General features: G+C 61.8%; 13 protein-coding genes across 30 annotated transcripts; 4 read left to right on the plus strand and 9 right to left on the minus strand.

Annotated features, from left to right (window-relative positions):
- The first annotated feature begins 8154 nt into the window (after nucleotides 1-8154).
- On the plus strand, nucleotides 8155-13517 carry VWA1 (von Willebrand factor A domain containing 1). Of its 3 annotated transcripts, XM_045570520.1 has the most exons (5): nucleotides 8155-8389; nucleotides 8548-8566; nucleotides 9329-9884; nucleotides 11636-11926; nucleotides 12452-13517. In XM_045570520.1, exons 1-5 carry the CDS (start codon nucleotides 8175-8177, stop codon nucleotides 12778-12780), a joined length of 1410 nt encoding a protein of 469 aa, XP_045426476.1. In that variant the 5' UTR covers nucleotides 8155-8174; the 3' UTR covers nucleotides 12781-13517. The 3 variants fall into 3 exon arrangements, with proteins under 3 accessions (XP_045426476.1, XP_045426477.1, XP_045426478.1); XM_045570521.1 differs by lacking the exon at nucleotides 8548-8566 and having other exon boundaries at nucleotides 8246-8404; nucleotides 9327-9884; nucleotides 12428-13517; XM_045570522.1 differs by lacking the exon at nucleotides 8548-8566 and having other exon boundaries at nucleotides 8247-8404; nucleotides 9327-9884.
- Nucleotides 13518-21961: 8444 nt separating this feature from the next.
- LOC118732017 (ATPase family AAA domain-containing protein 3) lies at nucleotides 21962-34559 on the plus strand. 2 transcript variants are annotated; one of them, XR_006739555.1, is made up of 16 exons: nucleotides 21962-22256; nucleotides 25081-25157; nucleotides 25413-25514; nucleotides 25786-25845; nucleotides 26665-26734; nucleotides 26998-27163; nucleotides 27282-27351; nucleotides 27453-27608; nucleotides 28168-28224; nucleotides 28370-28495; nucleotides 28678-28802; nucleotides 29140-29191; nucleotides 29731-29801; nucleotides 30621-30735; nucleotides 32378-32486; nucleotides 33879-34013. XR_006739555.1 is itself a non-coding variant. In XM_036460988.2 (16 exons), exons 1-16 carry the CDS (start codon nucleotides 22055-22057, stop codon nucleotides 34041-34043), a joined length of 1776 nt encoding a protein of 591 aa, XP_036316881.1. In that variant the 5' UTR covers nucleotides 21963-22054; the 3' UTR covers nucleotides 34044-34559. The 2 variants fall into 2 exon arrangements, 1 of the variants encoding a protein (XP_036316881.1); XM_036460988.2 differs by having other exon boundaries at nucleotides 21963-22256; nucleotides 30621-30788; nucleotides 33879-34559.
- Nucleotides 34560-34632: 73 nt separating this feature from the next.
- Nucleotides 34633-41209, minus strand: TMEM240 (transmembrane protein 240). The gene is made up of 4 exons (XM_036461026.2): nucleotides 40934-41209; nucleotides 40492-40598; nucleotides 35616-35824; nucleotides 34633-35293 (listed from the first exon to the last, which is right to left on the minus strand). Exons 1-4 carry the CDS (start codon nucleotides 40988-40990, stop codon nucleotides 35145-35147), a joined length of 522 nt encoding a protein of 173 aa, XP_036316919.1. The 5' UTR covers nucleotides 40991-41209; the 3' UTR covers nucleotides 34633-35144.
- Nucleotides 41210-42144: 935 nt separating this feature from the next.
- SSU72 (SSU72 homolog, RNA polymerase II CTD phosphatase) lies at nucleotides 42145-65005 on the minus strand. Its single transcript, XM_036461014.2, has 5 exons — nucleotides 64621-65005; nucleotides 54415-54558; nucleotides 44670-44809; nucleotides 44367-44485; nucleotides 42145-42422 (listed from the first exon to the last, which is right to left on the minus strand). Exons 1-5 carry the CDS (start codon nucleotides 64797-64799, stop codon nucleotides 42321-42323), a joined length of 684 nt encoding a protein of 227 aa, XP_036316907.1. The 5' UTR covers nucleotides 64800-65005; the 3' UTR covers nucleotides 42145-42320.
- Nucleotides 65006-75292: 10287 nt separating this feature from the next.
- On the minus strand, nucleotides 75293-77430 carry FNDC10 (fibronectin type III domain containing 10). Its single transcript, XM_036460818.2, has one exon. The coding sequence runs from the start codon at nucleotides 77273-77275 to the stop codon at nucleotides 76571-76573; it is 705 nt and encodes a 234-aa protein (XP_036316711.1). The 5' UTR covers nucleotides 77276-77430; the 3' UTR covers nucleotides 75293-76570.
- Nucleotides 77431-83224: 5794 nt separating this feature from the next.
- On the plus strand, nucleotides 83225-94263 carry MIB2 (MIB E3 ubiquitin protein ligase 2). Of its 2 annotated transcripts, XM_045570500.1 has the most exons (22): nucleotides 83225-83434; nucleotides 84856-84938; nucleotides 87495-87567; nucleotides 87921-88027; nucleotides 88247-88513; nucleotides 88579-88750; nucleotides 89499-89605; nucleotides 89704-89898; nucleotides 90013-90155; nucleotides 90241-90348; nucleotides 91127-91231; nucleotides 91310-91472; nucleotides 91558-91691; nucleotides 91778-91926; nucleotides 92007-92163; nucleotides 92232-92392; nucleotides 92482-92608; nucleotides 92685-92918; nucleotides 93262-93440; nucleotides 93519-93700; nucleotides 93783-93848; nucleotides 93943-94263. In XM_045570500.1, exons 5-22 carry the CDS (start codon nucleotides 88267-88269, stop codon nucleotides 94179-94181), a joined length of 2868 nt encoding a protein of 955 aa, XP_045426456.1. In that variant the 5' UTR covers nucleotides 83225-83434; nucleotides 84856-84938; nucleotides 87495-87567; nucleotides 87921-88027; nucleotides 88247-88266; the 3' UTR covers nucleotides 94182-94263. The 2 variants fall into 2 exon arrangements, with proteins under 2 accessions (XP_045426456.1, XP_036316849.1); XM_036460956.2 differs by lacking the exons at nucleotides 83225-83434; nucleotides 84856-84938; nucleotides 87495-87567 and having other exon boundaries at nucleotides 87921-88026; nucleotides 88245-88513.
- A 1393-nt stretch (nucleotides 94264-95656) lies between these two features.
- MMP23B (matrix metallopeptidase 23B) lies at nucleotides 95657-97890 on the plus strand. Of its 2 annotated transcripts, XM_036460819.2 has the most exons (8): nucleotides 95661-95869; nucleotides 96086-96222; nucleotides 96308-96447; nucleotides 96542-96709; nucleotides 97065-97229; nucleotides 97295-97405; nucleotides 97490-97616; nucleotides 97687-97890. In XM_036460819.2, exons 1-8 carry the CDS (start codon nucleotides 95717-95719, stop codon nucleotides 97865-97867), a joined length of 1182 nt encoding a protein of 393 aa, XP_036316712.2. In that variant the 5' UTR covers nucleotides 95661-95716; the 3' UTR covers nucleotides 97868-97890. The 2 variants fall into 2 exon arrangements, with proteins under 2 accessions (XP_045426482.1, XP_036316712.2); XM_045570526.1 differs by lacking the exon at nucleotides 97065-97229 and having other exon boundaries at nucleotides 95657-95869.
- Nucleotides 97891-98251: 361 nt separating this feature from the next.
- Nucleotides 98252-112738, minus strand: LOC118732011 (cyclin-dependent kinase 11B). 8 transcript variants are annotated; one of them, XM_045570508.1, is made up of 20 exons: nucleotides 112587-112738; nucleotides 112114-112237; nucleotides 111998-112036; nucleotides 111267-111382; nucleotides 110418-110515; nucleotides 108722-108860; nucleotides 105575-105711; nucleotides 105105-105227; nucleotides 104912-105010; nucleotides 104681-104839; nucleotides 103496-103561; nucleotides 102702-102877; nucleotides 101950-102040; nucleotides 101236-101357; nucleotides 100648-100875; nucleotides 100094-100201; nucleotides 99898-100014; nucleotides 99564-99712; nucleotides 99288-99477; nucleotides 98252-98539 (listed from the first exon to the last, which is right to left on the minus strand). In XM_045570508.1, the coding sequence occupies exons 2-20, from the start codon at nucleotides 112222-112224 to the stop codon at nucleotides 98447-98449; spliced, it is 2361 nt and encodes a 786-aa protein (XP_045426464.1). In that variant the 5' UTR covers nucleotides 112225-112237; nucleotides 112587-112738; the 3' UTR covers nucleotides 98252-98446. The 8 variants fall into 8 exon arrangements, with proteins under 8 accessions (XP_045426464.1, XP_045426463.1, XP_045426461.1 ...); XM_045570507.1 differs by having other exon boundaries at nucleotides 110388-110515; XM_045570505.1 differs by having other exon boundaries at nucleotides 103496-103633; nucleotides 110388-110515.
- Nucleotides 112739-114894: 2156 nt separating this feature from the next.
- Nucleotides 114895-131014, minus strand: SLC35E2B (solute carrier family 35 member E2B). Of its 2 annotated transcripts, none has more exons than XM_045570525.1 (10): nucleotides 130906-131014; nucleotides 128452-128547; nucleotides 124138-124581; nucleotides 123411-123546; nucleotides 122440-122567; nucleotides 121470-121590; nucleotides 120073-120126; nucleotides 119185-119257; nucleotides 118291-118436; nucleotides 114895-117095 (listed from the first exon to the last, which is right to left on the minus strand). In XM_045570525.1, the coding sequence occupies exons 3-10, from the start codon at nucleotides 124448-124450 to the stop codon at nucleotides 116861-116863; spliced, it is 1206 nt and encodes a 401-aa protein (XP_045426481.1). In that variant the 5' UTR covers nucleotides 124451-124581; nucleotides 128452-128547; nucleotides 130906-131014; the 3' UTR covers nucleotides 114895-116860. The 2 variants fall into 2 exon arrangements, with proteins under 2 accessions (XP_045426481.1, XP_036316898.1); XM_036461005.2 differs by lacking the exon at nucleotides 130906-131014 and adding an exon at nucleotides 130462-130574.
- Nucleotides 122663-148804, minus strand: NADK (NAD kinase). 3 transcript variants are annotated; one of them, XM_045570518.1, is made up of 13 exons: nucleotides 140470-140691; nucleotides 139051-139134; nucleotides 137700-137829; nucleotides 137212-137320; nucleotides 136979-137064; nucleotides 136526-136628; nucleotides 135873-136027; nucleotides 135588-135687; nucleotides 135356-135513; nucleotides 134771-134853; nucleotides 134193-134366; nucleotides 125087-125092; nucleotides 122663-122684 (listed from the first exon to the last, which is right to left on the minus strand). In XM_045570518.1, exons 1-11 carry the CDS (start codon nucleotides 140652-140654, stop codon nucleotides 134204-134206), a joined length of 1356 nt encoding a protein of 451 aa, XP_045426474.1. In that variant the 5' UTR covers nucleotides 140655-140691; the 3' UTR covers nucleotides 122663-122684; nucleotides 125087-125092; nucleotides 134193-134203. The 3 variants fall into 3 exon arrangements, with proteins under 3 accessions (XP_045426474.1, XP_045426475.1, XP_036316900.1); XM_045570519.1 differs by lacking the exons at nucleotides 122663-122684; nucleotides 125087-125092 and adding an exon at nucleotides 125246-125259; XM_036461007.2 differs by lacking the exons at nucleotides 122663-122684; nucleotides 125087-125092 and adding an exon at nucleotides 148620-148804 and having other exon boundaries at nucleotides 132891-134366.
- Nucleotides 148805-153610: 4806 nt separating this feature from the next.
- On the minus strand, nucleotides 153611-203141 carry GNB1 (G protein subunit beta 1). Of its 3 annotated transcripts, none has more exons than XM_036461009.2 (12): nucleotides 202908-203141; nucleotides 177243-177285; nucleotides 171525-171631; nucleotides 168546-168584; nucleotides 166903-167009; nucleotides 163102-163165; nucleotides 162088-162250; nucleotides 159564-159630; nucleotides 158527-158728; nucleotides 157449-157665; nucleotides 156756-156871; nucleotides 153611-155249 (listed from the first exon to the last, which is right to left on the minus strand). In XM_036461009.2, the coding sequence occupies exons 3-11, from the start codon at nucleotides 171579-171581 to the stop codon at nucleotides 156765-156767; spliced, it is 1023 nt and encodes a 340-aa protein (XP_036316902.1). In that variant the 5' UTR covers nucleotides 171582-171631; nucleotides 177243-177285; nucleotides 202908-203141; the 3' UTR covers nucleotides 153611-155249; nucleotides 156756-156764. The 3 variants fall into 3 exon arrangements, with proteins under 3 accessions (XP_036316902.1, XP_045426485.1, XP_045426484.1); XM_045570529.1 differs by having other exon boundaries at nucleotides 153611-155246; nucleotides 171525-171625; nucleotides 177237-177285; XM_045570528.1 differs by having other exon boundaries at nucleotides 171525-171625; nucleotides 177237-177285.
- Nucleotides 203142-216984: 13843 nt separating this feature from the next.
- Nucleotides 216985-218539, minus strand: TMEM52 (transmembrane protein 52). Its single transcript, XM_045570535.1, has 5 exons — nucleotides 218456-218539; nucleotides 218336-218379; nucleotides 218219-218260; nucleotides 217417-217592; nucleotides 216985-217337 (listed from the first exon to the last, which is right to left on the minus strand). Exons 1-5 carry the CDS (start codon nucleotides 218522-218524, stop codon nucleotides 217159-217161), a joined length of 510 nt encoding a protein of 169 aa, XP_045426491.1. The 5' UTR covers nucleotides 218525-218539; the 3' UTR covers nucleotides 216985-217158.
- Nucleotides 218540-220770: 2231 nt separating this feature from the next.
- CFAP74 (cilia and flagella associated protein 74) lies at nucleotides 220771-247144 on the minus strand. Its single transcript, XM_036460821.2, has 34 exons — nucleotides 247128-247144; nucleotides 243615-243785; nucleotides 242851-242961; nucleotides 242501-242603; nucleotides 241864-242021; nucleotides 240824-241019; nucleotides 239729-239893; nucleotides 238779-238952; nucleotides 238241-238359; nucleotides 237258-237324; nucleotides 236925-237014; nucleotides 236319-236483; nucleotides 234687-234807; nucleotides 233557-233627; nucleotides 233009-233131; nucleotides 231625-231746; nucleotides 230843-230971; nucleotides 229897-229984; nucleotides 229290-229463; nucleotides 228630-228763; nucleotides 227236-227512; nucleotides 225927-226022; nucleotides 225176-225330; nucleotides 224698-224832; nucleotides 224246-224355; nucleotides 224104-224159; nucleotides 223894-224013; nucleotides 222566-222721; nucleotides 222252-222381; nucleotides 221910-222064; nucleotides 221646-221778; nucleotides 221411-221541; nucleotides 221124-221258; nucleotides 220771-221020 (listed from the first exon to the last, which is right to left on the minus strand). Exons 1-34 carry the CDS (start codon nucleotides 247142-247144, stop codon nucleotides 220919-220921), a joined length of 4389 nt encoding a protein of 1462 aa, XP_036316714.1. The 3' UTR covers nucleotides 220771-220918.
- Between the last annotated feature and the right edge of the window lie 5598 nt (nucleotides 247145-252742).

The following is a 252742-nucleotide window of genomic DNA, read 5'->3' on the forward strand; positions in this document are numbered from 1 at the left end:
GGTGTACTCGGCGTTTCCCGTTCCAAGGGATCATATATTTCTTTTTTTAAAATATATCTTTAATGCCCTGGCCGGTGTGGCTCAGTGGATAGAGCATCAGTCTGTGGACTGAAGGGTCCCAGGTTTGATTCCAAGGGCACATACCTGGGTTTTGGCTCGGTCCCCAGTGGGGGGCGTGCAGGAGGCAGCTCATCGATGATTCTCTCTCATCATTGATGTCTCAATCGTACTCTCTGGAATCAATAAAGAAATATATTTTTAAAAATAAAATAAAATATATTTTTATTGATTTCAGAGAGGGAGAGGGAGAGAGAGAAACATCAATGATGAGAGAGGATCACTGACTGGCTGCCTCCTGCACGGCCCCCCTGGGGATCAAGCCCGCAGCTCAGACATGTGCCCTTGGATGGAATCAAACCTGGGACCCTTCAGTCCCCAGGCTGACGCTCTACCCACTGAGCCACACTGGCTAGGGCGGACTTGCAGTCATTTTACAGCCTGCACCTAACCATGCCGCGTGCTGGCTGGTCTTCGGGCTCCAGCTTTGTTACATGTTTCCGCTTCCCTCCAGCAAGGCCTCCGGCAGGGAGGCAGGGCCAGCCGGTCAGGTCCCGGTGGGTGGCCCCAGTGCCCGGTGGGTGGCTCTCGGCCTGCAGGGTGGCTCTCGGACCCTGCGTCCAGAGAATCCGCCGCTTCCCCATCTGCGTTCAGGCATCTTCCTGGGCCTCTGCTCCCTCTCCTCCTGTTTATCCTCTCGCAGTGTCTAATTCTGGAGGGACCTCGGGGATATTTACTTCTCTGTAAGCCCAGCACTGCGTTCCACATGTGCACTTGTTGTAATTTGCCCGCGTCTGGCGGTAGCCAAAAGGCCTTTAAAGGATGGAGCTGGCCGCACTGCCAGCTGGACTCCGCCCGCGGCCGGCAGGGCTTCCAGCAACGGGGCTGGCGGTTCAGGCCCCGGCAGAGTCAGGGCTGGTCCCGTGGCCTTGAGCGGAGCCCGCAGGCTGGCCCAGGGCCAGCGGGAGTCCTCGGGGAGGGGGTCCGATTGTCTGTGCGCAGCTCTGATGCGGTCGCCCGTCAGACAGGAGCCTGGCCGGCCGCCCGGCTGCCAGGAGACTTCCTGTGGCCCAGGCCACCTTCCTTCCCGCCCGCCGGGGCTGGGCTGGCCCTGGCCGGCGTCGGGAGGAGGACTCCCCTGAGGATAGGCCTGGCCCCGGAGTCACCAAACAACAGCTGGGCCTGGGGGTGGGGAGCCCAGCTGCCTGAACCTTGGGGTCCCTAAGGAGGGTCCCCGTGTCCCAGGCCAGCCCCGAGCCCCAGGGAAGTCCCGCCTCAGCCCCAGCTCTGCCCCACCTGTTCACTAAGACCCCGGTGAGGGGCTGTGAGAGCTTCACAGAGGGTCAGGGGTCTGCTTTTTTTTCCCTTTAATATATTTTATGGATTTTTTACAGAGAGGAAGAGAGAGGGATAGAGAGTTAGAAACATCGATGAGAGAGAATCATCGATCAGCTGCCTCCTGCACACCCCCTTCTGGGGATGTGCCCACAACCAAGGTACATGCCCTTGACCGGACCCTCTTTTCAGGGTCTCAGCTCCCCCTCCCCCCAGGCTGAGCCCCCAGCTTCTGCTCCCCACCCCACCCCCCACCAAGAAAGCTACTTCAGCCCGGCCGGTGTGCATCAGTGGCTGAGCGTTGACCTATGAACCAGGAGATGGCAGTTTGATTCCTGGTCAGGGCACAGGCCTGGGTTGTGGGCTTGCTCCGGAGGAGGGGGCCTTGCAGAGAGCAGCCGATCAAGGATTCTCTCTCATCGCTGATGTTTCCCTCTCCTTCTCCCTTCCTCTTTGAAATAAATAAAAACACATTTAAGAAAAAGAAGAGAAAAGCCCTTCATCTCAGCCTGGAACGGCCCGTTCATCCCCACCCAGTGCCCCTCCACCCTTCCAGGGCCCACACTCAGAGGGAAGCAAGTTTTCTGCTACTGGGTGGGGCAGGGGAGGCCCCACTGGGACAACACCAGCTCTTTCCCCACCCAGGTGCCCAGGCCCGTGTCCTGGCTGTGGGAGCCTCCACACACCCGTGTGTGCACGCACATGTGCATTGTGTGTGTGTGTGTGTGTTCTGGCTTGTGTCTGTGCACATGTGCATTGTGTGTGTGTGTGTGTGTGTGTTCTGGCTTGTGTCTGTGCACATGTGCATTGTGTGTGTGTGTGTGTTCTGGCTTGTGTCTGTGCACATGTGCATTGTGTGTGCATATGTGCACACGTGTGCAGTGTGTGTGTGTGTGTGTGTGTGTTCTGGCTTCTGCCTGTGCACATCTATCCCACCTGCCTCCCCTCACCCCTGGGCTGGGGGACGGGAGCCGCTGTCTCACCTCACAGGCTGGAGGCTGTGCAGGGTTCCCTGACCTGCCCAAGGTCATGTATTCATGCACAAAGCATTTCCGGGGAGCTGAGGCGTCAGCCGGCACACCCTCAGCAGCCAAGGCGCGGCCAGGAGGGGTCAGGGACCGGGCCAGTTCCGTCCCTCCAGCCTGCACCCAGGTATGAGCCCTGCCCTCAGAGGCCCAGGCATGCGGGCCAGGCAGGGGTGCTGTGCGGGAAACGGGGGGGTGGGGGAGGGTGGGGGGGGGGAGGGACACTCTGGCTCATACCCGGGTTCCTCCAGCTGCTCGAAGAATGAAACAGACATGAGACCGGGGAGCAATAGGAAATCCCCAAATTCCGGACACACGTGTGCATGAGAAGCCTGCGTACACGCGAGTCAGACCCCACATGCACGAGAGGACCAGAGACAGAAATGAACATGGCAGATACGGCCCCCTGAGCCCGGCCGGCCTGGCTCCGCGGTTGAGCGTCGACCTATGAACCAGGAGGTCAGGGCACATGCTCAGGTTGCGGGCTCGGTCCCCAGTGGGGGGCGTGCAGGAAGCAGCAGAGCCATGATTCTCTCTCATCATTGGTGTTTTTTCCTTTCTCTCCCTCTCAAAAATCAATAAAAACATATTTAAAAAACAACAACACACATCCCTAGCCAAAACCAGATTGGCTCAGTGGATAGAGTGGAAGTTCCCGGGTTCGATTCTGGTTAGGGGCATGTATCTTGGTTGTTGGCACATCCCCCGTAGGGAGTGTGCAGGAGGTGACTGATCGATGATTCTCTCATCGATGTTTCTGACTCTCTATCCATCTCTCTTCCTCTGTAAAAAATAATAAAATATATATTTAAAACACACACACACACACATATCCAGCCCCGGCTGGTTTGGCTCAGTGGAGACAGTGTTGGCCTGCGGACTGAAAGGTCCCGGGTTAGATTCCGGTCAAGAGCATGTACCTTGGTTGCGGGCACATCCCCAGTGGGGGGTGTGCAGGGGGCAGCTGATGGATGTTTCTCTCTCATCAATGTTCCTCTCTTTCTCTCTCCCTTCCTCTCTGTAAAAAAGCAATAAAATATATTAAAACAGCCGAGACCGGTTTGGCTCAATGGATAGAACGTCGGCTTGGGGACTGAGGGGTCCCGGGTTCGATTCCGGTAGGGGGCATGTACCTTGGTTGCGGGCACATTTCCAGTAGGGGGTGTGCAAGAGGCGGCTGATCGATGACTCTCTCTCATCGATGTTTCTAACTCTCTATCTCTCTTCCTCTCTGTACAAAGTCAATAAAATATATTAAAAAAAAAAATATATATATATATATATATATATATATATATATATATATATATATATATATATAAACAGAAAACAAACACACACACATCCTGATGGGCCAGAGGCTGACCACGTCTCACTGGGCGTGGCCCCTGCGTCAGTCCCCCAGGCAGTGAGGGCGGGGCCAGGTTCCTCCTGAGCCTGAGCCTATGGGTGCCTTCAGCTCCAAACAACCTGCCAGCCACGGAGGCCCATTGTGGGGTGAACTGTGTGACCTGTCGGGACCCCTCGGTGGTAACAGGCAGGGTCTGGCGCTGGCTCTGAGGTCTATGGCCCCTGTCCTCTGGGCCCCACTCCCGCCACTGGGGACTGCCTACCTGCTCCCTCCTTCCCAGTCCAGCCTGTCCAGACCCTCCCTGCCTGGAGCAGGGGCAGGGTGCCGGGGTCACGTCCGGTAACCGAAGGCTCCAGCAGAGGGAACCAAAGGAGGGGTGAGGAGGGGGACGCCTCGGGAGGACCCCACTGTCCGTTCCCTGCACAGGCTGACACCCAGGAGCCGTCTGGATGCCTGACTTCCTCTCTGCCACCCACCCCTGCCCAGCAGGCTCTACGTCCGGCAGCGGCCACCCAGGTGTCTCCTTGGAGGCCTTGCTTCAGCCCCGCCCTCCCCTGGGCCCTGGCCGGTCCCATGAAGGCCCTGCACCCCTCGCCCGCCATTCCTGGCCCCCAGCCCTCCTTGCAGCCCTCACACACCCGCCTGCCGCAACCCCAGGGCCTTAGCACGTCCTGTAGCCACTGCATCCGGCTCTGGCACGGCCCCCCCCCCGTGGGCATTTTTGCAGGCACACCACCGCGTGTCCCCCTCCTGACCCGGGGGTGCCGGGAGGACGGGAATGGTGCCCAGGACTGGCGAGTCCCCGTGGCAGGCGGTGGGAACGGCGTCAGGAGTCAGGCCCGTGGTGACAGACTGGACCTGGTACTTGATTCTGGCTCGGAAAGACTTCAGAACCGAGACTCACGTGGTGAGCACATGTTTATTTGGAAAAACAGAGGTAAAAGAAGTCATTTTTAGCCAAAACCGGTCTGGCTCAGTGGATAGAACGTCGAGGACGGGTGACTACAGATGGCAGCACCCACCCGGTGCTCAGGCTGCCCACCCTGCCAGGCAGGGGGACCGAGCAGGGGTCAGTCTAGGGTAAGGTGACCAGACGTCCCGCTTTTGGCGGGACAGTCATGATTTTTAACAATTATTCCCGCGTGGCTGCAGGACGCCGGACAAGTTGTTAAAAATCAGGACTGTCCCGCCAAAAGCGGGACGTCTGGTCACCTTAGTCTAGGGCACATGTGTCAAACACATGGCCCGCGGGCCAAATCCGTCCCGCCAGGCCTTGCAATGTGGCCCGCACCGCGCTGTCATCACTGCACTCCACTGCGTTTCCATCACAATGACAGTTTATGACTGTTCAGTAAACCATTTGGCCCGCGATTTAGGCTGGATTTTAGATTTTGGCCCCTTCTCTGATTGAGTTCGACACCCCTAGTCTAGGGCCTCAGGGTGCAGGCCCGGGTCCCGGGGAGTGAGAGGCTGGGACCTGCAGACCCCAGAGAGGCCCTGAGGCCCTGGCAGTCTCTGACCACAGGCAGGCAGGCGGGCGGGCAGGCCTGTTGAGTCTAGAAGAATGTGTGGGAGGGGCCTGCTGCTCTCAGCCGCGTCCCTGGTTCCACTCTCGCTGTGGGGTGAGGTCCGGGGGCCCCAGCTTCCCCTGCACCTCCCTCTGCTGTGTCTGTTCTTGGCTTGTGTGTGTGGGTAGACCCAGTGACCACGATAAACAGCTGGAGGGGGGCACCCCACAGGGTGGGGGGAGAGCCCTGGGCTGGGGTCAGGGGTGAGGTCAGAGGCCCCGGGAGCTGCCCTTTTCCTTGGGATCAGCATGACCGCAGCGCGCCGGGCACAAAAGGCCCTTCTTCTCCCCAGAGGCCTGGACCGGGCGGAGGAGGGAGGCTCTCCCGCCCACCGGCCGGGTGGGGGCAGGCGGGCGGCGCCTGGGCTCCCGGAACCCCGTCCACCTGCCCCTGGGCAGCCGGGGGTGGGCCAGCTCTGGGAAGTGATGCCGGGGGCTCCCAGCCGGCCAAGGTCAGGACTGAGCAGGGCCGGGATGGGGCCGGGGCAGGGAGAGGCCTGCTGGTCTCAGAGCCTCTGATCTCCCCTGCCTGCCCCTCCGGCCCTGGCTGCCGCCTGGAGAGGAGCCTTCCGGACCGTTCTATTTGTGCTTCCTCTGGCGTCTGCCCTAACCCTGACCAGGACACCCCTGGCTGACCCTCGCTCCCTGAGGACTCCTCTGGCCCTGTCTCCCCAGGCGGGTGGGGCTGCAGGACCAGCCATGAGACAGGCCCGGGAGGGAGTGGGGCTCAGGAGGAGGCAGGGGGTCTCGGGGGGTCAGGTGAGAACTCCACGTGAGCAGACGTGACCCCAGCCCGGCTGAGGAGGCGCTCTGGGCCGGGGCTGGGGGGCCTGGGGCTGGGGGGGCCGGGCTGGGCGCTCCAGGCTGGGGCTGGGGGGACCAGGGCTGGGAGGGCCGGGGCTGGGGGGACCGGGGCTGGGAGGGCCGGGGCTGGGGGGACCGGGGCTGGGGGGGCCGGGGCTGGGGGGGCTGGGGCTGGGGGGGCTGGGGCTGGGGGGGCCGGGCTGGGCGCTCCAGGCTGGGGCTGGGGGGACCAGGGCTGGGAGGGCCGGGGCTGGGGGGCCTGGGGCTGGGGGGCCTGGGGCTGGGAGGGCCGGGCTGGGCGCTCCAGGCTGGGGCTGGGGGGACCAGGGCTGGGAGGGCCGGGGCTGGGGGGACCAGGGCTGGGAGGGCCGGGGCTGGGGGGCCTGGGGCTGGGGGGCCTGGGGCTGGGGGCCGGGGCTGGAGGGGCCGGGCTGGGCGCTCCAGGCTGGGGCTGGGGGCCGGGGCTGGGCGCTCCGGGCCGGGGCTGGGGGGGCTGGGCTGCGGCTCTGGCCGAGGGCACCTGAGCGGGGACTCCTGCCCCTTCTCCTTCCGAGGCAGGGACGGGAGGACGAGGGCAGCTGCTTCCGCGAGGGTTTGAGCCGCGGCCAAGAAGACCCGCTCAGTTTTTCCAGGAGGAGGGACGGAAACTTCCCCGTCAGCCGCCCTGGCTGCACGGCAGGTCCAGCCGCGGGCAGGCATGGGGGGCTGGTGGGGCAGCCACTGCCGTGCCAGGGGCCCCCACAGCCCAGCTCCGTCCCCAGCAGGTGGGGGTGCCCAGGGACAGGGAGGGTGAAGGACAAGTGTCTGGATGTGTCTGCGTGGAGTGCCACCCGGGAGGGGGGCCCGGGCCTCCTGCCGTGGCTGCTGCCTGGCCCGGCCTCGGCTCCCGCTCCGGTCCCCTCCACAGCCGCCTGGAGCCTCGGGGCTGGAGAGCCGGAGCCTCGGGGCTGGAGAGCCGGGGCCGCGGGGCTGGAGAGCCGGAGCCTCGGGGCTGGAGAGCCGGGGCCGCGGGGGCTCCCCCAGGCAGCCAGCACAGCGGGTCTCGGGGACCCGGCCCACGCTCCTCGGGGGCCCAGGCGGAAGTGCCTGCAGCCTCGGGTCCCGCCGAGGCCTGAGGTCCGTGGAGCCCAGCCAGGCGCCGCTGCCAAGACTGCCGGGAGGGGGGGCGGGGGCGGCCGGGACACAGCTCTCATTCTGCTCCTGCCCTGGCGGCTCCGGGCTCCTCGCTCGGCTCGGCTCGGCTAGAGCGCTTCCTTTTTTAGGCAAAGCGGAGCTCGGCGGTCTGCCGCCGCCGCTGTCTCACCTGCCAGGGGGAGGAAGGAAACCACCAGGTCCCAGCGTCTTCCTCCTCCTCCTCTTCCTCAAAGAGCATCCCCCGGGGGCGGGAGGGGAGGGGACATCCTGGCAGAGCTGCCCTGGGGGACCTGGGCCGCTGCCCCGCGGAGAGGAGCGGCCGGGAGGGGGTATCCCCCAGGAAGGCAGCTGAGGAGTGAGGGTCCCGGCAGAGGAGAGGGGGCCACAGCCGACTGCTGGGCGTCTGTCCCCGGGCGTGGAGATGGACCTCAGCCCAGGCCTTGGGCCCCCCACGGCAGGGGGCATGGGGCCAGCAACAGGCCACGTGGTCACCCTGGACGGGGCCTGGACAGCCACCCCAGCTCCCATACCTCTTCCCCCAAGAAGTCGGGGTGGGGGTGCTTTTGTGCCCCCCACGAATCCCCAGGTGCCATGTCCAATGCCCTGTGTCTTTCCGAAGTCCAGCCCTTCCAGTCCCTGCGGGTCTGTTCTTGGGGACACATGTCACCCCCAGACACCTCTCTCTCCCCCAGCCCTGTCACCCCGCAGGGGCCTTGTTGGGGGCACCCCTCCCCCCACCCTCCTAGGTCCTCTGGGGCCTGGCTCCAGGGACCCCCAGCACCGCGCAGACCTGGGCAGCGGGCCTGGGATGACCCAGCTTGGGGGGCCCCTGGCGGGGAGCAGGGAGCAGAGGGCAGGGCGGACCCAGGGCCTCCAGGCCGCCGGGTGTCTGCGCGCAAACATGCCCACGGGCGCGCGGCCCGGCCCTCCGCGTGCGCGCGCCTCCCTCCCCGCGGAGCGCGCCGGGGCGGGGCCTCCGGGGGCGGGTCCGGCCGGGCCGCGCGGGGCCGCCCAGCAGCGAGCGCGAGGGGCTCGCGGAGTCCGATCGCGGGCGGCCGCGCGGGATGCTGCCCTGGACGGCGCTCGGCCTGGCGCTGGGCCTGGCGCTGGCGCGGGGCGGCGCGGAGCGCGGTGAGTGCGGGCCCGGCTCCGGGCGCGGGGCCGGCCGGGCGCCCTCCGTCCCCGGGCCCCCACGCGGCTGCGGGGCGGGGGCGGCCGGGCTCCCACCCACCTGCGGCGGCGGACCGCCCGATGCCCCAGGGGACCGCACCGAGCGCGGGGCGCGGGGCCGGACGGGGGGGGGGGTCCCCCGGGAGGCCGCTGCCTCCGTTTCCCTCTCCTTAGAGGACCCTTAGCTGGGGTCACCCCCCGAACCAGGGGAAACGGGGGCCCCACGGCCTCACCCAGGACCCGGACATCCCCGACCCCGAGTGCCCGGGGCGCAGGGCACTGGGCAGGAAGGGGGGCCCGGGGGACCCTCGGGCTGCTGGGCAGGGAGCCGCTTCCTGGGTGCGGGTGGAGCAGGGGCCGGGGGCCGGGGAGGGTGACATCACCCGTGAGCGGGGTTAGAACTCCGGCAGCGCAGCCATCTGGCTGTGGGCGGGCCTGCGATCAGCGTCTGTCTCCCCCTGCTCCCCAGCTTCCCCTTCTGAGCCGCTTTGTCCGCACCCAGACTCCCCCCAAGTCCCACCTGCCGGCCTCACCTGGGACCGAGCTGTGTGGCTGCAGACGCGCGCACCTGAGGGAGCAGCCCTGACCCCGGCCGTCCACGCGCCCCTCCTGGGCTGGGCCGGGACCAGGGCTCCCGCCTGCTGACAGGCCCCGGGGAACGGGAGGGTGTGAGGCCTGGAGACCGGATAGCAGCCCCGAGAACCCCCCGGGACATGGCCAGGATGCAGCGTGGGCCCCTCTGCCCTGGATACCACCCAGGACCTCTGGGGAGAGATGAGCAGGCTCTCGGGGGCTCCTGGGGTGAAGGGAAGGCCCGCTTAGGGGGGCTCCGGCTGGGGGAGCCCCCTGGGCGTGGGGCTGACCCTGCCCCCCTCTCCCGCAGCGCCCCAGGCAGCCGCCCCCCAGGGGGACCTGCTCTTTCTGCTGGACAGCTCGGCCAGCGTGACTCACTATGAGTTCTCCCGGGTCCGGGAGTTCCTGGGCCAGCTGGCGGCCCCCCTGCCCCTGGGCCCCGGGGCGGTGCGTGCCAGCCTGGTGCACGTCAGCAGCCGGCCCCACTCGGAGTTCCCCTTCGACCGGCACGGCTCGGGGGCCGCCGTCCAGGACGCCATCCTCACCGCCGCCCAGCGCATGGGCAACACCAACACGGGCCTGGCGCTGGCGTACGCCAAGGAGCAGCTGTTCGCCGAGGCCGCGGGGGCGCGGCCCGGCGTGCCCAAGGTGCTGGTGTGGGTGACAGACGGCGGCTCCAGCGACCCCGTGGGGCCCCCCATGCAGGAGCTGAAGGACCGGGGCGTCACCGTCTTCATCGTCAGCACCGGCCGCAGCAACCGCCTGGAGCTGTCGGCCGCCGCCTCGGCGCCCGCCGAGCGGCACCTGCACTTCGTGGACGTGGACGACCTGCCCATCATCGCCGGCGAGCTGCGGGGCGCCATCCTTGGTAGGTGGGCGGGCGGGCGGGGGCGGGCGGGGCCCGGGCTGACCCAGCCGGAGGAGAGCTGGCGTGGGGTTTTAAAATCTGTGTATTTTTATTGATTTCAGAGAGGAAGGGAGAGGGGGAGGGAGAGGGAGGGAGAGAGAAACATCCATGTTGAGAGGGAATCATTGATCCATTGATCAGCTGCCTCCTGCATGGCCCCCCACTGGGGACGGAGCCTACAACCTGGGCTTGTGTCCTGACCGGGAATCAAACCGTGACCTCCTGGCTCCCCGGTCGGCAGTCTGCCACTGGGCCACGCCGGTTGGGCCCAGGGTGAGAGTTAGGAGGAGTGTGTCTGCTTGGAGTGGGGGCCAGGGCTGCAGGACAGGTGTCCCTCGGGGTTCACCAGGGAGGCGCCCCCATCTGGGCTGTGGAGGGACGGGGGGCAGGCCTGTGCAGACATCTCCACATGAGGCTCTCTGAGGGGCCCAGCACACTGGAGGAGGCCCCATGGAGTGGGGGGCCTGGGGTAGGCCCAGGGGCTGCACTGGGGGGGGGTGTGGCTGAGGGGAGAGGAAGGGAAAGGCACTGACAGCCGGAGGACTCACAGGGGGGCCCCAGGTCCTCCTGTCCCTGTGCCGGGGCCCAGAAAGCCCTCCTTGGGGCTGTCCTTGGCCCCAATCCCCCCCCCACACACACACACCCCGGGGTGAGGACAGCTGGAGGGGTTTCAGCAGGTTCCCTAGCAGCTCCCCAAAGACCTTCTCCTGGACCCCGGACCCAGCCAAACCGCCGGGAGGCGGGGCTGGCAACGAAGGGCCTGTCTCCGCTGACCCCGGGCTCTTTCTGAGCCTCCGCCTGTGGGTGAATCACCCACCGAAGCCAGGAGAGGCCGGGCCAGAGGAGGGTGGCCTGTGGGTGGCCGGGGGACCAGGAGCCTCTGAGACTCTGCTCCGGGGACACCGGGCCCCTGATGGCCCCGGTCGGCCACTCCTCTGGCTGAGCCCGGAGGGGCAGCGGCCGGAGGCTGCAGGGCAGCCAGCAGAGGGGGGTGTGGGGGCCACGGGGGCTCCGGGGACGGGAGTGGGTCTCTGTGTGGGGGAAGGGCAGGGGGGTGAGTGCCAGGCTGGCAGCCGGGGCCCCGGCATCAGAGGAGGAAGCAACAGGATCAGGACGGTGACAGGCTTCACCCTGCCCAGACACGAACCCGCCACATCCGCCCTCTCTGTCCTGGAAGGCTCCGGAGTAACGCGGGTCGGGGATCCCGCAGCAGGCCCAGCCCCCGTCCCTCCCGCTGCTCCTGGCCCATCCTCACCGCCCTCAGGCGGCCGGTGGCCCCCCTCTGCCCTGACTCTCCAGAACTAAGCTGACCCAGGCCTGGGTCTCTGGCTGGGGGGCAGGGGAGGAGAGGAGCTCTGTTCTGGGGCTGTCACCTTCCAGGGGCTTGTCCAGGCCTAGATGGCTTCCCGCTGGCTGGGGCCGGGTGGGGGCCGGGGCTGGGGCAGGGAAGCTCCTCATGAGGCCAGAAGTGGGGGGGGGGGGGTGCATTCCTGTCTTCCCCGGCCCTGTCCCCGGTTTGCATATGGATTTGCATATCCTTAGCATCTGCTGGGCGCGGTGAGCTGGCCCGGCTCCCCACGCTCCTGTCCCTGCATCTCCCGGTGGGGTCCCCACCCCGCCTCCCTCTCCGGTCTCCCCGGAGCGGGCGGAGCCCCGGCCGGGGCCTGGGAGCAGGCGGCCTGGCGCCCTGACCCCCGCTCCCTCCCCCGCAGACGCCATGCAGCCCGGGCAGCAGCAGCCGCAGCTCCGCGCCTCGGAGGTCACGTCCAGCGGCTTCCGCGTGTCCTGGCCGCCGCTGCTGACCGCGGCCTCGGGCCACTACGTGCTGGAGGCGGCCCCCGCCGCCCAGCCCGCCGCCGCGCGCCGCCAGCAGCTGCCGGGCAGCGCCACGAGCTGGGCCTGGGCCGGCCTCGCCCCCGACACCGACTACCGCGTGGAGCTGCGGCCCGAGCCCCACCTGCGGCCCGCCGCGCCGCTGCTCCTGCGCGTGCGCACGCTGCCCGGTGAGCGGGGCGCGGGGCGCGGGGCGGGGGGCGCGGAGTGGGGTCCGGGGGAGGCGGGGGCGGATCGGGGAGCCGGGAGGCGGGCGCGGGGGGCGCGGAGTGGGGGGAGGCGGGCGCGGGGCGGGGGGCACGGGGCGCGGAGTGGGGTCCGGGGGAGCCGGGGGCGGGCGCGGGGGCGGGGGGCGGGGGGCACGGGGCGCGGGGCGCGGAGTGGGGTCCGGGGGAGGCGGGGGCGGATCGGGGAGCCGGGAGGCGGGCGCGGGGCGGGGGGAGGGGGGCACGGGGCGCGGGGCGCGGAGTGGGGTCCGGGGGAGCCGGGGGCGGATCGGGGAGCCGGGAGCCGGGAGGCGGGCGCGGGGCGGGGGGCACGGGGCGCGGGGCGCGGAGTGGGGTCCGGGGGAGCCGGGGGCGGATCGGGGAGCCGGGAGCCGGGCGCGGGGGCGGATGGGAGTGCGGGGAGGCGGGGGCCCCCCACTCACGCGCTCCCCCCCCCCCCCGCAGAGGAGGCCCCAGAGGAGGCCGCAGAGGAGGCCGGGCCGGAGCGCCTCGTGGTGTCGCACGTGCGGCCGCACAGCCTGCGGGTGAGCTGGGCGCCGGCGGGCGCGCCCGGCTACCACGTGCAGGCGGGGCCGCTGCGGGGCGGCGCGGCGCAGCGCGTGGAGGTGCCCGCGGGCCGCAACAGCACGGCCCTGCGCGGCCTGGCGCCCGGCACCGCCTACCTGCTCACCGTGACGGCCGCCTTCCGCTCCGGCCGCGAGAGGGCGCTGTCCGCCACGGCCTGCACCCCCGAGGCCGAGCGCGCCCGCGCCCCGCGCCCCGCGCCGCCGCCGGGGCCCGGGGCCCGGGGGCCGTGACCGCCGCAGCCGCAGCCCGGGCCCCGCTCCCGGCGCCCGAACAGGGTCTCGTCCCGGGGCTCGGGGTGCGGGCTCGGCCTCCGCGTGACCCCGAGTCCTCGCTCCGCGGCCGGACCGGCCGCCGCAGCTCCGGCCGCAGCGGCCCCGCCTGCCCGCCCCGCGGGGACACTCACCCGGCGGCGCCCTTTGGGCGGAGGCAGCGGGGAGACGGAGGGGAGACGGAGGGGGGTCTGGGCGGCGTGAGGAATCGGACCCGGACAGGCCCAGGCACAAGCCCAGGACGGAGGGCGGGGCGGCCGGGCTCCCGCTGGGCGAAGGGCCCGGGTCCAGCTGGCCGCCCGGGTCCAGGGAGTCGCTAGAAGGTGGACGGGGGCTGGGTCCCGCCAGGTCCCCCGGGGCTTCCGGGAGGAGCCAGGACCCGCAGAGGCGGGAAGAGGGTTTGGGGGTGCGGTCAGCGGCCGGCAGGTCCACAGGTGCCCTCACCCGAGGTCACTGGCTGCAGGGCCAGGGCCCGGCACCGGGACCCCGGAGGCAGCGCTGGCACGGAGCCCCCTCTGGCTTCTGATGGGGTCCTCCCTGCTGGGGGTCAGCAGGTGTCTCCCCCCCACCCCGGATTGCACCCCAGCGATGCTCTCCCTCTTCAGTCATTGCTCACTCTGGGGGCCCCAGGCATCCTCTGCCTCCGCCCCACTAACACCCGCACCTTCCAGTACCGATTAAACCGGATGTAAACCGAGTCCTGCAGCCTCTTTAGACGCGTCCCTCGTCGCCGGACACCAGCCCCTGGCAGGGCCCGGGCGGGCGGAGGCCCGTGGCCAGCTGGTGCTGAGGAGGGGCCTGTGTGACCCCCTGCACCCCGAGGAGCCCCACCTGATCCCGTGGGCGCGGCCGGCAGACCAGAGACTGGCTCTCCAGGTGGCTCCCGCCCGCCTCGGCCTCGGCCTCGGCCTCTGGCCTCTCCCGGGCGCCGTGCCCTTTCCGGCTTCTGGCCCCAACCGAGCTCTGCAGGGCGGAGGGGTGGTGTCCCGGCCCGGCCCGTGTCCTCAGGGTGGTGTGTGTGTGCGTGTGTGAGTGCGTGTGCATGTGTGCACGTGTGTACACATGTGTCAGTGTGCGTGTGTGTACGCGTGCGTGTGCATGTGTGTACATGTGTGCACGTGTGTACATATGTGTGCGTGTCAGTGTATGTGCGTGTGTCGGTGTGTGTGCATGTGTGCACATATGTGTGTGTGTGTGTGTGTGTGTGTGTGTGTGTGTGTGTGAGCCTTCACTCTCCAAGCGTCACAGGCCCCTGTCTGGGCATGGAGACCCGCACCGCCCACCGCTCCCTGCCGGTGCTGGGCGTTGGTGCTGGCCAGGGTTCCCCTGTGACGATGGCAGGAGAGACAGTGTGAGCAGAGTGAGCAGCTTGGGAAGGGGGGCTGAGGTGTGGGTCCAGGGCCCTGGGGATGGAGGGCAGTGCCTGGCCGGGCCGGATGGGGTCCGGGCCCTGGTCCGGTGGGTGTTGGGTTTCTCCTCCATGCGGCCCGGCCCCTTACATCTGCCCAGGGAGCCCCCGTGGGACCCTGGCTGTGTGTGCACTGTGGCTTCTGCTTACACTCTGCCTTGTGGTCAGCCGGCAGCCGAGGGTCAGGGGCTCCTGTGACCTCCGCAGCTGCCTGTTCTGAGGCTGGGGGGGGGGGTGAGCAGCAGGGGCCCAGGGGGCCTGTGCCTCAGGCCTGACCTGCCCCTGCGGGTCAGACTTCCCCCTGCAAGTTCAAGTCCCCACGCGGGTCCCCCGGCCAGCGGAGGGTCCCCCTCACCCGGAGCGCCGCCCGCCGGCTGGCCCTCTGCAGGGCTCAGTCACCCCCTCGAGACACGCTGAACCCCGAGCTCCCTCCCCCAAACAAGCCTGCCACCCCGGCGAAGACACGCCCCACAGCCGGACGCTGCCGGCTCCCCTCGTCTCCGCCGGATGCCGAGGCCCAGGGCGGGAGCCCCGCTCCTCTCTCCCTGCCAAAGGGGGCCTCTCCCGGGCCTTATCTCCGGAGCACGCCCCTCCGCGCCCGTCCCAGACACTTCTCTGAGGCCTCCGAGCCGGCCGCAGCTGGGAGCAATCTGGAGGCAGCAGCTCTGTCCGGGTTCCTCCCTCCCCCTGACACGCAGGCCGGGACCCCTCCGTCCCCCGGGGCCGGCGCCTGCCAGGACTGACACCCTCCACACAAGTGAGGCGGCTCGGAGCCTCCGGCACGGCTGTGAGCCGGAGCGGGCGGGCGGCGGAGGCGCGGTGCCCACAGCAGGCAGCTCGGCCGGGAGGGTCCTGCCCCGGGGACGGGACCCTGAGCGGAGGCTCCGTGGGCGCGAGGGGCGCCCGCCTGAGTGCTGTTTGCACAGCTGTGCCCGTTGTGCTGACGTCCCCGATTGGATGAGAGATCTGGGCGCTCCCGGAGGCTGCACATCCATCCGTCCGTCCTCCGTGGGGTCTTCCCTGCTGCCCAGGGCTCGCCCTGTGGCCAGGGAATGGCTCTCCAGCTGGTTGCAGGCACATCCCCGGTGGGGGGTGTGCAGGAGGCAGCTGGTCAATGATTCTCTCTCATCGATGTTTCTGACTATCTCTCTCCCTTCCTCTCCGTAAAAAATCAATAAAATCTATTTTAAAAATATTTTTCCTTTTTTATATTTTATTGATTTTTTCAGAGAGGCAGGGAGAGGGATAGAGAGCTAGGAACATCGATGAGAGAGAATCATCGACCAGCTGCCTCCTGCACACCCCCCACCAGGGATGTGCCCGCAACCAATGTACATGCCCTTGACCGGAATCGAACCTGGGACCCTTCAGTCAGCAGATTGACACTCTATCCACTGAGCCAAACTGGTTTCGGCTAAAAAAATTTTTTAATAAATTTTAAAAAACAAAGTAGAGTGGAAACATCGATGAGAGAGCATCATTGATCGACTGCCTCCTGCACGCCCCCTACTGGGGAATCAAGCCCACAAACCCGGGCTTGTGCCCTGACTGGGAATTGAACCTGGGACCTTCAGTCTGCAGGAGAGCGCTATCCACTGAGCCATACCAGCCAGAGCCAGCTCGTGAGCACTTGGACAAAAGCCACCTGTGAGGACACCAGACAGTATTTGGGGTCTGGAGCCCCGGGCCTCGGCCAGGGAGGTGCCCCCTGCGGGTGGTGCAGCCACAGGACTCCCTCCAGCAGGAGCCATTTCCCAGGCCACAGCTCAGCCTCCCGCTGGGGAGAGGGGGCAGTTTAGGGAAAGCAAAACTCAAGTGCAGCTCTAGCTGGTGTGGCTCAGTGGATAGAGTGTTGGCCTGTGGACTGAGTCCCAGGTTTGATTCTGGGTCAGGGGCACCTACCCGGGGGGTATGGGCTTGATCTCCAGTAGGGGGCGTGCAGGAGGCAGCCGATCAATGATTCTCTCTTATCATTGATGTTTCTATCTCTCCCTCTCGCTTCCTCTCTGACATCAATAAAGAAACATATTTAAAAATAACAACAATAAAAAAAACTCAAGTGCACAGCTGTGTGCCTGCTGCTTTCTCTTCTGGGATGAAAAAGCGTCTCCCAGCATCCATGAACACAAACCGAATGCCAGTGGGAGTCATACCTGCTCCTGGAAGTGAGGGTGCTGAGGCTGGGGCTTGGGGAGACCCTGCTCCGGGCAGGGGTGCCCTGACCTGTCCCCACTGCCGTTCTCCGGAGGGGCTGAGGCAAGGGCAGGGGCAGGATCCCGCAGGGCGACCCCATTCGCTGAGTTCTCATTAGCACGCCTGCCACTGCCCTCCCCAGTGTGGCTCTGTGGTTGGCATCGATCTATGAATCAGGAGGTCACAGTTCAATTCCCGGTCAGGGCACATGTGTGGGGCGTGCGGGAGGCAGCCGATCAACGGTTCTCTCTCATCGTTGACGTTTCTATTTCCTCTCCTCTCCCTTCCTCTCTGAAGTCAATAAAAATATATTTTAAAACAAAACAAACACAGGGACTCCTGGGAGTTCCTTCTAATGTTCCCGTAAATAGAAGCATAAATAGAATCAGGCAAGTCTTGGCCTTCATAACTGCTTTATGGACAAACCCAATGAGAACTCCCTCTGTGCCAAATCCCATCCTTTATGTCGAGATAAAATCTATTCATTTCCTTTTTAAAAGAATAGTTTTATTGATTTCCGAGAAGAAGGGAGAGGGAAAGAGAAAGAGAGAGACATCAAAGATGAGAATCATGGATCAGCTGCCTCCTGCACGCCCCCTCCTGGGGATCAAGCCCATAACCCAGGCATGTGTCCAGACAGCGAATCAAACTGGGACATCCTGGCTCACAGGTCAGTGCCCAACCACTGAGCCACATGGCCGGGCAAATCTAAGGTAGAGTTTTACACGTCCGTCCTCCTAAATCCACGTCTGAGGAGTCATCTCTGGACTGATGTGGGGCTGTGGCCCTTCACCAGGAGCATGAAACTGGATTTAACGTTGGCATTCTTCATCTAGCTCCCCCTGCACACTCTCTGCAGGCGGATTAAATGGGGCTCCTCATCATCTGTGTCAATGAAATGAGGTGTGGCCCTGGCTGGTGTGGCTCAGTGGGTTGAGCATCCTGTTGTTCGCCAAAAGGTTACCAGTTCTGTTGTAGGTCAGAGCTCAATCTGCTGCCTCCCGTATTCCAGAACGGGAGGCAGCAGATTGTTATCTCTCTCTCTCTCCCTCCCTCCCTCTCCCTTCCTTTCTTTCTAAAATCAATAAAAACACATTTTTTAAAATGTGTATTTTTATTGATTTCAGAGAGAAAGGGAGAGATAGAAACATCCATGATGAGAGAGAATCGTTGATTGGCTGCTTCCTGCACGCCCCATACTGGGGATCGAACCCCACAACCCAGGAATGTGCCCTACGCTGGAATCGAACCCAGGACCTTTCAGTCTGCAGGCCAACACTCTATCCACTGGGCCAAACTGGCCAAGACAAAACATTTTTTAAAAGATGTGCAATTACCGAGACCGGTTTGGCTCAGTGGACAGAGCACCATCCTGTGGACTAGAGGGTCCCAGGTTCAATTCCGGTCAAGGGTATATGCCTTGGTTGTGGGCACGTCCCCAGTGGGGGTGGGGGGTGCGGGAGGCAGCTGGTCGATGTTTCTCTCTCATTGATGTTTCTAGCTCTCTATCCTTCTCCCTTCCTCTCTGTAAAAAAATTAAAATAAAATATATATTAAAAAAATACACAAGTTTGCCAAATGCAGGCCTGTGAATGGAGCTGGAGCGGGGCCTGGGGCCCAGCCTGTGTGGGCAAGAGCTTGGGCCTTTTACCCACTTTCCTCCTTCCCCAGCCAGGCAGCCGGGGAAGGTGTTCTGTGGCTGGTCCATGGAAGCCTTGATGATGGCCACCAGGGGGCATCTGGCTAGAAAACTCATTTGGGCTTTTTCTCCGTTGGAGAGGGGAGATCACAGATTGTTGTTGAATTGCCCTCTCTCTCTCCCTCCCTCTCTCTCTCTCTCTCTCTCTCTCTCTCTCTCTCTCGCACACACACCCCTTTTAATTCAGGCTTACAGTTGTTTTCAGTGCCCCCCCCCCCCTCTCTCTCTCTCTCTCTCTCTCTCTCTTTTTCTCTCTCTCACTCTCTCTTCTCTTTCTCTCTCACTCTCTCTCCTCTCTCTCTCGCACGCACACACACCCCTTTTTAATTCAGGCTTACAGTTGTTTTCAGTGCCCCCCCCCCTCCTCTCTCTCTCTCTCTCTCTCTCTCTCTCTCTCTCTCTCTCGCACGCACACCCCTTTTTAATTCAGGCTTACAGTTGTTTTCAGTCCAGTGGGGGAACTGACTTCACGTAATTCCGGGAACTCACCCAGTTGTATTCGGAAAGGACAGAGGGGCAATGTGGACCTCGGCCCCCAGGCGAACTTTGCTAACTTTGGACACTGTGGGTCCCAGAGCAGCGCTGGCCTGTGTCCACCCTCCTCTCCCTCGGTCCCAGGAGGGTCCTGCCTGCCCCGCTGTCCATAAAGCGGGCACATGGCCTTTGGAATTCCCCCAGGAGAAACCCTCACCAGCCTGTGCCGGGAAGCGGGACTCTCTCCTCCTGCGAGGGCGGCCTCTGTGGGCTGCTCTGCCTTTGCTGCGTATACGGTGTGAGAGCTCTGTCCGCTCCCTGGTGAGTCACTTCAGAGTGACACAAAGGGTCACTGCTTCCCTGAGACAGTGAGAGGATGGGAGGGCCTGTCTGCAGTCTGGCCCTTCCTCCAGGGAGGCGGGCCTGGGACCGTGCATTCGGCATAGCTGCATGCTCCAGGGCCTGCCCGCCACTGCAGGCTCCATCCCCTCTGCCCCAGCTGGTGCTGTGCCAGGGCCAGGAGGCCACAGGCTGTTGGGTCAGTGCCTGCTGCCGTGGGAGGGGCTGCCAGGCCTCGGAGATGTCAACATAAGAAACGTTCAAACCTGCGAAGAATTTCTGTGAGTTTGTTTGAGCCAAACTACCCATGGTCAGGAAGCAGAATCTCAAAGAAATTAAGATAATGCTCCAGAGAATGGCAGTTGTTGTTTTTTTTTTTTGTGTGTGTGTGTTTTGTTTGTTTGTTTTTACCATTTTTATACATTACAATACATTTCGTGAATTATGTGAAATCCATTGATGATAGATTAGGGAGGTGGGAGAAAGGAAACTCCTGGGGTTGGATACAAAGTAAAATGAGCCAAAATTGGTTTGGCTCAGTGAATAGAGCTTTGGCCTTTGTACTGAAGGGTCCCAGGTTCGATTCCAGTCAAGGGCATGGACCCTGGTTGCGGGCACATCCCTAGTAGGGGGTGTGCAAGAGGCAGCTGATCGATGATTCTTTCTCGTGGATGTTTCTAACTCTCTATTCCTCTCTCATCCTCTCTGTAAAAAAACCAATAAATATATATATATTTAAAAGTAAGATGATAGACACATGCTTCTTTTATGCACGTGGGTGCAGGATAGTTAACAATCAACAATTACAGGGACAACAATAACAAGGAGGAAATTTGTCATCTCCACTCTGTCTGCCATTTGTTGTGCCCCAAGGGATGGGAAAAGGGAAGTGACCAGTCACTGTGACATTCCACGGGGATGTCATCTTAAGTGCAAAAGACAATAGGTTTAGTAAAGATAGAAGTTGGTCTTTGTTAAGGAGGATACTGGCCGAGGACATGACTACCCACTATAAACTGCTTTTAGTTTAAAGGTTGTCATTTCAGGCCACCCTTTCCGGTTACTTTAGGTCTCTGAGTTTGCAAGGCCTCCGTGCAGGCCTGCCCTGAGCTAGCAGGTTAGCAGTGGCCCCTTTTCCTCCAGTGTCAGGCTCCTCCCCCCAGCACCCTGAGTGGGGTTCCCCCCAGGTCAGAGGTCTCCCTCAGGGTCCAAATCTCTGCCTCTCTCTTTATTATTTTTATTTTTTTATATTTCTATTGATTTTTTACAGAGAGGAAGGGAGAGGGATACTGAGTTAGAAACATCCATCAGCTGCTTCCTGCACACCCCCTACTGGGGATGTGCCTTCAATAAAAGTACATGCCCTTCAGAGGGTGGGGTGGGAACCTGGTGGAGGGGAGCAATGGAGGGGGGGGGAAGAGGAACATCTGTAATAATATGAACAATAAAGATTTAAAAATAAATAAATAAATAAATAAATAAATAAATAAAAGTACATGCCCTTGACCGAAACTGAACCTGGGACCCTTCAGTTCGCTGGCCGACGTTCTGTCCACTGAACCAAACCATATATATATATATATTTTTTTTTCTTTTCTTTTTTTTTCCCAGAGAGTAAGGGAGAGGAAAATCAATGATGAGAGAGAATCATCAACTGGCTGCCTCCTGCATGGCCCACACTGGGGATTAAGCCCGAAAACCCCGCAAGTGCCCTGACCAGGAACTGAACCAGGACCTCCTGATTCCTAGGTTGATGTTCAACCACTGAGCTATCTCTGCCTCTTTTTTTTTTTTTTTTTTTTTAATATATTTTTATTGATTTTGTACAGAGAGGAAGGGAGAGAGACAGAGAGTTAGAAACATCGATGAGAGAGAGTCATCGATCAGCTGCCTCTTGCACACCCCCCACTGGGGATATGCCCGCAACCAAGGTACATGCCCTTGACCGGAATCGAACCCGGGACCCTTCAGTCCCCAAGCCTACGCTCTATCCATTGAGCCAAACCGGTCTCGGCTCTCTGCCTCATTTTAAAAATATGTTTTATTGATTTTAGAGAGAGGAAAGGAGAGGAATAGAGAGACAGAAACAGGAGAGAATGAAACACCCGTGCTTGCCCCCCACTGTGGACAGAGGCCGAAACTGGGCACCTGCCCTACCTCCGAGCGGGGCGGGGGGGGGGGGGCGTGCTTAACCGAGAGCCAGCCCGCTGGGCTCCACAGGCTTCCTCTCGCAGCCTCTCCGTCCCAGTCCGGTGCACATCAAGATCCACAGCCGCCCTATCCCGTTTGGCTCAGCGGAGAGCGTCTGCGGACAGAAGGGGTTGTGGGTTCCATTCCAGCGTGCAGGGGGCAGCCAACCAGTGATCTTTCTCATCACTGATATTTCTCTCTCTCTTTCCCTGAAATAAATAATAATAATAAAAATATATGTGTATATATATATATTTTAAAAATATATATTTTATTGATTTTTTACAGAGAGGAAGGGAGAGGGATAGAGAGCTATCTATAGAGAAACATCGATGAGAGAGATACATTGACCAGCTGCCTCCTGCACACCCCCCACTGGGGATGTGCCCGCAACCAAGGTACATGCCTTTGACGGGAATCGAACCCGGGACCCTTGAGTCCGCAGACCGACGCTCTATCCACTGAGCCAAACCGGTTTCGGTAAAAAATATATATATATATTTTTAAAAAGGTTCACCACCGCTCCCTCCCCACCTGCCTCTCCGCCTGCCGCCTAGCGAGGAACCCTCCAGGAGCCCATAGCAACGGGACACGCCGTTGCTAACAGCACAGACGCCTTTTCACTCAGCTGTACGCGTTTTCCCAGCCCATTGAGTTATGTCCCTGACCAGACACCGTAGCCAGGCCCCGCCTCCCGCCCTCAGTCGCCCCGCCCCGGAGCCAGCTCAGGCAATCGCATAGCCAGCGCCGATGACGTCACGGCCGCCACGGCCAATCCAAGGGCCGTGCGGCCCTGGTCCTTACGCGCCCCCGTCGCTCGGGGAGGAGGAGGCGTGCGCCGCGCCTGCGCAGTGGCTCTGGCGCGTGGAAGCCACTTGGAGCCGCGCGCGCGCGTGTCCAGGTCCCGGCGGCGGCGGCGGCGCTCGCGGGCCATGTCCTGGCTCTTCGGCATCAAAGGCCCCAGGGGCGAGGGCGAGGGGCCGCCGCTGCCCCTGCCGCCCGCGCAGCCCGGGGCCGAGGGAGGCGGGGACCGCGGCGCGGGGGACCGGCCGGCGCCCAAGGACAAATGGAGCAACTTCGACCCGACGGGCCTGGAGCGCGCGGCCAAGGCGGCGCGGGAGCTGGAGCACTCGCGTGAGTGCGGCGGGGCGGGCGGGCCGGTGGGCCGGGCGGGCTTCTCCGCGGAGAGCCGGTCCGCCGGGGGCCTCGCCCCTCAGCCGTCGGTGCACGTGGCTGCGGGCGCCCTGCTGGTCCGGCGGGCAGGACGCCGGCCTCCAGGGGCGAATCCGCCCGAGCTCCCCCCGTGCAGGGCGGCGCGGGCTCCCGTCGCCCTCGGCACCGTCCCAGCTGCCACGTGCCCTTCAGGCGAGGAGACCGGCGCCGAGCGGACGCCCCGAGGTCCCAGGTTCCAGGGGGCGGGTCCCGGCCCGGCCTGGCGTCCAGTCCCCGCCCTGCGCGGCGCTCCTTCCCCTTCTCGCTGCCTCCACGTGGGGCGGCGAGGCGCGGTCAGATCGGGGTCCTCCTGTGGCGGTTGCTAGCGGAGAAGCATGGCGGAGGGTCATTGGTTTGTTTTATTTTATTTTATTTTATTTCAAAAGTATTTTTGTTGATTTCAGAGGGGAAGGGAGAGGGAGAGAGACAGAAACATCACTGATGAGAGAGAATCATGGATCGGCTGCCTCCTGCCCGTCCCCTCCTGGGGATGGAGCCCACAACGGGCATGTGCCCTGACGGGGAATCGAACTGTGACCTCCCAGTTCCTAGGTCCACGCTCAACCACTGAGCCACAAGGCTAAGGAAGACATAGCAGGTTATGGGATCCGTTAGCTGTCAGGGAGGCCAGGTCTGTAACGCAGCAGGTCAGACAGCCTGGGCCCAGCCTGGTGACCTGCTGACCAGGGCCCTCCAGGCACCAGAGCACCAGTCTCCCCCAACTTCCCTTTGTTCTGCGACTCAGACCGTGTGTGGCAACGTGTAGTGTGAGTGTTTAAGAGCCTGGGATGTCGAATACGCTGAATAAACGCTGATTGAAAGAACATAACGGCTCTCCAACGTTTGTGTGAGCAGAGGTGCCCCTTTCTCAGAGGAGACCCGTAGAGAGGCCTCATGAACAGGTGAAGCGGGACCTCCCGGGCGCTTCCTGGCTCAGCCCTGCCCTTCCCCGGGGGCCCCGCACACCTCCTGGGCGAAGGCCTGGGGCCTTGCCTGGCTCTCCAATCAGAGGCACATTGTGACCAGGACAGCCGGCCATGCCTGGGACACGCTTTCTCAGGAAGCTCAGTCATCGGTGGGGCTGGGAAACTGGCCTTGGCACATCTGGGGTGACCACAGCCTTCTGTCCAGTGACCTGCCTCCTGTGAACGGCTTCGGTGGGGTATGCCTTTCTGCCCCACCTCCAGGGGGATTGCACCCACTTACCACGCCCCGGACGTCAACATCTCCCGCTTTCAGAGCTGAACCCTGACCGCTGCTCCCCCACACCACGCAGTGACGTGGACCATGTGAGGGGCCAGCGGGAGGGCCTTGCTCCTGCCTGCTCCCGCCTCTGAGCTGCTCCCCCCTGGGTCCCCCGGGCCTGTCTGTTCTCCCACCGCTGACCCCCCTCCACGTGCATGTTCTGCCGTCCTCGGGCCACCATGGGGCGCTGCTGTGCCCCGTTAGTCTCCCCATCCAGCGACTGTCCCCAATGGGGGATCTGCCCCCTTTGGCTCCTGCCGTCCTTTCTGGCCTCTCTGCAGCCCGGTAGGAGGATTCACCCTGGCAGTGCTCCTTCCTGTCCCTTAGGCCTTCTTCCCTGTGCCCCATGCCCGTCTCCCAGGTCCCCTCTGCAGCCCGTCCTCCAGACACCTGGTTCTCACTCAGGCCCCGTGCCCGCACTACCCGCCTTCAGCCCCTCCCGCAGCCACTGGAGCCTCCTCAGTGCCCCTCACAGCCAGGCTGCCCGCCTGTCCTTCAGGCCCCTGTGCGCCCTGTGCCCCAGCCTCCGCCTCGGCGGCCAGAGCAGCACATTTAGCTGAGGAAACCGCAGCCTGGTCAGCGGGCCGCTGGGTGCCAGGCCTGTGCAGAGCCCTTCACCTGTTTCTCGTTTCCTCCAAGGGCCGGGGCTGACTCTGTGCTCGTGTCCGGTGAGGTGCTCAGAGCTTAGCCTGGCCTGCCAGAGGTCACATGAGCAAGCCGGGTGGCTGGGGTTCGGGCCCGGTGGTGGGCCTGACATCCACCTTCTGTCTTGTGCTCTCGGCTCCTCGGTCAGTCGCTCGTTAACGGGCTTCCGTGGTTGTCAGCCTCTGGCTTTGTGGCTCCCCCGCTCCCCCGTGCGGTGGGCTGGGACCTCGTGCCCTCATGCTGCCTCTCGGGGTCCTGGCAGTGGGGTTCCAGGAGGCCCTTCCCCGGCTCTGACACTCCACGCCCGACCGCGGGTCCCAGGGGCCGGCCACACCCAGAGGAGCAGGCGGCGGCTTCATTTCCAGACACAGACATAGGCAGGTGTGACCTTCACCTGAGCAAGGTGGGTCAGTCCTGGCCCCTGTGCTCTATGCCAGCTCCGAAGAGCCGCCTCGGGGCTCCCGGCTCATTTCTCATCTAATCCTCATCCACCTTCTTGCCTGCATGTGCTTGATAGCAGGTCCTCTCCTGTCAGAGGCTTAAGGGAAATGGGTGGCCTGGGGGGAACAGAGGACCTTGGCTGTGGGCTTGCTTTTGGTTTCATTGGGGAAGGACTGTGTGTTGGCCTCAGGGGGCGATGGTCCGCCTCTCTGATGGAACCCTCCGGAATGCGACGGCCCCAGGGGACAAGTCCTCGCACGGAGGTGGGGGTAGACAGGTGTAGGTGACATCACTGCCAGGTGAGCTTGGGCAGGTGTGCGTTGAGGTTGGGTGAGCTGTGGCTCCCTGACAGCCTCTCGGCAGCACAGTCTCCCTGGCACCCACGGATCCTGAGGCGGCTCCCGCTCCTCCACAGGGCACGCCAAGGAGGCGCTGAGCCTGGCGCAGATGCAGGAGCAGACGCTGCAGCTGGAGCAGCAGTCCAAGCTCAAAGTGAGTGGGGCTGGTGCTGCCGGCCCGTGGTTGAGTTGAGAGGACGTGCCCAGGAGAGGGGGTGCTTCCACCTGGGTTAGGGGGGGACACGGAGAGACGGTCATGGGGTGAGCTCCCCAGTAGAACCTGTACCCCAACCTGTCCACTCGGAGCTCTGAGTGTTCGGGGTGCGGGAGGGGCTGTCGGGAGTGGGGCCCGCGCTGCCAGCCCGGAGAGGAGGCCTCGGGCCTGGGCCTCAGCGCCGTGTGTCCGCAGGAGTACGAGGCCGCGGTGGAGCAGCTGAAGAGTGAGCAGATCCGCGTGCAGGCCGAGGAGCGCCGGAAGACGCTGAGTGAGGAGACGCGGCAGCATCAGGCCGTAAGGGCCGCGGGCCCCTGGGCACCGAGGCCGGGGACCAGGAGAGGCTGCGGGCGCCGTGGTCCCACCACGAGGACTGGGGTGGCCTCGCACACCCCAAGGCCCGCGGTCCCTGCGTGCTGAGCGTGTGCGTGCGTGTGCGTGCGCGCGCGCCCTTGCTGACAGCACCGCGGGTCCTGGCTGTTGGGCTCCAGTGCCCGGTCGGGTCTGGGCCCCGTGTGGGTTGCGGGTCGGTGTTCATGCTGTGTTCACGCTGCTCTCTCCCCCACAGAGGGCCCAGTACCAGGACAAGCTGGCCCGGCAGCGCTATGACGACCAGCTGAGGCAGCAGGTGAGTGGGCGTGCCTGCGGGCGGGAGAGCCTCGGCCTGCAGCCGGAGGGCCGCGCCAGGGCTGTGGACGTGAGGGTTGTGCTGGTCCTGGGGGAGCTGCAGTTAGACGCCCGCACGGGCCCTCCCCTGCCCCAGGGCTCCTGCCACACTGTGCTCCACGGCTCCACGCGTGTTCCACGCACAGCCTCCACGCGTGTTCTGTGGCCTCCACACAGAGGCAGGCTCCAGCTGTTCTTAGGGTTCAACCAGGTGGCAGGTGACTGGGAACCTGGCTGATGTGATGGGTTCACGGGGGCAGATTTCAAACGTTTGTGCCTCTTGTGAGCTTTGTAGCTTCAAATTAAAATGTGTATATATATATCTCGTCGATTTCAGCGGGTGTGAGAGAGAAACATCAACAATGAGAATTGTTGATTAGCTGCCTCCAAGCCTGCAACCCACCGGGCCTGTGCCCCGACCGGGAATCGAACCGTGAATCTCCTGGTTCCTAGGTTGATGCTCAGCCACTGAGCCATGCTGGCTGGGCGATAGCCTTTAAATTTAACAAGCGAAAACCAGAGTGTTTTATGGGCACCCGTGACCCCGTGGCCGAGGTGCGCCAGGGTTGGGAGCTCCTGGCCCTGGCCCCTGGGAGCGTGTGGGTCCCAGCCACGTTGAGGCCGGCCTGCTGGGCTGTGGTCTGGTGTGAGCAGGAGGGACCACCCTGTGCTCTTGGCCAGAGAGGGCCAGGGCGACCGGCCGTCTCCTCGAGGTCAGCCCCTAGGAGCGTGTGTGTCCTAACGTTGAAAGCTTTTCCATTTCCTTGTGGCTTCTTCTCAGCAACTTCTCAACGAGGAGAACCTGCGGAAGCAGGAGGAGTCGGTGCAGAAGCAGGAGGCCATGAGGCGAGGTAGAGGGTGGGCTCCCAGGCGGTGGGGCGGCGCTGCTCTAGGCACTCGGAGCCCCCGCTCGGCTTCCTGAGGTCGCGCTGGGTCCCTGCCTCTGAGCCGGCTCTAAAGCGGAAGCCGGCGGCTGGGCGTCCAGAGTTACCTCCGTGAGCCGTGCCTGGGCCTCGGGTCTGAATCCCGGGCTCCTCTGTCGAGGCCCCGCCTGCTGGAGGGGCAGGGACCCCAGGCACCGGCCTAGGGCTGAGGGCGCTCCCTGCCCCCGCAGCCACCGTGGAGCGGGAGATGGAGCTGCGGCACAAGAACGAGATGCTGCGGGTGGAGGCCGAGGCGCGGGCCCGGGCCAAGGCCGAGCGGGAGAACGCCGACATCATCCGGGAGCAGATCCGCCTGCGGGCCGCCGAGCGCCGCCAGACCATCCTGGAGTCCATCAGGTGAGGCCGCCTGGGCCCGGAGCCCGGGCTCAACACCGACGGGAGATGCCCGCCGGCCTGGCCCTCTCTGGCCACACGCCCAGGCCTGCTCCCTCTGCTCACACTGCCTCCCCGACAGGACGGCGGGCACCCTGTTTGGCGAAGGGTTCCGGGGCTTTGTGACCGACTGGGACAAGGTGACGGCCACGGTAAGCACCGCCCCCCCACCCAGCTGCTGGCACGGTGGCGAGGGGGCGAGGGCGTGGTGGCAGCGGGTGGGCCTCACTCACCTCCGCCCTCCCCTGTGCAGGTGGCCGGGCTGACGCTGCTGGCCGTCGGCATCTACTCTGCCAAGAACGCCACGCTGGTGGCCGGGCGGTACATCGAGGCGCGGCTGGGGAAGCCGTCCCTGGTGCGGGAGACCTCCCGCATCTCACTGCTGGAGGCGCTGCAGCACCCCCTGCAGGTAAGGACCAGTCCTCCCGGCGCTGTGTCCTGCCCACTCCTGGGGCGACAGCCAAACACCTGTGTGCTCCTCCCTCCGTTTCCCCACGCACGCCCTTGCCCCGCCTGCACGCTGGATTTGCTCTGGTTTGTCCTCGATGCGTCCCTGAGGCCCGTGCGCACCAGCACGGGGGACGGGGGCTCTTGGGGAGGGGGGAGCCTCATCCAGTCCGCTCTGTCGCCTGGAGTCGCAGTGGGGCTCCCCGTGCCCTTTTCCTGTAAGAGGAGTCACCGGAAGTCATGGTGTCGCTGCCTTCCACCCCCGAAGCGTGCTTCGCGCCCGGCGTGGATCCGAGGCCTGTTCTCCCCTGGGCTGGGACCTCTGTATCAGTCGCCATGTGGGTGACGGAGAAAAGGCGAGGTCAGCAGCCACCTGCCTGTCGCCCAGCAGCACAGATGGCTGGTCGGCCAGCCTCCGGAAGCGCCAGCCGTGTCCTGAGCGTGGGCCGGAGGGCCGCTCCGTGGCTCTGCTTGGTGGCTGCACGCAGCACTGCCCCAACCCTGGCCCCACTCCCCCGCAGGTCAGCAGGCGGCTGCTCAGCAAGCCTCAGGACGCGCTGGAGGGCGTGGTCCTCAGTGTGAGTGGCTGGGCGGGCAGGGTGGGGCGGGCGGGGGGCACTGCCTGGCGCCCTGCCTGGGAGACGCGCCTCTGTGCTGCCCGGGCGCCCGGGAGGGACAGACGGGGCAGAGGGCGTCCGTCTGACAGCTGTCGTCCCCTGGTAGCCCAGCCTGGAGGCCCGGGTGCGGGACATCGCCATAGCGACGCGGAACACCAGGAAGAACCACAGCCTGTACAGGAACGTGCTGATGTACGGGCCGCCCGGGACGGGCAAGACGCTGTTCGCCAAGGTGAGGCGCCGTGCCCTCACTAGGCGCCCGCCTGGGGCCCGGTGTCATGGGCAGGGCCCTGGATGGTCTACTCTGCGGGGAGGACAGACTGCTTGCCCAGCCCATTAGCACCGCCTATCTCCCCCCCTTTCCCCTCTTCCCCCCTCCACACCCCACCCTCTGCCTCTGTCTCCGTCTCCCAGAAATTGGCGCTGCACTCAGGCATGGACTACGCCATCATGACGGGCGGGGACGTGGCCCCCATGGGGCGCGACGGCGTGACCGCGGTGCACAAGGTCTTCGACTGGGCCAGCACCAGCCGGCGAGGGTGAGCGGCCCCTCGGTGGCCCTGTGCGCTCCCACCTGGCTCCCATGGCCCTGGCTGTCGGGAAGGAAGGGGTCAGGGACTCCCCGCAGCCGGTCCTGGTGCCCCGGTGCCCGGCAGCCCCGTGCGGCGGGACATGAGCCACGTGGTGCCGGTGGGTGTTGGTTTAGGCCGGTTCTGGCCGCTGTCTCTGGCGGTGTCACCTGGCACGCCCCACCCCGGATCGAGGTCTGGGTCCCAGAGCTGCTGAGGGCGTGTGGGGTGGGGGCTCCTGAGCTCCTGCCGTCCCAGGGGCCACGCCATGGGAGGCCCCTTCCTCAGGCAGCCCCTCCCCACACAGCCTCCTCCTGTTTGTGGACGAAGCGGATGCCTTCCTCAGGAAGCGAGCCACTGTGAGTGTTCTGGAAGCTTCTGTCAGGCGGTGGGCCTGGGTGGTGTGTTCAGTGGCGTAGGCCAGTCTAGGCGTCCGGCTGCAGCTGTGCTTTTGGGGAGGGTTGTGCCCGAGGGCGGCCAGGCCTGCTCCGCCGCTGAGCTGCTTTGCGAGGTTTTGTTGGAGAAGTAGAAGCATTGTGGCATTTCTTAGTCGTCTTCTTTTTTTTAAATATATTTTATTGATTTTCTTACAGAGAGGAAGGGAGAGAGATAGAGAGCTAGAAACATCGGTGAGAGAGAAACATCGATCAGCTGCCTCTTGCACACCCCCCACCGGGGATGTGCCCGGAACCAATATACATGCCTTGACCGGAATCAAACCTGGGACCTTTCAGTCCGCTGACCGACGCTCTGCCGCTGAGCCAAACCGGTTTCGGCCATTTCTTAGTCTTGATCAAATTCAGGTTCATGGGCGCCACGGGAGGAGCAGACACGCTGCCTCCGCGGGCAGCTGGGCCCCCTGCTCTGCTGCCTGGTGCTGAACGGCTTCTCTCTGCAGGAGAAGATCAGCGAGGACCTCAGGGCGACCCTGAACGCCTTCCTGCACCGCACGGGCCAGCACAGCAGCAAGTGAGGCCCGCAGCTCGGCTCCGTGCAGAGCGCTCACCGCGCCAGCCCCTGGTCCTTCGCGCCGCCTGGTGGGGGGCCGGGCACTGCCTGTCCGTCCTGCTGCGGGGCGGGCTGGGGGAGGGCACGCTGCTGACCCAGTGCCCGCGGTGCCCACCGTGCCCCGCTCTGGGACGTCCCATGTCCATGGTTGTGCAGTGTGTCCAGGCAGCGGCCCCACAGCTGGGTCCCCTGGGGCACAGATGCCCCGAGAGTGGGCTGGCCCCTTCTCAGTTCCCTAGTCACGCTCTTCTGCATTGGCGAGGCCCTCCAGCTCCCCCCACAACTGGTCACAGGGGTGCCCAGCCCTGGAGGTGGGCATGTTCCCCCGGCTTTCCCCACAACTGGTCATGGGGTGCCCAGCTCTGCTGGTAGGCATGTCCCCCAGGCCTCAGCTACGACCTTGAGAGGCGGCTACTGCTGTGAGCCAGCCTCAGCTCAGCTAAGCCCTGGCCTGAGCCCACGCTTCCTGGCTGGAGGGTGGAGGTCTGTCCCTTCTGCACAGCTAGGCTTATCCGGTCTCCCCATTGGGTCATCGGCCAGATGCATGAGATGGGGCAGGAGCAGATCTGTCAGAGGGAGGGTGGACCACAGGGGCCAGTGCTGGGCCTTAAAACGCCCGGCCCAGCCCTGCTAGGAGGGGCGGTGGATGGGAGGGGCCGGTGGGTAGGGAGCAATGGGTAGATCGAGGTGGAATCTGCTAGGAAACCACCCGGAGGGCTAGCCTGCGCCCAGCAGCGAGCACTCGGCCCTGGAGCCTCAGTTCCTGCTCCTGTCCTGCAGGTTCATGCTGGTCCTGGCCAGCAACCAGCCCGAGCAGTTCGACTGGGCCATCAACGACCGCATCGACGAGATGGTCAACTTCGAGCTGCCGCGGCAGGAGGAGCGGGAGCGCCTGGTGAGGATGTATTTTGACAAGTTTGTTCTTAAACCGGCCACAGAAGGAAAGCAGTAAGTGTCCTGGAGCCGCCGCGCTCCTGCCCTCGCTGGGTCCTCCAGCAGGCCTTCGCCCCAGCTCCCGGCTCACACTACCCTGACCCCCACCATGTGCCTTCATGAGGGGTCAGGGCGGGTCACATGCAGGAGGCCCTGCCCCTCCCGTCCACCTGCCCCCTCCTGTCCGCTTGCCGCCTCTTACCTGCTCATCCTGTCCACCTGCCCCCTCCCACCTGCTCCATCCCATTCACCTTCCCCCTCCTGTCCACCTGCCCCTTCTCAACCAACTGCCCCCTCCCACTCGCCCGCCTGCCCCCTCCCATCCACCTGCTCCATTCCATCCACCTGCCCCCTCCCACCTGCCTACTCCATCCTGTCTACCTGCCCTCTCCTGTCCACCTGTCCTCTCCTGTCTACCTGCTCCATTCCATCCATCTGCCCCCTCCTGTCCACCTGCACCCCCCATCCACCTGTCCCCCCGTCCACCTGCCCCCTTGTCCACCTGCCCACCTATCTTCTCCTGTCAACCTGTTCCATTCCATCTGCCTGCCCCCTCCTGTCCACCTGCACCCCCCTGTCCACCTGCTCCTTCCCGTCCACCTGCCCCCTCCCGTCCACCTGCTCCTCTTATCCACCTGCCCCCTCCCTTCTATCTGTCACTCCTTGTCCACATGCTTGGCCCCCGGGTCCCGTCCAGCTCTCCGCTGGTCTTGGAGTTGACAGCCCATCCTTGTCTGTCGCACAAAGTGCCTTGAGGAGGCAGATCCAGGCCAGGTCAGGCCTGGGGGTGAGGGCCGTGCTGGGCTGTTGCAGACCTAGAGCTTTGCTCTGAGACCTCCATCCACTGCACCCGACTCCTAGGAGCCCGGGCCCTTTGCCAGCATTCAGCAGGCCCCCTCGGCAAAGCCCATGTGGGGGTGGCGCCTGCAACACCGCCAGGCTGCGCTCGCCTCGCCGCGGTGCCTGCCGTGCTCCAGATAAGCAGAGCGGCTATTTTAACCGTCTCCCGGGGACGGGTCTCGGCAGCCCTGACCCGAATCCCCCGTGCTGGCAGCAGGGAGAGTGCCACTGCTCCAGGCGGGCTGCCCCCGGCTCCCCTGGGCCGCCGCCTCCCTCTGCCCGGCATCCGGCCGCACGGCGGTGGGTTTCTGAGGCCTCGGCACGAGTGTCTGAGGGTCTCCCGGCCCTTCAGCCAGCCCCGCCTGGGAGGCTCGGCATTGCTCCCTCCCGGTGACTTCCTGCTGCCCCGCTGGTCCCCAGCTCGTCCCTGACACAGCCTCAGGTGCTCTGCAGCCTGGGGCTGGGCAGGGCTGGGCAGGGCTGCAGAGGAGGAAGGACATGGCCCCTGGCCCAGCGCACGGTGTGGCCCCTCTCGCTTCTCAGCACAGCCACTGCCCTGCAGCAAGCACGCCCCACTGTCCTTACCCCAGGAGGACAGGAAGTGTCCCCTGGGCAGGAGGCCAGCTGTGCCAGCCTGGGGTTCCCTGCACATCCGCCTGCCCCGGAGTCCCTCCCTCCCACCCTCGGGGGGTCGTGGGGCCCTCACAGGCCTCTGTGCCTGCTGGAGCCCGGGGCCCCGGGTCATGTGGGAACCCTCCTCCCAGGCGCCTGAAGCTGGCCCAGTTTGACTACGGGAAGAAGTGCTCCGAGATCGCACGCCTGACAGAGGGCATGTCGGGCCGGGAGATCTCCCAGCTGGCCGTGGCCTGGCAGGTGAGTGGGCACACGCCACCCTCTCTCTTCTGAGGCGTCCCCCAGCCGCTCCCGGGTGCCCCATCCTGGAGGCATCTGCTCCTTGGCTGCCCAGCTCTTGTGTCTGACAGCCTGACCGCCAGCAATTCAGAAATGCTGGTGAGTATTTTATCACTAAGCACACATCCTCTTCAGTTTGGAGTGCGGCTCAGAGATGCAGGGTCTGCATCAGAGCGGGCTGGGTGATGCCGCTGTAACACAGTCCTGATTGCCAGCCAGTGCCCGTGGGCAGAGGGCTCCGCGCTGTGCCGAGCTCAGCGGGACCCAGGCCCGTGCCGGTGGTGGACAGTCTTAGCTCGGGGTGCAGTGAGGTGCTCCCCCGGGGGCGGCAGGCAGCCCAGGCCGGCTCAGCCAGGTGAGCAAAGTGCTCTCAGTGCCCCACACGGGCCAAGGCTGCTCGGCAGCCAGGAGATGCAGCTGGACGGGCTCGGGCCCCTGCTTGGTGGACACCCATCGCTGACCACTCAGCAGGCTCGGTCAGAGCAACAGCCGGTGACAGGAAGCAGATGGGGTCCTGTGTCATCTGAAGGGGGGTGCCCACGGTCACCTAAAGGTGACTGTGTGGCAGGAAGAGTGGGCCACCCTGGGCCTGATTACCAAAACTTTGGGGACCCACCAGGTGCCTGCCCCAGTTTGGGGCTGGGGCCCTGGGCACTGGGAGCAGAGCAGCCAGCCGGCGGTGGCCTGGATTCTGGAAGGACGTTTTAGTAGATGGTGGGGGTCCTAGGAGGGCAGGCCCCGTGCACCACGTTGCTCAGTGTTGAGGGGCGGTTGGGCCGGGCGGGGCCACGCACCCCCTCGAAGTGCTGGGGCTCCGGCCGCCCCTCCGAGGTGACTGCCGTTGTCCCCGAACGGCCGGTGGGTTCTGTGGTCTGTGCCCTGGCAGAGGGCAGCTCTGCTGTCAGCACGGCCTCAGCTCTGAGGGGTGGGCGGCTTCCCAGCCTCCCTGGGGCTCTCTGACTCTAGAAAGTCACTGAGCAGCTCGTGGGTGAGACAGGCCCGGGGCCGGCGTGGTGCAGGGATGGCACCCAATCTGGGCTGCAGATGGCCTGTGAGCAGGCGTGAGTGGGCACACGTGTGTCCTGAAGGCACGGTGTGTGCCATCAGCGGTAGGAGGGTGTGTGCTGCCCAGGGAGGGTGTTGGCCAGCCATCCTCTGGCAAACTGGGCTCCCGCCTGCCCCACCTTGAGGGAGGACATTTCCCAGAAACAGGCTCGTGGTTGGGGGACAGCATGAAGGGGGGCTGGCCGGGCTGTCACTGGGGCCTCCGAGCCGGAGGCTGGGACACCGTGCCCCCGTGCGGGCCGCTCCAGCCCCTGCCCCTGCCCCGCCTCATGCTCTCCCTCCTGCCAGGCCATGGCGTACGCCTCCGAGGATGGGGTCCTCACCGAGGCCATGATGGACGCCAGGGTGCAGGACGCCATCCAGCAGCACCGGCAGAAGATGCAGTGGCTGAAGGCTGAGCGCGCCAGGCCCGAGGGCGGCCAGCCCCCGCTCCCCAGCGCACAGACGGAGTGAGCTGGCCTGGACCCGGGGCCCCGGCCGGGCGGCACCGAGAGGCAGCATGAGGCGCCGTTTCCCGAGGCCGTGGGCGCCGCACGGCCACCGCGGCCTCGCAGGTTCCGTCGTCCTCTGTCCGGCCAGGCAGTGTTCTGGGACAGCGCTCCCGTGTCTGATGGGAACCTGCCCTCCAGCTGTGGACCTGGCTGGAGAGCATCCGCTGGGGCCACGCCGAGGACACCCTGGGAGAGGGGTCTCCCTCCAGGCCCAGGGCAGGGGCTGCCGCGGCTGTGACCTGCAGTGGGCGGAGCCTGGCCTTGCCCGGTCCCACCCAGACCAGAAGCCGGGGAGAGCTGAGCGGAGCAGACCCCAGGGTGCCTGCCCGGCTCTGACCGCACAGCTTGTGCCTTGGGTACCCCGTGGGGCTGCACCTGAGACCGGAGACCCCGGCCCGCTGGGCGCGGCCCCATGACCTGCAGCTCTACCTCTGGAGCTGGTGTTTTTGTCCAGAATCTAATAAAAACTGATGCCATACCTCAGCATCTCCTGGCTGGTGAGGGGCGGGGCTTGAGGGGTCACGGGGTCATGTGAAAGAAGAGGCGGAGGCTGGAGCTTTCCGGAGAATTTACTGACCAGCAGGGCGGGGGTCACAGTGAGGCGCCGACCAGGGGTGCCCTGGGCAGGGTGGCCGCACTCCCACAGGGGCTCGGGGGCCTTATTGCTGCCGGGCTGGGCCTCCCTCGGACCGGCCCCCCACCCCCCTGGGGCCCGCGGCCGCACACGCCCCATGCACATGCTCCCGTGTGCAGACGTGGGTGCGGCCGGGTCTGGCCCCCTCCCAGCCAGACCCACCCCGCCTCCCCTCCGCCGGGCGGAGAGGACACCGCCGGCTCCAAGTAGGACGCAGTCCGGCCCGGCGCAGGGCGTGGGCCCCGCCGCCCGCACCCACCTGCCCTGGAGGCCGGGGTCCTGCCCCCGGCCGGCCCCACCCGCCCCCGTTATAAAAAGAAGAGACAGCACCTTCCGCTGGACACCCGGCGGCGGGGCCTGGTCAGGCGGCCGTCCAGTCCGGTGTTGGCGGGCGCGGCGGCCCGCGGCCCCCAGAGTCCTGCGCGCGGCCTAAAGGTGCCGCGGGCTCGGGTGGCCGTTGTGGTAGAGTTTCTGCTTCACGTGCACCATGTTCCCCGCCGCCTCCTCGAAGGGCCTGTGCGGCCGCCGGCCCAGCTCCCGCAGGTTGCACAGCTTGGGCAGCCAGGTCCACGAGCCGTCTGCGGGGCGGGCGGCGCCGTCAGGGCGGCCAGCGGGGGCAGCGGGGCCGGGGCTACTGTGGGCGGCGCTGGGCGCTGGGCGGGGCTCTGGTGGGCGTGGCTTTAGCCTGGCCAGTCGTGGGCGTGGCTTCGAGGGCGTGGTCTAGCTATCTGGTGGGCGGGGCTTAGCCTGGACTGCGACTTGAGGGTGTGGTCTCTGGGGCTGGGCAGCCTGTGCGCGAGGGGCGGGGCTCTGGTGTGGTGAGGGGCGTGGTTTGGGGGCGGGGCCGTGGGGGCGTGGTCTGGGCGGGTGAGTTGGGGCGGGACCGGGCGGGGCACTCACCGTAGCGCCGGCCGGCCCTCCAGGCGCGCACGGCGCAGTGCAGGACGCCGTCCATCCACACCAGGAACCAGCTGATGCAGAAGCCGAGCAGCAGCCCCAGCATGAGGTCGATCTCCTGCTTGGTGACGTTGTCCGTCACGAAGTAGTTCTCGGAGGCGTCCACCACCGACTGGTCCCCGTCGTACGGGATCACGTAGTGGACGTGGTGCCTGGGGGCGGGCAGAGGGGCTGGCACCTCTCCCGGGGCGCGGGGGCTCCCTGCGGGGTCGCTGAAGCAGCCCCGGTGGGGCCTGAGGTCCGGAGCGGCCGGCGGACTCGCCCAGGGCCCCGGGCCGGGGTGGAGGCTGCCCATAGGGAGGGGTCCGAGACCCCCTCCTCTGCCCAGCCTGCGGCTTGTAGTTCCCGGCTGGAGACCCGGGGCGGTGTCCCTCTCCGATGGCAGGTGCAGAGCCCGCCTGTGGACAGGTGCTGACGGCCCCTCTGGGACGCCCCGCTGGCCTCTCCCTCTAAGGCCACACTCACTGCTCACTCCCTTTCCTCAGCTCCCCCCAGCACAGCCCAGTGTGCCCTCCTGCTGGTTTCTGGTCTTCCTTCTCCTCTGTCCTCGATTCTGTTCAAACCCATCCCTTCGTCCCCTCTCCCGGGTGCCCCTGGCCCACGCCCTGCGCGGATCTGTAAGTCCTTGGGCCCCTCAGCTGCTCCCAATGGTCCGTGGACTGTCCAGGGCTCTCAGCCCCGCCCCCTCCTCTGCATCCCCGCACCCACCAGGGCCTGTGCCATGGCGCTCAGCCTCCCTGCCTCCCCTGGCCAGACTCAGGCTCCCGAGCCCTCCAGGCCCTCGCTTGCCTCTGAGGCCACACTGAACGCTCCTCACAAGGTCTCCTCAAGCCTCAGAGCTGCCCGGGTACCCCCTCCTCCAGGGAGTCCTCCGGGCCCTGTGGCCCAGGTGGAGTGGCCCTGCCCAGGAGAGTGGACTCTGGCCTTGCCCCGACCCTCACCCCCTCACTGTTAAGAGAGCCTAGGAGCCCTGACCGGTGTGGCTCAGTGGATAGAGCGTCAGCCTGCAGACTGAAAGGTCCCAGGTTCAATTCCGGTCAAGGGCATGTACCTTGGTTGCGGGCACATCCCCAGTAGGAGGTGTTTAAGAGGCAGCTGATCGATGTTTCTCTCATCGATGTTTCTGGCTCTCTATCCCTCTCCCTTCCTCTCTGTAAAAAATCAGTAAGATATATATATATATATATTTTTTAAAGAAGAGAGCAAGCCTGGGAGAGGCTTGGACGACCCCAGGGTGGGCCTGGCGAGAGGAGAGTCTGTAGGAGCCAGACCACTGGGGCTAAGGGTGCCTAGACCCAGGCTGTGCCTCCAGCTCGGGGGTCCTGAGCCAGGTGCGCCCCCTGGTGCTCTGCGAGGAGGCCAGGCCCAACCGCCCGGAGGCTCAGGACCCCCGAGCTGGAGGCACAGCCTGGGTCTAGGCACCCTTAGCCCCAGTGGTCTGGCTCCTACAGACTCTCCTCTCGCCAGGCCCACCCTGGGGTCGTCCAAGACACAGTGGGGTCTAGGCACTCTGCCAAGACACAGTGGGGTCTAGGCACCCTTAGCCCCAGTGGTCTGGCTCCTACAGACTCTCCTCTCGCCAGGCCCACCCTGGGGTCGTCCCGTCCAGGAGGCCCCCTCTCCCGGCCCACCCCTCCCCGAGTCCCTCTGCTGGCTCCGCCGCCTCTCCATCCCCACCCCCTCCCGTCCCTGCCGCCCATATGGCTGCTCTGAGCTCCAGCTGCCTGCCTGGCGTCTCCATGTGGGATCCACCGACACCTCAAACTCACACCTAAAAATAGCTCCCCCTCCCCTAACGAACCTGCCTCTCCCTCCAGTGAGATGCTGACTCCTCCGCCTGGTCCTCCTGTAGGTTCCTCCTTCCCCCATAGTGCCCGCCCCCCGCCTCCCGCCCTTAGAACGACCATTCCCCAGACGGAAACCCACGGCTCCACCTGACCGACCTCAGGCCCTGCTGCACCAGCACCGGCCACACGGGGCGCCTTCCTCTCCAGGGTCAGGGGAGTCCTGGAGCCCCAAACCCAGCCCAGGGGAGGGCAGCAGGCAGGCCTCTCTCCACACCCTCTCCTGCTCCTCCTGGGGCCCCTGCCCCAGGCCAGCCCGCAGGAACTGGCTGACACCTGGTAGCCATGCTCCTCTGATCAGCATTATCAATCACCAATGGGTGACGGAGCCTTCCACGGCTTGGCTCAGTGGATGGAGCATCGGCCCTGGGACTGGAGAGCCTCAGGTTTGAGTCCCGTCAAGGCACCTACCTCGGTTGCAGGCTCAATCCCCAGCCTCAGCTGGGACACGTGCAGGAGAGGAAGGCGCACATCAATGTTTCTCTCTCTGACTCTCCCCCTCCCTCCCGCTCTTTAAAAATCAATGGAAAAAGCCTCAGGTGAGGATGAGCAACCAGAAGCGATGGAAAACCGGGGAATGAGCATCACCTGGAACGTGCCGCAGCTTCCAAGCCCCCCGAGAGCCCGCCCTGCTGAGCCGTTAGCCGGCCCGTCGCCCAGGGCCCCCAGGCCTCCTGGGGCTGACACTGCACACTCCTCCCTCTTCTGCTTCCCCGGCCGAGGACCTCTGGTGGGTCCTCTCGGGACAGCTGCCTCTGACGCCTGGACACACGGCCGGGCCACCTCCGGAGCCAGGTGCGCCCCCTGGTGCTCTGCGAGGAGGCCAGGCCCAACCGCCCGGAGGCTCAGGACCCCCGAGCTGGAGGCACAGCCTGGGTCCCCATCAGTGTCCTGGCACCGGCAGCTCTCCCCCCCTTCGCCCACTCCTTTCTCCAATGCAGGCCCCTGGGGACGGGCTCAGGACACCCATGTACACACGTATTTCCACGCTGCATGTGTTTACCTGAGGTCCAGTGCATGTTCTGTATACACGCCGGCCACATGCAGAGGACGTGGTATATATACTATGGGCTTGGCCCACAAGGTCCACGTGTGCGCGTGTGTATGCTTGCCCAGGCACAAGCATGGTGCATGTCACACGGAGATGCTCATGCATGTGGCTTTGCCCAGAGCCGCCCCCTCTGTGGGCACCAGGGCACATGCATGGGTGTGTGTGCGCGCGCAGACACCGCCTGCTGGCACACACACTGTGGAGCATTAATGTACAGACATGTTCTCTGCATAACTTTCCACATAGGCATTAGAAGGCATACACGTACATGCACGCTTATTCTTGTATAGGGTGTGTACACACATGGGTAGAGTCCATTGTGGCAAATGCGTGTACATGGCGTATACACGAATACTCCATGTGCAAAGCTATGCAGGCAGTCACCGGACCCACACGGAGCACACTGGTCGCTGTATATCGTATCATGTACATGTACTGGGCAATCACATGTACGTTGTCCACAAACAAGAATAGTTTGTACACCACATCATGTATGTCGTGATGTGTACAAAGCACACACATGTGGACACAAACATGCAGAAACATTATGTTCATCAGTGGCTTTCCACAGACACGCTAACCTGTGCACACAAGCCCAGCTGTGCATACCCCAAGGACATGTGTTTGTGTGAGTCAGGTGTACTCTGGACACTGTATATGACTCACACGTGCACCCTGTCATGTGCGAACAGACTCTGAAAGCACATCCTGTCCGCTTCCATGTGAGGCCACAATGCAGCAGCCCACACACATGTAAAATGTGTGTTACTAATGCTTGCAGGGCCCGTGTTGTGCACATCTCCAGTCCCGGGGGGGTCTCCAGGTCACCCCACTTCACCCCACTCACAGCCCTGGCCGCCCCAGGCAGGAACTCGGGGGTCTCTGGGCGAGGGTGGCCCCCAGGAAAGCGCTCGGAGGCTCCTGGCCAGCACAGGTGAGGGCACTGCTGTCTCCACCGGCTCCGGCGCCCAGTTCTGCTCCCACACACCGGTCGGTCGGCACCCACAGGCAGGGAGCATGCGCCGTGAGGCCTGAAGCCCACTTGCCTCTCTTCCCCACGCCCACCACGTGTGCACACGTCTGGAGCAGGCGTTCAGGTCAGGAATGAAGAACAGGGGTTCTGGGGTTCAAGCCCCATCTCTCGCTAGCTGTGTGGCCTTGGGCCAGTCTCTAGCCGCTCAAGCCTCTGTCCACGTTCTGACTGATCCCAGCCCGGGGGTGTCCTGTGGGGTGAGGGCGTGCATGCGGACATGCGCGTGTGCTGTGTACCCACATGTATATGCACAGACGGTACACACACTCGCGTCTCATGAGATGTTTATTTCGTACATGGACGTACACACATGCATGGCCCAGAGCACGCGGTCATTACATGTGTACAGGATGCGGGTCCCAGCGGGTGGCGTGGCCTGGGCTCTCCAAGCTGAGTGACCTTGAGCAAGCTCCACCCCTGGCCTCAGTTCCTCCTCTGTACAGGGAGGGGGTGGGCCCGGCCCCTCCAGGAGCAGCACCTCCCTCACCCGGCTCCCAGGCAAGTTCACGGACACCGAGCAGGGCCCCAGGCAGAGGCCGGCGTGCTGCGTGGGCACAGCCCTGGGCGGGATCCCTCCCGGACACCAGGCTGGGCTGCTGCTTCCTTGGCCTCCGGGCCCTGGACCAGGAGGCCGGGGGCCTGCTCTGCCCATCGCCCTGTCTGTGAAGGCGTTCTGGGAGAGGGTTCTCACTGACCCGGCACGCACCCACCTCCAAACTCCACTGGCCAACCTCCGGGTGCCCGCAGGAGGCTGGACGGCCCTTCCCCCGCCGGACCGGGCCGGATGCAGGGCCTGGCCGGGCCTTCGCAGGCCTGCTCGGGCTCCCGCACCCGGCGGGCCTGAGCCCCATGCATGTGAGATCACGCGTGAGCCCCGCCGGGCAGACTCACCGGCCACAGTTGCAGTGGCAGACGCGGTCCTCGCCCCGCAGGTGCGGGAGGATGTAGTTGTGGAATCGGTCCAGCAGCGCGTTCATGTCCATCAAGCACGCGATGGCCTGAAAGAGCCCATGACCGGTCAGACCCGGAGCGGCCGCCGGAGTCCGGGTGGGGGTGGGGCGCCGGGGACGCGGGAGCGCAGGCGGAGGAGCGGGGCGCGCAGGCCGGCAGGGGGAGCGCAGGCCGGGGATGAGGATGCTCAGGGCGGGGATGGGGGTGCTCGGGGCGGGGACGGGGTGCTCAGGGCGGCCAGGCTGGGGAGCAGGCTGGGCAGGGGGAGCGCAGGCCGCGCGGCCGGTAAATAAGGCGCGGGCGGGGGAGGCAGGCGGCCGGCGGCGCGCGGGCGGCGGCGGGCGCGGGCGGGGAGCTGCGCGCGGGAAGCCCCTCCGCTCACCATCACGATCGACGCCCCCAGAATCATGAAGATCATGGTGTTCGCGCTCATGGACATCGGGCGGGGCCGGGCCGGGCCGGAGCGCCGCCCCCCGGCCCCGGCGCCCCCCCGGCCCCGGCCCGATGCTGAGCCCCCGGCGCCTCCGCAGAGGTCGGCGCGCCGCGCACCCACCGCCGCGGGCCGGTAAGCGCGGGGCCGGAGCGCGGGGCAGGGACTCGGTCGCTTCGGGGTCGTCCAGCCGCCGGGCCACCGCGCTCGCTGCGCTCCGCTCCGCCCTCAGCCCTGCCTCCCTTCCGTCCTCGCTCCGCGCTCCGGCCCCCACTCCCTGCGCGCCGCCTCCAGGAGGGACCACGCGGCCGCCCCGCTCCGCCCCGCCCCGCCCCCGCCCCTCCCTGGGGAATCTGGTCAGCTGGGGGCCCTGGTCGCAGGCCCAGCAGCTCTGGAGCCCAACGTCCCGACCCCAGTGGTGATCCAGGCCGCGGTGCAGCTCCCTCCTCCTCCCCATTTGTCAGTGGAAGTTTCTGAGCAGCCCTGGGCCCCCAGTCCCTGATGGGGAGGCCGGAGGGTCGCTGGGGAGCTGCCAGGAATGTCAGTCCAAAGCCATGGCCACAGGGCCTAGGACAGCTGAATGCCCATCTCGCCCCCTTCCCGCCGTTGGGGCAGCACCAGCTTTGGCCTGGTGACCGGAGGGTCAGCCTGGGCACCTGGTCTGGGCAGCCTGGGGGCCCCATGATGCTGGGGCCTGGGGAGGCATCAGAGCCCACCCTCCTCCACAGCCCGGACAGCCCAGGACACGTGGCTGCACTGCCTGCACCTCCAGCAGGACCGGAGCTTTTCCTCAGCTGCCTGAACCCAGAGGGTCACTGGGAAGCCAGGCTCCTTGGGGGAGGAGGGCAGCCGATGGTGGGGGGCAGGGGCAGCCCAGTGGCCACAGAAACTCCTGGGAGCCGGGAAGCCGGGCCCGGGACTGAGGCCACAGAGCCCCTCAGAGAACCACAGTGGCCGTGCGAGGCACCGGCACCAGCTCTGCCTCCTCAGAGGGACCTGTGCGGGCCAGGGGGACGGCCAAGCTCGGGCCAGAGCAGAGGTGGCAGCTCCCGTCACTGGACACCTGCAGGCTTTCTTTCCCAGGTGTCTGTGCACTCCAGCCAGGTAGGAGAGGGAACACAGAATGGCCACAGACACTGGGAAGTAAACTACACGGTGTTTGCTTTGCTTAAAGAAAAACACTTTAATTCACACTAGTAACTGGGGTGGACACCGAACTTGACAGTTGTGGGGCCAAACTATGTACAGAGCAGGGGCCACCCGGGCAGCAGCCTCGGGCCAGACGGGTGGGAAGGAACAAGTATTAACAACAGGCAGCAGAGGCCGGCGTGGCTGCGGCTCAGTAGAAGCAGACTGTGTGCAGGAAGGTGCGGCCGCTCTTCTCCTCGAACTCCTGCAGCAGCTCCTCGATCTCGTTCTCCATGTCCTCCGTGTGCTGGATCTGCGGGCAGACAGTGTCTGAGCGGGAGGGGGAGTGGGTGCGGGTCCCAGGCTGAGCAGCCCAGCTGGTACTGACCACTGCTTCCCCTCCTCAGCCGGGGGGCCTAGGCCCTCCCCTGGGGGAGCCCAAAGGGAGGGGGTTGGGCTCTGAGACCAGGGCCTGCTACCCAATGTATCCACTGTCCCATGGAGCCCGGCTGGCGTGATTCAGCGGTTGAGCGTCAACCTATGAACCAGGAGGTTAAGGTTCGATTCCCAGTCAGGGCACATGTCCAGGTTGGGGGCTTGATCCCCAGTGTGGGGTGTGCAGGAGGCAGCCAATCAATGGTTCTCTCATCATTGATGTTTCCTCTTTCCATCTTCCTTCCTCTCTGAAATCAATTTTTAAAAAACGTGGAAAAAAATCACATGGATTGCAGCTACGGACCTGCAATGAGTCACCGGGCTCAGAAGGCAGTCCCTGTCCTCCCCGAGGAGGGAGGGGGCACACCGTCCTGTCAGGCTGTACGGCAGCGACTGTGGCCTCTCCACTGGCTGCCACCACGTCCCTCCCGTGGTGAGACCTGCGAGTGTGCACACGGGCTGTGCCTGGTGGCCAGCCACTGCCCTAGAAGGAGCAGGTGCTGCCAGGGGTCAGCCCCGGTGGCCAGCTGGACTGCAGCCAAGCCCACTGATGGCTCCAGGCCTGCCTCTGAAGAGTGCCACCCCCACCCACTAACGCCGGGGTGACCCGTCACACGTGTGACCTCTGAGACGACCTCTGGGGCACCTTCGCCTGCAGCCTTCTCTTGCTCGATGGCCGGCTCATGGGCACAACTGCTGGAGCTTCAGCAGCCACACTGCACCATGAGGCTGTGCTGGGCCCCTCAGAGCAAACCAGTAGGGCCCACCTCTCTCTAGACTTCTTGGTTAAGCTTTTTAAAAAAATTAACCCTAACCAAGGATGTATTTTGCATTTATTTTTTAAAAAACTATTTTATTGATTTTTTACAGAGAGGAAGGGTGAGAGCTAGAAACATCGATGGGAGAGATATCAACCAGCTGCCTCCTGCACACCCCCTACTGGGGATGTGTCCACAACCAAGGCACATGCCCTTGACTGGAATTGAACCTGGGACCCTTCAGTCCGCAGGCCGATGCTCTATCCACTGAGCCAAACCGGTTTTGGCTTCCATTGATTTAAAAAAAAATATTTATCTTATTTCATATAAGGAAGAAGGAGAAAGAGATATATCAATGATGAGAGAGAACCATTGATCAGCTGCCTCCTGCACATCCCCCTACTGGGGATCAAGCCTTCAACTTGGGGACATGCCCTTGACTGGAATTGAACCTGGGACCCTTCAGTCCCCAGCCTGATGCTCTATCCACTGAGCCATGCTGGCCGGGCTCCAATGACTTATAGATATGGTGGAAGGGTAGGGAGGAGGGGGCAAGTGAGAGAGAGAGAGAGAGAGAGAGAGAGAGCGCGAGCGTGTGCGCGCGCGCGCGAGCGCCATTGATGTGAGTGACTCTGATGGGCCGCCTCCTGCAGCCAAGAATCAAACCTGTGACCCTGAGGCGCAGGCCTGTGCTCCAACCATGTTTCTTCCTGTTTCTGTCACTCACACCAGCTCAGAGACCTCGGGACAGGGCAGAGCCAGGGCTGTGGGTGCTCTGTCACACGTAAGGGAAACGCTCTGCTCTGAGCACAGCTGCGCTGGCTGCACATGCCCTGGCTTTCCCACACAGGGAGGTGCCCAGGGCCACGGGGCCAGTGCCGGGAACGGCGAGTGAAGGGATGCAGGGCAGAGCCCGGACACCAGCAGCTTCATGGCAGCGAGCCCCCAGCACCACTCCTTCTGCCATCCACACACCAGGCCAACTTCCCAGAGCCAGTGCCAGCTCTCACCGTGGGCACTCAGGGGCCGGGCAGAGGCCGAGCAGGCGGGCGGCGGATACTCACGCACTGGCACAGCTCGCAGATGAGGAAGGCCCCCAGCGTGGCCTCCTCGTGGTTGTCCTGGATGTCCACGTTGATCACGTGCACGGGCTGGCAGGTCTCCTGCTCCCTGGAGTTCAGATCTGAGGGCCAGAAATGACAGGTCACCTGCCTGCCGTGGCCGAGCACCAAGCCTCCTCCTCCAGATGGCTGTGATCCAGTCAACACCAGGCCCCCAGCTCACCCTGCCGCCGGCTGTGGGCCCCGGGGCGGGGGGCGGGGTGTGAGGGACCAACGGCACACACCAGGGCTCAGGGTGTGGCTCACCTTCCACCACCTGGTCGTACACTCTCTCCTCGCAGGTGAGGATGAGGTCGAACAGGTCTTTGCAGTTCTGGAACCTCTCTGGCCGGGGCTTGATCCGCTTATTCCTGTCCAACATGTGCAAGATGCCGTTCTGCGTGTAACTGGGAGGGGGGGGTTAAGGAACTTTGACTTTACTTTTTAAAAAAACATATTTTATTGATTTTTACAGAGAGGAAAGGAGAGGGGAAGAGAGCCAGAAACATTGATGAGAGAGAAACATCGATCAGCTGGCCCCTGCACACCCCCCACTGGGGATGTGCCTGCAACCAAGGTACATGCCTTTGACCAGGATCAAACCAGTGGATGCTCTATCCACTGAGCCAGAGAGGTTAGGGCTGGACTTTACTTTTGGTTACTCCTCACCAGATGGTATTTTTCCATCGGTTTTCAGAGTGGAAAGGCAGGGGAGACAAGGTCCATGTGAGAGACTGGGTCCTGGGATCAAGCCTGCAACAAACGTTTGTGCCCTTGACTAGCATCAAACCCGGATCCTTTAGTCTGAGGCCAGTATCCTACCCACTGAGCCCCACAGTCAGGACTTTAGCGCAGCCGTCGTGAAGTCAGCTGAGCCAGCGTCTGCAGGCAGAGCCGCCACGCGCCAAGGACAGGAGCACCCAGGCCTTGCAGATGACAAGGCAAGCGGCGGCTGCCCTGATCGGCGTCGGGACCTGCCCACCTCGGCCGGCCAGGCCACAGCTTCCAGACCACTCGGTCCAGAAGCAGAGACTGTGGCCTGCCATCTCAGCCACCCATCCCCCCGCCAGCTGCCTGACTGGCTCCACCCAGCCCGGCTCAGCAACACAACGCGATTCCAGAAACCCAGCAGCAAGAGGGAAGGTGCCCGGTCGCTAAGACAGTGGGAGGGGCCCGGGAGCTCAGAGCGGACACACAGGTCCTACAGTGAGATCCCCCCAAGGAGGTGACCCCCGAGCTGGAGGCACCTCCTTGGGGCCCCAGGCAGAGGGTGTGGCCTGTCATGGTCATTCTGGACCTTCAATTCCACTTGAAACAGCCTGGCTGATGCAGGAATTGTGGGTGCTACGTTCAATGTCTCCCAGACAATTTACTTAACTCAGAGTACTCACAATGTACTTCCGAGCTTCCTTCCACAATGTATTAAAGTGTCTTATCTAACAGTTTCTTTAAAAAAATATATTTTATTGATTTTTTACAAAGAGGAAGAGAGAGGGATAGAGAGTTAGAAACATCGATGAGAGAGAATCATCGATCAGCTGCCTCCTATACCCCCTACTGGGAATGTGCCCGCAACCAAGGTACATGCCCTTGACCGGAATCGAACCTGGGACCTTTCAGTCTGCAGGCTGACACTCTATCCACTGAGCCACACCGGTTTCGGCTTATCTAACAGCTTTAACTTAAAACGATGCTAGACTGTTAGCCCTGGTTGTTTGGTTCCTGACACTTCCTAGCCACGTTAGTAAACCTGGTGCCCAGCCATGCTGACGCCCTGCGCTCTGCCACCCCACAGGCTCAGCAACAAAGCCCAGGAGGGGGTATGAGGCTGAGGCTCCGCCTCTGGTCACCCCTCACCTGCCACCCAACCGCCCGGCTCTCGGGAGAGGACCACGGCGCGCAGGTCAGGGCCGAGTCCTGCAGAGAACTGGCACATCTCCCTCCTCCTGCGGCCGCCCTGTCACTCAGGTGATGCCACGAGGAGGGCAAGGCTCACTGGCCGGCCTTCAGCAGAAAGGCCTAGTTGGGGACCAGACCCCGACCCTCATTCATGAGACAGGGAAGTAAAACCATGGCCTTTCGGGTCTATTTTCTGGCAAATTCCAGGGAGGTATGGCCTGCGCCAAGCCAAGCAGGACCAAGGGCAGGAGGTGCCACATGCGCGAGCCCTAGAGCGAGAAAACCACAACCCACTGGTTCAATCCCCAGAGACCCAGAGCCTCCTGAACCCGCACTTCAAACACGAGGGACAGGAGGGGTGCAGAATAGCCAGAGCCTGCCACCAGGACAAAGCCCCAATCAGAGCAAAGCGGGGCCAGAGGGAGGGGCCGAGGGCGGAACTGCTGGGTGGAGCAGACCCAGGCCCGAGCCAGAGGGGTCTGTTCCGCAGGGAGGAAGCCTCCTGGCAGCGCAGGGCCCACGTGCCAAGGCAGCGGCTGGACCTGCATCCCGTACCTTTACCCTCACACAGCCCGACCCCAGGACACTCCGGGAGCAGCAGACACAGGGAGCCCGAGGCCCAGGCGGCCCGGGAACCGGGAGGACAGGGCTGACCGCCCCTCCCCCAGCAAGTACTTAGGTTTCTAGTCACAACCCCACCCCCTCAGCACAGGCGCTCCTGGGGCTGGGCCGGACCTCCCCTCCCCTGCAGGCTCCAGTGAAACAGGAGCTGCAGGGCCCAGAGCAGCACAGCCTGGGTGACACCTCGGCCCCCCAGGCCCCCCATGCTTCCCCAGCCACGGAGGATGGAGCAGGCAGAGCACTGGCTGATGGACCTGGACACCTGCTGGGGCACGGAGGGGGCAGTGTTCCCTGACACAGGGCCTCGCGCTTGCACCCACAGCCCTGAGGGCCCTTCTCCCACCTCCATGGCCGTCCCAGGAAGCTTGCTGAAGCCCATGGTGCAGGTGGGTGGGAGCAGGAGGGCGGGAGCAGGAGGGCGTGGGCAGCGGGAGCTGGGGCTGGGCCAGACGCTCCCGTGGGCACTCAGCTCAAAGCAGAGGTCCCACGGGGATGGGGGGGGGGGGCGCTGAGGTTGGAGATGGGTGAGCATTTCCAGAGCAAGGGAATGTGCGCAGGAAACGGAGAAGGACCAGGCCCTAGCAGCAGGCTCCCCGCCCCCCACCTTCACTGAGTCCCCTCCCCCGCACCCCAAGGGCAGGAAGGAAGGGCAGCAGCGGGGAGCAGGACAAAGGGGGCAGGAAGACTCCCTCCACCCTCAGCAAGTGGGGAGGCCATGGCGGGGACAGCCCAGCCCAAGCCAGGCGGCACCTGGTCACAAAGGGGTTTCGGGGCCAGCAGGCAGGCAGCGCCTTGGACAGGGCAGTTACCCCCCCCCCCCCCCCAGCATGGGCTCCTGTGGCTGGGCTGGGCCTGGCTGAGCCTCCCCTGCAGACGAGTGAAACAGTGCGCTCCCTCCTAACCACCAGGGGCCAGAACCTTCACCCCCATCCCCGGCCCCCATGCACCAGTGGGGTCACCTGCTCAGGTCCTGGCTGGACAGGTCGTGTTCAGGCTCTGGAGACAGGATGGCTGAGCTGCTTTGCAGATGCTCGCTCAATGAGCCCAGGGCACCCCGGTCGACACAGACTTCTTTCGGTCCCCAGATGCTCGCACACCAGCTCAGGTGCACCCACTTTGTGCCTCAGCCTCGGAGGTGACCCCAAGTCCTCTGTGGTCAACACTCCCCAAGGGTGGGCCATGCCAGGGAGCCAGCTCTGCACTGGGATCCTGTCACCCAATTAACTTCTAATCTTAAACTTGATCAAACAAACGTCAGGCACAGGCACAAACTCTCAAGTGGGGCCCAAGTCCTGGGGGGGTTGGGGGGAGGGGAGGCAGGGGTTTCTCAAAGGCAGTGGCTCAGGCACTGGACGGGGCTGATACTGAAGGGGAGGCTGTGCCTGCCCAGAGCCAGGTTCCGCTGCCCCCTGCCCCGGCCTGCCGTTGTTTCAAGGGCAGCAGGGCCTGAACCGGGGGAGAAGCCCAATTCCAGCCACCGGAGCAGCAGCCCCAGCCAGGAGGGCAGACTCCTGGCCAGTGATCCCCTCCCCCTTCTCTGGTGTCTGCAGCCCCTCTGGCTGCTGCCCAGTGTGCCTGTCCAGGGACCCCTCCTCTGCAGCTAGAGCTACTTGGGCACAGGGGATGGGCGCTCCTCAGCAGGGAAGCCGCCCAGCGTCTCAGGAACAGCTCCGAGTCCGATTTCCCTGCCTCTGCCTGTGAGCAGCCCCACCTGGCCCACGAGCTCTGGCCTGGAGGGCCAGGTCGGCTGGCACCCCAGTTGCTCAGCCTGGCATCTCCCTCAGGCCCCCTTTCTCTGAAGCCCAACCCCAGGAAGCTTTCCCTGCCCTGGGAGAAAGGCCGCACCCCTGGAACCCCACACCCAGCCCCCCACGCTGGTGAGAAGCCACAGGCCATGGCCACGGCCTCCTGGAGCTCAGATTCAGAACATGTGTGAATCATGGAAAAGCACACCAGTGGGACCAGGAGAGCCCACCCAGGCCCATGGTGAGGAGTAGCAGCCACCCTCTCCTTTCCAATTCTCCCATGACTGAGAGAAGCAGTCCACCTCTCTCCCGTCACGGATACAGGTGACACCCAGAGGGCCTGTCCCACCTACACTGTCCTGGCAAGGCATGGACCAGCTCGGACACAAGATGTTTCCCGCAGGCCAGGCCCAGCGGCTGCCGGCCAGGTAGCTGCATCCCGGAGTCCATCGCCCTCTGGAGGGCTGGAACCAGGGCGGAGCCTGTGGGGGGCCCTTGGCACGCGGGGAGAGTAAGAAGGGCCAGGAGCACGTTAAGCTGGGAACCTCCCAAAGGGCTGGGGGGCAGCTGGGAGCCTCAAACCACACTCAGATCTGCTCAACAAAGCTTTTGAGCCAGCACGTTTAATATGAGGAAATAAACTCAAACTCATTTCAGAAATCAACGGAACTTTTGCAAAGCACGCAGGGTGCACAAGCGAGAACGTGGGGACCGGAGTGCACTCGAGGCGGCGCTGTCCCGCTGCCTGGGACAGGAGGGCGGCCAGCTCTGCTGGGTCTGCAATGGCCCGCACCACCCGGCTTTAGGTCACGCGGCCCACTCTCCACCCACCTGGTGTCAGGAGGGGGTTGGGGGTGCAGGTCCATGCCGTAGGCCTGGGCAAGCATGCACAGCAGTAAGGATGGCAGGGCACTGCTATCTATATCCAGACCCACACGGCCCAGCTCAGCTTGTTAAAAAACTAACACCAGCTGCTGACCAGGGTGAGATGCGACGGGAAGCAAGGAGCCCAATGCCCAGGCGCAGGCCAGGCGGGCGACAGGGACGCCAGCACAGAGCGCCGGCCTGGGGGAGGAGCGGGCAGCCGTTCACACCCTCTAGCACAGCATGAGGACGCGGGCCAGCTGGGAGCATGGCTGAGGGGACCCAAGCAGTTTCTGAGCAGCCAGTGGCTGCAGCTACAGTGATGGGACATGGCCCCTCGAGCTGCTGTGTCCACGAACCGCACACCCAGCACGGAGGTCAGGAGGCTGTGGGCATACAGTGCAGGAAGTCACTTTTATTTTAGCCTTTCCCCAGGACAAGAGTACAGTGAAGAAGCGGGTACACACGATTAAGCCAGGCCTAGAAGACAATGGAACGAGATGAGGAACAGTGACTCATTCATTACAGGAGACCCGGAGACAAAAGCATGCGGGACACATGCAGACACAGTCAGGATTCAGGCAAGGGGTACACTCCAATTTCAAACCCACGTTTAGGGACAACTGGTCACATGCTAAAACCCCACTACCCACTAACATGCTCACAGGCAGGCTTTTACTTGCCTCTTAAGGGAAATGGGTCTGTAGTTTACAACGCCGTTGTCCACCAAAGGTTTCAAACAGCCCAGAGCCTCCTGACAGACCAGGCCCTCCCTCCGGCCCCGCGGGCCCACGCAGCCACAGGATGGTCATCCTTACACTGGGAGAAAGTACCATCTTTTTTCCAACGGCTCTTCAGGGACGCTCCGGGCTCAGGCGGACTCCTCAGCGGGAGCTGCCAGTCCCTGGGAGGAGGCTCGTGTGGAAAATGGAAACCCCTGGAGCTACATGAGTGCCCGCAGGAAACACTAAGGGTAAGCCACTGTCAGGAGGCTCTGGGCTGAAACCTTTTGGTGGACAACGGCGTTGTAAATTATAGAGCCATGTGCTTTAAAAAGCATTCACAGCCAATTCGTGGCAAAGGGAAGAGAATTTAAGGTCAAGGGGGGAAGTGTGCACTTAAAAACGAAGTTTGAGGCCAAAGATGTCATCAAATACAAGAGACAAAACCAACTCGGCTTGTTTCCCAGAAAGAAAAGACTGTTGTATGCACACCCCACATGGGAACCTCAGCCCCTGCTGGTGTGGCCACGGCCAGGAGGTGCGCACAGTGCGGGGCTGGGAGAGCCGGGATGGGAACAATGTTCTAGAAGCTGCGAGAGGCACGGGAGCCACGGGTGCCCTCTGGATGGACAGACGGCACACACCACAGAGTTCCCGTTAACGGGACTCAGAGGAGATTTCGTCTGGAGGGTCAGTGAACGCAGGCTTCCTGGCCTATCAGTAGACAACCCCCAGGGGAAGTGGTAATGAACTGTGGCTAACCTCATTCCTGCTCCTGTGGGTGGAGAAAGCCACCCTGCTGTTTAACCAAGTCCTTGGCTCCTGATGGGACATGGGCCAGACCTCAGAGGCCAGGCCTTGGGAATACCGTGAGGTCAGTGTGTGCAGGAACCGGGCTGCACGGGCAGCTGCGAGCCGCCTGCAGAACCCTGTCGCGCTCTCCACGAAGTCATTTGCTGACCCTGGCCAGCACGTCTCGCTGGTAAAGAGCACCAGCCTTGAAGCCAGTGTGGCTCAGCGGATAGCGCGTCGGCCTGCGGACTGAGAGGTCCCGGGTTCGATTCCGGTCAAGGGCATGTACCTTGGTTGCGTGCACATCCCCGGTAGGGGGTGTGCAAGAGGCAGCTGATCGATGATTCTCTCTCATCGATGTTTCTAACTCTCTATCCCTCTCTCTTCCTCTGTAAAAAAATCAATAAAAAATATATTTTTAAAAAGAGCACCGGCCTGCACACTGAAGAGTCTTGGGTTCAATTCCCGGTCAAGGGCCTGTATCTGGGCTACAGGTTCCACCCCCAGCTCCAGTCAGGGTGGGTGTGGGTGGCAACCAACCAATGTGTCTCTTTCTCTCCTCGCTCCCTCTCTCTAAAAATCAATGGATGCCTAACCTGTTTGGCTCACTGGATAGAGCTTCAGCCTGTGGACTGAAGGGTCCCAGGTTCAGTTCTGGTCAAGGACATGTACCCTGGTTGTGGGCACATTCCCAGTGGGGGAGGGGGTGGGGTGCAGCAGGCAGCTGATCGATGTTTCTCTCTCATCAATGTTTCTAACTCTATCCCTAGCCCTTCCTCTCTGTAAAAAAATCAGTAAAATATAGTTTCAAAAAATCACCGGAAAAAATATCCGTGGGTGAGGATTGACAACAAAGAAAATGCATTTGCCCCATGTTACGGCTTAAAATATTTCTCTAGCTTCCTACTGGTTATAACCGCCACTTCCGCAAATACAGCCAGGCACTCCACCCCAGGCAGACAGGGCTCTGCTCTCTGCTGCATCAATCAGGAGCAAATGAGGAAGCAAGCAAATCGCTAGGCCTCCACGTATCCCATCGCTAATCAAGTATCTCCTCTCGTATGTATTGCCACGGCGACACCCCTGCTGCCACTCCCCCCTCACCCTGGGCGTCTGCAGTGTTTGTGACCTCTGGAGCAGATACCCTCCATGACTGGTCAAGGTCTGCTCTTGAGTCTTGCTGAGCACCAAGCACAAGGTTGTTCCGCCACCTCCTCCACACCCCAGGAGACAGAAACCCCACCCCAGTGAGGTCAATAGAGCAACCAGGGTGTCCCCTCCCGCCCAGAGCTTTGGGGGCAATCAAGAGGGAAGGGGCTTTCCTATCAGGGTCGCCAGGAGACAAGTGCTGTTGGTGACAGTGGGCACAGCCTCCCGCCCCCAGCTTCCTGATACAGCAGAGGCATGGACGGCGGACGGGGACGGGGACGGACACACACACGCACACGCACGCAATTGTCTTTGGAGCAGATGCTCCGGGGGACACCGAGTTCTGAGGAGTGGGTCCTGCCCCTGTTGAGCCATCAGAGACACGCACATCACCCTCCTGCTCAGGGTCCCTCTGGATTTCATCTTTTAAAACTGTGTCAGCCGAGACAGGTTTGGCTCAGTGGATAGAGCGTGAGCCTGTGGACTGAAAGGTCCCAGGTTTGATTCCGGTCAAGGGCATGGACCGTGGTTGTGAGCACATCCCCAGTAGGGGGTGTGCAAGAGGCAGCTGATTGATGATTCTCTCTCATCGATGTTTCTAACTCTCTATCCCTCTCTCTTCCTGTGGAAAATCAATTAAAAAATATATATTTTTTTAAATAAAAAGAAGAATGTGTCAGCTGCTGGCTGCTGTAAAGGGCCTCTGTGAATCTGGGAGTGAAAGCACAGCACCCCATCCTGGCTTCTCCCGTGGGTGTGAGCTTAAACGTGAACGGTGCTGACAGAGCATCTTCAGAACCAGCCAGGGTCTCGGAAGCCTGGAGCTAAGACCCAGATCGTTCCAGGGAAAAGGGACCTTGGGTGACGAGGCGAAGGGCATCTCAGCTCCAAGGACCCAGAGACTGTCCAGAGGCTGCCCCTCGGAGAGCCTGCGTTCAGACTCCCTTCTCGGCCCAGGAATGCGAGTAGAGCAGTGGAGACAGGACACAGGTGAGGACAAACCACCAGAAACTCGGGGAGCTTCCCCCAACGCAGGCCCTGCCGGGGGTTCTCAGAAAGGGCCCAAGAACACGCACCACCCACCTGCGAGGGCTCCCGTCTGCCTGGGGCACCGCCAGGAGGGCTGGCTCCAGGTGCCATCCAGATCAGTCACAGTCACTGTGGCCCCCCAGACCCCCAACTGCCCGCTGCAGCACCGACAGGAGGTGCCTGTTCCTGCCCCAGTGCCCCACCCACATCTGCCTGGAGCCTGGCAGGAGAGCAGGGGCTCACACCGGCTACCAGACCTCCAGCCACCCCGGCTAAGGGATCCAGATGCACAGAGAACACCTGTGCCAACATGGGGGCCAAGCGTTCCGTTTGGTGCTACGTCCCTTTCACCCAAATTCAGCTGGGCTCCACCTGAGCGCCACACGACACGCAGTGACGGAGGCCCGGGAGTCCACAGCAGCACCTGGTGGTAGGTGCCTGGTCAAAGCCCCGGCAGCGATCACCATAACCACACACAGCCGTGCCACACTCACAAAGACTATGTTTAAAAAGTACCTCTCCTAAAAAACCACCTGAGGACAGAGAGAGAAGACGGCTAAGGAGAGAGGCCTCTGGAGAGACCAACTCTGCCAGCACTTCGATCCTGGATCCCTACACTCTACCTGTGAGAAAGTAAGTTTGCTATTTAAGCTAAAAACAAACAAAACACAAAACCTTTTCTTTCCTGAGTCTGAAGGAGCAGGACCAGCCTGTTGTCTGTGCCTGATGTGAATGATGTGAAGCAGAGTTTCCTCAAATCACCAACAGGCGTCCTTTGCTGACAAACAAGGCCTTTTATGGACCTGACCTTCCAGAGAAGCACCAGGGGTGGGTCAGGACACACACCACTGGCACACACCTGCCTGCAAGGAAAGCGGGCGGCCCTGCAGGGAGGAAAGCACCGGAGCCTGCAGGCCCCCCCCCCCCCCCCAATCTGTAATATCGTGACCTTGTCACCATGGACTTCACGTGTCCGTGTGCGTGCCCTCCGTGTCCACGGCCCCCAGGGTGCCCCCCCTTGCACTGTCCACGCAGCACCAGGAACGCACACTTCGTTCTGAGATGAGAGGACCCAGCGCAGCCCATGGCCGGAGCCACGATCCACCCGCCTCCCAGACCAGACACGGGTCAGGCGATGCCTGTGCCCCAGCCCACCCCCCGGGGTCCTGAAAAGGGTGACGGCTGGGATACAGCTCCTTGTCTTTCCTAAGGAGATCGTTGTACATCTGGTCATAGGTCGTTTTGAAATCGTAAACATTGGGCTTGTCGGGCGCGGGCCCCGGAAGCTTCACGTGGGTCCCTGTTCCAAAGGACCGGACGCTGAATCCCCGTTTGCTGAAAGACACAAAGGAGACAGAGATCACAGCTGGGTTAGGCCAGACACTGGCCCTACAAGCCAGGGGCACGATGGGAATAGACAGAATGAGCATCTTGCTGGTGTTTGAGAACATTTTTTTAAATACTTAACTTTAAGCACCTTATTCAACTTTTAGGGAGTCATGTAGCATGTCACATAAAAACCAGACAATGGGGGGTAAAGGGGGGAATAAGGACACATATGCAATACCTTAATCAATAAAGGAATTAAAAATAAAATTAAAAAATAAACAATTGAAAGGGGGGGGGACAAAACGGAAAATAACGGAGATGCAGGGCTGCCCGCCCCGCACCCCCAGCAGCGTCCAGAGCGGAATGGGCCATGGCAGATGGCTGCTGGGTGGCAAACAGGACACAAGCCACAATCAGATGGGGCCGCTGACTGACTGGGCAGCCGCTGGATAAGGTGCTGTGAAAGCCGGTGTCCCCTCCGCCCAACCCCTCACTTCTAGGAGCCACGCTTCCCCGTATGCGCCTGCAACCAGCGCCACAACGGGCGGCAGCAGCACCCAACCACTCAGACAGATTCTGCAGGTCCACCCACACAGCAGGGCACTTTCTGCCACTGAGAAAGGGGAGGGGCAGCACGTGCACTGAACCCCAGAACTGGTCGGGGAAACAGATGAATGACCAACTAAGCAAGGGCCAGGCACCTCAGCCGGGACGCTCTCCGCTGATGCCACAGCCAACGCTGACGGAAAGGGAGGCCAGGCGTAAGGATGCTACAAGCCTGAGCTGTGACCAGAGGCAACAGGCCCCGCCACCGAGCAGATGGCCATCACCTCCTCAGGCCCGGCCCTGCCCCTCGCCAACCAAGGTGAGGTACAAGAAAAAGGGTCTTTTCTGTCAAAGCACCAAAGCTGACAAAGGTCACCTCAACCACAGCGGTGGGAACCAGGCAGCACCAGGAGCCCTCACCTGGCTCGACTCCGACAGGGGTCACGCTCACGCAAGGCTGGCCGGCACCTGCTTCTCTGGAGGCCACGTTCCCCTAGCTGCCCTCACAGCTGACCACTGCCCCAGGAACTGCCCCCACCAGCCACTTCCCCTGGAGATCCCTAACAGCACTAGCACTGCCAACGCTCCAGTGACCTACCCTCTCCGCAGACCTTGAGGCCATTAACCCTCACGGCTCCTCCCAAAGGCAGAGGGACTCATGGGAGAGCAGGGCGCCCAGAAGCCACAGCACCAATGGGACGGGGAGCTGCTTCTCTAGCCGCGGACACACACACACACACACACACACACACACACACGACTCACAGCTCCCCAAGGACAGGTGTGGAGCGGAGGCCTGTGCCCAGCAGAAGGCAAGGCCGTCCCTGTGGTGGGAGCGGCCAGGACCGGGAGTCGTACTGAGCGCTGAGAAGCACGTAGGCTAAAGGGGCGCACTGACCAGGAGAACACTGTGGCCAGGAAGCTGGTGGCCAGGAGTGGCCCGAAGTGAGAGAGCTTCAGCACGTGCCCGGACCACTCTGGCTCCGGCTCCAGAGCCGCAGGTCTCCCAGGAGCCCTGCCTCCTGGCGGTAGTGCTACACTAGTCAGGTGACACCAAACACAGAAACACTCCACTCAGCATGCAGACCTGAAGCTAAAGGCCCGGGGCCACCCTATGTTGAACAGGTCTACAGTGCCCTCTTATTTATAAACATATTTTTATTGCTTTCAGAGAGGAAGGGAGAGGGAGAGAGAAACAACAACGATGCGAGATAATCATTGATCTGCTGCCTCCTGCCCGCCCTCTACTGGGACCAAGCCCGCAACTCTGGCATGTGCCCCTGACCAGAATCGAACCTGGGACCTTTCAGTCCGCAGGTGACGACGCTCTATCCACTGAATCAAACCAGCCAGGGCTCGGGTGCCATTTTCCAGCAGCCTAAGATGATGATGAGCACTTTTTAGCAATAGTGTTTTTGCTAAGGTATGGACACTATTGGTTTAAACAGTGCTACTGCACACTTCGACAGACTACAGTGCAGCGTGCATATACACGACTTACGTGCACGGGAAAACAAAGCACGCCATACCTGAGGGCGTCTGGCAGGCACCCTGCAGTGTCTCAGCTGAGTCTGCAATGAGGAAACAGGATCTTTGGGAGAGAGAATCTTTGGGGTCGGAGTAAGAAATACAGTCCAGCCCAGCTGGCGTGGCTCTGTGCCACTGAACATCAACCTATGAACCAGGAGATCACGGCTTGATTCCTGATTGGGTACATGCCTGGGTTGGGGTCTCGATCCCCAGTAGGGATGTGTACAGGAGGTAGCCAATCAATGGCTCTCATCATTGATTGCCCCCCCCCTCTGAAATCAATTAAGAAGCAATTTCTTAGGCCCTGGTTGGGTAGCTCATTTGGTTAGAACATTGTCCTGATTCACCAAAGTTCAGGTTCAATCCCGTCAGAGCAGGAACCAACCAGTGAATGCATAAGTAAGTGGAACAACAAGTCAATGTTTCTCTAAAAGCGACAACAAAAAACCAAGAATGTATTAAACTGAGTCTAAGCACAGCCACACTTGAAATCTCGGACCAACTATCTACCCAGTGAGTGCATCCGAGCCACACAAGAGAGTCAGGAAGCCCCAGTGGTGACCTTTCAAACACGAGAAACCACCACTTCTGGCCACAGGTTCACCTTCCATTTGGTCCCACAGTATTTCCTGAAGCTCACCATTGCTGGGACACGCAGTGGTCAAAACAGACCCAAATCTCTCTCCTCAGATCCTAGGGGGACGAGAAAATAAACAAAACATCCAGGACACAGGACAGTGAGGAGCAGGCCCAGAGGCTTCTGGGACACACACAAACCCCCCCCCCCCCCCCCCGCCCCAATTGGTCCTTCCCCTCCACCTGCTGCAGCAGTCTGGGTCTGACCTGCCGGGACACCACCTGGCAGGCCTGTCTCCTGCACTCAGTGAGTCAGGTTTCCCTGGGTGTCCGTCCAGATGGAACACTCTCCTTTCCTGATCCCTCAAAGTAACTCATCCCCAGGTAACCGGGACCCCACCTTCCCCGCCGCTCAGAAAGGCTCCTCCGCTGGCTGGCTTCTCTGAGGAACTGCCTGCTGCCGTTCTCACCACCCTGCAGACTCTGATCTTCACCAAACAGGTTTAAAAATAAGATGGATGCCGTTTGTTCCTCCCCCAGCAAAATGCTCACAAGTGGCAAAAGGCTAATTAGCAGCGAAGCACTGTTTCTTCTGAGCTGGTGCAACGACCTAACAGCTCATCTTGCGTGACAGCCGTGCAGCATGACCATTTGTTTCTTACGTAAGAGAACTGTGGACTAGAATAAAATTCCTGACAACAGGCTTTGTTTCAACGGCCAACTATTTTCTATGTTAATGTAACCTTCCAGACAAGCATTTACTGAACACCTTCACGAGCATAAAAATCCTAAGGAACCTATCTGCCCCGGCCAGTGTGGTGCAGTGGGTTGGGGCATGTCCTGCACACCAGAAGGCAGCGGGTTTGATTCTTAGTAGGACACAAGCGGAAGGTAACTGATCGATGCCTCTCTCTCTCTCTCTTAAACAAAACCTATCACAGACCATGCTAAATGTGGGGTCTGAGCTGTTTCCCTGCTCTCCAATACCTGAGGGAAATGCTAATGTTCAAGAGAACCCAGAAGCATCGTGAGGAGGTCAGTGCTCAGTGTGAGCCTGATCCACTGGGAAGCATTGCTCTGGTAAGACAGCCCAGCCCTCCGCCTCCTGAGCGCACAGCCTGTGAGGACAGTGTCCCTCCACACAGGGAGGCACTGCTCCTCAGCCCCACCGCCAGCTCCGTGGCCTCCCGCCCACAGGACACAGCCAGCTGCTCCCCACGCTGTCCCACCGACATGCTGCCTGCAATTGCACTGTGAGCTGGCCAGGACTGGGAAGACACACTTCTGAAATGTAGACATTCCAATAAAATGTACCTTCTCACTAGCAACACATTCCAATAAACATTTTCTATGATCTCACTTATCAGAACCTCACAGGGCCAAGAATGAAACCGAGCACCTTCTAAGCAGATCTGTGCCCTGAACTGGTGACAAACGTGCCATAGACTGCCCGGTTGGAGGCCTGCTTGGGGGCCCCGCCTGCCTCGTTCCCGGACCCCGTCTTCTCCCAGCCCACCTTGCTCTGCTGGCCACTGGGGGCTGACCCTCCACACAGCGCAGCACCGCAATCATCAGTGCGCGTCCTTCCAGCACCAACAGAAGGCAGCCGCCGGCGGGGGCGCACACCCTTCTGCACCTGCTGGGGACTGTCCTCTGGAAAGGCCGGAGAGGACCCGAATGCAGGGGAGAAAGGCTTAGCCGCCGGAGCTGTTCCTGTGCCTGGTCTCAACGTTCACCTCCCAGCGGGACTCTCCACCCTGCCCTGCTTCTGAAGGCAAAACCATGCAGCCCCTCGGAGCCCATGAAGGTAGACGTGGTCCTGTCCTTCCAAGGACCCGACTTCAGACCCGGTCTCCGTCCCACATCGTTTCCAGTCAGCTTCCTGTTTCCTTTAAGTTCTCAGAACTGAGACATCAAAAATGCAGTCACAGAGGCTGTTTCTGTAACTGTGCTCAGACCAGAGGTTCTGGGCACTCTCAGTGGGAGCACCCTATGTCCGAGATGAGCCAGGGATGGGACGTGAGACGTGTCCCCTCTGGGAAGAGGTCCGAGCACCTTCTCTCCCGTGTGGCTTGGGGCCCACAGGCTCTGGTTGTGATGTGAAGATGTGAGAGCACCAGCCACATCGCAGAACTGCTGGACCTCAGTTGACTGTTGCACCCCCCACCCCCACCCCTTGGATCCTTCCTTCAACCCAGGTTTTCCCACCTTGAGTATTGGTTGTCACATCTACAATGACCATGACCGGAGCACCTAGGGTCCCACCAGCTGGGGCTTCCTGTTCTGGGTGGCACCTCTTCCCGTCAGGGTGGGCATCTAAGGGTGCCCAGTGCAGCAGATGAGGCTGGGACAGCACCTGCGAGGAGCTCCGGAGATGGGCTCACCTGTTTCTCCCATGTTTGCAGCCCCTGCCCGTCTTCCCAAACCACACCGCCAGGAGCTGTGCCTGAGAACAGAGAACTCAGTCCAGCACCTCACAGAAGCCTGTCTGTAAAATCTGCTTTGAATTGCTACACGTACAATTAGAAATGCAGCTTCCAAATGTAGCCCCTTACACACAGGGGGTAGCTTGGAACAAAAAATTAACTGGCTCTAAAGGGAGATCTTAATCCATAAGGCACAAAGGACAGGAGTCTCAATGGAAGCATACAAGTCTTCCGACGACTTAAAAACCTAATGCCGCCCCCGCTTAATGGTATTTGAAAAATTTTAGTCTGAAAAGATAAAAATGATCACCCCAGGGAACATTCTGACTAGCTCTAGAAAGTGCCAACATGCATTATTACTTGCATTCGACATAAAAAAGAATGCAGCCCAAGCTGATTTTCAACAGGGAAAAATAAAATAAGACAGGGTTTCACTGATAGACTACCTGCAGTGTTCAGGTAACCACATTCTTTTTGATATTTCATTTGTTTTCCTATGCATACTCTTTTGTATTTATAACCAGACTGCACACAATTTTCTTGATTTTTTCCCATCAACCACATCATTTTTCTTTGCTTTTCACAAACATCACCTTTAAGGCCTAAGTCTAAATCTGACTTTCATAAGCTCTAATTGTAACAGAAACCTTCCAGTAAGTTTCTGAAGATGCTTTTAAACCCTGTAAACAATTCAAATACATGAAGACGTAAGTAGTTTTTCAACAGTGAGAAATACATGAAAAAATGTTCAATATCAAAGTAATTTAAAAATAAAGGAAGATGAACCGAAACAGGTTTGGCTCAGTGGATAGAGCTTCGGCCTGCAGACTAAAGGTCCCAGGTTCGATTCCAGTCAAGGACATGTACCTTGGTTACGGGCACATCCCCAATAGAATATGTGCAAGAGGCAGCTGATGGATGGTTCTCTCTCATCAATGTTTCTAACTCTCTATCCCTCTCTCTTCTTCTCTGTAAAAAATCAATAAAATATATTTAAATAAATAAATAAAGGAAGGTGAGATCCATACTTTTACCCTGGTAGCATGAAAAGATGGTGAGGAAATAAGAATTTTAAAAATAGACATTTTCTAGAAGGCAGTCTGGCAAAAACCTTTGACTCAGCAACTCCATCTCCTGGAATTTATGCCAAGGATATAACCAGAACATGTGCAGATACTTACATGGCACAAGGATGTGGACACTGTACAACTGCAAAACAGAGCAAGGGCACCCAAATGTCCATCAATGGGAGACTGGCTACAAGGCACCTGCCAGGGGCCCTCTGGACTCCTGGACCGCAGGTTCCCAACCACTCACTGACTGTCACCACAGGAACAGGTGTTCAACTCAAGGCACCCAAACGAAAGTGACCCAGGACAAATCCCTCAGTAGTTTAGTGTCGTCCAGATACACCAAGGACTTGATTCCTGGTCAGGGCACATACAAGAAGCAACCAATGAATGTATAAAGAAGCAGAACAACAGATCGAGGTTTTTCTCAAATAAAGAAATAATTTAAAAAAAACACAGAAATGAGTACTGCAATCAGACCACGTTCACAACATGATGTGAAGAGGTTACAGAGCTTCATTCTGATCTCCCTTTAAGGGTAGGTTAGACTCAGAAAAATGGTATTTTGAGTGATCTTCATCTTCCATATTTTCTTCAGTGAGAATTATGCAAAGACTTTTTTTTAACAAAGGAAAACACACCCCAAAATAGGCATTTTAGAAAATAAAGAGCCATGTCTAAAATAGCCTTACATGCCGAAGCCGGTTTGGCTCAGTGGTAGGGCTTGGCTCAGTGGTAGGGCGTTGGTCTTCGGACTGAAAGGTCCCAGGTTTGATTCCGGTCAAGGGCATGCATGTACATTGGTTGCGGGCACATCCCCGGTGGGGGGTGTGCAGGAGGCAGCTGATCGATGTTTCTCTCTCATTGACGTTTCTGGCTGTCTATCTCCCTTCCTCTCTGTAAAAAATCAATATATTTTAATAAATAAATAAATAAGCCTTACATTCACCATAACATGTTAACCTAAACTTACCTCCTTTGTCCTCATTCTGCCCCTTGATGAGTAAACTTGAAAGATAGTAAACTGGCCGAAACCGGTTTGGCTCAGTGGTAGAGCGTCGGTCTGTGGACTGAAAGGTCCCAGGTTCGATTCCGGTCAAGGGCATGTACCTTGGTTGCGGGCACATCCCCAGTAGGAGGTGTGCAAGAGGCAACTGGTCGATGTTTCTCTCTCATCCACATTTCTAGCTCTCTATCTCTCTCCCTTCCTCTCTGTAAAAAATCAATAAAATATATTAAAAAAAAAAAAAAAAAAGATAGTAAACTGGGTAAAAGCACAAAAAAGAATTCCTACTCTGGCTCTTTTTGCCCCCCCTCCACAGGAGACCCAGTGCTGTACTGGGTCCCACAACTGTGAGCTGTTAAGAACTTGCTCTCTCTTTTATTTGTTGATTTCAGAGAGGGGAAGGGGGGGGGTTGTGTATCAATCTGTTGTTCCTCTTACTTATGCACTCATTGGTTGCTTCTTGTATGTGCCCTGACGTGGGGTCAGACCCACAACCTTGGTGTTATCTGGCTGATGCATTAACCAACTGAGCTTACAGGACCAGCCCAGGGCATCAGACAGGCATGACTTTGAAACCGATTTCACGAACAAAGTTGCTGCAGAGAATTTTTAGGACTTTTCCTTTTCTTTTTTAAAATATATTTTATGGATATTTTACAGAGAGGAATAGAGAGTTAGAAACATCGATGAGAGAGAATCATCGATCAGCTGCCTCTTGCACACCCTCTACTGGGGATGTGCCCGCAACCAAGGTACATGTCCTTGACCGGAATCAAACCTGGGACCTTTCAGTACGCAGGTCGACGCTCTATCCACTGAGCGACACCGATTTTGGCAAGACATTTTCTTTTTTAAGATTTCATCCCAACTTTATTACACAAATACTTAAAAGCAGGACTTAAATAAAGGATCACCAGCCAGAACCAGCAGGATGAGGTGGTCTCCACAGCACCTGTTGTTATAATTAAAAACATTAAATTGAGCCGAAACTGGTTTGGCTCAATGGCTAGAATGTCGGCTTGGGGACTGAAGGGACCCGGGTTCGATTCCGGTCAAGGGCATGTACCTTGGTTGTGGGCATATCCCCAGCAGGGGTGTGCAAGAGGCAGCTGATCGATGACTCTCTCTCATCGATGTTTCTAACTCTTTATCTTTCTCCCTTCCTCTCTGTACAAAATCAATAAAATATATTAAAAAAAAAAAAAACATTAAAAAAAAAAGAAAACATTAAATTGAGTGATTTTCCAGGAGTGTGAATGCTGCATTCTGCTGCTTAAATTTACCCAACTTTTAATGATAAAAAGACATAATGCAGTTTGGGGGTGTGACCCAGCACAAAGTAATTCTAGCGTATTTCTAGTTTTAAAAATAACTTTACAGTTTAAATATCACCTGCAGATTTCTTATGTTCGAAGCATTTCACACGCTACCCGCAAATGACATTAAGTGTGTGGCCGATGTTGGTTGGGAAGAATCAAACTCCTAATTAGCAGATCCTGGCCACCGGACACTTCCAGCTTCGATGGGGAAACCAGTATGTGTGTGTGGACTCTACTCTTCCCAAGTTACTCAGGAGTCAAGCAGGACTGACAGCAGCAGCCGGGCACTGCTGTCCTTTAACATCCACACATAGAAACGCTGGGAGAAAAGGCAGTTTCAATTTTGTTTTACTGTCAGTGGCGGACTTTTATTTATGTCTGGATGTTTGGGCTCAACCAGAATCCAGAGAAAACCCCTGGTCTCCATAGCTCCAAACCTGAGCAATAATTTGAGTGATTGAGGAAAAAAAAAACACTGTCAAGCAGGAATAAACTTTCACTAAAGACATACAGGTACCACCATTTGCCCACCACCAAGAACTAAAATATCACTGCTGACATGTACACATAAGGAACTATTTGACACTGGAATTGGGTCTCAAAAGAACTGGTGGCCCAGAAAGAAACTCACTACAGACTGATTCATATGCCTTTCAGCATAATGATTATTGCTTGTCTCATTTTTGATTCTTATAGTAAGTATATTTCCAGTAGGACATGATCTCACTCATCTAGGGGAAATGGTGAACAACATAGACTGATGAGCAAAAACAGACCCAGAGATAAGGAGCCATGGGTCAGACTGTTGGAGGGTGGGGATAAAAGGGAGAGATCAACCAAAGGACTTGTGTGCATACATATGAGCCTAATCAGTGGTCAAGGATAATGGGGGAGGGGGGGATCGGAATGGGGGTTTGAGGACAAATGTTATACCTTAATCAATGAAGAAATTAAAAAAAAAAGACATGCAGGTCCCCGAAGAAGAGTTAGTACTAAAATAAAAACGCAAAGCTCCAACTCGACTGCCGTCTAGAGACCACCGCCTGGAGCCTTTCAAGGGGGTTGGGGAGGGTTTTTTACGTGAGATTGGAACGTGTGGCCAGAAGCAAACACACAAACTCCTGACGTTGACAAAACAGGCCATTTCCCCCTTTTTTTTCTTCTTTTTTCTTAGCCTCTTCTTGTCCCGAGGTTATGTCCTGCAGGTTTCCCAACAGATTTGACACATGGCGATTCGCCCTGGGGACAGTCGCCAGACACTGCCGTCTCTGCCTAGACCCTAACCCGGCGTCGGCGCCCGGAGCACCAGCCTTCCGGGTCTCCCAGGAGCGCTGAGGTTCCGGGACGCGGGAACGTTATAACTTAGAACCTGGATTTTCCCGCGAAGGTAGGCACACGTGGGGGCACCGCGCGGCCGGCCGAGCCCTCCGCTCCCCGCAGCGCTCGGCCCCGGATCCAGGGAGCCCGGGCCGGGATTCCTTCAGGGACCGCCGGGCCCGGACGGGCCGGGGAGAGCGGAGGCAGCCTTCGCCAGCTCGGGCCGGAGCGGGTCGGCCGGGGGACGGGGCGCTGGGCCAGGGCGCAGGCCCGCCTACCTAAGGATGTTGTGCGCCTCCATGCTCCGGTTCTGGTTGCTCGAGCAGACCACCGCCACCCGCAGCGGCGACGACGGCATGGCGGTGGCCTCGCCGTCCGCTCCCTCCGGCTCGGGACTCCCACCCAGGCGCGGCTCTTCCGCGCGAGCAAGATGGCGGCCGCGGCCCCCGGAAGTCATGACGCCAAGCGGCGGCGCCGACGACGTACCGCGTCGGGAGGCGCGGCGCGGGAGAACACACGGCGCCCCGCAGGCCTCCCCGCGCGACCTGAAACCGGGCAGCGGGCGGAGGGAGGCCCACCGCCGGGCGCCGGGCAGGCGAGCTCGCCTCTGCTCCGAGGGGGCGCAGCCAAGGCCCGCGTTCCTCACAGGAGCGGCCCACCGACCGCGTCGGCGTGCTGACGTCACGAGGCTGCGCCGCCGACGCGGAGAGTGACGTCAGGCGTCGCGAACGTCCCGCCGCCGTCGCTGGCAGTGACGCTACGCCGGCCCAGACAGGCGTGGGAGGCTGCGGGTCGCGACCTGGCGCTCCTCAGGGCGGCTCTCCGCGCCCCAGAAACCCCTTGGGCCCCGGGTACTCGCTCTCGCCGCCGGGGCGCTAGCGTCCGGCCAACCCCAGAGCCTCCCCGCCCTCCCTCCGCTGCCGCGCCTCTCCGGGACGGGCGCCACGGCCTTCCGTCGCCCTCCCGCGGGAACCCTGCAGAGTGTCACACTGAATAACGTCTTGGGCGAGTCTGGAGAGAGGAAGCCTAGATGGCGTCAGTGTCAGCACTTAGGACGGAGCCCCTGACCGAGACAGAGCCGCGGGAGGAGCTCCCGCACCCCCGCCGTCGGGAGAACCCCGGGGGGACGGCTCTGGGTCAGGACCAGCTCCACCTCCACGTGGTGGCTGGCCCTGTCCTTAACTTCCTCTTCCGCTCTCGCATGTACTTCCTCCATTTTCCTCCGGGCGGAAACCGCAACCGGACTGGCCATGGCTGTTCCTATAGGCTTGTTTTGTTTGTTTCTTTAAAAATATATTTTATTATCGATTTTTACAGAGAGGAAGAGAGAGGGACAGAGAGCTAGAAACATCGACCAGCTGCCTCTTGCACACCCCCTACTGGGGATGAAGCCTGCAACCAAGGTCCATGCCCTTGACTAGAATCGAACCCGGGACCCTTCAGTCCGCAGGCCGACGCTCTATCCACTGAGCAAAACTGGTTTCGGCTGTTTTGTTTGTTTTTACCCCTAAATATATCCTTTTTGGTGAATGAACTCCTGGCCGACTTTTTACTTACGTCCGGCATGTTTGGGGCTCACCTGGGATCCAGAGAGACCCCTGGTCCCCATAGCTCCAGGTCTGGGGAGCAAACAGGTGCGGCGCCCACAGAGCCGGCTGAGCTCGGTTTTCCTCCTCGGCTCAGGAGCTCCAGGGTAAGTTCTCCTGGGTCCGACCTTCTGCTTTTGTGTTCTGAAGCTCTCCAGGCTTGATTCGGGTTCTGTTTGGAGTTTTCGGGGGTTTTGTCTCTTTTCTTTTTCTTTTTAAAAATATATATTTTATTGATTTTGTACAGAGAGGAAGGGAGAGAGAGAGTTAGAAACATTGATGAGAGAGAGTCATCAATCAGCTGCCTCTTGCACACCCCCCACTAGGGATATGCCCGCAACCAAGGTACATGCCCCTGACTGGAATCGAACCCTGGGTCCTTCAGTCCCCAAGCCGACGCTCTATCCATTGAGCCAAACAGGTTTCAGCTTGTCTTTTTTCTTAATGTATTTTATTGATTTTTTTCACAGAGAGAAAGGGAGAGGGATAGAGAGTTAGAAACATTGATGGGAGAGAAACATTGATCAGCTGCCTCCTGCACACCTCCCACTGAGGATGTGCCGGCAACCAGGGTACATGCCCTTGACCAGAATCGAACCTGGAACCCTTCAGTTCACAGATGGATGTTCTATCCACTGAGCCAAACCAGTCAGGGCTATTTTCTTTTTTTCTTTTCTTTTTTTCTGTTAGAAGCCATGGTTGTTTGGGCTCTCGTTTGACACGTTGGCTTGATCCCCGGGGTCCAGGCTGTCAGTGAGCTTCTATCTGGAACCAGACTGCCCCATTGAGACTGTCGTCCAGCCATTGGCCAGGTGGGGAGGAGAACGATGGTGTTTGTTCTGAAACGAGGCAATATCACCCCCTGGCTCCCGCTGTGGGCCGGGTTCTGGCTATTACCTGCTTGGGGAAGAGGCACGAACTAGCGCTGTGACTACTCCCGGTGCCCAGGAGAGCTGTCCAGTGCCTGCTGAGTGGTGCCAGGATCCACGCATCTCGCTGCCACCCGCAGTCCGCTTGGGGTTTCCCTTAATAAAACGTGCCAGCGGCAGAGGCCTTCTCCGACCTCTGCTTACCAAGGTGGGTGCTCTGTCACAGGCCCTTCCCCTGGGTCTGCGGGCAATGACAGCAGGCTCTGTCCTGGGCAGGCCATGGGCTTTCCTTCTCTGACCAGGCTGTTCTAAAGGGAGACTGTTCTCAGCGGGACTGGCCAGGACTGAGCCTGCAGGTTGCTTGAGCTGATTTTACTGGGCCCTTGTCCTAGCAGTGGTCGGCAAACTCATTAGTCAACAGAGCCAAATATCAACAACGATTGAAATTTATTTTGAGAGCCAAATTTTTAAAACTTAAATTTCTTTTAACGCCACTTCTTCAAAGTAGACCCGCCCAGGCCATGGTATATTGTGGAAGAGCCATACTCAAGGGGCCAAAGAGCCGCATGTGTCTCGCAAGCCGTAGTTTGCCGACCATAGTTAGAGAAAAGTTTATGGTCTCAGTTATCTGAATATTTTCAAGGTCTCCCACCTACGTGGACCCTGGCTGAATTTATGTTTAAAAACCACAGTCCTTGCTGAAACCCGTTTGGCTCAGTGAATAGAGCGTCGGTCTGCAGACTGAAAGGTCCCAGATTCGATTCCGGTCAAGGGCATGTACATTGATTGTGGGCACATCCCTGGTAATGGCTGTGCAGGAGGCAGCTGATCAATGATTCTCTCTCATCGATGTTTCTAGCTATCTATCCCTCTCCCTTCCTCTGAAAAATCAATAAAATATATATTTAAAAAAAATAAAAACCACCGTCCTTGCCAAAACTGGTTTGGCTCAGTGGATAGAGCGTCGGCCTGCAGACTCAAGGGTCCCAGGTTCAATTTCGGTCAAGGGCATGTACCTCGGTTGTGGGCACATCCCCAGTAGGGGGTGTGCAGGAGGCAGCTGAAGGATGTTTCTAACTCTGTATCCCTCTCCCTTTCTGTAAAAAAAATCAATAAAATATATATATTTTAAAAATAATAAAAACCACAGCCTCTCCTCATGTGCATTTTTAACTAAATGGACAATGTGACCAAAAGTAATTTAGGTTCTCGGTAGTTACAGGAAACATTTGAGATTCCAAGACTTAACTTTTAAAAAATATATATTTTTTATTGATTTCAGAGAGGAAGGGAGAGGGAGAGAGAGATAGAAACATCAATGATGGCCCTAGCCAATTTGGCTCCATGGATAGTGTCAGCCTGCAGACTAAAGGGTCCTGGGTTCAATTCATGTCAAGGGCACATGTCTGGGTTGCAGGCTCCAGTGGGGGGCATGCAGGAAGCAGCCAATTAGTGATTCTCTCTCATCATTGATGTTTCTATCTCTCCCTTTACCTTCCTCTCTGAAATCAATAAAAATATTAAATAAGAGAGAAAGAACGAAAGAAACATCAATGATGAGAGAAAATCATTTGGATCGAGCCCAAACCTGGGCCTGTGCCCTGACTGGGAATCGAACTGTGATCTCCTGATTCCCATGTCAATGCTCAACCACTGAGCCATGCTGGCTAGCATCCAAACTTTATTTAAAAATATATTTTATTGATTTTTTACAGAGAGGAAGGGAGAGAGATAAAGAGTTAAAAACATCGATGAGAGAGAAACATTGATCAGCTGCCTCCTGCACATCTCCCTCTGGGGATTGCCCACAACCAAGGTACATGCCCTTAACCAGAGTTGAATCCGGGACACTTCAGTGCCCAGGACGACGCTGCAACCACTGAGCCAAATTAGTTTTGGCATCCAATCCAAACTTTTTAAAAAGCTTAATTGGACAACCGCAGCTCTGGAATTGCCAAATGGGACACCTATTTTGAGTGGTATTTTGAGGCTTCCAAACATTACTAGGAATCTGAGGTTGCCTCTTCACAAATGGTTTTAGAATTAACTGAAGCCAATCAGCTTTTAAAAATATATATATTTTATTAATTAAAAAATATATATATTTTATTGATTTTTTTACAGAGAGGAAAGGAGAGGGATAGAGAGCTAGGAACATCGATGAGAAAGAAACATCGATCAGCTGCCTCCTGCGCACCCCCTACTGGAGATGTACCCGCAACCGAGGTACATGCCCCTGACTGGAATCGAACCTGGGACCTTTCAGTTCGCAGGCCGACACTCTATCCATTGAGCCAAAGCAGTCCTGGCAATTTTATTAATTTTTTTACAGAGGGAGAGGGAGAGAGAGCCAGAAACATCAATGAGAAACATCCATTAGCTGCCTCCTGCATACCCTCTACTGGGGATGTGCCTGCAACCAAGGTTCATGTCCTTGACCGGAATTGAACCTGGGACCCTTGAGTCTGCAGGCCGACACTATCCACAAAGCCACATCGTTCAGGGCCCAACCAGCTTTTGGAGAAATAAGATGGCTTCGGAAGCCTCCGGTTCCTTTCCTCTGTTGCTGGCCTGCCTCCCCGCTGGACTCCCCTTTCTCAGGCTCCGCCTCTGGAGCCATCTGGCTTCCACTCCAGCCTCCATACCTCAAGCTCCAGCCCAGTCTCTGGTGCCCGCCCCGCCCAAACCGCCTCTCACTCCCCCCGCTGAACCAATCAGTACAGGGTCCTTTAAAGGTAAGCCCTCTGAGGGCTAATAACCCCAGGCTTCCTAAGTCCCTGGACTCTAGTTGGGACTTCCCTAAGGTGACTGAGGACCTGGTTACTCAAATCTACCGGCCCGGATTATCCGTGTGATGTCAGCTGTGTCTGCTGGCCCGTGGAGGCAGCACCCGCTCTGGAGGAGCCCTGCTGGATCCCACCGCCCTGGAAGGGATTTTTAGCAAAATCCACGGAGCAGTTACAGCAGCCCTCCCACAGCCTGTCTGTCAGAGCAGAATCCACAGCTCCCCCAAGTCAGGTGAGTCTGTGCATGTGATCACCTTGATTTTAAGGGAAAGTCTGGTCTTCCCTCAGACAGTGAATTCACTCAAGTAGCCTTGACCTCTGAACTAGCCCAGCTGGTGTGCTCAGTGGTTGAGTGTTGACCTATGAACCAGGAAGTCACTGGTCAGAGGTTGGGGGCTTGGGTTGGGGCTCAATGCCTGGGTTTCCTGCTGGGTCCCCAGCAGGGGGCTTGCAAGAGGCAGCCAATCAGTGATTCTTTCTCATCATTGATGTTTCTAACTCTTCCTCTCCCTTCCTCTCTGAAATCAATCTGTACTAATAAAAGAGAAATATGCAAATTGACCCTACCTTCACGATGCCCACCAGACAAGAGTGAGTATGCAAAATAACCCAACAAAGATGTCAAGTTAATTTGCGTATGCAGGCACCCAGCGGCTGGGGGCAGGAAGCTTGCACATCATAGCTATGGCCACTCTCAGGGCCTCTGGGCAGCGTGGGAAGGCAGAAGGGCGACTGGCCAGAGCGAAGGCGGTGTTGGCAGCCAGGGGAAGGAAGGCCTCTTCTTGCACGAATCTTCTGCATTGGGCCTCTAGTAAGAACACATTAAAAAGAAAGAAAAAAAAAGCACACAGGTCAGAGGTTATCAAAAGTAAGGATTTCCTTTCAACACGACACGGCAGTGTTAGCAGCACATGTACAACGTTTAAAGCAGTCAGATGTGCATGTCTAGGATTGTGTTTGACACAGCCCCCACTGGGCATATGTAGCTACCTAAGTTAAACACTTACGATGCGCCCTTGCTGGTTTAGCTCAGTGGGTAGAGCGTCGGCCTGTGGACTGAAGGGTCCCGGGTTCTATTCCGGTCAAGGGCACATGCCCCAGTTGCAGGCTCAATCCCCAGTGGGGGGGGGGTGTGTGTGTGTGGAGGGCGATGTGCAGGTGCCAGCGGTTCAATGATTCTCTCTCATCATTGATGCTTCTATCTTTCTCTCCATCTCCCTTCCTCTGAAATTAACAAAGATATATTTTCGGCAGCCACATTTCAAATCCTTAATGCCCATGATGACCAGTGTCTATTGGAGATGGCATTGTGTTCGCCAAAAGACTGTGTTCCTATCCGGACCCTGGTCCTGGTGAACGTGACCTCATTTGGAAATAGAGGTCTTTGCTGATGTCATCAAATTAAGATGAGGTCATACATTCACTCGAGTGGGTCTTAATCCAGTGAGTGGTATCTTTGTAAGAGGAAGGAGGCCGTTGGGACCAGAGGCAGAGGGGATGCTGGGACGAGAAGACCGTTGGCTCTGCGTCCTCGGACACTGGAGTGATGTGTCCACAGACAAGGACCTAGAGGTGGCCAGCAGGTCCTGAAGATGGAGAGGGGCAGGAGGCAGCTTTCCCTGCAGAGCCTCCAGCCGCACCCCACCCCCACCCTGTCGCCTGTGAGAACACATTCCTGGTGTCTTCAGCCGCCTCTTGTGTTCGTGATTCCTCCCAGCGGCCCTTAGGAACTAATACGGTATCGATAAGAACAATTCCAGGAAGTCCTATTGGACGGTGCTGATCCAGAGTATTCATGGAACTCCTGAAAATCAAGAGGGAAGAGAGACAGCAACGGAAAAATGAACAGAAGACCTGAATATGCCTTTGGACGAGGGGCCGTGAGTGTGACTAACGAGAACAGGGAGTGGTGCCCAACCTCCCCGTAACTAGAAAAAAGGAAATTCAAATGATAATTGGGTTTCTGCTACTCAGGCAACGGGTGGGCGAGAGCGAGGGAGCTGAATGCCGCCGGTGCTCCTGGGAAAGGGAGGGGTGCCGCTGCCTTAGCCGTGAAGAATGCACTGGCAAGATTGGCAGAGTGAAGCCAGCACACCGGAGACCCATCGTCCCCCACCAAGAGGGACTCCTAAAGGTCCCCAGGGGGACGATGGAGGGTCTTCACGGAACACCGTGATCTCAGGGCAGCTGCCTGTGTCCTCCCAGAGTGAGGACTGGCACGGGGAGGGGCGCTCTGTGCAGCAACGGGAAATGCACTGTGTGCACTGTGATGTGGAGGTCTCTCAGAACCCTGGCTGGTGTGGCTCCCTTGGGTGGGCGTTGTTCCGTGCACCGAAAGGTTGCCATTTTGATTCCCTATCAGGGCACATGCCCAGGTTGCAAGCTCCATCCCCATAGGGGGCGTGTAGAAGGCAACTGATGGATGTTTCACTCTCACATGGATGTTTCTCTCCTTCCTTTCTCTCTAAAAAGCAATAACAGCCCTAACTAGTTTGGCTCAGTGGATAGAGACTGAAGGGTCCCAGGTTTGATTCCAGCCAAGGGCACATGCCTGGGTTGTCGGCTCGATCCCCAGTAGGGGGTATGCAGGAGGCAGCCGATCAATGATTCTCATCATTGATGGTTTCCTTTTTCTTTTTTTAAAAAAATATTTTTTATTGATTTTTTTTCAGAAAGGAAGAGAGAGGGATAGAGAGTTAGAAACAACCATCAGCTACCTCCTGCACACTCCCTACTGGGGATGTGTCCACAACCAAGGTACATGCCCTTGACCGGAATCGAACCCGCGACCCTTCAGTCTTTAGGCCGAAGCTCTATCCACTAAGCCAAACCGGTTAGGGCTCATCGTTGATATTTCTATCTCTCTCTCCCTCCCTTTTCCTCTCTGAAATCAATAAAGAAATATATTTTAAAATAAAATAGAAATCAATACAAAAATATATTAAAAAATAAAAAGATGTGGTATCAAGGAAAAATAGCAAGGTCAGCAATCCCACGTTCGAGGTAAATGATAGAACATGAGGGTGAGGACGCATCTGTGGCTGCTGATGGTGAAGAAGGGAGCCGCAGGGGAGAATCCGTCAGACTAGAACCCAAGTGAGCAGGACGGGGGCCACTGGAGTGGGATTTCAAGAGCCTCACACCTCTGGATGTGGCTCTCGCATCCTGTCCTCAGCAGGTGCAGCCTGGTCCCCTCTCTGGAGTGGGGCCACCGTGCCCCCTTGTCCATCATCACCGAGGACACCCGCCCAGCCCCAGGAGACGGGGTGAGGTGAGGGAGGCCCTCTAGACTCAGGCTGAAGTGGCCAAACCACGTGTCCACCAGGCAGGGCTACCAGCAGCTCCCCAGCCCTGCCTGTCCCTTCCTGTTTGTCCCTAATCCTGCCTGCGGTGCTGTGTCCCCCAGCCCCTCCAGGTTAGCCCCTGGGACTGTGAGGTCCTCACGTCCACGCTGATGAAACCAGCTTCTCCCTGGAGGCCTGAGTAGCCCCCCCACACACACAGCCCATGTGGCCAGAGCCCAGACCATCAGGGTGAACCAGGGGACCCAGCAGGAGGGAGGAGCCGGCAGGTCTACATCCCGCCTCCTGGTGTAGGGGGCAGCGGAGTTAAATCATCCCTCAGACTTAGTGTCAGAAAAAAGAGGGTAAGAAGCACAGTCGCATCCCTACAGGGGAGGAAGGCATGCCAGACAGATGCCCAGAAGACAGACTGACCACCGGTGGCCCAGCCGGTGTGGCTCCGTGGTTGAGCGTTGACCTGTGAACTAGGAGGTGAAGGTTCGATTCCCAGTCAGGGCCCCATGCCTGGGCTGTGGGCTTGTGTGCCCGGTCAGGGCCCAGAGCTGGCCATGTGTCCCTCCCGTGTCCACAGAATGACTGGTGAGGGACGTGCCTGTGGACCAGGTTGGGGGTGAGCAGGGAGTCTGGCCATCGTGGGGGGGTTTGAGGACGGGCCCCCCGGCCTAGAGCTCCGGCAGGTGAGGCTGGGGCACAGCCGGGGCATCGGCCTGGAGGGCATTCAGGCGGCCGCAGGGACAGCAGTGACGATGGCCCGGTGGCGGGCTCCCATGGCCGTTGCTCGTAGGTCTGTGACCCGGGCCCATTCCTGTCTCCACCTGACAGAGGAGGAGACGGGGCTGGAAGGCGGCCTGGCCCTTCGGCGTTCCTCACCTGGGCGGTTATTTCCATCCGCGTCCGAGAATGAGCTTCTGTGTCTTCAGGCACCAGCCAGGCAGGCGAGGCCTCCACCACCGGTGAGGCCCCGGGCCCGCCTCCAGGGTGCCTAGGGCGCAGGAAGCCGGGGTTCACGGGGAGCAGCAGGTCACCTCCAGTGCAGCCCCCCAGTGGGAGCGGCCACAGAAGACAGAGGCAGTGATCGGAGGGAGGAGGGGGGCTGGAGGGGCCTGGACCAGGAGCACCAGAGGGGCTGGGATGGAGCCTGGGAGGATGGACCCTCTGGGGGGTGTTGAGCTTGGGAGCATGAGGATTTGGCTGGCCACCAGGTGCAGGCCATCTCCCAGGCCCGGCTCACCCGCTGACCACACCGGGCAGGCGGTGCCTCCAGCCCTGCACCCCCACCTCTGGAAAAGGGTGCGGGGCAGGGGGGCCGGCCTCCCCATTGGCAATTGGACAGGTCTGTGGCTCTAGCGGGGTGGGCTCAGGCCCATAACCAGGGCCCCAATCAGGCGGAGGGCCAGCAGGGAAGGAGGGCAGACTGCAGGGAGCCCTGTGGTCCCAGCCCCGGCCCCCCTGCCCCTGAGGAAGACACGGGTGCCCTTCACAGGTGGCCTGAGACAGGCTCGCCATGGCTGCTGGAGTGGAGCCCCGCCCGCCCACCCCCAGACATGGCTGCACCCCTCCTCCCTCCTCCTCCGGAGGATGAGTCACTCCACAGCCTGCTCCCCCAAACTCCCCCTCTTCCTGTCTGGATTTTGCTCCTCAGGGTCACAGCAGCTCCAGGATCTCAAGGACAGACGAGGTGGGGGAGGGCCCAGAGGGAGGGTGGGTGGCGAGCTAATGCATGTCACACAGGAGCCCCAGGGTCACCCTCTGTCCTCCCCGCCCCCCTCCCAGCTCTGGCACTGCATGGGGGGCAGGTAGGGAGGGGCCCTTCCTAGAGCCGCCCACAAGCTGCCTGTCACAGCCGCAGTGTTCAGGGAGCCTGGCTGCTGCTTACTGCAGCAGGCGCTTCCCCCCAACGCCCACACCCCGCACTGCAGGGCCAGTGTTTTCCCGTTTGATGGTGCAGCTTCAAGGGCAGGGGCTGGACACCAGCCTGGGGCTGGCCGGACCTGACCAGGAGCTTGAAGGAGCCTGGAGGAAAGGGGCCCAGCTCCCTTCCCCATCCCCAGCTCCCCTCCCTCTCTCCCTCCTCTTTCCCCTCCCTTTCCCCCTCTCCCCCACTCCCTCTCCCCCCCCCTCTCTCCCTCCGCCTCTTTCCCCTCCCTCTCCCCCTCTCCCCCACTCCCTCTCCCCCTCTCCCCCACTCCTTCTCTCTCTCTGCCTCTTTCCCCTCCCTCTCCCCCTCTCCCCCACTCCTTCTCTCTCTCTGCCTCTTTCCCCTCCCTCTCCCCCTCTCCCCCACTCCCTCTCCCCCTCTCCCCCACTCCTTCTCTCTCTCTGCCTCTTTCCCCTCCCTCTCCCCCTCTCCCCCACTGCCTCTCTCCCTCCGCCTCTTCCCCCTCCCAAATAAGCACACAGGCAGCGGTTTGAGTCTAAAGATGATGGATGTTTAGACATGGGCACGAGGCTCACACCTGACCAGCAGCACACCACAGCGAGGACAGCGGGAGGGAGCGGGCACTGGGGTTGCCGGTAGCCGCCAGGGTGAGTGCAAGGGTGCGAAGGGTTAGCCACAGTGACTCCAGAAGTGCCAGATCCAGGGGGTCACAGTCGGGGGCTCCCACGGAGGGCAGGCACGCCACACCGCACCCCTCCCGGCACCCGGCACTGCCAGGTGGTCAGCACAGGAAGAACCCTCGGCGAGGGCACTCAGTCTGTCCGGAGAGGGGCACGGCCAGCCTTCCCACCACAGTGGGTGTGAGGGCAGCCGCATCCCCGCCCCATCCTGGGCTCCCGGCCCCCCCATCGCAAGGGGGGGGGCGTCCTGTCCATCATGATGCAGACTCAGTGCGAGGTCCAGCTGGGCTGGGCTGGCATCTCGTCTGCCCTCTGAGCCCAAAGCTGCCCCTTCCGACCAGGCCCCCTCTTCCCAGCCCTCTGCCCCCACTTACCACAGGAAGTCCTCCTCAGAGGCAGCACTGCAAAATGAAAAGGGGGGCTCCCAGCCAGCTCCCCCCCCCCAAGGTCAGAGGAGCTGGAGGCCAGGCCCCACCTGCTGAACCGAATCCATCCGGGCTCCCAGCTGGTCAGACACCCCCCGCAGGGACACACCACGGGCACTGTCTACGGGCACTGTCTACCGAGGCTCCTGCACAGCCTGAGGGGGGACTCTGGCCCAAAGCACGCACACACAGCCCAGCCCGCCCCTCCGGGGGCCACAGCTCCCTCCGGGCCGCACGGGAAGGGCCGGGGACACTAAGGCACAAGGCTAACCTAAGCCACGGGGAGGGGTGCAGAGCGGACAAGGCCCGGGGGCCTGGAGCAGCAAAGCGCACAGGAACCAAGCAACGCACAGGCTGGAGGTGCAGGCGACGTCCCAGGGGGTGATGCCAGCGGCCCTCGCTAGGAGGCGCTCTCTGTCCTCACAGTCAGTCCCTGCAAAGGCCTCGGGAGGACGGGAGGGGCCCGGTGGCGGCCCGCACCCCGCTCCGCAGGCCCCAGGGCCAGTCTCGCACTGGATTCCGGGGAGCGGGCAGCTCGATGGTGAAGAGGCGGGATGAGTCCCAGGTGGCGGCGCAGGCCTGCGCGCTCTCCATCTCCATCTCCATCCGCAGCGGCCCTGCGCGGACAGCCTGGGGGGGGGGTGAGGGGGGAGGGACGGGGCAGGGCGGGGGACAGGGGCCCCCCGCGGCCATCCTCGGGCTCAGGGCTGGCGGCGCAGGCCCGGGCGCCCGAAGGACGGGTGCATGAGGTTCTCGGTGATGTAGGCCACCAGCAGGCAGATGACCACCAGCATGACGCAGATGGAGCCGCCCACGGCGGTCATGGCCACCACGATGTCGCGCATGCCGCCGGGCTCCGCCACGAACTCCACGCACTCGGGGGGCGGGATGTCATCGATGCCGCGCTGGCTGTGCACGGGCAGCGGCTGCAGGCACAGGCGGTAGCGCACGCCCTCGTGCACCTCGGGCAGCAGGTAGTCGCGGCAGGAGGTGCCGAGCAGCACGCGCTCGCAGGGGAAGCGCGTGTAGGCGCCGCGCCACGAGCACTCGAGCAGCAGGGAGCGCAGGCGGCGCGCGCGGCCGGGCGGCAGGCGCCACTGCACCAGCACGCTGCGGTTGCGCAGGACGCTGGCGCGCAGCATGCCGCCGGCCGAGGTGTGCGCCTTGCAGCCGGGCTCCTCGCAGCGGAAGCCGCGCATCGCGGTGCGGAAGCACAGGCGCGCCGCGCCGCTCGCCTCGGGGTCCTCGGGCAGCAGCTTGTAGGGGCACCAGGGCGCGTCGGCCGGCGGCTCCCAGCTCGCGGGCGTCGGGGTGTCCGCGGCGCAGGGCGGCGGCCCGCGGGCGGCCAGCAGCAGCAGCAGCAGCAGCAGCGGCAGCATCGGCGGCGGCAGCGACCCGGAGCGCATCCTGCCTGCGGCGGGGCTGGCGCAGCTGCGGACTCTGGCTCCTCGCGGGGACGCGGGCTCGCGGGCGCGGGTGGAGGGTCACGCGGGCTGCGCCGCCGCCGCCGCCGCTCCCCGCGCTCGCCCCCCGCGCGCCGTGCCCCCCGCCGCCGCCGCCGCCCCCGCCCGCTCCCTGCGCCCCGTGCGCGCTCGGACCCGGCGCGGCGGCGGCGGCGGCGGGGCCGCCCCACGCTCCGCCCCCTTAACCCTCGCGGGGCCGTGGACCTGGCGGGGGAGCGCGCGGGGGAGGCGGGCGCGCGCCCCGGGGTCTCCCGGCCCCGGCCGCGCGGGTGTGGCCGGCTCCGCGCGCGTCCGCCGGTCCCTCCTCCTCCGGCCGTGTGAGCGCCCCTGGGCCCGCGCCCCCCAGGCCCTGGCCGCTCCATCCCATCCCTGCCTCCACCTCCTGGTGCTCCAGACCCACCGCCCTCCAGGGCTGAGGGCACAGGGCTGACCGGAGTGGACAGAGGGGCCCTCGGAGGCTGCAGTGCTGTCACTGGTTCCCAGCTCTGCACAGCCACGGGGCACCCACTCACCCATGGAGCACCCCACCCCACCCAGCCTCACTGGTTCCTGGTCATTTTCTTTCTTTGTAAAATATATATTTTATTGATTTTTTTTTTTTTTTACAGAGAGGAAGCGAGAGGAATAGAGTCAGAAACATCCATCAGCTGCCTCCTGCACGCCCCCCATTGGGGATGTGCCCGCAACCGAGGTCCATGCCCCTGACGGGAATCGAACCTGGGACCTTCCAGTCCACAGGCCGACGCTCTATACTGAGCCAAACCAGCCAGGGCGTTCCTGGTCATTTTCAAAAAGTCCAGGTCAGCACCAGATCTCAAGGCCTCAGAGCCTGAAGCCAAGGGTCAGGCCCACCACTCCTCCCCGCTCTGCCCAGCACCAAGCACGCCTCCTTACCGGCCTGGAGGGCCCTGACCCCAAAACCAGGCCTCTGCGGCTTGTGGGGACCTTCAGCCCCTGGCTGGGGGGTGAAGGCTGGGAGAGAGGCCCTCCCCGGCCCAGGCCTGGCTCCTCCTTCCTCCTCAAGCAGAGAGGGCCCAGGGCTTGGACCCCTGCCCCAGCTTTTTGAAAAATATATCTTATTGATTTTTTTACAGAGAGGAAGAGAGAGGGATAGACAGAAACATCTATGAGAGAGAACCATCCATCAGCTGCCCCCTGCACATCCCCTCCTGGGGATGTGCCCGAAACCAAGGTACATGCCCTTGACCGGAATCCGTCCTGGGACCCTTCAGTCCGCAGGCCGATGCTCTATCCACTGAGTCAAACCGGTTTTGGCTGCCCCAGCTTTGTGGGGAGCCAGGGCGCTCCCCACAGGGAAGCAGACAGTGATGGTGATCTATGGGGCCCCCATAAGCCCACCTGGAACCCCGCGGAACGCGGGTCAGCTTGCTCACACCGGCTGCAGTGGGAGCCCGGGGCAAGGGCAGGGGCTGTGCCTGCGGGAAGGGGCGCCGTGGGCAGGGGGGCGGGTGGCAATGCAGTGCGGGGAGGGGGTGCGGGACCGGGTGAGGAGAGGGGCCCTCATGCTCTCCGTGCCTTAGAGACGCGCGTCGAAGTCTGCGGCAGCCCCTGGAGGGCGGACGCGCTTTCTCCCCGCGTTTTGCGATCACAGGCCGCGCCCAGCCCTGGAACACAGGCTTCCTGCAGACACCCAAAGGCGCCGGGCCGGGGTCGCCCCATCAGCATCCTTGGGTTCAGGGCGCCTCCGGCCAGACACCCGCGGCGCGCAGCTGAAGCGGGCGGTGACCGCCACCTGCTGGCCGCGGGGAGTAAGTTCCCTTCGGGCCCTCTTCCCTTTCAGCCATGCCCGGGGGGTGGGGGGGGGGGGGGGGGGGTTGTACAAGAACTTTCCATTTTAAATCGCTTTCAGCCCTTTTCCCGTCCTTGGATCGTCTTCTCTCTCTCTTTTTAAAAAAATATATATTTTATTGATTAGAGAGGAAAGGAGAGGGAGAGAGTCAGAAACATCGATGAGAGAGAAACAGCCATCATCCGCCTCCTGCACACACCTCACTGAGGATGTGCCCACAACCAGGGTACACGCCCTTGACCGGAATAGAACCTGGGACCCTTCAGTCCGCAGGCCGACGCTCTATCCACTGAGCCAAACCAGTTAGTGCTCTTTTCTTTCTTTCTTTTTTTCCCCACAGAGAAGAAAGGAGAGGGACAGAGAGTTAGAAACATCGATGAGAAACATCCATCAGCTGCCTCCTGCACACCCCCCACTGGGGATGTGCCTGCAATGAATATATATGTTTTTTACCAGAATTGAACCTGGGACCCTTCAGTCTGCAGGCCGACACTCTATCCACTGAGCCAAACCAGTTAGTGTTCTTCTCTTTCTTATCCAGGCATTGCCTCAGCCTTTTGTAAGTTGCAAAGAGTTAGTTTTTGGCCTCTGGCTTTGCCTGTAACCGGTCCAGCCAGACAAACACGCTTGACCTGGGGCTTTGTCCTTCCTGGTTGTGGGGTTCAGATGTTTAGGAAGTCTCCTGGTCCTGAGGCCAAAGAGCTAATGTCCTTCAGGCCCCCAGGACTTAAGTGGTTTGTTTTATTTATTTATCTATTTACTCTGGACCTCAGTTTTGGTCAACTCAGGTCTCAGAGATATGTATGTCTGCACAGAGAGGTCTGGCTGGCAGTCTGAACTCCCTGCTCCAGGGCCTGGCCTTGGACCTTGGGAGTGTGTGTGTGTGTGTGTGTGTGTGTGTGTGTGCGTGTGGGGGGCTTTCCCACACCGTGCCCAGCCACATGGCCCTGGGTGGGCACACATCTCAGCCCGCCTTCTCGGATCCTTATCTGTGAGTCGCGATCGACAACACCACCTGGCTGGCCCGGCTGAGTAAGGAGAACCTGTGAAAACACACGTGCCCAGGACTCAGTAAGCGCTGCACAGTGATGATGTTTATCTGAGAGAATTACAGGCGGAATAAACTGAAAAGAGGGGGTTTGCTGGAAATCTGTGCTCTGTGGTTGGGGCAAATAGGCTCCCTCCCCACTCTGCTTTCAGAAGGGAGCCTAGCAGACTGGCACCCTAGGAGGGACAAGGGGGGCCCAGAATAAACATTCACCAGCCCTGGACCACCTCTGCCTCAGAGAAGACCCCTCCTCAGTCTGGTTTAAGACACTTTTTTTTTTTTTTTTTTTTTTTTTAAAAATATATTTTATTGATTTTGTACAGAGAGGAAGGGAGAGAGATAGAGAGTTAGAAACATCGATGAGAGAGAGTCATCGATCAGCTGCCTCCTGCACACCCCCCACCGGGGATATGCCCGCAACCAAGGCACATGCCCTTGACCGGAATCGAACCCGGGACCCTTCAGTCCCCAAGCCGACGCTCTACCCATTGAGCCAAACCAGTCCCGGCTGGTTTAAGACACTTTTATTGGAAGCTTTTCTGACACTGTCAGTGGGGCTTGATCCTCCCAACACAGTGTCTCACTCTCAGATTTCCGCAGGGAAAGAAGGCTCACTGGACGTTTGAGGAAAGCTGTCACTGGAAGTGGACAGTCCAGAGCAAAGGGAGAGAAGGAACCGGGTTGGAAGAGTCAACGCTGAGAGCAGGAGGAAGGCTTAGAAGAATCTATAATTAAAACGAGGAAAATGCCCGCAGGAAGAACATTGTGTGTGTGAGGAAAGGAGTCAGGGAAAGTGGACATGAGCTCAGAAAGGGAAGAAATGGGAGCCGAGGTGTTTTCATACCATCCAGCAACTCTCCAGCGCTCAGCAGACCCTGGCCAGTGTCCTACAACTTAAAACATCTGTAGGCCCTGGTGGGGTAGCTCAGTGGGTTGGAGCGTCATCCCAATACTCCACGGTTGTGGGGTTCACCTCTGGTCAGGTCACATACTAGAATCAACCAATGAAGCATAACTAAATGTAACATCCTATCCCTCTCCCTTCCTCTTTGAAATCAATAAAAAATATATATATATATTAAAAAAAAAACCTCCTAAGTAGATGGACATGAGCCTCTGGGATGAAAAAGACAACTGTGTGTATAGATCCATGGGAGTAGAAAGGTCCACATCGAGGTGTATCATTGTGACACTTGACAGCACAGGATAAAGATCCTACACGCTTTCTCAGAGAACAAACATATCCCATACAAATCGCCAGGAATCAGAATGGCTTTGGAGTTTTCAACTGCCCACCTGGGAGCTGAAAGAAAAAAAAACAAACAAAAAACCTATGACTTCAAAATATCTTGAAGGAAAAGTATTTCCCACATGGAATTCTATACCCTGCCAAATGATCAATCAGAGTGAGAGTAGAATAAACATACTTCAGATATGGACTCTTCCCAGGAAGCTATTAGAGGGCTAACCAAGTAGGGGGTCAGCACAGGTTCCAGGTAACGGACTCCTGCACTGGGGAGAGGCAGAGCCAGCAGGATGAGTAGAGAAAGATGACAGTATGGATGGCTAGGAAGCCATCAGCCTGGACTGGAACAGGAGGCCCGGGGCTCTGGCAGAGAGGTCTCCAGGGATTAAATAGAATGTGTCTGAGCCTTTGGAAAATGTTGTCAATAGGCATGTGGCAAAGATGTTAGAGCCTTGGGGGGAAATTAGGTATGAGTTAGTAAAATTCTAGGCATAAGAAGAATACTAGGGCCGAAGCCGGTTTGGCTCAGTGGTAAGAGCATCGGTCTGCGGATTGAGGGGTCCCGGGTTCGATTCCGGGCAAGGGCACATCCCCGGTGTGTGTGTGTGTGTGTGTGTGTGTGTGTGTGTGTGCAGGGGGCAGCTGGTCGATGTTTCTCTCTCATCGACGTTTTCTAGCTCTCTCTCCCTCTCTCTCTGTAAAAAAATCAATAAAATAAAAAAAAGAAAAGAAAAATTACTAGGTATTAACTCAAAAGAAAAAAAAAATACTGTGAAAGAACAGAGGCAGAGTTTTATGCAATACAGGTGGCATAGCAGCTAGCACCAGACCGGTGATGTAATCCTAATGGGAGGGAGATCACGTGGCCATAGGTGGCAGGGTTGCTTGGAGATAAAGTTCTCACTGACATCTGGAAGTCCACAGAAATGTCTAAACACATAAAAGACCAGCAGCCCCTGGTTTAGAGACATGTAGGTTCTGGCCTAGCCAGTTTGGCTCAGTAGATAGAGCGTCGACCTGCGGACTCAATGGTCGCGGGTTCGATTCCGGTCAAGGGCATGTACCTTGGTTGCCGGTGCATACCCAATAGGGAGTTTGCAAGAGACAGCTGATCGGTGATTCTCTCTCATTGATGTTTTTAACTATCCCTCTCCCTTCCTCTCTGTAAAAAAATCAATAAAATATATATATTAAAAATGCTGCAGACAGACGCCCAGGCATCCGCAGCCTCCGTCTCCCTGGTAACGGAACGCGTCTCCGAACCGTGTAGCGCCACGTAGGGTTGGGCAAAGACGGCCCGCCCATCCGTGACGCACTTCCGGCTCAACCCCCCGCCCCCGGGGCGGAAGAGCTTGACCCCTGTTTCGCACGCTCCCCGGATTGGATACTCGGGGCTTCGGCCCCCTGGTGCCCAGTTTGTCCCCGCGCGTGCTCGGCCCTCGATGACCCCGGCCCCTTCCCATTCGGGCGCACGCCCCCTGTCCCCGGCGAGGCGACAGCTCCCTGAGGCCACCGCAGTCCTCTGACGTGCGTCCCACGCTGTCCGACGCGAACACGCCCACGTCCGCGGCGGTGCAGAGCCAAGCACGATCCCCAGCTCCTCCCTGGGGAAGCAGGCCTCCTCCCATCGTTGCGGGACCTGGGGTCCCTCTCTCACCCCGCCCGCCGGCTCGCCCGCTCACCCGCAGAGCCCCCTGCAGCCTCTGTCGTCACCGCCGCCGCGGGGTCTCCTGGGAGTTGTGGTTCGGGCCCGCCCCCTCTCCCGGCGCCCGCGGGCTGTGGACTACAACTCCCGGCAGGCCCTGCGGCGGCCCCAGGAGCCCGAGCGCCGGGGGCTTCGGCAGCCTCGGCCGGTGGGCGCGGGCGCGGCGTCGCGGCGGCCCGGCTGGCCGGTGCTGAGGCGCCGAGGGGCCGCGGGCCGGCCGGCGCTGACACACTCTGGCTCCTCAGGTCCCGGAGCTCCCGCCGCGGGACGCAAACTTCCGGGCAAGTGGAGGGGTCGGCAGCGGCGGCACTGCGGCCGGGCCGGGGTCAGTCACCGCGGGGCCCGGCGACTTCCCGGGAAGGAGATGGAATGACAGGGGGCGGGGCGGCCGGGCGGGGCGAGGCGGTCAGCCTCGGGGTGGCGCCGGCCCTGCCCTGTCCGCCGCCGGCCCGGCGCCCCGCCGCCCCCGCTGCCCCCGCGGGCGGACGCCGGCGGCCGGGGCGCAGCGCGGGGCCGGGGAGTCTGCAGGGCCGGGGCCGCCCTCTGGCTCCGCTCCCGGCGGCCGCGACCAGCGAGCCCCGCGGGGCGGGCGGCAGGCTGGGGCGCTGACCCGGGCAGGGCTGTAGACCGCGGCCCCGGAGCAGCCAGGCCGCCCCGCCTCCGGTGCCCTCCGCCCGCGCATCCCAGCTGCAGCCCGCAGGTCGTTCGGTCCGGGGCCATGTCCGAAGGTGATGCTCTGAGTGCGTGTGCGTTAGGTAGGGGCCAGGGGAGAAGGCGCGATCGATCCTCCTGCCTCCCCCTGAGTCCAGAGCCAGTTGGAGAAACCAGCCAAGGTGTCAGACAGGCGCCCGGCGAGCACCAGCGGGCGGGGGTCAGGCCACCTAAGCGGGTGGAAGCCCTGGGGAACCCGGGCCTTCCTGGCGGCCCCCTCCTGCCATTCCTCTGTGGCCTGAGTATCAGCACCCCAACCGCCACCAGCTGCAGGCTCCCCCCGGTGGTGACCACCTGCCCTTCCTTCGGGCTAGCCCCGCAGGCCTCCTCAGCTCTGTCCCAGGGCCCCCTCTCTCCCCCTCCCCAGCGTGTCCCCGCGGTGTCGGCCAGGCGGCCACGTGACAGGTGCCTGTTGATCCTCCACCCCGGGGCGGGGTTGATTCCAGCAGCAGCAGCAGGCTCTGGGGGTGCAGGGAGGGGAGTGGCTGCCTCTGTCTGCCCAGCTCCTGGGCAAATGGGACAACCTTTTTTTAAAAATGTGATTTAATCTCAATAGCTTTTAAGTTTTTTCCCAATAAAAGGTTCACAAATAGAGGAACATCTCCCTTGACGTGGTCCCCGCAGCCCATTTGTAAAGAGCTCTGCCCCCCCCCCCCCCCATAGGCGGGCAGCTGACAGCAGACCCAGGCCACCTTGTTTGGTTGTGGTAAATGCTGCAAATGTGAAACCACCTTTTAAATACACACACACATATAATACACACACACACACATTTCAGAGAGGAAGGGAGAGAAGACACAGATAGAAACATCATTGATGAGAGAGAATCATGGATCAGGTGCCTCCTGCACGCCCCCCACTGGGGATGGAGCCTACAACCCGGGCCTGTGTCCTGACCGGGAATGTAACCATGATCTCCTGGTTCGTAGGTCAGTGCTCACCACTGAGCCACGCTGGTGGGTCTGAAACCACCTTTTAATCCGTTTTTCTCCAGACTTGCCAGCTGGCTGCCTGTTTGCTTGGCTGTGGTCTGTGTCGGTGATTGCTCCCGGTTTCCAACAGGACATCTTGGCGGCTGTGTTTCTGGTAAAGAAAGGAAAGGAATTGGTTTCTGGGTGGGTTCCCTTCCTGGCCCCTGCCTGCTCCTGACTCAGGTCCGTCCCCACTCGCCACCCCTGTGCACACACCCTGGTGGGACCTCCTGAGGTGGGGATGAACTTTGACCCCACGACCTGGTGTCATGTGCTGGGCTCCAGGAGGATGGCGATGGAGACAAGGCAGGGAAGGGGGTGGAGAAAGGTGGTGGAGAGGCCTGGGAAGCCACTGCTCCCCTCACAAGGGGCCCGGGGCTGGGGCCCCATCACGGAGGCAAATGTGGAGGAGTGGGCAGCGGGCAGGCGTTGCTGGATGCCTTGCTCACGCTCTGGGTGATGCCACGCTGAAGCGAGGGCAGACCCCAAGCCCGCGGGATGGGGTGTGGAGGGCGGTGACGGGAAGGGGCTCAGGCCGGGGGTGCCCCAGAACAGGACGCGCCTCTGTCCTCCACCTTCCCCCCCAGGCGTGTTGGTCTGGGCAAGAGAGGTGAGGGGCTGGGGGCCCGTGCCCCGACCTGGGGGTGTCCCATGTGGGCTGGTGGGCTCCCGAGAGGGTCAGCCCTGGGAGGCGGTGGTTTCCTGGCTGGGGCTGGAGAACGAGCTGTCCGGCTGAGCTAAAAATACCAGGTGTGAAGACATCAGGTCCTGGCCGGAGGCGCCGGTAACCCTACCCTGCGGCCCCCATGCCATTCAGCAGCTGAGGGAGGCTTGGCCCTGACTTCATAGATCCCGCCAGGCACCCTGCCCCACTCTCCATCCTGTGCCCACCCTGGAGGGCAGGGCCCTGCTCAGGGGCCCCTGCCGCACGGCTTGTTGGAGATGCTCCTGCAGCAATGCCAGGGCCGGAGGCCAGAGGCCAGGCCAGTGTGGTGGCCGGCTCGCAGGCTCAGGCCGGGCCCACAGGGCATGGGTGTTGGCTCTTGGGTCCTTTCCTGCCCGAGTTCTTTTTTATTAATATTGTTATTATTATTATTATTATTTTTAAAATATATTTTATTGATTTTGTACAGAAAGGGAGGGAGGGAGATAGAGAGTTAGAATCATCGATGAGAGAGAGTCATCGATCAGCTGCTTCTTGCACACCCCACACTGGGGATATGCCCGCAACCAAGGTACATGCCCTTTACCGGAATCGAACCCAGGACCTTTCAGTCCCCAAGCCGACGCTCTATCCATTGAGCCAAACCGGTTTCGGCAATATTGTTATTATTTAAAATAAATTTTTATTGATTTTAGAGAGGAAGGGAGGAGAGAGACAGAAACATCAATGATGAGAGAGAATCATGGGTCAGCTGCCTCCTGCATTGGGGATCGATCCCCCAACGTGGGCCTGTGCCCTGACCAGAATCAACCCTGGGACCCTCAGTCCCCAGGTGGATGCTCTCAGGAGCAGCCATGGCAGTTGTGTGAGTGCTTTATCTCGGTGTGGGGCCAGTTTCTGGGCCTGCAGTTGGGGGGCCCCTGCACGCAGGGGTCGTCAGTTGGGCCCACGTGTCCACACTTGTCTGTAGCAGTGAAAGAGGCCGCTCTGGCCAGCTGCAGCTCAGCAGGTGCGTCAGGGCGGGGCGGGTGTGTGAGCGCTGCAGCCTGGGGGGGGGATGGGGCCTGTGCCCTCAGGGACAGCGAAATCACTGCCCACAGCCCACCCCAGGCTGGTGCTGCTCCACCTGAGTCAGACACACGTGGCAGCTCTGACGGGAGGCCCCTGAGGCCACACGTGGGTGGCTTGCCATGCCTGACTGCAGAGGTGGCAGCCCAGGACGCTCCCCCTCCCCGGGGCTTGCTGACACCATTCAGAGCATTGTCAGGGATCATTCTGATGTGGGCCCTTTCTCACGGCAGGCCTGGGGGCTGAGCTGGTGGCTGGAGCCCGCAGTGGCCTCGGGCCTGGGGCTCATCTTATGGAGACAGTAGAGGGGAGGGCAGGACAGGCAGCAGAAGGGGGCGTGGCCCAGGGGGGTGAGCCGCTGGCCAATCAGCAGTGAGTGGGGTTCCTGGGGAAAGGCTTCTGATTAGCCATTGGTCCTCGTTTTCAAAACATCCGCCTGTCTGGGGAAGCCCCAGAGGTCCGGCAGGGGCAGACGGACCCTCAGGCTGGGCTGGGACCAAGGGCCTGCCCACCTGTGCTGGGTGCCATCTCAGAGTGGGCAGGGTAGAGGGTGGGCCTCGGGTGCCCTTGGGGTGTGGGCCCTGCTGCTGGCTGGAGTAGGAGTCGGCAGGAAGCCTGGCCACTGCCTCTCCTTGCTGCCCGTCTTCGGTCTCAGCCGGACAGGCGTTCCCTGCGCTGGCCAGGCCTGGGGTGCCGAGTGTCAGGCTGGGGGTGACGCAGGGCCAGGACTGGGAGCGGGGCCTGGGTGGAGGGGGATTGGCCTTCCTCCCTGGGCTGGCCTCAGTGCCCAGTGACTGCACCTTGGCTGCCCCCAGCCCCGCCCCGAGGGGGCCCCCCCACGCCCCCCCCCCCTCCGCCGAGTCCTGACCCTCCGTGAGGCCCCTTGCCTCCCAGCAGTCCTTCCGCCTCTCCTGGAGCTTTCTCTCTCCACTCTTCCAGGCCTTCCTGTTGCGCAGGAGACTCTATGCAGAGCATTTGGTGGGGGCACAGGCACAGTGAGCCCAGCTTCCAGGTGAGCAGGCATGTGTTTCCAGGTCAGGAAGTAGCACCTGGCTGGTCCTGGGCCCCAGGGCCACTTCTGCCACTGCCCCGCCCCTTCCCCCCAAGGCTGGGCCTGCTTTCCGGTTCGTGGCCTTTCTGTAGATGGGCTGTGGGGTTTGGCGGGTGGTGGCCCGTCAGTGTGCTGCCTGTTCTGTGGGGTGTCTGCTCTGTTCGGCGCCCTCTCAGGGACAAGCCCTTTGTGGGACGCGCTGACGCACTCCGGTGGGTGGGTCGCCGCCTTTCGGCCCTGGTGTCTCAGGAGCAGCCGTTCTGAGCGGAAGCTGTCCCCTCATCAATCACTGCACGTCTGTTTTCTGCCGCCAGCATCGCTGTCAGACCTTTCACTGCTGCCGGGAGCCACGTCCACTCACCCGTGAGCACCCAGCACTGGACCTTCTCGTGGGCACTGACTGAGGGACTTCCCTGCCAGGTGTGTCCCTGGTCGCAGGGTCACCACAGCTGGAGGGACCTTCAGAGAGGTGCCCGCCCCCCGGGGTGTGCCACCCCCACCTAAGGCTGCTCTCCCCGGCGGCCCCACCCCTCCGTGGGCTCCAGGCGCCTGTAGTTCCCAGCCCCCCCCCCTCGGCTGGGTGCCTCTCCTACCTTCCCTGCAGCTCACTGTGGCCTGAGGGTGCCCTCTGCCTGCAGGTCCCAGAGCAGCGCCCCCACCATGGACCCAGACCCCCAGGCCGGCGTGCAGGTGGGCATGCGCGTGGTGCGGGGCGTGGACTGGAAGTGGGGCCAGCAGGACGGCGGCGAGGGCGGCGTGGGCACGGTGGTGGAGCTCGGCCGCCACGGCAGCCCCTCGACCCCCGACCGCACCGTGGTGGTGCAGTGGGACCACGGCACCCGCACCAACTACCGCGCCGGCTACCAGGGCGCGCACGACCTGCTGCTCTACGACAACGCCCAGATCGGTGCGTGTGCGGGGCGGGCGGGGGGCGGGGCGCGCCCACCCCCCCTGACCCTGCCCCGCCCCCAGGCGTGAGGCACCCCAACATCATCTGTGACTGCTGCAAGAAGCACGGGCTGCGCGGCATGCGCTGGAAGTGCCGCGTCTGCGCGGACTACGACCTGTGCACGCAGTGCTACCTCAACAACAAGCACGACCTGGCCCACGCCTTCGAGCGCTATGAGACCGCCCACGCCCGCCCGTGAGTCCGCGCCCCCGCCCCCTGCCGCCAGCGCCTCCTACAGGACGGCCCTCGCCGCAGGACCCGGCTCTGCGGCTCCCCCAGGGCAGGGCTTCCCCGCCATTTCCCTGAAGCGGGCGGAGTAATGGTCACTGCCTCCTGCTGGGGAGCAGGTGGTGCCATGGTCCTGGTGCCACCCCAGAGCCAGGTGTGGCTCCCCGTGTCGCCATGGCGGCACTGAGGTGGCCTGTGCTGGCCCTGTAGCCAGCATCCTCCGTGGAGGTTCTGGGCGTGGCAGTGGGCAGCGTACGCTGGGCCAGCCCCTGGGCACATGGGCAGGAGCTGGGTCTGGCCAGGAGCCTCCTTGGCTGTGGTGGTGGGCGGGAGGGGGGAGGATTAGGCTGGGGACAAGGCTGCTGGGGTGGGGGGCAGAGAAACCTTCCCTGTTCCTGAGCCAGTGGCAGAGCAGGCTCAGCTGTCTGGGTGCCTGTGGCCAAGCCTGTGTTCTCTTCCTCCGTTGTCTGTGCTGGCCATCCCTGGACAGGGCCTGCGCCAAGCTTGGGGGCAGGCCATGCTGTGAGGGGGCCTGGGTGCATCGGGAAGGGCCCCCTGGAGGAACACGGTCAGCAGCTCCAGGCCGAGTGTGGAGGCCCAGAACTAACTGCTGGGCCAGCCGTCCGGGCCCTGGGCGCCGGGAGCGAGCTGGGCTGGACAGAGGCCGGTGCCTTCACACCGCCATCCGCATGGCCCAGGACACGCTGTCTTGCAGGGTCACCCTGAGTCCCCGCCAGGGCCTCCCGCGGATCCCATTGAGGGGCATCTTCCAGGGGGCAAAGGTGGTGCGGGGCCCCGACTGGGAGTGGGGCTCACAGGACGGTGAGTGGGGGTCCCGGGGGAGGTGGGGCTGGGCTGGCCCTGGCTATGGCTGTGCCTCGTGGCAGGCGCTTAGCTGCTGGTGGGGCATGTCTCTCCAGGAGGGGAAGGGAAGCCAGGCCGAGTGGTGGACATCCGTGGCTGGGACGTGGAGACAGGCCGGAGCGTGGCCAGCGTGACGTGGGCCGATGGCACCACCAATGTGTACCGCGTGGGGCACAAGGGCAAGGTGGACCTCAAGTGTGTGGGCGAGGCGGCCGGCGGCTTCTACTACAAGGAGCACCTCCCGCGGCTGGGTAAGGCTGCTGGCCGCGTCCCGCCTGGCTGGGCCTGCTGGGCTGGGCTGGGGCCTCTGGGGGAGGGCCCCGGGGTGGGGGTGCTGCCTGAGCTGGGCCTGCGCCTGCCTCCAGGCAAGCCCGCAGAGCTGCAGCGCCGGGTGAGTGCTGACGGCCAGCCCTTCCAGCCCGGGGACAAGGTCACGTGTCTGCTGGACACCGACGTCCTGAGGGAGATGCAGGAAGGCCATGGCGGCTGGAACCCCAGGATGGCGGAGGTGAGCTGCTCCGCCCGTCGGCCCTGTGCCCGCCCCTCCCCACCTCCCCCGGACCCCCAGCCACAGCCTCCACGACCCGCCACAGTTTATCGGACAGACGGGCACCGTGCACCGCATCACGGACCGGGGGGACGTGCGTGTGCAGTTCAGCCACGAGACCCGCTGGACCTTCCACCCGGGGGCTCTCACCAAGGTGCATGGGGGGCGGGGCGAGCCCTGTCCGTTCTCTGTACCCTCCGAGGACCTGCTCATCCCTGAGGAGGAGGAGAGGGCCTGGGGTCCAGGTGTGAAGGGACGTAGGAGGGCAGGGCAGAGCCAGGAAGCCACTACAGCGCTATGGGCAGGTGGCCACGTAATTGCTTTACTTTCTCATGTGCTCCCGTGGGTGCTGTGGGGGAGCACGTGGGATGGTGATGGGTGTGGGAAGGCCCTTAGGACAGATGCTTGGCCCACAGTGGGGGCTGGGAAGGAGCGTCTGGGAAGCAGGATTCCCAGCTGGGATCGAGGCTGAGGGAGGTCGATGGGCAGCTGGGAGGGGTTCCTCCACGGACGGGGCCCTGAAAGGAGTGGGTGCCGAGGAGGGTGTGTGTGGTGTCATGAGACAGTTTGTAGAGCGAGTCCCGTGCAGGTGAGGGCACAATGGGGGGCATTGGGGGTGGGGAGTGGGCCCTGATCTGTCTCCCTGCTGTTCTGGCCCTGCCCCTGGTTATGGCCAGCTGCCTGCTCCCCATCTGAGCTTGTTTCAGTCTGGTCTCTTCAGCTGCCACCCCCGGGCACAGGGGCTGAGCTGTCCAGGGCCACCCTGGTCACAGGGGTCTTGTCCAGACAGACCCTTTGGTTGTGTTTCTGGTCGGTTTAGGGTTGAGTTCAGGCCGACCTGTCCTGTGGAGCTTGATGGGGTACCTCCTGCTCCACGACCCTGGGCAGCCTCAGGGCCGGCCGGGCCCCTCATCGGCCTCTCTCTCACTCAGCACAACTCCTTCTGGGTGGGCGACGTGGTGCGGGTCATGGACGACCTAGACACGGTGAAGCGGCTGCAGGCCGGGCACGGCGAGTGGACCGATGACATGGCGCCTGTGAGACCCCCATCCCTCCCTGCCTTCGCTGCTCCTCCCTCAACCCTGGGGCCCAGCCTGTGATCTCCCTCTTCTCAGGCCCTGGGCCAAGTTGGGAAGGTGGTGAAGGTGTTCGGAGACGGGAGCCTGCGAGTGGCGGTCGGTGGTCAGCTGTGGACCTTCAGCCCCTCTTGCCTGCTGGCCTATCGGCCCGAGGAGGACGCCAACCTGGACGTGGCTGAGCGCGCCCGGGAGAACAAAAGTGCGGGACCCAGCAGCGGCCACAGGGGGGAGGGGGCCTCCCATGGCCCCTGCCTGACCTCCCCTGCCCGCCCCCCCTCCCCCAGGCTCCCTGAGTGTGGTCCTGGATAAGCTTCGAGCCCAGAAGAGTGACCCGGAGCACCCAGGGCGGCTGGTGGTGGAGGCGGCCCTGGGCAACGTGGCCCGGGCTCTGGACCTGCTGCGGAGGCACCCTGAGCAGGCACGCTCCTGAGGCCCACCCTCGTCCCAGGCTTGGCCCGCCCCGGGGGAAGGGGGCCGGGAACTGACCAGCAGTGCTCCCAGCAGGTGGACACCAAGAACCAGGGCAGGACGGCCCTGCAGGTGGCTGCCTACCTGGGCCAGGTGGAGCTGCTGCGTCTGCTGCTGCAGGCCCGGGCAGGCGTGGACCTGGCCGACGAGGAGGGCAACACGGCTCTGCACTATGCGGCCCTGGGGTGAGCCTGGCGGCTCGGTGGGGGCTGGGCCTGCAGTGCTGCCAGTGGGCACAGCACCCTGCCGCCTCCTCTCCCCCCAGGAACCAGCCCGAGGCCGCCCGCCTGCTCCTGGCTGCGGGGTGCCAGGCCAATGCGCTGAACGGCACCCGGAGCACCGCGCTGCACGTGGCCGTGCAGAGGGGCTTCCTGGAGGTGGTGAGGGCCCTGTGCGAGCTGGGCTGCGACGTCAACCTGCCAGTGAGTGCGGGGCCGTCCTTCCCCGGGCTCACGGAGCCCTGCCGCCGCTGACCACTGCCCCCCGACAGGACGCCCAGGCCAACACGCCCCTGCACTACGCCATCTCTGCGGGCGCCGGCGCCAGCGGCATCGTGGAGGTGCTCACGGAGGTGCCGGGCATCGACGTCACCGCCACCAACAGCCAGGGCTTCACCTTGCTGCACCACGCGGCCCTCAAGGGCCACGCGCTGTGAGTTGGGGTGGGCACAGCCCGAGCAGCTCCCGCCACGCTGCTGGGCACCGGGAGCCCCCTCCACCAGACACCTCCCCGCCCCTCAGAGCCGTCAGGAGGATCCTGGCCTGGGCACGGCAGCTGGTGGACGCCAAGAAGGAGGATGGCTTCACGGCAGTGCACCTGGCCGCCCTCAACAACCACCGGGAGGTGGCCCAGATTCTCATCCAGGAGGTGAGGACAGCCCGCTGCCCCGGGGGGGAGTCGGGGCCCTCGGGCCCCAGGCTGAGCCCGGCCCCCCGCCCCCCAGGGCCGCTGTGATGTGAACGTCCGAAACCGGAAGCTCCAGTCCCCGCTGCACCTGGCCGTGCGGCAGGCCCACGTGGGGCTGGTGCCGCTGCTGGTGGACGCCGGCTGCAGCGTCAACGCCGAGGACGAGGAGGGGGACACGGCTCTGCACCTGGCCCTGCGGCGGCACCAGCTGCAGCCCCTGGTGGCCGACGGGCCCCGGGGGGCCCCGGGGACTCTGCAGCTGCTGTCCAGGGTGAGCAGGTGGGGCTGGGGCTGGAGAGGTGGCCGAGCACCTGGCTGCAGGTCCCAGGCAGGCCCCGAGTGACCGCCACTCTCTCGAAGGGTGCTTCCTGGAAGCCAGGCCCTTGAGGGTTGGGTAGCCCCCAGGTCAGCTGTTGGCAGGAGGTGTCTCTGTCCCCGTCACCTAGTGTGGCCAGCATCCCTGCATTCTGTGCTCCTGAGCAGCCTGGGAAAGGGGGTGGGTTTCTCAGCATTCACCCCTTCTCTCGGGCTTTTCCCGCCACCTCCCCTCTGCCCTGCATGGGGCAGCTGGTGCTCCCCCTGAGGTCTGCCAGCCTTGTGGCCTCTGCCCCCAGCTGCAGGCCTCGGGCCTCCCTGCCAGCGCAGAACTGACGGTGGGCGCCGCCATCGCTTGCTTCCTGGTGCTGGAGGGCGCGGACGTGAACTACACCAACCACCGCGGCCGCTCCCCGCTGGACTTGGCTGTGGAGGGCCGAGTCCTCAAGGCCCTCCAGGGCTGTGCCCAGCGCTTCCGGTGAGCCGGTGGGGCGTGGTGGGCGTGGCAGGGGCGGCACCCCAGCGGCCCTGTCAAGCCCCCCTCCTCCACCTGCAGGGAGCGGCAGGCGGGCGGGGGCGCGGCCCCAGACCCCAGGCTGCTGCTCAGCACCCCCAGCACCACGTCCAACCTGCACGCGGCCCTGCCTGCGGGGCCGGAGGCGGCCGAATGCCTGGTGTGCTCTGAGCTGGCGCTGCTGGTGCTGTTCTCGCCGTGCCAGCACCGCACGGTGTGCGAGGGTAAGTGCGGGGCGCGGGTGGGAGCAGGAGGAGGGGGAGGAGCGGGAGTGCGGCCCCACCCAACAGCGCCCCTCCCCCACAGAATGCGCGCGCAGGATGAAGAAGTGCATCAGGTGCCAGGTGCCCATCAGCAAGAAGCTGCTGCCAGGTGGGTGGGCTCGGGCGGGAGGAGCTGACTGGGTTGCCCTCCTCTCCCCCCGCCGCCGGCTCTAACCCCATGGCCGCGCCTAATCCCGCCGCAGACGGCACGGAGGTGGCCGGCACGGCCCCCGCGCCCGGCCCGCCGCGGCAGCTGGTGGAGGAGCTGCAGAGCCGCTACCGGCAGATGGAGGAGCGCATCACCTGCCCCATCTGCATCGACAGCCACATCCGCCTCGTGTTCCAGTGCGGCCACGGCGCCTGCGCGCCCTGCGGCGCTGCGCTCAGCGCCTGCCCCATCTGCCGCCAGCCCATCCGCGACCGCATCCAGATCTTCGTATAGCCGCGCCCTGCCGTCCACCGTCTACCATCCACCGCCGCCCCGAGCCCCCGCCCGCCCGTGTTTTATAAAAAGATTCACGAACTTCGCCGCCTGGTGCCTGTCTGGGGGGGCGCGGGCGGTTCCGGTTCTTCCCGGACAGAAACCAGCGGTCCCGCCCGCGCCGCCTGGCCCCTCCGCCCGCGCCCAGCTGTGGCCGCGCTTCTGCCAGAGTCCCGCCCCGTGTCCGCTGTCCCGGCTCTGGGCCCAGAAGCCAGCCCCGGGCAGAGGTCCTCCAGGCCCGGCAGCCTCCTGCGACCCCCGGCCCCTCCCTCCCTATCTCCCGGGCGGGCCCTGGGGACGGCGCAGGCCTCGCGGAAGCTTCTGGCTGAGTTCCGGCGGGATTGGGGCGGGGAGGGGGAGGGGGCGCAGGGTCCGGGAAGAGGAGCGGGCGCGGGACGGGAGGGCACTTTGTTGGGCGAACATTTAGCCACGCGGAGGGGGCGCAGCTCCAGCCGGGCCGGCGGCAGCGCTTTCCAAGAACCACCCGCCGCTCCCCCGGAGCCTGGCGGCTGCTGCCAGGCCCTTGGCGCTGACCCCGCTGGCCCGCGCGCCTGTCACTCTGGGCTCCAGGCCAGGCCCGGACCCTCGGCCTCGTCTGGCCCAATCCTCCCCCCATTCTGCCACCGACAGCCCCTCCGTCTCCCAGCCTCTCCTCCTTGTCTTCGTCTCCCGGCCCATGGCACCCTTGCCAGCACCCTGCCTGGCCGGCCTCACCCGGCTCACCCTGAAGGCCCCGTCGAGTTTTCCGGTCTCAAGACCGCGTCTCCCACCCCCCACCCAGGACCCTCCGAACGGGGCCCTGCGCCTGGCTCCGCTGGATGAGAGCCCAATGGGGGGTTCCTGGCTCCCCAGCCCCTGCCCCGGGGCGCCGAACCCCGTCTCCATGGGGTACCCCGGCGGGCCGCTTCCAGCTCCCGGGGGCTCTGCACCCCCCCCCCCCACTCCTGGCGCCACCCCCAGGCACCACCCGCCTCTCCCCCCTCGGCGCCGGACTCACTGCCACGTCCCTCCCGCCTGTCCCCGCCCCTCGCGCGGGGACCCTGCCCGGCCCGCGCCGGCGGCCGTGTCCTGGGCCGGCCCGGCGGAGGTTCCCCTCCAGGTCTCATCCGGTGTCCAGGGGGGTGGGGGGGTCCCATTGGAGAAAAAGCCTCCGGTCACTCAGCCCCGACCCTTTGGGTCCCAACTGCCCGTCCCTGTCCCTGCCTTCTGCCGAGCCCCCGGCGCCGGTCCCTTCCTGACCGCCGGCACCGCCCCGCGTCCCCCACACAGCACCCCGCCCCGGCGGCCCTGCCGACCCCGGCCACCGGCCCGCAGGCTGGCGGGGTCGGGCGCCAGCGGTGGGACGGCCAGCTGGTTCCCTTCAGGGCGGCCGCCCCCGCCTCCGCCCCCGCCCCGGGCTGTAACCCGAGCCGCCTGGGCGCCTCCCCCGGCTCCTCGCGCGCCTGCGGCCCCGCAGCCCCCGCGCCCGGAGCCCCCGCAGCAAGTCCGCCGGCGCCATGGCCCGCGGGGCCCGCGTCCCCTGGGCGGCGTCGGGGCCGCGCGCTCCGGCCGGCTGGCGGGGGGCCGCGCTGGGCGCCCTGTGCCTGCTGCCCGCGCTCCTGCTGCTGGCCCGGCCCGGGGCCCCGCCGGCCGCCCGGCCCGCCCCGCAGGTGAGTCCCCCCGGCGCCCACGGCGCCCGCGGGTGGGAGGCAGCACCCTCCAGCCCCGCCCACGCCGGCCGGCGGGTCCTCTCACCCTCTCCCTCCGGCTGCAGGGGCGCGTGGGGTGGGAACAGGCAGCGCTACCACCGCCTCCGCCCCGTCTCTTCCCCGAGTTTGGGATCGGGCGCCGCGGCCGCCTCCTCAGGGCACTCGCTTCCCTTGAAGGAAGACGCCGCGACCCTCCGCGCGGGTGCCCGCGGCTCCCCGGGGCCCGGCCCGCCGCCCGCCCCGGCGCCCCGCAGACGCCGCTACACGCTGACGCCCGCCCGGCTGCGCTGGGACCACTTCAACCTCACGTACAGGTGCGGCCCGGGCCTGGAGGGGGCCTGGCGGCAGCCCCGTCCACCCCTGACCCTGCCCCCGCCCCCGCCCCCGCCCCCGCCCCAGGATCCTCTCCTTCCCGCGGAACCTGCTGAGCCCCAGCGAGACCCGGCGCGGCCTGGCCGCCGCCTTCCGCATGTGGAGCGACGTGTCCCCCTTCAGCTTCCGCGAGGTGGGCCCCGAGCAGCCCAGCGACCTGCGGATCGGTGAGCGCCGCGCCCTCGCCCATGCCCCCCAGCCTCTGCCCCGCGCTCCCCCGCCCCGCGCTCCCCCCGCCGCCCCTCAGCCCGCGCTCCGCAGGCTTCTACCCCGCCAACCACACGGACTGCCTGGTGTCCGCGCTTCACCACTGCTTCGACGGCCCCACGGGCGAGCTGGCCCACGCCTTCTTCCCCCCGCACGGCGGCATCCACTTCGACGACAGCGAGTACTGGATCCTGGGCCCCACGCGCTACAGCTGGAAGAAAGGTGACGGCCGGCCCGGGGGACCCTCCGCGCCCCGGGGTCCCTACGAGCTCCGGGGGACCCTCCGCGCCCCGGGGTCCCTACGAGCTCCGGGGGACCCTCCGCGCCCCGGGGTCCCGGCGGAGGGCTGGGAGCGGGGCTGGGACTTGGGGTGATGCAGGCAGGGAGGGGGCGGCTGAGGCCACAGGCCTGAGTCCCAGGAGGCCCTCATCCCGCGCCGAGTGGAGCTGCATTCCCGGTGAGCTCACCGCCCGCCGGGAACCTCTTATCGCCCGAGGCCGCGGCCTGCAGAGGCGGCGCCGGAGGGGGCGGGCGGGCGGGCGGGCGGCGGGGCCTGCGCTGACCGCGGGGCCCGCAGGCGTGTGGCTGACGGACCTGGTTCACGTGGCGGCGCACGAGATCGGCCACGCGCTGGGCCTGATGCACTCGCAGCACGGCCGCGCGCTCATGCACCTCAACGCCACGCTGCGCGGCTGGAAGGCGCTGTCGCAGGACGAGCTGTGGGGGCTGCACCGGCTCTACGGTGGGTGCCTGCGGGGCGGGGGGCGGCGCCGGGGCAGGCGCTGAGGCCGGGCCGCCCCCCTCCAGGCTGCCTGGACCGGCTGTTCGTGTGCGCGTCCTGGGCGCGGAGGGGCTTCTGCGACGCCCGCCGGAGGCTCATGAAGAGGCTGTGCCCCAGCAGCTGCGACTTCTGTTACGGTGGGTGCGGCGGTCCCGCCGGCGGGGCGGGGCGGGGCGGGGCGGGGCCCTCCCTCCTGACCTCCCTCCCTCCCTCCCGCACAGAGTTCCCCTTCCCCACGGTGGCCGCCACCCTGCCGCCCCCCAGGACCAAAACCCGCCTGGTGTCGGAGGGCAGGAACGTGACCTTCCGTTGCGGCCAGAAGATCCTGCACAAGAAAGGCAAAGTGCAGTGAGTGCCGGCCGGGGCGAGGGGTGGCGGCCGGGGTTCCCCACTCAGCGCCACGCCCTGTCCCCCGCAGCTGGTACAAGGACCAGGAGCCGCTGGAGTCCTCCTACCCCGGGTACCTGGCACTGGGCGAGGCGCACCTGAGCATCATCGCCAACGCCATCAACGAGGGCACCTACACCTGCGTGGTGCGCCGGCGGCAGCGCGTGCTCAGCACCTACTCCTGGCGCGTGCGCGTGCGCGTGCGCCCCTGAGCCCCGATAAAGGCTTTCTCCCCGAGTCTCCGCGCCCTTTCTTGGGGGCGGGGCCGTGCCGACCCAGCCCCGCGGGATGTGGGGAGCACGACACCCCGGCCCAGTCCAGTTAGAGCAGGAGCTGGAGGCAGGGAGAGGCCGGCCGGCCCAGGGCCAGCCCAGGAAGGACAGACACAGCAGCGCTTCCATTTCACCGAATCTTTAAGGTGTGACCACCTCCTACGTACGAAAGGCTGTGTGCCCTGCACGAGGGCAGGAGGCACCCACACAGGAGCCTCAAGACTGAAATCACAGCCAGGATCTGGCAGCACGTGTGTGAGTGTGTGCCCGCTGCACTGGCTCCCCCTCCTGTGCCAAGGGTGACAAATCTGAAAAAGCCTTTTCTTCCACAAGGAAATAGATTTAATTCTACAAATTTACAAGCCAAGACGAAACGTGGAAAACGGGGCCAGCAGTCGCCTTGAGGCCACTTCCCCGCGGCGTCATCTGGGCAGGACCCGGCCTGACCCACAGGCTGCCTCACAGCCGCCCCCACTCCTGCCGCTGGTCCCGCTGTCGGTCTGGGGTCCACTCTGAGCCTCAGAACTTGAGGCTGAAGCCAGGGCCTGCGGCCGAGGCCCCCTGGTTGGTGGTGGTGAGGTGGAAGCCCGTCTCCTTCAGATCGTCGTCACCCTGGGGAGCAGCAGCACCGTGGGGCCGGGGTCGGGGCTGGGGCCAGGCCGGCGAACCCCGGGACCCCCACACACACGGCCCTCACCAGCTGGCCGGGCCGGCGAACCCCGGGACCCCCGCCCACAGGGCCCTCACCAGCTGGCTGTAGCCGAGGCCGCCCTCGGGGCCCCCATTCCCCCGTCCCCCGCCCACACGGCCCACAGGGCCCTCACCAGCTGGCTGTAGCCGAGGCCGCCCTCGGGGCCCCCTGTCCCCGTCCCCGTCCCCGGTCCCCCGCCCACAGGGCCCTCACCAGCTGGCTGTAGCCGAGGCCGCCCTCGGGGCCCCCATTCCCCGTCCCCGGTCCCCCGCCCACAGGGCCCTCACCAGCTGGCTGTAGCCGAGGCCGCCCTCGGGGCCCCCCCCCACAGGGCCCTCACCAGCTGGCTGTAGCCGAGGCCGCCCTCGGGGCCCCCCGTCCCCGTCCCCCATTCCCCCGCCCACACGGCCCACAGGGCCCTCACCAGCTGGCTGTAGCCAAGGCCACCCTCGGGGCCCCCATTCCCCCGTCCCCGTCCCCCCCACGGCCCTCACCAGCTGGCTGTAGCCGAGGCCGCCCTCGGGGTCCCCATTCCCCCGTCCCCCACCCACAGGGCCCTCACCAGCTGGCTGTAGCCCAGGCCGCCCTCGGGGCCCCCCCCCCACAGGGCCCTCACCAGCTGGCTGTAGCCGAGGCCGCCCTCGGGACCCCCCCCCACAGGGCCCTCACCAGCTGGCTGTAGCCGAGGCCGCCCTCGGGGGGTCTCGGGCTGGTGCCTCGCTTCACCCTCTGCTGCTCGCTCTTGGCGGGCCACGTGGGGAACATGGAGGGGTCGATGGGGAGGGGCGTCTCTCGGAAGTACTCGTGCTTGAGGCCGTCCTCGGCGCTGACCCTCCGCCCGGGAAAGTAGGTCAGGAACCTGGAGAACAGGCACGTGGAGCCCGGGAGGGGCCGGGGAAGGCCCCCGCCCCCCGCCCACCCCCCCCCTGGCCCCACAGGGCTCACTTGTTCATGAGGTCGAAGCCCTGGTCGGAGAGCAGCGCCCCAAAGCGCTTGCGCAGGTTGTTGTAGGGGTACTCGGTGAAGGTCATCTTCTTCACGGCCGGCAGCTCGTTGTAGCCGGGCCAGATCTTCTCACTGGGCGTCCCCAGGTCCTGAGAGGGCGTCTCAGAACGGCCATGCCGGCAGCACCCTGCCCCCCCGTCCCCCGCCAGCCCCGCCCTGCACGGTGCCCCGACCCCCTGGGCGTCCCCAGGTCCTGAGAGGGCGTCTCAGAACGGCCGTGCCGGCAGCACCCTGCCCCCCCGTCCCCCGCCTGGCGCCCTGACCCCTGACCCACCTTGAACACTTTGTTGATCTGGTCGATCTCCGACTTCCCGGGGAACAGGGGCTTCTGTGTCAGCAGCTCCCCGAAGATGCAGCCCACGGACCACATGTCCACGGCCGTGGAGTACTCCTGGGGACGGGACACGCTCAGGGGCCAGCGGGACACGGGGGGGGAGGGGGGCAGGAGGGGGCACCAGCCCAGCACGCACCTTGGCCCCCAGCAGCAGCTCCGGGGCGCGGTACCACAGGGTGACGACGACGGGGGTGTAGGCCTTCAGCGGGGACCCGTACTCGCGGGCCAGCCCGAAGTCGCCCACCTGCAAGGACAGCGGGGCCGCGGGTGCCGGGGGTGTGGGTGCTGGGGCTGCGGGCGCCGGGGCCTGTGGGTGCTGGGGGCTGTGGGTGCTGGGGGCCGTGGGTGCCGGGGGCTGTGGGTTGGGTGCTGGGGCTGCGGGTGCCGGGGCCTGTGGGTGCCGGGGGCTGTGGGTGCTGGGGGCTGTGGGTGCCGGGGGCTGTGGGTGCTGGGGGCTGGGGGCGCCGGGGGCTGTGGGTTGGGTGCCGGGGGCCGTGGGTTGGGTGCTGGGGCTGTGGGCACCGGGGCCTGTGGGTGCTGGGGGCTGTGGGTGCTGGGGGCTGTGGGTGCCGGGGGCTGTGGGTGCTGGGGGCTGGGGGCGCCGGGGGCTGTGGGTTGGGTGCCGGGGGCCGTGGGTTGGGTGCTGGGGGCCGCGGGCGCTGGGGTGGCAGGCGCTGGGGTGGCGCTCACCTTGAGGATGCCGGCGTGGCTCAGCAGCAGGTTGGAGGTCTTGAGGTCGCGGTGCAGGATCCAGTTGTCGTGCAGGTGCTTCACGCCGCACAGCAGCTGGATCATGAGCGTCTTCACCTCGCCCGGCAGGAACGGCTGCTTCATGGTCTCCATCAGGCTCTTGAGGTCGTGCTCCACGTAGTTCATCACGATGTAGATCTTGTCCATGTTGCTGCCCACGACGATCTCCTGGGGCCGAGGCCGGCAGACTCATCAGCCCACAGAGCCCCACATCCCCAGCACACGCCTGAAATCCCTTCTGCGCAGAAAGCCGACTGCGCGTGGGCCACGGAGTTTCAATCGCACTGTACGGGCACGCCCCCACCTGGTACTTTTTGGAAAGGCCACACTCAAGGGGCCAAAGAGCCGCATGTGGCTCTCGAGCCTCAGTTTGCTGACCACGGCCTAGGAAACGAGACCAGGCTGGTGGCCCCTGGGCCCCTGACCTGACCACCAGCTGCCCCGAAAGCTGAACCCCAGGGCTGGCCCTAGTGAGGGCTGGACCCGCTGGGAGGGCGGGGAGCGCCCGCAGGCACGGTGGCTGCCTACCCGGACGGTCACGATGTTGGGGTGCTGCGCCTTGAGGATGGTGTTGATCTCCCTCAGCGACGTGATGGGGAAGCCCTCCTTCTCCTTCTCCATCTTCAGCCGCTTCAGAGCCACAATCTCATCTGGAAACAGCGCAGACGGTGCTGACACCTTCCCAGGCTCAGTGATGCTTTAACAGCAGCTCACACCTGTGGGCGCCAGGAGGCCCCCGCTGTGCCGCACGGAACACGCACATTCCAGACCAGTCTCCTCGGCACCTGCTGGGACCCTGGCACAGAGCCGACTCCGACACCCCACCTCAAGCATTCACCAGGGTCTCGGCTCAGATGCCCTCTGCCCTTCCGAGACCGGCCAATACTGGGCCCGGCCACGCCCACACCGTCACTCAAGGCTGGTGCACCCTCCCTGTGGAGCCCTCACCTGCTGTCACCACCAAACAGGACAGTCTCCCGGCCAGGCCACCCTAGGGTTCAGCTGCTCCGAGTGTCACCTGGGAGTCATGCCCAGTGCAGGCCAGGCAAGGGGCACTCCCGGGATCGCAGGGACTGTGTATCCATGACCCTGAAGCTGAAGGCCAGGGGCCCGGGCGCACCTCCCCGCTCCTGCCCGTGGCCCCACCTCCCTCAGAGCAGCATGGAGGCCGCCTGGGCTGTGCAGGGCAACCCCCTCCCTGCCCGTCTCCCCTTCCCCTTGGGGCCATGACAGCCTCCCCACCTGTCTTCTTGTCCTTGGCTCTGTACACCACCCCGTAGGTGCCCTCCTCAATCCTGTTCAGGCACTGGAACTCCTCCACACTGCGACAGCCCTGAGGGAGGCACTGGCGTGAGGAGTGGCAGCCGTGGGGAGGACACCCGACACGGGGGAAGGGAGTCGGGGGTTGGGGAAAGGACAGGAGCACGGGCCCCACCCGCCCCGCCTCCCCTGCACGGGCTCCGCTGGGTCGGAGGAGCCCCCTTGGGTGCAGGTTGGCGCTGTCCCGTCACGCGTGGCCACCACGGCTCAGAAGCCCATCAGCAGAGCCGCCAAGGAAGCTGGGCTGGCCGACGGCCCAGAGAACCCCCCACCCCCAGACCCCAAGCGGCGAGGCCTCAGTGGTGTTGCCTCTCGCCCCCTGGGGACTGCTCCTCCGGAGCCTCCCTGGAGCCCCCATTACTGGAATTTCCCCACAGAAGCGCACGCCGCCTCCTGCCATGGCCCCACCATCCCTCACACACTGGGCAAGGCCCTGGCAGGTGACCCTGGAGCCAGCCTCACCCACTGCCTGCCACCCCACGGCCCCGGCTCTGGGCGGAGCCTGGCAGCGGTGCTGTGGACAAGCCAGACGACGACCAGAGCACAAAGGAGGCCGGTGGCCGAGCCCAGCAGTGACGGTCACTGCACTCAGGACCACCCCACCCGGCCCTGGCTCTGCTCCCTGCCCCCCCGGCCCTCAGGACCAGCGAAGGGGCCGGCGTGGGGCGCCTGACCTGCAGGGCGGGCAGGTACTTGGGCAGCTCCTGCTTGAGCTCGATGGGCGACAGGGCTGGGGAGTTGGGCACGAACTCGCCTTCCGTCAGCGCAGTGCTGTGGGGGGTGCCCTCGCCCACCTCTTCTTCCCCTTCTTCACTGTCCCCAGAATCTCGGTCAAATCGTGACTCTGGAACTGCCAAGTATAATGATCATGGAACCAGGAATGAGGCCGTCACAGCCCCTTCCTGGTCTGGACACACACACACACACACACACACACACACCAAGAAGCCACATGGCAGCGGCCCGGGTGCCTGCCACACGAGAGCTGCTTCCCTGGACTGAGGGCACCTGGGCCTTGGGGCCTCCAGCTGGGCCACGGCCACTGTGAGCCACTGACTAGATGCTGTGCTCTGAGGAGGCACCCTTGGAACTTGCCAGGCCCACGGGCTCAGCTTAGCTGCCTGCAGGCCATGCCGGCCCATGTGGCCTTGCTGTCAGCCCTGAGCTGTTCCCCTTGCTCCCCCACGCTGAGGCCGGGCCGGGCTGGCAGTGCCCGCGTCCTGCTGTCCAGCCCAGCGGCACTCTGCTAGCGCTGTCCCTACAGGCAGTGTGGGCTGCGTGGGCCCGTCTCAGCAGGCAGCCCCGCCCGGGACAAGGCCAGGACAGGAACGCCCGTGGGCGCCGGGGCCCGCCGGCCTCGAGAAGGGTTATTGAACAGAGCGCCATACACAGGCTCACGGCTTCGAGACGGCCTCCCTGCGAGTGGGGACGGAGGAGCCAGAGGAACGGCAGCAGGTTGGCCTCTTACCCACGAGGATGTGGTTCTCGGCTTCTCGCTCTTCGTCGTCGCTCATCTCGTCCTCACTCACCTCCTCTGCAAGAGAGCAGCGTGCACCGTGTCCCCCGGGAGCGCCACCCGCAGGCTCTGGGCTGCTCCTCCGGGGGCCTCAGTAAGTCCCACACAACAACATGTTTTCAATTTGCAAGGTTAAGAAAAAATCAGACTTCGCCCTGGCCGGTGGATAGAGCATCAGCCTGCGGACTGAAGAGTCCTGGGTTCGATTCTGGTCAAGGGCACATAAGTTGGTTTCAGGCTGTTCCCTGGCCCAGGGCGGCATGCAGGAGGCAACCAATCGATGTGTTTCTCTCACATCAATGTTTCTCTTTTCTGCTCTCCCTAGAAATCAATGGAAAAATATCCTTGGGGGAGGATTAACAGAAAAATGGAAGTTTAAAAAACTAATTAGCCAAGGCCGGTTTGGCTCGGTGAATAGAGCGGTTTGACTCAGCGGACAGAGTGTCAGCCTGCGGACTGAAAGGTCCCAGGTTCAATTCCGGTCAGGGACATGTACCTTGGTTGCGGGCACATCCCCAGTGGGGGGTGTGCAAGACACAGCTGATCGATGTTTCTCTCTCATCGATGTTTCTAACTCTCTATCCCTCTCTCTTCCTCTCTGTAAAAAAATCAATAAAATATATTTAAAAAAAAAAAAAACCAAAAAACTAATTAGACTTCTAATTATTTTTCTTCATTCCCAGAACTCTATCCAAACACACGACTGTGGGCCCTGGCCGGGTGCTCAGTGGTCAGAGCACTGTCCCCATACACCAAGGTTGCAGGCTCGAACCCGTCACAACACAAGCAAGAATAAGCATAAATAAGAGGAACATCAACTTGATGATCCTCTCTCAAATGAATAATAAGTAAGTTCTATATGATAAAAGCCTAATATGCAAATTGACTGAACAGCAGAACAACTGGTAGAACTGGTAGCTATGACCGACACTAACCACCAGGGGGCAAACGCTCAACACAGGAGCTGTGGCTAGCCCGCAGGCCCAGGCCAGCCAAAGCAGGTGCCAGAGCCAACCCCCCCCACCCCACAAATCAGCCCGATCGCTGGCTGGCCTAGGGACCCTAGCCATGCATGAATTTCGTGGACCAGGCCTCTGGCAATGGGTACAAAACCACACCTCCGTGCCCTGCGCTCACCTGCTGACTGTCCAGACACGTCCTCAGAGTTGCTCCCAGTCTCCTCTTCCTCTTCCTCCTCCTCTTCCTCCTCCTCCTCCTCTGATTCTTCACTGCTGCTCCCTTCCTCCTCCTCCTCCTCCTCCTCCTCCTCCTCCTCAGAACCCGAGCCTGACTCCGCTGTGGGCACGGACAGCAGAGTGAGCGGGGCCTCCTGGGCAGCGGGCCCGGGCTCGGCAGGAGCGCGGCTACCTGAGGAGGACTCCGCGGAGCTGGTCTTCCGCTCATTGTCGCTGATGTCTTGTAGGTCCAGCAGCAGGTCTCCTCGCTCTTCCATCTTCTCTTCTTTCACTTTCGAAGCAAACCACCCAGGTGAGTTCAGGAAATGTTTTTAAGTCCCCAGCAAAGCCCTCCTCCAGAGGCACAGCAGGCACCGCCGCCTCACCTGGCTTCCGGCCGTCTGCCAGCTCGAACCGCTCCCGCGGCGGCCGCGGCGGGCTGCGGCTCCAGTGGCTGGCCTTCCCCTTGTCGCCGTAGTCCTCTCGCATCGCCCGGTGATGCGCAGACACTGCACCAGCAAGGACAGGGACCGCGTGGGCAGCAGCTCCTCCCCACCAGGCCCCCCCTGCCCCGCTTCACCCCGCACCCCGCCGAGGGACGGCCCAGGAGTGCGCAGGGCAGACACCAACACAGCACACAGCCAGGGCAGAGGCCAGGAGCCGCCCCCGAGGATCCAGGTGCCCCCCCCACCAGAAAGGGCTCAGGCCTGTGCTCGGCCGCCTGTGGGCAGCAGGGGCCCAGGCTCGGACACGCTGTCACGCGCCAGGCGTGTGGGGCCCCTGGGGTCAGCTCCCTGCACGTGGGACACGGCCTGTGCCCGGGCCTCGGGGGCTCCCTCCCCCCCGTTAGCCGCACCTTCCCGCCGGGCCTCCCGCTCCTTGCGCCGCTCCTCCGCCCGCCGCTCCCGCTCCTTCTGCTCCCGCTGCTCCTTCTGCTGCTCCCGCAGCTTGCGCTCCCGCTCCCGCTTCCTCTCCAGCTGCTCCAGGCGGTCCCTGCAACAGGCACAGGCCGGTTCTTTCCTGAAAGGTGGTGCTTCACCCACACCCTGCTTCTGCTGGGATGTGTAAGCTGCCTTTTAAGCTGTTCAATCCGTGGAGAGCGTCTTAAAAGTAGAGCCTGAGCAAGCACATCCTGAGGAGGCTCCCAGTGAAGAGCTGGGACAAGGAGGCGGGCCCACTAGGAACAAACCCACTGGGTTCTGGAAGGTTCCACGTTCCTGGTCACCCAGTCTAAGACGCCCCAAGACTTTGCCAAGCATGTACCACAGCCCTGGCTACATCCGCCCCGCACACGAGGTGTGTCCGAGGCAGCAGGGTGAAGGGGGAGCGGGGAAGCTGCTTCCAGGCGTGGGGCCACTGGAGACGGAAACACCAGTGACCGAAACCGTGTGGGGCTGCGCCATGAGGGCCAAACAGTGCGCCCTCATCACACGGATTCCTACAGCTCTAGGAAACCCCAACACACGGAACGCCGACTCATCTTCATAAACACGAACCATCCGACACCCACAAACACGAGCATAAGCAAAACACGGCGAGGACAGCTGAGGCCCGTGGCCGCCAGCCCTGGACCACGCTGCCTGGCGGCTTCGCCCTGTGCTGGGCCAGGGACCGGGCTCCAGGTGTCTGGGCCCCGCCCAGTTCGAGGTAAAGCTGAGGTAGGATTTACATGTAACTCAACCACTGAACCCACACTTTCACAAATTTATGAAATTGTGCAGCCATCACGTCACCACCGCCCCAGGCCCCCCACACCGTCTGCTCGGCTTTCCCGGGCCTCTCCGCTGCTGCTCTGCCCTCGTTTCCGAGGCGGACGCTCTGGGACTGAGTGGACACCGTCCTGTCCCGACATCAGAGCCTAAAGAGGCAGCTCCAGCCGCGCCCGTGATTCTGACACGGCTTTGTTTCCCCTGAGAACAGGTTCTATTTTTTAATAATTTCTTTGGGCCACAGGTTATTCAGAAATGGCTGTTGGATTTCCAAACATTTGGGGACTTCCCTTCATTGCTGACATCCACCTTAATTTCTGCGTGGTGAGAGGGCACTCTGTATGATTTCACTTCTCCCAAGTCCCCAGTCTGTTGTGCAGCCTCGCAGACGACCTGTCAGAAAACGTCCCATGAGCTCTAGGAGTGATGTCTTCAGCAGCTGTGGGTGGGATGCTGAGCACGTGTTAGATTGGGCTGGTTGGCAGTATTTTCCAAAACTCCATGACCTTAATTTTCTCCCCTTGTCCTATGGTGAGCAGAGACATTTCCAATGGTGCCCAGCTGCTGTCGGCTTTATGCCTCTGGGCTCACAGGTGCGCGAGATTCACCGGCCCCACCTCTGCCCTGATGGTCGTGGGCGGCGTGCTATCTGAAGCCCCCTGGGCAGCCCTGGTCTTGGCCTCTGTTCCGTCATCAGGAAGCCGCTCCAGCTCTCCGAGGTGCTGTCTGCACAGCGTGCCTTTCATCAGCCTTTACCTTCAACCAGTGTTCGCTCTGACCCTGAGGCGTTCCTTACCGACAGCACGTGGCCGGCCTCACTTTCCTGACAATCTCCCCGTTGTCCAGGGTAAGAGACCTTCTCCCCGCGAACAGAACCACGGACCTGGCTAGACGTGTTTTCCACTCCTCATTTCCTCTACGTCTTCTTTCGTTCCTCTGCTCCCCTGCCTTGGACTTAAGGGCCTTCAGCCCCACTGTGATTCTGCTCTTCCTCCTCGCGCCTGTGAGAGCTCTCTGAGATCATCGCTAAGTCCATTCCCTGCTCCTCTGGGCAGCCTGTGCTGTCACATGCTGCACTGACAAGCGTCTGGGATCACTTGTTCTACAATCCGCGTCTTCTGCAGGAGAGCAGGCTCCTTTCCGTTAACCCACTCGCACCGCTCCCAGAGCTTGTCTTTTCTCCCGTGGACTGGATGCCGCACAGGGTCACTTCCGTTCGGCTGAAGGTCTCCGAGTCTCTCGTAAGGCAGGTCCTGCTGAAGTGGGGTCCACGTCCACGGGCACCTGCTGGACAGCCGTTCTGTGGGACACAGTCCCTGCCGAGTTCTGTGTGAGCACGCAGGCTGCGCCTCTGGCCTCCAGCCACCGGGGACCACAGCTCTGCTGTGGAGACCGCGTCTCTCCTGCTGCCTCAAGACCTCCCACCGGCTCTCGCCAGATGGACTCGTCTTTCTGTGCTTGGGGGTTCGCTGTCTTTTTGGAAATCTAGATGATTCTCAACAAATCTGGAAGTGTTCAGGGTTGTGTGCAAACCATCCTCGCCCTCCACTCCCCGTGGCGTCACCTGGACCGTTCTGCGGCTCCTGAGGCTCCGCCCCTCGGAGCTCGATGCTCGCCATTCCGCCGTCCCCTCCAGCTTCCTCTCTCTGAAGCCAACCCGGCTACATCTGGACAGTTTCTACCGGCGCGTTCTTCCTTAACAGGAGTCGTGCTTTCTGACTTCCGTGTCATCTCAAACATTCTGTTGAGAGTAGACATTTCAGATGATGATGTAGCAACTCTGGCCTCTAACTTGTCCTCTCAGTTGTCGCTTTCGTTTAAATCTGTGGCCTCGGTGTCCCTTGCAATGTAGCCGCCGCTGTTGTCCATGTTCCTTCTATTTTTAAGCCTGGCGCCTGGGGTCTGCACGCTGTACGATCAGCCCACACTGGACAACCAGCACGACGCAGCCAACACGATGCTTCACATGCTGCCCGCGCACCGACCGGTGAGGGCCGCGCCGCCTCGCTGTGGCCTCAGACCTTCACCTCCGGCCTCAGCTTCCCCTCAGCCAGGCTCTTCGCACACACCTCAGCCGGGCTGCAAGCCCACCCCCCGCTTCCTTCCTCACGGCAGCCGCCTCCCAGAGCTCTCTGGAAAGGACCTCGATGCAGGGGCCAGTCCACACCCCCATCTCCTGGGCCCTGGCCTGTCACGCCCCATGTGGCAAAAGCCTGTTCTAGGTGCTGTTTTCCCTGCTTGGATGGGACGCTGACCATCACCAGCACCGACAGCCCTCACAGCCCATTCATTACCTCTCTCTCCGGGAATGCTCTCGTGCCATCTCCCGCCGCTTCTGCCTCTCCCACTCCCGGCGAGCTTTGTCCTGCTCTTCCCGGTGCCGCTTCCGGCGCTCATGCTCTCTCTCCTTCTCCTTCACTCTGGCATGCTTGCCTAACGAGAGCGAGTGAGCGAGAGAGAGAGAGAGAGAGAGAGAGAGAGAGAGAGAGAGAGGGAAAGAAGGGGGGAGGGAGAGAGAGGAGGGAGAGGGGAACACAGAGGAGAGGGAGGAGGGAGGGAGAAAGGGGGAGAGAGGGAGAGCGCAGAAGGAGAGAGAGGGGGAAAAGGGAAGAGGAAGGGTGATGGGGAGAGACAAAGAGGGGGAGAGACAGAGAGGAGAACAAGAGCGGTTACATGAAGAAACATAACTTGCTAATACTTATGTGGAAATATAAAGCAAGGAAAAAATAACTAATGATTGGGATTAATTAATACAGTGGAACCTGGTTTCTTGAACTTATTCATTCAATCATTCATTCTGGAAGGCTGCTTGAAAACCCAATCATTTTTTCCCATTAGAAATCATGTAAATTTAATTAATTCGTTCCAGGCCCCCAAATGATTCTGTTTTAACCTTTCTTATATGCAATACATGTCTATTGTACTGTTTATCTATAAAAAATCTAAAAACAAGGATGTAAAATATAAATAAAAGTTTAACAAAAAGGAAAGAAAATGTACAGTAAAAAAAACATAACAACTGCCGAAACGGGTTTGGCTCAGTGGATAGAGCGTCCGCCTGCGGACTGAAGGGTCCCAGGTTTGATTCCGGTCAAGGGCCTGTACCTTTGTTGCAGGCAGTCCCCAGTAGGGGGTGTGCAGGAGGCAACTGATCGATGACTCTCTCATCGATGTTTCTAACTATTTCTCTCCCTTCCTCTCCGTAAAAAATCAATAAAATATATATTTGAAAAAAAAATTTAACAACTATAAGCAGCAGCATAAGCAAAAAGCCACACAAACGTTCACAGCACAATATCCTGAGATGATAACAGTGTAAACTAACCCATGTTCACAGAGTCTCTCCTCTGTCACCTGGGAGACCACACAGGCTCACATGAAAGGGCTGTCAGGTTGAGAAGCGAATAATTTGAGATGAGAGACGTTGGAGAAACAAGGTTCCACTGTATTGTTAACATTTTCTGTATTGAATAAACTACGATTAGACTGTATATTACTTCCACAGTTTAAGAAGTCGCCATTCACAAAGCACAGAGTTACAAAACCCTCCTCAGCTGCACGTGAAGAGTGAGCCCTAAGCCCTGCCAGGCCGCCCTCCTCGGCCCTCGGCCCTCGGCCCTCGGCAGCTCTCGGTGTTGGTGTGACAGCAAAGCCCTTGTCTGGGCTTTTTAAGGCCCGAGCCTTCAGCTTCAGCCATTCAGCACTGGACAGCGTGGTTTCCCCTACACTGCGAATTAAGACGGTTTTATATGTAGACTACCACGAAGCAATGTCCTGCCGGGAAAAAGAACGGCCACAGGGAAAAGAAATAGCCATTCAGAACGATTCACAGCAAACTTGTGATTTAGCTAGAATTTCACTTTCTCTTCTGCTCTTCCCACTGTCCTGAGCAGGAGGCTACATACAAACTAGGAGGCAGACTCCCGTGAACAGACACCAAAGAAAACGAGTGCTCTGTACCGCCTTCTGCCGAGTGACTGCGATGCCTACGTTTCTCTTTCCTCTTCTCGTCCTTCCTGTGATGAGCCTTCTCCTTCCGGGACATCTGCTGCGGCGGCTTGATAGCCAAGGAGTCATCCTCCTCGCCTCTGCAACGAGACAGCAGCGCGTCACGCGGGACCTCGCAGAGAGCCTCCCACACAGAAGGCAGTGTCTCCCACACAGAATGCAGAGATCATATGATGGATAAAGTGGAATAGGAACCACCATTTAAAGATTACGTTAACGAAGACACTTATGTCAAGACTTAAACTGAATGGACTCCTCCGAGAAGTGAGAACTCACTGTGGCACACGGACAAAGCCTGAGGAAACGCTGGCGGGTGATGGACAAGTTCCTTATCTGACTGTGGAAGCAGACTCCACGCGTGTAAAACTGCCGCATTGCGTGTTTTAAATATGTGCAGTTCATTTTGTCATTTATACCCCAACAAAGCTGTTTTTTAAAAAGACCCCAGTTTTAATCAAACCAAAAGTCATTGAACAGTATCTTCAACCACCTAATGACCACAATCTGGGGAGAAGTCACAGCCTTTGCCTTTCTACCTTCTTTCCTGGTCGTGTTGCCTCCAATCACCAAAGGGATCAGAGAAGGACCTAGCAAGGAGAGTGGCCCAGGAGCCGGAGCAGCAGCGGGAGAACACACCAGGGGCCTTCTCTCCCACCCGCCGCTGCTCGCTGCCCTGCAGACCTCAGGCAGCGCCTGCCTGTGTGAACGCAGAGAAGCACTCAGCCTCCCGCAAGAAAGGGGTGCGGCAGCGGAAGCGGACACCACCCCAGAGCCCGTTTCCACGGTGAACTCAGGTCCCTGAGAAGGCCCCCCAGCCCAGAGGGCGCTCACCTGTCCTCCATGGAGTCCTCCCTCCGGTAGGGCGAGTTCCTGATGGTGATCTCCATGCGGTGGTCCCTCAGCTCCCCCTCCTCAAGGGAATCCCGCTTGGAGTCCCGGTCATCAGACTGTGGAGCAAGGAGAGCGCCCTGTCCCTCACAGGCAAGGGCGGCCGGTGCGTGACAGTCCGCCTGCCGCCAGCCCCAACCCACCTCCCACGACACACTCGGACTGGAACTTCACCTACAAGTACCACTCAGGTTTTATACTCAAAACACCGAGAGACTCCCGCTCAAGCCCCAAGACATGAAAACCACGACTCTCTGTAGCCCAGAGCCCGCGGGGAGCGTTTAAAACGGGCGCATAAGAAGGGGCATCAGCCTCTGTGTCAGGGACCCGGCTGCTCAGGGCCCATCGGGCCGCAGGGCGCAGGAAGCACTGGGTCCGCGCAGAGCCCGGATGCCCCTTCTCGCGCCCGATGCCCCTCCGCACCCCGGGGCTTGAGGATGTTACTGTGCAAACCCGGGAAGCCGCCAAGCACGGGGAGTGAGGGCCAGGCAACCAGCCCTGCTGCCCGGGGAGGGGTCAGCGGTGCGGATTAAGGAGAAAAGCCAGTCCCATTGCGCGGGCGATCTCGCGGGGACTCTCCTGCGCGTGGCCCCTCCACACACAGCTTAGCGGGTTACGCTCTGCCCTCCACGCAGCGGGTCTGAGCTTGTTAATTCCAGGGAGAGGCGGCTCACCTGCGACATTTGGAAGGACAAAGCGTCACCGCGGGAGCGCTGTTCTAGTGGAGAAACGAGGGCACAGACATTAAACCTCCTCGGAGGAAACCCCGGACTTAAAAAACATGGCTTACGTTTTTTAAGCGCTTGATCTCTGCCTTCTCCTCCTGCTCCTTCCGTCGCTTCTTCTCCTGGAGAATCTCATCTAAGGTCTTCACTTTCCAAGAGTCCTTTTCATCACCCATTGGAGTGAAGCCACTGCCGGCGGAGGGGAGCCGTCAGGCCCGGGGCGGGGCCCGCCGGCGGCGCCTTCCCGCCAACCCGGCTCCCGGGTCCGGGTCCGGGTCCGGGTGCGGGTCCGGCGGAGCGGCCCGCGGGCCTCCCGGTGCAGGACGGGCCCTGGGCGAGCGCGGCTCCCGCCCCGGACGGCGGCCTGCGGTTCCGCGGATCCCCGCGCTGCCCGGGGGAGGGTCCGCGGTGTCGGACCCGGGAGCGTGATGCCCTCGCTGCCGCGATCGCGAGGCCACGCGGACGGGCGGGCGGGCGGGCGGAGGGAGCGGGGACGTCGCCCGCCCGGCTCGAGAGCTCGGGAGCGGCCGCTACTCACCCCTGCGCCGCCGCCGCTGCCGGTCCGGAGCCTGAGGAGAAACTGCGCCCGGCGCGCGCCCCGAGCGTCGCTACTTCCGGCGTCGGCGCAGGGTGATGACGTCCGGGGAAACCAGAGCAGCCGGTTCCGGCCGGAAAGAGGTCTCTGTGCGTCACTTCCGGCGTCGGCGCGGGACGATGACACGAGCGGCGGAGCTGGCGCCCCCTGGCGGGCTCTTGCCCTGCCCGCGGCTGGGCTGGGCGTGGACCGGGCCCCGCTGGGCGGTCAGTGGTTGGAGGGAAGAGCTCTGCAGGCGGGGTCGGGGGTAAGGTGGTCACGGGTTGGATTCCGGGGCAGGTGCAGTGTTTCTGTCTCTCTCTTCAAAAAGCGATTTTAAAAAAGGACAGGGTGGGGTGGGGGGGTGGACAGCCCTGGTCGGTTTGACTCCGTGGGTAGAGCATCGGCCTATGGACCAGAGTCCCAGGTTCAATTTCGGTCAAAGGCACATATGGGGTTGCTGGCTCAATCTCCAGTGTGGGGTGTGCGGGAGGAAGCCCATCATCGATGTTTCTCTCTCTCCTCCCTTCCTCTAGGAAATAATATGTATATATGTATGTATATGTATATATATGTAAAAGCCTAAGAGACCATGAAGACCAGCTGCTGATGCCCACTGACCACCAGGGAGCAGGTGCTCAATGCAGGAGTGCCCCCTGGTGGTCAGTGTGCTCCCACAGCCAACTTCCCATGGCTGGCCAACCTCTTGTGGTCCCTCCCCCCATTAGCCAGCACTTATCAGCCCCAATAGGGAGTGGGTAAGACCGGCCCTATGAGCCCCAATTGCTGACCAGGACAAGGGTCCTCACCCGTGCACGAATTCATGCACCGGGCCTCTAGTTCACCTATATATAAAGGGGGCAGGACGGCCTGTGTAGCTCAGTGGCTGAACATCAAGCTAAGGTGGTCACCATTCCGCTCCTCACCAGGGGGCTTGCAGGAGGCAGCTTATCATGGATGTTTCTCTCTCTCCTCCCTTCCTCTCTGAAAATAAAAAAATACTTTTGGGGGGGGCAGGAAATGGGGGGCATCTAGAACACTCAACAATTTTAAAAAAAGAAAGCAAGGCCAGCAGAGTGCTGTGCCCAGGCCATGGCCCCAAGCCCCACTGCTGCTTCGAGTCGCCTGCGGGGGCTTTGCAAGTCCCGAATTGGGGTTATTTTCTCTCTCAGAAGGAAATGTTTAGCTTCTATACCTGGCAGCTATTTCACTTCCTGAGTTCTTGGTGACAGGAAGCCATTTTTTCACTCTGCTCGCACTGCAAACTGGCGCCTGCAGCAAGATGCCACCCTTGGCCATGGGCAGCCTGGACTCGCAGTAACCACACAGACGGCAAGGACGGAGCCTTTATTTCACTCTGCAGAACGTGAGTGTGGCTGCGGGGGCGGCTCCACGAAGACAAAGGACAGGGGGCACCACAGAGTGAACGTTACCACAGGTGGATAGACAGTGATTCCACTACAACCATTTCCGTTTGGGACCATGAACACTGAAACAGGCGGCGTACAGAGCACTGTGGGCTCCTGGGCCGGACTCCACAGCTCATTTGGCAGAAAACAGAGGACCTGGCCCTGACGTGGACGGTTTTTAGTTGATGCTCGTTCCCAGTGTGGGAAAACCTGACCAGCCCCCCCAGCGTGGGGCCCACAACACCCTGGGCGGGTTCAGACTCAACTCAGACAGCAGTGAAGTCTCCAAACAGCAGAGCTGCGAACGGTAGCTTTCCTCAAATGAAGACGGACGGTGGGGGGTGGGGGATGGGGGAGGACAAAACCCAGACAAACATAAGACTTTGCCAGTTAGAACAGTCTGTAACCCAATTTGGACATCTGGGCTTGGGTCCTGGGGCCATCACTCAGAATCGGAGCCAGCCGCCTGAAGGTTTTCTGTCCTGGCTGCCAGGGGAGCAGCTGATCCGTCTGCTCTTGGCTCCTCGCCCGTTCTGGAAACAGACGCCTCAGACTAAGAGAGCGGAGGGGTCCCCACGCACGGACATGCTCTGGGAGAGAACGTTGGTCAAAGGCAAAAGCAGAGAAGAGGATTCCATCTGTAGTGACAGTCTTCGTCTTTCCAGCCTGGGGAAACTGGGAGGGTACTTCCAAGCCTGGGGAAGCACATCAGCTGGACAGACGTAAAGAGCCGGGCTCTGGGCCCACCACCGCGGGCCGGGCTGTGTGACCGTCTGCAGGAAGCAGACGCCACTGGCTTTGGGAGAAGCGTTGCGTGCGTGGCCCGGCACAGCTCCTCGGGGGAGCGTTCTTGGGGCAGCACATTTTTTCCTGTTTACTGTTCATCGTGTTTATTTTTTTCTCAAATTAGAGACACATTTCGGGTTGTGCAAGGATGTTCTCAGCTCCCTAAGGCAGACAACGCTCACGCTGCTGTGCAGGAATGATGACTGTTGGACGTTAAAAACACGAGGCTTTCTATGCAGTTCAGTAGTGGACGCTTTGAAAGCCAAAGATCTGGACGCGTCTCGGTGTGGCTGGGCGTGAGCCAGCGACGGGCGGGCCTGGTTCCAGGGTTTACACAGGCACAGACAACCGGACACGGGCGTGGCCATGGGCCACGACTCCCAGGTCATCGCTGGTGCGCACACCTGAGACCGTTCAGCGAGGACACACTAAAAAGGAGACCAAGTTCGTGAAAAACATCACGTCTGCAGTCACTCCAAAGGCCGAGTGCGGCTGCGGCTGACTCCCGGCAGCGCCCGGAACCGAGACTGTGGCGGGGAACGGAGGAATGGAAGGAATGCCAGCCCCGAGTGAGGGCACGCCGGCCACAGCCCCGACCAGAGGAGTCTCCAAAGCAGCTTTGCAGGAAGTTGCCTCATTTACGAATAATTTAAGAAAGTCTTCATTTTGTTTGTGGTCCAAAACCCAGAAATTAAAGATGGGCGGAAAGCCACCGGAGAGTGGAGGGCGGGGCCCGTCAGTCCCTGCCGATCCTGGGGCGGGAGGCCACGTCTACTGATGACAGGGTCTGCGGGGAGCCCTTCTCTGTGCCCGTCCCGCCCGGCTGGCCTCTGAGGGGGCAGGAGCCGGGAAGCAGTGCTTTCAGGCTGGTCCTCACAGACCCAGGCCGCCGGTGGGGAGCCCTCCTTGGCTGGTTTTCGGGGAGCAGAGGAGGAGGGGACAGAGCCCTGGGAGGTCGCAGAGGCGTCCGGTGAGGCAGAGCCTGCAGGCGGGCCCGGCCTGTCCTCGGACGCGGTCAGCCCGCAGAACGGCCGAGCGGTGTAAAGGCCGCGGTGGCTTCATCTTAGGGCAGGCGTCTTCAAGTCGGCAGGACTTCACACGACGTGATTATTGCTGTGTTTCCTAGAGGCCGGGCCTCCCGGGAGGCTCTGTTCCATTTCCATTGGAAACCGCGGGAACCAGGGGCCTGAACAGCAGGAGGGGGACGGGTCGGGGAGTGAGGGCCTCCTGTTCCTTTTCTGGGGAATTCAGTCCTAGAACTCAGGGCCAGACCTCTCACCAGGAGGGCTCTTCTGCCCAGCCCGGGCTCAGCGACGCTGGTCGAAGGCGCAGAGGAGCCGAAGACTGCCTGCAGCGGAGCGTCCCCCACAGGTTGGGAGTCGCAGCCCAACTCAGACACAAACACGCGTGGTCCCTGGTCAGCTCTGGGCACAGAGCGTTGGTGCCCGTGGTTCCTTTTCACAAAACGACCGTCTGCTCCACACACAGACCAGCACTGCCAACACCGCACCCTTTCCCACCTCCCTGCCCGCCGTCCACCCGGAGGGATGCCCAAGCCCGGCTCCCGGCAGAGCCGCAGGGACCCCTTCCTGCCGTGTCCCCTCCCCACTCCCTGCCAGGCCCCATGGCATGGACTTCCCTGGCCTCTGTGCCCAGGCCCCGGGCATGGTGGCCTCTGCTGGCTGGTGTGGGCTGAGATCTCTCCTTCAGCACCAGCAGGGAGCGCTCACAGTGGTCCCCTCTGTGGGGGTGTCGCCCACAGAGGAATCGCCGGGCCTGCTGCAGGGAGAGCTGGGTGCCCAGTGAGGGCCAGGCAGAGGCCAGCGGGTCCCAGCCCTCCGAGTCTGGCCTGGGGCTGCTGGGGCAGTTTTCACATTCCATGGCGATGGCTCAGCGGCAGCTGGCTCTGGTCAGCCCCGGGGAGCCCACGTCGGGGGTCCCCATATTCCGCTGGTTTGGACTGCAGCCCTGAAAGGGGCAGGACCGGCCGCACACGCACCTCCCTGCCCAGCTGACGGCGGTCGTGCACCTCGGCCCAGGCGCTCAGTGGTGCGGCCGGGGGTCCTTGGGCACCAGAGGCTCAGTGCCGTCCTCCGGCGTCCAGCTGGCCGAGGCCAGGCTCTGCATGGCCTCCCGCTGGTGCTGCCGGGCCTTGTTGTAGAGCAGCACGCCCGCCATCACCAGGACGGTGCCCACGGCTGACAGGCTGGTGATTTTGTTGCCAAAAACGATAATGCTGAGCCAGACAGACAGGGCGTGCTTCACGGTGCTGGCGACGCTGCAAGACAGAGGAGTGGTGTGTGTGTGTGTGTGTGTGTGTGTGTGTGTGTGTGTGCAAGTGGCTCCAGCCCGGTGACTGCTGAGCACAGACTGTCCTCGCTGAGCCAGATTACAACCAACGGAGAGGACAGCTGCCCTGCATGGCAGCATACACGCCCAGGAACACCGAGGCCATGACAGGGGCGGTGCCATCAGCCCGCTGTTGCCTTCACACTGGGACAGTCCCAAGGTGACAGCTCGGCCGCTACAGGAGAGCAGCCGATGCACGCCACGTGACGTGACCAAGCTGCCCACCATGGCTGGAGTTTCTGGCTCATTCTTTTCTATTTGTCACTGAGATTGTGCTTTCATGAAACTCATCCTATGTAATAAAAGGCTAATACGCAAATCACCACCTTGGGAGTTCGCTTGCTATGATGTGCGCTAACCACCAGGGGGCGTACGGAACATGGCGGGGGACCAGCAGCCGTGGGAAAGAGGAGCAGGGAACCTGATGGGCCCGATTGCTGCACAGGCCTAGGGACCCTGCCCGTGCACGAACTTTGTGCCTCTGGCCTCTAGTCCAGTTGTAACAGTGAAAACCAGCTAGCCAGACTTTAACCCTCCAGGTTCCCAGAGCCCGTGGTCACGCGTGGTATTCGCATGTAGTGGGTGGAAGTAGGTCAAAGCAGGAATTCAGGTTTTCATTGAGCTCATGCATTTCCGGTTCACAGCCACCAGGGCCCACAGCACCCTCCGGGGACAGGGTCCGGCGGGCAGGTGAGCCGCTGACCAGCTGCTCCAGGCACCAGACTCACTCTGGCAACCTCCCTAAAACCCTCCAGCTCAGCTGGGCGGGGCTGGTGGTTGAGCACTGACCCAGGAACCAAGAGGACACGGTTTGATTCTGGGTCAGGGCACACGCCCAGGTTGCAGGCTGGATCCCCAATGGGAGACGTGCAGGAGGCAGATGATCCATGATTCTCTCTCATCACTGATGTTCTCTCTCCCCCTCTCCCTTACTCTCGGACGTCAGTAAAATATATTTTAAAACAAAAGCTCTTCACATACTTCACGCGTGTGCTTCAAATGGCACCAGAGGCAGCGGCCCGGCCTCCGTGCCCGGGCTCGGCCGGCACTGCAGCCCTGGCACTTGCAGAGCTTCTGTGAGAACGCAAGCCCCCGGCGCTGCACACACCTCCGGACCGCCCTACCTGAAGGTCACGGGGGAGATCCTGCCCATGAGGGCGTAGGCCGTGACGCTCTGCAGGTGGAACAGCACGCCGTCCAGCAGCAGCAGCAGCAGCACGTCCTGCGTGTAGCTGAAGCTCCTCCCGCTCCGCCCGAGCACCGGCAGGTCCTGTGCGGAGCAGAGCGGCGCCCACGCCCGTCAGGCCGTGCCCGTCACCAAAGGACCTCGCCCCCGATGCCCAGCCACGGGGCGGGCGAGCCGAGGCTGAGGGGCTGTGACACCTGCCTTCTGGGTGGCGACCAGAGCCCTCGGTCACGGGGGACTGCAGCCCGGCCACAGGGAGGCCCTCCCCACCGGGATGCGACGAGAGCCAGAGCACACGCTGGCGAGGCCGGGCAGAGGGGGGCTGCCGGGCACCGCTGGTGGGAACGTAGCCAAAAGGTGCAGCTGCCGAGCCTGGCTGCTCCTCGAACGTGTAAACGCAGAGCCCCCTGCGGGAGGCTCGGCTGCCGGGGCACTGGCCTGGGCTCCGAGGGCTTCCACCCACTACATGCGAATACCACGCCCAGGTTTCGGGCCCTGTCCCCAGTGTGGAGCGGGCTGGAGGCCGCCGATCCACATTCCTTTCACATCGCTGCTTCTCTCTTTCCCCCTCTCCTCAAACCAATGTTTAAAATATTAAAAGAAAAAAGAAAAGAAACTAAATCAGTCTAAAACCCGTCACAGGAGCAGCTCAGGAAACCCCCACAGCTGCAGCTGGGCCTCGGAGACCAGCGCCAGGCCTGGCCCCACCTCTGTCCCCCTCCTCAGGCATGGAGGGGGCACTGCGCCCTCAGCAGAGCGAGCCCCACCCCCCCCCCCGCTCCCAGGGCGCTGAGACCCAGGCCCAGGGCCGGCGCCCAGGGTGCACACTCACCATGAAGAAGACCCAGGCGGGAACCAGCATGGCCACGGCAGCGGCACTCGTGTAGAACTGCAGCTCGGCCGCCCTGCGGGCACAGCACGCCTGAGCCCGACCCCCGGGAGCCGAGGAAGCACCGCGCCGAGCAGGCGACAGGCTCCGGGGGGCCAGGAGGCCCCTGGGGGCCAGGAGGGTCCGGAGGGACAGGAGGGTCCAGGGGGCCAGGAGGGTCCGGGGGGGACAGGAGGGTCCGGGGGACAGGAGGGTCCGGGGGACAGGACGGTCCATGGGCCAGGAGGGTCCGGGGGACAGGAGGGTCTGGGAGGACAGGAGGGTCCGGGGGACAGGAGGGTCCGGGGGGACAGGAGGGTCCGGGGGACAGGAGGGTCCGGGGGACAGGAGGAGAGGGTCAGGGGGACAGGAGGGTCCAGGGGGCCAGGAGGGTCCGGGGGACAGGAGGGTCCGGGGGGCCAGGAGGGTCCGGGGGACAGGAGGAGAGGGTCCGGGGGACAGGAGGGGCCGGGGGACAGGAGGAGAGGGTCCGGGGGCCAGGAGGGTCCGGGGGGCCAGGAGGGTCCGGGGGCCAGGAGGGGAGGGTCCGGGGGCCAGGAGGGTCCGGGGGACAGGAGGGGAGGGTCCGGGGGCCAGGAGGGTCCGGGGGGACAGGAGGGTCTGGGGGACAGGAGGGTCCGGGGGGCCAGGAGGGTCCGGGGGACAGGAGGCTCCCGGGGGGACAGGAGGAGAGGGTCCGGGGGGACAGGAGGACTGTGTCCTGAGTCACTGCCGGCCGTGGGAGGACAGGTGGCCAGTTCGGCCTCCAGGGGCAGCAGGCTCTCCTCCCGGCCCCCGCGCCTGGGGAGCGGCAGGTCTGGCATCGGCCGGCCTGGACGCGGCGACACTTACGAGAACCGGTACTTGTCCCCGCTGAGCAGCTTCTTTGAGAAAACGTTCTGCAAACTGGAGCAAAGGGGAGAAGCGGTTACCGTCCACAGGATGTCGTGGGGAATGGAATGGACGAGGCGCCTGCAGCCTTCCCCAGGCGAGTGGAGCGATGGGCAGCCTGCGGCCACCCAGCTCAACCCCCCAATAAGAGCCCCCAAACCGGCACGGCCGCGGGCCGGCACCCAGGAACGGAACAGGAGCTCAGGCTCACGAACTCCGGAAGGGGACAGTCACATGGGGCACCGTACGCACACGCGTACACACGCACACACGCGCGCGCACACTCGGCCAAAGAGAAAGCCAGGCGGTGTCCGTCCGGGAAGGAAGTGCGTGTTCTGATTCAGGGGAAGCCTGGCGAGGACAGGCGCTCTCAGTGTGGACAGGAACGCTCACGGCCAGGCCTGGAACCAGAACAATGGCTCTGGAGACACTGACAACCCAGACGGGAGCCAGGCACAGCCGTGGGCTCCGCTCCCTTCAGGAAACGGGGGGAGGTGAGGAGGACGGCCAGCAGGGTTCAGTGGCTGAGCGTCGACCTGGGAACCAGGAGGTCACGGTTCCATGGTTCCATTCCCCGTCAAGGCACATGTGGGGCGTGCAGGAGGCAGCGGTCAGTGATTCTCATCAGTGATGTTCATTTCTCTCCCTCTCTCTTCCTCTCTGACATCAATAAAAACATATCATTAAAGAAAAAAAGAAATCGGAGGGAGGTTCCTGGAAAAAGACACCTCCTGTGACTTAGAAGGCTGGGGGTGGGGGTGGGGGTGGGGTGGGGTGGAGGCCACAGAACGGAGGCTGTGGGGTGTGCGATGTAAGAGGTGGTCGGTCGGTTGGTCGGTCAGTAGTGCTTCTGGGAGCCACAGAGGCCGGGCCCCGCCTCCGAGGGTTGGAGGTGGAATTAACGGTGTTCACTTTCTTAGCAGGATTCTTCAAAACCTCAAACCGCACTTTGGTGGTGACAGCGACCCTGACCCCGAGCCCCGCCCCTGTGGTGGTGTTCCCTCCTCTCTCAGCAAAAGGACAAGCGACGAGACTGCGGTGCTGAGCTGCTGGCTGACTGCGGGGCGGCCTCACCAGCACTCAGCCGTGAGACTCCAGACGCGGCCACACGGCAGCTGGCACGGGGCAGCCCGCCGTGGCTGTGAGCGTTCTGAAGCACCAGGCCCCGAACCACCACGCCCCAGCTCCTTCTTGGAGGAAAAGGGACCTCACTGAGGAAGAGGCGGCACCAGGCGCACCGGCCAGGCTTTGGGCCGTGGGAGGACTGAGCTGCTCTGACTGATGCTCCGTCACCAGTGAGGAGCGAGCAGCCCCCGGCACCCGGGGTCCCCAGCTCCGTCCACGCTCCCCGGACTCACCAGTCCATGATGTTGGTGGACAGCGCGGCGGAGAAGCCCAGGATGTTGAAGCTCATCTCGGTGGCTGTGCACAGGGCCAGGCCTCCCATGACAGGGACCAGGGAGAGGTTGACCAGCAGGCCTGGGAGGAGGACCGGCTGTGACCCTGGTTATGGCCCCGGAGCCCGGCTGGACCCCAGAGCCCGGATGTGACCATGACTGTGACCCTGGCTGTGACCCCAGCTGTGACCCTGGCTGTGACCCCGGAGCCCGCCTGTGACCCCGGCTGTGACCATGTGTGGCCCCAACGCTCCTCTGGAAGCCATGCTGCTTCCTGCTTTCCCAGGAGAGCCGGCCCCGCCTTCATCCAGAGCCGGCGCCCTGGTCTCTGTGCTGGAGGGAGGCCGAGGCACAAGAGCCCGCCCCCTCAATGCCAGGCCCCCCTCAATGCCAGGCCCTGGGTGACCCCCAGGCTCCACAATCCTGACCGGCAAACAGGAGAGGAAGGGAGACGGGCTCCAGGGATTCTACTAAAAGGAGAAACTGGGGGGGGGGGGGGGGGGGGGGCGCCTCAATGTCTGACGCCCAGAGGTTTATTCCTTCTCTTTCTGCGCCTGAACCCCGGTGTGAAGGAGACAGTCCTCAGTACGGGAGGACCACGCCCACGAGCAGGGACCTCAGGCTCCGCTGCTGCCGTCAGGGCAGCGTGGGCGAGGGCCGGGCCCTTCCTGCTCAGCAGAGGCGGCGCAGCCTCAGATCAGGGCCACGGCCTCGGCCTCGTCCCCGGGCCCCGCTGCCCGGAGCACAGCTATTCCCCAGGCAGCGCTGCCGGCCAGCAAGCCCACGGCCTGAGAACCCACGGGCCCCGTGCCCTCTGCTGAGGACGGTGCGTGAAACCGAGGGCCGGACCCGGGACGCCGTGTGCCTTCTGCTAGTTCCACCCAGACCTCCCCCGTCCTCGGAGCCGCCCTGTGGCGGGCGGGGCGCTCACCCGTGTACTCCCCCAGGATCATGCGGGACATGATCACGGTGAAGATGGGGGCGGAGCTCTTCACCGTCTCGGCGAACGACACCGCCACGTTCTTGAGGCTGACCAGGCCCAGCACCACCGTGGCGAACCTGGGGAGAAGCGGAGGGCGGTCGGACGGGCGAGTCCCGGTGGCTCTCGACCACACCTGCCCCGCACGCTCCGCTGGGTCCAGCTCAGGAGGCGCGCGCCTGCAGGGACCGCGGTGGCTGGAGCGCGGGCCCTGCAGGAGGCCCCTCACCCTGACCCACGACTGACCCAGGGCGGCTGCTCCAGGAAGGACCGCCGGGCACCGAGGCCCACGGCCAGGGCCAGTGCTGCCCGAAACGCAGGCCTGAGAGTCTGCATGGAACTCACCTGACAAGGTGCCGTCACTCGGCTGGCCGCTCGCTCTCAGTGATGGGAAAGGCATTTTATTTTATTTTGTTTGTTCTGTTAAACCTGTCGTTATTAATTTTTTTGAGAGAGAGAGAGGAAGGGAGAGGGATAGGAAGATAGAACCATCCATGAGAGAGTAACACCACTGATCGGCTGCCTCCTGCACACTCCCCACAGGGGCTGGAACCCGCAACCTGGGCCTGTGCCCTGACCAGATCGGAGAGGAGGCCTCTTGGTTCCTGGGTTGATCTCAACCGCTGAGCTACGCCAGCCAGATGGTAAAGGCTTTTATTTTAGTTATTTTATTTTTAAAATATCTACGTTTAATCCTCACCTGAGGATATTTCCCATTGATTTTTAGGGAGACTATAAGAGAGAGGGGAAAACAGAGAGAAGCACATCGATTGGTTGCCTCCTGCCCACGCCCTGACCAGGTGCCCTTGACAGGAATCCAAACCGGACCCTTTGGTCCACAGGCCGAAGCTCTACCCACTGAGCCACGCCGGGAGGGAGGGAAGGCATTTCACATGACGCCCCGCACCCGACGCCAGCCTCACCTCATGAGGCCCACGAACAGCATGGTCATGAGGAAGTTGGGCGGGTAGGCGAGCCGGACCTTGTGCTGGTGCAGGCAGCAGGGCACGAAGATCTTCAGGCAGCCGATGCACGTGGTGGACAGCATCTGCACAGCGCCTGGGGGCGGGGGGGTGATGAGCTGCAGCCGGGGCCCCGCCCATCCACCTGTGCCCTCACCCAGCCCTGTGCCCGCCCTCACCCAGCCCTGTGCCAGCCCTCACCCGGCCCCGTGCCCGCCCTCACACAGCCCCGTGCCAGCCCTCACCCGGCCCTGCCCGCCCTCACCCGGCCCTGTGCCCGCCCTCACCCAGCCCTGTGCCCGCCCTCACCCGGCCGTGCCCGCCCTCACCCAGCCCTGTGCCCGCCCTCACCCGGCCGTGCCCGCCCTCACCCGGCCCCGTGCCCGCCCTCACCCGGCCGTGCCCGCCCTCACCCGGCTCCATGCCTGCCCTCACCCGGCTCCATGCCTGCCCTACTCGGCCCTGCCCGCCCTCACCCGGCCCTGCCCGCCCTCACCCAGCCGTGCCCGCCCTCACCCGGCTCCATGCCCACCCTCACCCGGCCGTGCCCGCCCTCACCCGGCTCCATGCCCACCCTCACCCAGCCCCGTGCCCGCCCTCACCCGGCCCTGCCCGCCCTCACCCGGCTCCATGCCCGCCCTCACCCAGCCCCGTGCCCGCCCTCACCCGGCTCCACGCCCGCCCTCACCCAGCATGCTGGGCTCGCCCTCCAGCAGCGAGAGGATGTACTTGTTGAGGAAGAGGGTGCAGAAGCTGAGGAAGAACCAGAGCGTGAGGTAGAGCAGCGCCCGCGAGCTCCACACGCCCAGGTCGGCCTCGATGACTGTGGTCTCGGTGATGGTGACGGTGAGCACGCCCTCCTCGGTGGTGCCGGCGCTCTTGGCCAAGAGGATCCTCTCACTGCGGGGGCCGAGCAGGGAGCCCCAGCCGAGGGCCGGCTTCCCCCGCGGCGGCTCCTGGGGGCAGGGGGCCGGCTCCGCGGGCTTGGCCGGCGCCGCCATGGTGTCCCCGCGGCGTCCTTAGGCGGAAGGACCCACGCGGTGCCCTGGGGTCCGCGGCCGCCTCGTCTGGACAGCGGGCACGGGGCTCCTGCGGCCGAGTCCGCCCCCACAAGCTTTCATCTCAGGCGAACCTGCAAGCAGGGGTGCGCTCATGTCCAGATCCCGTGTCCCCCAAACCCAACCTCCAACAGCCGCCCGCCTCAAGGCCCAAGCCCCGGCCCAGCTCCGAGCCCAGCTGTCCAGGCCCAGGCCCCGGCCCGGCTCCGAGCCCAGCTGTCCAGGCCCAGGCCCAGTCCGGTTCTAAGCCCAGCTACTCAGGCTCAGACCCAGGCCCAGGCCCAGGCCCAGGCCCAGGCCCGGCTCCGAGCCCGGCTGCTCAGGCCCAGGCCCAACCGGTTCCGAGGACCGGCTGCTCAGGCCCAGGCCCGGCCAGGCTCCGAGCCCGGCTGCTCAGGCAGGATCCGGAGTCTCCCTGCCCGTGGCTCCGGGACCTCTGGCCCTGGAGACCCGCCGGTTGCTGCTCTGCGGCCACCCAGCTGGGCCCAGGCCTGGCTGGCAAGTCCTGACTTGGAGGCCCGGACAGCACTGGGGCGGGGAGAGGGGGGAGGGGGTGCACAGGCCCTTCCTCCCTCACACAACAAGCTGCAGTTACACTCCGTGTCCGGAACTCGGGCAGGGAGGCGGGCGAGGGCGGTGGCCGCACTTCTCAGTACATCTGACCAGCCTGCGCCCCACTCCCCACACCCGCCCTGCTCCCCAAACTGTGGGCGCCTCCCCCAACCCGTGCCTCGCTGACCAGGGCCCACAGCCTTAGGCAGCAGGTCCCTCCTCCACGTACGGCAGCCATCGGCTCCCGAGGGGCCCAGTCACACCGGACCGGACGGGACTGGACCCGCCTTTCCATGCCCACGAGCAGAGCCAGGCCCAGCGAGCCCAGGACGGCCTCACCCCGTCACTCTCCGTGACACTGGAGACACCCGCCCCACAAACAGCCTGCCCGCCTCTGGCCCCCGGGACCGCTCTTCCCGGCAGCGAGGGGACCGCACCCCAAGTCCGCACGGCTCCCGCTCTCGTCCAGGCGCCTGGGAGGACAGCGAGGCTCAGAACGTCTCTCAGCCGAGCGTGGACGCTACTCGGGTCCTCGCTCCTCAGCGACCCGAAGAGCCTGCCACCGCCGCGTTTTCCTCGGAGTAAACCGCCGGGCGGGACGAGGCGAGGAGCCCGCGGAGGGGGGCCCTCCAGGGCCCAAACCAGGAGGAACTTAGCGCAGAGCCCCCGCTGAGATGGCGAGATCAGAGAGGTGGCCCCGCCGTGACCCGCCCCGGCCCCCCGACAAGAGACCAGAACCTTCTGTGGGCGACTGAACAGCCTCGGGCTCCTGGCCACCCTCCACCGCACGCAGCGGACGGCAGGAGCAGACTGGGGGGGGGGGGGGCGTCTGCGGTGCAGCCCCTGGAGACACCGGAGTAAGCTCAGCCAGGAAGGCCCTGGCACTCCCCACAGGAGGCGCAGACCCGGCTCCCAGGGATCCGGGGCGAGGGGTGGGGGGACACGGACGGGACGTGCGGCTTTGGGCCACGCCCCACAACGGCTGCCAAGCCCCAGCAGAGCCCCCCCCCCCCGCCCCACCTGCCAAGGGCTGGCACAGGTGAGGCCTGAGGGCCTCTGCCGATGAAGATCAAAGATCCCAGCTCACCCACGGAGGCCCAGCGGGAGGAACCCAGGCGCCTGGGAGGACAGCGAGGAGGAACCCAGGCGCCTGGGACAGAGCCAAGGAGGGGGCCAGGCCACGGGGGGGAGACGGGGGGCGCAGAGGCCACAGAAACCCCGGACGGAGGCGGGGCGTCTGGAGGTGAAACAGCCGCTGAGACAAACCAGGGTGCTCTGGGCGGGCCGTCTCCCGGGACGTCCCCAGTTATTGGGGGGGGGGGGGGGCACTCTGCCCTCAGAGCGTGGCCGCGGTCACCAGCGGTCCCAGCAGAGATCACCAGCAGGAGACAGGCCTCCCGCTGACTGATCTGATGCTGTTGCCAGCAAAACCTGCGTCTGCTGTGGCCGAGCCCAGAGCCGGAGGGCACCGGGGACGCAGTCCCGCAGCCCCTGTGGGGTCCCCACAGGGCCAGAGGCCGGAGAGGGACCAGAGTGGGCGCCACGGCAACGCAACGAGCACCGCAGGGAAAGAGCCTCAGAATCACTCGTCCTGAGTGAATACAGCAGAAACCCCCGCGGAGACGCCGGAGGAAACGGCGGGACATGGGGGGCGGTCCCGATGCCCCGCGAGAACCCCCAGGTCTGCAGCTTCAGGGTCCCGGGTTCGATTCCGGTCAAGGGCACGTACCTCAGCTGCAGGCTCCTCCCCTGGTCAGGGCATGTGCAGGAGGCAACCAACCGATGTGTCTCTCTCACCTCGATGTTTCTCTGTATCTCCTTCTCTCTCCCACTCTCCCTAAAAATCAGTGGAGACATGTCCTCGGGTCAGGATTAGCAAAAGTATCACCACAGATGCCGAAACTGCCAGGTGGAAACTCTACATAACAACAGGCCAACATGCACACCGTCTGAACAGACTCCGGACTAGACTGGGAGTTCAGCCAAGGGGAGGGGCTGGCCAGCCAACCGCCCGACCCGATCAGCCCCCCATCAGCCCCTCATTCTGATCAGGAGGCCGGACCACACGGATTCGCGCACCGGGCCTCCAGTTGAGAAATAACAGGAATGTTTAGTCTCAAAGTACAGCCCTGCCAGGTGGACACAGAGTACACAGGGGAGAGAGATAAGGACGCTTCCCTCCGGGGGAGCTGGGAGGAGGGCTGCCCACGGAGAACTGGGACTGGACTTCCTGGTCACAGGACACACTGTGCAGAGGCAGACAGAGACCACAGCGGCCCAACCGGCTGGAGCCGGCTCATTCTCAGTGCGGGCGCGTGCCCGGCCCGCGGGTCCCACAATCTCTGGTGCTCAGAGCGCGGTCACCTGGCCCAGAAAATAAATAAGTTGGATCCTGACACCCAGGGAGACACAGGAGGCCCCTGTGGAACGCCCCGTGTGGACCTGCAGGGCAGGCCAGGCCAGGGGCATCGCCCACGCAGGGAGGCCTGAAGGAACGGCCACCGGCCCCGTGAAGACTCCGTTCCTCAGAACACAGCACAGCCCCAGCGTGACAGGCCTCACCCACAGACAGCGCCACGGGAAACGCGGCGAACACAGTGTCACAGGAGGATCTCTAAGTGGCCAATAAGCACAAGAAATGGTGTGTAGCTGGGCCGGATGGCTCAGTGGTTGAGCATCAACCCAGGAACCAAGAGGTCATGGTTCGATTCCCGGGTTACGGGCTCAACCCCCAGTGTGAGGTGTGCAGGAAGCAGCCGGTCCATGATTCTCTCTCATCATTGATGTTTCTCTCCCTCTCCCTTCCTCTCTGACATCAATAAAAACATTAAAAAGAAAGAAAGGGTGTGTAGTGCTGGCCAGGTAGCTCAGTTGGTTAGAGTGCCAAACCTTTAAGCCTTGGCTGCAGGTTCAATCCCTGGTCAGGGCGCATACAAGAAGCAGCCAACGACTGTTTAAATAAATGGGACAACAAATCAATGCTTCTCTCTCCCCCTTCTCTGACCAATAAATGTTTAAAAATCATACATTCAAGGTTGACATGAGGTAAACATCTGCAGACCTTATAAGCCAGCAGTTCCAGTGAGAGACACAGGATCTCCTCCCTCACCCCCAAACCCAGCTGTCTGCGGGGAGCGCGACCCAACACTGGACAGCAGGGAGGAGGAGTAACGAAGGCACACACACACACACACACGCACGCACGCACGCACGCACGCACGCACACGCGGAGCTGAGTGGATGGTGGGTGATCAGTGATATCAGGGTCATCATGGGCAATCAGCCTGGAGCATTTAAATCTCGAACAGAATGAGATGGGGCCTCGGGGACACAGCGACGCCCTCCGGTGGGCGCTGTGCTGGGCGTCACGTGGAAGGCGGGGCCCTACTTACCGGTGCTGCCACCCTCACGGCTGCCTCCCGGCTCCTGCCGCCAGCTCTTCCTCAGTCCACGAGACTGGCGTCTCTCGGGGAGGAGCGATCCCCGCCCTGCAAGACGGAAGCAACCTTAGCTGACAGGGAAAAGGAACTTTAAGATGCGACAGCCGCCCTAGCCAGGGCGGCTCAGTGAACAGAGCGGCGGCCTGCAGACTGAAGGGTCCTGGGTTCGATTCCTGGTCAAGGACACTTGCTGGGGTGAGAGGCTCAATCCCCAGTAGGGGGTGTGCCAGAGGCAGCCGATCCATGATTCCCTCTCATCATGGATATTTCTAGCTGTCTCTCCCTCTCTGAAATCAATAAAAATATATTAAAACACAAACAAAAAGCCAGCCTGACTCACTGAGCCTGCCTGGGAACCTGGTGGAGTGTGCTGGACCTGGGGCCCCTGGTGCACTGGCCACCCCACCCAGGTCCCAGTGACAAAGGTCAGAATTCCCTCCTTCCCGGGCGACAGCACAAATGACAGGGACTGAACACAGGCCGCTGCCCAGCGAGAAGCCGGTGGTGAGGAGGCCGTGCTAGGCCAGGGCGGGCGGGTCGTCGCCTTCCTCCTCCTGGACCCACCCTTGGAGGCGCCCAGGCAGGACGGGGAGGGAAGAGGGCCACTGGAACGGGACATTGCCCGGAACCCTTCAGAGCCGTCTGCATGACATTCAGGGGCTGCACCCAATGAGGTGGCCTCGGGGCTCAGCCTCCAGTGAGCCTGCAGGGAGGGGGGCTCGAACCCGGAGACATCGCCCCGCGCTGTGGTCCCGTCCTGGCACGCTCATCGCCAAAGGGAAGTTCAGCTGGAGCCGGCCAATCCCCCAAATTTCCCAAACCCCTCCAGGCGCGGGCCAGTGGCCCGAGGGAAGGGTCGCTGCTCAAGTCCTCAACACGAACGTTACAGAATCCCACTCCGGAGCGAGACCTGCCTACCGTTCCTCACCAGCGTCACCCCAATAAACCCAACGACAAAAAGAACCCACAAGATGCCCCCCATCGCCAGGGAGGGCCCCTGACCGGCTCCGACTGTCAGTGCACCGGCTGCCCTCGGACTCTGCCCGCTGCGGTGCAGGAAGTGGGCCTCTGGGAACGCGTCCTAAACAGATTGCCCCATGCAGGCCCGCGCCGGCCCGCTGAGCATCCCAAACAGCTCCGCTTCCCAGCCGGAACCCTGGGCGCCACCCAGGAAGGCACTTGAGGAAACCCTGGCAGGCTGGCACAGGCCGCCCACGGTTCTGGCTGAGGACGCCGGCCACAGGGGAGGGAGGCAGGCCATGGCGCTCTGTCCCCGCGGCTCCGATCGAAAAGGCACAGCCGGTTCCCAACCGGCACACGTCACCAACTCTGTGGGGAGGTGGGAGTGAGATATGCTGACCCCCCGCCCCACTTCCCTCCCTTGTCCAAGGTCTAGATTGAAAACGGGTTTCTTTAATGTAAGAATCCCTGACCGGTGTGGCTCAGTGGAGAGCGTGGGCCTTCGGACTGAAGGGTCCCAGGTTCGATTCCGGTCAAGGGCATGTACCTTGGTTATGGCACATCCCCAGTAGAGGGTGTGCTGGAGGCAGTTGATGGATGTTTCTCACTCTGTATCCCTGTCCTTTCCTCTCTGTAAAAAATCAATTAAAAAAAATTTTTTTTAAGTAAAAACCTTTCCATTCCCTCTGATTGGCCTGCGTGGTGCCGTCGGATACCGTTGGGCCCTGCTCTCCGCTGTTCCCGCAGGTTTAAGTATTTTGGGTAAAGTAAGATGCTTCCATTTAAAAAACCGCAAACCTTATTAAATCCACGGGGCAGACTCCGCCCCCAAACAGGGTTTTATTTCCTGGCGCAGCTGCCAGGGGGCCAGAGCCTCCTGCGCCAGCAGAGGATGGGGGTCACCTGGGAACCCCAAAGCCAAACCCAGCAGAAGATCGCCCGGCAGGATGTCAACCATTATTTTTCATTTTCTAAAATTTTAGGCAAAAAAATAAAACCCACCGCCACGGGTTCGTGGGCGATCGTGCCTTCCGGGGACCGGAGCGGAGGCGGAGGCGGCGCCTGCCCCTGGCCCCGGGCCGTGCCCGCCTCTGGGCCCGGGTTAACGCGCGACTCCCCCCGCCCGGCCCCGCCCGTGTCCGCCGCCGACCTGGGCTCCCCCCGACCCCGCGGGGCGCCCTCCGCCTCCGGAGCCCGGCACCCCGGGGCCGGCCGTGGTTTCGGGTGGTGCCCGCTCCTCCGCGAGGTGAGGGCACACGGAGCGGAGCGGGGGTCCGGGCGGGCGGGGAGGGGTCACCCGGGCAGGAGGGGTCACCCCGGGGAGGGGTCCCGGGGCGGGAGGAGCGCGGAGGCCGGCGGGGCGCGGGGGAGGACGGGGCCCGAGGGCGCGCACCGGAGCCGCGGGGCCGGCCGTGCCGCGCGGCGCCCCGCGTCCCTCACACGCACCGGAGACACGCCCCGCAGGACGCGGTTCGGACCGGCTCCCAGCGCGGCCCGGAGCTCCTGGGCCGGGGCGCCGTCCAGGGCGCGGGCGGCGCCATCACCGGAAAGCAGCCGAGCCCGCCCCCGGGAAGGCCGCCCCGCCCCGGCGCCGAGGAGGAGGCTCCGCCCGCCGCGGGTCCGGGCCGCCGCCCACCGGCCGGAGCGGCGCGATGACAGGCGCCGGGCCTCGGCCGCGGGGGCCGCTGTCGCGCACCGGGAGCCCCAGGCCGGACCCTCCACCCGCCGCGGGGCCGGAGGCCGGAGGCGGGGCCCGGGCTCCCGGGGGCGGCGGGGGCGGGGCCCGCGAGGCCTGTCACGCGGCTGCGCGGCGTCTCCCGTCAGGGCTCCGGGCCTTGGGGGCGCGGACCCGGGGCCTTGGGGGCGCGGACCCGGGGCCTTGGGGGCGCGGACGCGGGGCGGGCGGGCCGAGCCTCTGCGGGCGCCGAGGAGGCCCGGAGCCGGCCGGCGGAACGGGCCCGGGCGCGGCCTTCCGGGAAGGCAGGCGGCTGCGGACCCACGGCGGCCCGGACCGGAAGTGACGCACCGGAAGTGACCCAGGGAGGTCACGGCCCGGCCCGCACCCCCGGCCCCGGCGGGGTCCGCGCGGCCCGCCCCCCCCCCCGGAGAGCGCAGGAGCGAAGCGCGTTCCCAACGGCGGGAACGTTCCCCCGCGTTTCCCGCGATCACGGCCCCGGAGTGAGAGGGGCGCCTGGCGGCTGGGACTCGCCAGGGAGACGCCAGGTGGGCGGGCGCGACTCGTCCCCCACCTGCCTGGGTGCACAGGGGGCTCCCCCCGAAGGGCAGCCTCGCCTGTGATTTAACGGGCAGAGCGGACACTGGGCGGAGGGGGGGGGTGGACACCGGAGGGACACGTGGTGGGTCCTGGTGAAATATAGCGGCAATGTTTGAATTTTAACCCTTCTAAACACGGGGGGGGGGGGGGGGGGGAGCTATTTACCTCAGCCTTCAGGTGGAGACCTGGAGGCTAAGGCAGTTTTTCCCTTGCCTGGGACCAGGACCACAGGAGATTAATTCCCATTGACTCAGGAACCTTCAGAGATAGAAACTGTAGATAACGTCTGAGCTCTCCTGTTCTCGGCTATCGCAAGATAGGGCCACATGCCAGTGTCCAGCAGGATGTGACTAGCTACGACTCCTCCGGCTGACCCCAGTCTTCAGAATGTAGTCTTTAGGATTAAGAATTTAGAACAAAGGAAAATTCCTGTGGTTTGAACCTTTAAAAGGAACTGCCTGCCGAAACCAGTTTGGCTCAGACTGAAAAGTCCCGGGTTCCATTCCGGTCAAGGGCATGTACGTTGGCTGCAGGCATATCCCCAGTGGGGGATGTGCAGGAGGCAGCTGGTCGATGTTTCTCTTTCATTGACGTTTCTGGCTCTCTATCTCTCTCCCTTCCTCTCTGTAAAAAATCAATAAAATATATTTTAAAAATAAATAAAAGGAACTGCCTACCCTTGAAAAGGGACAGTTGTGTGGAGACCACCTGCGGCTGTCCTGGCCAGATATTTCAATAAATCCTTGCCTGCTTTTTTTCAATTAATCATCAGCCTCCTGTGGTCTTATTTTGAACCCAGGATTCGACCCCACAACACTGGCTCCGCCCAGTGCTCTGTGCCATGTCTGTGGTGCCTACTGATCCTGGCAAAGCCTTGCCGCCCACCCACCAAGAGCTCAGGGGAAGGACAGGGGAGCGAGGCAGACGCTCCGAGTTCCAGCCACGGGAGCTGGTGAGGACCGAGGGGCCCCTGGGGGGGGGGGGGAGCAGGTCCTGTCAGTAGGCTCCGTACCCCTACTGCTCCTCCCCAGTGGGACAGGCGGCCACGCCCACAGCCCCTGCCCCAGGGCAAGGCTGACAAGAGCACACGGGAGAGGACCCAGCCCACCTTCCTCAGGGACTTGGATCCAAATAAAGTTGTCACTGAACCCAACTCTTTAAAGAAGTCTGTTTATTGAAAGGATCTGAAAATAGTAATAAGGCTTTCAACAACATTTAATAAATTTTCAGGATATTAACAATATGAAACATTAAGAATTTACTTCAAAAACCCATAGCTTTCTAGACCATCCCATCATGCTGCCTCAGGGCGGGGGCAGCGCTGGCGTTCCATCTACACAGTGACCGCAGACCAGCCCCCGTGGGTGGGCAGGTGGCAGTGAGAGCCCTCCTCTGTGTGCGACACCAGGCCGAGTGCCAGCACCACTGAGTCCAGATGCTGAGGAGCCGCAGCAGGGACAAGAGTGGGCACAGCACTCGGTCAACACACGTCCACACAGGCACTGAGGGCAGAGGCCCGGCTGAGGTGGCCACGTGTGGCTCTGGGCGCCTCATTAGCACAGACTGGGGTGTGCGTCCCTGCAGTGGGAGGTCGCTGCCCACCATGGCCCTGGCGAGAGGCCCAGGGGTGCTGAGCCCTTCCCTTCTCCGAGGGGAGCAGATAGAAACCCCTCAGAGAACCCCGTTCCTCACAACGGACTCCCCGAGGGCGTCTGCTGAGGGAGGGGCCAAGGCCACACGCAAACCCAGCCTCGGGTCCAACCTGGGACTCCACAGGTCTGGGTCCCGCACGGCCAACACGCCCAGCCAGCGGGCCGAGGCGGGCGATGCTGGAATGATGGGGTGTCCTTGTACCCCAGGACCCGCATGAAGCATCAGCACTCCCCTCCGCTCACTCGCTTGTCCCAATCTTCTAAAGAGTCCCCTGCGTGGAGACCTCGACAGGGGTCCCACATACATCACAGAGAACATAGGGCGAGCCCTCTCGCCGGGGCCTTGTGGACCAGCCTGAGTCAGACTGCCTGCGGGGTGGGCCGAGGCCCCCTGGCCGCCACCAGGCTCCCGGGTGACACTCGCTGTGGCCCCGTCACACCGAAGCCGGGGAGGAGGTGGGACCCCCGCCCCAGCCTGTGCCCACCTCCCAAGTGCTCTTCACACGGCCCCGAGGCCGGGGAGGTGCAGGGTGAGGGGAATGTGGGGGGAAGGAGGACGGGCTGTGAGACGTGTATTTCCACACCACAGGGAGGCCTGCGTTCTGACCCCTCACTGGGACAGGCTGACCCACGCTCCCTGACGGGACGAGAGCCCGTGCAGCTTGTGGGACGGCCTGCTGTCGCTCGCTTGGCTTCTATAGAAATGCAAAAAGGTGAGACTTGCAATGTGAGAAACGGCTGGTCTGCTGACAGAGGCAGGTGCTGGGCGCCTGCTCGGCCACAGACAGGATGACATGGCACCTGACGCAGCGGGAGGCTAGCCCTCCTCCTCGCCCTCCTCGCCCTCCTCGTCCGTGAAGTGGGCCTGTCGCTTGCGCACGTTCCAGTGCAGACACTGGGCCAGGCTCTCGAACCAGTCGCTCACGGGGTCCCGCACGCAGATGGAGGGCAGCGGGTAGCACGAGGTAGTGATGCTGATGCTGCAGACAAGGCCGCGTGCGTGAGCCCAGCGCCAGCAGCACCTGCCACCCGCTCAGAGGACCCCCTCCGGAGGGCGGGGCCCGTTCTGTCTGCGAGCAGCCATTTCAGACCTGGCTCTCCCGCTTGGCAGGGTCCCCGGGTACTGCTGTCTGTCCTGGGACAGAGCCCTGGCCCCTCAGCACCCCCCTCAGGAGGGGAGGACAGAGACAGAGGGGACGGGTGCAGCCACGTATGAGCAGCTCCATCCCTCCCGGCAGGGACGACAGCACCCAGGGCCACACAGCTACCGCGTGTGACAGGCTGCGACAGGCATGGCCCCATGTGACACGTGAGACCAGGACCCCCAGGGCCCCCAGGCCATCCTGGCAGGAGGGCAGAAGGCATGCCCTCACTCCGCACCCACCTGTCTCCATGGCGAATCTCCTGCCTCTTCCGTCCGTCAAAGGACACCCACACGGTGTTCCTCGCTTCTGGGGACAGCATGATCTGCAGGGCCCAGCAGACGCCTCAGACCCTTGCTTTGGAGGCGGCACCAACCGGGGCCTTGGAGGCCCACAGCACTCTTAGAGGCCAAGGCCAGCTCCGGCGAAGGTGCTGTCCCACCGACACCAGCCCTGGGACAGGACAGACGTCCATCCAGGCCCAGGTCACCGCCCTCCACCCTAGGCTGGAACCCAGGGCCAGGCCCCGGCTCAGCTCACTGACCACACTGGTCGCCCTCCCCTGGGCCACTCCCCGTGTCCACCAAGGCGGGCAGGCCCCCTCCACGGGGACAGCACCCTCTGCATGGTCCTGGCCCCTCTGCCGTCCACACCCGCCCCTGCCACAGTGTGAGCCCAACGGGCAGTGAGGACGGGAGGAGGCCCTTTCCGCACAGAAAAGGGGGACCCCCGCGGGGGAACGGGGTCACAGGGGGGTGCCGGGGCATGAGGCCGCTGCAGAAGCCCCTGGCGACCACCTGGCCGCGAGAGGGTGCGAGGGCTCTGACCTTGAGCTCGACTCCTGCGGGGACCACGATGGGCCGGAATGACAGCGAGTGGGGACAGATGGGCGTGATCATGATGGCCGGCACGTTGGGGTGGATCATGGAGGCTCCGGCCGCCACCGCGTACGCCGTGCTGCCCGTCGGGGTGGAGACGATCACGCCTGAGGAACAGCGCAGGTCACGCTCCCTGCCCACCCGCACGGCACCCGATGCCCACCGCAGCCCGGCCACGTACCGTCGCCCTGCACCGTGGTGATGAGGTGCCCGTCCAGGTAGACGTCCACGTTGGACAGGTAGGAGGAGGGGCCTCGGTCAATCACCACTTCGTTCAGGACCTGGGGGCCGAGGCCGCTCACTGAGGCGGAGCAGCGCCCGGGGGTCTGTCCCGCAGGCCGGTGCCGCTCCTTGGGCCGTCTGGAAGGCCCTGAGGGGGGACTCCCCTTGGGGTCCAACCAAAGCCCCCCACCCCTCCCCGAGGCCAGAAGACGTTGAGGACCAGCTGAGGGACGTGTCCACAGACCTGGTACTGCATGACCTGCTTCCCGGCCTCCGTGTCCCAGTCCGAGGCCAGCACCCCATTCTCAGTGACCCCGTTAGGGAGGGCCATCTTCTTCCCTCTGAGCTCCTTCACGACCTTGACCTTCAGCCGGCTCCGGAGAATAATAGCTGCGTTCCCTAGGGACCCGGGCGGGTCACACCCATAGGAAGCAGAGACCCCTCTCCACCAGGGACCCCCTTTTCTCCCCCCAAAACGAGAGCAACACGTCTGTCTTTTGTGAAAATCCACCCACTGCCACTCAGCACGCCGTGTCCTCAACCCGGGACCTGCTCTCACTTCTCGACGTTAGGAAAAGCGTCTGAGCCAATCAGACGTAGAAATCGCTGAACCTCAGAGGGGAGAGGGGGAGGGGGAGGGGGGAGGAAGGGGAAGGGATCCCTGGTGAGGGGAGGAGGCGGGAGCACCCAGCACAGGGCACAGGTGAGTGTCCAGCTGAGGAGCTGGGCACAGAGCTGCCCGCTTTGTGGACAGCATCACCCTATAGACTCAGGGAGCGGGGAGGGGTCTCTGACTTGAAATACTACGGTTCCCTGACACCTTTAAAATCCCAAAACCAAGGGAGAAGGCGAGGCCGGGCTCAGACTGCTTGTGGGTTCCAGAACATTCCGACTCACCCTGTATCACCTGAGTCACTTGGGTCTGAAAGTTCTCGAAGTTGAAGGGCGTCAGGAAGCCCAGTGAGCCGAGGTGGAATGCCATGACGGGGGGCACGCTGCCCTGAAGGCGAAGAAGTGGTCACCCAGCTGACCCTCCACCCAAGTCCCCGTGTCAGCGGGCCACACGCTCCCCAGGGCCAGGGCCTACAGGGGCCGACCTGGGTGAAGAGGCCCCTGAGGTGAGCAGGGCCAGGAGGAGGGCCCTCTCCATGCTCCAGGCCTGACCTTCTGACCCCTGGTGGGCATGCAGGGTGGACCTCCCCTCTGGGATCACCCCGGGATCTGAACCCCCGGCCCTGGAGGTCACCCCCCCACGGCCCTCCCCCAGTTCAAGGCACCACAGAGCAGGCACTGGCCTGCCCGCAGCTCCTGGCCGCCCGGGCGGGAGGCGGAGCGGCGGCAGCGGCTCACCTGGAAGAGCGAGGAGGCGTAGAGCAGCGTGCCGTCGCCGCCCAGGCAGATGATGAAGTCGATCTGGTTGGAGATGTCGTCGTAGTCTGGAAGGCAGGAGAGCTGTCAGCCGGAGGCGGGAGGCCAGCTCCCCGGCACTGCGCAGGCGTGAGGGCGGAGGGCCGGCTCCCGGGCACTGTGCAGGCGTGAGGGCGGAGGGCCGGCTCCCGGGCACTGTGCAGGCGGGTGCTCACCTTCCCGGAAGGTGCAGAACTTCCTCTTCACGGGCCCGAAGCTGTCGTCCCCCGAGATGGCAGGGTCTTCCAGAACCTTCTTCTCCACGTACACGATCATGTTGTTCTCCTGGGGACAGCGGGTGCGTCAGCCCAGAGGCCTGGCGGCCGGCGGAGACCAATTCCCCTGCGGCTGCGAATCCCCTCCCTGCCCAGGCCGCGGTGCAGCAGCTCCTGCCTCCGCCCTGGACGCTGTGCCCGCCGCCGCCGAGGGGGCCTGGGGCGGCGGGGGCCGCGGGCAGGGAGGGCTGTGGGCAGCGGGCAGCGGGGCCTACGGGCGGCAGGGGCTGCGGGAGCTGCGGGCGGGTGGCGGGGGCTGCGGGCGGGGGAGGGCTGTGGGCGGCGGGCAGCGGGGCCTATGGGCTGTGGGCGGCGGGGCCTATGGGCGGCAGGGGCTGCGGGGGCTGCGGGCGGGCGGCAGGCGGCAAGGGCTGGGGCCGAGGGCTCACCTCCATCAGGTACGCGCAAAGCTCCTTGAAGGGCTGCAGCAGGCTGGCGTCCCGGACCTTCTTGATGACAAGGACGCTCTTGGGGGACTTGTTCCACGTCAGCCGCTGCCGGGCGGGGTCCTGGATGTGCCTGCGGGAGGAGCTCTCGCTGGGGCCATGCCACAGGCGCCCGCAGCCCCGAGGGGCCGGCCTCCCTCGGCCCGCCCACCCCGAAGGCAGGCGCTGGCTGGGAAGCTGTCTCCCCGGCACCTGCTGCCTGAAGCGCCCGCTGTGCACCTGGCTGGTCCTGACCTCCCCGGGGGGACCTGACCTCTCAGTCCCGCCGCACGGCAGCTCCTGGAGCCACCGTCCTGGCAGCGCTGCTCCAGGACAGACAGCGGTGCCCTTTGTGGGAGGCCCTCACCCTCGCCCTCCCTCCATGGCCAGGAGGACGCCAGGCCTCCCACAGACACACCCCCCCCCCCCAGAGGCCATGCAGAGCCGCCGGGCCCAGGCTTCCTGCCGACTGGTTCACGGGGTGCAGCCCACGGCACACCTCCGGTGAGCAACTCAGATGGCCCTCAACCTTTACAGCAAAACCCGACTGAAAGCCAGTCACAGGACCTGGGGCCAGTGACACTCCGTGATAATCGCGGTGCACACACGACTACACGCCTGTGCGACAGGACGCACAGCACCCAGGAACCCGCTGTCACTGGACCTGGTGGTGGTGAGTGTCGGGCCGGCTCTCTGCTGACCCCTGACCCCTGACCCCTGTGAGGGGTCGGTGGTGAGGGGATTTGCGTGGGGGGAAGGGGGACAGGTGGGAAATCTATGTACCTCTCTCTCCATTTTGCTGTAAACCTAAAGCTGCTCTAATAGTTTTTTTTAATGTTTTATTGATTTCTGAGAAACAGCTGGCTGCCTCCTGCACGCCCTGCTGGGCCGAGTCTGGACCGGAACGTGCCTGACGGGACCACAGGCCACTCCGAGCACAGGATGGCGCTCACCGGCTGCCGCTTTAACCCGCCTCCTGGGCCACATGCCTCCTGGGCCAGCGGCCATGCAGGCGCCAGGCCCTCAGCTGCCCCAGAGCGAGGAACAGCACTGCGATGCGAGCGTGACCTCCTCAAACAGGTCAACTCACGTTTTCGAAAAAGCCAACGCCTTGCACTTTAGGATCCAATAAAGGAGAAACATTTGCCCCACCACATGTGTGAGTGTGAAACACGGCCTTCTCTTCCTGAACTTTAATTAAAGATAAAATCAAATCCAAGGGAAAGCTGGGCGTACATGCCCATTCGCCTCACGTTCTCAAAGGTCCTGGAGCCCCACACACAGAGCGCCCCCGGACCCGCAGGCCCGCACTCACATGATGGTCTGGGGGTTCTGCAGCACACAGGCCTTTGGTCCGAAGGTGGTCACGGGGCACGGCCCGTGCAGGGAGCGGGTCCTCCTGTGGAGAGAGCAGAGCGGTGCAGCCTCGGGAACGTTCCGCCCAATGACGGCTCTGTCCCTGGGCCCCGGCGCTCACCGGAGAGCACACGCTGTCCAGGCAGCACGGCCTCTGGAGACCCCGGGCACACCTGGCCCAGCCTCAGAACCAGGACACACCCGGAGCAGGCCCTGACCTCGGGCCGCCTGGAACCTGAGCTGTGCAGGTGCCTGTGGGACCAGCCCTCCCCTGCGCCTGGGGCGAGGCTGCAGGAAACCATCCCTGGGAACTGAGAGCCACGTGCCAACGGGCACCCCCTCGAGCCATCCTGTCAACAAGGACGACGCTCCTGAGCGCCCCACTTCCCTGAGCTGAGAGGTGACAGGCACAGGCCCTGACGAGCACGGGGCCAGCACGTCCGGGGTGCTCGGTGCCCGCCCCACCAGGACACCTCGCGTAGCCAGGCAGGGGGGATCCCCCACACCAGCCGCCAAGGACCCCGCAGGCCCTTCCACAGGAAGCCACAGGGAGCCAGCCACGTGCTCTCGTCGCTGACTGCCGAGCTCAGGGCTCCATGGCCGCCTCCCCGCACAGAACAGGCTCCTCCTGGGCAGCCGCCCCTGCGGGCCTCGGGGACAGAGCCTGGAAACGGGTCTGCAGTGGATTGTGAGTCGGTGTTTAGCTGGGACGAGCCTTCTCACTCCCTGGCTGACACCCACAGGCAGACACGCCCCGGCCGCTGCCAGGCTCCGTCCTCTGCACAGAAAGGGTGCCTGACGCACGCCCAGAGCCAAGCCCAGAGCCGGCTGCGGGAGCCACGCTGCGGGAGCCACGCTGGCCTCGGGGCCTGGGTGCGGAGGGTCAACAAAACCAGAGGAAGGCACCTGAAAGAAGCTGCCTGGCCGAGGCTCCGCTGTCCTCCCAACACGGCGAGAACTTTCTACCCAGAAAACCCTGCAGCACCTGACACCCCGCGCAGCCAGGGAAGGCGTGCGCTCCTCCACCTCACCTGGCGCTCCTCCCAGGATGCCCCTGGCCTGCAGGCGCCCCCTGCTCCAGAGGCACAGTCACTCTGGCAGCTTCCCCGGGGCCGGGTGTTTACTGTCCCAGGTGTCCTCACCTCGCCCTGCCCGCTGGTCGCACCCGCTCTGCACGCGGTTGCTCAAGGTCTTGTGCAAGAGCCGCGCGGCTGGCCTCGGGGAGGGGAGTGGGGACACTCGTCCAGCTGACCTGTGGGCTGTGGCCCCGCCAGCCCAGGCGGGAGCGGGGCCTGGGCCACACACCTCCGTGGGCACAGGCGTGGGCACTCAGCGTGGGCACTGCTGAGGACGGCGCTGTGCGCCGAGGGCCCCGTACCTGAACTCCTTGGTGCTCGCCAGGGCGGGCGCGGCCGACAGGCTGCGGGACTTGGCGCGGCCCCGGATGGGGATGGGGTGGCCCAGCGCCGGGTCCTCGTCCCCGTGGCAGGCGGCACAGCGGTAGGAGGCCGTGTCCGCACTCAGCCCCCGGCGCGCGCTGACCTTCTCCGGCTCCATCTCCATGGTCGATGAACCAGGGCTTCGGTCAGAACGCGGATCCCTGATTTAACAGAACAAAGCGCGTGAGGACTCCGCAGGCCCGTTCAGCGAGCCCGGGGGTCCAAAGGCAGGAAGAGAGCCCACGCGCGCCCAGCGGGCACGGCGGCCGGAGAAGCGGCGCGAGGTAAACGCCTCCGGTCCAGAAAAGCTGAGCGAACGCACTGAGCGGCGGTGGCTAGACGCTCCGTCCCAGGACGGCCCGGGCGGACGGACGGACGGACGGACGGACGTGTGACCACAGCCTCTTCTAACCACCGGGCACAGCTCGGCGTGGACACGGCGCCCACCGCCCGCAAACAGCCGTGCGCCCCGGGCGGGGGGGGAGGGGAGGCTGAGCTCACACCACTCAGGGCGGGAGCCAAGGGAGCCTGATAAGGCAGAGAGTGATTTTCTGAGAAAATTCCCGACTGATGAGAGAGGGCGGGAGGGGAGGAGCAAACACTGACCTCCCTGGAGGGGGAGGGGGGCCGGGTGGTGGCCCTGAAGGTGTCCTCCCGGACGTGGACGTCAGGAGGAGCAGAGGACAGGCCGGCGGAGGACGACCCAGGCCGGGCGGCCCGGCCTCCACAGGAGCAGGCGGCCAGGCCAGGACACGCCGTTCCTCCCCCAGGAGGCAGCGCTGGCACCGAGGGGCGTGGTGGGCGGGGGAATGGAGGGTTCTGGGCAAGCCTGGGCCTCCAGGGGAGGTCAAAGGTGACGGGGTCCCTGAAGGCACCTCGCCTCAGGCACTGCAAGGGGACCTTGTGGGGACTTCTGCGACACGGACTGGCTGCCCGCGGTGTGGAGCCGTCACGATGCTCCGTCACTCACACCCCAGCAGAAAGGCTGCCAAGTCCATGCAGAGGAGACAGGCCAGAGGGAAGGACAGCCACGCTCAGGACTGGAGGGACACTTACCTCCGTCCCCCCCACTCCCTGGCCCTCCCAAACCCACAGCAAACCAGCCGCTTTCTGAGAAAGGACGCTGGGCCTGAGCCGCGTGTGGTGCCGACAGGAGACGGACAGGCCAGGGACAGAGGACGCCTCCCGAGGCGGCCGCACAGGAAGGCTCGGGGCCGTGGCTTTGGCGAAGGTTTTTAAACAGAACACGCCAAGCCCCAGCGCTACAAGAACCGACCTCATCACAATGGAAGCCACTACCCTTCCCAGGACGGTTAACAAAGTGAACGTCACGTGGTGGCGACAGAAAACATCTGCTAAGCACACACGTGACAAGGACTGTACCCGAACACGGACAGACCAACTCTGTCAACAGGCCGATGAGAACGCGGCAGCCTGGCTGAAGTTTCTTAAAACGTCTCACCCCTGCCAGGCTACAGCCGCCCCGGTGAGCCCGCGCGACACAGACTGCGCACCCTGGCACCCACACCGCCTGCTCCGGCCTTCGCCCGGCGCCGCCTCCCCCCGTCCCTGCTCCACACCGTGCACGGCCGGCCGGAGGCTGCCCTGCCACGGGGTCTGCCTCGCTCCCGGCCGACAACCGAAGCTACTGACCTGGTTCTGCTCAGGCTCTCGGGCCCAAAGGGTCCCCCTGAGCCCACGTGCTGCTGCCGGGGGCTGGCGCTCAGGGGACGGCTGGCTCAGCCTGTGGTGAGCGCTCCGCCAGGCCTGGGTGCCGCCCAGGGTGCGGTGGGCAGACACAGGACTGAACCCGGGCAGCTCCCCTGAGGAGCCAAAAGGCCCCCCCTAGTCCCACGTGCTGCTGCCTCGAAGAGCCAGTCGACAGCCCGCATGCTCCAACAGGAAATGACAGAGCAGGGACAGTGATGTGGGAGCCCCAGGGAAGGTAATAGCCCAGGAGAAGCACCCGGGGCAGAAACGGGACACGGCAGGCGTGCAAACGCCACGGCAGACCGCTCCCCTGCTGCCCTCCGTCCCCTCCCAGCGAAGCAGAACTAGGAGCAGGGACGGCACCAGGCCCCGCCAGGTCGGCTAGGTCGCACAGCTGGCATCGGGGCCAACAGCCCAGGCCCTGCTCACCACAGCAGACACAGAGGGAGGCCAACAGAGGCCCACGCCTGAGCCGGCCAAGGGCTCCGGGAGGCCACGACCCGCAGACTCAGCTCACGGCCCCTGGGAACAATGCCTGCCTGTTCCCCCCACCACCCCCACCCCCACCAGACCCTGCGGAGCACAGGCAGGGCCCCCGCTGCTGGGAGCTGAACCCGGGAGGGCAGCCTGAGCCCCGAGGAGAGGGAAGCTGGTCAATGACAACGGACACGCTGGGCCTGTGGCCACCGAGCCGCTGCCCGAGCCGGCGGAGGCCGTAACCCTAGAGCCAGGAAGGAATGGAAACACCGCGGGGAGGGAGAGACCGAGGAGGAAAGGCGAGGGGATGGCCACGCCGCTGAGATCTTCACCGCGATGGTAACCACCTGCAATCACAGGGTTTCCGGGCATGTGGTTTATGTCATGGGCAACGGTCACAGGTAACTCACTCGAGGTAATTATCACTTAAATGGACGAGGGAGCTGGAGTCTGTACCCCGTGCTCAGAGCTGAAGTCACGCACACGCAGCAGTGCACAGAGTGCGAGGGCAGGCTCCTGCGGGCAAAGGACACCACCCACCGCCTGCCCAACAGGCAACGCAGGGTCTCCCAGCTGCACTCCCTGCCCCCGCAGCCCACAGCCGGGCCGGGCCGAGAGCCCGGACACAAGCCCTAGAGCCACGCCCGCAGGTGGCGCTGCCTCCGCTTCTGCTTGCGCTTCAGGAACTAGGACTCACACCAGCCCTCAGGTCACGCTCCATGCTGCCCAGAGCAGCCTCACTCTGCAGCGATACATGTTCAAAAAGAGTAACCCACCGCCACCGGTTTGTTCTGGGAATGCAAGGCTGGCTCAATCCATGCAATGCAACACATTAGCAAGGCAAGAAGGAAAAATCACCTGATGACATCAACTGATGCACAAAACTCAGTACCCATTTATGACAAAAATTCTGTGATGAGGAATGGGGAGGAGCTTGATGCACACCATCTACGGCAGTGTTTCCCAACCTTCTCTCATGATGAGAATCACCTGGTGGAGTTGTTAAAACACAGATTCCCGGATCCCAACTAAGAAGTGCTAAACTAGAATTTTTGGGAACATATAGGTAAAATTGCATACCTAACTTAGTACTCTGTATATAAAATCTGTCTTAGAGCACTAGTTTAAGTATACAATTTTACCTATATGTTCCCAAAAATTCTAGTTTAGCACTTCTTAGTTGGGATCCGGGAATCTGTGTTTTAACAACTCCACCAGGTGATTCTCATCATGAGAGAAGGTTGGGGAAACACTGATCTACGGAACCGACAGCTGACACCTAACTTAGCGGTGAATAAGGGAATGTCTCCAAACGGCGTCTGCTCCCACCCCTCTGTCCGACAGAGTGCCACGCCAAAGTCCTGGCTGGCACAACAGGCAAAGCAGGCAGAGGAGGAAGTAAAAGGCGTCACTGACCATCACTTTAAAAATAGGGAGATGTGCCCGGCTGGCGTGGCTCAGAGGCTGAGCATCAACCTATGAACCAGGAGGTCATGGTTCAATTCCCACCCAGGGCACCTGCCTAGGTTTCAGACACAAGCGCCAGTGTGGGCGTGCAGGAGGCAGCCAATCGATTCTCTCTCGTCACTGATGTTTCTCTTTCTCTCTGAAATCAGTAATAAAAATACGTTTAAAAAACAATGAGGCGCAAACATAACCAACCCGCAGAGAGCCCTGGCCGGTCGCTCGGCGGGGCACAGTGCCACCCGGCACACCAAGGCTGCGGGTTCAATCTCTGGTCAGGGCACACACAAGAAGCAACAAAAGAAAGCAGAAATAAGCACGACGACAAATGGCTCTCCCTCCTTCCTGCCTCTCTAAAATAAATAATTAAAAATAAACACCACGAGGAGGCTTGTATGCTGAGAACAATGAAACCCGAACGAGAGAAACCGCAGATGCTCCTGGGCCGGGCGGGAAGGCGCCCCCCCGAGGGTCCGGTCCATTCTATGAAGTCCAGACGAGACTCCGTGGACACGGAGGAGCTGCTTCCGGGAGAGCCGGGAGGACGGAGCAGGAGGCTCGCGCTCCGGTCACTCTCCGGGCCGGGCCGCGGTCGGGGCTTGTGCTGGGCTGCGGGCTGGGTCCCCGGCTCGATCCCAGCTCCCGGCGTGCAGGAGGGGCTGACAGATGTTTCGCTCTCACATAGATGTTTCTCTCCCCCCCAACTTTTCCCTCCCTCCTCTCTCTCAAACCCATCTGAAAACACACAGAAGACTTACTCTCTAAGCCAGGGAACAGGCCAGGCCAGGCGTGTGGGAAGGCAGACGGTCCGCGGAGAGCAGAGCCCAGCGGCAGGCCAGCGCCGTGCCAGCGGCCGTCCGCCCCGACTCCCAGAACCCACCTCTGCCCGGGGGTCCGTCAGTCCCGCCGGGTGCCCGCAGCAACTGGAAACTGCAAGAAAGCGGGACGTCTCTGACTCAGGGCGAGAGAACTGTTTACTCGTGATATAAAAAGCACAGCCCATAAAAGGCAAGAAAGCAGATAAACTGGATTTCACTCCAACAGAAATGTGTTCGGTGGAAGACCCGTTCAAGGACTGAAAACAAGCTCGACGGGGAGACAGCCACCAGACAGCCGCGTGGACCGGGCTCCGGGCACGAATAACTCGCAGACACAACGTGAGCTCCACGCCGAGGAGGCGGCAGGCAGGGGGGGAGCACACCCAGGGGCTGTCCAGGCGAGTGAGCCCACGACAGGCCTTGCTGCCACGAGGAGTCAAGACCACCCAGGAGGGGACCACGCACCCACCAGAACCGCCAAAGCAGGGGATGCCAGAGAGGGCGCGAGCCGTCCTGAGCAGGGGAGGGGCCGGTGGGCCGGAGCGAGCAGGCCTCTGGAAGACGGTCTGGCAGTTTCTCATAAAAACTAACGGACAGCTGAAACCGGTGTGGCTCAATGGTTAGAGCGTCGGCTTGGGGACTGAAGGGACCCGGGTTCGATTCCGGTCAAGGGCCTGTACCTTGGTTGCGGGCATATCCCCAGTAGGTGGTGTGCAGGAGGCAGCTGATCGATGTCTCTCTCTCATCGATGTTCTCTATCCCTCTCCCTTCCTCTCTGTAAAAAAAACAATAAAATATATTAAAAACAAACAAACAAAACCCTAACTGACAGTCCAGCTCGGCAGCCACTGGGCATCCATCGCAGAGAAAATTGTCCACAGACAAAGCCCACACGCCCGGTATAGCCGGCCAGGGGACTGGTGGGCAAAGGTTTGGGTTTAACTCCCGACAGGGTGGGCACACCGAGGTCTGCTGAGATGGACCAAGAGGGAGGCAGCACGCGAGGGCCAAGCCAGCCTCCAGGGCCGCTGTCTGAAGGACCCGCTGCCCCGCGATCACTGAAGGGGGGTGGTGCGGAGCCAGGGAGGGGCCGGCTGGGCTGGGAAGGGCGGACAGGGTGCGGTGAGCAGTCACACCCTGTACACGCAGCCACACGGGGTAAAACTGGTGGCCACTGCCAGGGCGGGGCCGTGTAGGCAGCCTTCCCATGTCCACTTCCTGGCGCTCCCATGACTGTGCCAACCGTGTGGGAGGTCGCCCTGGGCGCGGGCTAGGAACACATGCTTCTCTCCGTCCCATCTCCACCGCTTCCCGGGAGTTGTATCTCCAAACAGCTGATAAAACAATGGGGAGCCAAGCCCACAACACGCTGATGTACTTACAAACTGTCTATTTTATCACGCACACGAGGCCCCAGGCAAGGAGCTGGTGCGAGGCTCGGCCCTCGCAGCCCCGGCCGGCTTTGTCCGGATGGTCGTTCCGCGGTCCAGCGGTTTGGTCAATTTGCATATTACCCTTTTATTATTATAGATTATCTAGAAGCTGTTACAGTTACTTGCAAAGACTAATTTGATGGCCAGGCAATAAACTATTTTGTAAAATGATCATACTGAATTTTTTTCTCAGGAGGCACATTTAACTCGTCTGTTTGGGGTGTTAACTGTTCTGAAAAGGTGAAATCCTAACTGCCCAAGTTCAGACAGCAGGAACCTAATTTTAACAAACAATTCCTGAGTGGGGGGGGGGGGGGGGGAGTTGATTAGAAAGCTGTACTGGAGCACAGTAACAGAGGATTCAGAGGTAAAGTGGTGAGGAGACACACACACACACACACACACACACACAAACACACACAAACAACCTAAATCTGATTCCAGGGTGAGTTTCCCACATGTGTCTGTTGCCTGGCTCAGTGGTTGAGCTTTGACCTACGAACCAGGAGGTCACAGTTCGGTTTCCAGTCAGGGCACAGGCCCAGGCTGTGGGCTCGATCCCCAGTGTGGACCTGATGATTCTCCCTCATCACTGATGTCCCGTCCCGCACGCGCGTGTGTGTGTGTGTGTGTGTGTGTGTGTGTCCCCGCTTCCTCTCCGAAATCAATTAAAACAACAAAAAACACACTTGTTGAAACTGAATAAACAAGGAAACTTTATCTGGTCACAGAAACGGGAAGCTGTTCAGCCTCACTAGTTGGTACTGAGTTGGGGGGTGTCTTTCTTCTCCCCCCAATAACTAACAATGAGTAATGCCCAATGCCAGCAAGCATGTGGTGAGGCCGGCACCAAGACCTTTTAGGAAGTTCTACTGATGCAAGAGCCGGCCTTCACCCACACCTCCCTGCATCAGGGACCTGAAGGAGGCACCCTCCCAGGCAGCCCCGCCCACGTGGTCCCTCTGCAGGGAGCGGTGACCCAGGCAACCTTCCCCCGTCGTCTCCGATACTGCCATCACCCCTCCTGGTGCATGGAGCCCAGAGAATGGCAAGGAGGGGAGTCGGTGCCCATGGGCAGCCACCACCACAGGTACCAGCTGCCTGCACTGGCCCAGCACCCAGGACCCAAGACCCTCAGGGTGCCAGCAGGGCAGGTGGCCGGCCTCCAGGTCCCTCTGGCTGCAGAGAAGCGGTGATTTCAGGTAATAAGGGCACAGGCCACCGGGGGGTGTGGCTCAGTGGTTGAGTGATGACCTATGAACCCAAGGTCAGGGCCGGGTTGGATCCTCATGGGGGGCGTGCAGGAGGCGGCCAATCAATGATTCCCTCCATCACTGACGTTTCTGTGCCTCTCTCCCGCCCCCCTCCTCTCTGAAATCATTAAAAATGTTTAACAAACAACAACACAAGCCATCAACCCCCATCAACACCCGCCCGCCTCTGCACTCTGCAGGTTACACCCCCTTTTCCCAGACGCTGGGCTCCGCAGAGCCGCCTCTTTCCTGCGTAACGAGGGCACCGCCCCCCCCACGTCCACCCCCAGGACCCCCGGGACGCTGCGTGGCCGGCCGGGGGCCCTGTGGCCGGGGGGTCGGGGGGTCGGGGGGTGGGGGGGTGGGGGGTGGGGCCGGGCCGTCGCCTGCCAATCGCACGCGGTTTCGTGCTGGTAACACAAACCCAGGGGAAGTTCCAAGAACAAGAGCCAGAGCCGCGGCGAGGGCCCGCTCCCAGCGCAGCCACCGGGAGCGCCGGCTCGGACTCCGGCCCCGGCGGCGGCGGCGGGGGCACAGGTGACCGCGGGGCGGGGGGCGGGGGCAGAGGTCAGCCCGGCGGGAGCGGAGCCCGGGAAGCGGCCTGAAGGGCGGCGCGCTCCCCAGCCCCTCCCCGAGGGCGCGGCGCGGAGGCGCGGCCGCCCGGCGCCGGGACCGGTTATTCCGGAGGAGCCGGGCGGAGCGGGCCCTCCCGCAGGGCCCGGGGCGGCGCCCGGGGCGAACGCCTCAGGGACTGCCCGCTGCCCCTCGGCGTCCCGCCCGGCAGTGCCCGTGGGCCGTGGGCCGAGGCCCGGGGCCGGGAGACCCCGCGTTGGCGTTCCCGGACCCACGGGCGGCGGCGGCGCCTCCGGCGTCCACACCCCCGGCCCTGCGGCCCCAGGCGGCGCGGGCGGGGCCCGGGGCGGCGCGCACTCACCGTTCGCGGCCGCGGGCGCCTGCGGGGCCGTCCCCTCGCCCGGCTCCGTCCGCGGACTCCGCTGCCCCGCAGCGGCTCGTCGGCGCTACCCGGTCCCCGGCGCCGCGGCCGCATCGCACCCCATGGCTCCGGGGACCGCGGCGCCGGCCCAACAAGCAGCACTGCCTCCGCGCAGCCAGTGCGCACGCGTGCCGGGCCCGCGCATGCGCCGCGCTTTACCCAGCGCGCCCACTGGCCCCGCCCCCACCGCGCCCACTGGCCCCGCCCTCCCGCTCATTGGCCCCGCCCCTCGGGGCCCCGCCCCGCCCCCTCGCAGGTGGGGCGCTGTCCTTGGACACCAGCCCCGCAGGTGGCCGCACGCTGACCCTCCGCAGAGTGACACTGGAGGGTAAAAAGCCGGGACAGCCCTGACGGGTTTGGCTCGGTGGATAGAGCGACAGCCTGCGGACCGAAGGGTCCCAGGTTCGATTCCCCTCAAGGGCATGTACCTGGGTTGCGAGCACATCCCCAGTAGGGGGTGTGCAGGAGGCAGCTGGTCTATGTTTCTCTCTCATCGATGTTTCTAGCTCTCTATCCTTCTCCCTTCCTCTCTGTAAAAAAATCAACAAAATATATATTAATAATTAAAAAAAAAAAAAGCTGGGACAATTCCTTGGCAAGTAGAATGGGGAGACTGAGGCAGAGAGCTGGACAAACTGTGCAATTTACGGGCAGATGCAGGTCACCTCTCGAGAGGTAACATCTAGGTCTCGGTTGTATATCAGCTCTAGGCCCAGAAGAGCAGCAAAGCCAGGTGGGCACAGGACCCGCTGCCGTGACTGATGCCCTGCCCTGCCCTGTCACCAACCCGTTAGCAAAGACGTGACCCTGAACGGTGCCCCTGGAAACTGATGAATATCCTGCAGAGCCCCTCCCCTGAGACCTTCCCAAGACTCCCACCTGCAAGAGAAATAAACACCCTCAGGCATGCACTCTGCCTCCGGCGGGCACACCCACACCCCCACTCCTTCCTCCCGCAGGTATGCACCTTCTAAGGGTCCCCAGGAAACATGCACCCCGGGGAGTAATGGGCAGTGGCAGCTCTTCCTGGACTAACCCCCTTGAGCTGTCGCCGCGGCCCTCTGTCCTCTGACTTCCCAGTGAGCTGAGCAGAAGCCTACGCCTCCTATTGCTGCTTCTTCGAAGTCCTTCCTTGTTTCCCTGTCCCCAACTTTAATAAACACACTCACAATCCCTCCCCAACTTTAAAAACACTCACAATCCCCTTGACTCTGCTGTGAAATCTTTCCCGCACAAAGTCAAGAACCCACACATAAAAAAAAATAAAAAATAAATAAAATAAATAAAAATAAAAAAGAACCCACACGCTACCAGCCAGCTCTTGGCACACCCACTCCGAGCCAGGCCACCGTCTGGTGACAGGAGGATGATCCCTGGTCCCCACTCACACTTAAGGGTGCCGCCCACCCCTTGACCCCAGCCCACCTCACTTCCCTCCACCGAAACCCAGGCAGGCTGACCGCAGGTCCCCATGGGTGGTGACACTTCTGACTGAGGATTCCATGATGACCAGCTGGGACTTTTCTTAGAAAGAACATGTTTGGGCAGCCAGAGCTCAGGGTAAAGACCTGTGACAGCACTGCGTCCGGAGGCTGCCAGCGCAGGCGAGGGAGCCAGGCCACAGGGCCCATCGCGTAGCCTCTGGTGGAGCTGCTGCCCCCGGGCTCTCCCACGGCTTCCTGAATTGAAAGTTAGCACCTGATGCATCAGGGATCCTGTCCCCACAATGTGCCAGGGACACGTCAGGGATACACTGCTGCAGGGTTCCCGCAGGAGGCGAACGGTATTCTGTGACCTGCCTGGCTCCCCAAGTGCCAGCCATCACTCCTCTACGCGAAGGACTCCCAACAGGGAGCACCCTGACCCCCTGCAGCCACCTGGACCCAGGTTTCCCCAGCCCCCCTACCAGCTGCTGTCCGTCTTCTCCGGCTGGGACTCCTGGCCCCACGTCCACGGAACACCGCTGGTCACAGGAAAGGACATGCTTCACGGCTGTCCTGGGGCCACTGGGCAGTGGGGTCACCAGGGTGAGTGGAAAGGGGGACAAGAATAGGGGAAACAGGAGGGTATTTCTCAAGTTGTGTAACTTCCCCATCAAGTTGTTTTGAGAACCAACCACTTTGCTTCCCCAAAGTCCCCACCCACCGCCCCCACTGGAGATCCCCATGGTGTTGTGTTTTGGGATAGATACTCGTGAGAAGAATAAGACCAGGGCTGGACCTGGCTCTGGCCCTGCCAGGCGCCAGGCCTGGCCTCCCAGGAACCTTCCGGAACAGGGCAGTTTGCAGAGAAGGCACCATCGCGTGAGTCCAGGCAGCGTCTCTCACCAAGGTGACAAGGCAGTCACCCTTCCGGTGTCCTTCTCTGAAGGGAACTTGTGCAGGTGCAAGCCTGTAACCACGGCAACTCCCCCCACCCCCCACCCCTAGCAGAAATGCTTCCTCATTTCAGATAACAGCTGCCTCTGCCCTGGGTGCCTGACTGGCAATCACGCCATCTCAGGGCCACGCTGGGAGGGGTGCCTCGGGGCGTCTGGAAGATCCTTCGAGGTCACGTCCCTTGGGCGGAATCCAGAGGCTCGGTCAGGCTGTGGTGGGAGGGAGGGGCCGGTGGCAGCACGTGGTGCAGGTGGGGTGGCGTTGGGAGACCAGTTTGGCTGAGCTTTGTGTATTCGGGGTCTCCTCTGAGGGGCTCAGGGGTCCAGAAAAGCAGAGTCTTTCTACTCTCCCTGTTGCCAGAGCTGCAGACGACCTTAACAAAGAACAGTATTTGTTTCTTGGTATTCTTTTTCTTAAACGTGGCTCTATATTGTTTAAGCTTCAGCCCCCCAAAACCTGGACCCACGCTTTAAAAAAAATAAATGTATTTTTATTGATTTCAGAGAGGGAGAGAGATAGTAACATCAATGATGAGAATCACTGATCGGCTGCCTCCTGCACACCCTCTACTGGGGTCAAGCCCGAAACTGCAATCAGGGCATGTGTCCTGCCCAGGAATGGAAACGTGGCCTCCTGGTTCGTAGGTCGAGGCTCAACCACGGAGCCATGCTGGCGGGCCAGGACACACTTTTCATTTCTTTTCTTTTTTAATATATTTTATTGATTTTTTACAGGGAGGAAGGGAGATAGAGAGCTAGAAACATCGACCAGCTGCCTCCTGCACACCCCCCACCGGGATGTGCCCGCAACCAATGTACATGCCCCTGACCAGAATCGAAACTGGGACCTTTCAGTCCGCAGACTCACGCTCTACCACTGAGCCAAACCTGTTTCAGCCTGGACCCACTTTTCTGAGTGTTGAATGACGAGGCACAGCAGGGCAGGTGGTGGTGGTGAGGCAGGAGCTTGCACCACGGGGGTGGGGGTGGGGGTTGGAGCAGGTTGGAGCTGCTGCCCAAAGCTGGACTCGGTGAGGGGGCACCCTGGGTTTTGGGTACAGTCAGGCTCCCAGATGGAGGGAGTGGAAGGGGTGCTCCTCTTGGGGTCCTGCTCCCAGCTCTGGGACGTTGGCCTCGGCTGTACCTGGTGGGATGAATGCCAGGGTGAGCAGAGGCTGCCCGGCACCCAAAGGGGAAGTGGCAGGAGACGGGCTCCCCGAGGAGGGGGGGCCTTGGCTCCTGGGAGGTCCTCATTGATCCCTCCGGCCTCCAGCCAGCAGACCGAGGACGGGTCGGCCTCCTGCCTGGCAGCGCCTCACCCCCCCCGAGGCCTGGCCAGGGGTGTCCACTGGGCCCCTGTGAGGGCTCCTGAGGGCTGGCTGGCTCCAGAGTGTGTGGGAGGGCAGCACATGCCAGGCTCACCATTCAGCAGGAACAAGACTTCCCGGGGCTGCCTCCTCCCCAGGTGCTGGGGGAGGGATGCCCCTGCCCTGAATCAGGAAGAGCAGCATGGGGGGCAGTGAGCACAGCAGGCACGGCACCCCTTTGTCCCCCAACTCCAGGTGGCAACCTGGGTGGGAGTGGGAGTCCCGAAGGCCGAGTGCCTAGCCCGCCTGCTCACTCCCACCCCGGGACTCTGACCTCTTCCAAGTCCTCTAAAGCAGGTGGTTTCCTGGGAATCCGAGGCGGCGAGTGCCTGCCCAGGTCCCACGGTGAGGACCCCAAGGGGCAGGGTTTGGCCTGGGCTCTGGGAAGACTGAGGACACGGAGGGGGAGGGGTGATGGTCAGGGGGACTGGAGACTTTAAGGACGCCATCGGCTCCTCCTCCGTGGGGAGCGCCAGGCCCTGCTAGGTGCTGGGGGGGGGGGGGGTAGATGCGGACCCCAGCACCAACATGGTGGTTACTGTGGCGGCTGGGGTCCCCCTGGCCCCCGGGGGTCAGGGAGCGCCTGGTGCAGCTGAAGGCAGTGCGGGTGTTAATTTGCACAGAACAGACTTTGGGAGCAGCTGGGAGTGCACCCAGCGGGCAGAGGAGTGTGCGTGGGTGACACCCACACCCCAGGTAACTCCAGGGCCTGCTCCCCCACATGGTGCCTCCTCAGACGGGCAATCTCCCCTCTGGAGAACGTGCCGCCCTTTGAGCTTGAGAATGGCCGGTGACCTCTAACCTCACGCAGTGGCCGGGTAGGAGCAGGTGGGCCTGTACCCACCCACAGGCTCTGGGCGGTGTTTGGTATTTGGTCTCCATCAGAGGTGGCGGCCCTGGGGCAGGTGCCGAGGGCTCAGGGCGGAGCGCACGCCCAGCTGCAGTGCAGGAGCCGCCTGGGGATGGAATCTGGGTAGGGACAGGTGGTCGGAGTGGCCAGGGTGTGGTTGGATGGAGGCGGGGGGGGGGGGGGGGGGGGGTGGTGGTGGTGGTGGTGGTGGTGGTGGTGGTGGTGGTGGTGGTGGTGCATGTGGGGACCCACTGCTTTCCTGGATTCTCTGCGATGGGAAAGCACGGCAGAGGCCAGCATAGACCGCCCGCAGGGAAAAGCAGCAGCCACACGGAGGTCCCTCACGCCAAACTGCTTTATTACAGCTTAAATAACAGTACAGTTGAATACAGGGCCTACCTCGCGTCCAGCTTCCTTGCAGTACACGGACTGAAATTAAATACAAAAGGGAGGGCAGGTGCAGGCGGTGTACAGAGGTGTCGCTAGGAGGGCTCCGCTCCCCGCTCGCCCCAGCCCCAGCCCCAGCCCACGCGTCCCCGTGGCCATCTGTGCAGGAGCCGCAGCCAGCCAGCCGGGAAGCTCTGCTGCTGCCTCCGGAGATTGGGGAGGGGCCAGCACACCGCCCCGCACCTGCCGGCGCTGCTGCTGCTGCTGCTGCGGGCACTCGGGCTCGGACGCCTGCCGGGACCGGCTTGGGGACACCGGAAGTCTGTTAGAAAATGACCTGCCTCCGGTACAGAGGCTGGTTCCGTGGGAAACGGGCCATGAGTTTAGAGACGGCCAGGGTCTCCGTCCCCTGCCCCCACCCCACCCCAACCCAACAGCAATCATTTGGAACAGGACTTGGTGGTTTTTAAAGAAATAAAGAAAATAGTGCCTTATCCTGCTACTCAAGCGTGTCTTAGAGCTGCTTACTGTACTGCTTCCGGTGCGTGCAGAGTAGCAACGATAGTGGCGAGAGCCGTCAATGGTTACAACTGGAAAGAGGTTATTTCGTGAAGAAGAGAACACCTATGGACTGAGCGGAGCGCACACCAGCATTCCTACAGCATGCGCGTCTAAGAGCTATCCCCGATGCCGCAAACGATCCGATGGCTCAACATTTAACTTAGAAAGTCTGAGATCATTATTTTCAAAACATTGATTTTTACATTGTTTCATACACAAAGAATTGACTGACTATCCAAGCACAGGACGGGCACCTCTCTTGAACACAGAGGTTATGACAGCGGGGCGGGGCACGGGGTAGTGTTAGGCTATTATTATAAACTCCCCCCAACTTCACAGGAAACCCGGGGTGAGGGAGGAATTGGAGGGAGAGGCAGAGGACGCGGGAGAAAGGTGCCTGATTGGACTCTGCTGGTCACCACGCTCGGGTCTGCTCTCTTTCTGTGCCATGTCTGCGCAACAACCATGTGACACTAGACAAAAGAAATTTTAAAACAGGGACTAAATTTACATCATTAACAACTTCAGAGAGACGCGCTAGACCCTCTCTCTCTGTTTAACTACTAAACACAAAGGTATTTTAAAAGGAAACATGAATGGTTTCAAATCCTGTTACAAACACGACCTGGAATTTGGAGCCGATGACAAGATCCAGTCCTCGACCTGCTCTGCACGAGCGCCACAGACGGACGGGGTCACGGACCTGAGTCCAAACCCACGAGTGGCCAGGTGTGTCTGCCTCACGATACACTGAGCTACTGTGTGTGAACATCCTGACTAGTTTCCTTCTGACTTCATTCCAGACAAAAAGCAAACAAAGACAATGGTCCCGGAGGAGGCACGACTCGTCGAGCTCACAGCAGTTCTTCTCTCGTGGATTGTGCTCTTGGTTCAGCAGGAAGTGAAGGAAAAGATCTTGCCCTTTGGAGTTCGGAGGGGAGGGCGCCCACGTTAGTAGGGAGGATTGGAAATGCTATCACTGCAACGCTTCGGGTGGAATGGTCTTCCAGTCACCGCGCCGCCGGCTGTGGAAGCAGAGGTTAGACGTGAGCGAGAGCTGGAGCGCGCTGCTGAGTGAGTCAGAGGACGGCAAGCACCAGTGTGTGTGGAATCCCAAGAACAAAGCAAACTGACTGACAAAATAAAGAGCGTTTCCTGCCATCTTGGACCCTGCGTAGGCTGCTGGGAACAGGGCTTCCATAAAAAAGCTGTGTCCAAGGCCATTTTGATGGCTATCATCAGGGTCTCCAGAATCAGAGAGCACACAGCTCCCCTTTTTATTAAAAAATATATTTTTATTGGTTTCATTTTTAAAAAATATATTTTTATTGACTTCAGAGAGGAAGGGAGAGGGAGAGAGAGAGAGAAGCATCCATCGGTTGCCTCTTCCATGCCCCACACTGGGGATTGAGCTCACAACCTGGGCCCTGATCGGGAATTGAACTGTGACCTCTTGGTTCATAGGTCAATGCTCAACCACTGAGCAACACTGGCCAGGCTCTTCTTAAAGGTGAGGAATTCTCTCTGGCTTATGCGTACAAAGCAGAGAACAACACAGTGACTCCTGGGGGGCAAAGAGCAAACCAGAGCCGCCTGAGGAACGGGGACTCATGCCCATGGAAGGGGGGCAGTTCTCCCTGAGCCCAGGCAGCCTTTCCGCTGAGGCCGCTGCACACAGAACCTGGGCAATGCTGTGCCCATCGAGGATTTAAGCTTATTGGAAAGTATACTAACAAAATGGAAAAAGGAATAAAAGAAACAGACTCCCCGAGACAGAAAGAACAGATAGCTGTCAGGGAGAGGGGCTGGGGGAAAGGGGAAGGGAAAGTATAGAAGCACTGTTCCCAGCACACAGAGACACAGACAGCAGTGTGGGGGCCATCAGAGGGAGGGGGCTGGGGGAGGAGGGGGGAGAGGGATGAGTGGTGATGGAAGGGGACTCGACCAGGGGGAGGGGGCTGGGGGAGGAGGGGGGGAGGGAGAGGGGATGAGTGGTGATGGAAGGGGACTTGACCTTGGGTGGTGAACACACAGTGCAGTACACAGGGGATGGGTGCACCCTAGAGCTGTGCACCTGGAACCTATACAATGTTAGTACCTGTTGTCGCCATAATAAATACATTAAAAAAAATATCAACAGAGCCCTGGCCAGTTTGGCTCAGTAGACAGGAAAGCCCACGGGCTGAAGAGTCCCGGGTTCAATCCTGGTCAGGGGCATGTACCCCAGGTGCAGGCTTGATCCCTGGTCCTGGTCGGGGCCCCATATGGGGAGGCAATCCATCGATGTGTCTCTCATATGGATGCCCTCCCACCTCTCCTCCCTTCCACTCTAAAAAAAAAAGAAAAAATTATGGAAAAGTATCCTTAGGTGAGGATTAACAACACAGAAGACACTAAAAGAAAGAAAAGTAAAGACAAGCAGGGCCTTTCATTTCAGACCCCTCGCTACTCAGCTTGCGGTCAAGGCTGACCTCCCCACACCCGTCCACCCCCCCAGAGCCCAGAAACCATGAGCCACCACCTCCCCGAGTTACCTGCCGGTGTTAGTTCCAGATCTTGAGGAAGCTGTCCCAGGACCCCGTGGCCACAGCCATGCCGTCGTCAGTCACGCCCAGGCAGCTGACGCGGTTGTCATGCCCGGCCAAGACACCTGAGAGCAAGCAGGGCACAGTCACTGCAGGCCCGCGTCCCCCCAGGCAGCCATGCAATGCCGCTGCGCGGGGGAGCTGAGCGGTTCACCTGGGGCAGGAAGCAGGTCCTCCACAAGCGGAAGCCGAGGTGAGACCCCAAACCACCAGGGGTCACGAGCCCTCTCCCACCCTCCCAAGCCCGGACGGACACAGCCGGCAACTCTAAAATGAGTCCGCTGCCCGAGGCGCACGGAGTCGGGGATTCTCATCACCCGTCCTGGGCGTGAGGATGCACCTGGGCCACACACCAGCCTCTGCTGTGTGCGTTCCACTCTTCGGGCACCCCGTTCCTGCCCACTGGGAATACTGGGCACTGCACAAGTGGGTGGGAAAGCAACTGGTGTGTGCAGGGGCTCCAGGCCTGCCAAGCCGGCTCCTGGCTGCCTGTGCCTGTCCCTGTCCCTCTGCCGGCCACACCATGCGCCTGGCAGGTGCGCTCAGGCCGGCCCAGCACACCGGGGCTTCTCTGAGGAGCCACGTCCATACTGAAAGATGGCCCGAGTGTCCGGGACCCACAGAGGGCCCGCCGTCACCCACCTGCCCGGTCGGCTTTGAGGGCGTCCCAGACGTTGCAGTTGAAGTCGTCGTACCCGGCGAGGAGGAGGCGCCCGCTCTTGGAGAAGGAGACGGAGGTGATCCCGCAGATGATGTTGTCGTGGGAGTAAGTCATGAGCTCCTGATCCGCACGGAGGTCAAACAGCCTGCAGGTGGCATCATCCGAGCCAGTGGCAAACGCATTGCCGTTTGGAAAGAACTGGAAAGAGAAAGCAATCAGGAGTGTGCAAAGGCACAAATCATGAATACTGGAAGTGCCACTGCCCATGGGCAGGCCAACGCAGTGCCCACGTCAGCAAGGGCTGCATGCTGACAGAGCCGGGGCCACAGCACAGGGTCCAGGGAGCACACGGCCAGGACTGAGGGCTGTGCCCGCCTGAGCCACAGGAGTGTCCAGGAAGCTGCAGGGTGGGCAGCACCGAGGCCCTGTTTCTCTCAGTCACCGGCAGTCAGGAGCCCCAGGCAGAAGGCAGGGAAAGGATCCATAACCAGCCGGCACCGGTTTGGCTCAGTGGATAGAGCATCGGCCTGCGGACTGAAAGGTCCCGGGTTCGATTCCGGTCAAGGGCATGTACCTTGGTTGTGGGCACATCCCCAGTAGGGGGTGTGCAAGAGGCAGCTGGTCGATGACTCTCTCTCATCGATGTTTCTAACTCTGATCCCTCTCTCTTCCTCTCTGTGAAAAATCAATAAAATATATTTTAAAAAAAAAGGATCCACAACCACTACACGCCGCACAGCTCCCCTCAAGCCAGGCCTCAGGTCCAGAGGTGGAAAAGGGACACCCCGCCCCCCAGAGGCTGCAGGCTGGGTGAGTTACTGCACCCTGTGCTCCCCCCTTTCTCCCAGGAAGCCCAGGGCTGGGGGCCAGCCAAGCACAGAATTAGCTGGCCCCACTGCTAGATTTTCCACAGGAGTTTTTGGTAAATTGGGTTGTATTTGCAGAAAAAACAGAGGATGTCTAGTCCTAGAAACATTTACAATTGAACGAGAATGCTGTGTGCACAGAACTAATCTAACTGTGACTCTGGCAAAGGACCCTGCCGCGGCCGCCACTCACACAGATAGCGTTGATGTCGGACTCGTGGCCGGTGAACGTTTGCCGGCACATCCCTTCTCGCACGTCCCACAGTTTGGCTGAAGCGTCACACGCCCCAGACACAAACAGTCTGGTGTCGGGGGCGAGAGAAAGGCTCATGACGTCCCCGGTGTGTCCGGTGAAGGTGGTTGTCTGCTGGCCCGTCTCGATGTCCCACAGAGCACTGTAGCAGGAGACACCACAGAGCACCCACGTTCTCAGACCGCCAATGACCAGTGTCCTTCCCACCCAGGACCAAGCACACCTGTGCGCTTTGATTAAGACAGATCAGATGGGGTCTCTCTCACATGCCTCTGGTCAAATGTACATGACGTGGCTGGGAGCCCCGGGTGAACACATCCAGTTTATTTAGGGGCTCCTGTCTGTAAGGAAGATGAGAACTCGGAACATTCAGAAACACAGTGTGCTCCGCGGAAGCTGTGACCCTGCCGTTTGGGGAGGGGACAATGCACCTGCCGCTCCCAGCCTGGCCGCGGGGAAAGGAGCAGGCACTTCCCTCATCCCGGAGCTGCCGTGTCTATGGAGAGGCTGCAGATCGGCAAAGCACACTGAAAGCGGTCCTCTGTCACTGCCTCTGGGGCTGAAGCCTCATGGCCGTTTCACATGACAGACACCCTCACTCATGGCAAGAACCTATTTTCGCACTGGCCAGTGTGGATCAGCAGTTAGAGCATTGGCCCACACACAGAAGGGTTATGGGTTCCATTCCCAGCCAAGGGCACATATCTAAGTTGGAGGTTCAATCCCCAGCCCTCATCAGGCACTTGCAGAGGCAACCAATTAATGTGAGACACATTGATGTCTCTCTCTCTCTCTCTCTCTCTCTCTCTCTCTCTCTCTCTCAGCCCCCTCCCTCCCTCTATTCCACTCCCTCTAGAAATCAATGAAAAAAATATCAAGTGAGCATAAAACAAAACAAAAAGGGACCTTCTGTCCTCCTACCCAGAGCTGGGGTGGCCGAGCCCTGTGAGAAGGGCAGGCGGGGCTCAGGCACTCACCAGGTGGTGTCTCCAGAGCTGGTCACGATCTGATTGTCATCCAGAAAGCGGCAGCAGGACAGGTAACCTGGAAAACAGACCCAGACAATGACCCAAATCGCGTTAATAGAAACCCATGGGCAGAATGGGGAAGACCATGCCTACTGGCCCCACTGCCCATGTGCACACTGCTGGGCGGGCCCACGCAGGGCTAGGGTGGTCAGAAACCCTCGGACGAAGGAGGCTGAGGCACTGTGTCCACAGGGCACTGGAGCTGCCACACATGGGCACATGCTCTCCTCCGGTGCCCATGCCTCCTTCCCCTCTTGTCATGACAGGAGTGAGGACGGATCCCCGCCTGCTCCTCACTGGCTCACTCATCCACTCAATGCACAGGAGACCTGGTGCCTGGAGTGTGCTCCCTGCCCTGGGACACATTCATGAACAGAAGGTCACTTCTTGCCCCCTGGAGCCCTTCCATCGTGGGGAGAGAGGACGGACAGGTGTCAGGGCAGAGCAGGGAGCAGGTCCGTTTGCTACAGATGCAGCTGTAGCAGACGAGTCGGAGTAGAAATGGTTGTGTGGCCTGAGGTGCAAGCTGGCCCTCGGCACAGAGGTTGGAACACATGATACCTGCCGAGACACCCCACATTTTTAAAAATAGGTTTTAGCCCGGCCGGCACGGCTCAGTGGTTGAATGTTGGCTTATGGACGAGGAGGTCACAGTGTGATTCCCAGTCAGAGCACAGGCCTGGGGCACGGGCTCAATCCCTGGTGGAGGACGAGCAGGAGGCAGCTGACTGAGGATGTTTCTCTCCCATCACTGACGTTTCCATCTCTCCCCCTTTCCGAAATCAATCAAAACTTTATATATATATACACACACACACACACACACACACACATACACACACACACACACGCACACGTGTGTGTGCGTGTGTGTGTGTGTGTGTGTATGCATTTTTTTTAAAAACACATTTGTATTGATTTCAAAGAGGAAGGAAGAGAGAGAGAGAGAGAAACATCACTGAAGAAGCGGGATGCGGGAGAGAAGACAGAGCCCGGCCCTGAGGGCTCACTCAGCAGCCCTGCTCCTCGCTGAGGGGCGGAGAGCACGCCACCTTTAGGGAGGAGCAGCGAGCACCAAAGGTCAGCGTTGGAGAACACATGGAAGAGCAGGTGCTCTTGGCACGGTGAGCAATGTGCCATGTGTCCTGGGCTGTTACACATGCAGGTGCAACGCTGACAGGAACGTCACCGAGAGCAGCAAACGGCCTGTGCGGCTGCCAGGGGCATGCATATCCGGGAGCTGACACAAGTCACCCCCGGCAGACCAGCAGAAATCACAGACATACTTTGTAACCCCTGGACGAGTCACGGAGAGGTAACCAAACGGCCCACAGAGCAGGGCAGCCAGGGGGCAGGTAAGTGATGGAGCCGCATCCCCTCCACTAATGTCACGAGAAACAGGACTCAACAGCTTGGAAACGGCTGAGACCTTGAGAACGACATGACACACTGCCTACAGGGGGCGCTATCAACACATGGGCACAGTCAAGTGGGAAGGAGATGGGTGGGGAGCCTCCTGCAGAAGTCAGCGCAGGAGCAGGAAGGCTGGGCTGCCACAGGGAAGCAGACGCCAGGACAAGGCGGAGCGCTGCATCCGGACAAGAGAGTCCGGATCCAGACAAGAGGGTCCGTTCATCAGGAAGAGACCAGACCCGTGCCTGTGCGCTCTGCTAACGGCTCAAAACGGGTGAGGCAACAAGTGCCTGAACTGAAGGGAGACACAGCACATCCCTCGTCAGGTTCTCCCACCCTCTCGGACTGGGCAGTGCGTCTGCTCTCACACATGGAGCAGCCGACTCTGCAGCGGGCGTGTGGCCTCGCAGTGAGTCTCCTTCCAGCCGGTAGAGAGCACTTTACCCCGAGAGGACAGCTGTTCTCCGAACATCGGGCATGGAAGGGCGCAGGACAGGCTCTCTACGGCTGTAAGGAAGGCAACGGGCCACCTGGCTGGCGTCAGAGCAGGACTAGCTGCTCCGTGCGTTACCACCCTGGGTTGCGCCTGAGGCAGGTGAGCCTCGTGGGAAGTCCTTTTCAGGATTGAGAAGCAGCTGCCAAAGTAAAACCCTAGGACGGGGCCCCTCCAAAAACACTCCCCTGTCGCAGCCACTGTCACCAGTAAACGAACACGAAGAGCTGCTCGGCTCCAACACCTCCCAGACTGCGGCTCCGCACTCGAGGAGCCCACTGATGCCAGGGCCAGTGCATGCACACACGTGTGTGCACACACACACAGGCACGTTCAGATCGCAAACCCTGGTGGAAGGTGCTCAGGATGGAAGACAGTGGCCTAAGTAACCCTGAAAAGCAGACGCCATAGGGACTGAGACCCACGTTTTCTTCCTGGGAAAGGCATACAAGGCCTGTCTTTACTTTTATTTCCAGAGTATTCTACCATTAATGCAGTCCCGTGAGATCACTCCTGAGCAGAGCGAGAACGCTGGCCAGCTGTGAGGTCACGGGAGAGAACGCGTACCTGTGTGTCCGGCCAGCTCACGGCTCACACGGACATTCCCCTCGCGAGTTTTCAGGTTGTAAATGGAGCAGATGTTATCCAGGCCTCCGCAGGCCACGTAGTTGCCAGAAGGGGCGTACGCACAGGTCATGACCCACGAGGAACGCAGAGGGATGGCGTGGACCTGGACGACAGAACACAGACGCAAACATGCTTAAGTTCAAAATCTAGCTACTGAAATTACTTTGAAAATAATTTGCAGGTGTGACCAGTCAGATAAAGCAGTAACTTAATTAGAAACCCTGTATTATGTAACAACTCAATCTATCATTTTATTAAAGCTGCAAGGGATGACTAGATAGGCACTCAGTAACAATACAGCCTCCTAATTGAAATTAGGTATCGAAAGGAGAGACTGTTTTTACTATTGTATTTTAAGGCTTACTGGCTAGCAATAATTCACTTAAGTCCTAAAAAAAAAAGAAAAAAAAAAGCCATTAGCTGGTCAAAATGGCTCTCAATTCATGAATAAGCAAAGCTTTCTCCTGAAGTGCGGGACTGGCCCATTGTGGCTGCGCCGCCCTGAGGGCAGCTGCGCCAGGCTGTGCTCACGTGCAGACAGCGCCCCCGAGGCTCAGCTAAGTGGGGCCCTTTCAGCACACCGGACAGTGACAGCACTGTGTCATTCCATGTGACACCACCAGGTTACTCTTTAAAAGAGCCTAATTTACACTTCAAGATATAAAGCCACTCAGATGATCTCTTATAAAAAGTAATAACTAAATGAAAAGCTAGATGTATGCATTTCTAAGTAAGACATGAAATCTCCCAGACTGAGCTAAAACCGGAATTCCGACTCCCACCTGCTGTGAGACAAGGACAACCACAGCAGAGCTGCGCTGGGCAGCGGCGGACTAGCAACACGTGGCAGCCTCAGCCTCGGCTCCTAGCGGCCCGGGAACTCCACACCAAGCCCAATCCCGTGCCCCCGCCTGCCCGCCTCCCCCCGCCCCAGGGGAGGGCGTGCATTCCTACCTTGTTGGTGGTGTAGCTGTCCCAGATGATGAGCTTGCCATCCTGGGAGGCACTGACGAGAAGCCTGCAGGGAAGACAAACGCAAGCACGTCAGCCACAGCCACAGCCACACACGGCTGTGGTGTCACCTCTCGTTTGCATCAAAGCGGCTGTACTGGAGACGAGCCCAAAGGAAAGTCCCATCATCAGACCAACACAGAGCGTGACGAGAATGCCCCAGAGACAGCAGCTGGACAAGCGCCTGGCTTCTCGGGGGACTAGACCCCAGCTGGGTCAACTAAGACCGTGGCCACTTAGCACTGCTTCCGTCTGGTTTCTGTTCATGACAGTCCAATGTGAGACATATAGTCTTTCAAGAACCAGGAAACATGTACTGTGCTACTCTCTGTTCTATTCTAGTGCACGGAAAGCCGAGACACAGGGAACAAGCTTTCAGAGACTCCCAATTCCTGAGGCATTTCCCAGACGGAGCGACACTGGGTCCAGGCCTGGGAGGCCCTGAGGCTCGCTCACATCCCACCCGCTGTGCAAAGTGAAGGCAGGCCCCGGGGCCAAGCCTGGTCCCACAGCAGAAACTACCAACCGTCACGCACCTTTTCCCTTTGTCTCGCTCTGGGCAAGTGTGATGAGCTGGGGTCTGTGGCTGCAAGGTGCCATGCCTGTCTCTACAGAACGAGGACAGGACAGCACAGGGCAGCGTGACCAAGGGGCGAGGGTCAGCGGAGAGGAGGCAGGGCCCATGGCTACTCAGCAGACAGCTCAGGAACTGCCCTTCCAGGGATGGCCACGGCTCCACCCACAGCCCTACACGGACGGGTCAGTGCGACAAGTCATGACAGAAAGAGTTCTACCAGGTGCTCCGGTTAATGATGCGGATTTTTTTTAATTGATGGAGTTACACTTCCTGAACCGATCATAACCTGGAGGTAAAACTCCGGTCTCTCTGGAAATCTGGACACTTTTCACCAAAACACACGATCTGAGGCGACAGGTACAAGAAGTCACCAAGGAGTCCCAAGGGACAACGCCGGCCTCGGCTCCGTGCTGCAAACTCCTCGCAGGACGGAGCCAAGTGCCCTCCTCTCCCAAAGCACTTTCTTCAATCAAGTCCTTGCATCTCGGTGGCCACACACACACCTCGGGCACGAAGACTTGTGGGTTAACAGCGGCCGCTCTGCGCCCGGTGCCGGCCCTGCAGGCTCAGCCGCGAACGAGCCCTGAGGGGCCGGCGTAGCGCCTCCCCTCCAGAGGGTCACCTTCAGGAAGTCTCCACGCAGAGCTTAGCATCTGCTGACTCGCCCCATTAGAGGAACATGAGCTAATGCCCACTGATCCTCCCGAAGGTGACACCCCGTAATCCCAGTGGGGGAACCGCTGCAGACCGGGTGGTCACTCGCCTCCCGGCGCAGCCTGGCGCCCAGCAGCGGCCAGTCACCGGGAGGCACCAGCCAGGCCAAAGCAGAGGAAGGAGGAGTGGGAAGAAGGCCCCGCCTCCCAGCCCAGGCCTGAGGCCCTTCAATTCTAACAAGACTTCAGGTGACTGAGAGAGACTCTGAAATGTTATAAAAAAAAGAACTTAAGCATAAACGTATTTTACTAATGATGTTGACAAGCACGGTACTAATGAAGATGTGATGCCCACCGACGCACACATGCCCGCACAGCCCTCGCTGTGAGTCTCCCAGCACTGAGTGTCTGACATCACACAGACTAATGCATGTTCATAGCCTGCAGCCCAGCCAGGAGAACACCCTGCGCGATGACCGCTTACAAAGGCAGAAGGTGCGAAGGGGACATGAGCCAATGCAGTCCACTCTGAGAACACGGCTGGGTTTTCTCTGAGACTCGCTGCACAGCACAGCTCCTTCTAGCGTCACCTCTGTTCTTTGGTTTATCACTGTAAACTAGGGCCCCACATACTTAAGGTGTTAAGAGCTGTAACTGTCCAGTTTAAAAAGCAGCTACAGCCAAGCTGGCGTGGCTCAGAGCATCAACCTATGAACCAGGAGGTCAGGGTTCGATTTCCGGTCAGGGCACATGCCCGGGTTGTGAGCTCCATCCCCAGTGTGGGGCATGCAGGAGGCAGCCGGCCAATGATTCTCTCATTATTGATGTTCCTCTCTCTCTTCCTCTTTTATTGATTTTATTTATTTATATGTGTGTGTGTGTGTGTGTGTGTGTATATATATATATATATATATATATATATATATATATATATATATATATATATAAATAAAGAGCAGCCAGGCCCTGCCAAGAAAGAGAACCAGAGTAACTCCACACCCCTACCCCCTTGGGTCCCCGCCCTTTAGGGGTGACCACATCTGAACTCCATGTGCATTGTCCCAGCCCTGCTGCTCTTCCTCAGACCCGACCCCCAGCTTTCACAGCACAACCCCAGTTGGAACCCCCAGGCCGAGCGTAAGGCCTCACACGTGGTGATCGGAGCCTCGATGATCTGGCCCTGCCTGCCTTCCTGCTTCACCTGAGCCCCTGCCTCTTGCCCACTGCTCTGGCCACACAGGAAGGAACAGCTGCCTGCCGCCTGGTGCAGCTCCCACCCCCCTCAGGCGCAGGTGTGCCACCTGGGAGCATCCCGGACGGCCCAGGTGCGCCCCAAGCAGGGCCCTAGGTGGAGGCGGCTGCAGGAGCACACCGTGGAGGGGGTGAGGCTGGTGCGCGGGGTGTGTGTGTGTGGGGGGGGGGCCTGGCTACCAACGCCCCGCCCCGTCTGCGCAGGACAGGACAGAAGCTCCCATGGATGAGGCTCCCAGAGACCACGTTCTGTTTGGTCACCGGCTACTTTTAGTACAAGTCTAAGATGGGTTGACTAGTAAGGGCATTTTCCTTTCTTCTTCCTTTTTATTCTTTCTGATTAGCAGTATCACTGAAATGGCCTAAATTATCGTTCATTTGCATTTGAAATTGCATGGGACACTGCACAAAGTAAAGATAGAATAGGTTGTTTTGAAGCTGTTTACACTCTAAAGCAGACCATTTCACAAAGAGAAAACCAAGCTGAAAGTTTCTAATGAACATTAAAAGACAAAAACTACTCAAAGACAGGCACCGAGGTCCATGTTGGTGTCTGAAAGCGCGTGTCAGTCACAGAGCCCCCGGCAGCTCCCTCCGCTGTCGGGGAGAAAGGCAGCCTCTCTCAGAGGAGGCTGTGCACACCACGTCGCGATGCTGCAGGGACCGGGGCGATGGAGGAGAGCAGCCGCCAGAGGACGAGGGGTCTGAATTCAGGGCCGGGTTTAAAGGAGAAACAATGAGTGACGGTGGGAGTTCCCTGGCTGGTGGGGCAGAAGGGCCAGGGGAGAGATGGGGCAGCAGCTGAGACTGCATTCTTGCTGTGGGATGTGGCTCAGGGAGAAACCAGCAGCAAACACGAACACAGTACTTGGGACCCACTGTTCTAAGGCTCCGCACACTTTACCCTGTGCCAGGGCACTGAAACCGCGGGTGCCAGGGCACTGATACCCCAGGTGCCAGCGGAGAAACCATGAGGAACAGGCTGGAAAGATGAGCCACGGAAGAGAGGTTAGGCGACTTCCCCAGGTCACACACACACTGGGCCTAGATCCAGCAGAAACACAATGAGGGAGAGGAAGACCCAGTGGACAGGAACGGACGAGGGCGGACAGGAACGGGCCTGGGCAGGAGGCAGTGCGGCCTGGGCGTGTGCACTGTGACCCACACCCGGCCTGCCCCGACCCTGATGCCACTTCCTGGCTTTTCTTTACAATCAACCCGGAACGTCCCTGTGCCTCAGGCCGACCCGCTCAGGCCACTCACCTGGAGTCGGTGCCCCAGTGCATGGCGTAGATTTTGGCCAGGTGCCCCCGCAGTGTCCTCCTGGTGCGCATCTGGATCCTTCCCACGGGGTCAATGTTGTTTGTGATCTGAAAGCAAATGTCCCGTGAGGTCCCTCTCCGCCACCCACCGCTGGGCCCAGCCCCCCTCACCCAGCCCCTCCTGCTGGGATTTCTCCTGTGTGCAGGCGCCGAGTTCCCTTTCACGAGGCTGAGGCCCAGGCTCCACCTGAGGTGGAGAACACGTTTCTGCTTCAAACCCACAGCGGGCACCATGCTCGGGGCTGGGCACACGACGCCTCCCTCTTCTCTCCTCATCTCACCATTGTGCACCGAGGCCAGGTCCTTCCACCTCCCACAGCCCGATGGGCCCACCTCCCAACCCCACGGCCCAGCGCTCAGGCTGGGCATGGACCCAGACCAGAGCTAGCACCCACTCGGGATTACTGCTGCTGTGGCCCAGAACTGTGCACGCAAACCTGCTGGTTCCCTCCAGCAGGAAAGGCTGGCGGTCACCATTTGGGTGGACAAATGGAGTAAGTGAATCACATTAATGGGTCTAAAACTGTACAGTCTACAGTGCATCTCAGAATTCAGAAGCAGGTAATTCAATGTAGTACAATTTTTCCTTAACTTATTGTTTAACCCCAATTAAAGTGCATCCCCTAAAGCAGTGTTTTCCAAAGTGTGGTACGCGTACCCCCAGGGGTACGGGAAGAGTTTGGTGGGAGTACGCGTTGCACCGGAGTTTGGTGGGGATATGCACTGCATCGTGCTTAGCTGCGCCTAATTCTACGTTCTCATGAGTATGAGGGGTACTCAGCGTTACAAAAATTATAGAAGGGGTACACATATGTCAAAAGTTTGGAAAACACTGCCCTAAACCATTAAAACACTGTAAAATATTAATCGTTCTCAGGAGAAACAGGATTTTTCTTCCACATTTTATTCTTTGGGGAAACATATTAATTTTTCTAATGAGGTGAAATTCACCACTTTAAGTATTTCATCCAGTGGTCCTTAGCATGCTGACAATGCTGTGTGACCCCTCTCCCTAGTTCCAGAACATTCCCACCGCCCACGTCCAGTAAGCACTCACTCCTGGGCCCCTCCAGCCCCTGGCGGCCCTGATCTCCTCCAGGCCATGGACTGCCTATCCGGAATGTCCCTGTCGGTGGAGCCTAGCAGCGGCCTGGCCTGTCAGCCCCGCCCCTGGTCCCGGGCTCCTCCAGCTGCGCAAGCGTCCACACTGCGCCCCTCCCTGCTGGGTCCCGTCCCGCTGTGTGCCACCCTCGGGCGCGGACACAGGTGGTTCCCCCGCCCGCGCTGGGGAGTGCTGGAGAGCTGGGCGGGCGCTGTCTCCGCACCAGTGTTCACTGCCGGTGTCTGGAGAGCACAGATGAAGTTAAACTTGGAGAACCGACCAAACTGAACCGGACGATGACTATTTCACAACGCTGACCTCTACCACCGTAAGGACCTACTTAAGGCTTAAGAGGGATTTATTTTTCATCCTAAAAACACCACGTCCCACACCGAGCACAAACACTGTGAGTCCCCCCCTCACTGCACCCGCCTCAGAGCAGAGCTCGGCCCCGAGGTCCCGGAGGGAGGCCTGGTTCTCACCTGAGAGAGAGTTGCGTCTGCACAAGCTTTCCTGGCATCCTAGAGAGAACAGTGAGGAGGAGGTTAGTCAAGGCCCAGACTGTCCCCTCCCAGGCCCTCCGCCCCAGTTCAGAGCCTCGTGCAGGGCCGGGAGGAGCGGGATGTGACGGGTGGAGGCGCCCCCACCTGCCTGTGCTGCAGCCCCACGTGCAGGGCTGTCAGCAGAGCAGCCTGTGCCCAGACCGCACTCCATACGGGGTAAGAGAACACAGAGCCTTCCAGGCCCCAGATCATCGCACACCTGTGACCCTAATGATGCAGGCCACCCTGGGAGGACCAAGGGGAGGCTGGTGGCACTGGAGAACCCCAGAACCAGGGCCACCCCTGTCCTCCTGCCGAAGGCTTGCACCTCCACAGCCCTGCACCTCACAGCCCCGCACCTCACAGCCCCACACACACTCCTTCCTCTGCCTTTTAACAAACCGCCCGGAGCTGTGGGGCCCGAGGACTGTGGGAAGCACTGTACGCCCTGCCCGAGCCCTCTCTTCTGAGCTGTGCTAACGGGAACTGTCGCCAGACTGAAGCTGTGGGACGCACTGAGTGCCTGGAGCGGCTTCTGGCTGTGCTCCTGCCTAGGAACTGACCCGTGAAGCACGGAAGCACTACACAGGGACACACTGAAGCTCATAAAAATGCGTCATTGTCCCTGAGTGGTCAAAGTTACTAAAAGATAAAATCTTGAAATCTCTAATTAGTATAAAATTTTACAAAAAAATCATACATTAAGAAGGAAAACGAGACGATAGCTTTAAAAGGATCAAAACTTGAGTGTAGGAATAATTTCCAAGAAAACTATGACAGCATATCAGGGGTGGTCTCTGCAGCTGCTGGTAGTCAGAGGCCCTTGCGTCTTTGGGGTCACGCCCGCCGGCCTGGTCTGGTGGACACGTGCACGGGGAGAGGTGGGGGGGAGGTGCTCCTAGTGCGAAGGCCTCGTCTGTTTGGGATGAGACGTCCCTGAGACGGCATCCACTTTTCTTGGCCCTTAAGTCAGAGGAGTCGTCCAAGCTGCTGACCCGTCAGTCCTCCTCTTCTTGGCCTCTGCCCAGCACCACGGGCCTGTCCCACCACGAGGGCTGCTACCTGCAGGGGCAGGGCCACTCCCAAGTCTGCCCCTCACACAGCACCACGTGGGCAGTGTGGCAGGGCCGCATCCCTCTGAGGCTGCACTTCCTCCCAAGCGCCGTCAGAAAGCACGAGTGGTCCTCTGGGGCCTCTCACCCAAAGACCAGCCTGAGACAGCACGAGCCTCCCCCTGCTGCCATTTCCTGCTCCCTCTGCCCCACGTCCTTTGAAAACCTGTATTTTGGGCAATCGGGGAACATGTGCCTTTTCCATCTTAAAAGGAAGCCTTCCCTCCCACCTAGGGGGAAGAGGTGCCCCACCTTTGTCGTCCCCGTGCTGAGCCCAGAAACGGGCACAGCACCAGCTTGGGAGCCGGGAGCCTCAGGAGCCGTGGCACGTGCACACGGTGGGGCCCATTTGTGGGAGACACACTGAGTGCTCGAGACGTGGTGTGAAAAGAGGGTGCAGAGTACTGGAATACGAAGTGCATGTTGAAGTGGTATTTAGGTATGTTGGTCATTCAGTTTCTTACACACGAATGCCACCTGTTCCTTTTTATGTGTGTAGATTCCGTGTGCGGCCAGCACGACAGCCCTGCCCTGAGGACGCCGCCTGCGCCCACAATGCCACGGGGTCTGACCCACGGGAAGAGATGAGTGCTGACTTCCAGCCTTTGTTCTTCAAAGATGATGTCTGTCCTCAGAGCACCAACGTGCTGCATCTGAACCGGTGTGGGCCTAGCACTGGTGAGCCATTCCCAGGGGCTGGGAAAATGACTGGCTCCTCCCGGAGCGGACAGACACCCCAGGAGGCACGGGAGCAGAGCTGCAGCAGGGCTCTGGGCGGAGGCCTGACCGGCACAGACGCCCGTTTCCCTGCGGCTGCAGATCTCAGGGAACCCACTGCCTGCTCGCAAGGTCATGAGGAGACGGCTAAGTGACGTCACCGCTGGGTTTTCCGGGCAGGATGGCCATTTGGAAGGACATGGTGAGGCGCCCCCGTTCCAGGGCTCAGGAAACTGTCAGACACCTGTAGAGAAGTGACGCTCTGGCGGTGGCTAGAGTCTACAGGTGACCCCGAAATGTCTGAGATGCCTCTTCGGCAGTGGACAAGCATCTCACTGCAGACGCTGAGGACAAGTCTTTTCTGTTAAGTCCACGTCCTTTCTCTCTCTCTTCCGATCACCGGTCTGAGAACAGGAACGCTGACTTGCAGTCAATGCTTCTCTAGAAAGTATTCTTCAGAAGCACTGCCTCCGACTGGTAGGGGAGCAGCCAAACCCGAGCCTCGCCCTGTTCCCTCACCGGGACTGCTGTGCAGCCTGCACACAGGGCGACCTGTGTGCTCAGAAGCCAGGCTGCACACGCTGCTCTGCCTCCAGGGAGAGGCCTCTGCTCCAACAGAAAAGCTGTCCACGCCAATGACCTTCCCGAGGGAACATCTCTTTTCAAAACTAAAAACAAGCCAGGCACACCTGAAATACCTCGTATTGTTGTTAATACCCTTATTTTTAAAGAAGTTTCCCGCCCTCAACAGTCACAAGGGAGAGAGGCCAACATCACACTCTAAGTGACCAAAAGAATATCGGGGGGGAAAGAATGGCACAAAGCTAATTCCAAGGTTAAATACAAATGTGCAGAGAGATGTTTATAAATGCTGTGGAGACATTTTTACATACGAAACAATGATGCACTAGGAAACAAAACCCCCAATAACGGACGAGGCCAAATAATGGGTGTCATTAGTGCTAATTAAGACTCAGCCTCAGTCCTGACCCCTGGGGTCACCCTGTGACTCATCCCTCCGACACCAGGTAACATCTGGCCAGACCCGCCCTGGCTGGGCGATGAGTAAACGAACGCGTGCGACACGCACCCGGATCTGGTTTTTCAGCTGCTCGGCCTCCTGCCGCAGCTGGTCGAGCTCACTCATCTTCGGGCCGGAGCGCTCTGCGGTGCCACCTCAGGGAGTCAGGTCTGAAACGGAAACACAGCACAGAACGTTTGCCCACAGCCGACCAGGTGGCTTGGGTGGCGTGAGCTCACCTGGACCCCCAACGGTTTCAGATCCATCCCCGGGTAGGGTGCATGCGTGAGGCAGCTGATCTTTTTGTCTCTCTCACACTGATGTTTCTCTCTCTCTCAAAATCAATGAAAACATTATCTTTAGGTGAGAATTTTAAAAAATTGATTTAAAGTTAATAAACAATAACTAAGTAGTCCTAACCTGTGTGGCTCAGTGGATAGAGCACTGGCCTGTGGACTCAAGGGTCCCAGGTTCAATTCTGGTCAAGGACATATACCTTGGTTGTGGGCACATCCCCAGTAGGGGGTGTGCAGGAGGAAGCTGATTGATGTTTCTCTCTCATCAATGTTTTTAACTCTCTATCCTTCTCCCTTACTCTGTAAAAAAAAAAATCAATAAAATATATATTTTAAAAAAATGACTAAGTAATGAAGCAGACAAGAAAAGGAAATTGAAATTTTGAGAGCAATTATAAATCAGACACTAACATTAATCAGAACTTATAAAATGCCCCCCAAGGGCTGGGTTAGTAAAATACAGCCTCTTTCACTCACTGGCTCTGCACAATGACGATGTCTAACAAATCACTACTCAACAGATGGTGGTGGCGAACAAAGAAAAACCTGTCCCCATGCAGCCTCTTCCAGAAGGATCGGGGTCTCAGTAGAGACAAGAAGCTGAAACAGGCATGAGATTAGGATGGCTCTCCCATGAAACCATGGCAGGAGGCAGGGCTCAGTGGCACCTGATCACCCGTCGCTGGGAGACACATCGGTGATCCTGACCCATGACTGCCCCCATGACTGCCCACACGGCCATTCTGAAGGACCTGTGTGTGTGGGTGTGGGTCCCAGCAGGCCTCTGGTTCGGGAACATGCTCTCCCAACTGGGCCCTGGATCCCAGCAGACCAAGGACCAACATCGCAGCCTTGCAGCTCAGGCCAACCAGGCACGGTGCCCACAGGCGGGTCGAGAGTAGGCCCAGCAGAGGGCAGGGCCATGCCAACGGGGTCTTAGAAGTATTTCTGATCAAACGGCTGCTTCAAAGGCGACAGTGAAGGGTGTTGCAGGAGCCTGGCCAGCGCAGAGCACCTCTGGCCCTGCAGCCATGCTGCAGACACGTGTCCACCGACACGGGAGCTCTCTCGCTTTGCACGGCTGCACTCTGAGGACGGCCATTTGTGAACGTTGACGTATGAAGCAGTGACAGTGCCAAGAGAATAGGACACAGTTTTACAACAAAAGGCCGTGATGTCCTCGCAGGACGCCTGTGCCCCCCGCCAGCCGGGCACCTCCCAGCACTCCCCTGCGGGACAGGCCACGTCCATGCAGAGAGCTCTGCAGAGCGGGCTTTCAATCCAACCGCCCCTCACCCGACCGCCCTCCCATCTGACAGCCACGCTCAGTCTGTAAAGCAGCCCTTCCTCAGCCCTTCCGAGGTCGACCTGGCGGGTAACTGCCACTGGCGCCTGAGGCACACGGCCAAATGGTCAGCTTCAGTCAACAAACAACTTCTGACTCTAATTCAAACACTGAAACAGGAGGTAATTTTTAAACTGAGGACTAAAAACAACAAGCTCCTTAGGATCTAGGTAGAAGGAAGTACCTTCTTAGATGCTGAGGTCTTCAAGTAAAGACCCAACTTGTTAAAAAAAAAAAAAAGTTTTTACTGATTTCAGAGAGGAAGGGAGAGGGAGAGCGCAATAGAAACATCCATGATGAAAGAGCATCATGGACCAGCTGCCTCCTGCACGCCCCACACTGGGGACCAAGCCTGCAACCTGGGCAGCCGCAGGAAATCAAATCATGACCCCCTGAGTCACAGCAGCCAGGCAGGACCCAACTCCTTTCTGTTCTTTTCTTTTTTAAGGACCAAACTTCTAACAGGAAGGATAACTCCTGAGATCTTAAACTTAAATGCCTCCTGTAATTAGATGTTCTTTTGTACATGATAATCACCACTGCGCAACATGGAGGCAGAGAAATGACAGCTCCGTTTAGCTGTCACCTCGGCAAACCTCAGGAGCAAATGCTGACACCGCGGACTGGAACCTCAGCCACAGCACGGGGACAAGCAGACCGCCTCACCGAGTGCAGCCTGGGTCCTGCCACTGCCTTTGGACCACAGCCCGTTACAATCAGCCCCCACAGCGGAGTCTCAGTTAAGATAGGTGTTAAAACATTTAAAGTCACTCTCTCTTCTCCACGTCACAGCTCTATTTCCTAAAACCGAATCTGGAAAAGAATGGACTTTCACAAAGGAAGCGCCCGGCACGGTCGCCCGGGGGCACTGCCCAGGCCACCTTGCTGGGCGCACTGACAGCCCCCGCCCCAGAGGGTGAGCGTGGAGAGGTGGACACCACGCCCATCCCAGGCCCTGGGCAGTCGCTGCTGCCAGGCAGCGCATCCCACAGAGGCTTCCCCATCCCCACCACCTCGCACCGCAGGAAAGAAACCACACAGCACAGTGCGTGAAGGTGAGGCCCTCTCTGTCCATGAACAGGACACGTCTATACTAAGGTAAGCAACCTCGTTCTTTTTTTAAAAGTATTTTTTATTGATTTTTTTATAGAGAGGAAGGAAGAGAGCTAGAGAGCTAGAAACATGGATCAGCTGCCTCCTGCACACCCCCTACTGGGGCTGTGCCCGCAACCAAGATACATTCTCTTGACCAGAATTGAACCCTGGACCCTTCAGTCTGCAGGCTGATGCTCTATCCACTGAGCCAAACTGGTTTTGGCTAAGCAACCTGTTCTACAGACACAAAGGAATGTTACTAGCGGTCATTTTTGAAGAAAGACACAGGCATAGGGGCAGCCTTTATTCTCACGTTATCTCTTACATATCTATTTCCTCTTCAAAAAAGTTACGCTTATCAGGGCCCAGGAACCAAGAAGACTCGCAGGGCCCTAACCGGTGTTTCTCCCATCGTTGTTTCTGGCTCTCTCTCCCTCTCCCTTCCTCTCTGTAAAAAATCAATAAAATACATTTAAAAAAGAAAAAAAGACTCCCACGGTCTCCTACTTTCAGTGAAAAGGGCCAGTGAAGCTCCTCACCAGGGAGTGCCAGCAGGCCGCCGAGAACAGCCCTGCAGACGGCAGGACCCGGCGCGATGCCACGTGACCACAGCTAGTTTAAAAGAACAAAAATGTGAAGGATGACTACCAAGTTCATTAGCGTCAGTGGCTGTAGTTTCCCCTCCGTTTCCAATAGTGGCTGTGCAGCTTATACAAAACCAACCACTGAGCCACGTTCACAAGTTCTACTTACGTTTGCTGGTTTTGCTTTTCTCTTCGCTGCCCTGAGTCCCCCAAAGCCTCTGGTCCCCGAGGCTGGGCGTCTTCTCCCCTCCTGGGTCACAGTCCCCGCTAAGCCCCGGCCGAGCTGACTCAGCGCGCTGCCTCTAATCCACTAAGACAGACCTGCGGGAGGCCCTCTGCCCCTCGCCACCCACACCTGCCACTGGCCTTGATTTAGAACTTCTGTTTTGGAAGAAATGTAAGTGACTGAAAGCAAGCAGGTTGAAGCCTGCCCCTACATTAGGTTATATGCAACATCTTTGTAAATCAGCCTTAGCGTGATTTTTCATTCAAATATTTCCCATGTGGAATAATGTGGCGGGTGTGGCTCAGTGGTTACAGCATCGGCCCGCTCACCAAAAGGTCTCGGGTTCAATTCCTGGTCAAGAGCCCGACCTGGTTTGCAGGTTCAATCCCCCACCCCAGTGGGGGCCCATCCAGAGGCATCCGTCTCTCACATCCATGTTTCTCTTGCTTTCTTTCCCCCTCCCTCTTTTCCTTCCACTCTCTTAAAAAAATGAATGAAAATACCTATATTTGAACATCAAGTACATTTTAAAAATCGATCATCAGGTGAGGATGAATGTAAAAACCGCAGCCCTGTGCTCCGGGTGCTCCCCCCCCCCCCCGCTCCCCCCTATTCCTTCCCCAGGCTCCTCTCACAGGACCTGCAGGTCACTCACTGCCAGGGACACTAACTGCAAGTCTGTTAACGTCAAAAATCAGAGTCCAGCTCCGGGGCTTCCGCACACAGGGACAGTGACCTCACCACATCCCGTGTTTCACTCTGTTTCCGGGGAAACCGGAAAGGCCTCTGAGCCCTGGTCCAGGCACATATCCGTCAACCAGGGAACGCATAAGTAAGTGGAACAACGAATCAATGTCTCTCCTCTCTCTCAAATCAATGAAAATAAATAGATTAAAAGACGGTGCTGAGGGTGACTGCTTCGCTTGGTAAGGGAGCGCCTGGCATCACTGGTCAACTTTTGTGTTTCAACTTCCCAACACAACCGTCCTAAAGTGTTTTGAGATTCCAGAGCTTGACTCCGACCCAGACGTGCAGACTTTGCGAGCGCAGCATGTGGCGGGAGCTGAGGGCCCGGAGGAGGTGCTGCGGTGCTCGGCGTCCCAGCGGGACCAAGGCCTCACTGTGGGATGTGCTGCCAGAAGCTCCAAGACTGAGAGGAAGGAGACTGAACAAAAACTGGCCAACTTCTGTAATGCTGGGGCTGGGTGGTTACCTAAGGTTGTTTTTACCTGTATTTGAACATTCCAATACATTTTAAAAATCAATAATTCTTGTCATGGCTCGGCTACATTAAAGCAAATATTAAATTTGCTGTAAGTCTACTGGTTTTAAAAGTGTGGGGCAGGCTGTGTCGTGTGTGACACTGTTCTGTGATGTCATCACCCAGCTGCTGTAGCCAGCTTTGAGGATGCAATCCCAGTAATTCCCAATTGTCTGAATAAACGAACGGCTGAACTTGGAGGCTTAACGCCCATGTGTCAAAAGCGATAAAAACTGGTATTAAGTGTGGATGACACGGGACCACTAAGTCGCCTTCAGATCAGAAACACGCGATCGAACAGTCAATGAAATGAAATGGAAACGGTCACTCGCTCTTCCTGGTAACTGGGCATGATGAGGACTAAGAGGGAACCAGGCTCTCACGGGCCCTGGCTGAACACACCAGCAACTCTGCCGTGTGGCGTGTGTGTACATGGTCCACCCTCGATATCTGAGGTTCTCACGAGATTTTCCTGTTTCTCAGCTTCCTGGTGCAAATTGCCAAGGAGAACTCAGTGCTGCCTGTGCGGCCTGCTGGAGAGAGACTTCCCTCACCTCTCACCCAGCTGGCAGCCAGGCCAGCGCTTCCCCGGGGGGCTCAGCTCTCCATCGGGACACACAGTGACACCTCTCAGCCTCCGCGCTCTGACCTCTGTGGGCCCAGCTGACCTGCGCAGGAGGCAGGAGCTGCACTCACTCCGTGTACACCTTTAAACAAAGCTGCTTGTGCTTTTCAAATCAGAACGAGAGAAGCTGGAGAAATGACCCCTTTATCTAGATCTCGAGCTTCTGTCTCTGCCCCCACCCCCGCCCCCAAGGCATTTGAAGAAAGCACTCTCCTCACGATCAAACTGCCTGAAAACCAACCTCGGGCTCAAACAGAGAGACGGGCAAAACCAGGTTGCTTTTTTAAAAACCTAAAGAAACTTAATGTTGTACTTTAAAAACTTAGTGAATTAATTCCACCAAACTTACCGTAGTTCAGAAGTGCTTCTGGCCTGCTGTCCGGTTCATGTACAGCTGTCTGCAAAGAGAGAAAGCTGTTAGACAAGCACTGCCCGTGGGGTGGGGAGCGAGCTTCCAGCGTGAGGGCATGGGAACTGCCCTCCCTGCCCGCACTGCCCACCCAACCCCCTTCCTTTCACCGAGCTAATGTTTAGCTCTTCAGCTCGGGGGAGGGGAGATCCCATCTCTGTTTCTCTGTCTTTGTTGTTCTTAATCCTCACCCCGGCATATTTTTCCGTTGGTTTTTAGAGTGGAAGAGAGAAGGAAAGACAGAAACACTGATGTCACATCCGCTGGCTGCCTCCCAACCGAGGTATGTGCCGCCCTCAACGAGAACTGAACCCAAGACCCTGCAGTCCAAGGGCCGATGCTCTCCCCAGAGCCAAACCAGCATGGACCAATTTCTGTTTTAAACCCTTAGAAACGCCTCAGGGAAAATACCCTGATAAACAAAAAGCTGCTGGAGGAAAAGGGTGTTTGAGTCTCAGTAACAACGGAAAAAACCCACTGCAGTTCCAAAAGCTTCTCAGAGAAACCTCACCCACAGCTCCCCTGCCTCAGGTCCGTCTGATTCTAAAGAAGCCACAGGCCAGGCGCTGCCTCAGTGCGGCCAGGCCCCTGGGAGCCAGAACGGCCCAGTGCCCCGCTGCCTGGAGCCCTGCTGGCCGGGGCCCGGGACGAGGTTTGGGGGACCAGCAGGCACGAGGCAGCCAGGATGGAAGTATGTTACTTCTAGATTTCTGCTGAAATATCCGCTTGTTCTTTCAAAACGTTAAATGTTTCTGTGATCTCTCCCCATTACACTGTGGAACAAGCACTGCGCCTGCTTCACGGGTCACCCCCACCCGTGGGTTAATCAGGGAGACACCTGGTGGTCCGCGAGGTCCGAAAAGCTGAGGCCACAGGATTCACTCACTGCCCTGAGCCCACAGCCCACGCGCACACTGCTGGTGTGGAGCCAGGAGCATCAGACAGTGAACTAGGCCCCTACTGAACTGCGAATTCTAAGGCATTTATTTATCTAGCAAAATCATTTTATTTTGGAATGAAGCTGCTTGTATTACACTTTTTTTTTCCTGACAGAGAAAGTGGGTGTGGAAATAATATAGGCTGGTGGTTCCTCAAGACGTTGGCCAGACTCTCCATGGCCCAGCCATCCACCCAACAGGCCTGCACACAGGCACTGGACGGGGGACCCCTGTGCTCACGGCAGCCCACGGTGTCCACAGTGCGCAACAGGTAAGCACGCGGCACAGCCACGAGGAGACGAGCAGACACACCACCGCGTGGGCGGTCCTTGAACACGCTCCGTGGAGAAGCCGGCACATGCGTGACTGCATCTGCGGGAACTAGCCCGACGGGAGCTCCACCGATGGGGCCGTGGCCGCCAGAGGCTGCGGCAGGCGAGACCCAGAGCAGCTCGATGGTCAGAGCCTCTGGGTGACAGGATGTTCCGGAACCAGGGAGAGGTGGTGGCAGCACAGCCCTGGGGCTGTCACTGAACTGCTCACTTTAGAATGCTGAGAGCTATGGCGCATGAAGAGGGGAGGAGCAGGGAAAGGGCCATTAGAGACAGTTAAAACAATGACCACCACGCCGTGGAGGCAGAAGTTGGAGGCCACAGAAATCAGTGAGGCTCAGTGCCCGGACCCTCTGAGGAGCTCTCTGCAGGCACACCCCGTGGCACTGAATGGTCACGGTCAAAGCAGGGACTCACTCAGCTCGGCAGTCAGCCTGGACTGTGCCTGTGGGATACTCAGCAGCACCCACTCCCTCGCTGGACCAGCCCAAAGTGGCTCCAGAGCCGATGGATGTCCTCGGAGACCCGGGTGAGGGCTGCTCACTCTAGGGGATTGTTACGATGATCCCAGCCTCCCAACACACCCCTCAGTGTGCAGCATGGAGAGGCCGCAGGAATGAGAAAACGAGTCCTCATTTGCTAATTCAAAGGCCAGAGTGCCTGTGACTCCAGACAGGACGCAGAGTCCGTGGCCTGGTCCTGGAAGAAGAACCAGGGAGCCACCCCAGCCTGGAGCAGTCCTGCCCTCCAGCTGTGGGGCTGGTCAGGTGGGGGTACGCTGCTCCAAACCCCCTCAGCCTCTCAGCCAGGACTCACAGGAACCTGGCTCAGTCCCGATCTGAAAAGGGTGTGGAGACATTTGGGGGGAAACTGATGGCTGTGACTGTGAACTTGGACCAGGCACGGTGGGGTCAGTGAAGTTCTGGGGGAGGCGCCCGGCGGCGATGTGAAAGAACGGCCTTGCTCTGGGGAGCTGGCTGGAGCCATAAAGAAAGGGAAAGACAGCTGCGTCGATGAAATGCTTCGCCAGATGCCCAGAGAAGTGGGCAACGACACAGATCGCCAGCTCCTGGGACGGCACTGAGTGCCCTGACCTGCTGCTTCACCTTTCCACAGCTTCACAGTATTCAAAAGTAAGAGCTGGGGAGGGAACAGCCAGGTCAATAAAGGGCAAATGTAACCCTTTAAAACGTGCCTGTGAAGTTACCAAGCAAAGCAGGGTGAGCTACGGTTACGGGCAGAGGACGAGCCGGCATCGCCCGGCAGCGGGGACAGGGACCCCGGCTGCACTCTCACTGCGGGGCTCCTCTCAGGAAGGAATGGACACCATTCGTCCTTCGCTGCCACATCCGCTTCCGTCGCCGTACGGAGGGTCCCTCTCCGGCCGCTCTCCCAGGTCCCTGCTCGTGGCTCTGTGCCCTGCCTGCCTGCTGGAATGCAGGTGCTCTTCCTCCAGTTTCTAAAGGCGGGAGCTTAGGCTGGGGAGACCTTTTGTTTACTGCAGTGAGCGCTTCATTCTATACATTTCCCTCTAAGTACTGCTATGTCCCACAAATGTTGTTTTGTTTTCACTCTCTTTCAAATGAAGATAGTTTTGAATTTCCCTTCTGCTGTCATCTGTGCCTTGTGTAATTCCCAAACACGTGGGGCTTTCCTATGATTGAGAGCGGAGGCCACGGAGCCCCGGGCGCTGTACAGCGCTGAGCGGCTCCGTCCAGCTCGGCGCCCCTGACACCCGAGCACGTTGTGCATCTCATCACTTCCTGTGGAGACCAGCAGGGGCGACAGAACCGGGCAGCCCCGGCGCCCAGGCCCACACCTCTCCAGGGGCAGTCGCTGGCACGCAGGGCTGTCCACCTGGTCTTGTGCTGACCGGTGCCTGCGTGTTGAATCCTCGGTGCACTCCAGGCTCCAACCGCTCCAAAGGAAGCTGCCGCGACCTTTGCGATGCCGAACTTTCCTCCATGGCTGGCCCAAGGGCGTGGACCCCTCACACCCCTCGCAAGCGGGAAGCCAGGCCAGAAAGGACATCGCTCTTCCGCTCGGAATCCATCCGCAGGAAGACGGAAACCACGCCCCTTTATTTGGGCAGAAGGTGAGCCGTCCAGGGGCGCGGACAGAGGAGAAGGATCTACAGAGGCGGTGTCTGGGCCATGCTGTGCACAGAGTCTGTGCCCTCTGCAGGCCGAGGGCAGGGGCCCCGTAGCCTCAGAAAGTTGCTGGGAAGCCTGTCTCCGGTGGGCTCCCACAGACCGTCTTCGGGGGGGCACTCCGGGGGTCACAGGGGACCCACCTATAGGACACTGCCCGCAGGATCACACCTTCCCGAGACACGGAGAGCTGGTGTCTGCCCTCTCCCAGCAGGACGAGCCCAGCTCCTGGAGCAGGTGCACCAGCCCATGAGGGGCCCTCACTGCTGAGGGGTTGTCTGTATAATATCCTGTACGCTGCTGTGTTTGTTAAAAAAATGTTAAGGTACTTCACTGTGGTTTTCATACAGGACACTGTGAATCTTTTATGTGACCTTTCAGGGAAAGGCCGTGTTAGGGATTTTTTAAAGTTTGCAGAAAACTACCACTAAGCAAGATGCCCCGAAAAGACCCCAACTCTCCCCACACAGGTTTGCCCAAGGGAAGAGCTTCGCCATCAAGCCCTGGAGAGGAACCCGCCCGGAACCCTTCCACGGGAGCACGGAGGGCGGCACGGCGCTCAGAGCACTGACCCCACAGCAGCAGCCAGACCCCAAAGCTCCCCCCAGGAGGAATGGAGATGCAGGAGGGTTAAGAATGGTGGGATCTAATTCCAAAAAGGAATTCTCTCCTCAGAGCTACAATTTATGCCAGCACGAAGATACAGGAAGCCTGGGGAGCTGCCAGAGCAACGGTAGCCAGCCGGTATCCGGTCCGGGAGGCTAACAGGGTGGCGACCGCGGGCTGAGGCTCTCCCCGAGAGCGGAGCGAGGAGGACACCACCCGGGCCTCGGGACACGGTTTCCCTCGGACCCTTCCCGGTCCTCCCCGGCCTGCTCGCTCCAGCTCCACGCTGTGCCCGTGCTCTCCATTTCCCGGCAGTCACACCGGAAGGTCCGGTCTCAGCCCTAAGCCAGCCATTTTCAACTGGCATGTCACAGTAACTTTAAAAACAAGCAGTACTTGTTAAGTCAGGGCCACTGGCCTCTCCCGTTAGACTGACAAAAAAAAAAAAAAAAGAAAGAAAAAGACAACAGCTAACACAACAGCAGCTCAGTGGTTAGAGCATCAGCCCGGGGACTGAAGAGTCGCAGGTTCAATTCCCAGTCAGGGATGAGAGGGAAGCAGCCCCCTTCCTCCCTCTCCTTCTCTCCCCTCCCGACACCCACCTGGATGATGGCAACACCTCAGTCCACTGGACCCAGGTCAGCCACACCTCATCCCCCCCCTCCCTCAGCTCCCACTGGTTTGGGGACCCTCTTCCTTCGTTCTCCCTTCTGTTAGTCCCTTCCCTGACCGCACTCCAACCCCTAGTGCTAACGTGGCAGTGCTCCAAGGGCACACCCCATTGCATTCACAGGCCCTCCGGCCCAAACCCACTAATGGCTGCTTAAGCACCCTCCTCAGAGCAGACTCAAGGAGCCCCTTCCCAGCACACACCCTCAATCCTATCCCCACCCTTCATCCTGCAACCTCCGCCCCACTTCCTTACAGCTCTCCCCACCCCACCTAGCCTACCACTTACCTTCTACCCCTGCCATCGCTCCCCCTCCCGCCCCGTCTCATACATCTCTACCCGATTTATCTTCCTGAACGACAGCTCTGACATGTCACGCCTCCACTCGAGGACTGAAATACCCTTGCAGCACAGCCCCAACCTGGCCTCATTTAAAGCCCCTCCACCTTTCCCACCTCACTCCCAGGACTCTGATCCATGAAGTTGGGAGGGACACACACACTCACATACACACAAACATTCACAAACACACTCACACATTCACAAACACACTCTTACACACACACCTCAAACAAACACACACACTAATTCTCATTCATCCCCCCCCTCTCTCCAGGTAACTTGGGTGCTCTCTGCCAGATCTGGTCCAAGATCCTGACCACTGTCTTGGAGAAATCCTAGAAATACGAATGTATTTTTGCCTTGAAGACTTTAAGACAACTTTAAAAAGGAAATATTCTCCCACAGTCAAGAAAAGGACATACTTCCAAAACTTGTAAACCAAAGGCACGAGTACCACATTACCATAAAAACCAGAACAGAAGCCTCGCACTGAACGTGTTCCTACAGCGCCTATGTACACGCGCTGGGATTTGCAACGGGCACCGGGAAGCAGCAAGAGGCCATCAGACCTGCAGGCTCTTCACGGCCAAGGTCAGCTGAGGTCTGTGCCGTGTCGCTCCGGTGCCAGGCACAGCGTAGCCAGACGGAGCCAGCAGGAAGAGTTACTTCCAGGGAGGACGTGCAGAGCCACCAGAGCACTGCATGCAAAGGACAAGGTCTAAGCTGTTGATAAAACACTTCACAATGAAATGGCCTTGGCGCCGGGACTCATATTTGTGAGCCGTCACCCGGTCCCTCACAAGATACACAGCCGAGGGCGTGCCAGGCACTGGCAATGGGGACTCCACAGTCAACAAGATGGACTCCTGCCATCAGAGAACGCCACTTTCCAGCCGAGGAAGGCAAACACACTTAGTCCTGACACACCAGGTGCCACCCTGCGCTAAAGGAAAACAGAACTGGGTGAGGGTAGCAGGGGTGCGGGTCTTTTACAAAAGGTGTCAGAGGCGTGGTGACACCTAAGCAGAGTCCAAGGAGAGGGACAAGAGGTGCAAAGTCCGAGACACGATACTGAACTGCTGACCTACTTAACCTAAACACTGATAAATCCTGCCACTCCTTACCTCTGGGCGTGACAGGAAGTAGACAAATGAACTTTATTTTCTCCATTCCAGGATGTTTAGTCCTACTGCTATCTATACTGCTCGCTCTCTCTTAAAATATATTTTTATTGATTTCATAGAGAGAGTGAGAGAAACATCCATGGTGAGAAAAAATCACGGTTTGGCTGCCTCCTGTACACCCCCTACCAGGGATCGAGCCCACAACTGGGGCATGAGCCCTGACCGGGAATCGAACCCTGACCTCCTAGTTCACAGGCCGACCTCAACCCCCGAGCAACACGGGCCAGGCTATACCTCTCTTAAATGAAACTCTGTTGGTACAAAAAGCTCAATAGTAAAAAAAAAAAAAAAAAAAAAGAAGGGGGCGGGTGCACAGGAAAGAAGGCAAAGCAGGAGAAACACCACAAATCTGTTTTAAGGAGGATCTATACATTTCCTTTTGGTCTCAGACTTTCCTTCCTAATTAATCTGTAAGTAAGAAATACTCAAGTAACGGGGGGTGGAAAAAAAAAAAAAGAAATATTCAAGTAAGATAAAATTCCTTGATCAAAGAATCATTAGTCATGGGAAGTCACTGAGCTTATTGAATATTAGAAAACCAGGCTAAACAACCAAAATTCCATTTAAGTTATTGATTAGGGATGATTAGAAAGCAAATGAAACAAACACCCCCTCCATAGTAGGAATAATAAACACGAGGTCACTGTGTTAGGTACACTGTTTCCAAGAAAACAGTGACACAGTGAAGACATTCAAGATCAGTTTACATAGACAGCTTATTCTAATTTTTAATTGTTTCACATATTTTCACTGAACAAGCTAATTATCTTTTTGCCAATGAAAAACCTTAAAAGAAAAAAAAGAAATTTGCTATCAGTAACTACATCTTTGGGGAAATGGTTAATGCTAGAAATGAAAAGTTAACCTCCCCCCAACACCTCTTCTCCCCAAAAACTGATCTAGTTAAGTCTCTTCTGTTGGCCAAGAAGATAAAGCCCCCCCTGGGAAGTAGAGATCTGACTGGTCCAAGGGCAGGAAGTAGAGCTGATAGACGCAAGGACAGGAAGTAGAGAGAGATCTGACAGGTCCAAGGACAGGAAGTAGAGCTGATAGACCCAAGGGCAGGAAGTGGAGAGATCTGACAGGTCCAAGGACAGGAAGTAGAGCTGATAGACCCAAGGGCAGGAAGTGGAGAGATCCGACAGGTCCAAGGACAGGAAGTAGAGAGATCTGACAGGTCCAAGGGCAGGAAGTGGAGAGATCCGACAGGTCCAAGGACAGGAAGTAGAGAGATTTGACAGGTCCAAGGACAAGAAGTAGAGAGATCTGACAGGTCCAAGAGCAGGAAGTAGAGCTGATGATAGATCCAAGGACAGGATGTAGAGAGAGATCTGACAGGTCCAAGGACAGGAAGTAAAGAGAGCTGATAGATCCAAGGACAGAAAGTGGAGAGATCTGACAGGTCCAAGGGCAGGAAGTACATAGGTCCTAAGAGATATGCAACTGGAACTGAGAAAAATGGAAATGGCCATCAGAAACCAGCCAGAACTGGCTCTGTTTTTCTGGGTGCGCTATCTCTATCCTTCTACTACCCCCTCTCTTAAGCAACCATCGTGTACATGGTCCAAAACCACTTACAATTCCACATCCTAGCTACCATCCAATGTCAGCGGTGACTCTGTTCCTAAAGAGTCCTCTGCACCAGCTCACTGGCTTGCTGTCCTGCCAGGTGGCCCATCAGCTGTGGCACAGGAGAGGAGACTGTGGGGAGGTCCTACCTACCACAGGGACCACAGGCAGACTCCCTAGAAGGAAAGGGTAGGCCAAGTGATGACTAGGATCTTTAGTATAGCAAGGAACTTCTCCTTTTAAGTGACATAAGCATTTATCTCTTCACTGCAGTACCATTTAATTACGGAAAGGATAAACCATGAAGTATCATACATGAACCTAAACATATACAGTTGACCCTTTTAAAAAATATTTTTTTAATTGATTTTTTACAGAGAGGAAGGGAGAGGGATAGAGAGCTAGAAACATCGATGAAAGAGAAACATTGATGAGCTGTCTCCTGCACACCCCCTACCGGGGATGTGCCCGCAACCAATGTACATGCCTTTGACTGGAATCGAACCTGGGACCTTTCAGTCCACAGACCGACGCTCTAGACACTGAGCCAAACCGGTTTCGGCTACAGTTGATCCTTGAACATCACGGATTTGAACTATGTGGGTCCACTTATACGCAGATTTTCCCTAACTGACCCATGCAGTTCAAACCTGTGGTGTTCAAGGGTCAATTCAGTGATTAGAAAACTGCATATGTGGAGAACTAGTTATATATGTGAATTTTCTTCTTTTAAAAATAATACATATTTTGTTGATTTCAGAGAAGAAGGGAGAGGGAGAGAGAAACATCAATGAAAGAGAATCACTGATCACCTGTCTCCTACACGCCCACACTGGGGATGGAGCCTGTAACCCAGGCCTGTGCCCTGACCAGGAATGGAGAACCATGACTTCCTGGTTCACAGGTCGATGCTCAACCACTGAGCACACCAGCAGGGCTATATGAATGTTCAACTGCGCAGGAGGCTGGCACCTAAGTGACACGTTGTTCAAGGGTTAACTGTAAATCAAGTAAAACTTATGCCCAGCAGATACGTGTGGCCCTAAAAAAAAAAAAAAACCACAGAGAACTACAGCATCTCTTAATGTTTTTCCATTCAAAGTATTCAGGGTTGGGGCTAGGGGCATATGTAGGGAGGGGTTTGAGATGGGAATGAGGGGATAAGGACAATTATGTGAGACCATAATCAATTTTTAAAAAATCAGAAAAGAAAGAAAGTATTCAGGGTTATCTGCACTGTCTTATCCACTTACTGTGTCCAAAACAGGAGAACAGGCCATGGCCAGAATCAGACCCAATGAAGGAGCCACTTGGTATGTGACAGGTCGTCTGTCACAGCCGTCAGCAGACACTCAGGGGCTGCTCCCAGCAGGCCGCTGATTGAGGTGCTCAGATGATACATTTCCTTTCCCCACAGAAGCCGCATTACAAATGTGGGAGCCCTGTCGTTGGTTCCTCCGGTTTGCCCTCTAGTGACAGACTGAGCTTCCATTCCTGGAAAGGAAACGCTCCCTCCTTCCGCCCTCGCCCAGATGCTTCCAGGGAACATGCAGCCACCAGGCTGCAGTGACCAGCTCAGGACTGTGAGCACTAAACCTGCACAGCGGCACTGCAGCAACTCACAAGACACAGAAATTTTTAAATTGACACAAGCACAGCAAAGCCCAACAAATGACAGGCTCCAAGGGAGCAACTAGCTCCAGGTGGATCTCAGTTCTAACAGCAGATGGCGCTGCGCCCTTTCCCATGACATCACATCCTCACAAAGCTGGGTTGACAGAAAATGAAGGCAGGGGCCCAGTCTGGTTCTGTAATCTGGGAAGCTGTACAGCCCATTAGTTAGCAACAGTGACTCATTTAAGAATAAAATTAAAAGTATCCTTCAATTTATGGGTATTATTTTTTTTCAAATGGCTAAGCTTTTAGGACATAAATACTCAAGTTGTTTGGACTTCAAGACTGCGGAAATGAAACTCTAGGTATTTATTTTGGCCTGGAGCATCGTGAAAATGCTAGGGAGACCAAGAGGCCAGAACTGAGAATCACAGCATTGAGCCTGAGCTCTGGAAGGGGACAGAGGGAGCCCACCCGCAGAGCTGACCTCTCTCTGCCCCTTTAGGTGTGGGGGAGAAACCTGGACAACACATTCTCCAAGAACAGGAACTGACTTCCTCACCTTCATGTTCTCGGAACAAACCAAACCCAAGAGGAGCTCAGGCACTTCCCAGGAAAGGCAGCTCTGCCCGCGGCCTGAGGACAAGGCCCGAGGTCCCGGGGCCGAGGGGAAGGCAGCAAGGACAGGCTCCCGGAGTGCGGCTGAAGGGAGCGGTGCGCACAGGAAAAGGCGGAGCCTGAGGGACGTGGACTGGACCCCCGAAGGAGTGCGAGGACACACTTCTGTGGCGTTCCGCCCACGTGCAAAGCCGATGCTAACCACGTGAGGGCGGTCTCCACGATCAGGGCCTGCACACGCACACAGAGCAGCTCAAGAGCGGCCAATCCGATTAAAGAACAAACATGACCTCTAGCCCTGACCCGTGTGGCTCAGTGGATAGAGGGTCAGCCTGAGGTTTGAAGAGTCCCGGGTTTGATTCCGGTCAAGGGCATGTACCTTGGTTGCAGGCACATCCCCAGTAGGAGGTGTGCAGGAGGCAGCTGATCAATGTTTCTCTCTCACTGATGTTTTTAACTCTCTATTACTCTCCCTTCCTCTCTGTAAAAAATCAATAAAATACATATTTAAAAAAAACACACAACATGACCTCTAAGTGCAACCATGGGTCTCGACAGAAGGAACCCCTGCAAAGGACACTGTGGGGACAGCAATAACATGTGGAATAGAAAACAGCCGGCATCCGTGTTAAATGTGCTGATCTGATAACTGCACCGTGGTCACATGAAACATGCCTGAGCTCTCCAAAAGTACAAACCAAACCGAGGGGTCCAGTGGTGAAGGGGAAACAGATGTGCATTTTGCAATCCACCTCCTGACATTCGCGTTGTTTAAAGTAAAGGTGGCCTTGCGCTATGACGGCAACTGGCAATCATGAAGGGCGACCGAGAACGAGGGGCAGCTTCTTGGCCTCGTGACTGCGGGCCTCATGGACGCACCTCTGGAGCTGCCCCTTCAGGCAGGAGCAGGACCTCGGCAAGGCGAGCCGGCTCTTTGGTGGTGGCCTGTCCCCGGTGTGAGCCTCCGCAGGTCTGGGGGGCAGGGGCATGAGACGAGGACAGCAGTCTGAGCGGAGGTGGCCATGGGCAGTGCCACCCACTAGCTTCTCATTATATGAGCCACATGCCCAGTCTCCTGAGCTCCTCCTCTCTGGGGTCAAGCATCTCGTTTTTATGGAAGTTGAACCAATCGGCCAGCAGAAAGCTAAAGACAGAGAAGAGCTCAGCAGAGTGAGCGGGAATCACCCCACGGAGAGCGTGGAAATACCACGGTGAGGGGGGTGGGGTGGGGAGAAATCCTGCTGCTGGGGACCAAGTCCATACAGACCTCCTCGGCACCACGGGGGAGCCTGCCCGACCCGGGAGCGGGGCCAGGCCCACACGGCATGGGTCTCCCCGAGGCACTGCTCTCTGCGCGGTCCTGTGCACGCAGGTGCTGGGCGGCACCCCTGGCCCTACCCACAAGATGCCAGTAGCACCCCAAGTTTTAACCACCCCAAATGTCTTCAGACACTGCCCAACGTCCCTCTGAGAACTCAGTCGCTTCCCTGCAGCCCATCGGCAGTCAGCACGGGCTGTGCTCACAGGCAGGCGAGGAGCGGTGCCTTGGGCGGGGAGGAAGTAGCGCCAGAGACACACAGACAGAGTGACAAACGCCCAGCCATGTATATTGTGCAACGACTGCCGGCCAACTTCAGTAACAGTCCAGGTAATTTCGCTGTTAGAGCCTCACCCCCTCGGAAGCACCGCGGACAGTGCCCACCGCAGCAAACACCCAGACACTGCCGAGATGCACCGAGTCTGTACGGAAGCGCCTCGAAAGAGCCCCAAGTGCCTTTCTATGGCTAAACCCCTGGTGATTAAGCCCCTGCACCGTTCACACATCACTCTCCTGTAGCAAGAGAATTTAAAATGAACCCGAAGTTCACCCTCCTTGTCCTCGGCAGCTGCTGTCGCTCAGTGTGTGTGAGCACGGAGTGAGGACACAGCACTTCCAGGAAAACAAGACACAGCCCGGCTTCTGCGAAGCCGTGAGGAGAAGGACGGGGTGTGGGTCCCAGCCCCGAGGCCCGGGCCTGCTAGTCTGCTGGGGCGGGGTCAGAGCTCACAGCAGGGGGGGCCCTTTCCGTAGAGGCCAGACAGCAAAGGCTTCAGGGTTGCAGGCAACTACACATTCCACTGCTGACCGCCGCCCCAGCAGCCAGAGGAGCCCTGAAGGAATGAGAGGCTGCTCTGACAAAACATCTGCGGACAAAGGCTCAAAACCACACAACCTCCCGTCAAAGAGGGATTCTTCTTCTGGTTTGTTTTCCAACAATTTTTAAACGTAAAAACTACTCTTTGCTGTAGTCTGCCAACCCTGGCATCAGCCCAGTCCCTGGCACAGAGCCGATGGGTGACCCGTAGCCGGTCACCACCTCACCGTCCTGGATACCCGGTCAGCTGCTACGGGGCCAGCAGGGACCTCCCCAATCTGACACCAGCTGTCTCCTCCTGCCGCCAATCCTGCCCCGAACCGCTCCGCTTGCAGTGGCTTCTGAGGCCTGACGAGCAAGTTCACCAGACACTCGGCGCGTCTAACTGCGGAAACGAAGACTTTGTGCTTTAAATCCAACGAGGTGATCTTGGCCATCACACAGTGTCCCCATCCACTTACCCTGAGGCACATCCTACCCTCCCAACCATGTTCACAATAGGACACATTCCAGCTTCCCTCTGCTCTGCATCCAGAGGCCCAGGTGGGGCTGGAGCGTCCCCTGCACAGACGGGTCTTCACCAGGGGCCCTAGCTCCACCGCCTCTGCCAGGTTGCAGGAGTGCTGCCAACTAACATTTCTGAAAAGTACTGTGATTTTAAAAAGCCAGGTTGTGATTGTTATGTCGGCAATAATAGCACCCATGGCATCCATTTTTTTTTAATCTTTTTTTTGGCATCCATTCTTTTTCTTTTAAAAAATATTTTTTTATTTCATTTTTTTACAGAGAGGAAGGGAGAGGAATAGAGAGTTAGAAACATCGATGAGAGAGAAACATCGATCAGCTGCCTGCTGCACACCTCCCACTGGGGATGTGCCTGCAACCAAGGTACATGCCCTTGACTGGAATCGAACCTGGGACCCTCCAGTCCCCAGGCTGATGTTCTATCCACCGAGCCAAACCGGCTAGGGCTTGGCATCCATTCTTATACAAAAAAAAGAGTGAAATGGCTCAAGTGAAAGAAAAAAAAATGCATAGAAGATGCTATGAAACACCATCAGAAAAAATCTTTTACCTCAAAGGCAAATTTAATCAATTATACCTCAATAAAAAAAATAAAGGCAAATAAATTACAACTATGAAATTTTTAGAACATGCTCATCTCAGTCATGTTAACTTTGAGAGAACATCTAATACTTTTAAGTATAAATAATTTCCTTTTATATTTCTTACAAAATGAAAATATGTTTTTCCTAATTATCATGATCTTGGCCAATTTCCTACCAAAAAGTATAAAGAAAAATTATATCTTACTACATATTCCTTCTCCCAGAATATCCGTGTCCCAGTGAGTAGGGGCATATATTTCTTCTAGACTCTATTTGACACCTAGATGCATATCTTTTCACAAATTAAATTATACCTTCTTCCCCAAACTTACACATATTCCACCATCCCCCCCACCCCCCCGCATTACTGCGCTGAGGGTGTCCCCTCAAGACAACAAAGAGCCCCTTATAAACGGGCACCAGCTGCACGGTACTCCATGAGCACCTTACTTAACCATATTTGGATGGGTCACAGTTCAGAGGAAATAAGAAAGACAAAGGTCTGTGCCTCACGAAGCTTAAATTCTACTGACTACAGACAAGCTTTTGCTTTCATAACAAAATTTTTAATGAATACTGTTTTTGATACTTTGTTTGTATAACTAATTTTGTAGTTAAAGTATTTTTATTTTTTTCCCTTTGGATAAATTCCTAAAAATAAAGTTGCTTAAATAATTCACCTTAGAAATGCTTTAATACTAAGGACTAATCCTTGATCACATACTATATAACTCTAATATTTTCTCCAATTTGCTAGCCTTTGACTTTAGTTCAAAGGTCCTCTACCAAGTGTCTTGGCTATAGATCTGCTGAGTCTAAAGCAGATAATCTTTATGGCCTAGAGCCTCAGTGTCTTGCTCAGTAACTTCCCCCCACACCCTCTTCAAAGGTTATAAACTATTCCCCCCACTCACACCCTCCTCAAAGGTTATATAATACGCCGAAATCGGTTTGGCTCAGTGGATAGAGCATCAGCCTGCGGACTGAAGGCTCCTGGGTTCAATTCCAGTCAAGGGCATGAACCTTGGTTGTGGGCACATCCCCAGAGGGGGGTGTGCAAGAGGCAGCTGATCGATGATGCTCTCTCATCGATGTTTCTAACTCTCTGTCCCTTTCTCTTCCTCTCTGTAAAAAATCAATAAATATATATATAAAAAAAGAAAGCAGAACGTGCCTGCCCGCCTCCCAGACACGCAGACCCTGGCCACTGAGGGGCTCCAAAGACAACAGCAAGACCGACAAAACTAGCCAAAACCAAGATGCTTCCGTCGTGAGAGACAGTCAGGGTCACAGGAACAGGGCCAAGGATAAACGAAGCTCTGGGGACTGCAGTGGGTTGAATAGTGTCCCCTGAAAATTCTTATCCACCTGGAACGTGGAAATGTGACTTCCTTTGGAAAAAGGGTCTTTGCAGGTGTAACCAGTTAACTTAGAAGGAGGTCACGCTGGGTCAGGGTGGGTCCCAATCCAGTGACTCTGCTGTCCCTACCGAATGCAGAGGGGAAGGCCACGTGATGATCTCTACCTCGAGGCCCAGCCTCCGGCACTGAGAAGAGGTCCTGCTGGTTAGCCACTCGGCTCTGGTCACTAGTTACGGCATCCACAGGAAACAGGTAACACCTCAGAGCCCAGCAGAAACAGCCCTGCGGACCTCACACAGGACCACAAACACCGGAACCACAGGCTGGGTGGCTGGGTGGCTGGGAGGCTGGGAAGCGGAGGAGAGGAGGAAGCAGGCTGCAGGGGCACAGTGGCACCAGAGCCAACCTCAGTTCTTACACACGCTCAGCCTGAGGTTAAGCATTTTTATGGGCACCCTCTCTTGTAACCCTCACCACTACCGAGATGAGAAAACCAGGCTAGGAGCTTTACATCACGTGCTCAAGGCCTCAAAGCCGAGCGCTGGCAGAACATGAAGGCCAGCCTGTGGGCATGGCCGACGACATGGCCGACGACAGGCAAGGGCAGCACTCCTTGCACAGTGTAGCCACTTAGCTTAGAAGGAGGTCATGCTGGGTCAGGGTGGGCCCCAATCCAGTGATCTGGTGTCCCTACCGAATGGAGATGGGTTATGTCTATAATACGGAACAAAGCAGGAAAACTAGAACGGAAAACCCTGTAAATACAGTGTGCTCCCCAACGTGGGGGATATTTTCTGCACACACGTACTCAAACGATACAAAAGACAAAAGGAAACTCAGAATCCTATGTGGTTACTTTCTGAAAAAGGAAATCACACATTTTCCTCTTACTTTTATATTCCTAATTTTCTAACACTTTTATTACTAAAATGCAAAAGCTGAAAAAACAGAGACAACAGTTGTATTGAAAAGGAGATCTTTCTAGAACCACGTTGGTGTCTCAGGAGGCACAGGAACAAGGGCCCCACAGAATGAGAACAAGACAGACGGAGGGACTGAGGCAGTGGAAGCAGATGCCTGTCCAGGGAGTTCAATTGGGGGGGGGGGGGGGGGAAGTTATATAAACCCGGGCCGGTGTGCGGGCGGAAGAGGCCCCTGAGGAGGAAGGACAGGTGGAACGTTGGTAAGTATATTCTGCGCTGAAGACAACTCCTGTAACAGAGGAAGCAGGCAGGTGCAGACAGAGTGGAGACGGAAGGGGAGGGAGAGTCCAGCTGATGCTAAAAGGTCCTGTGTGATAATTAAGAGCACAAGCCCTGGAGGCAAACAACTCAAGTTCAAACATGGGTTCCACGATTCCTGACTGCGACCTCGCTAATTACCTAATCGTCCTGCCGGTTAGCCTCTGTGAAAGGGGGCTAGCCAAGGTACCTGCCTCCGCTGATGTGTGGACCACACAGGAAACTCACAACGTTCTCCCCAAGGTGCCCGGCACAGCAAGCACCTCACCCACACCAGCTAACAGCACTGGGACAACAGGCCGAAGTGCAGGTTCATCTAGCACATGTGTCAAACACAAGGCCCGCGGGCCAAATCCGTCCCGCCAGGCCTTGCAATGTGGCCCGCACCGCGCTGTCATCACTGCACTCCACTGCGTTTCCATCACAATGACAGTTTATGACTGTTCAGTAAACCATTCGGCCCGCGATTTAGGCTGGATTTTAGATTTTGGCCCCTTCTCTGATTGAGTTCGACACCCCTAATCTAACGCCACGGGAATACAGGCTAGAGGGCTGCGGTGTGAACGGACCACTTCCCACAGGCAAACCTTGAAGTGCTCTCCCAACTCTACGCACAGCCTCCACCCAGGGGAGCAGCCTCAGCTCCAAGCACAGCCCTGCCGGGGCCTTCTCTGCCTGGAGAACTGCCCTCTGCTCCAGTGCTCCCAGCACCCTTTTCAAATGAAGCCCCACCGTCTCCACGGCCCACTGGCCTTCCTTTCAGCACCGCCTGGCCCACCAGCTGAGCGCTGACACTCCTCCCAGCAGGGCAGGCAGGGGTCTCGTGGCGTCCCCAGCTGCTCCCTGGCACAGCCGAGCCTTGAAGAAGCGCTGTACTGAAGGTACCTTCATAGGATCCTTTCTCTGAGCAGCTGACAAAGCTCAAGCTGTCCCAGGCAGCCTCTTTCGAAGGCACGTGCCCTGCCCTGCACCCCTTTCCTTCCCAGCCTTCCTGCACCCCCTGTGGATGGGCCGCCCTGGGGAACCATGACCACCACACTCCTCAGCCTGCTCTGACTCTCAGCCACATTCTCTCCCCAACACCCCAGAAGCCTCTCTGCCTGTGGGCTCTGGCCTCCGCTCGGGTGTCCGTCCAGCCTCTGATGCCGCTTCATGAGCTTCTCTTCCTCTGCCCTTCGCTGCTGCCTTCTCAGGCTACACCAATAGGCCTCCGACCTTTAGAGACTCGAGAGGAACCTCTAAAGCTGCCCGGGGAGGGGAGCCGCACTGCACAGAGCGCATCTCCAGCTGCGGGACCGGTCCCTGCAGGCACCCTGGCGAGGCCTCGAGGTGCCCTCAGGTCAACCACCACATGTTCTCCAATCAGAGCCACTCAGATGGCTTGGTCTCGGGCCTTTACCTTAACTGCTGAGGACCCTGGGCTTTTGTTTACAGGCTTTATCTCTGGATATCACTACATGAGGAATGGAGGGACATTCTAAAATTGCCTAATAAGCCTGTTACAAGTTACCATACAGGACAATTTTACAAAATAACGAGGAAAAGAACTGGGTGAGAAGAGCAGCAGTACTACGTCAGCCCACTCTGCCGGCCTCCGGAGGAGAGCAGAACCCACTTCTGCTTCTGCGCATGGCCTGTCACTCAGGTTTTGGTTGAAGTACACGAGGAAAATGCAGCCTCACGGACAGGGAGTCGGAAAAGGCAGGCGCATTTCACAGTGGATAGTCTTCCTGGATACTACATCAAACTCCGCAGCACTGTGTCCCTCGCGGCAGTCCTGCCTGAAACCTAACGATGTCACTTCTTCGCACGGCGACTCGGCACGCCATGGTCCCTCATTCTGGCGCTCTCGACGATCTTTTACCTGCTTGTGAGTGAGCGGCATCACACACAGGCAACTTGGGAAATACCAGTTCCCTTGGCTAAGTGGATCTTCCAAATGTAGACACATTTCATTATGTAATGTTAAAGAAAGCCTTCGTTGGCATTCCTACCTGCCTCCTAAGAAAGCTCTTAAGCTCCCAGGAGCAGAATCATGCTTTCCAAAATCCTCATTTCCATTGGAAAGCTCCAGTTTCAGCACGGGAACAACAGTTAGTCATTCTCCGTGAGGACCTGGTGGCTTTGTTCTTTTTCAAGAAAATACCTGCCAGAGCCTGTGCAAACAGCCATCACCTTGTCAGCTGTCCCTCCACTCAGCCGGGCACGCACGGCTGCACACTCAGCTGCGTCAGTGCTTCCTTCGGGCCCACTTCCCACTCCATCTCCCAGCAAGCAGGAGGACAGACCCGCTGCCGTTAATTCCAAGAATTCTGACTACTTCATCAGGACACTGAACGTTTTTTTGCCACAAGTTCCTGGCGTGAAGAAGCTACGACTACAGTAACTGCTGTGCCTGGTTTGACCGCGGCCTAAAGAACAGCCCTTTCACCCACCGCTGCGCTCCTCCCAATGACGCAATCACCATCCTAATGTGACTGAGAGGGCTGGGACCCCTGCACCCCTGAGGCCCCCAGGCGTGCACCCATCGCACTCTGAGACTTCTTGCTCTAAGCAGTGATTCCTCCCAAGAGGTCAATCACCACCCAAATAGACAACTCCTCCACCAGATGGCTCCTCCAGAGCACCACACTCCAGCGTCCAATCAGATTCCACAACTACCTGCTGTGCGTCCTGCCTCAGGGGCTGGACCGCTGCAGTGAAGCAATGCCTGTCCTCATGGAGCTCAGAAGTGGCAGGGAGAGCAAGCTAAGGGCTGGGAAGCAGGGTAGATGGTGGAGATGAATGAGATGAGGCTGCCCCAGGAGGCTGTCTGTCCACAAGATCCTCGGGAGAACTCGGCAGGGGGAGGAGGAGCAAGTGTAAGGACGGATGCACCCGAATGCATTGTGGGACCACCTCCTCAGTCATCTCCCCTCCAAATGCAAAACAGCCACCGGATGCCCAGGACAGAACCCTGGGGTCATTACCCCTCCCTCACCTTCCATTCTGCCACCAGCTGTGCCCGGCCCAGACCCGCATGGCATGGGCCACGCTCCGGTACCACGTGGTGGTCCTGATCAGGCCAATCTCCTCCTTCAAACCCTCGTCAGGCCTCACAGAGCGAGCGAGCCCTCAGGAAGAAGTGCCAAGTCTGGACAAAGGCTCTGACCTGTCACACCACGCCCCCCCCCCCCCCCCCGCCCCGAGAACTCCCGAGCTCTCCTCCCCTCGATGAATGGCGCTCTGCCAATCACCCCCTGCACACTGCTCTGGGTGCCGGAGAGGGTCACCCTGCACACTGCTCTGGGTGCCGGAGAGGGTCACCCTGCACACTGCTCTGGGTGCCAGAGAGGATCACCCTGCACCCTGCACACTGCTCTGGGTGCCAGAGAGGGTCACCCTGCACACTGCTCTGGGTGCCAGAGAGGATCACCCTGCACCCTGCACACTGCTCTGGGTGCCAGAGAGGGTCATCCTGCACCCTGCACACTGCTCTGGGTGCCAGAGAGGGTCACCCTGCACACTGCTCTGGCTGTCGGAGGGAAGGGGGAAGGGAACTAACCGGCTGCTGCATGAAAACACTCAGACCATCTCCTCATCCTCAGCCTGAAACACTCCTTCCTCCCCGCCTTCTTCCCCCCACCCAATCCCCTGCCTCCCCACCTGGCCAGACAGGCTCCAGCAGAGTGACCATCAGGCCTCAGCTCTTCTCCTAGGTCAGCGCTGAGCCAGGCCAGGTGAGCTACCTGTGACCCACGGCCTTGCCCTTCCTCCTGCCGGCGTGTCCGGCTCCCATCGAACAAGCTCAGTAAGGCCTGGGTGGCGCCCCTTCTATGGCAGTTATAGCCTCAGCAGCGAGCAGAGAAAGTGCTGAGCAACCATGTTTTTAAAGCTTCATTGTTGGAAGTTTTGCATATATCCTCTTTTTCCCCTCTTTTACCCCTTCCAGCCCACCCTGCTGAATAAGCATTTCTTTTTTTTTTTTTTTTTTTTATATTTTATTGATTTTTTACAGAGAGAAAGAGAGAGGGACATAGAGTTAGAAACATCGATGAGAGAGAGTCATCGATCAGCTGCCTCTTGCACACCCCCTACTGGGGATGTGCCCGCAACCACGGCACACGCCCTTGCCCGGAATCGAACCCGGGACCCTTCAGTCCGCAGGCCGACGCTCTATCCACTGAGCCAAACCGGTCCCGGCTGAATAAGCATTTCTTAAACAAACTTCCAGTCACGGTATTGAGAATACATGAACAATATTTTGTTATCTTGTCACTAGTTGTCAAGTAAAAAAATGCTAAGAAAATTACAATAGCCAAGATTGGAAGCAGCCCAAGTGCATTAGATGAGTGGATTAAAAGCTGTGGTACATTCACACAGTGGACTACTACTCAGTCATAAAAACTAAGGGAAATCGTACCCTTTCGACAGCTTGGATGAGCTTGGAAAGTATTATGCTAAGTAAGCCAGTCAGAGAAAGACAAGTACCATATGATTTCATGTATATGTGGAATCTAATGAACAAAATAAACTAACAAAACAGAAACAGACTCATAGAGACAGAGAACAGACTGACAGCCATCAGAGGTTTGGGGGCTAGGTGACAAAGGTGAAGGAATTAAGCAAAAAACAACTCACAAAGACAAACACCGGCGATGACCAGAGGAAAAGCGGTAGCGGAGGAGAGGGTAAAGGGGGAATGAATGGTGATGGAGGAAGACTTAGGGCAGTAAAAAGAAAGATGCATAAAAGTTTGTAAAATCAAAAAAATTCAGCATCATACAGGGGGAAGTGAAATCACTAAAAATAAATAATTTTACTAATTTTCAAAATGAATTAGAGGATCAAGATTATCATAAAGAATGTAAAGAAAGCCTTTCAAGCACTAGTTGCTTTGGCTCGAGGATAAAGCGTCAGCCTGCAAACTTTAAGGGTCCCAGGTTCAATTTCCTGTCAGGACACATGCCTGGGTTGTGTGCTCCATCCCCAGTAGGGGGCGTGCAGGAGGCAGCCGATCAATGATTCTCTCTCACCACTGATGTTTCTCTCTCCCTCTCCCTTCCACTCTGAAATCAATAAAAATACATATTTAAAAAAACACATACAAAATGCAGTGTGGCTGTGCATGGAAGAAAAAGAGAGAGACAGAGACAGAGAGACAGGAAGGAAGGGAAAGAAGGGAAGGAAGGGAGGGAAGGAGGAAAGGAAAGAAAAAGGGAAGGAGCGAGGGAGGGAGGGAGGGAACCTTTCAGACAAGATGTGAGCAAAGACGGGAGAAAGGGAGGCCACTAAGAGAAGGTTTGCACAGCTGCCGAAAATATCCACCCGTGAAACAACACTCCGCCGGAGCCCTTAGGAAGAAAGAACACAGTCTCCCAGGAAGCTGTCTGCTCACAGCATCAGCTCCATTACCACAGTGAAAGCTGGACAGGGCACCGTGGACCGGGCACGGTCTGAGTGCTCACACATGACGCCCACCCAGGAAGGAGGTGCTAGTATGCCTGACTGACAGATGAGGAGACAAAGATGTCTTTTAAAAACACACCCAAACCAGCAAGTTACAGAACTGGGTACTAACGCAGGCTCTCTCAGGCCTTGCAGAAACGAGTGGCTCCCTCCCTCCCTAGAATTCAGAATGATTTAGAAACCTAATGGAGAGGCTTTGTACTCTCTTGTCTAATTAGGAAGTGTAGTTTATTAACTACAGTGTCTATAATCCTCACTGGGAATACATTTTATAATTGCTACAGGACTGAGACAGGAGACACATAGATACACATAAACACACAATTACCCAGAAGTAAACAAGAATATGTTCAACCAATGCCCTTAGTATTCCAGTCCTGACAGGTTAAAGCACCATTAGGCTTGGAGCAGCTAATTATTAAACCATAATAACCTTTTATCAAAGGCAATATAGGTTTAGCTGGATAATATCTCTTTTTTTTAATTTTATTGATTTTTTTACAGAGAGGAAGGGAAAGGGATAGAGCTAGAAACATCAATGAGAGAGAAACATCAATCAGCCGCCTCCTGCACACCCCCCCACTGGGGATGTGCCTGCAACCAAGGTACATGTCTTTGCCAGGAATCGTACCTGGGACCTTTCAGTCCGCAGGCCAATGCTCTATCCAGAGCCAAACCGGTTTCAGCTGGATAATATCTTAAGAATTACCTTAGCCTAGCCGCGTGTCTCAGTGGTTGAGTGTCAACCTCTGAACCAGAGGTCACTGTTCGATTCCTGGGTAGGGCATATACCCAGGTTGCAGGCTCAATCTCCCTCTTCCTTCCTCTCTGAAATCAATAAATAAAAACACTAAAAAATAAAAGAGAATTACCTTAGCCCTGGCTGGGGAGTTCAGTGGTTTGGAGCGTCCTCCCAATACACCAAACTTTCAGTTTCAACCTCAGGTCAGGGCACACTCAGGCATCAACCAATGAATGCATAAATGGGTGGAACAACAAATCAAGGTTTCTCTTTCTCAAATAAATAAATTAATTAAATAAGAATTGCTTTAGCCGAAACCGGTTTGGCTCAGCGGTAGAGCGTCGGTCTGCGGACTGAAGGGTCCCAGGTTCGATTCCGGTCAGGGGCATGTACACTAGTTGCGGGCACATCCCCAGTAGGGGGTGTGCAAGAGGCAGCTGTCTTTCTCTCTCATCGACGTTTCTAGCTCTCTATCTCTCTCCCTTCCTCTCTGTAAAAAATCAATAAAAATATATTTAAAAAAAAAATTAAACCTGAACTCAGAATTTACACCAGGGCTAAAAAATTCTACAACCTTGGGCTCAATGCCTTACCAGACTTACACTAAATAGGGGTTTCAGAATAATAGGGCATGCCATATGGGCAAGCCCAGATAATAAAATTGAGACTATCTATTACCAATCCACTAATGCTAAAAGCCAGAGAGTGTACCCAGTAAGAATTTAATCCAATTCAGAGACCCACAGGAGCCAAACCCTTTGGCCAGAGAAAAAACAATTCGATGAAAAAACAGTATAAATGCCGATGCTGCACACTAAGTAAAATCAGCGTCAGTCACTGAAGTATTAGCTGCAGAGCCAACAATAGTGGGTAAGTCCAAGATAGTCTGAAGACCTTCCCCAAGATACTGGAGGAAATACAACTTTTCCAATCAAATCAGTGAGTAAAAGATAATCACAGTGACTAGGCGTGAAAAAGATTTCCTTGAAGAGGTTTTATTTCTTAAAAATTTCGATCCATATTCTACAGCCTTTGGCAATCTTTTGAATCTCTTCGGAGATTAATTAAATCTGAGGAAACTTACTTCCAACTCCCATCAAAATCAGAAATAATTCAAGATATGAAACAAAGAGAAATATTTATTAAGGAGTCATTCAAGTTCATTCTGTTCAGTACTTGTCTGCTGTAAACTCAGATATCGTACAAGAGGGATGGTTTTGGTCTGGTGGCTGTGTTCATTTAAGAATGTGTCAATTCTGAGGCAGAAGTGCAGACTGAACAATTTCCTCTGTAGGCACACTTTTTGTTTTTGCTTTTTTGTTTTGTTAATCCTCAACCGAGGTTATTTCTTCTTTAATGTTTTCATATATATATATATATATATATATATATATATATATATATTGACTTCAGAGAGGAAGGGAGAGGGAGAGAAACATCACTGACAAGAATCATGCATCGGCATGCCCCTGACCTGGAACCAAACCGGGACCTTCTGGCTCACAGGTCACTGTCCAACTACTGAGCCACAGCCCGAGGATATACAATATGTACCACAGGTTTTAAAAGAAAGTGGAAATGAGGGGAAGAGAGACAGAGAGACATGCGAGAGACACATAGATTGGTTGCCTCCCACAGGTGCCCATCAGGGCCAGGGATCAAAACCTGAAATTCAGCCCATGCCCCTGACCAGCAATTGAACCTGAGACCCTTCCGTGGGTGGGCCAATGCTCTAACCACTGAGCCGGAAGCCAGACACTCTGGTGTCTGCGTAAACCAGGTGTCACACAGAGGGACGGCTGTCCATGGCTGTGCGGACAATCCCAGCAGATGACATGGCGCCTGAGCGCAGGGAGGACTGCGAGTGAGCCAGGCAGGTCACACCTTGCTTTCCTAACTCTCACCTCCTAAGAAAGAGGTGGCAGCAAAGGCGGTGAAACCAGCAGCACTAAGGGTGCGAGGCTCAAAGGACAGGGGCCTGGCTGCCCAGCGGGGTGGCCTCACCCGCCCGCCCAGCGACCCCCACACGGGCAGCTCTGTGTGTTCCCGTGAAATCCAGCCAGGCGGCCACCAGCTCCCGGGGGGAGGTCTCACACGATCTCCATGTCGGTGGCACGGGCTCCGTCCCTGGCCACAAGTAAGGAAGCAAAAAGGGAAGTGCCTGTCCGCTTTGGCTTTGGCAGTATGCACCTTCCGGAAGGACCCGGAATAGACCCTATCGATCTTAGTGAAATTCAAACAAAAACCTTCCCATCCCCACCCCCCAAAAAGGCGACAGCTTCCAATTAGGAAACAGAGTCTTAACAGAAATGGGACCGAGGAGAATGCTCTGCAGACCTTATCCAGGACCTGGAATGTCCCACAAAGCAATCAATCCTAAAAAATAACGGGCGTATCTTCTTAGTTAACAGTCATCTCAGAAGAGACTCTGGAGGACCAAATCTTTGGGATCAGGCTACCGGGCAGATAGCAAAGTGAAAAACACAAAAACCCCAAACCACAGCCACAGGCGCCCCGCGCCCCGCGGTCCTCTGGGGGCGGCCCGGTCCGGCCGGGCTCGGCCTCCGCGGGGGGCCGGCCAGCAGCCCCTCCCCCACCGCGCCCGCGGCCAGCGAGGCCCGCCGGGCCAGCGGGGCACCGGCCCGGGCTCCGCTCCCGCCCCGGCGCCGGCCCCGCGCGGCGCCCCACACGCGGCGCGGAGGGTCCGGGCGCGCGCGGCGCGGACAAAGGCGGCGGCGGCCGCGCCATCTTGTCGCGGGGCCTGGACGCCCGGCCATTCCTGAGGGCGCGGGGCCGCGGGGACCCCGGCCAGCCCCGCGCTCGGCCCCTCCCCGGCCCGCCGCCCGCCGCCGCCCCGCACGCAGGCCCCGCACCGCGCGAGGCAGGACGCGGCGAGGACGGGCTCGCCACGGGCTGCCTCCGCTTCCCGGTGGACGGGGCCGACCGACAGCCCCGGCCGCACAGCCCCGCGGCCGCGCCGCCTCCCCCATCGCCCCCTCACCGCGCCGTCACCGAGCCCGGTCCGGTCCGGAGCCGCCGGAAGAGGCGTCCGGTGCCCACGCCCCCGAGGCCGGCGCCCACACCCACCGCACCCCCGCCGCCGCCTTTGTTCTCCGGCCCCGCGGGAGGCCCGGTGCCGGCCCGGCCCCGCCCAGAACCCTGACGGGACCCCGCACCCACCCCAGACCCCGACCGCCGGCCAGGCCCGGGCGCCGGGACCCAGGAGCCCAGCACCCGGACCGCGAGCCTGGACCCCGCTCCCCCGACCCGAACCCCGGCCTGGAGCCCAGACCCCGGCCCCGGAGGCCAACTCCGGCCCCGGGACCCCGGACACGGGCCTCCGCCCCGACCCGGCCGCCGCCCGCAGGCCCCCGCCCCCGCCCCACGGACCCGCCCGGGCGCGGCAGGAAGAGCGGCCGCGGCGGGTGGGGGCGGCAGGCCTGCGGGCGGCGGCCGGGCGCCGCGGGGAGGCCGGGTCGGGCCGCGGGACAGGGGCCGCGGGGCAGGGGCCGCGGGGCCGGGGCCAGGCCGGGCGGGGGCCGCAGCGCTCACCTCGGCGCTCGTCCCGCCGGCTGCGCCCGCGCCGCGCCTCAGCCTCGGCCGCCGCTCCGGGAGGGTCACGCTCGAGCCGCCCCGCGGGCGCTGCGGCAGGTGCGCGGCGAGGTTCGGTCCGTCCCCGGGCGGCTGCTCCTCTCCGCGCCCGCGCCCGCCGCCGCCGCCTCCGTCCGCCCTCAGACGCCTCCAGCCATCGATGGGCGCGGCGGCCCCTGCCCGCAGCCCCGGGAAACCCCACGGCCGCGTCACCGCGCACGCCGCGCGCACGCACGGCCCGGCCTCTTCCCTGGCGCGCGCACGCACGCACGCGAGCTTCCTCCTGCCCGGCCCGGCGCGCGAGGCAGTTAAAGGGGCCGCGCCCTCCCCGACCGCCTGTGGTGGGGGCCGCAGGGCGGGGGTCTGGGCCCGCCCCGCCCCGCCCCGCCCCGCCCCGCCCGCCCCGCCCCAGCACCCGAACCCCCAACCGCACAGGCGCCCGCAGCACCCTGCCCCGTACGCCCCAGCCCCGGCCGCCCCCAGCCCGTGGGTCCCAGGAGCTGGCCGAGGTCGGCCTCCCGGGCCCCGCGGGGCCGGGGCCGGGGCCGGGGCGGGGCCGGCGGGAGCGGCCACCTGGGGGCCGGGGCGGTCGGCCTGGACTGGCGCTGAGAGTCAGCGGGCCGGGCAGCCGGGGTGGGCATGGCCGGAGCCACCGCCGCCACCCCCGTCCTCGGCTGGTTCCTGGCTCCCGGTTCCAGCGGTGCCCGCCACCCGCCTCTGCACCGCGAGGCCTGCAGCCCGGCCCCGTCACCACCTCCAGGCCTCAGCCCCGCCACCCTTCCCTGCCGGGCTTCAGCCCAGCGGGGCCCTCACCCAGGCCACAGCCTCCGGCCGTCACCCCGCTCCCCGCCTGTCTCCGGGCCCGTGTCTGGGTGGCCCTGCCATCCAGCCTGGAGCCTGGACCTTCCCACCCAATAGGGGCGGCTCTCCAGGCTGCGGCTGCCCCCTGGGCCTTCCCTTCTGCTCGCCCACCAACCCCTCCATCTTGCAGCCCTTCCTCGGTTCCTGGCTCAGGACGCTCCAGGCTCGTCCCAGGCCTTCCCTGCTCCAGCCCTAAAGTCAGCCCTTTCCCCCAAGGAACCCTGATTCCTCCTGGTGCTTCAGGGCCGGATCGGGGCTCCAGGAGTGCTCGGTGCTCCTGGGGTGTCATTGCCTGTGGTCCCTGCCGGTGGACAGAACTGGGGAGCACATGTGTGTACACACACACACACACACACACACACACACCACCCCCAGGTAGCCAACTTCCCATGGCCTCTGGCTTGGGGTCCCCACCCCTGCAGAGGGGCTCACCTTCGTCAGCCTAGCAAGAACCGAACCAACTGATCGCTCCTCTGGGTAAAGCTGGCAGTTCCTATGCCCCCCCCCCCCCCAAACCTGCAGGTGCCTCTGCCCTCCCATCACCACCCCCAAACCTGCAGGTCCCTGTGCCCTCTGAGCAGTGGCTCCTCTCTGCGCCCTGCACACGGAGGCCACCACGCTTAGCAGAAGGGATGGCAGAGGAGGAGGAGGAGGAAGGAGGAGGAGAAGCAAGTGGGAATGTGGGTGGAGGCCACCAGGCCGGGAGCCAGAGGGGTGCGGGGTCTGTGAGGACAGCAGGACACCGGGGGGACCCTCAGAACCCTCACGCGAGGGCTGTGGTGGGTACCAGGCTGCAGGCCTGCCTGCATCAGGGCCCCTTACAGGCTCGCCAGCCCAGGCTCTCCTGCCCCCACCATTTTCCCCGCCAGCTCTTCCCAGTTGCACCAGGGCTGCAGGGCAGGGACCCTGGACCACTGCCCACCCTGGGGGTTCCAGGGTTTCGGGGGGCGGCCCTAGCACCCCAGCTCGTCTGTAGGTCGGCCGGGTGTGGCAGCACCTTCCCTGGACGTGCCCTGTGGCCTCGGACGGAAGTCCTCCTTCGTGCGTTTATGGACGGGGGTGAGGGGCAAAGGTGAGGGAAGGAGCAGGGGCCCAGGTCCCCTCCCTGTGCAGCCAGGCCCTCAGCCTTCCCTGCTGTGCTCTGAGGGCCCAGGCACCCCTTCCCGCACCAGTTCCCGGCTCAAGGCCTCTGGCTCTGGGGCACATGGCTGGGGTGAGGTCAGCTCTCAGGAACCCACAGGACCTCCGGGCCTGAAGGCCACTTGTGGGGGCCTGTGCTCTCCCTGCCCTTCCCCTCCCTCCCGCCCAGGCCTCCTGCAGTTTGGCCGCAGCTGCTGCCCGGCCCCCACCTCCACGGGGCGTACACCCAGGCCCGTGGTGGATGGGGGTGAGCCCCCGCTCCGGGCGGCAGGAACCCAGGCTCCTGATTGCCCGCCTCAGGCCATTCCTCTGGAGACGTACGTGGCTGAGAGACCAGCCTGTGGCCCCGAGTCCACCGCTGCACCGGCCGGCAAGGTCCAGCCCAGGGCCAGGCCGACCGGCAGCTGCAGGGCGGAGCAGGGCCCTGGGCGGGGCGGGGGGTGGGGGCTGCTCGGGTGCCGGGCTGAGAGCCAGGCCTTCACAGAAAACCTGGGGGGCCCAAATGCATAATTCAGACGTCCCCCTACCCCCAACCCATCTGCTCCTCAGCAGGATTCGGCCTAACAGGGAACTGGGTCTCTTCAGACGCCAATCACTCCAGCAATCTGTGCACAGAAGCAGGACACCCGCCTCCCTGGGCGCTCGGGCCCGGCTTTAAAGGGTCTGGGAGCCGAGGGGGCTCCTGCAGGGTCCGTGGGTCCCGCGGGGCCAGGTCTGGCTCCGTCACGTGGGGCCTGGCGCTGCTGCCAGTAAGTGAGGCAGGAGACTGACCTGCCTGGAGCCCCAGAGGACCAGGGAGGAGGGAGAGGGAGGAGGGAGAGGGAGCGAATGTAGGTGATCCAGACGCGATAATTAGTCCCTCGGCTTCCAGGCGCAGGGTCTGGTGACAAACCGGGTCAGGATGGCGTAGCTGAGCCCCGGGTGCAGCAGGCAGCGAGGGAGCGAGGGGAGCCATGTGGGTGCTGGGGGGGGGGGGGGGGATGGGGGCTGGTGGCCTCAGAGCCAGAGCCCACAGAGGGTTCCAGGCCCCAAGATGGGTGTGGCCAGCAAGGTTGGGCATCAAGGCCCAGGAAGCTGGTGTGCCGGGCAGACGGCCTGGCCAGCCCTGGGGACGATGCTGGCATTGCCTCTGCTGCCAGCACCCAGAAGGACCCCTGCACCCTCACCCCTGTTCCCCCTCCCCCGCTGCAGTAGAAGCAGCCCTTCTCCCTGCTCCCTGTCCCAAGTCCCACCCATGCCTCTTGTGACCTGACCTCTGAGCCTGGCACCCTCCTGGTCACCCCCTTTGCTCAGGAGCCGGACATCCCTCATGATGGAGAGGCGAGGCCGGCCCCATCGGGGGTTTGGGAGCTGCAGACACACGTGCACGAGGGCTGCTCAGGGGCGAGGCGCCTTGGGCTGAGAGCACCAACCTCTGAGGGAGAAGGACGCAGCCACGAGGGGGAGGCCCGGCAGAGCCCCGGGCTGCAAGCGACAGGAGCTTAAAGCAGCTGACCCGGGAAGGAGTCGGGGGAGACGTTGGGAATCAGGCGTGGCTGGATCCAGGCGTTCCCTGAGGCCATGTGGCTTCCCGCTTGGCTCTGCTCCCACCCCCTCCCATGGTGCTTCCTCCTCTCTCTCTCTGCCTGGCGGGTGGTGGCTGCCTCCTGTCACCCCCTGCCTGGAAGCCACGGGCCCCAGAGGCTCCGGAGTGGCCGTGTGGACCCAGGAGGCCGGACTCCGTGCGGTCCTGGTGGCGGGGGAGGGAGGAGCCAGAGGAGGGCCCTCCCGGGACACCCCGGCTCCCACAGCTAAATGCCGTCCCTGGGCTGCGGGGCGGGGAAGCGAGGCCTTTCCCTCTGCCTGTTGGCTAAAAGCAGGACCATGGCAGCGCACCCCAGGCTCCTGGCTCCTCCGGGCCCGCCCTGCCTCTGGCCTCTGGGCCCTAAACCGGATGCTGGGTCAGAGCCTGGAGGGACAGGGCTGGGCAGGCTCCAGCCTGCGCCCTGCACTCTGCCCCAACCCTTACCGCAGCCTGGGGGCATCCCGAGTGCCCAGGGGCAGCCAGTGCTCCCACCACCCAGCCCCATTTCCTGTCCGCAGGCGGCGCTTTGTTCCTGAGCTTCCCGCAGCTGCCTGCAGGCCGGAGAGCCCCAGCCCAGACTAGTGCGGCTCTGCCCGAGGCACATCCTGGGCCTGGGCTGGGCCTGGGCCTGGGCCTGGGCCTGGGTGGCTGGGCCCCTGGAAGTGCATGCAGACACTCAGATGCCAGGGGGGGGGGGGGCAGGAAAGGGCACACACAGACACCCTCACCAACGCACCTGAGAAATGAGGGTCCCAGGAGGCTGGAGGAGAGAGGCAGTCACTGTGCAGGCCAGGCCTTGGGCTCTGAGCCCTGGAGACCCCTCTGGTGCCCGGCCCTGCTGCTCCCAAGCCTCCTGTCCGCAGGTTCCTGTTTCCCACGGCCAGCACCTGCCAGGAACACAGCGTGCACCTGTGGCACCAGCGGGCAGGCCCCCAGGACAGTGACAGCTCAAGGACAGACCCGGAGCTGCACCGGAACTGCCCTCCCACCCCAGGAAGCGGCCCGAGGTCTCCTGATGCAAAGACCCTACAGGAGCCGTGTCCAGCCCGCAGCCCCGGGCAGAGCAGCCTTCCCTGAGGGCAGGGGAGCAGCATCCGTAGGGCAGGGGCAGGGGGGCGGGGCCATCTCACACCCCCAGGTCACATCTGTCTGGCCACACCCACCACCGGGTGTTGTCACATGTCGCCCCTGCCCTGGGCGTCCCGAAGGAACGGCCCTTTCCTCTGAGCCTTCATCCCGGGTGCTCTCCCGACTGCCAGACCCGCAGGGACTGTCACCTCCAACAGGAAGACCCAGCTGCCCGGCCAGCACGGCTCACTGGTTGGGCGTTGACCTATGGACCAGGAGGTCACGTTTTGATTCCCGGTCAGGGCACACACCTGGGTTGTGAGCTCGGTCCCCAGGGTGGGGCGTGCAGGAGGCAGGCAATCAACGATCCTCTCCCATCATTGATGTTTCTCTCTCCCTCTCCCTTCCTCTCTGAAATCAATCTATATATATATATTGTTCATATATATATTGTGTGTATATATATATATATATATATATATATATATATAAACCTTCACTCGTTGTTTAAAAAGGAGTTTCTGTCCCTCACCTCCACCCCAGTGCTCCTCCCCCAGGCGCCCCTAGCAAGGTTGTTTACCTGCCACCCGCTGATGAACACGTGAGCTGTTCTACCTTTCGGCCACTGTGATTAGAACTGCTATGAACTGCCTAAGCCGGTTTGGCTCAGTGGATAGAGCGTCGGTCTGCGGACTGAAAGGTCCCGGGTTCGATTCCAGTCAAGGGCATGTACGTTGGTTGCAGGCACATCCCCGGAAAGGGTGTGCAAGAGGCAGCTGGTCGATGTCTCTCTCTCATCGACATTTCTGGCTCTCTATCCCTCTTCCTTCCTCTCTGTAGAAAAATCAATAAAATATATTTTAAAAAAAGAAAAGAAAAAAGAAAAAGAACTGCTATGAACTGTGCCTAGCCAGCAAGGCCAGGGGTGACCCTGAAGGGCAGGGTGTGTGTGTGTGTGTGTGTGTGTGTGTGTGTGTGTGTGAGAAGGATTAGAAAAGACAGACAAGAGAATAAAGCTGGGGCTAGGCGGGACGCTGCACTCCCTCTCTCTCTCTCTCTCTCTTTCTCTCTCTCTCTCTCTCTTTTAATATATATATTTTATTGACTTTCTTCAGAGAGGAAAGGAGAGGGACAGAAAGTTAGAAACATCAATGAGAGAGAAACATTGATCAGCTGCCTCTTGCACACCCGCCCCCCACACTGGGGATGTTCCCGCAACCAAGGTACATGCCCTTGACCGGAACCCGGGATATTTCAGTCCACAGACCGACGCTCTACCCACTGAGCCACATCGGTTTTGGCGGGACGCTGCTCTCTGATGAAGAGACAGCACCAGCGACTGCAAGCTGAGTCTTTATTTTACAGCCAGATTCCAGGAGGCAAAAGAAGGGCACGGTCCAATTCTCCTGAGTTTTCAATCCGCTCCGTTACATGCACCTGAACTCTATCGAGCCCACATCACTCAGCCTCCTGGGACCACAGGTTCGGACCTTAAGGGCAAGCTTACGACCACAGCCTTTGCCTGTAATTGTGCTGGGACTTGCACATGGCTTTGCCATGAGAGGATCGTGTCCTGCCATCAGTCCGGGGCCTGAACCTGTCTGAACGCTGTAGCCGCCCTCCACAATGAACATCTGTTTTCCGTCCTTTTGAGCATGTGTTCAGGGGTGGGATGGTGGGGTCTTTGGACGACTCTGACCCGAGGAACTGCCACACCGTCTTCCAAGGCAGTCCTGCTGGTTTACCCCCCAGCAGCCACGCACAGGTCTGATGGCTCCAGGTTCTTCCCAGCACTTATTACTGTCTGCCTTTTAAAAAAATATTTTAGCCAAAACTGGTTTGGCTCAGTGGATAGAGCGTCGGTCTGCGGACTGAAAGGTCCCAGGTTCAATTCCGGTCAAGGGTATTTACCTTGGTTGTGGGCACATCCCCAGTAGGGGGTGTGCAAGAGGCAGCTGATCGATGATTCTCTATCATTGATGTTTCTAACTCTCTATCTCACTCTCTTCCTCTCTGTAAAAAAACTATAAAATATATTTTTAAAAATATATAAAAATAAAAAAAATATTTTATTTCAGAGAGGAAGGGAGAGATAGAAACATCAATGATGGGAGAGAATCATTGATCGGCTGCTTCTTCTACCTGCGCCCCACCCCACCCCGGCCCACTGGGCCTCAAGCTCACACCCCAGGCACATGCCCTGACTGGGAATTGGGAATCGAACCCGGACCTCCTGGCTCAGCCACTGAGCCACGCTGATGAGGCTGAGTTTGTTTTTGATTGTGGTGGTTGTGGGGCTGTGAGGGCTCTTGCGTATTCAGGGCACTAGACCGGTGTCAGATACGTGATTTGCAAACACTTTTCTCCTGTTCTGCCCGTTGTTTTTCCCGATCCATTGATAGTGTCCTTGGGCACAGACCTTTAATTCGGAGGAAGTCCCATTTACCTCTTTTTCGTTTCTGTGTTGCGTATGGATTTGGTGTTACAGCTAAAGAGCCGTTGTCAGATCTAATTCTGTGGAGACATGCTCCGTTATTTTCTCCTGAGTTTCATAGCCTCCGGTCTCACCTCTGGGTCTCTGGTCCATTTTCAGTTACATCTGTGTGGGGTGCGTAGCAGACCGCAGCCCCCCCCCCCCCCGCCCCTGCCCCGTTTAATCAGGAAGCATCGGGCCCCCAGCCGCGTTCCTTTTCGAGGTCGTTTTGGCTGTTCAGGGCCCCTGGAGATTCCCGGGGATGTAGAAAACAAGCCGGAGCACTCACACTCCAGAGCTTTTTCTCCATCCTCTGAGAATTCGCTTCCCCGGCAATCGCTGTCAGTTGGGTTCAAATAAACTCATAAAAACTCCCACCTGGCTGGTGTGGCTCCTTGAGGGGGCGGGTTTGAGGTACAAACAGGAGGGAACCTCTCTCTCTCAAATCAATAAGTGTATCTTTGGGTGAGGACTAAAAGTAAAAATAAAGATTATCTAGAGCACATGTGTCAAACACAAGGCCCGCGGGCCAAATCCGTCCCGCCAGGCCTTGCAATGTGGCCCGCACCGCGCTGTCATCACTGCACTCTGCTGCGTTTCCATCTCAATGACAGTTTATGACTGTTCAGTAAACCATTCGGCCCGCGATTTAGGCTGGATTTTAGATTTTGGCCCCTTCTCTGATTGAGTTCGACATCCCTAATCTAGAGACTTGAACATTTTTCTTTTTTTTGGGGGGGAGATTTTTTACTGATGGATTGATTTTTAGAGAGAAAGGAAAGCGGGGGGGGGGGGGGGGGGGAGACGGAAACAGACAGACATGATGTTTGTTCCACTCACTGGGCCGTCGCTCGCTGATTCCCACAGGCAGCCTGCCCGGCGAGCCAGAGCTGCCTTGGCCTGCGGGATGATGCTCTAACCAGCTGGCTACCCAGCCAGGGCCGAGGCACGGACGTTTTCTAAGTCCACATCACTGAGGCACGTCTTGGGGTGGCTGGTTCTGAACCCCCACAGGGTCACGCAGCCAGGGCTGCAGGGACCAGCACGAGGTCCAGGGCTGGACGGAGAGGCACGCGTAACGGGGCCAGGAGGCAGGACAGGGCTAGGCCTGGAGTGCTGGGCCTGGGGGTGCCTCGCAAGGAAGAAGGAGGGGTCTGCCCCCGTGCTCCTCCCCCAGGCGCCCCTCGCCAAGCCCCTGCTCACCCACATGCTGCCACCTTCCACCCAGAGCCTTCCTAGCACCGGGGCCAGTTTTGTCTGCGGAGCAGAGGCCGCCCTCGCCCTGGCACAGCCTGGAGGGCTCTGGGCACGGTGGCTGTGCGGCTGCTGGTGGCACAGGTGTTGCAAGGGGTCGCACTCCTGGAGGCCCCCGAGTCCCACCCTCGGAGGTCCCATCCCTCGGAGCGCCCTTACTTCCGCTGAACACCCGGGAACACTTCAGCCTGGCGTCCCCCCCCCCCCCCCGGGCCAGGCAGGTGACCGGGACCCCCTTGCCTCCTGAGCCGCCTTCCTCTGCCCTTTGCCCATTCGGACTGCAGCCTGTCAGGACCTCGGGCAGCTGAGCGCTTCCACCCACCTTCCACCTTCGGAATGGAGGAAGTGGAGGTGGGTGCCAGGGGCTGAGGGGGCGCCTGGGTTCTGGTGTGGGCAGGGGGGAGGGGGGAGACAGCTCCCTGCCCCTCTGCCCTAGGCCACCAGGGGAGTCAGCTGGGGGCCACAGCAGTGCTGGGGGTTGGGGAAGACAGCAAATCCCCAGACCCCAGTGCACCCTGCAGCGTGCCCGTCCCCAGTCCTGGGGTTCGGTCCCATGGGGCCTCCACAGGGACCTCCCTCTGGCCCTCAGCTCCCTGTGCTCCGGGTCCGAGGGCTGTTTGCCTGGGATCCTGCCCCTGAGGCCCAGCCGCCCGCCCCGGGGAGGTGATGCAAGGTGTGCCCGGAGGAGCCATCCCAAGCAGGCAGGAGGGGGCCGAGGACCCTGAGAGGGTGCTGCTGGGAGGGGCGGTTTCGGAGCCAGAGACTCTGCCGGCAGGAGGCCTGAAGGGGAAGGACGAGGTGGGCTGGAACCCCAGGCAGCGGGTGCTGGTGGAGCTCGAAGCACACTGGTCCCTCCCGGGTGGCCGGGCCTGCGGGCAGGGTGTTTTGGAAACCGATGTTGGGGCCCAAGGGTGCTGCCTGGAGCCAGGCCGGCAGCTCTCTGACGTCAGCCTGGGACTGTCTGTGTCTGCTATTCTCGGGGCTCACCTGCCCAGGGTCCCCCTGGGGCGGCTGAGCCTGCCAGGTGAGACTTCTGATTGGCCCCATGGCCTCGGGCGGCCCCTGGGGCTGGGGCCTGGGTTGGGGAGGTGTCAGATCTGAGGCCGGGGCCATGGTGCCCGCCCCTGCCTCCTGGCCCTGCCCGCCACGGGCTGGGGGTGCCGCCCGAGGCCAGGCTCTGCGCACAGGCAGGACAGCCTGTCTCCCCTTTGTGCGGGGCAGCCCTCCAGGCTCCTGCCCCTGGGCCGCGGGGCAGGCAGGCCGGAGGCTCTGGATGCATCTGGGATCTCAGCTTCCTACCCAGCACCTCGCTGTGGCCACAGTCACAGGAGATCCAGGAAGGCAAGGAAGAGCCCCGGGGACAGTAAGCCCGAGCCCGCGGGGGAGCAAGGGGCCAGGGCCCGGGCAGGCGGCGGGGCCCCGGCAGCGCAGCCGCCTAAGGCAGCCGGCCCGGTCCTGCCCCCACCGGTCCGCACAGCGGGGTCGCCCCGGGGCTTCTCTGCGGGCCTGGCTCCGCTCCGGGTCCGCGGGCGGTGGGACCGGAGCGCCGCTCGGAGGGCGGGCGCGGAGCCGAGGCCGGGGCGGTGGACTCCGGACGGAAGCCCCGCCAGCTCCGTCCGCCGGCGGCGAGCTCCCGCCGCAGACCGGAACCGCGGGCCCCGCCCGCCCGCCCGCCCGCCCGCCCGCCCGCCCGCCGGCCTCCCGCGGCCCGCGAGCGCCGCCTGGTGCCCACGCGCGGAGTGGCCGCCCGGCGCCGCTTCCGGGTTAGGGTTGATTGACGGGGCGGGGCCAACAGACGGAGGGGGGGACAGAGAGGGAGGGGGCGGAGTCTATCGGGTGTGGGGCGGGGCCAATGGGAGGAGAGGGCGGGGCTTATAGGGAGAGGGGCGGGGTCTAGCAAGCGTGGGGGCGGGGCCGAGTGCCGGGCAAAACCTGAGCCCTAATGACTGGGGATGACAGGGCAGGACCCTGCGATGGGCCAGGGCCGGGGCAGGGGCAGGGGCAGGGCCAGGGCCAGGGCCGGGGCAGGTCAGGGGCAGGGGCAGGGTCTGGGTCAGGGTCAGGGGCAGGGGCAGGGGCAGGGGCAGGGGCAGGTCAGGGGCAGGGCCAGGGGCAGGGGCAGGTCAGGGGCAGGGCCAGGGCCAGGGGCAGGGGCAGGGGCAGGGGCAGGGGCAGGTCAGGGGCAGGGCCAGGAGCAGGGGCAGGTCAGGGGCAGGGCCAGGGGCAGGGCCAGGGCCAGGGGCAGGGGCAGGGGGGCAGGGCCAGGAGCAGGGCCAGGGCCAGGGGCAGGGGCAGGTCAGGGGCAGGTGTCGGTGAAGGTAGGCCCAGGGAGGACGGCGGGTGTGGGTGAGGACACCCGCCTTTGCCTCTGCAGACGGAGGGCGGAGCTCGGCCGACTCTGGAGGCCCCCCCACCTCCAGCTGAGCCCGGAGCCCCTCTCCTGCCTTCGGACTGTGTGCTCTGGGCTCTCAGGCCTGCTCTCTGGGCCTCCTGCTCGCAGCCGCAGGTCCTGGAATCTCTTAGACGCCACAGCCACTGAGCCAAGTCCCTATAATAATAAAAAAAATCTGGTGGCCCTGGCCGGTGTGGCTCAGTGGATAGAGGGTGCTTCAAGTCCCTGGGCTGTGCATGCGGGAGTGGTCAGGACGGTACACGTTAGAGGGCGTGTTCTTTGGTCCTTAATCCTCACCCCCGGATAATTTTTTACTGATTTTTATAGAGAGAGTGGGAGGGGAGGAGGAGAGGGTGAGAGAGAGACACCCATGTGAGACACAGCGTTTGGTTGCCTTCCAAATGGGCCCCTAGAGCCTTCCAGGCCTGGGATCGAGCCTGCTCCCCAGGTGCATGCCCTTGACTGGAAATGGAACCTAAGACCCTTTGGTCCTCAGGCCGTCGCTCTAACCACTGAGCACACCAGCCAGGGCTATGTGGTGTGTTTTTTTAAAAATCAATAATAATAATAATAATAAAGATTGTTGTCCTGGCTGGTATAGCTCAGTTGGTTGGGCCTTGTCTGGTGCACCAAAGGTCACTGGTTCGATTCCTGGTTAGGGCACATGCCCACGTTGCAGGCATGACCCCCAGCAGGGGGCGTGCAGGAGGCAGCCAATCGACGTTATGCTCCTGCATGGACGTTTCTCTTTCTTCTCCCTTCCTTGCTCTCTGAAAAGAAAATAAAAATATCGTGGCATGTAACTACGTTCAGTGTCCCTTCTCTGTGTGGGGTGATGTTTTATGGAAACGTCACCACGGAACCAATGAACAGGCGAGAAAGCCCTGCACAGCGAGATCCAGAGGCACGGAGCTGGACCAACGTCCGGGCCCAGGCCCCGCTGGAGTGAGGTGATGTGGCCCACGTGTCTTCTCCTCGCCCGCACCCCTGCCCCCAGGCTGCGTCCCTGCCCCGGCGCCCACAGGCAGTGTGTGGACATGTGGATGCGGAGTTCTGATTCCTGTGGTTTGGGGTTCTCACAGGAGTGAGGGGGACATCCTCTCAGCACGGGGACTCGCTCCCAGCCCTGCCCACCCGGGACCTGTGCCCGCCACGGCCGTCCTGTCCCGTCAGCACAAATCCTGTGGCCTCAGCAGTTGGTCTGGACTCAGCGGGAAGCTGGAGGCTGGACCCAGCGTAGGGAGCGTGAGGGAAGGGAAGACGGGGCCTGGCTCCCCTGCTCAGACTCATCAGGCGGCTCCAGGCTGGGGCAGGTGTGTGTGCGTGTGCGTGCGTGCACGTGTGTGCGTGTGCAGGTGTAGTGTGTGTGTGTGTGCATGGGCGTGCATGTGAGACTCTGGGGACCACACACCAGGTGGGATGGGGGACAGTGAGGGGAACTAAGGGGGCTGTCTGGGGCTCTCCCTGGGGGCAGGGGCTGGAAGGTGGGAGGAGCCCCCTTCACAGGTCTTGTGCTCATTTGAGGGGGGACAGGGGCCGGGGGGACAGGGCTGAGGTGCTGGGAGGCGGGCAGGTGGGTGCCTGTCTCAGGCTCAGCCCGTGTGTGCAGGTGTGTGTGCAGCTGTGACAGCTCGTCACTGAGTAGCCTGGCTCCTGGCTCCCTCGGGAGCCGGCTCTGCTGCTCTGTGTGGAAAGGAGGTCAGGTTTCACGAAAAGCCCAGAATAGCCCCGTGTGCCCGGAGACCTGGCCTGGCCTCGCGGTGGCCAGGCTGGCCCCGGTCCTGTGCCCTGGCCCTTTCCCCCGGCCACAGGAGGCAGCCTCCGGGGCGGGGGCCTCAGCCCTGCTGCACGCGCGTGGGAGGGAGGGAATGGGGGAGCGGGAGAGGCCTGCCTGCCTTCCCCATGTTTACAGCACCTGCCAGGCGCTGGCACGGCCCAGGTGTAGGCCCTCCGGGCACGAGGGGGATGCTGACCGGGGTGGACACCCAACAGGAACCCTCACAAATAGGTGACAACAGCCACTGTGCGGGTCCTGCCTCGGAGGGGGAGGCCTTGGCTGGGACCCAGGGTCTGAGGGGGGCTCCAGGCTGAGGGGATGCCCCGGGCCGAGGAGAGCCAGGACGGGGCCAGGCAGGGAAGGGCCAAGCCCGTCCCGAAATAGGCAGCAGGACCTCCTGGCCATAAAAGCATCTGGACCCTGGGCCCCAGGGCCCCCAGGCAGCCAGGCCAGATAAATGGGCCGGCTGCAGACATGGTAGGGCCGTCGGGCAGTCAGGGCTGCTGGGTGGGGAGCAGTGATGGACCGAGCCCCCGGGCGCAGGGTCGGTGGAATCTGATGGAGGAAGAAGCCGGTGAGGCTGGGAGAGGGCAGTCGGGGGCCCAGACCGAGCCACCCTTTCGGAAAGCCGCCATGGAGGTGGCGGGCCGGCGGGGCCGGGACCAGCACGGCCATCAACCACGTCTGTGCGGGCGAGCCCCTCAACGAGGTGGAGGCCGAGCAGATGATGAAGGAGGCCGACAAGGACGGGGACGGCACCATCGACTACGAGGGTGAGGGGGGCGGTGGGGCCTGGGAGCCCACGGCCGGGCAGGCGGGTGCTGACCTGTCCCTCTGCCGCCAGAGTTCATGGCCATGATGACCGGAGAGTCCTTCAAGCTGGTGCAGTAGGAGCCGCCGCCGCTGGGCCTGGGGAGGCTGACTGACCGGGAGCCCCAGCCCAGCCCACCCCACTCACCTGCCCTGCCCCACCCTTCCCCACCCTCCTACCCGCCCCGCCCCGCCCCGCCTACCCCAGCAAGTAGCCAATAAACGTGCCCCCAGGACTCCTGTGGCTCCACTGCCGCCTGGCTTGGCTCAGATGTGGGTCAGGAAAGGGGAGGGGTTCTCCAGAGGCACCCAGGCTGTGACACCTGACCCCACCCACAGCCACAGCCACAGCAGAGGTGAGGCTGGGTGCAGGGCGGGCCCAAGCACTCACCCTGTCCCCCTGGGGGGCGGTGGCGGCCCGAGAGCCCCGAGAGCCCCTCCCGAAGCAAGCCCTTTCCTGCAGGCAGAGGCCACTTAGATACAAAGTTTATTCTCTCCAAAAAGCCGCAGAGGCTCAGACCTGCGGGACTCCCTGTGGGCAGAGGGCCTGCTGGGCCTGGGCCAGGGGCTGGGGCCGGATGTAGCAATGTAGTGTGTGTGTGTGTGTGTGTGTGTGTGTATGTGTGTCTGTCTGCCTGGAGTTGCATAGCAACAGGGCCAGGGCTGCAGCAATGTGCTGGATGGCAGGCCTTCCCGGGGGAAGGATGGGGAGGGGGCTGGGGTCTCCCAGGAGCACAGGGTGGCTGGTGGCGTTGGGAGACCTTCCCCACCCCCTCAGAGACACCAGGGTGACGGCTGGGGGTGCTGGGCTTGGAGACTCCGCCCCCCCGCCCTCCGGGAGGCCCGGGGCCGAGCTGCGGGGAGGGGCCGAGGCTACGGAGGCGGCGGCTCCTCCTGTCCGGGTTTGGCCATCCTCACAGCCTCGTCATAGGAGGGGGGCAGCTCCAGGGTGTAGACGGGGCTGTAGGCGGGCGGGGTCATGGCGTCCAGGTCCAGCTCCGGGAAGGGCAGGGGCAGCCGCATGCCCAGCGGGTGCTGCACGGAGCTGTAGGCTGCGGGGAGCAGAGCGTCTGTGGGCTGGGCCGGCTCTCCAGCGGGTGGGGGCCGGGAGGGTGTGTGTGCGGCACTCACAGGTCACGGTGCTGTGCGCCGGGCTGTCGCCGTCCCCGGGGAAGAGGGCCAGGTCGCAGGCCGGAGGCGCCGGGGGCAGGGGCCGGGGGCGGGCCCGCTTGCGGAGGCAGCAGAAGCGCACGCAGCTGGCCGTGACCCCGCACAGCAGCAGCAGTAGGATGGCGAGCAGGACGAGCCTGGGCGGGGAGTGAGACCACCTACCGCTGGACGCACCCCGCCACCACCCGCTCCCCGATGCCCAGCCAGGTAGGCGGAAAAGTTGGGGGTGGAGGGAACCACAGCCTGGCCAGGGTGGCTCAGTGGTTGGGCATCAACCTATGAACCAGGAGGTCCAGATCCCCAGTATGGGGCAAGCAGGAGGCAGCTGATCTGTGATTCTCATTGACGTTTCTCTCGCTCTCCCTTCCTCTCGTCAATGAAAGTATTTTAAAAAGCATTTAAGAAATCTATCATTAAAAACACACACAGAGACCGCCCTCCAGGCCAGCCCCTCCTTCCCGCGGGAGCAGGCCGGGGCGCTGGGCCTGCGTCCGGCTGCCTGGCCGCCTCCGGGCTGCACGGCAGCCTTGGGCTCGCTCCCAGGACACGCTGTCCCGGCGGCGGCGCGATCCGGTGCCCGGGCCAGGGCCTCCCCGGGAGGGCGGGGAGCGGGACGCGGGCGAGCGGGCAGGAAGGGGCAGTCCGCGCGGAGCCGGGGCGGGGTGGGGGGGCTGGGCGGGGGGCTGTCAGCCTCCGGGGCGGCGGGGCCGGCGCGCTGGGCCCGGGGCGCGGGCGGGGCGGGCCGGGCTCCGGCCTCACTCACCCCACGTGCCACAGGCTGCTCCAGCGGGCGGGCGGCGGGCACCTGCGGGCGGGCACGGGCAGGGCGGTTAGCGCGCCCAGCCTCCCCGCCGCCCCGCCCCGCCCCGCCCGCACTTACTGGTCGGAGGGCTCACAGCCGCCGGCCGCGGAACCGGGCGTCACCTGCGGGGACAGGGGAGCTGGGCTCGGCGCGCCGCCCGCAGACACGCCCCGGAGCCCGTCGGGCGCCCGGACCCACCTGAGGCAGCGGCAGCAGCGGCAGCAGCAGCCGCAGGAGCCCGCGCGCGGCCGGCGCCCCGGCGAGCATGTTGGGCGGCGCGGAGCTCAGGCCCGGCCGCCGCCGCTATATGAGGCCCCGCCCTCAGGCCCCGCGCCGCGCAGGCCCCGCCCCAGCTCCACCAGGGTCCCGTGACCACGCCCCGGCTCCGGCCCCAAGGGACCGCCCTCGGCGCGTTCTTGCCCTCCTGGACAGCCTGGCATCCTGTGGCCGCAGGGCTGGGGGTGGCCTCAGGGGTTGGGGGTGGCCGCAGGGGTTGGGGGTGGCCTCAGGGCTTGGGGTGGCCTCAGGGCTTGGGGTGGCCGCAGGGCTTGGGGTGGCCGCAGGGCTTGGGGGTGGCCTCAGGGCTTGGGGTGGCCTTGCCTTCGGCCTGTCCTGCTGCTGGGCTGGGAAGTTGAGGCCAGCGGGGTGGCACCCAGGACAGTGAAGCCAGGCTTGGCACAGTGCACAGCGCTGGCAGAGCATGAGGCCGGCGTGGGGGAGGCCCTCGGGAGTCCGGCTGGGCTCTGGGCCTGCTGTGTCCTGTGGGTGACCATCTTCTGGGGGCGCTCTGTCTGAAGGCCAGGTTCAGTCTGGGCCTGGAGGGCTGCCGTCCAGTGGGCTGGGGAAGGCCAGATCATTCCTTCCAGGAGGTCCCCCTAGCTCTCACCCCCCACCAGGTGCCGCCCCTCAGCCTCACCATGTCCCCTACTCCCCCATCCGGCGACCAAGCTCCGCCGGGCAGGGCCGTCCATGCCGCACTCAGCTCACGCTCCATGGGTGTCCCTCCCGCTGCAGTGCAGTGTGGCCCCCTTGGGAGGTCTCGCCGGGCTCCTCCGGCCAGGACCTGCCAGGCACCTGCCCCTTGATCTCTGACCTCTGCCGCTGTCCCAAAGCTGTCCTGTACCCCGGCTGCAATGCAGCCTCCAGGGCCCCCCCAGCCAGGCTGCCACCCCCTCCAGCCTTACTGCCTTCCAGGCCCCCTGGGGTCAGACAGGACCTTGGCACTGAGTCCCAGGCCCAGCAGGAGGCCACACCAGGCTCAGGAGGGGCCTGCCCCTCTCGCGGGCACCCTAGGAGGAGGTGGGAACGCCCCTGCAGGGAGAACCTTCTGGGGCTGGGCTGGGCCTGGAGGACCCCGGCTTCCCCTGTGGCTGCCCCCGAGGAGGAGGCAGCTGGGGCTCCAGCTGGTTAGCCCGTGACGGGTAGGGAGAAGCCTGGCTGTGCCCACTGGACAGGAGTCCTGCATGGTCCAGCCACTGTCTCAGGCTTGAGTGAGGGGGCAGGTTAGGGTGAGGGTGAGAGTGAGGGTGCGGGAGGGGGCAGGGTGAGGGTAAGGGAGGTGGCAGAGTGAGGGTGAGGGTGAGGGAGGGGGCAGGGTGAGGGTGAGGGCAGGGTTAGGGTGAGAGTGAGGGTGAGGGAGGGGGCAGAGTTAGGGTGAGGGTGAGGGAGGGGGCAGGGTTACAGTGAGGGTGAGAGTGAGGGAGGGGGCAGGGTGAGGGTGAGGGAGGTGGCAGGGTGAGGGTGAGAGTGAGGGAGGTGGCAGGGTGAGGGTGAGGGTGAGGGAGGGGGCAGAGTGAGGGTGAGGGTGAGGGAGGGGGCAGAGTGAGGGTGAGGGTGAGGGAGGGGGCAGGGTGAGGGTGAGGGTGAGGGAAGGGGCAGGGTTACAGTGAGGGTGAGGGTGAGGGAGGGGGCAGGGTTACGGTGAGGGTGAGGGTGAGGGAGGGGGCAGGGTGAGGGTGAGGGTGAGGGAGTGCCTGGTGCCCTGAGCCTCTGACTGGGAAGGCTGCAGTGCCTCCTGGTGCCTGGCACCGTTGGGAGCTGCAGGCACATCCTGGGCCGGGGCTGGGGGCGGCTTCCATTCTGAGGGCAGTGGTCCCGGAGGCTGTCTGAACCCAGTTCAGAAAAGGGAACCAAGTCATAAGTTGGCTCCCGGCCTGGCAGGGGGCTCACACATTAGCTCTCGCCCTGCTTGGGGTTATCTGAGATCAGGATGTGGTGAGCAGCAGAGGGGGCTAAGCTACCCCCCATCCCACCCCAGCCCTGCCCGGCCACTTGTCCCCCAAGTGCTCCAGGCACCACCCTCCAGAGCTCAGGACTGCCCCCTCACACTGTGCTCGTGTGCGTCGCGGTCCCCTGCACACACACCTGCACATGGGTCACACGGAGGGTTTATTGACAGACCTGCCTCCCACTGGGCAGGTGTGGGCCGGGCTGGGGGCTGGGAGCTGAGGGCTCAGGCAGGAGCAGGAGCTGGCCATGGGCGGGACCAAGTGGGCTACAGGGAGCAGCTGTGCTGTGGGGCTGGGGCCCCGGACATGGGGTCACACAGGGCTGCCCAGCAGAAATGCCAGTCCCAGGCCCATGAGAGGTCTGGTCTGGACCACAGATGGGGGCTGCGAGGGTGGGCAGGAGGGTCCAGGGCCCTGCAGAGGCCCTGCGGCCTCAGGGCCCGGCCAGCACCTGGGCCAAGAAGAAGACCTTGTAGGTCTCCTTCACGTCCCCCCGGAGCTGCAGCAGGGCGGACGTCATGAGCGGGTGGTCCGGCTGGAACGAGGGGGAGGGGGACAAACAGCCAGCTGAGGCCTGTCCACCAGCTCCCCCGTCCGCTGCCCCCTGCAACCCCGGCTCCCGCGGCCAGAGCACCTACATCGAAGTCGGCGGGCGGCACCCAGGAGATGTTGAGGGTCCGGGTCTGGCCGCGCTCCACCGAGCCCTTGGAGGGCTCGATGGTGAAGCCCTTGTGCTGCAGGGCGGCCAGGCTGTCCAGGCTGAACTCCACTGTCTGCGGGAGCGGAACAGAGCTGCTGGGCCGGCGGGTGGGTGAGGGCGCGGGCAAGGGCGAGGGCACCCAGCTCCGCCCGCCCTCCCAGCCTGACCAGCAGGGCTGGGTCAGGGCTGGGCTGCCCAGCAAGAGGACTGGCGCAGGGTGGTCACCTTCTTGGCGGACAGCTGAGTGGTCCTGATGCAGCCCACTTGCAGCTCGCGTGTGGCAGGGGGCGGCGGCGTGTCCGTGTCCAGCTGAAGGTAATCCAGGGTCACCAGGATGGGCTTCAGCTCCTCGGGTTCTGGCGTTGGTGGGGGCGCTGGTTGGGGCCGGTGGGGGCGGAGGGAGGCCCTTCCCACTACAGCGGCCCCCCGTGGGGTGGGCGGGGGGACCTCAGAGGCTCACCCTCCCTGCGCTCTGGACTGGAGGAGGGGATGGTCGTCAGCGACTCCACGGGCACGTCCAGGGGGTCCCCGCCCTCCACGAACATCATGTGCTCGCGGGCTGCGCCCCGCAGCAGCATGTCCTGGGACACTTTCTGGGCGACAGAGCACAGCGCCGCTCGCCGGTGGGGCCGGGGGGGCAGGCCGCTAGTCCCCACCCCACCTCCCAGGCTGGGGGCCCTGGCTCAGGCCCCGCCTCCACAGGCGGCAGCGCGGGCGGCAGCACCTTGTCGAAGAGCAGGACCTGCAGGCGGTCCGAGAAGTACAGGCTCTCATGGTCGGGGCTGAAGGTCACGGTGAAGTCCTGCGTGGCGCCCGGGTCCAGGATGCCCGCCACCGGGACCACGCTGAACACGCTCTGCCCGTTGTGGTTCTGCGTGCCTGCAGGGGCGTGGCTGTCACAAGCCCCGTCCATAGTCCCCTCCCCTCCTCTCCGGGCCCCTCCCCTCCCCATAAGGTCCCGCCCCAGGCCCCAGCCCCTCCCCATCAGGCCTCGCCCCAGGCCCTGCAGACTCCGCCCACAGCCCCATAGGGCCCCGCCCCCAGGCCCCGCCCCCCAGCTGCTCACCCACGATCTGGGTCCTATGGGCCCTGGAGGTGAGGAACCGTGGCAGCCGCTGCAGCTCCTCCTGGCGGGAGCTGGACAGGCTGGCCAGGCGCACGGAGAACTGGATGGGCAGCGAGGAGTTGTTCTGCAGCTGCAGGGACCGGGCCTGTGAGCACCCCCAGACCGTGCCCCCCTGGGCAGTGCCCCCAGGCAGGCCCCCAGCAGGACCTTTGGGTGTCCTGGTTGGAGGCTGTGGAGGGAGGGCTGCCTGCCGGTGGGGGGCTCCCTGACCCTGCGGTGCCCCCCCCACAGCCTGGGCAGGGCAGGGCCGGCACCTTGAAGATGGAGGAGACGGACTCCCTGGCGATTACGTAGCCCATATTCAGCACGTCCCCCGCGATGGAGCAGGTGATCATGGAGGCCACGCCGGTGCCCACGAGGGTCAGCGTGAGGGTGCCCCTCTTGGTGATGATGTCCAGCGTCTCCTGGGCCTGCGGACATGGGCCCCTCAGTGTGGACACGGGCCCCTCAGCGCGGACACGGGCCCCTCAGCGCGGACACCACATCCCTCAGCGCGGACACCACATCCCTCAGTGTGGACACGGGCCCCTTAGCGCGGACACGGGCCCCTCAGCGCGGACACCACATCCCTCAGCGCGGACACCACATCCCTCAGCGCGGACACGGGCCCCTCAGCGCGGACACGGGCCCCTCAGGGCGGACACCACATCCCTCAGCGCGGACACAGGCCCCTCAGCGCGGACACCACATCCCTCAGCGAGGACACGGGCCCCTCAGGGCGGACACGGGCCCCTCAGCGCGGACACCACATCCCTCAGCGCGGACACCACATCCCTCAGCGCGGACACCACATCCCTCAGCGCGGACACGGGCCCCTCAGCGGGGACACAGGCCCCTCAGGGCAGACACGGGCCCCTCAGCGCGGACACCACATCCCTCAGCACGGACACCACATCCCTCAGCGCGGACACGGGCCCCTCAGCGGGGACACAGGCCCCTCAGGGCGGACACGGGCCCCTCAGGGCGGACACGGGCCCCTCAGCGCGACACGGGCCCCTCAGGGCGGACACGGGCCCCTCAGCGCGGACACGGGCCCCTCAGCGCGGACATGGGCCCCTCAGCGCGGACACGGGCCCCTCAGCACGGACACAACATCCCTCAGGGCGACACGGGCCCCTCAGAGCAGACACGGGTCCCTCAGCGCGGACACGGGCCCCTCAGCGTGGACACGGGCCCCTTAGCGCGGACACCACATCCCTCAGCGCGGACACGGGCCCCTCAGCACGGACACAACATCCCTCAGGGCGACACGGGCCCCTCAGAGCAGACACGGGTCCCTCAGCGCGGACACGGGCCCCTCAGCGCGGACACGGGCCCCTCAGCGCGGACACGGGCCCCTCAGCGCGGACACCACATCCCTCAGCGCGGACACGGGCCCCTCAGCACAGGGCGGACACGGGCCCCTCAGCACAGGGCGGACACCGGCCAGGACCCTGGCGGAGCTCCGTCTCAGAGCGGCAGCCGGCCTGTGCTGGAGCCGAGACTGCTCTGCCCGCCCGGTAAAGCAGCGGCCCACCGGCACAGGGGGCTGGGCGGGCAGGGGCATGGGGTGTGGAGGGCGGCGATGGCGGTCAGGACTCACCAGGGTGCTCTCGAGGGGAGCGAAGGACAGCACCAGGTCCTGGGTCTCCCCGGCAGGTAGCATGTCCATGGGGTTCAGCAGGTGGAAGGGGCCGTTGGGATTTAGAACAGAGAAGTCCAGCTGAGGGCCGGAGTCAAGGGTGGCCAGAGGCGGGCGCAGTCCCCCCCGGAGCCCCCCTCCGCAGGCCCGCCCTGAGCTGGACAAGGATACGGACATGTCCTCGGAGGAGATGTTCTGGATGGACACCTTCTTGGATACCCGGTGACCTGAAACGGGGTCGTGGGGGCAGGTGGGTACGGGGCTGGGTTCCGGTGGGGGTGGGGGTGGGGGGCTGGGCCCCACGAGGACTCACCTACAGCCACGTCGCCGAAGTTAGAGATGGTGTTGCCTTTGTCTGATGCCACGATGATGGACGGAGCCACCGCCGGGCACCACAGCTCCAGGAACAGGGTGTTGTGGGGGCTGCGGGTGGGCGGGCGGGTACTGATGGCCCTGTGCCCGGCCCTGGCCCCACTCCCACCCCAACCCCTGGCCCTCGCCCTGGCCCCACCCTCTCACCCTGTCCTACTCTCTGTTCTCCTCTCTGTCCTCCTCTCTGTCCTCCTCACCCTGGCCCCAGCCCCTTGCCCTGGCCCTCACCCTGGCCCCAGTCCCTCGCCCTTGCCCTCGCCCTGGCCCCACCCCCTTATCCTGGCCTTTGCTCTGGCCCCACCCCCTCGCCCTGGCCTTGCGCCCTGGGTGTGGGCTGGGAGCAGAGGAGGAAGAGGGACCTCTAACTGGCTACCCGCCCAGGCCGAGCTGCACCTGAAGCTCAGGGGCTCCGTGCCCTTCTGGTCCTGGATGTCGCCACTGGCCACGACGCAGGGGACCACGATCCTGTCAAACCGGCCCTGGAACGTCCTGGCCAGCGTGGCCCGGGCTGCCTGGTACTCCTCGGGGCTGGAACGAGGCAGCCAACATGCCTGCACCCGTGCCCCACGCCCCTGCCCCCTCCCCGCACGGGGCACCTGCTCGTCAGGCTCGGGTCACAGGGGCACATGGGCTGTGCCAGTGCCGACCGGCCAGCTGACTGCCCACCTCCCAGACCCCTTGTCCCGCCCAGGCGCCCGGCTAGGGAGTGGGTTCCGGGGCCCAGGCTGGCGGGTGACCCGGCCCACCAAGCTCTCTGGGGCTCCCTCTATCCGGGCGGGCGGGGACACGCCAGGAGGGGTGCTGGGGCCGAGGCAGGGCCTAGATGTCCAGCATGGGAGTCCGTGGGGAGTCTGATGGGCAGCACGCCCACCTGAACTTGAGCTCCTGCTGCTTCGGCGGGTGGGCAGGGTGGGCCGAGTCCTGGGCCGGATGCTCCTGGCTCAGGTGCTCCCGGCTGTGCATGCGCAGCAGGGACATGGACAGCTGCCGCCGGTCCCTCCGGGGGTTGGTCGTCTCCCTGTGCAACTGGGAGGCGAGAGGCGGCTGAGGGCAGCCCCAGCCTCCAGGCTGCCAGTGCTGGAACCCGGTGGGGTGGGGTGGGGGATGGGTGTGCGGGCGCCCTCACTCTAAGTGGCTCCCTCAGGAAGACGGGAGGGGCTGGAGCAAGCAGCGGGCAGAGCCCCGTCCTGACCATCCCCGGCCAGCACTGGGCCCGAGGCACCAGAGGGCACAGAGCCGCCGGGCGGGGTCTGAGTGGCGCTCAGGACACAAACAGCACCGGGAGCGCCATCCAGGTCCAGCCAGAGCCCTCGGCAGGGTCCTCCTCGCCCTGCAGGTCGAGGCGGCCTGGCCCTGCGTTGGGCCCTGGGGCCATTCTCGCACAGCCACTCTCAGCGGCGCCCCCTCCTATGGACCTGGCTCCTCCGCTATGTCCAGTCCTCCCTTTGCTCAGACCGGGAGGCCCCACCTGCTCCGGAGCCACCTCTGGGGTCCCCCCTCGGTGGCTGCTTTCTTGGGAGGAGGGGGGGCCTCCCTGGGACAAGTCAGCCCTCCCGCCCGGGGTCTTGAGGGCGGGGAACATTCCGGAGCCTTGTCCCCACCTCAGGGTGGCCACGCCCCACTTTGACATCCCTGTCTTTGCTCTGGGTCTGGAAGGCTTGCTGGCGGATCACCTCGGTGGACAGCACAGGCCGGAAGGCCACCTGTACCAGGCATCTCTGGGGGAGAGGGTCGAGGGCAGAGCTGCCCTGATGGCACCCTGCCCACCCTGGTGCCCACCTCCCGCCCTGGCCCCCCGCTGCCCGCCCCAGCACCCGCTGCCCCAGCTCCCTGACTCCCCCCAGGTCCTGCGAGCTCCCTGGTGAGCGCCTATCTCCCTGGGGGCTCAGGGTGGCATGCCCCCTCCGGGAAGCCCTCCCTGACCACTCCTCCTGGGAGGCAGGGGGGCTGCTGGGCGATCCCAAGCCCACTCTGCCATGTGGGTCGGACCCACCCGCCCCGATGTGGACAAGGAAGGAAACTGTTCTCAGCCCAGAGGTGTGGGGCGAGTTCCTGCCCCTCGACCGCCCATGACCAGCACAGCGGCTTCCCGAAGCTCAGCAGCTCCCTGGGCTGTGATGCTAAGGTGCTCGACCACGTTGGGGGGATGAGAGAGAAAGGGAGAGACAGGAGAGAGAGGGGGAGACAGGAGAGAGAGGGAGACGGAGAGAGAGGGGGAGACAGGAGAGAGAGGGAGACGGAGAGAGAGGGAGAGACAGGAGAGAGAGGGGGAGACAGGAGAGAGAGGGGGAGACGGAGAGAGAGGGGGAGACAGGAGAGAGAGGGGGAGACAGGAGAGAGGGGGAGACGGGGAGAGAAGGGGAGACAGGGAGGGGAAAGAAAAGGAGGAGGAGAAGGGAAAGAGCAGGGGAGAGGGGGGAGGAGAGGAGGGAGGCGGAGCGGTGTCCTGTAATACCCCAGGCTTGACGTCCCTAAGCGTATTGTACCGTTAATGCCATGAGTTTACATAACCCTCCTTTCTGGAACCCAGGGGGCCCTGCACCCCCACCTCCATGTGCCCTTCACACAGTCCTCTCAGCAGCCCCCACCTTTCTGAGGTCAGGAAGTAACTCAGAGAGGCTGTGAGGACCTGGGGGGTGGGGGGGACCCTGGAGCAGCCCAGTGGACAGGCAGGCACTTGTGCTCCTGGAGACCAGGCCTCTGACCCCCCCTGGCTGCCCGGCCCGAGCCTGGCCCGAGCCTGGGAGACAGCGTGGCGGAACGAAGCCACACGTCAGTCACGGGGACCGGACCCCCAGGCGGGGCTGGCGTCTTCCTGGCTGAGCTCGCGGCCACGGCGGCCCCTGAGCTGCCCGGGCTGCGGGCCGAGCTGACCCCACCGGCCGTGTCGGGGGCAGAGCCGGGCCGTGGTGCCCCCCGGCCCACACCCACCTTTCCCGGCAGCACAGTGCCCACCGAGGGCGAGATGGTGATGGGCGAGTCGGGGGGCAGCAGGAACTGGAAGGACGTGGGCCCCACGGGGCAGGTGTCCTCCGAGCCGATGCGTGGCACCGAGTGCGTCAGCGAGTTCATGCTCAGGTGCGAGTTGATGACGTACAGCGAGGCCACCGACATGTCGTACAGGGCCGTGGCCGCGAACTTCACCTGATAGTGGGACAGCTGCAGGGGCGGGTGCACGGCCACGGCCCGGCACGTCATCTTGAAGCACCTGCGGGCGGCCGGGCGCTCGGGGTCAGCGAGTGCCGGCTCGGGGTCGGCCCTCCGCACCGGCCCGGGTGGCTCTGAGCCGGCGGCTCGAGCGGGGCACCAAGGAGGGACGCAGGGCCACCGGCTGGCACGGCCCCGACGTCCACTCCGTGCCCGTGGAGGCTGTGGGGCAGCTCTGCCCCCCCCCCCGGCCTCCGCCTGTGCTCCCCTCAGCTCGGGCCTCGTGGGCGGGTTCCCGTCTGTGCCCGACCGGGGACTGAGCCCCCCCGTGGCATTTCTGGAAGAAGCTCTCACAGCGGAGCACGTGGCCAGGGCTCTGTGCACATGTTAACGGACAGTTAAAACTTCAGCCACCGGTCACTAAGGAGCCGCTGCCAGCTTATCTGGTTCCATGTTTATTATCGTTAAGTAAGACAGAGAGACCGCTCCGTGGTGTGAGCACAGGAGCCTGGTGGTGGGCCTGCCCTCGGGGTTTTAGCCCGGAGCTCCGTCCGCACCTCCTCAGCGCAGAGCCACAGCCGGCCCGGCTTCCACCCAATGCCCGTGCCAGGGTGGTGCTGCCCGCCACCCCCATGGCCTCCACTCCCCCTGAGGCACTCATTCGGGCATGGGCAGCTGGGAACGGGGTGAGGCGTCAGAGCCACGTGTGACATGTCCTCCTCTCAGGAAGGGACGGACGTGTGGCCTCATGCCTCCCGCGGGAACAGGTGCCCCCTCACCCCCGCGCCTCTCACCCCGTGAATGCCTTTCTTTAGCCATGAGCTCACATGCAGCACGTCTACCGGCAGGATTTGGGTCCCCGCCTCTGGCAACGCACTCAGGCCCTCCATCATGCCCTCATGTGCACTCACACACAGCACACACACACATTCACCAACATGTGATCACACTAGCACGCCACACGGGCCCACACACATGCACACACTCACACATGCCCACCACACACATGTACACATACTCACACAAACTCACACATGTGTCTACTCTCACATGCACACAGGCACACCAAACACTCATACACATGTCCACACACGCGCACACACACCTACCCTCAGGGGTCTGTGCCAGGTCTGAGGAGCCCGTCGGCCCCTCACCGCCCCTGCCCCGCCCTGACTCACCGGTTGATCTCCGACTTGCAGACGAGCTCGAAGTTGTACTCCTTGGCCTTCGTGGGCTGGAAGATCAGGTCGAGCTCCAAGGTCTCCAGGGGCAGGATCGTCCCGAAGCCGTCGTTGGGCTGGATGTCCACAAACTGCCCAGCATCATGGCACCAAGAGAACACACACACACACACACACACACACACACACACACACGTCATGAGAGTGCGGGGCACGTGTGGGGGCTGGCGCGGCAGTGTGTGACGTGTACGTCGGTGTATATATTAGTGTGTGAGCACGCCTGTGTGCCTGTGAGCACATGTGTGTGCTATCAGTGGACAGTGAGGTCTACAGAGGAGCAGCTCCAGGAGGGGACGGGCAGCCAGGAGGGGCCTCGTCTTGGCTGCCCTGCGGACCAGGCAGGCCAGAGCTGGGCAGGAAGGGGGCAGCAGGTCTGGAGCCTGTGGGTGCAGTGGCCAGAGAAGGAGAGAGGAAGGGGTGGAGGAAGGCGGGCTGAGGCAGCGACAGGGCAGGAGGGATGGAGAGAAGACGGAGAGAGAGCAGGGCAGAGGAGTGGGAGGGGGAGGCGGCTTGGACTTCCATCAGCAGTCACCTGACCCGGGCCCCAAGCTTCCTGACTCAGCCCTGCCCCCATGCCTCCCTGCCCACATGACGCACCTTGGGGACCCCGACGAACCCAAACTCCTGGGGTAGGAGGGACAGGTTGCAGACGCTGATCTGGGTCCGGATGGCCTCGTAGATGGTGCAGTAGCCAAAGTCCACCTCCAGGGGGCATAGCTCCAGGTCCGAGGTGGTGACGGTGGCATGGACAGTGAACTCCACGGGCTTGACCTAACGGGCAAAGGGCCAGCGCATCCCTCACGCTGAACCCCTTTAGGAACCCCTCTCTGCCATCTAACCTGCCAGGGCGTGGATGCAGCTGTAACCGAGGTGCCAATGGGAGACGTGGACTGAGCACACGTGGCACAAATGTGTGTGTGTCCTGAGGATGTGCATGCCGTGCTCTGTGGTCTGAGTGTGAGGTCAGCGCGGGTGTGAGTGTGAGCAGGTGTGTGAGGTGTGGTACATGGGGTCTGGGTGCTGGGACTGCCGCAGCCTGGGGAGCCCCTCGCCCCGCTGACCACACACACCCGCTTCCTGCACCTCCCCTGCAGGATTGTCCCGAAGCCGTCATTGGCCTGGTGACGGGGAACCCGCAGGGGGCCCAGCTCCCAGAGCACCCTGGCTCCCCCAAACACCGGCTTTCCAAGGAGGCCCCCCAGACCTGGTCAGCCACGCGGATTGTCAGCGGGGCCTCCAGGATCCGGCTCTCCCTGTCGAAATACTTGCCGGCGTCCTCGGGGAGAGAGTGTCTGCAAGAGACCAAGCCACTGGCATCAGCTCTTCTCCCTTGTATTTCGGGGAACGACAGTGACACTGACCTGAGTGGTGCACACATGCACACGCATGCACGCGCGCGCACACACACACACACACACACATGCACGAGCACACATGGACACACACACACACTTGCACACACACACACGTGTATAATTGATTCCAGAGAGGAAGGGGGAGGGAGAGGGAGAGAGAAACAACAATTAGCTGCTGCCTGCACGCTCTGACAACCGGGCCTGTGTCCTGACTGAGAATAAAACTCGGGACCCTTCAGTGGGCAGGCTGATTTATTTTTTATGTAAATATTTCTATTTAAAAAAACCTGAGTGGTGTTTTTCAATCCTGCAATTAGCTCTGGCTGGGGAGCTCCGCTGGTTAGGGCAGTGGTCAGCAAACCTCGGCTTGAGAGCCAGATGCGGCTCTTTGGCCCCTTGAGTGAGGCTTGGCGTTAGAACCATTTCTTCAAAACAGACTCGCCCAGGCCGAAAACCGACGTCAGTGCACGGGCCATGGAGTTCCAATCTCACTGAATGTGTGTACACGCACGTTTTGTGGAAGAGCCACACTCAAGGGGCCAAAGAGCGGCATGTGGCTCGTGAGCCGAGGTTTGCTGGCCCCTGGGTTAGAGCATTGTCCCATACACGGAGGTTGCAGGTTTGAGCCCGGTCAGGGCAGGGACAGGAAGCAGCCGGTGAGGGCAGCAGTAAGTGGACAGCAGCGCTCTCTGCCCTGCCCTCTCTGAGATAAACAGGCCACGGGAGAGCCACGGCTGCAGGCAGCACAGGGCATGGGGAGCTACAGGGCCCCGCCCCGCCCCGCCCCGCGCTCACCGGGGCAGGAACTTGAGCTGCACCGAGTAGGACGACAGGGCCTGGATGTAGCCTGTCTCGGGCAGGAGCTCCATGTGGCCCCGGAGTTCCTTGCACACCTCGAACTTCAGGCGCAGGGCTGCCTTTGACCTGCGGCCGGGGGGCGGGGAGGAGCCTGACCTGGGGTTCACCGCCTGCGGGGCCTGCCGGCTCTCACCACCCGGCCTGGTGGTCGGGCTCCCCCACGCCAAGCTGCGCCTTGACCTCACTGCCAGGGTCTGCCCACCCGAAGTCAGGCGAGAGGTCTCGTGAACGAGAACACCACGACCGGGGCACAGCCCTCGCAGGTTCTCAGGACCCTGAGGCTTCCCGGGAGGGCCCTGCAGGCAGGCGCTGGTGCCGGGCCTGGAGGCGTCGGGGTGACAGGGGACCCTGTCTGACCAGCCTCTGCCCCCTCCTGCCCAGGCACAGGCTCTGCGGGACGCTCCAGCTCCTGGGGGCCAGGCTGTGGCCTGGGGCTGCAGCCCCGTGAAGTTCTGTCCCTGCTCCCAGCTCCCAGCTCAGGTCCAGCCAGAGGACCCAGCGTGCCCACCCCACCCTGTGGCCTGCTCCCCGTCACGGCTGGTCCCTGGTCTCCGGGCTCCCTTCCTCGGCTCCCCCACAGGCCTCGCAGCTGCAGGAGAAGGGCTGTCCCGGTGGGTGGGACCTGGGACTCAGGCCGGGGACCCCTGGGCCCTGGAAGAGCTCCCAGAAGCGCCTCAGGCTTCTCCCGACCCAGCCGGCTGAGCCCACGGCGCGCTCACCGCGTGTGGACCTGGATGGTGTCCTGGTACAGCCGATCGAACATGCAGATCTTCAGGTCCACGATGGACTCGGGCACCCAGACCGGCACGTCGACCGCCACCCCGGTGACGTGGAAGTGCAGCTGGGGGGGAGGGGACGGAGGTCAGCACTGGCCACGCGGGGACAGGGACTTCTCAGCGTGTGACTCAGAGAAGTCTCTCTACTGTGAGAATTCCCAATCAGCCCGCCCGGCGGGGCTCAGGGGCTGAGTGTCGACCTCTGAACCAGGAGGTCAGGGTTCGATTCCCGGTCGGGGCACAGGCCTGAGTCTCGGATTCGATCCCCACCGTGGGGCGTGCAGGAGGCAGCGAGTCCATGATTTTCTCTTGTCATTGATGATTCTCTCTCCCTCCCTCCCTCCCTTCCTCTCTGACAGCACGGTGAGAGGGTGTGGGAGGGCCTGGGAGAGGCACAGCACGTGGCAGTAAGCAGGGGCCTAACGGAGCTGGGAGCTGGGAGCCGGGAGCCGCCTGCAGAGAGGAGGGCCAACAGGGGAAGGGCAGGGAGGGGAGGGGGATGGGAGTCACGGCCAGCAGATCTGCTCATCATCTGCAGTCACCCTCACCTCTCACCACAAACAAAACTTCAACAAATTAAAAAAGAGAGCTAGTGCACGTGTATCATCTGAGCAGAATTCCAGACGCAAATGATAAAAAGTAACAAAAAAAATTTCAACTACTTGGAAATTAAAAAAAGACATTTCTAGCAATTTAGAGCAAAGGCTGTGTGTATGAACACACGTGTGTGCACACGTTTATGCACGTGTATGGACACACATACATGTGGACACATGCATGTGACGGTGTGCTCACAGATGTGTCCATATGTATCTGGACAGACATGCATGTGGACACACACCCATGTGGACACACACCCATGTGGACACATGTGTGCACATGCTCGTGGGCATGTGTGTGGGTCGGGAGAAGCCTGAGGCTTCCCAGGAGGGCCCTGCAGGCAGGCGCTGGTGCCGGGCCTGGAGGCGTCGGGGTGACAGGGGACCCTGTCTGACCAGCCTCTGCCCCCTCCTGCCCAGGCACAGGCTCTGCGGGACGCTCCAGCTCCTGGGGGCCAGGCTGTGGCCTGGGGCTGCAGCTCGGGCTACATCCAGGCCCTGTCGTCCTACTCGGTGCAGCTCAAATTCCGGCCCCGTGAGCGCGGGGCGGGGCGGGGCGGGTCCCAGGCGGAGAGCAGGGCGGTGCCCTGTAGCTCCCCATGCCCTGTGCTTCCTGCAGCCGTGGCTCTCCCGTGGCCTGTTTATCTCAGAGGCTCTGGGTGCGAGCGTGGAGGCGTGCCATGTGGCGGGGGAAGGGCGCCAGGAGGCGTGCAGGTGAGGACACTCACTGTCGGGCACTGCTGGTTCTTGAAGGTGACCTGGAAGTGGCTCTGCACAGTGCCGGGTGTGACCGGGGAGAAGATGACGGGCACTTTGATGGAGCTGAAGGGGCCGATGTAGCCCTCTGTGACCTGACGAGATGGTGCGGCTCAGGTTCCTGCTTCACGGCGCCCCCAGGCCTCCTGCGTGTCCCGGAGGGCAGTGGGGGCAGCGCCACAAAGCCTGCTCGGCCTGGTCCTGCCCCCACCCCCACATGCTCCCCCAGCCCAGCACTGCTCTCCTCGATGACTGCAGGCCTTGCACGTACTCACACACATGCACACACGCACACACGTGCATGTACACAAACACACGCATCCACACACTCATGCACACACGCCGCCACAGCTCAGCAGGCTCTGCACCCACCACCCGGCCTCGCTGCCCTTGCTCTGCCGGACCCACTTGGGACGGAGCTGGCAGACAGCACTGCCCAGAGGCTGCCCCCACGGCCGTGTCGGCTGGACCCGGGGAGGCCGCTGCCGCGACGGCACGCGGCCCGGGAGGCCTCGCTCACCTCCCCCAGCATGATTTCCATCTGGTCCTCGTTGGAGAACATGTGCAGGATGGTGACCACATCCTCTGACTCTAGAAGAGGAGGCGCTTCGAGGTGAGGACTGGCCACGCAGAGGGAAGCTGTGCCCACCCCAAGACACGGCCCCCGACCCTTCCCACTGACCCAGGGGCCTGGGAGCTGGTGCTGGGGGGAGACCCTCCCTGCTCTGCATCCCCTGCTGCTCTGAGCATGGGGGCACCTGGGACAGGAAGGGGGCACCTGGGAGAGGAAGGGTGGCACCTGGGACAGGAAGGGGGCGGGGTGCTCTGCCCAAAGCCCCGGTGAGGGGGAGGGGGCGCAGCAGTCTGAGAGGAGAGAGCACTTAGCCAGTCTTTGGGGTTCACTCCAGGCAGAAGGGGGGACAAGGACTTGGGAGGTTTTGTGTTGAGATGAGCAAACAGCAGGTGTGTGTTGAGGAGCATGGCCGGCGAGAGGGACCTAGTGAGGGGAGGGCGGGCTGCGGGCTGCGGGCTGCGGCCAGGGCAGGGGCAGGGGCAGGGGCTGGGGCCGGGGTGCCGCCCAGGGCCCAGACGGGGCAGTGGCTCCCCACCGTCTCGGAGGATCCCCCCATGCCTGCCGTTGCTGGGTGACCGGGTGACCTGTGGCGGGGAGGGATGGCTGAGTGGGAAGAATTGGGAAGGGAGGCAGGAGCCGCTCTGCCTGCTGGGCCGTCCCCCTCAGCGCAGGGCTGGGCCGGGCCAGTTGCCCCGTCCATGTGCTCTCTGCTCCGAGCCCGGGCCCAGGGCTGTGCCTCCAGCGACCCTGCCAGGGCCCCAGGCCTCCCCTCTGCCTCCCCCCGCCTCTGTCCGGCTGCGCCCCAGGCCGGCACCTCATGTCCCGTTCGGACCTTCCCGAGGGGAGGCGGTGGCTAAGCCACGTCCGCCGCCCTTCGCCGACGCTTCCTGTGCCAGAGTGAGCCCTTTCCGTCCCACTGGCCGCACCGCAGGGCCTCCGGCGGCTCCTCCGAGGCGGCCGCCATGCTGCCCGCTCACCTGGCTGCTCCGTGGTCCTGCCCCCTCTTCACCACCCCCGTGCCGGCTCACGTCCACCCCCCGCACACGCCCACACCACACACATGGCCGTGCCCTCACCTGGGCTGCGCATCTGGTCCTGCTCCGTCAGGTAGGGCTCCGGGCCGACCACCCGCTGGTCAGAGTCGGCGGGGAAGACCTTCTCCAACATGCTCCGCTCATCGTAGGTGAACATGCTGCTCTACGGAGAGCGCACACTGTGCTGGCGTGTGCACCGCCTCGCCCCACACAGGAGCTCAGCCCGGCCTGAGCTGGCGTGTGCACTGCCTCACCTCACACGGGAGCCCCGCCGGCCTGGGCGGGTGCTGCTGGCTCCTGCCATCTGATGGTGCGGCTAGTGCCAGCTCCAGCCCCCAAGGCTGGTCCTGGCTCCTCCTCGGAGCCCACAGGCGCTGGTGCCCGCCCTGGAGCCACTGTGTGCTCCTCTCGCCCCCTGCCCCCCCCCTCCCTGCCCCCCTCCCTGCCTCCCGCTCAGGATGTGAGGCTCCTCTCCTGGCCCAGCCCCACCCCTGCTTCCCACCCTGAGCTCACTGCCCCGCCCGCTCTGCTGTGCGTGCAGTGGGGAGACAGTGCCGCCCGGGGCCCAGACGGGGCAGTGGCTCCCCACCGTCTCGGAGCCCCCCCATGCCTGCCGTTGCGGCTCTGGGGCCACAGAGCCACAGAGAGGCACCGCTTGGGGAGCTGCTGCCAGGTAGGCAGATGCCCCTCAGAGAGTGCAGAGCTGGCACCCTGAGCACCCCGAGGGCTGGCAGGTGCCCATCCAGCTAGCCTGGCCTGTGCCCTCCTCACCCACCATCCCAGGCCCTGCTGGGCGGGGATCACGCCCCAGGCCTCCCACCTCTGCCCCCAGCCGCCCCACCGCTGCCTGGACCCCATCCCCGCCGCCAGGAGACTCCACGGAGACGTGGACCCTGGTGGACAGAGCTGCATGGGCTCACGCTGCCACTGCCTTTCGTCTCTGTCACTCCTCACACGAGGGTGTTTCTCCCGCTGGTTTCTTACAAAGAGCGAAGGGACAGGGGAGAGAAGCATCAAGGTGAAACACCGATCGGCTGCCTCCCACACCCGCCCAACCGGGGCCGGGTCCAACTGCAACCCAGGCCCATGCCCTCGGCCGGAGCCAGGCCGTGGCCTGTCCATGCCCTCGGCCTGAGCCGGGCCGTGGCCTGTCCGTGCCCTCGGCCGGAGCCGGGCCGTGGCCTGTCCGTGCCCTCGGCCGGAGCCGGGCCGTGGCCTGTCCGTGCCCTTGGCCGGAGCCGGGCCGTGGCCTGTCCATGGCCTCGGCCGGAGCCGGGCCGGGACCTGTCCGTGCCCTCGGCTGGAGCCGGGCCGTGGCCTGTCTGCGGGGGCCCGCATGGTGCTTCTCAGAGGAAAGTGTCACAAACTCTGACGAGTGTCTTAAAAGGTTGTTTCCCTCCCCCATCAGCACCCACCACGCGCCCGGGAGCTGGGTGCGGGGAGCTGTCTGTGGCACCCATGAGGGCCCATCTGCACAGCCCTGTGGGCGGGGAGGCCCCACTGGACTCGGAGGCACATGAGGCCAGGCTCTGAGGCTGGGGCCACCGCAGTGCTGCCACCTGCTGGAGCGGCACTGGCCCTGCGACACTCATCCTTCACTGCTTCCAGGGGCATCTCCTGCTCAGAGCAGGACGCCTGACCCCCTCCCCCCGTGCAATGGGCAGGGGCACTCACCACTTGCAAAACCGATGGGCCCATCTCCAGCTCGCAGGGCTCGGACGCCAGCTGCACCCGGAACCCGGTGCCCAGGGCCCCGACATTGGACAGCGTGATCACCCGGGACGCTGTCTCGCCCACCACGTAGCTGCCGAAGTTGATGAGCTCCTTGTCCAGGGACAGCTGCCGAGAGACCAGGGGAGGGTGGCCGGGCCAGGCAGCAGCCCGCGCCGAACCCACCTGTTGTCCAAAGCCTGGGGGAGCAGCCCTGGGGGAGCAGCTCTGAGGGGAGCAGCCCTGTGGGGGGAGCAGCCCTGGGGGAGCAGGCTGGCGGGGGAGGCGGGAGTGGCAAAACGGGTGAAACGGGTCCAAGGTGAGAGAAAGACCAGGCACACATGGGGGACACAGCAGGGGCTCAGTGACTACTAAATGGGGAGCCCCAGGGTTGGTGAATAAGTGGGGGCCCCCCAGGGCTGGCGACTAAGAAGGGGGGCAGGGCTGCAGAGCGGACAGCCAGAGGGCTCCCCAACCCTGGGGAGTGTGTCTTAGGGGAGGGGGGTGCGACGGAGACCCACATGTCCCCTCTGTGCCCCCCCCCAGGGCCCCCCGCCCAGCCGGACGCACCGAGCACTTCTTGATGGAGCACTTCAGCGGGACAGAGAACCGGCCTGTCTGCGCCAGAAACCAGATGTGTCCCTCCAGGTCCTTCTCCACCTGAGGACGGAGCGGCAGCGTGAGCCTCCGTGACGGCCGCGCACAGCCGGGCCCTGAGGGTGGTACGGCCGCGGGGCCCCTAGCAGACCCCGACCCAGAAGGCAGGGCTTGCCCGGAGGAACGAGATCGGCTTTTGGGAACCAATGGGGCAGCGGGCCTGCGGGAGCCGACGGGGCCGAGCCCGGAGCTGAGGAGCCGAGGACCGGCAGCACCCGCCTCACCCTCGCCCAGAACCGAACTCACCATGGGCTTGAAGGTGACCAGCACTTCACAGGACATGCCGGCCGACATGGGGCCGGGGGGGTCGAAGCTGCGGGCAGACACAGGCAGGTCCCGAATCATCTCCCCGCACGGGATGGCACGCAGCACCCACATGACCACATGCAGCACCCACGGGACCACACGCAGCACCCACGGGACGGCACGCAGCATGCATGGGGAAGGCATGCAGAGCTTAGCTCCCTGAGGGCGGCCCCTGCGGGGACCGTGCCCTCCTGCCTGCCTCTCCCCCCAGCTGCGCCCACACCTCCCAGGACTGGCCCACAGGGTGCCCCAGCATGAGTGGGTAGGTAGGTGGGTGGAGAAGGGGGGAGAAAAGCCCCAGGGGACCACAGCCTCCGCTGGCCCCAGGTTAGGGCGATGCCAGACAGGGAGCCCCATGGCAGGGAAATTTCCAGAAACAGGGCTGCAGCTGCCCAGGGGACGTGTCGGCGCCCTGGCCTGGGTCTCGGTGAGAAAGGTCTCCCTAGAGGTGGGATGCAGTCTGTCCTGGGTGGGGTCTGACCGAGGGGCCCTGGGCAGCGGGTCCATCCCTCTCTCCCCCTGGGAGGACAGGCCCCGGGAGGCTGAGCAGAGGCTGGGGCAGCAGGACGTGGTAGACAGGAGCCGCGGCGTGGGGTCAGAGCCCACAGGGTCCGGCCCGGGAAGGAACGAGGCCGTTTGGAGGAGGACTCGGAGCTGAGCTTTGAGGAACGAGGAGCGTGAGTGGGGGCCTCAGGGAGAGCGTGGCAGCCGCTGTGCAAGGCACAGAGGGGGGCTGAGCGTGGGGCCGGGCGGCCCCGGGGGAGCAGCTGTCCCAGATCGGAGCCCGGAGCCCTGGGCGGGTCTGAGACCATGAAGGGCGGGGGCTGGGAGTGGGGGAGATGGTAGAGGTGGAGAGGGGGAGACAGGGGGGACGGGGAGGGAGGCGGGAGCCGGGGCCTGAGTGGCAGGCCCTCCGCCCTCACAGGATGCTGACGAAGTCCCGCAGGTGCTCGTCCACGCCCTCCAGCTTGCAGTAGTTGATGGTGTAGGTGGCGTTGATGAGTGTCATCTTCTTCTTGTACACTTTGCCAATGTCGAAGTCCTAGGGGCACTGCGGTTACCCTCGCCGGGAGGCCGAGCTGGCCGGCATGGGAAGGCCCCCCCGTCACGGCTGCCCCTCTGTGGCCCCGGAGCAGGGTGAGGTGCCGGACTCGCATGAGCCAGCTTCTGGGGCCCTGGGGGATTCGGGGGGGGGGGGGCTGGACAGTGTGGGCCCAGGCTGGGTACGTCCTGGCGCCCGCAGCCCCTCCCCCGCAGAGATGGACCAGGCCTGTCCTTTCCCTTCTCAACAGGACACTCAGAAGCCACGCCCTTTGAAGGCGGGCTGAGCCGGTTACCCCTGCTCCAGCTCCTGGTGCCTTCCTCTCCCCAGGTCACCCCTGCACCCGGCCCCGGGCACCCCCCTTGGCCGGTCACCCCTGCACCCTCCCCGCAGCGGGTACCCCGCCCCCGACAGGTCACCTTGAAGTGGATGAGCTTGGGCTTGCTGTTGAAGGGGCAGCCCTTGAACTCGCGGCCGGAGACCACCTGCTTGTGAATGATGCCTTCCCGCAGCTGCTCCATGGTGCGGGCCAGGATGTCCTTCTCCATCTTGGTCCCCCGCACCGGCTTCCAGTCCACGTCCTCCTTGGGCCCCTTAGGGTCACAGGGACAGAGCCTGGGCCGAGGGTCATTGGGGAGCCCGGCGTGAGCCAGGTGGGCGCCCCACTTCAGAGGGAGAGAGGACGAGACCGGCCAGGGTCCCGGCAGGTCTGGGGAGAGCGGCAAAGCGGCGGTTCTTTCACCAAACTCCCCTCCGGGCCTCCCGCCTCGGGAGCCAGGCCAGCCCCAGGGTGGCCTTCTGGAAAGTTCTGTGTGTCCCAGCTGAGGAGCTGGCTGTCCTGCTGCCCTCGCTGCCCCGGCCGGCCACCACCTCCCTGGGCCTGGCTCCTGTCTGGGTCCATCAGCCCAGCGTCCCCGGGACTGGAGAGGCTTTGCCTTCCCAGCCACGGCACGCGTCTGCGTGTGGCCTGGCCGTGGCCACCGGAGCGGGGACAGAGCCACGGCGGTGGCCACGGTCCTGGGAGCGCACTGGGCGGCCTGTCCAGTGGCGCCTGCTCCTCAGGGTCAGGAGGCTAGGGCTCGGCAAGAGCACATTCCTTGAAAACGGTGCTCAAGGGGCAGTCTCAGCTCATGCCTTTTCCGGAAATCCTCTCCCGAAGACGAAGCGGGACAAAGTGGGGATCGTCCCACAGCGAGCCCTGACCGCGTCCCTGCAGCCCCCAGAGGCCGGGGAGGTCCGGGTCCTGGCGTGACCTTCGCCCCAGGGGGCCGGCCGGGGGGCTGGGGGAAGCAGGGGCACGGGGGCAGGAAGGGGATGAAGGACGCAGCCTGTGTCCGGCCGGGAGCACCTCACGCCGCAGAGCAGGTACCTGCTGGGACTTGTAGCCCTTGTTCCAGAGCCCGGCGATCTCGGGTTCCGCCAGCGTCTGGTGATCCCAGCTGGGGCTCCGCAGCGTCCGGGGGTCGCCCTGCATGGACTCGCTGGAGGTGGACGTTATCAGTCGGGTGTGCTCGAGGGGGGAGCTGTCGTCCTCCTCCTGACGGGGGAGACGGGCCGGTGTAGGGATGGGACCAGCGGCAGCGAGGACACGGGGTCAGGGCCTGGCGCTTCCCATTCCGGCGGCCAGGGCCCCGTCCGCCAGTGTTCCCACGTATAGGGGCGTGTGCGTCCACACTGCTCTATGTCCCCCCACCCCTGCCCCCCCACACCCACGGAGCAGGCTCTCCCTGGTAGCTGTGCCCGACCGGCCCGACCATGAGCTGCCCGCATCTCTGGTTTTCCCGGAAGCGCCGGGTGGTAACAGGACGGAGCTGGGGCTCCAAGCCGGACAGGATGTCGGACAGAGGTCAGGGCCCAGAGAGGGCCGGGTGGCTCGGGAGGGGAGGAGGGCAGGTGCCGGGGACCCAGTCAGGCCTGGGAAACAGGAAAAGACCGGAAATGCCTGAGAGTGCTGCTGGCAGCCGGTGGTTGAAGCCAGTGACCTGACCTTCAGGTGCTGGGGTCACAGCGGTCACAGCACAAAATCGAAAGTGCCCGCCAGGCTTGGGCGGGCTCCTGCCTCCCGGCCCCACTGGAGGGGCAGAGACAGCCCCGGTCAGGGTGGGGGGGGGGGGCGGAGAAGAAAGCGCCGTCTCTGGCCCCGCTGTAACCTGCCTGTGGGGGAACAGGCACCGGCCGGCCCTGGCCCGTGACAGACCTTCTGTCTTGACCTGTAAACTGGGGAGGGGAGCGGCCTGAGCCGAAGCTCCCGTGGCTGCTGAGTGCCGGTCCTAGGTCCCGCCCCTCACCCCTGTGCGTCGCCCAGACAGGCCGGCCCCCAGGTGAACACACGTGGCCGCCGCCCACCTGCTGTGACCCAGAGCCGCCCCGAGGGGACCACGGGGGCCAAAGGGGCGGGAATCCTCGGCCTGGTTCACGCAGGGAGGCCACCCATGTCCCCAGGGCCCTGTGCCCGTGGGCTCACCTCCGGGCCCACGGCTTGGGGCGTCCGCCCCTCGCTGAGGTCGGCCAGGTACTCCCAGGTCTTAGCCCGCAGGGAGGGCGGGGCGGGGGCCTCGGCGGGCGGGGATGGCGGCCGCCTCCTGCTCTCCTCGGCCTCCTCCTTCAGGAGCCGGCTCACGATCTCGTGCTTCCGGAGCCTCTGCTTCTCTTCGAAGGCGCTGGGGACGGCGGCGGCTCAGAGCAGGCCTGTGGCTGGCCTCCCGCCCTCCTGAGCACAGGCCCCGCCGGCGTCCAGGCCTGGCCCCGCTCCGGGGAGCCCAGGCCTCGAACCTCCGCCCGGTCCGGCCCCACAGCACACAGGGCCTCAGCCCTCGCGAGCTTCCTGCAGCAACCGGGGTGCCCCACGGAGTGCCCACACAGGAGGCAGCCGCAGGCCTGAGCTCCTCGCGCTCTCTCTCTCTCCAGCTGCTCCTGCCCCCTCCCCCCTCCTGCCCCGACGAAGGGACTGGCGGGGGGGGGGGGGGGGGGGGTGGGGGTGGGGCAGAGCTGCTCCGGGCCCACCAGGAAGGGGTGATGCTCAGGCACCTGGGCAGATGCTAGCAGCTGTGGGGAGGGGGAAGAGGGGGACAGGCTGGAGGGGCGGGCAGAAACCTGGGCCCGAGCGAGCACTCCGGCAGGGTGCTGGGTGGGCGGCTCCTGGGGCCACCTCTGGGGCCGGTGCCTGGGAGCTGTGGGGGGACCCGACAGGGCGCAGGGGCTGTCTCGGGGTGAATGACAGCACGCCGAGCTCTGGTCTGGGCGGCCGGAGAGGGATGCCCTGGAAGCTGAGCACTGAAGAGACGGGGGGTGGGGGTGGGGGGGCAGGGAGGGCAGGCTGGTGCTGGGAGCAGCACCTGGGAACCAGGCAGTAAGCTGAGGGCAGTGCCCGGCACAGGGCACAGGGTAGTGGGGGAGGGACCTGGGCAGGGGGTGGAGGAAGGGCTTGGCAGGACCAAGGCGGGCTGGGGCAGAAGCAGAGGCCCCTCTCACCCCCCCCCACCAGGCCGGCCCCTCCGGCCTCACCGTTTCTGGGCCTCCAGCTCCTGGCGCCGGCGATGGTGGTACAGCTGCTTGAAGGCATCGCCGCCGCGGGCCTGGATCACCTGCTTCTCCGCCTGGGCCCTCTGCGCAGCCTGCCTGGCCTTGGCCTGGCCCCACGCCTGGAACTTCCGCAGCGTCTCCTTGGGAGCAGAGTACACGGAGGGCACAGCGTTCGCAGGGCACGCACACCTGCACACACCCGTGCACATGCACACGGAGCCCCTCCTACAGACCTGGTCCATACGGTGTGTGCCTGCCCGCCCGCCCGCCCGCCTCCCTGGATGCTCGCTCCTGCCTCTGACCATCACCGAGGCCGTCCCCCTCCCCCCACTTCCCCTGGCCTAACGGCACCTCCTGAGCCCGGGTCCCCTCCTCCAGGGAGCCCCGACATTGGAACCCGTCACAGCCCCCCACAGGCCAGGCCGTGGGGGCGGCCATGATGCTGTCCTCTGGCCGACCTGGGTCTGATCAGGAGGCTGGCCGGATGCCAGGTGTGTCCCCAGGAGTACGGAGTCCTGAGCGGACGTGGGGGCATTCGGGGGGCCGGGCAGGAGGGGGGCACTCTGGGGGGCCGGGGCAAGAGGGGGTGAGGCTGGAAGGCGGGAGCAGGAGGCCCTACCCGGTTGGCGGTGATGCTGTGCTTCAGGGCCAGCACGGCGTCCATGCGCCTCTGCACGTGCTCCATGGCCGCCCGCTCCCGCTGCCGCTCCTGCTCCTGCACCCTGGGGACGGGGCGGCCGGTGACCGGCAGCCGCGGGGACGGAGGGGAGCCCATGGGACCGGGGGGCGGGGACAGGGCCTGCCCTGGACACTTGGGCCAGCAGCCCGCAGCAACGCGCACTCGTTCCCGTTGGATGAGGATGACGAGACTCGGCGACAAAGGGAGGCCGGCCCCACACCCAGATTCCCCCCGCCCGCCTGCCCGTCCCCTGCCCACCCGCCCCCCTGCCTGCCCGCCAGAGGAGGCACCTGCCCAGCGATGCCTTCAGGAACATGACCGCCACCCGGTGGTTCTTCCGGGCGTCCTCCACCAGCTTCTGGTGCCGCAGCCCGTGCTCCTTCTGCAGGTGCGTGGACCGCCTGCGGGACACACGCACGGCTCGCCTGCGCCCGCCCCGCCGGACGGGACGCAGGTCCGGGAGCCCAGGGAGCCTGGGTCCGGCGGGGGGAGCCCGACACCAGGACCAGGTGGGTGAGGACCTGGGACTTAGACCACACGGGCGGCAGAGAGGTGTGGCCTGGGGTTGGTTTTTAGAGAGTGGGGGCCCCTGATGGAGACAGAGCGCTGAGTGAAGAGGGGTTCACACACACCCACACTCACACTCACTCACACATATGCATTCACACACTCACACCCACACTCACTCACACATATGCACTCACACACACACACCCACACACATACCCACACACTCACACACTCACACACACCCACATACATACGCACTCACACATAGGCGCGTGTGCACACACACATACACTCTCACACACATGCACTCTCTCTCTCTCTCTCTCTCACACACACACACACACACACACACACACACGTGTGCATGCACAGGGGCCAAGGAGGTCACACATCCTCCAGGGGGGTGGGGGTCCCTGGCTGGGACACACCTGCTCTCTCTCCTCACAGCCAGGGCGGGGCCTCGGGAGGCGGGGAGCTGAGGGGAGGGGTCTGGGGGGACGTGGACGTAAGGGCGGCGGCAGGGACTTGGACAGGCCAGGCCCACCTGACCCGTAGCAGCCGGTTCCGTTCCGACTTGCCCCAGGCCTCCTTCTCCTTGGAGAGCTGCTGGGCCTCCTGCACCAGCAGGCTCCTCCTCTTGGCCTCCAGCTCCTCCCGCATGGGCTGCAGGCCCTCCGACGGGCCCTCCAGCAGGGAGGGGTGGTACAGGGCGCTCCTGCAAGAGGGGGGCTGTGTGGGGCGGCCGCCGGCCGGCAGGGGCGCCCACTCACTCGTCTCCCTCAGCCGGGCCGGGACTGTCCCTCCAGGTCTCCGGCTCCCAGAGGAGGCGCGGGCACCTGGCCGGAGGCGGCCCCCACTGCACCGCACGGCGAAGGGGAGGACGGAGGTGCCTCAGAGCCGGTCCCGGGCCCCCATCCCACTGAGACCCCAGCCCCGCTCCCCGTGACCCCCATCCCACTGAGACCCCAGCCCCGCTCCCCGTGACCCCCATCCCACTGATATCCCAGCCCCGCTCCCCGTGACCCCCATCCCTCTGAGACCCCAGCCCCGCTCCCCGTGACCCCCATCCCTCTGATATCCCAGCCCCGCTCCCCGTGACCCCCATCCCACTGAGACCCCAGCCCCGCTCCCCGTGACCCCCATCCCTCTGAGACTCCAGCCCCGCTCCCCGTGGCCCCCATCCCACTGATACCCCAGCTCTGCTCCCCGTGACCCCCATCCCACTGATACCCCAGCCCCGCTCCCCTGGCCCCCATCCCACTGAGACCCCAGCCCCGCTCCCCGTGACCCCCATCCCACTGAGACCCCAGCCCCGCTCCCCGTGACCCCCATCCCCTGAGACCCCAGCTCTGCTCCCCCTGGGCCCCATCCCACTGAGACCCCAGCCCAGCTCCCCGTGACCCCCATCCCCCTGAGACCCCAGCCCCGCTCCCCGTGACCCCCATCCCACTGAGACCCCAGCCCCGCTCCCCGTGGGCCCCATCCCACTGAGACCCCAGCCCCGCTCCCCGTGGGCCCCATCCCACTGAGACCCCAGCTCTGCTCCCCGTGGCCCCATCCCTCTGAGACCCCAGCCCAGCTCCCCGTGGCCCCCATCCCACTGAGACCCCAGCTCTGCTCCCCCTGGGCCCCATCCCACTGAGACCCCAGCCCCGCTCCCCGTGACCCCCATCCCTCTGAGACCCCAGCCCCGCTCCCCGTGACCCCCATCCCACTGAGACCCCAGCCCCGCTCCCCGTGGGCCCCATCCCACTGAGACCCCAGCCCCGCTCCCCGTGGCCCCCCTCCCCTCTGAGACCCCAGCCCCGCTCCCCGTGACCCCCATCCCCTCTGAGACCCCAGCCCCGCTCCCCGTGGCCCCCATCCCACTGAGACCCCAGCTCTGCTCCCCGTGGCCCCATCCCTCTGAGACCCCAGCCCAGCTCCCCGTGACCCCCATCCCACTGAGACCCCAGCTCTGCTCCCCCTGGGCCCCATCCCACTGAGACCCCAGCCCCGCTCCCCGTGACCCCCATCCCTCTGATATCCCAGCCCCGCTCCCCGTGACCCCCATCCCACCGATACCCCAGCCCCGCTCCCCGTGGCCCCATCCCTCTGAGACCCCAGCCCCGCTCCCAGTGGGCCCCCATCCCACCGATACCCCAGCCCCGCTCCCCGTGGCCCCATCCCTCTGAGACCCCAGCCCCGCTCCCCTGGCCCCCATCCCACCGATACCCCAGCCCCGCTCCCCGTGGCCCCATCCCTCTGAGACCCCAGCCCCGCTCCCAGTGGGCCCCCATCCCACCGATACCCCAGCCCCGCTCCCCGTGGCCCCATCCCTCTGAGACCCCAGCCCCGCTCCCCTGGCCCCCATCCCACCGATACCCCAGCCCCGCTCCCCTGGCCCCCATCCCACCGATACCCCAGCCCCGCTCCCCGTGGCCCCCATCCCACTGAGACCCCAGCCCCGCTCCCCGTGGCCCCCATCCCACTGAGACCCCAGCCCCGCTCCCCGTGGGCCCCATCCCTCTGAGACCCCAGCCCCGCTCCCCGTGACCCCCATCCCACTGATACCCCAGCCCCGCTCCCCTGGCCCCCATCCCACTGAGACCCCAGCCCCGCTCCCCGTGACCCCCATCCCACTGAGACCCCAGCCCCGCTCCCCGTGACCCCCATCCCCTGAGACCCCAGCCCCGCTCCCCCTGGGCCCCATCCCACTGAGACCCCAGCCCAGCTCCCCGTGACCCCCATCCCTCTGAGACCCCAGCCCCGCTCCCCGTGACCCCCATCCCACTGAGACCCCAGCCCAGCTCCCCGTGGGCCCCATCCCACTGAGACCCCAGCCCCGCTCCCCGTGGGCCCCATCCCACTGAGACCCCAGCTCTGCTCCCCGTGGCCCCATCCCTCTGAGACCCCAGCCCCGCTCCCCGTGGCCCCCATCCCACTGAGACCCCAGCTCTGCTCCCCCTGGGCCCCATCCCACTGAGACCCCAGCCCCGCTCCCCGTGACCCCCATCCCTCTGAGACCCCAGCCCCGCTCCCCGTGACCCCCATCCCACTGAGACCCCAGCCCCGCTCCCCGTGGGCCCCATCCCACTGAGACCCCAGCCCCGCTCCCCGTGACCCCCATCCCCTCTGAGACCCCAGCCCCGCTCCCCGTGACCCCCATCCCCTCTGAGACCCCAGCCCCGCTCCCCGTGGCCCCCATCCCACTGAGACCCCAGCTCTGCTCCCCGTGGCCCCATCCCTCTGAGACCCCAGCCCAGCTCCCCGTGACCCCCATCCCACTGAGACCCCAGCTCTGCTCCCCGTGGGCCCCATCCCACTGAGACCCCAGCCCCGCTCCCCGTGACCCCCATCCCTCTGATATCCCAGCCCCGCTCCCCTGGCCCCCATCCCACCGATACCCCAGCCCCGCTCCCCGTGGCCCCCATCCCACCGAGACCCCAGCCCTGCTCCCCGTGGCCCCCATCCCACTGAGACCCCAGCCCCGCTCCCCGTGGGCCCCATCCCTCTGAGACCCCAGCCCCGCTCCCCGTGGCCCCCATCCCACTGAGACCCCAGCCCCGCTCCCCGTGACCCCCATCCCTCTGAGACCCCAGCTCTGCTCCCCGTGGCCCCCATCCCACTGAGACCCCAGCCCCGCTCCCCATGACCCCCATCCCCTGAGACCCCAGCCCCGCTCCCCGTGGCCCCGCTTCTCCGGGGGGGCCGTCCTGCTGCCAGCCCTCAGGCGGCGCTCACAGGCTGGGCAGGACCTGGACACTCGGAATGTCAGCCGCTGAGCGGGGCATGGCCGCTCTTCCCCGCGCTCCGGCCGACCCAGAGCCCAGCCCTGGTCTCAGACCCGGCCCCGCTGCGGGGTGGGGACAAGGGGGAGGGATGAGGCAGGGTGGGCGGCCGGGACCCCCGAGTGGCCTCTCCCCTGGGCAAGCCCAGCCCCGAGGGCCGCCCCTCTCCGCCCAGCGCTCCTTCCAGTCTCTGGGGTCCCAGCCTTGGGGACGCTCCCGATGACCCTCGCTGGGCCTTCTGGCCACTGGCTTCCTGCCCTGTGAGTCCATCGGTCGCCGCTTCTCACCTGGCTTTGCTGTCCATCCCCACTCACCAGTGATTTAGAGAGAGTGGAAGGAGGGGGAAGAGGCAGAGAGACATTGACACAAGAAACACATCGACACGTGCCTCCTGCACATGCCCTGACCAGGGCCAGGGACCAAGCCTGCCCCGAGGTCCGTGCCCTGGACCAGAATCGAGCTGGGACCCTTCCCTCTGAGGGCTGGCACTCTGTCCACTGAGCCACCCTAGCCAGGCCACGTCACTGACTGGCGGCTTGTCTGCCCCGGGGCCCCGGACGTACGCGTGGCTGGCCTCTCCCTCCGCCGCGGCTCTGGGCTTCCCCCTCTGCTGCCGGGTGAGGTGGTCTATCCGCAGGCGGGTGGCGTGCAGCTCCCCTCTGCAATGGGGGGCGGAGCCTGTCACGGTCTGGGGCGCGGCCTGGCCTCCTCCCGGCACCGCCACCGCCTCCAGAGGGGCCAGGCCAGGGCGTGCCGCATGCCCAGGGTCTCGGTGCTGTGTCTGCCCGGGCTGCTCCCGTTTCCGGAAAGCCCTGCCAGGAGCCCGTGTGACCTGCGCCCACAGGGGTGACCTTGAGTGGGAAGGGCCATGGGGCACAGGGCACAGGCCTCGGACCGCCGGACAGCACGCCGACGGGCTGCTGAGCCCGGCTCCAGCGCCGCTCTGTGGCGTGCAGGTCGCCTCCGCTAACACGCCAAACCCCGGGCACCAGCTCTCACACTGAGACACGGAGCCCGCCCCACAAGGGGCCAGGGGTCTCGGTTTTCTCAGGGGAAGCAGGGACTGAGGTCGCACAGAGGAACACCGTGTGGCCAAAGCCGGTGTGGCTCAGTGGCTAGAGCACCAGCCCGCGGACCGGGCGTCCCGGGTTCCATTCTGGTCCAGGGCACAGGCCCAGGCTGCAGGCTCCTCTCGGCAGGAAGCACCAGACAGGACACCCGACCGGGACGAGCAGCCGGGGCTGAGGGCGGGGACGGCTGTGCAAGCGTCTCCAATGTTCATGCGGTTGAGATGTGTCCCCGTGGGCGCTGGGGAACACGCGGGGGGGACATGGGGTAGGGACAGGCGGGGGAACATGGGGTGGGGAGACGGGGGGGGGGACATGCGGGGGAACATGGGGTGGGGACACACGTGGGGGGACACGCAGTGGGGACACATGGTGGGGACACGGGGTGGGGACATGCGGGGGAACACAGGGTGGGGACACGCGTGGGGGGACACGCAGTGGGGACACGCAGTGGGGACACGGGTGGGGACATGCAGGGGGAACACGCGGTGGTGGCCCCGGCTCTGCTGCTAAGCTGGGGGCAGCCGGGGGCAGGGAGGCTGAGCCCACAGGACGCAGGGCAGGATGGGGTGGCCGAGGCCCAGCCCGGCCCACAGGACCCCGCCCGCCCCCTCCACCCTCCCTCCCCCTCCCCCGCCCACCGGGCTCACCGCGTCCTCTGCAGCAGGTCCTTCTCTCTGTGCTGCCGGTCCCGGATGGGGACGGGCCTCAGCTCCCTGGCCTCGGCCTTCGGCCCTGCCCCGGTGCTGACACAGACAGCACCGCTCAGACGCAGCCCAGGCCTGAGCCCCCACCCCAAGGGCCGGGGTGCCCCCCCAGCACCTACCGGCTCCCCAAGCAAACGCCACCCTCAGCCCCCGGAGGCAGGGGCTCCACCTCGAACTCGGGGCCCTCCAGGTCATCTCGCTCTGGAAATCGGGGTGAGAGTCAAGATGGAGAAAAGCAGATGCGGATGTTCGAGTCGGAAGTTCTGGGACAAATCTGGACAAAGCTCAACCCGGACACCGTGGCGATGGTTCTCAAAGCGTGTTCCCAGGAACCCAGGGGGCACCCTGAACCCCTGGGGGCGAGGTCTGCAGAGTCAGGACTGTTTCCATAACACCACACACATTGGTCTTCCCCACACTTTGTGTTGCTGTTGTTCGTCCTCACCTGAGATGTTTTCCCATTGATTTTAGAGAGCGGAAGGGAGGGGGGGAGACAAACATCCATGTGGAGAGACACATGGATGGACTGCCTTCCACACGCTTCCCACCAGGGCCGGGGGGTTGGGGGGTGGAGCTGGGACCGAGGGGCCCGGCCAGCCCTTCCCTGCCGTCCGAGTGTGCGGGCCGTTTGCAGCAGGCGAGGGGCCCAGCTGCCTCCGCTCTCCACGCGCCCGTGGCTCGTCAGTGCTGTTATTCTGAGTGGCTCTCAACCCTAGTTTTTAGCAGGAGCTAAGGCGGTCCTAACCGGCCTCAGCAGAAGCCCTGGGGGGGACTCAGCGGGCGGGGGCTCTGACAGGAGCAGCAGGGAGTCGTTGCAGGGTCCGGGCAGAGCATGGAGAGGTCTTCGCTTCTTCCAGAAGCTCCACAGACTGACGGGGAGGGAACTGGCTGGGGGGTGGGGGGGTCAGGGAGGGTCAGCCCAGCTCAGCGCCCAGCGGGCCGGCGGGGGGCAGACCAAGAACCAATGTTCTTCCTGGGGCCCGGCAGTGCCCCCGACTTCAGCCCACCAGAAAAGCAATGTAAAAGTCTCCAGAGAAAAACAAAACAAAACCAACAACCACAGAAACATCTTGGCCACACCCAGGCCTGGGGTAGAAGGGCCTGGGGTTTCTCAGTGAAGGCCTCGGAAGCGAAAACTCGGACGCCTGCCCCTTTCAAAACTCGCAGACGCAGCTTCTCTCTGTTTCGACTTAAGACAGAATAACATGAGCTCCCGCTTGGAAAGAAAAACCGCGTTTAGGAGACTCACATCTGGCCTGGCGGTGGGCTCGGCGGCCTGCACCCCGAGGAACACGGCTCGACCCCGCCCAGGTGGGGGCACGCGTGTGAGAGGCAATCCATCCATGAGTCTCTCTGTCTCCTCTCCCTCCCTTCCAGTCTCTCTAAAAATCAATGGGAAAAATATCCTCAGGTGAGGATTAACAGAAAGAACGAGGACGCCCTCAGGAAAGAACCACAGAACGGAAGGGGCGGTGTCTGCGGCCGCTGGGCGCTTCCTCACCGTCCTCCACGCGCGGGGCGTCCAGAGCCTCCACCTCGGGGGACACGCTGGCAGCGCTCGCCATCGCGGGCCGGCGTCGGCTGCAAAACACGTCCCAGAACACAGACGCGCACGAGGGCAGGTTTCTAAGCGTGACCTCGAGTTGGGTTTCCTAAGAACTAACAACTTCTTTCCTGTAAGAAGACGTTAAGAAGGTGAAGAAGAAAAAAAGAATAATAAAATAACAGCAGATTATTTAAAAAGAAGATGAAGAGGGCCCCAGTTAGTGTGGCTCAGTGGCTAGAGTGTAGGCCTGCAGACCGAAGGGTCCCGGATTCGATTCTGGTCAGGGGCATGTTGTGGGCACATCCCCGGTAGGAATGTGCAGGAGGCAGCTGATTGATGTTTCTCATCCATGTTTCTAACTCTCTCCCTCTCTCTTCCTCTCTGTAAAAAATCAATAAAATATATACTTTTTAAAAAGAGTTCCTAAACTTCAACAAGACAGTCCAAATACCAGCATGGCTCCGTGGCTGATCGTTGACCTATGAACCAGGAGGTCAGGGTTCGATTCTGGTCAGGGCACACGCCCGGGGTGCGGCTGCATCCGCAGTGTGGGGCGTGCAGGAGGCAGCCGGTCCATGATTCTGTCATCACTGATGTTTCTCCCTCTCTCACCCTCTCTCTTCCTCTTTAAAATCATTAAAAATTAAAAAATAAATAAATAAAAGTGTACTTTCCAAGAAAAGAACCCTGCTAGCAAAAATAACTAATAAAATAGAATAAAACACGAATAGAGTAAAAGCTGAAGACAAGCATCTCACCAAACTGGACTAAAAACCAGTCACAAAAAAAAAATTTTAAAGTCACAAACAGGCTGTGCTGGGTGGGAAGTGTAACCGGGCTGCCGGGCATGTTGCTTAGAAACGGACCCAACGCTTCAGGCAAAGGTCAGCCAGGGGTCACTCCGTCAGGCGGGGAGCGGCTCCCGGTGTCAGGGCACTGGGTTCCCAGCCGCTGCCGGAAACGATCCCAACTTTTGGGGTCAACTTGCAATTTTTCCGGAAACTCGGGTTGCTCAGGAATCAGCAAAAGCGCGCCGAGCCCCTGACGCCGCTGTGTGCCTGAGGGGAGGGGCCAGGCCCTGAGGGGACGGCCAGGCCCTGAGGGGCGGGGATAGGCCCTGAGGGAAGGATAGGCCCTGAGGGGGCGGACAGGCCAGGCCCTGAGGGGGTGGACAGGCCCTGAGGGAAGGATAGGCCCTGAGGGGGAGGACAGGCCCTGAGGGGGAGGACAGGCCCTGAGGGGAGGATAGGCCCTGAGGGGGGGTGGATAGGCCCTGAGAGGGCAGACAGGCAGACAGGCCCTGAGGGGAGCAGACAGGCCCTGAGGGGAGCAGACAGGCCCTGAGGGGGGAACAGGCCCTGAGGGGGCGGACAGGCCCTGAGGGGGCAGACAGGCCCTGAGGGGTGGACAGGTCCTGAGGGGAGCGGACAGGACAAGCCCTGAGGGGGGCGGACAGGCCCTGAGGGGGGGGACAGGCCAGGCCCTGAGGGGGGGGACAGGCCCTGAGGGGGCAGACAGGCCCTGAGGGGGGGGACAGGCCCTGAGGGGTGGACAGGACAGGCCCTGAGGGGAGCAGACAGGCCCTGAGGGGAGCGGACAGGCCCTGAGGGGGGCGGACAGGCCCTGGGGGGGGCGGACAGGCCCTGAGGGGGGGGACAGGCCCTGAGGGGAGCAGACAGGCCCTGAGGGGAGCAGACAGGCCCTGAGGGGAGCAGACAGGCCCTGAGGGGAGCAGACAGGACAGGCCCTGAGGGGGCGGACAGGCCCTGAGGGGAGCAGACAGGCCCTGAGGGGGTGGACAGGCCCTGAGGGGGGCGGACAGGCCCTGGGGGGGGCGGACAGGCCCTGAGGGGGGCGGACAGGCCCTGAGGGGGGGGACAGGCCCTGAGGGGGCGGACAGGCCCTGAGGGGGCGGACAGGCCCTGAGGGGAGCAGACAGGCCCTGAGGGGACGGCCAGGCCCTGAGGGGGGGGGATAGGCCCTGAGGGAAGGCCAGGCCCTGAGGGGCGGGGATAGGCCCTGAGGGAAGGATAGGCCCTGAGGGGGCGGACAGGCCAGGCCCTGAGGGGGCGGACAGGCCAGGCCCTGAGGGGGAGGACAGGCCCTGAGGGGAGGATAGGCCCTGAGGGGGGTGGACAGGCCCTGAGGGAAGGATAGGCCCTGAGGGGGAGGACAGGCCCTGAGGGGGAGGACAGGCCCTGAGGGGAGGATAGGCCCTGAGGGGGGTGGATAGGCCCTGAGGGGGCAGACAGGCAGACAGGCCCTGAGGGGAGCAGAAAGGCCCTGAGGGGGTGGACAGGCCCTGAGGGGGCGGACAGGCCCTGAGGGGGGCGGACAGGCCCTGAGGGGGGGTGGATAGGCCCTGAGGGGGGGAACAGGCCCTGAGGGGGGCGGCCAGGCCCTGAGGGGGGCAGACAGGACAAGCCCTGAGGGGGGCGGACAGGCCCTGGGGGGGGTGGACAGGCCCTGAGGGGAGCGGACAGGCCCTGAGGGGGGGAACAGCCCTGAGGGGGGGAACAGGCCCTGAGGGGGCGGACAGGCCCTGAGGGGGCGGACAGGCCCTGAGGGGGCAGACAGGCCCT

The sequence above is a fragment of the Pipistrellus kuhlii genome, unplaced genomic scaffold (genome assembly GCF_014108245.1).
Source record: "Pipistrellus kuhlii isolate mPipKuh1 unplaced genomic scaffold, mPipKuh1.p scaffold_m20_p_34, whole genome shotgun sequence".
Lineage (NCBI taxonomy): Eukaryota > Metazoa > Chordata > Mammalia > Chiroptera > Vespertilionidae > Pipistrellus > Pipistrellus kuhlii.

Excerpts from the sequence above, each read along its gene's own strand:
- LOC118732011 (XM_045570505.1), bottom strand. The coding sequence starts at position 112,224 with ATGGGTGATGAAAAGGACTCTTGGAAAGTGAAGACCTTAGATGAGATT. Across the intron at positions 112,037-112,113 it reads AGATCAAGCGCTTAAAAAAC|CGCTCCCGCGGTGACGCTTT; the intron begins GTAAGCCATGTT and ends CCACTAGAACAG. Across the intron at positions 100,015-100,093 it reads AGCTGCTGCTGGGGGCCAAG|GAGTACTCCACGGCCGTGGA; the intron begins GTGCGTGCTGGG and ends TCCCGTCCCCAG.
- SSU72 (XM_036461014.2), bottom strand. The coding sequence starts at position 64,799 with ATGACTTCCGGGGGCCGCGGCCGCCATCTTGCTCGCGCGGAAGAGCCG. Across the intron at positions 54,559-64,620 it reads GAGGCGCACAACATCCTTAG|CAAACGGGGATTCAGCGTCC; the intron begins GTAGGCGGGCCT and ends TGTGTCTTTCAG. Across the intron at positions 44,810-54,414 it reads CTTAGGAAAGACAAGGAGCT|TTACACGCAGAACGGCATCT; the intron begins GTATCCCAGCCG and ends CCCCCCTCCCAG.
- TMEM52 (XM_045570535.1), bottom strand. The coding sequence starts at position 218,524 with ATGCTCGCCGGGGCGCCGGCCGCGCGCGGGCTCCTGCGGCTGCTGCTG. Across the intron at positions 218,261-218,335 it reads GGCTGTGAGCCCTCCGACCA|GTGCCCGCCGCCCGCCCGCT; the intron begins GTAAGTGCGGGC and ends GCCCGCCCGCAG. Across the intron at positions 217,593-218,218 it reads AGCAGCCTGTGGCACGTGGG|GCTCGTCCTGCTCGCCATCC; the intron begins GTGAGTGAGGCC and ends CTCCCCGCCCAG.
- TMEM240 (XM_036461026.2), bottom strand. The coding sequence starts at position 40,990 with ATGTCCATGAGCGCGAACACCATGATCTTCATGATTCTGGGGGCGTCG. Across the intron at positions 40,599-40,933 it reads TGGGGGCGTCGATCGTGATG|GCCATCGCGTGCTTGATGGA; the intron begins GTGAGCGGAGGG and ends GGGCTCTTTCAG. Across the intron at positions 35,294-35,615 it reads GAGGGCCGGCCGGCGCTACG|ACGGCTCGTGGACCTGGCTG; the intron begins GTGAGTGCCCCG and ends CCCGCCCCGCAG.
- NADK (XM_045570518.1), bottom strand. The coding sequence starts at position 140,654 with ATGGAGATGGAGCCGGAGAAGGTCAGCGCGCGCCGGGGGCTGAGTGCG. Across the intron at positions 137,321-137,699 it reads TTTGCGCGTACCTGATGGAG|GAGAACAACATGATCGTGTA; the intron begins GTGAGCCCTCGG and ends CGCTGTCCCCAG. Across the intron at positions 135,514-135,587 it reads CACCACGGTGCAGGGCGACG|GCGTGATCGTCTCCACCCCG; the intron begins GTACGTGGCCGG and ends GCTGTTCCTCAG.
- FNDC10 (XM_036460818.2), bottom strand. The coding sequence starts at position 77,275 with ATGCGCTCCGGGTCGCTGCCGCCGCCGATGCTGCCGCTGCTGCTGCTG.
- CFAP74 (XM_036460821.2), bottom strand. Across the intron at positions 239,894-240,823 it reads CCCAAGCCGTGGGCCCGGAG|GAGGACGACAGCTCCCCCCT; the intron begins GTGAGCCCACGG and ends CCCCGTCAGGAG. Across the intron at positions 222,722-223,893 it reads CTCCCCTCGAGAGCACCCTG|GCCCAGGAGACGCTGGACAT; the intron begins GTGAGTCCTGAC and ends CCATGTCCGCAG.
- LOC118732017 (XM_036460988.2), top strand. The coding sequence starts at position 22,055 with ATGTCCTGGCTCTTCGGCATCAAAGGCCCCAGGGGCGAGGGCGAGGGG. Across the intron at positions 25,515-25,785 it reads AGACGCGGCAGCATCAGGCC|AGGGCCCAGTACCAGGACAA; the intron begins GTAAGGGCCGCG and ends TCTCCCCCACAG. Across the intron at positions 29,192-29,730 it reads TCCTCAGGAAGCGAGCCACT|GAGAAGATCAGCGAGGACCT; the intron begins GTGAGTGTTCTG and ends TTCTCTCTGCAG.
- MIB2 (XM_045570500.1), top strand. The coding sequence starts at position 88,267 with ATGGACCCAGACCCCCAGGCCGGCGTGCAGGTGGGCATGCGCGTGGTG. Across the intron at positions 89,606-89,703 it reads GGAGTGGGGCTCACAGGACG|GAGGGGAAGGGAAGCCAGGC; the intron begins GTGAGTGGGGGT and ends ATGTCTCTCCAG. Across the intron at positions 92,393-92,481 it reads GCCCTCAAGGGCCACGCGCT|AGCCGTCAGGAGGATCCTGG; the intron begins GTGAGTTGGGGT and ends CCCGCCCCTCAG.
- GNB1 (XM_036461009.2), bottom strand. The coding sequence starts at position 171,581 with ATGAGTGAGCTCGACCAGCTGCGGCAGGAGGCCGAGCAGCTGAAAAAC. Across the intron at positions 162,251-163,101 it reads ACAGCTACACCACCAACAAG|GTCCACGCCATCCCTCTGCG; the intron begins GTAGGAATGCAC and ends TCTGTCGTCCAG. Across the intron at positions 156,872-157,448 it reads CCTCAAAGCCGACCGGGCAG|GTGTCTTGGCCGGGCATGAC; the intron begins GTGGGTGACGGC and ends GCTTGCTCTCAG.
- SLC35E2B (XM_045570525.1), bottom strand. The coding sequence starts at position 124,450 with ATGGCGGCGCCGGCCAAGCCCGCGGAGCCGGCCCCCTGCCCCCAGGAG. Across the intron at positions 123,547-124,137 it reads GGGCGAGCCCAGCATGCTGG|GCGCTGTGCAGATGCTGTCC; the intron begins GTGAGGGCGGGC and ends CCCCGCCCCCAG. Across the intron at positions 120,127-121,469 it reads TCCACCAACATCATGGACTG|TTTGCAGAACGTTTTCTCAA; the intron begins GTGAGTCCGGGG and ends CCTTTGCTCCAG.
- MMP23B (XM_036460819.2), top strand. The coding sequence starts at position 95,717 with ATGGCCCGCGGGGCCCGCGTCCCCTGGGCGGCGTCGGGGCCGCGCGCT. Across the intron at positions 96,710-97,064 it reads GCGCTACAGCTGGAAGAAAG|GCGTGTGGCTGACGGACCTG; the intron begins GTGACGGCCGGC and ends CGGGGCCCGCAG. Across the intron at positions 97,617-97,686 it reads CACAAGAAAGGCAAAGTGCA|CTGGTACAAGGACCAGGAGC; the intron begins GTGAGTGCCGGC and ends TGTCCCCCGCAG.
- VWA1 (XM_045570520.1), top strand. The coding sequence starts at position 8,175 with ATGCCCACGGGCGCGCGGCCCGGCCCTCCGCGTGCGCGCGCCTCCCTC. Across the intron at positions 9,885-11,635 it reads GCTGCGGGGCGCCATCCTTG|ACGCCATGCAGCCCGGGCAG; the intron begins GTAGGTGGGCGG and ends CCTCCCCCGCAG. Across the intron at positions 11,927-12,451 it reads GCGCGTGCGCACGCTGCCCG|AGGAGGCCGGGCCGGAGCGC; the intron begins GTGAGCGGGGCG and ends AGGAGGCCGCAG.